The 288,358-nt window shown below is 37.8% G+C and overlaps 1 protein-coding gene and 1 pseudogene across 5 annotated transcripts; one reads left to right on the top strand and one right to left on the bottom strand.

Moving 5' to 3' along the window:
• The first annotated feature begins 32,778 nt into the window (after nucleotides 1–32,778).
• LOC129088280 (transcription initiation factor TFIID subunit 12-like) lies at nucleotides 32,779–33,348 on the top strand (annotated as a pseudogene).
• A 15,477-nt stretch (nucleotides 33,349–48,825) lies between these two features.
• MITF (melanocyte inducing transcription factor) lies at nucleotides 48,826–281,895 on the bottom strand. 5 transcript variants are annotated; one of them, XM_054595394.1, is made up of 10 exons: nucleotides 281,629–281,895; nucleotides 137,486–137,735; nucleotides 79,573–79,800; nucleotides 78,479–78,562; nucleotides 76,287–76,382; nucleotides 68,765–68,882; nucleotides 66,387–66,461; nucleotides 60,341–60,416; nucleotides 56,940–57,087; nucleotides 48,826–52,289 (listed from the first exon to the last, which is right to left on the bottom strand). In XM_054595394.1, the coding sequence occupies exons 1-10, from the start codon at nucleotides 281,730–281,732 to the stop codon at nucleotides 51,888–51,890; spliced, it is 1,581 nt and encodes a 526-aa protein (XP_054451369.1). In that variant the 5' UTR covers nucleotides 281,733–281,895; the 3' UTR covers nucleotides 48,826–51,887. The 5 variants fall into 5 exon arrangements, with proteins under 5 accessions (XP_054451369.1, XP_054451371.1, XP_054451372.1 ...); XM_054595396.1 differs by having other exon boundaries at nucleotides 66,387–66,443; XM_054595397.1 differs by having other exon boundaries at nucleotides 79,741–79,800.
• Nucleotides 281,896–288,358: the final 6,463 nt, after the last annotated feature.

Below are 288,358 nucleotides of genomic sequence, written 5' to 3'. Positions count from 1 at the left end.
ATGTTTACAAGCCTGTGGAGTCTGCTTAAAATACCTGAGTCCTAGATTCCTTATTTGTAATATGAGGTTATTAATAATCACTTCATAGTATTGTTGTAAGAAATAAATAAGATAATGTAAAATCACTTAGTAAAATATGTAACACATGGTCAGGATTATACAAATGTAGTTTTATTCTGGAAGATGCAGCTATCTTTTCTTAGGGAAATGGTGGGTTATGTATATCTTTTCTAGTTATCTTTGTAGAAAGTGAAGCAAGATAATCACCATCAGAACTGTGTGTTTAATAAAGTTGCTTATGGTGGGTAGCAGTATCCTTCCATCTGAAAGATAATAAGAAAACTAAAGTTAGAAGCCAGTTCCCAGCCTCTTAATCAACCTACAAAAAGGAAAATTCAATTAGGAAAATCAATAAATAATGTATTAAATGAAAAATTTATAAAATACTGGACTTGGTACCTAAAAATAAGAACTTGTAAATAGTAACTGTTTTGTTTCTTTAATTTGTCTTAATCACTTCAGTTCATATTTATTGACAAAAATATTAGTAAAACTGTATTGTCATTCCCCTTCCCTCTCTTACTGGCACACATACAAGATAAATATCCTGCAGAGTTGGAACCAAAATTAAGTCATTTTTAAAAGATCATTAAAATTGGATTTTTCCCTACAATTGAGGGAGCTGGAATAAATATAAGAAAACAATTCTAGAAGAAAGAACATATCAGGTAATGGACAAACAAAAAATGATTTCTAGTGTAAGCCATGAGCAAACAGTAAAGAGCAAGGAACTCAGCCAAATCCTCCTTTTAGAAGACGTTAAAATCATTGTTTCAACAGATGATATTCAATACATAACCACTTTATCAACAAATTAAGCTATAATTAGTAGAAATATAATGCTGCCTTCTGGCTAAATGAGAAGTTTATAGCCACTGTTGTATTTCTCAACAGAGAGGAAAGAACTTTCAAAGGACGTTAAACCAAGAAAAAACTCCACACTGATCTCATCCATTGTTTAAAGGTTAAGAGTAAAGGTATTTCAGAAAACCATCAAATTTTGGTATGGCAACTAGCTTAAAAAAATTTAGTCATGTATATATTTTGACTGGAATAAGAAGTAATTAAATGTATTATCATCTGATAAAAGTCAATTAATTAAATAATGAAATTGTTTTCAAATCCAATCTGTGACTTGATGTTTACTATTTCATGGTGTGTAACACATGAGACTGCAATACAGTTTAGAAGTTTAGCTCACATCCTCAGCAGTCAGATGGTTCAATGCCAGGTCTACTGTGATCTTGATCAAGTGGCTTATCTCCTCTAGGCCCAAATTGCCTATCTGTCAAATGGGCTTAAAAGCTGTGCCTTTCTCAGTTAATTGGGATAGTGCATGGCAAGACTCAGAGCACTATCTGAGTGGCTGGCAATGTCCTCTACAATTCAGTGATTATTGCTATCACCATTATCAATGAGGAAACTCCATTGTGTGGATGACATTTTGACTTATATTTCTTCCCTTGGAAAAACATTAGTCACATCTTATTTTGGAGATACTTACAGAATGGTAAAGACATACCTGGAGAGGCTTCATCACCAAGTATTCAAGAACTGTTTGGCCAGAGATTTTGTTATCTTTAGCACAAACAGATTACAGCTCACTAACCAAAGGAATGACTTCCACCAAAATATTCCATTAAATGTTTCATTTTGCCTCCCAATATCTCAAATTTAGAGTTGTTCCTTTTTCAACTAATAAATAACCAGGCAATTCTTGACGTTAATGTGACATGACTCTGGCACACACAAGAATTTGCCATCCACATATATACCCTTGGTGAGAACAGGAGCTCCAGCCATAAACCCTGCCAGTTAGTTCACCCCTCCAGCTGCAAACATGTGAATGAAGGACTTTGGGAATATACCCCTTGCTCAAAGTGAAGAGCTCAAGGCAAGCACTGTGTATTCAGAGAAGCACAAAGCTCATCATATTCAAAAACAGAAACAACTTCACATAAAAGATGTCCAAAAATAAAAAATAAAGTTAACTCCCAAAAAGCAAAGTATTAAATGGGTCGTCCTAGTACTTCCCAAATGCCTGTTGCAAAGGCCTTGAAATAGACCTTTTAATACTGCCCCCAAGTAAAAACGATTGTGAGATGTCTTCTGTATTCTCTGCTGGGGCCTGAAAAGAAATCAGTGCATTACATTGCATTTGCTTCTAGAGTCATTAGCTTTAGACAGCACTCTCATTTAGAAAATTTATCATCAGTGCTGTCCTTTGCACAATGTATTAGTGCAATATATGAAAAGAGCATTTCACTCTGATGATGTATGGCCTCAAAGATGGCAACAGCTGGGGACAAATGGGTCTAAGAATATATATGGTATAAGAGAATAAATGTATACATATATCCTGGCAGTGTTACTCTGAAATAAACCAATATTTGTTGTTCTGAATCAACCCCATGAACATTCACAACAATCATTACAATTACCCTGATTTAAAGAAAGAAAACAATTATGGCATTAAGTCAATTTTTCATGACAAAGCAGGAAGGTTTCTAAAATCAGTGGGTTGCTGCAGTGAGGGATAACCTAACACAAACTTGATGATAAATTTCAATAACAGCTTTCAAGAAAACTCTAATTTAGCCCACTTCTTGCTCACTTAACTTCTTCAGTAGATTCTCCAAAGGAGGAAGGGGAGATTCACATCTGATGTCTTCAAGGGTATCAGAACAAAAATTGAGTCACAGTTAATTAGTCTATACCAAATTCTAGCTTTCTACATGGCCGATCACACATTTTTCCGGAAGCTCCACTCTCCTATTTTCATTCTTCAAAGTCCAGAATACTGTCCTCTTCATTACTTTGCCCAAGTAGGATGAAAATATTTTAGTTAACCAATGAAATAAATCATTATAAACATTCAACTTCAAAGAAAGTTATGGCAAATAAAAGTGCCTCAGTGACCTGACTTATACATTCTAGAAATCTGCAGGCTTGCATATTCCTTTGTTAAGATGGTATCTGAGTGCCCATTTTACAAATTTTCCAGTATGGTTAGGACCTGACCCTATTTTCCCAGTTTAAACACAGTGCCCCCAGAAGTCAGTGCTAAAGTGATGCCCCGACCCAACTTGCTACCTTATCCCATCGTCCAGTGATGCTTCCTAAACTGGAGTTATTCAATACTCCATATGCTAAGAGAAAAAAAAAAAGAGTAAGAGAATAAAATTGCATGCATGCAAAATGCCACAATTATGTCCACTTGGTATATTTCCTCCAACTATGTTCACATGTTAATCTGTTTGGATTCTCAGTGTGGTGAACTCAGAAGAGAGAGCTCCTTTTACTCCACGACAGCGAACATGACTCTCAAAAAATACTTGGGATTTTCAGTGTATCTCAAAATACTATAAGATCATCATTTTATATGACCATAACAAGCAAACTATTTCCCTCCCACAGGATGTTGTGAAGGTGTTACCGAACAATGGACCCATTGTGGGGAGGGCCTCAGACACTATTACTGGAACAATACTCCCCCCTTTCCCTGGGGTCCCTGTTCTAGGTCTGTTTGCCCACCACCCTTGAAATCATGCTTCTCAATGGCAGAGCCTGGTGAAAAGAAATGGATGTATTTATTCAGAAGTTATACAGGTTTTGATTAATGGCTAAACGTTGCCTTTAAATCTCAAAATCCCTTTCAAACACCCACCATTTAAAATACCCATTGACACACACATAGTTCTGCCTTCCCCACTTTGCCTAGTCAGGCCAGTCAGGCCAGTCAAGGGTACCGTCCTTCAGAAGAAAAAGAACAGAAGTCCGGAGCTCAGGTACGCAGGCCTCTTGCTGTTTCCAGCACCATCTACTGTGTTGCTGTGATCTCCAGTTCTTAAGTCAGAACCACTGGCACCTTCTCAGGGCCTCCTAGCAAGAGTTCTTTCTCTTCTTTCCTTCCCACATGGTCTTCTCATTGTTCCTTTGCAGTGTGGAGCAAACCATTTCTGAGCTCTCATGCACGCACACGGTAAGGGAGGGGGATGGGGCAGGGGGCACACAGACTGCCTGCTTGGCAGCTACATCTTGCTTTCCTGCTTCCCAAGCTGCATAATCAAGAACCTCTAGCATTGCTTCTGCACCTAGGTCCCAACCAAAGAGGGAATCCTTCCCAGCAACCCCATATCCGACTCCTCCAGCAGGCCCTGCAATTAGGGGAGCTGCTTGCCCAGTTACATACTGGGTTAAACTTCTGCAACCTTTTCTGGTTAGCCTTGTTGATATTCAAAATAATCATCCTTGCATGAGGAATGAAGCTATCTAGCTGTTATTGACATGCAAAATAATTCTCAATGGCCCTATTCCTTGCCCAATTTGAAGCTGGCCTGTTACTGACCTGCAAAGTAACTTAATGGTCCTGCTTCTTGTCTCCCATCCCTCCTGGCTGCCCTGCTTGGCGGTGGGGTGGGATGAGAATATCCTGTATTTTTCTTGGACACCCCAATTTTTGGATCCCACTACAAATCCACTTGGAGGAGGCCTAGCTGTACCCTATCACAAAGGGAAAAAAAAACACTAGTCTAGACCACTTGGCGGTTGTGATCAGGGACTTGATATGTTTTCAATACCTTTGTAGTATGTCATCTTTTAGACTCTGCCAAGGCAATGCCCTATGTTATTTGTTACAAATTTACTAAACCACCAGGAAGTCTGATTTCAGTGAGAAAGAAACAGAAGCAAAAAGAAAGTTAGACAAGTCAGATTTAGAGACAGAGAGGGAGAAAGGAAGAAGGAATGGGAGAAATGGCTAAAATAAATAAACTGATGAGCTTGAAATTATTTCATATTTAATTAACTAACAACTATCTTCAACAAGAAATCCCATTCTCAGAAATTAAAAGCAAACATTGTCAATGCCTAGAGCATTGAATATCACCTGCCAATGCTATTAATTCTTTTCATGAAATAGCAAAATATAATAATTAAGGAACATGTCATTTTGTCATTGATTAATTTTCCAAAATTATTTCCTCCTTTGTACTTTTACAAATTACCAAGCATTCACTCTTTGTCATATCTCTTCTACTAGTTTGCTCCCCTCTCCATCCTGGTTTTCTCTTCTAAGTTATTCCTGAGAATAGGATTTCTGATTCATGGTCATTGTTAGCTAATTAAATACAGAAAACAGAAGGTCAACATTAACATAAAACTACTGTACTCATTCCAAGATATCTTTTCCTCTAGATTGTTTTAAGTAAATGTGTCTCAAAACTTTACTAAGGTCATCAACCCTCAAATATTATGGAGTTTAGCCAAGCTCATGTTTAAATAATGTTCTTCACACTTACGTGGATCTCCCCTCCATGGTGTTCTCTATGGAAAGACCAAAGCCTCTTCTTGCCCTTTCTTCACCATTTTCTTCAAGAATGGGTCAAGATCATGACCACAACAAACTTTGGGCTATCTTCTTCTTGCTTCCTCCCACAACTGACTAAACAAGATATCAAAACATCTTAAATTTTCTGCTTCTCTCATTGCTTTTTTTTCTCTGTATCTTTTTTTTCTTTGCCATCTGTGTTAAGATCTAAGAGTTTCATGAAGAGCCAACTTCAGGACAGTAATTATGAAATGACTTGGGATCTAGAAATTCTGATGTCATAGCAAGATGTTTTAGAATCTAGTGGAGTGCCACATCACAAGAAATTTTGGATTCAGTTTCTCTAACTATTTTCTTAATTTAAGGCAATCACATGAAAATATCAACCAAACTTTTACTTCACAGGAAATATGTCCATGTGATCTTTTGTCCATTTCCAGAATTTAAAAAAAAAAAAGCTATTTCAAAATAATAGAAAATAATCCATTTGAAAATGATGGCATCTACCAATTTGTTTCAAGATGAGAAAGTTAGGAAATTGTCTGAAGATGGCAGCTGAATAGGTGGATGCTGACTCCACTTGTTCTTGTCCCCAATTGGGATTTTCAGCTAATCTCACAACAATCTGAACAATCAATGGAATTTTAGCTGATATGAAGTTTTAAAGCCAAGGAGTACAGAAGATACTTCATACCACCAGTAAGAGAATTTTATAAATTGAAGGAAAAATACACTGTGCATCACTCCAGTAGCAGCTGAGAGTCCAGACAGAAATTGCAGCTTTGGAGCTCTTTCCCTTCCCAGAGCCCCAGAGGACCCTAGTCTCAAGGAGGGATCCCCAACCCTAATCTTGGGTGAATTGGAAGATTTTCTTGAGTCTGTGTGAACCCGTGTACACACACACACGCACACACACACACGCGCGTGCGCACACGAAAGTCTGCAGGACTTAATAGCTGAAGTGCCAACCTGGAAAGCTCCAGATATGGGTTCAGACTGCTAAAGTGAGCAGGTGCCATACATGTAGGGGTCAGAGTCACCTGCAGGCTGTAGCGAGCCATGACTTTGCGAAACATTTTGAGTTTTGGGGGAGGATGCATGTGCAGAGATCCAGACAGTGACTCGGTACTGCTATGTTGGTACTGTCACAATTGGGGACAGGTAACCAGGTTCTTGGTGATCGCAGACAAAAAATTGAACCGGACACACAGAGTTTATAGCAGAAAGCGAGAAAAAGCAGATTAATTAAGCTACACAGAACATGGGAGCAGGCCAACTCTGAGCAGAGCTGAGCAGAGAAGAGCCTAACAGCAGTAGCCGCAGCTGCAGTACCAGCAACCCAGAATTCGGGGGCTAGAGGAATTTTATTCCTCTAGGGTGGGTCCCCCCACAATGCTAACTTATTATAATGTTATTATAATGAAGCAGGGGTCAGGTAGCATCTTCTGCACAGGTGCCTTCCTGATTCACTAGGATTTAATGCTTTTCCAGATGCAGAAACTACCAGTCTTAGAACAGGGTCTCTGCCCTTTATCCATGTTCTTTATCTTAGCCCTGGGGCACCTCTGGAGTTTCCTGCTTCCTGACTCTCTCCTGCCTCAGACCACATAGAGACTTTTTAAAAAGAACTGAAGCATGGCTGGGCAAGGACCCTCTGCCGAGTCCAAGATTCCCCAACTGGGTGCATTTCCACGGAGCAAAGTAGAAGAAACTCCAAATGGAGACTTTCAAAGTATGAAAATTTTGGAGGATAGCTCCTTGGAGCAGGAAAGAGAACTGAGCTTTCAACTGAGGCCTAGGAAAGAGAAAGAGGGTTTAGCCCACATCTGCAGTCCAGTCTTGCCCAAACACCAATGGGAAGCTACCTTGATCTATCCCCCTGAAGTCCAGAGCTGCTGAGCTCACGCCTGCAAAGGTGAAAATTGAATATACCCATTCTGAACTAGCAGAGACACCCCTGGGGAAGTAAGTGCCCAAATCTCTGGCAAAGACAGAAGGGGTTGGCACTGAGTATGGGGCTACTCTCTTCTCACTGAGTGCACTACAGACTGCAGAACTGACAAAGAAGATACCTGCTAGCCCTGTCTCAACAGACTTGGTTTCATCTTGCAGACCCTCATCAAAAGCTCTAGAAGGGAACAAGGCAACCTCTGGGAAGGGCAGAGAGGCTGAAAGAGGAGGCAAGCCTCAGGGACCTTTGTCTCCTTTACAGAACTGCCACCAGCTCCAAATAAGAAAGAACTGACCCTTTTACACACATTGGCCCCTCACATGTAATAGACAGCTAACTCTTCAGAAATATTCACTACCAGACATCATCTGGAACAGACCAAGACAAATGGCACAGGGAGGAGGGTGGTGGGAGGAGGGACCCACCACCTTCCCTGAAGTCTAGACAGCCCCTCCCAAGGGAGTCCCAGAGGTCCCGTCATCCCAAGTGTACCAGAATATCTCTCAGAAACAGATGGGTTAGTGGCTAGACTAAGACTAATGGCAGGATCTCAAACAGAGGCAAATAGAGGCAATATCTCTGGTGATTTCATCATTAGTTGACTCACCTCTGGGCCTTGTGCTGATAAAAAGTCATCAGTGCAAAACAGCAAGGACTATCCTGGATGCAGCCAATCCTGAAGGAGACAGTCATAGACGATGGATTGTGTATGTAGCTTTGACAAACTGCCCAGAGTAAGATGGGGACAGCATCTGAAATTAGCTCACACCAGCTTCAGACAACACTAGAGTCATATCCAGAACACAACAGGTAAGTTGAGATGAATTCCACTTCATTCTTTTTCATTATTTGTGTTATTTTTTCTTTTGCATAGCATTTTACATTTTTCTCTTTCTTTAATTTTTTTTCCTATTTTTTCACTATTTTTTATTTTACATTGCATATTTTATTATTCCTTTGACTTATTTCATTTTACCTTCTTCCTTTCTTTTCTTACTTTCATATTAAATTTTATTTTTCCCAATCTCCAACATTTTGTGGCTATTCCTTGTTTCTAGTCCTTTTATTATTTCTCCTCAATCTATCCTCTCACAATCATTTACTTCTCACAGTCATCTCATATTCTTTTTTTCTTTCTTATAATATTCTTATTCTCTTTCTAACTTTAATAATCTTTACTCATTTGACATTGATACTGCTGTTGTTGCTGGGGGTTATTTTTGCTAGTGTGGGTTTTGTTTTCTGTGTTGTTTTGTTTTGTTCTGTCAGCACCTGTACAACAGCATATAAGACTAACTGGGGATTGAGACTCTCAGTCAGCAAACCAGAGCGGAGAACCCACCAACAAATGGACAAACAACAATCATAACCCAAATACATCAGTAGAGCCCATATAAACTGCATTAAGGGAATCCCTAAAATGTCCAACTCGGGATCAAAGAGACTGCACCATTGAGTCCCACAAGACTCCTACCACAGAGGGCCAACCCACGAAGACAGGGAGTCAAAGAAGATTAATCTAATATGCAGAAACAAACATAAAAAGTCACCTAAAATGGGGAGACAAAGAAACAACCACCAATTGAAAGAAAAGGAGGAATCCTCAGAAAAAGAGCTAAATGAAATTGAGGCAAGCAATTTATCAGACATAGAATTCAAAATAATGGTTAAAAGGATGTTCGAGGAACTTAGTGAGAACTACATTAGCATGAAAAAGGACATAGAAACTACGAATAAGTTCCAGGAGGAAAGGAAGAATACCATGTCTGAAATGAAGAATACACTAGAAGGATTAAAAGCAGATTAGATGAAGCAGAGAATTGAATAAGCAAGTTGGAAGACAAGTTAGGAAAAAACACCCAGAGCAACAAAACAAAAAAGACTTAACAAGAATGAGTACAGTTTAAGGGAGATTTGGAGCAATATGTAATGGAACAATATTCACATCATAGGGATACCAATAGAGAAGAAAATGAGCAAGAGATAGAAAACCTGTTTGAGAAAAATGACAGAAAACTTCCCTACCCTGGTGAGGGAAAAAGTCATGCAAATTCTGGAAACACAGAGGGTCCCAGTCAAGATGAACTCAAAGAGGCTCACTCTAAGACCCATCACAATAAAATTAGCAAAATTTAAAGACAGAGAGAGAATCTCAAAGGGAACAGACAGAAACAACTAACAACATACAAGGGAGCTCTGATAAAGCTATCAGCTTATTTCTCAACATACACACTACAAGCCAAACAAGAATAGCATAAAATATTCCAAGTAACGAAAAGTAAAAACCTGCAACCAAGACTACTCTATCCAGCAAGGCTCTTATTCAAAATGGAAAGATAGTAGCTTTCCAACAACAACAAAAAAAGGCTAAAAAAGCACAGCTCCACCAAACTAGCATTACAAGAGATGCTAAAGAATGCTTTAAGAAGGGGAATAAATATACAGAGAGAGGTACACAGGTACAAAGGAAAAAAAATAGCAATGAATAAGTCCTTATCAATAATAACCTTGAATGTAATTGGATTAAGTTCATCTACCCCAATCAAAAAACACAGGGTAGCTGAATGGATAGAAAAACATGACGTGCATATGTGCTGTCTACAAGAGACCTACCCCAGAATAAAAAATTTACATGGGCTGAAAGTAAAAGGATGGAAAAAAATATTCCGTGAAATGGACATGATAAAAAAGCTCGGGTTGCAATACTTATAGCAGACAAAATAGACTTCAAAACAAACACCAGAACAGGAGACAAAGAGGTCACTACATAATACTTAAGGGAATAATCCAACAAGAGGATATAACCCTTGTAAACATATATGCACCCAATATAGGAACACCTAAATAAGTAAAGGAAATGTTGGAGGACATTAAGAAAGAAATTGACAGCAATACAGTCATTATGGGGGATTTTAACACCCCACTGTTAACAATGGGTAGATTTTCCAAGCAAAAAATCAGTATAAATAATGCAGAATGGAATGACACTCTAGATCAAATGGACTTAGTTGACATTTATAGAACATTTCACCCCAAAGAAGCAAAATACACATTCTTTTCAAACACATGTGTCATCCTCAAAGATAGACCATATGGTAGGACACAAAACAAGCCTCAACAAATTCAAGAAAATTGAAATCATATCAAGCATCTTCTCAGATCACAATAGCTTGAAACTACAAACCAACCTCAATGCAAAAACTCAAAAACATTCAAATACATGGACACTAAATAACATGTTACTAATAATGAATGATTTAACAATGAGATCAAGGAAGAAATCAAAAAGTACCTAGAGACAAATGAAAATGAACACACAACAAACCAGAACCTACTGAATTCAGAGAGGCAGTCCTGAGAAGCAAGTTCATAGCAATACAGGCCTACCTAAAGAAGACAGAAAATTCTTAATTAAACCTATACCTAAACCTATATCTAAAAGACCTAAAGGGACAACAACAACAACGAAAACCCAGAGTGAGTAGAAGAAAGGAAATAATCAAGATTAGAGCAGTATTAAACAACACAGAGGCTAAAAAAACAATTCAAAGAATGAATGATCCTGGAGCTGGTTCTTTGGAAAGATAAACAAAACTGGCAAACCTTTAACCAGAATCATCAAGACAAAAAGAGAGAAGACCAAAATAAATAAAATCAGAAATGAAAGAGGAGAGGTAACGACCAATACCACAGCTATACAAAGGAATGTAAGAAATTATAATGAAAAACTATATGCCAAGAAATTGGACAGTCTGAGCAAAATGGATAAATTTATAGACACATACAATCTCCCAAAACTGAATCAGGAAGAAGCAGAAAACCTGAATAGACCAATAATAACTAGTGAAATTGAAGCAGTAATCAAAAATTCCTGGAATACAAAAGCCCTGGACCCAATGGCTTCACAGGTAAATTTCACCAAACAGTCAAAGAACTAATGCCTATTATTCTCAAAATATTTTTTAAAAAAATTCTAACAGAAGGAAGATTCCCAAACACTTTTAATAAGGCCAGAATTATCCTAATGCCAAAACCATGTAAAGCCATAATAAAGAAAGAATACAAGCAAATATCTCAGGTGATCATAGATGCTAAAATCCTCAATGAAATACTAGCAAACTGGTCCGGCAATACATTAAAAAGATCATACACGATAATCAAGTGGGATTTATTCCAGGGATGCAATGATATTACAATATTTGCAAATCAATAAACATGATACATGAAAGACAAAAGTCACATGATCATATCAATAGATGCAGAAAAAACATTTGACAAAATCCAGCACTTATTTATGATAAAAACACTCAGCAAAATGGGAACAGCTTCAGCCATCTCAAGAAAGAAGAATTGGAGGGATCACAATACCTTATATCAGCGCCGGCTGGTGAGGCACAGTGGATTGAACACCAGCCTGTGAATCAAAGGGTCACTGGATCAATTCCCAGTGAGGGCACATGTTGGGTTGCAGGCCAGGTCCCCAGTGAGGAGCTCATGAGAGGCAACCACACATTGATGTTTCTCTCCCTCTCTTTTTCCCTCTCTTCCCCTCTGTCTAAATATAAATAAATAAAATATTTAAAAAGTACCTTATATTAAACTATACTACAAGGCCACTGTAATCAAAAGTCTGGTACTAGCATAAGAGACACATAGATCAATGGAATAGAATAGAGAACCCAGAAATAAATGCATGCCTTTATGGTCAATTAATATTTGAAAAAGCAGGCATGAGCATACAGTGGAGTAAAAATAGCCTCTTCAATAACTAGTGTTGGGAGAACTGGACTAGTACATGCATAAAAAATGAAACTAGACGACCAACACCATACACCAGAATAAACTCAAAACGGACAAAAGAGTTAAATATAGGTTGAGATACCATACAAATCCTAATGGAAAACTTAGGCAGTAAAATTTCAGATATCTTACATAGCAATATTTTTGCCAATATATATCCTAGGACAAAGAAAATAATGGAAAAAAAGAAACAAACAAGACCATATCAAATTTTAAAGTTTCTGCATGGCTAAAGAATCAGTCATCAAAATGAAAAGACTACCCACTGTATAGGAGAACATTTTTGCCAATGATACCTCAGACAAAGATATAATCTCCAAAATATATAAAGAATTCATACAACTCAAAACCAGGAAGACAAAGAATCCAATTTAAAAATGGGCAAAGGACTTGTATAGACATTTCTCCAAAGAGAGCATACAGATTGTCCAAAGACAGAGGAAAAAATGCTCAACATCACTAGCCATCAGAGAGAAACAAATTAAAACCACAATGAGACATCATCTCACACCTGCCAATATGGCCATCATTAATAAATCAACAAACAAGTCCTGGCGAGGTTATGGAGAAAAGGGAACCCTAGTACACTGCTGGTGGGAATGCAAGTTGGTAAAACCACTATGGAAAACAGTATGGAATTTTCTCAAACACTTAAAAATGTAACTGCCTTTTAACCCAGTGACTCCACTGCTGGGAATATACCTCAAGAATCCCAAAACACCAATTCAATAGAATTTATGCACACCTATGTTTATAGCAGTACTATTTACAATAGCCAAGATTTGGAAACAACCTAAGTGCCCATCAGTAAATGAGTGTATTAAAAAACTATGGTTCACTTACACAATGGAATACTGTGCAGCAGAAAGAAAGAAGAAACTCTCACTTTTTACAACAGCTTGGATGGAACTGGGGAATATATGATAAATGAAATAAGCCAGTCGGTGATGAAAGACAAATACCATATGATCTCACTTATAAAAGGAATCTAATAAACAAAGTAAACTAATGAGCAAAATACAGTCAGAGGCATGGAAACATGGAATGTACTGACAGCGCTAAGGGCAGGAGGGCAGTGGGGACTGATTAAAAGGAGATGAAGAGATTAGTCAAAGAATATATATGAAGGACCCATTGACACGGACAATGGTTTGGGGATCAACTACAGAAGTCACGGGTGGGCTGAGTGGAGTGAGGCAAAGGAGGAAAAATTGGGACAACTGTAATAGTATAAACAAAACATTAATTAAAAAAGATGAGAAATTTTAATCAAACTGAACTCAGGGAGATCCCAGCTTTGAGTTACATGGTTGTGGAATGAAAATATAATAGTGCCTTTCTTAGTCCTTTCAATCTTACTATCCTGAGAGACAGAAGCTAAAAGAAAAAGCTAAATATAGGAAGATGAAGAAGAATTTCATTCTAAGGAGGCTTAAGCATTGTCTCTGGCCCCCTTTGCCTGGAGCCCCACAGAATGCAATCTCCTTGAAGTTTATTGATCACTTACTGCGTACCACATCACGTGCTTTTTATGTGTAGTCTTAATTCTCATAAGAACACCTGAGGTGGATAGTACTGTTATCTCTAGTTTATAAATGAAGTAAATTGAGATTCACTCAGGTTTCAAAATGCTGTGCAAGCTTATATACTACTAAGAGAGCCAGAATCCAAACCGAGACAATTAATCATCATTATAATCACATTCACTAGGCTCTAGGCACTGTTCAAGTGCTTTACATAAATAATTCATCAGATAGATACTATTATTCTTTACTCAAAAATAAGCAAGCCAAGGTTAACTGATTCATCTAAAATCTTACAGTTAGTAAATATCAAAACCAGATGCTCCTTTCTAGAGTTTGCAAACTTGGTCAGTGTACTATCTTCTTTACTTGGCTTTGCAAGGTAGAAGAAAAGGAACAACAATGTTTTCTTCCAAGGTAGATTAAGTGTCAGGGTCCGTATGCTATCCCACCCACATAAAAAACCAAAACTTGTAAGAAACCAAAGAAATCATAACTTCCCATTGAAAATTAAGCTAAGAAGCAGAAAACATGCTACACAAAACCCCACGTTTCTCTGCATCACAAGTCGCACATTCTGTACTGTGGTCTGATTTGACCAAGGCACACCAAAGCTTTCTTGAGGGTGAAGTGGAAAGGGGCAAGTAAGTGTATTCATTTTCTATTGCTGATATAACAGATTACCACAAACTTGGTGGCTTAAAACAGCACAATTTATTATCATATGGTCTGGAATCCAGACATCTAAAATGGATCAGTAGGGCTGTGTTCCTTCTGGAGACTCCAAGAAAGAATCTGTTCCCTTTCCAGCTTCTAGAGGTTTCTTGTATTCCTTGGCTTTTGGCCTCTTCCTTCATCTTCAAAGCCAACAGTGCCATAATATCTTCTAATATCTCTTGGACTCTGACTCTTTTTCTTGCTTCTCTTTCACTTATACCAAGGACTGTTGTGATTGGATTGGGCCCACCTGGACAATCCAGGGTATTATTTCAAGATCCTTAATTACATTTGCAAAGTAAGGTAAAATACACATAAATTCCAGGGATTAGGACATGCACATCTTTGAGAAACTGTCATTATGCCTATCACAATTTGCAAAGAAAGGTTTAGCTTCCTGAGAAGCCAACAGATACTGCTTCTAGAAAATAATTTCAAGCTTCATGACTGCAATGTTGAATAGCATCTTTCTACTCCAGCTCAGGGTACTGGGGCAGAACCACCAGACCCTCCTGCTCTGTCTGGTAGAAATCAGACAAAGTGGTGAAAACAGTTCATACGATTATCTCTGTTTCTTCTGGGCCAAAGGTCATATTGCCTTTTCACCCAGAACACTGCCATTTGTTTTGCAAAGACTCAGTCACCTGTGGGAATTAATTTTCAACTTCTACTTACAAAATAAGTTTCCAGAGGTCTCGCTTTAATAATTGTGTTTTACAACATAATATGCATAGTGACTATTTCCTTGTTTAGTTCTGAGATCACTCTGATTTCCATGCTTCATAATCATGAGTATTTGTTTTACACCTTGCTTCTTGGACTTCCTCCCAGGTCTTTTTGGATTGGGCATTATCAGATATTCCCAATCTTTGTTTTCTTTGTTATTATAGAAATGGGCACTGAAATACCCACAGTTTTCTTTTCAAACACTTCTTAACCAATTGAATTCATTTTTATAATAAAAAGGTGAAATCTATGTTTATCTCAGTCTTGCATGCAATTCTGAGATCTCTCTCTTAAATTTTGGATTAAATCAAAGCAGTCATGAGCCAAAATAGGCTTTTGTTAAGATATTGGACAAATTATATAAATTCTGAATAATTAATAGGAAAAAAACCTACCTACATATTGGGGCTGGAGGGAAAGAGGGCCCTAAATTAAAGAATGCCATTGATCAGACCTTAAAAATAGGTATTCTCAGAGCTTTGGCCAAATCTTTAGGTATTCAAAGGGAACCTGAAATAGAATTTAAAAGTAAAGCAGGGAGACATGGTTGCTCTGAATGAGGAAATGAGAGTCTTTTTTATCTTCTTACAAAGCAGTCATAGATAATACATAAACTAAAAAAAGTAATCGTGTTCCAATGAGCACTTATAAAAGTAGGTAATGGGACAGATTTGGCCCATGGGCCATAGTTTGCTAAACCTTGGTTTAGTACTTTAAGTCAATAAGCTCACCCTCACTCTTGACATGTTTTTCCTTTTTTGCTTGAGCTAAATTAAGTTGGGGTACTAAGTTGAACTGTGTTTTAGTAAAACCAGTTTTCTTTGTATTTTATTGTATGTGTTCAAAAATATTGATACAAGAAGTCTTCACCATACTGCCAAAGGATCTAAAATACAAAAAAGGTTAAGAACCTTTGAATAACACCTGAAGTGTAAAAGCCAGTGCTTACATTATCCACACCTCTTACAAACCCATTATTCCTGAGAGATTGTACATGATGAAATTGTGAATAGACTCTTAAAAGGAAGATGAGGATGTTTAAGAGACACCATAAGACATGAGAATAACATCAATGAGAATAACATCCATCCTCTCCTTGCTGCTATCATGAGAACACCAGTAGACAATAGGATGCCCCAAACTGACCCCTGGTGGTATTTCTTATGTTAAGTTATAATTTTATTCCCTTACAATACCACATGGGAGCAGGAAATCATGGACTTTGCTAAGTACTGAGTCCTAGGTTTGAATCCCACCTCTACCTCTAGTAGCTAGTGATCTCTGGACTCCTTACTTAATCTCTGTGAGTCTCAGCTTCCATCTTTCAAAATTTATAGAGTTCATCAGAATAGTAAAAGAGAAAGCCCATTAAGGGAGGGCAGGCTCAATGAAGGACGGTTTCTTGCTTTTCCTTTGCTGTGGTGATTCCTTTCCTTTGAATGGTTTTAAAACAAGAAGCTTATGCATTCTACAAATGTAAAAGAGTATATCTGCTCATTAAGTGTTTCAGGCTTTTTATTACAAAAACTGGTCAGTCTTATATTCTGTAATTGGTAGTTTGTTTTGTTTTTTTTCTAATGACAATAATCTGTTTTTATCTTAGTCATTTAACTGAGTTTCATGATTAGTACATGTAAGGTTTCAAGGATTTAAATCATTTGATATGTGGTTTTAGGAATGCTTAATTATATTTATTAAAATCAATAAAATCAGCTGTGTTGAGTAGTTATTAAAACTGTAATTCTTTTATAGGCTTTACCAAAAGGGGCAAAACCAATGAAAAACTAAAACTTTACATAAGTTCTTGGTTATAAAGCAAGTTTCTATAGGGGTGGCCTACATACTTTGCATTAACTGCAGCCTGTTTAGATCAAGTCTGTTCTATATTTAGTCAATAGGGAAAGGCCCAAGTGGGTAAGCATATGTGCAACTCATGTTCTAATTTATGTTTTAAAATAAATACAAGTTTGAAAGAAGCAAAGTGTTCTGGTCTTTGGAAAAGAAATATGAAACACTTGCATAAGAAGAGTGGCGAATAGTGTCCAAAGGTGGCTTTCATCAATTCCTTCCTTCCAAAATCTGCATGTCACTCCAGCCAACAAGAAGTAGATTTTATTTCCCCTCTTTTGAACCTGGGCCTGCTCTGTGGTCTGTTTTGATCAATAGAATATGATAGAAGCGATAATCAGCCTGCTCTGTTCATGGTCTTCAAGAACTTTTTAAGAGTCTCCACTTTCAATGTAGGAAGCCAGATGCCAATTCCTAAAGAAGCTAAGGCCAGAACACTGTAAGATAAGATAGCACCTGGAGAGAGAAAGAGGACACATGGGGAAGCACAGAGATGTCATGCCAAGGGAAGTAAGCATCCTCTTCTTGGACATCTTAGCCCAGCCCAGATCAAATGGAATAAAAGAACTGCCCCCAGTGAGCTGGGCCAGGGTTGCAATGCAAATATTGTGAAAGATAATAAATCATAACTGTTTTAAGCATACTAAGTTTTGGGGTGCTTTGTATCCCCAAAGTAGACAATTTAAATGGAAGCAGGAGGGTAAGGGAATGAATGCAACTTTTCATATAGGTGTTCAAAATAAAATATCTGGTTGAATGAGTGAGCTTCTATTGACCTACAATTGTTTCTTTCCTTCAAAACAATTTCAAAAGAAAGAGCTCCTCTTCTGAAGCATTGCAGTGAAAAGAGAGAAATTTCCAGTGTCACACAACTGAGAAAATATGGTAGTCTAAGTGTTTGTCATGTGAAATCAGAGCGACCGTCAAAAATGGTATAGAAGTCTTGGTGGTATTAATAATTTGCTTATCCGTATAAAGAGTTAATTTATTAGCCAGATGCAGCTCGTGGGTCCATGTCTTTGTGTGCATGGTCAGCTGCACAATAAGCAGATGAGGTACCAAAACATCACACTTTGACCTCAGTTATGGGAATAATTTAGTCTCTCTTCATCTCCTAAGGGCAAAAAGATGCTCTTAACCTTGTAAGGTTAAGTAACTAAGAGAAGAAAGAAGTAGTAAATACATAAAATATATGCAAATTAAATAGTATAATATTATTCCCCATCAAACAGGAAAATTAAGAAAATAATTCCCAACAAAAGCAAAATACAGACCTTTTCATTAAAAAAAAACTATAAGTAATTGTCACATAATACAATATACAATGTATTATAGAATTACACACCCAAAACCTATATAATTTTATTAACCATTGTCACCCCAATAAATTCAATAAATAAGTAAATAAATGAAATTGTCGCCAGCACATGTTTATTCACTAAAGGATATATTAATGAGAATGTTTTAAGCAGAAGATTATACCAGATGAAAGAAGAGAGATGCAGGAAACAGTGAAAAATAACAAAAATGGTAAATAGGGGGATATGTCAAAATGGATATTAAATGTATAAAACTATAACACTAATATTTTATTTTCTTTTTGATATATATAAAAGTAAAGTGGCCCTGACCAGTGCGGTTCATTTGGTTGGGCATCATCCCACAAAGCGAAAGATCTCTGGTTTGATTCCTTGTTAAGTCACCTGATTGAGTTGCTGACCAGGTGTCTGTTAGGGCACATGGGAGAGGCAATGATGGATGTTTCTTTCACACATCGATGCTTCTGTCCCTTTCTATCACATTCTCTAAAGATAAATATAAGTAAAATCTTTTTTAAAAAGTAAAGTATACAATGCCATATTAATTAGTAGGGGATAAATTGCATAAAATGGCTAGCACTAAAATCCTCAGATTACCTATAAAGAGATTAAAAATACTGATACTTGACTCTGATAATTCAAAGATGGATGTAATAACCATGTAAATAAAGAATATGATAAGTAAAATTTTCAAACTCCTAAAGTATAAGACAATTAAGGAGTCTTTAATTCATTCAAAATAATAGCAAGAAAAAAAGGAAAAAGAAGAAAGAAGAGGCTGACAGAAGACATTCTGTAATACATTAACAATTACATTAAATATAAATGTACTAAGTATTCCATTTAAATAATAAAGACTATTCAAACAGATCTGAAAACACAAAACAAAATTCAGGACAAGTTACTTACAAAGGGTAAGCAGATTGGATTGAAAGCAAAAGATTTTTTAAGAAATTTTATGTCGTGCAAACTAACAAACAGAAGCTGTAAAAATAACAGAAAATAGATTTAAGTCAAAAATACTACTAGATTTGACAAGGATCTATTTAAATAATCAATATTTAATATCAGGAAAATATAACAATTCTAAATTTATATGTACCTCACAACTTAACTTCAAAATATATGAAGCAAAAATTGACAGAAATATAAGGAGAAACAGACAAATCTGCAATCATAGTAGGAAAGTTTAACATACCTTTCTCTGTTATTAACAGATTAAGTAAACTAAATTAGCAAGGATGCAGGTCATGGGAACAGCATAACTAGCAAACCCAATTTAAAGCAAGTATAATGAATATGTTTCAAAAGTAGGGAAGACAGCCATGTCTGGGTGGCTCAGTTGCTTGGAGTGTCATCCATATATAAAAAGGTTTTGGTTTCAATCCCCAGTCAGGACAAGTACGTGAGGTAACAGATCGATGTTTCTCTCTCACATCAATGTTTCTCTCTCTCTGTCTCCCTTCCTCTCTTTCTAAAATAAATAAACATATCATCAGGTTAAGATTTTTTTTAAAAAAGTAGAGAAGACATTCTTCAAAGGCACACATAAATGTAACCACAATTGGTCAGGTAGTGTCCATGAGGCAAGCAGAGTTAAAACCAATACAGACAACTAGTAATTAAAAATGAAAAGGATTCTCTAGATAGACAATCCTATATACTTGATATTTAAGAAATATATTTGGAGCCCTTTACTCTTAGCTATGACAATTACTTCTTGATAACAATCCTCTTCAAAAACACCTATAAAAGCTGGGTAAAAAAATAATGATGATGAGTGAATATAATTCAATCACTGTGGGTGAGAGAATTATAAGTGATTTGGTGGTTGGCTTTTCTTTGTGTTTATATTTATTTTCCAAGTTTTTTTAAATTAATAATTAGAATTACTTTTTCTAAATTCAGTAAGAATGACCTTTTTACTTAGTGACCATAAACAGTTTTTACAAAGAAAGTGTTATTAAATTTTTCCATAATATACAGCTCAATCAACAGTTACAATAGCACAATTATTCTAATGTGAGGGCCTTCAACTCTGTTTGGTGTTAAGAAAAATGTACATATCATTTTCCCCACCAATTTCACTTCTAGAAATGTATTGCCCAAAACATATTCACACATCTTTCAAAGAAAGATATAGAAGAATATAGTGTGTTTATGCAGATGTATATTCTGAACACTAGAAACAACTTAGTGACCACTAAGGGGACAGTGAACTAAGCTGTGCTACATGATTTAACGGAATGCCATTCATATCCTAACAAAGAACTAGGTAGATCTATATGCAATGATACACTGCATATCTTTAGTTAAATATCTTCAATTACAAACAACAAATCAATTCTGGAGTACCCAAGCAAAAATGAAATGAATTGGAGAATATGAGTTGGTCCACAGAATTGCCAGAAGGCTGGAGAGCAAAAGAGTTATCGGCAGCTCCAGGTCACTCAGTTATCACCCCATCATCTTGTCTGGATGCTCACAGTGCCTTCAAATATTGCTTCAATCCTTGAGTCACCAGTTGAGGGAGAGAGAGCTTGGGTCACGTATGTAACTCTTGACCACCAGAACACAAGGGACATGATTTACATTCCCACAAGGAGTATGCAAAATGAGAAAGAGGTGATTTCCCAAAATAAAATCAGGGAGAAGGAACATTGTCCTCTGCATAGTGTTACAGAAATGAAACAATCACAAAAGCATATGTAAGTCACCATTAACCATTTCTGCTTTTAAAAATGAGAGAACGCATATTGCAAGTATACATATACAACATATTCTTAAAAACTACTAAAACACTAGAAAGAATTTAAGATTTGTATCTTGCATTAGACTCTCAGTTCCATGAGGACAAGGCCTGTGTCTTTCTTAGTCATTAGCTAACCCAGCAGATGCACAATCAATAGCTGCAGAGCAAATAAAATAATGTAATTCTAAAGAGGAGAACTAGGGAGAAAGAGACTTACTTTTCATATGTTAACATTTTATCAAGTGCCCATACTTCTCTTGCAATTAGAAAGAGGGGTAAAGAGAATTATAATTATAACTGCTTACAGTTGTAATAGGGCTCTCCAGCCAATTTCATTTCTAGAAGTGAAATTGGTGGGAAAAGTAGGTTTACAGTTGTTTGTATGGAAAATAATAGAATAATTAATAAATAATAATGCAAGAATAAACTGGGTTTCCTGTACTCACAATTGTAAACTTACTTTTGCCCCACCCTATACACATTTTTTTTAATTTGAAAAATTCCTTACTCTAGGAAGTTTGAGAATCATTGTTACATAATTAATCTTCCTTCTCCCTCCCCTAAACCATCTGATTATGTGCATGACCAGAGAGAGTCAAACAGAAAAGGCCTCATTGTCCAAAAGAACGAACCAGCTTCATCAGAGAGGGCCCCCCCTGTATTGCATATGATACAACTCAGCTACTCCGGAGCCTCAGGGATACTGGCTGTGGAAAGATACATTGTCAAGGGATATTTGGTCATCATACTTGGGCTCCAGCTCTTCAGAAGTCTGAACTGATATAAACGATCTGTCTATAAATATTGCTGAGTGTCTAAATAATTTGATATTAATAAGGGGACCCTAGATAGAAGAAACAACAATGGCTTGATGACAGCTGCTGACAATGGAACAGAATCTTGTGGGCTGAGATGATTGTAAAAGCAAACAATGGTGATATTGTCCTTCTGGTGTTATTGTGTAATGCTGTAATTTATGGATGAAGTGGAATGTCAAACAAAATAAACAGACTTGAATTTGTTAACTAATACAGTAAGAACAGAACACTCTGTTATGCAAAAAGAGAAATGGGAATGTTTTATATACCCTCGCTATTTGCTAAACAGAAATGTTTCCATTGTTTTTGCTAGCTCTTTGAAAATATCCTTTTTCATTTAATCTTGAAAACATAAAATGTGGGTGAAAATGCAATATTGTTAATATATATTACTATATATTTATGTTGTAGTTCTAGAAATTTATAAAAAGACACTGTATTTCACCAGAGAAACTCTCTTTGAAGATGTCAACTAATTTATTCTTTTCTTTGAAAATGTAATGCCTCTCTAATCACAGGTACTAAGGTGATGTGAGGGCAATGACAATAACTGCTTCTCTCCTGCAAGTAGCTTGTGATATTAGGGAGTTACAATTTGGTCTCTGTTACACTTTTAAAAGAGGAACCACTAATGTCAAAACTATAAAAAGCAGGTCTGCATGTTAGTAAGTATTGTTAATGATAAGTTATTACTATTTATGAAAATCTTGAATTAACCTTAGCATACTGGATAAAGGACAAATTATGTATCTCATATCTCAATACTAGGAATAGTGTCTATATGTAGTAGGTCATCAGTAGAACTTTGTTGAATAAGTAAATATTTGATTCTTCTGTGTGCAAGGTATTGTTCTAAGTTTAGAATACACCTGTCAAAGACAAAACTAATTTAGAGAGAAAATTAACAAAGAATATTATAAACTTGCCAGGTAACCCATCAGCTGTCACTTTAATTTCAGCAGGGGTTCAAAGGTGTTAGGAAGGAGAGTAAGTTTTGAAGAGTGAAAAAAGGAAAGCCTAAGGCAGCCTTTGATTGGCAAAGGTTCTATTAAGGTGGGGTTTTTAGAAGCCAAGACAACTTTCTCTGGGTACATTTAACAGTCCTCGGTTGGCAGCCAAAAACCAGGCAAGCAATTTGGGCACATTGTTCAAAGGGGTGGAGGGTTTTCTGTAGCCAGCCACTTACTAGAACATGTGATATTTCAATGGGGTGTATTTTTCATGGTCAAACTGTCATGATGGTCCTTTATGAGAACCTGCCTGCCACCTGGGTCCCATTGTCCTCTCTTGAAAAAATAAATAAATAAAAAACAAATTTCTGTCTCTAAATCAGCCACAAAACAAAACTTCCTAGAAAAACTGTAAGAATAAGTTAATAAAATATCTTAAATTTAAAATGAAAATACCACTGTCTCCCCAAAATCCTAAGTGCAATGAAAATAAAAGAATAACATAACTTTATAACTTCAGCCGTTTATGACAATTCATCTGGTTTAAGTAAACTTGCATTTTTATGTTCAAGCTTTATTTAATCATATGTGGCCTCAGGACAAAGATAAACAAGTTCAATATTTTAATGAAATTTGGGTGATGTCAGTAAAACATTTTTCTGAAGATTCAAGAGCATGCTTTCTGTAGATGTTATTATGTTTACTGTGCCAAATAGCCACCTTATATTAAAAAAAAAAAAAGCTCCTAAATGATATTTAAAAGTTAACTGTCAAGATTCACAACCTTTCTAATGGCTTTGTTTTGACTGATTAATTTATGAAACTGCCATCAGGGGATAGTATTAGTGACCACTGGAAATTTTAGAAATTAAATAAACCTTTGGCTTCATTCCCAAGAAAAAATGTCAGCCCTATACATAAACGCAGGCAAAAGATAAAAACGATTCTATTATATCCATAATACAATCTTCTTATGGCTTTAGTACAAGTTTCTTCTCTGCTAACAGAAGTCCCTGCAGAAGGTTTAAACAATCTCAACAATTTCATTATGTGAGCGTAGCTAAATCCAATAATGTAAAAGGGCCTAGAGAGCTTCCCATATGCTCAATTCCATACCCTTTCCTTCCAGGGAAAGTCAAAGAACTTGGCTCCCTGGAAACTGAATCTATTCTGATTGCCTGGGGCACAAATCTTGCTTTGTTGACATCAATGCTCACTCTCCTGAAGACACACAAAGAAGACAAGAAGCCATTAGAGCTTCTCGTGACCCTGCTCTGAGCCAAATCCAGCTTTGCTTAAATGAATGAAAATGCTTGTTACATGGCTCAAGAAGCTACTTTGTCCATTTGAAAATTAATTAGACCGTAGCTCGATGAACAACCGTAAGACACTTCCACAGTGTTTTTAGATGGATGACCCTGGCTCAGTTCCCAATTTTAACAAGTTTACCCTTAAGCAAAAACATGGTCTTTTGGCTAAGCTACAGCCTCCAATTATAATGTTTTCCTGAGTGGTAGCCAACCACTGGACACAACCCCATCAGAAAAGAAAGTTAGGAAGAGAGCATGCATTTAAGACTTTTACATGCAATTGTAATAGATGTTCTTGCAGGAATTTTTTTGGTTCAAGGAGCCAGTTTAGTTACCCATTTCACAGCTAGACATGGAGAAAATTTAACATTTTGTGTATGTCATGATGCACTCTAGAATAAGACTCCTTGAGAGTACAGATTTGTTTTTTCCTTGTATACTTTATAGAGGGACAACAGTGTTGGTAGATAAAACACAGATCTACATGTAAATCTGGTTTTCAGTGTCAGGCTGATGGTGCTCTGTGCTGGCTACAGATAAGAGAGAACCTATGGGTGTAAGATTTTGGGCCACTCCACCTACAAAGAGACTAATAGTTACTTTAAAAAGTAATCAATACATTGCTACATGTAGGAAGACCCTTAATGAATATATTGGGTATGACAATATAGCTGATGCTTAACTATGTATAATGTGGAGTTGAAGGCAGAGATAATAGGAATTGGACATATTGTGTGGAAAATAAAATTCCAGAGACTATCAAAAGTAAGGACATTTTGGAAAGCTTACCCAACCCACATCTTTATGAATAAATAGTCTCACAAGTTTACTCCACCCCCATAATAGCTGATTGGGGCAAGGATAGACATCTCACTCTGACAGAGCCTGTTCATTGGCTGATGCTGACCAATTACATTCTTTTCTGTCTCCATTGCATTCTCTCCATCTCTTCTGCACACATTGTCTTGTTCTGGGCAGACAATTGATGGTCTTTAGGCATCAATATGACTAAGCAGAGATGCGAGTCTGCCTGTTTGAAGGAGAGTAATTCAGGTGTGGAAAGAAGAACAGGTACAAGAGTTCGTGTCAGCTGGAGTTTCATAATATGTGAGAAGATTACAAAAGTTTAAGGAAAAAAACAATGGTGCAGGCCACCACAAACTCTTAGTAGTTCTTTCTTCTTGCTCACCTCCACCAGGAATTGATATGGTTAAAGTGCAGACATATGAGCACACAAAAGTCCTTTTTGGGTTTTCCTAATGTAGATCATTATTTTTTAGTCCTTCCTGCCCAGATTTTTTCCATTTCCTTGTATGAACTTAATAGTTACCGATCACCATCACACCACAAATTCCCCCAAGAGAAAGTTACGTAGGTCTGGGCTCTGAAAAGAGGGGCAGAGGGGACAGACTTGTGTTGATCTGTATAAATCTGGCGTGATAAGTCATCCCTGGAATTGAGGTAGAAAAGTCACATTGCTTCATCCTGTGAAATCATTTGATTTCTCTAGTATGAAACATTCCCCAAGTTACATGGCAAGACTGACCAGGTTTAAGTTATCTGGGACCCACCAGAGGTCATCCTTATGGACAAGAGAATAACTTAATTCCCCTTTTCCTTAAGGTAGGCTGGCTACTCTGTATTCTCTGAAATGCCAGTTTATCATTCCAATGAATTCCCCTTTAATTAGGCTCACCTATGCCAGATTATGTCCCCATGCTTTTTGCCAATAGTCTAAGTGTTTTAACCCTCTTTCTAAACAACTAAAATTTACACAGAACATTTAACAAGTATCCAAAACTGTATATGGTGTCTTTATTTCCTCTTCCACTTAGAGAACTGATAGCAGGGATCATTTTCACACGGCAGATTGACCAAAAAAGGTCTATGAGGAGGGAACACAGAGAGTCCAAGTATGGCTAAGATGTCCTAGAAGAAGCATGAAATATTGAACAGAAAACCTTATCTGACCAATATGCAAGCAATACAGATACAAGAAAATTAAAATGTAGAATATGAAAACACAAATTTATAATAAGAGCAATTTGTGAGTGAATGAATGAATGAATGAATAAAGTTCATATTCAGAAGTCTTTTGGGGAATTGAGGGCAAAGGGGACCATAACAGAGAATGAGTTATTCTCTCTGCATATTCTTCATAACTGATACATTCACAACTTTAAAGAAATAACACATCATTCCTCCTTTTTCTTTCCCTTATTTATTTACAATGAAAATTATATTTTCTTTCACTCTTCAGCTTGCTTATATTCTATACTCTTATTATTTCTCTTCTCTCCACCCTCAAAATCATTTTTCTTAGTCAATTCATATTCATTTTTCCTTTCTTATGATAGTCTTAAATTCTTCATACCTTTACTAATATTGGTTCATTTGCTGTTTGATAGTGTGGTTGTGGGAGGGGGTTATTTTGTGGGTATGGGTTTCTTTCCTGAGCTGTTTGGTTTTGTTCTGATAGCACCTGTACAATAGTATACAAGATGTGGAGTGTGGTGTGACTGTCAATCAGACAGCTAGAGTGAAGTATCCACCAAAGAATGACCCAAAACAACCAAAACCCAATTACAACCAGAGAGCCCACATAAATATCATAAAGTGCATCCCAAAAGCATCAGTCTCAGGAAATCAAGGAGACTACACCACCCAGTCCCACACAAGGTCACATAAGAAGACAGGAGGTCAAAGCAGATCAATCTAATACACAGAAACAAACAAGAAGAGTCACCTAAAATGGGAAGACAAAGAAAAAACCCAAATCAAAAGGAAAGGAGAAATCCCCAGAAATAGTGCTAAATGAAATAGAGGCAAGCAAACTTTCAGACATTGAGTTCAAAATAATGGTTGTAAAGATGCTCAAGAAGCTTACTGAGAACTACAAAGAACTCCAGGGAAGCTCCAAGGAGCTTCATGTGAATTACACTGTGTGAAAAAGGACATAAAAATATCTACAAGAGTCAGGTGGAAATGAAGAAAACAGTGTCTGAAATGAAGAATACAGTTAAAAGAATTAAAATCAGTCTAGATGAAGAAGCAGATCAAATCAGTGAGCTGGAGGACAACATAGAAAAAAAATTCAGAGACAGGACAACAAAATAAGAAAATAACTGCAAAATAACAAAAAAGGTTTAAGGGAGCTTCAGGACAAAATGAAAGGTAATGATATCTATATCATAAGGATACCAGAAGGAGAAGAAAAGTAACAAGTGGTAGAAAGCTTGCTTGAAAAAGTTATGACAGAAAACTTGTTTAACTTGATGAGGGAAAAAGTCATGCAAGTCCAGGAAGCACAGAAAGTCCCAATCAAAGTGAACCCAAAGAGGCTCACTCCAAGATACATCATAATTAAAATGAGAAAATTTAAAGAGAAAGAGAGAATCTTAAAGGCAGCTAGGGAGAATCAGCTAGTAACATACAAGGGAACTCTGATAAGGCCATCAGCTGATTTCTCAACAGAAACACTACAAGCCAGAAGGGAATGGCAAGAAATAGTCCAAGTAATGAAAAGCAAAGGCCTGCAACCAAGACTACTCTACCCAGCAAAGCTCTAATTTAAAATCGAAGGTGAAATAAGGAGTTTCCCAGGGAAAAAAAAGCTAGAAGACTATATCTCCACCAAACCAGCATTGCAAGAGATGCTAAAGGAGCTGCTTTAAGAAGATGAAGGAAGAGAGGGGGCAGGAGAGAGCGAGAGAGAGGGAAACACAGGTACAAAGGACAAAATAGAAATGAATAATTATGTATCAATAATAACCCTAAATATGAAGAGATTAAATGCTGAAATCAAAAGACATAGTGTAGCTGAATTGATAAAAAAAAACACGATCCGCATATATGCTGTCTAGAATAGACCTACCTCAGAAAAAAAGATCTACACAGACTGAAAGTGAAGGGAAGGAAAAATATATTCCAAGAAAACAGATACGAAAAAATGCCAGGTAGCAACACTTGTATCAGGCAAAATAGATTTCAAAACAAAGTCCATAAAAGAGATAAAGAGGGACATTTCATAATACTAAAAGGAATAATCCACTAAGAGGATATAAACATACACATTTATGTTCCCACCATAGGAGTCTCCAAATATATAAAGAAAAATCTTGGAGGACTTCAAGAAAGATATCAACAGCAACACATTTATCATAGGGGATTTTAACACCCTGTTGTCAACAATGGATAGACTTTCCAAGGAAAGAATCAACAAGGATATTGTGGTATTGAACAACACTCTACATCAAATGGACTTTATAATATATACAGAACATTTCACCCCATAGAAGCATTATACATTCTTTTCAAATGTAAATGGAACATTTTCAAAAGAACTAGAGGAACAACAACAAACAAAGCCCAGAGTGAATAGAAGGAAGGGAATGATCAAGATCAGAACAGAATTAAATGAGATAGATACTACAAGAACAATTCAAAGGAGCAATACATCCAGAAGCTGGTTCTTTGAAAACAAATACAGCCTTTAACCAGGGACATGAAGGAAAAAAATTAGAGGACCCAAATAAATAAAATCAGAAATGAGAGAGGATAAATTATGACTGGTAGCACAGGAATTCAAAGGATTGTAAGAAATTACAACAACAACAAAAAAAGACTGTATGTGAAGAAATTTGACAATCTGAGCCAAATTTACAAATTTCTAGAAACATATAGTCTTCCAAAACTAAGTCAAGAAGAAGCAGAAAGCCTGAATAGACTGATAATAGCAAGTGAAATTGAAGCAGTAATCAAAAAACTCCCAGCACACAAGAACCCTGGAGTGGATGGCCTCACAGGGGAATTTTATGAAACATTTAGAGAAGAGCTAACTCGTATCCTTCACAAAGTATTCCAAAGAATTCAAGAAGAGGGAAGACACCCAAACTTTTTTTATGAAGCCAGCATTAGCACAATTCCAAAACTAGGTAAAGACAGAAAACTGCAGGCCAATATCACTGTTGAACATAGATGCTAAAATCCTCAACAAAATATGGACTATCCAGATCCAGCAATACCTTAAAAAGATCCTACACCATAATCAAGTGGGATTCATCCCAGGGATACAAGGATGGCATAATATTTGCAAATCAATAAATATAATACACCTCATAAACAAAATGAAAGACAAAAATCAGATGACCACATCAATAATGCTGAAAAAGCATTTGATAAAGTACAGCAACCATTTTTGACAAAAACACTCAGCAAAGTGGGAATAGGGGGAGCACACCTCAATATAATAAAGGCCAAATACAGGAAACCTACGGCCATCATCATACTCAACAGGCAAAAACTAAAAGCTTTCTCCTTAAGATCAGGAATAAGACAGAGGTGCCCACGTATTCAACATACTATTGAAAGTTCTGGCCATAGTGATCAGACAAGAGAAAGAAATACAGGCATCCAAACTGGAAAGGGGGACGTAAAACTATCGTTGTTTGCAGATGCCATGGTAGTGTACATAGAAAATCCTATAGTCTCCACCAAAAAACTTGTTGACCTAATAAGTGAATTTGGCAAAGTAGCAGGACACAAAGCCAGTATTCAGAAATCAAAGGCATTTTTGTAAACCAACAATTAAGTATCAGAAACAGAAATTAGGAAAAGAATCCCATTTACTATACCAACAAGACAAGAAAAGTACCTAGGAATAAACTTAATTAAGGAGGTAAAACACCTGTACTTGGTAAACTACAGACAACTGAAGGCAAAAATTAAGATACAAATAAATGGAAGCATATACCATGTTCACGGACTAGAGCTAACATCATTAAAATGTCCATACCACCCAAAGCAATCTATATATTCAATGCAATCCCTATTAAAATACCAATGAAATATTTCGCAGACTTAGAACAAAAATTTCAAAAATGTATATGGAACCAAAAATGATCTGAATAGCCTCAGCAATCTTGAAAAAGAAGAACAAAGTAGGAGGAATCATAGTACCTGATATCAAACTATATTATAAAGTCACTGTAATCAGAGCAGTTTGCTACTGGTCTATGAACAGACTCATAGATCAATGGAACAGAATAGAGAACCCAGGAATAAACCCAGGACTCTATGGTCAATTAATATTTGACAAAGGGGGCAGGAGCATAAAATGGAGAAAAATAGCCTCTTCAATATATGGAGTTGGGAGATGCAAAATAATGAAACAATTTTCATCGCCACCTCACACCATACACTAGAATACACTCAAGATTGATAAAAGACTTAAATACAAGCTGTGATACCATAAAATTGCTAGAGGAAAACCTAGGCAGGAAAATTTCAGCAATCTTTTCACCAATACATCTCCTAGGGCAAGGGGAAAAAAAGAAAAAATAAACAAATGGGACTACATCAAACTAAAGAGCTTCTGCACGGCTAAAGATAACATCATAAAAATGAAAAAGGAAGCAACTGTATGGGAAAAGATATTTGCCAACAATACCTCAGACAACAGTTTGATCTCCAAAATCTACAAAGAACCCACATGACTCCACTCCAGGAAGACAAACAATCCAATTAAAAAATAGGCAAAGGGCCTGAGGAGACACTTCTCCAAGGAGGACACACAGATGGCCCAGAGACATCTGATAAGATGCTTAACATCACTGGCCATCAGAGAGATGCAAATTAAAACCACAATGAAATATCACTTCTCACTGGTAAGAATGGCTATCATTAACAAATCAACAAACAACCAGTGCCAGAGAAGATGTGGAGAAAAGAGAACCCTAGTGTACTGTTGGTGGGAATGCAGACTGGTGCAGTCACTTTGGAAAATAGTGTGGAACTTCTTCAAAAAACTAAAAATGGAACTGCCTTTTGATACAGCAATTCCACTGTACCCTATTATACCCTAAGAACCCTGAAACACCAATTCAAAAGGACCTATGCATCCCAGTGGTCATAGCAGCACAATTTACAATAGTCAAGTGCTGGAAACAACTAAGTGCCCATCAGTAAGTGAGTGGATCAGAAAACTGGTCCATTCACACAATGGAATACAACACAGCAGAAAAACAAAGAAGGAATCCCTACCTTTCACAACAGCATGGATGGACTGGGGAGTATTATGCTAAATGAAATATGCCAGTTGGTGAAAGACAAATACCATATGATCTCACCTATAAGAGGAACCTAATGAACAAAACAAACAAACAAACAATCAAACAATCAAAATAGAACCAGAGACATGGAAACAAGGAATGGACTGACAGTGACCAGAAGAAAGCGGGGAGGAGAGAAACTGGGGAAAGAAGGGGAAGGGACTAGTCAAAGAAGATGTATAAATGACCCATGGACATGGACAACAGGGTGGAGATTGACTGGGGGGAGGCAGGGCAGTGGAGAGCAACAGGGGAAAAATTGGGACAACGGAAACAGAACAACAATAAAATTAAAAAAAGAAAAGAAAAGAAAAAATAAAAATAAAAAAAGAAAGAACACTAACATAGAAACTAAGATTCTGGTGAAAAGGCAATTTTGGAAGCAGAGTGAAATACACAATTCGAACTTTACAGGTTAGAACTTAAGTCAGATAGAAAGGTGGTACAGGGCTGTTTGGAGTGTGTATGCACTTGTTTATTCACCAGTGGTACAAATCCGGCTTCCCGCTGCCAACCTTGCACACGCCCCATTCCAGCCTCTATTGCTCTGAGTTTAGAATCTGGCTGCATCCTTACACACATCTAACCAGTTTGACAATGAATAGAACTTAAACCTCCTGACCCTTATCTCAGTTTTCTATCACCCCATGTGACCTTAAATTCCCCCAAGAGAATTCTATAAATGGACTAGAGTCCAAATGAAAGAAATATATTGAACTTAGGCAGAAAAGCAAGTGTCCTTCAAATGCCCATAGGCATTGCCTTTGGCATAACAAAGAAGTTAAAACATAATTAAGATCTGAAAGCTGATAACAGGAATGTGTATGATTATTTTTATTATTTTTCCTCTTTCAATCTTTGTGATAGGATGTGATCAACCTCTGTCATTCTCTGTTGCTTAGTAGCAGACAGTCAGAGTTTTAATTATATACTAAAATAAGCTAAAGAACAGAAAACTGCTTTATGTCTAACACATATATATCAAGAAAGGCATATGACAGCATCTAAATTGCTTTAGTGCCTGATAAAGAGTGTCTCCGGTAGGGATGTCATCAAAAGATCATGAATAGAGTAGGAAAGTATTATTAATAAAACTGCTACTCTATTTATATGTCCTCCATTGTTTGTTACTCCTTGTTAGAAGTTGGAAATGAATTTTTATCTACCACTAATTTCATCAGGTTTTTTCCAAGTCAGAGAAAAAAACTAAAAAAAAAACTTTTGTCAATTCCACTGCCAACTCTAGTCCTCCAAATAGAATTCTTTTCACTCCTCCAGATCTGTAATTCTCCAAATATTATATCTCATAATGAAAAATTAAAAAATCAGTTCATTCATTTTTTTCAATATCCAATAGAGCCCTGTTCTGGCAGCACACCCCAGAGGCATTTTCTGACCTCTTAGAGATGGAAGGGAAAGATAATAAATGGGTAAAACATTGAAAAGATAATTATAAACCATAATAAGGGTTATATAAGATATTAGAGCATATTGGGCTGCCAAGATGATTGCTTCACTGGGGCAATTTCTGCATATCATAGGATGATAGACCTGCTGCCTTTGATTGGCCTTGGTCCTCATACCTCCAGAAAGAAACAGGACTTTGATAAGCACTATGAACTGAAGTCCAAAGCTTTGCAGATAAATTATGAACCTGTTTGACCCCTCAGCCCTAATCAACCTCTCCAATTTCCTATCCATAAAACTGGAACTAGGCAACAACTCTCCACAAGGTTCCATGGCCAATGGCACCACAGTGGTTAAGATACCAGGCACTCCTGGGTCAGGAGGGTGTCTCAGTCCTGAACATAATCAGGTATTGGCCAAGAAGAAATTACAAGACTTAGTAAGAAAAGTAGATCTTAATGAGCAACTGAATGAAGGCATGGAGGAGATGCTGCTGCAGGTTGCTGATGATTTTATTAGGAGTGTGGTGACAGCAGCCTGACAGCTTTCCCTGCATCACAAAGTCTAGCACTCTGGACATGAAGGATGTCCAGCTGTACCTGGAGCACCCGTGAAACACGTGGATCCCAGGAATTGGGCTCTGAAGAAATTTGACCCAACAGAAAAGCTTTCGCCACAGAAGCTCACAAAGAGAGAATGGCATTGATCTGAAAAACAACCAAGAAATAACACAAGGAAAGGTCAGGGAATGGACAACAATGTATTTGGAGATACTTGAGCTGAGACCTCAACCATTTCATCCTTGGATTTCTTTTAATTTTTTACAGAGAAACATATTTTTTATTAACAGTGCAGCAATATCTATAATGACTGAGAGGATCTGCCTAAAGAATAAAGGCTTTTACTCCCACTTTGGCCTCTTTTCCCTATCATCTCAAAGAGGAGCAATGTATCTTCCAGAGAAGATTTTATTTATGGGTTATTATATAAGTGATTGGATATGGGACAAAGCAGTATGGCCTTGTTTGGTGAGACAGTATTAGCAGAGTTTGTAGAGGTTTTTGTTTCCTTCTCTTTTCCTCTTTTCCTTGTACACTGTAACGTCAATGCTTATATGAATATGAATTTCATTTGCTTTTCCAGAATAGAGAAGTTATTAATAAAAAAAAGAAATAGTGCATATTACTTAAGATTAGGTTTAGCTGTAAGGGACAGAAGATTCAACATCATTTGGCTGTTGTTTTTTTTTAATTGTCACCTGAGGACATGTTTATTGATTTGAGAGAGAGAGAAAGAGAGGGAGAGAAACATCAATGAGAGAGAGAAACATTGATCATTTGTCTCTCATGCACACTCTGACCTGGGACGGAACTTATAATTTCGGTATATGCTATGGCTAGGAATCAAACCTGCAAACTTTTGATTTTAGGAACGACACTCTAACTAATTGATACACACTGGCCAGGGCCAGAATCACTTGGTGTTAACCAAGGTTGTGATGCAGCCAGTATGCACAGGAGTAGCTACAACAACCTTTTAACATTGGCATCCATTGAGATTGATCAGTGCTCTATTCTCATTTGTTGGTTTAGGTTCATATGCTGGACAAATTGCTGTACATGTTGCATACTGATTGTGGCTTAAAAAGTTTATTTCTCTCTTTATCTCACATTAAAGAAGGCTCTTCAGAATTGATAAAGAAGACAGCTTCATGAATTCATCAAGGATGCAGATTTGTTTTTCTCCATTCTCAATACCTGGTTTCCACCTCATGGTCCAAGATGATTGCTTGGGTTCTGGCCATTACACCTTAAAGAAAGACTAAGGTGACAAGAAATCCATACCTTCTCCCTTTAAAGGTAACTTACTGTTTATCTCGACAGTGAGAACATAGTCCTTGGTGGCAAGAGAAGCTGGAATATGTAGCCTTCATTGTAGGTGGTCATGTGCCCACCTGGAAATTATGCAGTCATTCTCTTACTAAGAGAAAGGTAGAAGAGACGGTAAGACAGGTAGTAGACATTGCCACACAGGGTGACACGACAGAGAGTAACTGACACAGGGGAAGCTGCTTTAAATTGTGTAGTCAAAGGCCTTTTCAAGAGGTAGCAACAACTAAACTGAGGCCTGAAAGATGCAGGTGAGCTTGCCACATGAACTGGAAGAAGAGGTCTCTGGGCATAGAGGATGTCTTATTTCAAAATAGACTGACTTCTGCACACAGAATGATTTTGACTTCACTTTATAGTTTTCTTGGGCTAGATAATTATTTATTTTTTTCATTAATTCTTAGTTCTTCAAATCTCCAAGCATATTACATTATGGACATTTTTGATTTACTGAAAGAGTCAACTACTGTCACTCAATAATTTTGAACATGATAGGAAGATGGTTGAGAAAATATTGAATAGCAAAATACTATTAGGGGTGTGTCTATGAGGGGAAGCCCAGCCAAATAAAGTGTGCATCTAGTATGTCTTAGAAACCACCCTAAGTGTTATAAATAACAAGCTTATGAACTACCTACTTAAAAAACTACTTATGAACTTAGGTTATTAAATCACAACAATGACATGATTTGTTTTAGAGTGCACTGAAGTAGAATAATTTGTATGGAACTAATGTGACATTTTGTGTGACTATCATATTAGTTATGTATTTATTAGGTGATTTTTGTGGGTGCCAGAATGTAGTTCATTGTAATAAACAGAAGAGACTTGTGGCCTAAAGCTCTAAAGGGGAATTTGCCTTCATCAAGACTTCCCGTACTGTAATTAAGTTGACATTATATTCAGGGAATTTACTTCATAAATATCTTACACTGACATAAAACAAAAGAAAGAATTAGTAATACTATTTCTGCAGAATTTATGTGAACAAGATCATTATAAGGTAAGTGGTTTTTGTCTAGATATACCATGCAATGCCACATGCACTACTATACAATACAGAGGCGATGTATGTACACATGTGTTTCAAGCCATTCTCTTGAGTTTGTTGATACACTACAGAAGAGGTGAACTGCCTCAGAGGTTGTTATATGTTTGGAGGAAGAAGCTCTAAGAATATACTTTTTCTAAACTGACCATATTTCCCACACATTTGTTAGTGTCTACCTATGAACATAAGACCCTATCTATGGAACCAAGAAATCCTGTCTGTCCTAAAACTGTTATAAGGTGAGCTTCATTTTCAAGAGCAAAAGCTATGTATTTCTTATCTCTGTAACCCCAATACCTAAAACAATGTTTGACATACAGCAGTTGCTCAGTAAGATTTAAATGAGTGAATGGTAACTCTCATTCATAACAGTTTCCACTTACTCAACAGCTTGTAAGTCCCTATCAATGTCTTTGACAAAACCCTATACATATAACACAATTCCAAAACAAGAGAAATCAGAATTTATTATGAAGAAACAAAAGCCATATAGTATTCTTTTTAAATTAAATTTATGGGCTGACATTGGTTAATGGGATTATATAAGTTTCAAGTATACATTTCTATGATACATGATCAGTATATTGCATTGTGTGCCCACCACCCAAAGTTAAATCATCTTTTGTCACCATATCATTGTCCCCGTTTACCCTTTATTGTTCCCCACCCCTTCCCTCTTGTAACAACCATGCTGTTGTCTGTCTATATCTATGAGTTTCAGTTTTATATCCCACATATGAGTGAAATCATATCAGTCTTGACTTTTTCTGACTGACTTATTTCCACTTAGCATGATTTTCTCAAAGTCCATCCTCATTGTCACACATGACAGTATTATATGTTTTCTCATGGCTGAGGAGCATTCCATTGTATATATGTACCATGCCTTCTTTATCCAATCATCTAAAAAAAGACACTTTGGTTGTTTCCATGTCTTGGCCATCATGAATAATGCTGAATGAACACAGGAATGCATATACCTTTATGAATAAATATTTAAAAAATTTTGGAGTAGATACCCTAAACAGGGATAGCTGGGTCATACAGTAACTGTATTCTTAATTTTTTGAGAACCCTCCATACTGTTGTCCATAGTGGCTATACAAATTTACATTCCCACCAGCAGTGAATGAGGGTTCCTTTTTCTCCAAAAGCTCTCTAACATTTGTTATTAACTGTCTTCTTGATAATAGCCATTCTAACATGTGTGAGGTGGTATCCCAATGTAGTTGTGATCTGCATTTCTCTAGAAGCTTGTAAAGTTGAGCATCTTTTCATATATCTGTTGGCCACTTGTATATCTTCTTGGGAGCAGTGTCTGTTCAGTTTCTCTGCTCATTTTTTTCAAATCCCCACCCAAGAATATATTTTTTATTATTAATTATAGAGAGAAAAAGGGAGGGAGGGAGAGAGAGAGAGAAGAGAAGCATCCCTCAGTTGCCTCCTGTACATGCTATGGCCTACTGGGGATCAAACCTGCAATCTAGGTATATGCCCTGACCAGGAATCCAATCCACACCTTTTGTTATATGGGACAACAATTCAACCAACAGAGTCGCCAGGCCAGGGCTCTACTGCCCATTTTTTAATTGGTTGGTTTGTTTTTTTGGCATTGAGTTGTATGAGTTCTTTATGTATTTTAGATATTAATCCTTTGTTGTTTTCAAGTATCAGTTCCCATTTGTTTGGTTGCCTTCTTGTTTTTTTGTTGGTTTCTTTTTTTTTTTTTTTTTTTTTTTTTGTGCAGAAGCTTTCTAGTTTGATACAGTCCTGTTCATTTATTTTTGCCTTTACTTCCCTTGCCTTTAGGGTCAAATTCATAAAATGTTCTCCATGACCAAGATCCATAAGTTTAGTACCTATGTTTTATTCTATGTAATTTAGTGTTTCAGATCTTATATTGAGGTCTTTGATTGTTTGAATTAATTTTTGTACACAAGGATAAACTGTAATCTAGTTTTATTCTTTTGCATGTGGCTTTCCAATTTTCTGAGCCCCATTTTTTGAAGAGGATTTCTTTTCTCCATTGTGTGTTTTTGGCTCCTTTATCAAAAAGTATTTGCTCATATACACATCCTTTTATTTCTGTGCTCTGAATTCTGTTACATTCATCTGTGTGTCTGTTTTTCTGTCAATAGCATGCTGTTTTGATTATGGTACCACTGTAGTATAATTTAAAGTCAGGTAATGTGATACCTCTGGCTTTGTTCTTTTTTCTCAGTATTGGTTTAGTTATTCAGGTCTATCATGGTTCCACACAAATCTGATGATTTTTTTGTTCTATTTCTTTAAAAAATTATAATCACACAGATATGGAAGCATACCAAGTGTCCATCAGTACATGAGTAGATAAAACAATTATGGGATGTTAAGACAATAGAATACTATTTGGCTGTAAAAAAGAAGAAAATTTTACCCTTTGTGACAATATGGATAGACCTGGAGAATATTATGCTAAGTGAAATAAGCCAGCCAGGCTTACTATATTGCTTACTTATTACTAAATAAGACAAATACTATATGATTTCACTCATATGTGGAATCTAATGCACTAACTGAACCAACAAGCCAAATAGAGACACACTCCTGGATAGAGAGCGAGATGACAGCTAAGGGGGCAGGGGATTGTGAAAAAGAAAAGAAATCATGGACATGGACACCAGTGTGGAGATTGGGGTGGGGGACCAATAAAGGAGGGTAAATGGTAATGGAAAAATACAAAAGAAAAAAATGACATTGGAATTTTATGGGGATTGCATTAAATCTGTATACTGCTTTGGGTAATGTGGCCATTTTAACTATGTTGATTTTTCCAATCCATGAAAAAGGGATATCTTTCCATTTCATTGTGTCTTTTTCAATCTTTTTAAATAATGTTTTGTTGTTTTCAGTGTATAGGTCCTTCACATCCTTTGCTAAGTTTATTCCTAGGTATTTTATTGTTTTGGTTGCAACTGCAAAAGGAATTGCTTTCCATTTCTTTTTCTGAAGTTTTGTCGTTAGTATATAAGAAAGAGGTGCATTTTTGTATATTAATTTTGTATCCTACAACTTTACTGTCTTTGTTTATTGTTTCAAATAGTTTTTTGGTGGAGTCTTTAGGGTTTTTTATATACAGAGTCATGTCATCTGAAGAAAGTGACCATTTTACTTCTTCCTTCCCAATTTGTATGCCTTTTATTTTTTTCTCTTGCCTATTTGCTTTGGCAAGGACTCCCAGAACCATATTGAATAAGACTGGTGAGAGTGGACATTCTTGTCTTGCTCCTGATTTTAGAGGAAAAGCTCTCAGTTTTTTACAATTGAGTATGATGTTAGCTTAGAATTTGTCATATGTGGCCTTTATTATATTGAGGTACTTTCCTTCTATACCCATTTTATTGAATGTTTTAATCGTAAATGAATGCTGTATTTTATTAAATGCTTTTTCTGCATCTATTGGTAAGATCATATGATTTTTATCTTTTATTTTATTAGTGTGGTGCATTACATTGATCAATTTACATATTTTGAATCATCCCTGTGCCCCTTGAATGAACCCTACTTGGTCATGATGTATTAGTTTTTTAATGCATTGTTGTATTCTATTTGCTAGGTTTTTTTTTATTTTTAGGATTTCTGCATCTGTATTCATCAGAGATATTGGTCTGTAGTTCTCTCTCTCTCTCTCTCTCTCTTTTGCTTTTCTTGCCAAGTTTTGGTGCCATAAAACATTATGTTGGTCTCATAAAAAATGTTAGGAAGAATTATCTCTTCTTCAGCTTTTTAGAAGAGTTTGATTTTCAGTTTTTTGGAAGAGTTTGAGAAGGATAGGTATCAAATTTTATTTGAATGTTTGGTAGAATTCACTAGTGAAGACATGTGACCCTGGACTTTTATTTTGGGGGAAGTTTTTAATGGTTCATTGGTTTATTTAGATTTTCCAGTTCTTCATGATTCAGTCTAGGAAGATTATATATTTCTAGGAACTTATTCATTTCTTCTAGGTTATTGAATTTGGTGGCATAATAGTCTCTCATATTATTCTGGTATGATCTTTTGTATTTTTGTGATGTCTGTGGTAACTTCTCTTTTATTTCTGGTTTTCTTTATATGAGCCTTTTCTCTTTTTTCCTTAGTTAATCTAGCCAAGGGTTTGTCAATTTTATTAATCTTTTCAAAGAACCAGCTCTTTGTTGTGTTAACTTTTTGTGTAGTCTTTTTTCTCTTCTATTTCATTCAATTCTGGTCTGATTTTTTATTATTTTCTTTCTTCTGCTGACATTGGGTTGTTTTGTTCATCTTTTCCTAGTTCTATAAGATGTTATGTTAGGTTGTGTACTTGAGATTTGTCTTGTTTCTTGCAATAGGCCTATGATGATATAAACTTCCATCCTATTACTACTTTTGCTGCACCCCAAAAGCTTTGATGTCACATTGTCATTCTCATTTGTCTCTATATATCTTGTAATCTCACCTTTTATTTCTTCTTTGACCCAATCATTTTTTAGTAGTATGTTGTTTAATCTCCACATATCTGTGGTTTTACTTCCTTTTCGTGGTTAATTTCTAATTTCAAAGCACTGTGGTCAGAGATTATGCTTGGTGTAATTTTATTCTTCTTGAATTTGTTGAGGCTAGTTTTGTGATCCAACATATGGTCTATCCATGAGAATGGTCCACATGCACTGGAGAATTTATAATCTGATGTTCTTGGAAAAAAGGCTCTGTTAATGTCAATTATGTCCATTTGGTCTAATGTGTCATTTAAGGCCAATATTTCTTTATTGATTTTGTGTTTGGATCTATGTTGAACTGTCAGTGAAGTATTAATGTTCCCAACTATGCTTGCATTTTTGTCTGTTTTCGTCTTTTGTTTTGTTCATAGTTGCTTTATATATTTCAATGCTCTCTGATTGGATGCATATGTATTAAGAAGTGTTATGTCTTCTTGATGTAGTGTCCCACTTTATTAGTGTTCCATCTTTATCTCCTGTTATTTTTATTATCTTGAAATATGTTTTGTCATATATAAGCATGGATATATCTGCTTTTCTGTGGGTGTTATTTGCTTAGAGAATCATTTTCCACCCTTTCACTTTGAGCCTACTTTTGCCTTTGCAGTTTAGATGTGTCCCCTGAAGACAGTATGTGGGTGGGTTTTGTTTTTTGATCTAACATGCTCTGCTGTACCTCTTTATTGGTGAATTCAGTCCATTAACATTTAAGATAATTATTGATGTATGGAGATTTCATATAGCCATTTTATCCTTTGTTTTCTGGTAGCTCTGTTCCTCCATTTGTTCTTATCCTTTGTGTTTCTGTCTTTTGTTTTTGTTTGGTGGTATTCCACACTCCTTTTTTTCTGTTTCCTCTTTTTTTTAAAGATTTGTGTCTCAGTTTTGGGGTTACTGGTTTTGGGTTTTGGGGTTTTTTTGCGTTCCTAATTACCATTAGGCTTATGAAAAGAAATTTTCACATATACAGTAGCCTTTTTTTCTTTTGAATTGAATGCATCTGACCCTCATCCTTCTTTGCAAATTCAGACTTTTACCTCTCCCCTTTTACTTTTATGTTTTTGTTGGCACAGATTATCCCTGTTTATTCTGTAAGGGTTTTTTTTGGTGATCTTACTTGTAACTTTGTGATGTTTTGTTCTTTGTTTTAGGTAGAATAAGCCCCTTGAGTATCTCCTGCAATGGAGATCTTATGGTGATAAATTCCCTCAGCTTGTATATGTCTGGAAAAATATTTACTTCTCCTTCATATTTAAAGGACAACTTTGCTGAATATATTATTCTTGCCTGGTAATTTCTCTCTTTCAGTAGTTTGAATAACTCTTCTGGTGGTAGAGTTTCTGCTGAGGAGTCTGATGGTAACCTAATGGGCATCCTTCATAGGTTACTTTCTTCTTTTCCCTGGCTGCCTTGAGAATTCTTTCTTCATCATTAATTTTTCACAGTTTTAATACAATGCGTCTTAGAGAAGAGCTCTTTGAATTCAGGTAACTAGGTGTTCTGTTTACTTCCGGGATTTGAGGATCTAGCTCTTTCCATAGGTTTGGGGATTTTTCATCAACAATTTGTTGGATTATGCTCTCTGTTCCCTTTTCCCTCTCTTCATTTCTGGTAAGCCTATTATTCTTATATTGCTCATTCTGATGGAGTCAGATAGTTCTTGGAGAGTTCATTGTTTTTAATTTTTTTATGCTCATGTCTCTCTCTTCTTCCCTCTGCATCATTTCTAGGTTTCTATTTTTGATATCTTCAATATCACTAATCCTTTCCTCCATCTGGTCCACTCTATATCCTATGCTATGTCATTCTTGATCTCTTTTATTGAGTTTTTCATCTTCAGAATTTGTTTGGTTCTTTTTAGAAGTTTCAATCTTTTTATGTTTGTTGATTTGTTTTCTGAGCACATTAAATTGCCTGTCTGTACTTTCTTGCATCTTGTTGAATATTTTCAGAACTGCAATCTTGAATTCTCTGTCAGTTATATCATATATTTCTATGTATTTATGTTTGTTTTCTGTAGTTTTTTTTAATATTCTTTCTACGCTGCCTTGTTACCTTGTTATTCATGGTATTTGGTAGGTTCTTTCTCTGTTTAGGCATCTATATATGAGTGGCACTTCTCTAGCTGATTAATACAAAGTCTTTCTCTTATTTTCCAGTAAGTGGTGCTAAATCACAAAATTTTTTAGCTCTGTGAAATCCCAGTGCTGTCCCCTACAGTCAGACACTGCAACAGTGCAGCCATGATGTGTGGAGATGGGGTGGACTGAGGGAACTGGCACGCTTCTTTGTTGTTTTGCCCTTGTGGTATTGGTGACCTTGAACCTCTGTGGGATCCCCCTTGCACCCTGGCCCCAGGACTTGTCACTGAGTGCACCCTCTGTTCGGAGAAAGAAGTGATTCTGAGGTAAGAGTGAGTTCATGGATTTGCAGATAACGTGCTCTACAACCCAGATCAAAGGGCAAAGAGAGGTAAACTATGGGAGGCTCAGGGCAGCAGGGCTCTGTGGCTTTGTTTCTCTGTCTGGAGTGTCCACTGCCTGACAACTATGTCACACCCTTGTGCTGTGTCCTTCCCAGGTATCTTGGCTCAGCTGCACCTCATACTACTCACTCCTACAGGAATTGGTGCCAAATGTCTGCTTCTTCTGTTTGAAGGGAGCACCAGCTGCAACTGACTCTCTCCACTCTTGGGGTAAGTCCCACTGTGAGCTCTCAGTCACAGGGCTGCATTCATGGTTAATCTCAGCCCTTCTCCTTTTTCACCTCCCCATTTTGCTCTCAGTTGCTCACCTTTAGGTGTTTCAATGTGAGGATTTCTCAGGTGTGCTGGTGCATTGAGCAGAGAACCCTTTGCTGAGTTACAGCTGTTCAAATTCTTGAAACTACAAGGGGAGAGACCAAGGGAATCCTTCACATTGTCATTCTTCTGACATCACTCTCACTGTATGGTATTCTATTGCATAAATCCACCACTCTCCAGAATCCTCTTTCAATATAAAATAACAAATATATGTAGTGAACATGAACATGGACTGTAGTACATACATTGTGGTGTGCGAAAATATAATATTTATTTTATTTTTCTAAAACTTTATTTTTCTTCACAGCAAAAGAAACCATCGACAAAACAAAAAGGCAACTAAATGAACAGGGAAAGGTATTTGCAAAAGATACCTCTAGTAAGAGGCTAATGTCTAAAATATATAAAGAACTCATACAACTCAACAACAAAACAAAACAATCTGATTAAAAAATGGGTTGATTAGACACTTTTGCAAGGAAAACATACAGATGGTCAACAGATATATTTTTAAAAAGCTCAACTTCACTAGCTATTAGAGAAATGCAAATCAAAACCACAATAAAATATCGCCTCACATCTGTGACAATGGCTATCATCGATAAGACAAGAAATAACAAGTGTTGGTGAGGATGTGGAGACAAGGGAACACTCGTATATGCTCATGGGAATGTAAACTGGTGCAGCCACTGTAGAAAACAGTCTGTAGCTTCCTCAAAAATTAAGAACAGAGCTACCATACGACCCAGGAATTCCTTTTCTGTGCATATGCCTGAAAAATTTGAAAACATGTATCTGTAAAGATATACATAGCCTTATGTTCATTGTAGCCTATTCACTATAGTCAAGACATAGAAATAACCAACCCAGTGTTCTTTAACTGATGGGTAAAGATGTGGTACATACTTTATTTTGCCATGTAAAATGTGCTCCCCCATTTTTGGCCCAAATTTTCAGGAAAAAAAAATCTTTTAATTTTTTAACCCAATTTTTATTTATATTTAGGAACAAGACTGATTATTGTATTCCAGGGATTCCGGGGTATTGTTTTGCATACAAATATTGTTTTCTAGTTTCATTTTTAATGCATAAACACAAATAAAAAAATTACAAACATTTATATAGATATGGAATTAGTATTACCCATGTATAATATGCATCCTTATTTTTCCCTCAAAAATTTGGGCAAAAAAAGTGCACATTATACATGGCAAAATACAGTATATATAATGGAATACTACTTGTCCATAAACGTAAACTAGATTTAATTTCTAATTTGAGCCTACCACCTCCTATTAAGGAGATAGAAGGTCAGTCTTTGTCATTTGGGGTTTCTTTCCCTTTTCCATGGGGTTTTGTCTAAAAGTTTCATAGAAGTCTATAGAAAAGAGTCAACAGGAACAGCAAAGCACCATGTCCTCGACCTCATTCCCTCTGTTCTTTGGCAATGGGCCCACACAAATTACTGATATGTCTTTTCTCATCCTCCTCTACAAGGTTTTTCCATAATCAGCTGTTTCCTTCTTTAATTCCACGTCTTTCTAGTGGGTGATTATGCACTCTAAGGCCCAGCCCTACCTAAATACTCCCATAGTCATTTTTCCTTCTAGTGCTGCATCTCTAGGAACATACCTGTGAGGAGCCTGCCATCCTCTGGGCTCTCAGATCTCATAAAATTACTTGAAATTTTTGCCATCTACCCATGCTTTGGCCTAAATAACAGTGCACAGGGTCTATCTATCTGGTACCTAATGATATTTTTGTTCTCATTATTCTCACTCTGATTTCCTCTTCTCCCCTAACTGGAAAATCTTTTGGAGTCTGTGATGGAAACTTGTATCCAAACACTTGTCCTATGTTGTGTGTCTTTTCTATTTTCCCATGAAGAGCCTCCTCTGTTTTCCACTTTCTGAACATGGCTTTTCTGAGTCCATGAACATAGAATAATTGAGCTCCACGAAGTCGTGGCTAGACCAAGGAGGAAATTATAATACTGAGAAGTTTGGTTAGCATTACAAAAATATTATTCTGCCCAGTGAGTTTTCTATAAGCAATGAAGTTGGAGCAAAGAAAGCAGCTGTGAGGTAGGGTTTGAGGAATGGGAAGTAACAAAGAATGTGTCTGGGTTGTGGGAGGTGCAGGTGAAGGTTAACAGAGGGATGCTCTAGTGTCCAGGTCCTAGGGGTTGGGATTAATCAAAGGTACACAGCAACTGAGGAAGACCAGGTGCTACCGGACTGGGGCCATCCTGGAGCAGGTCTGCCTCAGGCCAGCCTGTAGTGTGTGGCCTGTAGTGTGTGGTCTTTATGTAGGAAGGATTTCAGAACACAAGTCCAGGTGATTCTGAGAGTGTGTTTATTAAGGCTGGGACAGTGAGACCAAGGACTTAGGGTAGAAATAACAGAAGAGAGACTAGGCAGTGCTCTGCACTGACTCCTAAGAAATGTTATAAGAAAGGAGTGAGCCAGCTGGTAAATAAAGTCAACAGAGACAGAAGCAAGCCAAGGCAGGGCTGCTTTTTAGCTCACCAGAAAGTCAGAGAAAAAGGGGGCCTTGAAGACAGGGTTGGGGGTAAGCCAGGGTTGAGCTGCCACTGCCTGTTGCTCTCCTGTCTTCAAGTCTTGTGGGGACACTCAGAGTTTAGGAGGAAGTAAAAAGTTCATGCCAGGGAAGGCACACAAGCAAGCTCTAGAGCAATCCCACCCTGAGTCTTTGTCCCAAGGGCTTTTTACCATTTTTCTGTGGGTAAGAATCTTAGGGAAGGGTTTCAACTTTCCAGGTGCATTTTTAATGTGCTGATGCATCAAAATGAGCACATAGTTGGGTTGGGGATATTCTTTTGTCTTTTATATTGTTTCACTTTTATCTTGGACTTTTCTGGCTTTTAATGGTTTCTTGTTGTTCTTGCCCTGACTTCATCTGTCCTTGAGTTAGCTGGCAGAAATGACATAAATTGGGTTTCTGTCCTCTGTTTCCCAGGCCAGGGAGATTTAAGCCATGTATTCTCTGGTTAGGAAGGAGAGGTATGGACCATTTGCTCTCAAGTGTCCTTGATTAGGAGAAAGTCTTGTGATTCACCATCTGGCTGAGGGTTGCTCAAACTGTTTAGCCTTGTTTAATTTCCTTGTCTCAGTTTCCCTATTCCACTTGGCCAGTAATTTTCTTAGCTTTTTACTATCCTGTAAACACACACTCACACCCCTAAATCTCCACACTCCAGTGGATAAACAACATTGGGAAACATTACAGGCTATTCCGAGTCTTGAAACTCTCAATTCACATTACCGTATTTTAGAATATGAGAAGTCTTGCAGTAGAGTTACCTTGCCAAGTTTGTTTAATGCAGTATTTCCCAAAGTTAACTTCCTCAAAATTAACTGCAGTGTTTCACCTCTTACCCCAACGTGCAAACCCCCATTCCTCAAAGCAACTTTTGGAAGTTTGTGGAACTCATTCCATAAAGCGAAGTTAGGGAAACACTAGTTTAGTGGTTTCTATCTATACAGATTTTGCTGTCTGAATAAATGTAAGGAATTTTGAGTGACAATTGCACCCATTTGGATATAACTTCAACTGACTCCATAATTAGAAATATAAAATGCAAATTTTTCAAAAGTAAACTGTCTTTACCATTTAGAAATGTTGCTGAGACTTACTCTGCTTTGGGTACAGTCTTATTACTTCTCAATATATCTGGTGTAGGTAATGAACTCTCAAGGCCTGTAAGTATTGAACAGGTCCTATTAGACATGGCTAAATTTCATATACACGAGCTGGATAATTTTAATATGACAAAGGTACTCCGAATGTTTTTTTTGGTACATGCCTCTTGGAACACCAGGAGTGAATGGAATGGAAACCTCTTCATTTATATTCTGCACAAGAAGCATATTATGGATTTATGCTAGTGGGGTGAGCACATAAAGCCACTGTTAGTGAGCTTCAAATGTGGCAGCAAAGAATGAAGAGATCATCACCATCTCTCTCTAAATATAATGAAAATCTAACTTTACGATGCTCCTCTTAAATGAGCTTTCTTCATGCTACTTGGCTATGCATTAAGTCTTGGCATCCACACACACAAAATAAAAACAGTAGTTCTAAAGGTTCATTTATGCTGGCTAGATTATGAAAATTAACTCCTCAGATGTGGCTCTAAAGCAGTCATCAAAAGTGAGTACAAATGAAAATAAAAACCTGAAAAATATTTAAAATCAATAGGAATGTGTACAGATAGGATGTAGTCAAGACACCACTCTTCAGATACATATCAGTGCATGTCATAAAGAAATAAAAAGCTTAATTCTCCAGGGAACGGAGATTTCAGATTAGGCAAGGCATATTTTCTGGGAGCAATATAGCACAATCATTCTCATGGCCAAGGCACACATAGAGGGTACACAGGTTTAATATAGCATAAAGGTTGGGGCACTTGTGCTGAAACGTACTTAAAATGTGATAAATTTGGTCTATTACTAATTCTCTAAAATATTCTAATCTTGGGTCCTAGCGACAGCCAGGACCTCTCTCTCAAAGTAGCTTGTGGCTTCTGTCATCTTGCTAATTCACATGAATATTAGCCCTATAGTAAAATGCAGTGTTCCCCCAAATGTGCATGCTACTGTTGATAACAATGATTTTAGGTGGTCTAGAGAGTGTGTTCTATTTCAATAACGAAGGTGATTATGGTAATATTCTAGAAACAGCTGCCATGTACTGTGTGCTCCCAAGCAAAAATTCTACATTATTAATTTAAACGGCTTCCAGAAGACCATGTAGTAGCTATTATTATTATCTCCAATGAACAGAAAGGAAATTGAGGCACAAAGAGGCCAAGTAATTTTTTCAAAATCACATGGCTGGCAATGGGCAGAGATAAGATTCAAAATCAAGAAGTCTAGCTCAGAGTCCATGCTTTGCTCACATAATGATGCTATAACACATAACTATGTGGTTTTTTTTGAGGGGTGGTGGTAAGGGAGACCTAAACATTAAGGATCTATGTAGAATGTGAGATGAATGTTAATAGGCAAATGACACGTCAGAAATCTGGGTTAAGGCCTTGCTGCTGACCTTCTGAGATAAATAACTCCAACTTTATACTTAGCTGTTTTCAATGTTCCCCAGAAAATTCTCTTGTGCAGATAGAAAATCTTTCTACTTTTACACATTTTTAAGATACCACATAATCATGTTTACGTGGGAATTATAATTCAAATGACTCTGAAAAGAAGGGGCTCGATTATTGTATATTACAATTTAAGAAAAAAAATTTAAGAGAAAGCTGACAATACGATCAGAAGCATTATAGGAAGTCTCTTGTTCATTTTCTCCAGGGGTTCAACCAGAATACTTTTTAAGAGGGCAGAAGTTTAAGGTCTAGCTAGGGAATAAAGACATGTTTTGTCTGACACTTCCCAAGTCAAATCCAGAATTTATCAAATGATCTTAAGTGCTGTATTTAAAAAAAAAAAAAAAAAAAAAAGGGGGCAGGAGCTGGCAACCTTGGTATATTAAACTTTCATCATTATAAATTAGTATTGTAAAAACCCAATATATTTTTTGTAAATATGAAAGGGTTCCTCTGGTGATTTCCCTTTTTGTAAAACCACCTCTCACTAAAACATTTAAAATAACATTCTTATATCTAAAATGAATTCTTGGCATTTGCGAGGTTAAAATCTCCCCAAATTCAGGTGAAAAAAAAACTGCATAATTACAGTTCATCTGAGTGCAAGTCATAATAAAAATATTTAAAACCAGAAAGTAATACTTTGTAATGGCATTTAAAGCAAAAGAAAAAAGAAAATAAAGTACTTACTGGCATTTTAAAAACTTTCATGCAATGTGTTATTCATTAATCAGAAGTAAGTGTGCACTACATTTTTGATAAGGCAAACTATGTTCAAAATTGGCATTAACTAAACACTCAGCCACAACTATGTTAAAAACCAAATGCTTTAATGAGGCTATCAAGAACAACAGTTCGATTACATCATTGGATACATTAATATCGATCCATAATATATAGTGCTATGGATCATACAGAAGTTATTGCTGCATCCAACAGCAGATGACTACATTACAGTACCAAGCGTCTGCAAGACAGTCATTTTTTTTTTTAAGAAATAGGGTTTTTTAATACACTGTTATCAACATCAACTTTTCCCCAGTGCATTTTAAAAAATATTAATAAGTGCATTCCTTTGTGCTTTATTCTGTATCTTTTAACTTCCTATGTATTTTATTTGTTGTTATTGCTTTATATTTTAAAAAACAACCAGAAAGAACTTTGTCATCTGATGAATGACAGGTTGGTTGTACGGTTTTTGGCAAAGTTAGAAGGTTTGGTATTTCCATTACCTTACCCAGAGGCAGGTGGACAAGTACGGCATTTCCGTCGCTCCAGTTGGAGGCCTAACCCCAAGTCACAATCTTGCACCCAGGGATGGGGAAGTGGTGTGGATCATTTTCTCATCACAGAAGGCAAGCCCAAACTGACGCCTCTTGGCTTAACTAGTCCCTAAAACAAATCCACACTCTATTTGGCAAAAAGGAAATAAATAAAACCACCCCTGAAGTTGCAGCATTTTCCTGCGCTTACTCACCTGCCTCTCCTAGAAACTCTCTGTTAAGAAGGGGATGGGGAAGCAAGTGATGGTGAGCTCAGGAGTTGCGAGACCCAGGACAGTGGCACAAGTTGCCATGCTTTCTCTCCACAAAGTCCTCTATATAGTTGCTTAATCCTGGCCAAATTCCTTGGGCCTTGGTTAGTCAACCTTGCTCCATTTTTAAGAACCCTCCAAATCAATTAGAGAAAACTAGCATCATACCATTGCAATCTTAGACTTTTGTACCCAGCTCCCCTTCCCCCATATAAATATGAAGAGAAAAGCAGGCAATGCTATGATTGTATCAATGAACACTATGGTACAATTAGCTTTTCATGCACACTTGCATCACTATTCTAGGAAAAGAGCTATCTATACAATTAAGGAGGTTGAAAGAATGGGAACTAATTTTCCCTACCCCCTTAAGTAAAAACTATAAAGCTGACAACATCATCAAATTTCCAAGGATTCTCATTGCCCAATGCACATGGGAACTATGTATGCCGTGAATTATTTTCACATAAGCCATACATTCATACATTTGACCATCACGCCTCTCTGAACCCTCCAACACCCATTACCAATTCACATTTGACATTTAAACTCATTTTCTTTTTTTAAAAAAACCCTTCTGAATAAGGTTTCCTGATGAAAGAAGTTGGCACTCTGTCACTAAAATATATTTAATATTAAAAATATCTGAAGGAGAATTGGAAGCTCTTATATTGTCTACATAGGCACCATGCTACATGTTCCTCTTGACTATAGGTATCATCTTGAAACTTTCTCCTACAGTACACTTCAGTCAGTGCTAGTCCCAAAAAAGACTACTGCTATATTTAAGGCACTTCATTCTGAATGGATATGCTTTATGCCACTTGCTATTCAATTGTAGGCTGCTACTAAGAAATTCCAGTCAGCAGCCTGGCTCTTAACACCACATGTCATCTGTATAAAACATGTAGGCCTGGTAGAATGCATGTAACACTGCTCTTATTGCATAGGACTACACAAGGAGATAATGCACTGAGACTACCTTTACAATATTGCTGCTTGTTAAACATTGTTATCAAGTACCAGTAATTGGCCAATACAGTATTTCTCTTTAAAACAATTCAGCAAGTTTGCTGAAATAAACCTCAATTTAAATGACCATAATGGGTGTATTAACACTATGGTTACCAGTCTCCAAGAATATTGCTATTTTTATATCACTAAAAATAAATATGTAAGTTTATTCTCCCTAGAAAGCCAGTTTCACCTATTAATAATACATCTTAAATGTGTGGAAAAAGAGTTCTGAGTGAGACTGTAATATACAAAATATTTGCAAAGCTCTCTTTAAACACAAGACCTTGCATAAAAGTTTTCTTTCATGCGTGTAAAAAGAATGCAGAAAACCATCAGTGAATTGTAAAAATACTGAAAACCTTCCATTTTAAGATGCATATTCTTACAAATTAATACAAACATATTGAAAAGAATGATGATAATAAAGAATCTGTACAAATCAAATGAACAGTAAAACATAATTTAAAAATAAAATAGAAAAGCCAATTAGAAATGTGCCCAGATTTTTTATCAAAAGCAAAATTAAAGGAAAAAAAGTAAAACATTTGGCGCTCTCAATATTTTACTTTGAGAGGACATTAATTTTAATCTCAAAATAAAACACATCTTATGAAAAACTGAATTATACTAATTGATGAGGGAAATTATAACAACAGAGAGTGAAGATTCGACCCCAAATATCAGAGCCCTGACATGTCCCCCGCCACAATTTCAGTGATAAGTAATGTATGTTATTTTCCTCACCAGACAATCCTCCTGAAAATGGTTGTACTTCTTTTTTTTGCAGGATATAAGTATTTTTTAAAATAGTCTGCAGTATACTGATGTTAGAGGGTACTGTATCTTTAAGGCAGTACCAAAGAACACATTTACAAAATGGAAAAGGTTAGCCTGAATTTCCTCTTTTCTCTCTCTCTCTCTCTCTCATTCTCTCCCCCTCTACTTATTTTTGGTTGCTTTTTACATTCTTCCAATTAAACTTTACATTTAATTTCCAAGGAAGTCACAGGCATAAAAATCTCCAACTTGTTCCACCTGAATAAGAATGGACAGAAATTTCTATGATGCAAAATCCTCTTGCTCAGAAAAAGCTAATGTTTGGGGTGAATTCAGTTCAGAGATACTGTACACTTATTGTACAACACTTTGGAGGCATTTGTAGTTGTAAAATAGAATATACAAGTCTGTTTCACAAAATTCTAAAAATAAAATATATCGTGGGCTATTGATAAAGCATGGAAAAAATTCATATTAAAGGGAAATTATCGAGACAACCCCTCAGGTCAATTACTAAATCTACCGATCAGGAAAGAAGCAGCTGTGAGAACGGGGAGTAGGAAGGCTTTGCTAACACGCATGCTCGGGTTCCTCCATGCTCATACTGCTCCTCCGGCTGCTCGTTTTGGAAGCTCCAGGGGACACTGATGAAAGAAGTGGGTCAGTTACGCCAACAGGAGAAAGAGTATCCTCCATCAGGATGTCTTCCAGTTTAGAACCCATTTTTGTGGGGACACTATAGGCTTGACTGCTCTCGACTCCGCTTCCGAGACTGTTGTTGAAGGTGATGGTGCCGTCCGTGAGATCGAGGGTTGTTGTACAAGCTAGGTCTGAGGGATGCTGAAGGAGGTCTTGGCTGCAATTCTCAAGAGAGGGTTCTTGCTTGATGATCCGATTCACCAAATCTGGAGAGCAGAGCCCCGTGGATGGAATAAGGGAAAGTCCATGAGCTCGAGCCTGCATTTCAAGCTCCTAAAAAAAAAAACAGTCAAAATTAGAAACTGAAACAGATGGAGCACAGAGAGTTTCAGGGCAGTGAGACTACTACTGTATAAGACACTATAATGATGGATCCATGTCATTACACTTTTGCCCAAGCTTGCAGATGTACAACTCCAAGAGAAAATCCTATTGAAAGTGTAAGGGACGTGCAATGATAATGCCCTACCAATGCATGCTCATCAGCTGTAATAAATGTACCACATTGGTTGGGGATGTTGATTGTGGTGAAGGCTGTGTGTGTGTTGAGTGGGAGACAAGAGGTGTATGGGAAAGCTCTGTACCTTCTGCTCAATTTTGCTGTAAACCTAAAATTGTTCCAAAGAATAAAGTCTATAAAAGAAAATCACACTTAGAAAACAATAAACAGTAAAATATTTTGCTCTTTTAAATTAATAATGCCATATTTTTTTAGAGTGTAGGTGTCACTGGTAGTAAATGAAATTGCTTTTTAGGTGGTATATGGACTTTATTATATATTTAATATAGAGACAGTCTTACAGGTGTTAATGTTCACAATGAGGATAGGGTAAAAAATATCAATATAAAATTTCAAAGTATGAGCTTATTAAAGGAAAATATTGTTCCCTGATCTCCCTTAACTGTGCACTCAGGTATCCAGGGGTGCTGCAAAGAACTCTCAGAGCCCTGGGGATATTTAAACATTTCAAGAGAAATAGTGATACTACTGTAAGAACCACCAAACTCAAGGTATTTTACAGTTTTGACATTTCATTGTGCTATATACTCTCTTCCATCGCATCTTCTCATTGCAAAACTGGATTTGGGAAGGTTATTTTGATAAACAACAAGTTTTATATGAAAGCCAATGTGCAATGAAAAACAAAGTGGCAGTGTCTAGTGTGATTCCAACATTCAGGCACACATATCCCTTTAGTAAGTAATGTGGTTATTTTAAAATAACATAAAAATGCTATTTTTCTTTTAATTTACATGTTTTATATTTTCAAATGGCTACCAAGTTGTTAGGATCTAACAGAAATGGCAGGTATTTCCACTGGTCTAGGGGTGCAGTAAAAAAGGACCGAAGATACCAAGGGCAGTATGAACTAAGAAAGCCTGGGTGGTAATGGCAAAAATTGTAAAGGTACTATACAAGTAACTGAAGTTTGAGAAGCATCATTTAGTCCATCTCACCTTGAGAAATGGAAATTATTTTTAATTCCAGGAAAAAGTTCTTATCTGCAAGATGAATAATTCTTTCCTATACTTTCTTCACCTTTCCTATGTTAAAACCCTAAGCTCCAGTATAGTACCTCAGAATGTGACTGTATTTGGAGATACTGTCTTTAAAGAGGAAATTAAATTAAAATGAGATCATTAGGGTGGCTCTAATCCAGTACCCAAAAGAACTGGTGTCCTTGTAAGAAAAGAAGATTAGGAAAGACATGCATAGAGGGACGACAGTGTGGAAACACAAGGAGAAGGCGGCTTTCTACAAGCCAAGAAAAGTGGTTCCAGGAGGAAAGAACCCTGCGGACATATGCAGAAAACTCAGAGAAAGTAAATTTCTGCTGTTTAAGCTGACCAGTGGTGTTTGTTATGGCAATCTGAGCTGCCTAACTGAATTCCTGTGTCAGAGATTATAGTACCTCATTTCAAAATGTCTTCCAAGCGGGGGGCCTTCCTTCCCCCCATCCCTAGTATCCCTGGACCCTCCCAAAATGACCCCTAGACACCCCAATAGATTCCCCAATGAGCATTCTACCTCCACATGTGAATGCTATTCTTTCTATGTTTGTGATACAATAATACAATAACAACAGAATATAAATTTGAAGCAAGTCATCTTGCCCCATCAGAGAAGGAAGGGTGTTCCCAACATGACATGGCCTCTCAATCTTTGCCCATCTGTGTTCCAGAAGAGGCATGTTCAGTCTATACTAAAGGTTGTTTGACCCAGAGCATCTTTCTTTGGATGCAATACAAGTAAGAAACGGGAACCTGAAATGTCACACAATCTATAGAAACACAAGTCTCTCAGGCCTCATTTAAAAACTTGGGGCTATTTATATAATGGGAGTTCAATGATATTGAGGCCTCATGCTCTTTCTTCTGTGAAAATTTTTGCATGCATCACTTAAAATGAAAACGAAAGGAAGCCCTTGGGTCCAAGCTGAGAACATCCACTCTTGTAAATCTGAACCAACGTGCTAATAAGATCAGCACTCCCACATATGTAGTTTGTATTTTCAAAAAAAATAAAAATAAAAATATAATAATAATAAAGTTTGATTAAGAGAGGCAAATATCTCACTCTTCTGGCATTTAATTTAAAATATTTATCAGTGGACTAAAGCATTGCTTAGATTCCTGAATAATGTGCTACATCTCACCTGGAGACCTCAGTCTCAAGGCACTGCAGAATTTTCATAACTAGTCATGTGTCCATGACACTAAAGTGCTAAAGGCTGCCTCACATGGCCACTGGAGGGAGCCCAAGACACTGCCACCATGGAATTTCCAATTCACTTATTTTACAATATTCATTTTTCACACAAACAGACATATTTGGAAACTTAAAACCTAGCCTCTCTTTTAGAACAATTATCATATTTTAATATTTGAATAAGGAGATAACTCATTAGTACAAGCTGCTTTTATAAACTGATATACTAAGTTCAAGAGATTGAAGACCTATGGCTGAACCAGAGGACATGGAACACAACAAAAGCCAAATGAAAGGGAGAGAAAGAAAGGAGGATTTTTAAATTAGAGCTGACCCCTACTTCAACACTGAGATTATAAAATACACCCCCTAGAGGACAACTGTCTTCAGCTCCCTGCCCTATGGCTGAAGATCACTGCATGGAAATGAGAGATGTGACATCTAGAAATGCCAGTTGTATTGTGGGGCATTAAAAAGATCAGAGACCATCATTACCTATGAATTACTCTGTTAAATACATCCAGTGTCTGGGACTCATACCACTAAAGGGAACATGCTGGTCTCTAAGTGTCACACTTCGCACCACTGTCATTACATAAATAGTTGCCTTGAGAACCTGAAACGTAACCACTGCTTTACAGCACAATCTGGTAAAAGATGGGTCCATCTACTCAAGAAGAATGTATAATGTCAGTGACTCTTGCTGGTGGGCTGAATTCAAAGTCAGCCAGTGAATTAAAAATACTCTTGAAAATTCCTTTGGTCATTAGCAATCTGTTTTTGTCTTTTTCAAGATAGTTTCAGAGGTAGCTGTGTCTCTGCACTCAGCATAAGAGGTCTAGTGCCTAGGCAAGTGCCAGGAGCTGATACCAAAGAGGCTCCTGCTTACACTGGTACGCACACTTCCTAAATAAAATGACAGATGAATTCTATGTATTATTAAAATTAGTATTTCTCCCGCTAAGAACATATAGTATAAGATAAAGATATACATGGTATAATTTCACTATTAGTACTATTTCTTAAATTTATATCTTGATAAGAGTCTCTGTGTGTCTCCAAGTTCCCTACATACATGGGTATTGACCACGAACCGTACCTGCCCTAATACTAAGGCATCTTTGTGTTTAACAACTACAGTCAATTCTCATTATTCACAGTAAATATTGCTATGAACTGCACGTACGTGCCCCCTAAAATTTAGATGTTGAAACTGAATTCCCCAATGAGGTGGTATTTGGAGATGGTGCTTTCAGAGGTGCTTAGGTAATGAGAATGGAGCCCTCATGGATGAGATTAGTGCCTTTATAAAAAATACCCCAGAGAGTGCCCTTGCCTCTTCCCCCATGTAGATACAGCAAGAAGATGGCTGTCTCTGAACTAAGAAGCAAGCCCTCATCACCCTCTGAATCTGCTGGCGTCTTAACCTTAGACTTTCTAGCTTCCAGAACTGTGAGAAACAAATGTTTGTTGTATAAGCTACCAGGTTATGGTATTTTTGTCATAGCAGCACAAATGGACTGAGGCAGTATGTTTGATAAAGTCACTGTGCACACTGAATAGTGAATACTGAACCACTGTTACTTGGGGGAAATACAGGGTTGGGTTCCTGCAATCCTCTGGTCACATTTTCATAATATAGCCTTGTTTCATGTGTTTCTGTTTAAAGACACCTTATTTAATATATAATGTTGATTTCATTAACACTGAATTAACAGCCAATAGCACTGCAACTTATGTCTGAATGAAACTTAACTCTGTACAAGACATCATAGCCTTTAGTGCTTAGGAACACTAGTCAGGCATTTCAGCAAGATACTTAGAGGCCACTGCAAACAGCAAAATCGCCCACAAAAACCACAAAAATGAAAAACATGGCACTAAGAGACTGCAAAAAGGATACTGGGTTTATAGTAGGAGATGAAAGAAAGCAGAGCCTCGCCTTGTTCCACCTGAGCAGAAAACGAGTCATCAGGCAATTCATGTTCGCTGCCCTGAGTGTGTCTGAGAGCAACCACAAAAGTGCCACAAATGTTGCTTTGGGTTACAAACAACTTTTTATGAGTGGAAAAATTCAAACAGGGAATCCACAAAAAATGGGGATTGACCATCTTAGGATCATGTAAGTCAACTCCCTCATGGCTCATTATGTCCTTTCTTCTCCTCTCATAAGTCAGGAACATGCAGGTAACTGCAGAACACATGCCCTGTACCTGTATTCTGAGCAACAAGTGACGGTTTGCATGCTCCAGTTTCTTCTGACGGTTTTCAAGCTCTTTGGCACGTTGCTGTTCTCGCTGCAGCTTTCGGATATAGTCCACAGATGCTTTTAAAATTGTTCCCTTGTTCCAGCGCATGTCTCTGTGATAAAAATGCAAAGAAACAGACCTCTGTATGTTTTGAGACATATTTAGACCATTCATTTTCTAAAGATGTGATAACAATTCCAAGTTGATAACAGCTATCATTCATTTAGTGCTTGCCACATGCTGGACACTGTCCACCACCTCATATACACTATCTTACTTAACTCAGACAAAGACCTGGAAAGGGAGGGATGCTGCACATGAGTAGAAACAGAGACTATTTGGCTTGCCCAGGTTACAGAGCTACAATAAGGTGGAGTCAGGACCTAAGTTTAGTTCTGCTGATTGCAAAGTCAATATTCTTAACATTGTATTAAATAGTTATAGCTTTCTAGGACTATAAAATTAACTCAGACAGACAGAAAAAGCTGCAAAAAAAATAAATTCCATGATCTCTCACTACTTGATTGTGTGAGGCGTAAAAGGGTCATCCTTAACTTTTATCATGAGTTTTCATGGGCAGGTTATTTATTTTCATTTTGTCATCTATAAAATGGGGATATTACACTTGTAAAAGCAGCCTCATAAGGTATGTTAATAGAATCAAAGGAGGCACTTTATGTAATTATGCTATGAAAAGTTTAGAAAACAGTTCAAATAATGGAGCAAATAGTGTGTTAAGGGTTGAATACAATAATTATAATGGCTATCTTTGAATAGCACTTACTATGGGCCAAGTACTTTTTAAAGAATTCTACAGCTCATTCAGTCATCACAACCTCAGTGGATAGGTACTAATATTATCCTCACTTGACAGACTGGGAGACTCAGGCACAGAAAGGTTAACTAACTGGCCCAAGGTCACACAGCTGGGAAGTGGTAGAACCAGGAAGCCTAGGTTATCTGGCTTCAGACCATGTTCTAAACCACTACCATCCTTCCTTTTATGTGACGGCATCCTCAGAACAACAAGACTAGGTAGGAGTATTCTGGTTGCCCCCTTTTGTAACAGATGAGAAAAATAAAGTACAAGAGCTCAAGTATCTTCCCCAAATCTAGTCAGGCACTGCTTTGGAATCCAAACTCAGGCAGCTTGAGGTCAGTGCCTCTCAGTTTTTAATCATTGTAACTCTCATGTACTCATATAGGAGAAAATTAAAAATGCCATTAAAATTCAGGTAAAAATGAGATGAAAAATTTAGAGTGCTCCTAAGAAACAATTAAGAATGAAATTATTATTACATAAGTAACATTTCTATAGCACTTTAAATTAATGAGTCATTTTAGAGACAATATCCATGATGATAATGATAATGATAAAAACAAAAGCAACTTAACTTATGAAAAACCTCCTAAGACATAATCTATAGCTGCTCAAAGCAGATTGGAAGTATCAGGTGGGCCATGTGAAAGGAGGACCATTAACACAAGTCACCAAGTAATCGATCCTCATGTTGATTAAATAAAGAACGAAACAGAAGTTCTCCCATGAGAGGCAGAGTTACAGTCCTCTGAGAATTCCTGGGGGTCAATCCCTGGGGTCTCAACACCAAAGATAGCAACCCAGGACGTGAACTGAGTTTGAGAAAACTAGTTTAATGTTCAGGGCTAAGCTCAAAGAAATAGACACTTCAGTAGGCAGCGAGAAACAATTATAATGAAAGATGCCTTAACGAGGCCAGCAAAGTAAAAAAACAGTTACTGAAACATGTACACTGCTACTCAGTTTTTAAGAAGTTGTTATTTCAAACAATTACCTTGGGATTTGCTTCCTTGTGAGACCCAACCAATCATTGTTCTGGGCTTAAAAGAAGGGTTGTTAAACTTTGTTTTTGTTGTAATGAGAAAGATCCTTTTTCACACGGATGTGTACACAAATCTCTAATATATAAATTAACAAAAGCAAGTCTGCTCTAGGAAAGGAGAAAGTATGGGGCTGAGACCCTGATCAGCTTGTCTCTAGAGCTGCCCCAAAGTCTGTTCCCAGACACCTGGGACAGGAAAATCCCCATAACAGATTATAGTCCATTTTATCTTAAAACAATGTCTACAATTAAAGATCATTATCAGTTCTGATCATGAACATAAGTAATTGAATACAATGGAGAAAGAAGATATGCAAATAAAGGCTTTCACTCCAGCCCCACAATTTCTTATGTTGCTAGAGATTCATATGCTACAGTTTAAAAGAATATGCTAAAAAGTGAAAGCTGATAAAGAACAGGAAAATGGGAATTCATTTTCAACTATCATGCAAGACTGACTATAGGAAATGAAGGTCACAGCCCCTTAGTAGGATAAATTTGTGCTGCAGAACTGAGAATGTGAATGTTCTGAGTTTCAAAACAGCTTTCCTTGAAAAACCTGGAAAGTACAATGTTGATGATGGAAATTGTGCTTTAATATTCATCAGAACCACCTTACAATAGGCAATAGTTTTATTTTATTTTGTCACAAATTCCCTGACAATAATGTGCATAGCAAATTTAATAAGCTTTGCACGAATAATGCTTGATTTCATCTTTACATTTTATTAGGTAGCTAAAAGGTCATATTCACAGGCTAATTTCATTGAATGCCTGTGCGCGCCATTAAAGTATATACATCCTCTAGCTCCTTACTTCAAATGGGCCAATTTCTAATGGATAAAAATTGTATATTTGTTGTTCTATTTGCTGATAATGCTAGAAGGAAAATTATCTTTACAACTGTTATCTCTGAAAGCAGTGGAAGGGAAGAAAGACTGAAAGCTGAAACGCCAATTAGCTGACCTATACTTACAAAAGTATTAAAATTACTTTTTTTCTAGAAGGGTAAAACATACAAAGAGCATGAAAGTTTCAAAAAAATAATTGAGCAAAACTGTTAAACTTGAAGTTTCCAATATCAGCTCTCAGCGCCTACAAATATTGTTCAAGTTGAAGGCCAGGCAACAACTTCTTGCGTCAGCGGCTACTGAAATCACTGTCCTGCATAAACTGTTAAAATTATTTTGTTTAGCAGCTCGGTGTTTATTTGCCAAGGACTCTCTGATTTCAAAAAGCCACCTCCTCGCACCTAAAGCTGTATTCTCATGTCCAAACATCCTTCTGTACAATTCAGATTGTACAACTAAGATTGTCCTTATCTCACAATCTTAGTTTGATGAGACTCACCAAAAGCAAAGTATAAGGAGTACTTAGGATGAAACAAAGGCAGGGGGTACTTCTTCACACTGGTTTTTATAACAGTGTACTTTTTATAACGTATGACAAAACATTAAGGTACAAAAAAATATAAGATGCAGATTAACATGCAATTGTACTCACGGATCATTGGACTTGGGAATCAAAGTACCTAGTTCTTTAATGCGATCATTTATGTTAAATCTTCTTCTTCGTTCAACTTCAAAAAAAAAAAAGCACAGAAAAGACTATTGGTAACCATCACATTCACATTAACATATCTCATTAAAGATGTGTGTATGTAAACTTCCCCACTTAGGACCACAAAAACCTGAATCTTTATTTCTGTTTTTACCACAGTTTTAGTACTGAGGTTAAGCTACTTTTTAAAATGAGCTACCTTTTATCTTTAACAAAGCCCTGAGATATACATTTTTCATCTCATGTAATCCTGTAACAACCCTGAAATTGGAGGTGCTATCTTCAGTTACAAATAACAAAACCACCAAGGAGACATTAGGGACTTGACCAGGACACCCAGCAATAAGTGGGGAGAGGCCAAAACTGAACTCTGACCCTGCAGACAAGGGTGGCAAACTCTGCAAAGGGCCTCCCAGTAAGTACTTCTGCCTCTGCCAGCTAAATGGCAACAACTGAGGCTATTACATAGGTACTTGCATAGCAAGAGCGAAAACAGATTTCTACAAAGTCAAAATGGGGTAATTTGACCAGGTACAACTCTTTGCAGAGAAAGTCTACTAATGAGAAGCACTGAGTGCTAAAATTTGGATTTTATGTCATTTTCACACATGCCAAAATATTATTCTTATTTTGATTTTTTTAACTCTTTAAAATGTTAAAAACATTCTTAGCCCAAGGGTCACACGAAAACTCCTGTTTCAGCCCAGCGCTATCAAACAGAAACATAATGCTGCAAGTTACAAGTATAATTTTAAATGTTCTAGTAGTCATACTAAGAGAGTAAAAAGAGGTGAAATTATATATCCAATATATCCGAAATATTATCATTTTAACACGTAATCAACAGAAAAATTTATAAATTAAATATCTACTTTCTCTTCCGTGTACTAAGTTTTGTAAATCCAGTGTGTATTTTACATGGATAGCACATCATAGTCTCAACCAGCTACCTCCCAAGTGCTTGGTGGGCAGACCTGGCCAGTGGCTGCAGTCCAGATGACCCACCCCCAAAGTTACGCCAGCATCTTTAACTATATCATGCATCCTAACAGCATTCCCATTATATAAATACAGCTGTTTGTTCGACTAAATCATCACCTTCGTAGGGGAGGGTGAAGTAGCAAAGCTTATGAGTTAATAATGTTTCTAATTTAACTATAGTCCAGCAAATAAATTCCAAATAACTTAAAGTCTAATAAATTGAATTAAAGATGTTAACATTTTACTTTAAACATCCTATAACTTAATGCATATTTATCATTAGATTATTTTGTATGGCAATACATATTTATATTTGACCCACTTAAATAAATAATAATATTCACTACTTTCACAATATGAGGGGGGACCCAAAAAATCCACAATTTATTTATTCTTACATGATTACACTTCAGTCACCTTCAAAGCACTGTCCATTTGATGCAATACACGTATCAAGATGTCTTTTCCACTGCTCAAAACAGTTTCTGAACTCATCAATTTTGACGCCTTTTACGGCTTCTGCCGTTTTTTGTTTCACTTCTTCCATATTGGCAAAACATTTCCTTTTGAGGACTTTTTTCATCCGGGGAAATAAAAAAAAAAAAGTCACTCGGGGCGAGACTGTGTGAACAGGGAGGGTGGGGCATGGGGGTCATGCCATTTTTTGTCAAAAATTGCTGAACATTCAGCGCAGTGTGGGCAGCTGCGCTCCTAAATTATGAAATGGACAAATGTGCTGAGTGTTCAAAAAAATTATTAAAGCTGAACACAGCTTCTCATAAAAATGCCAGCTGCTATGCTGATACAGATGGGTCCCTAGAACACTCACCTAGCGGGGGGAACCTGTACAAGGGATCCACCCTTCAGGGTGTTTTTGGGTCGCCCTCATATATGTTGTCTTTTTCATTTTTTTTCAAAAAAAAAGAGTGATTATTTTTATCAGTAAATCAACTATGTATTACTACTGTCTAATCATTAGGCTTTTATAAAAGGAGAAATAATAAGTGATACACAATGGTCCTGAAGAAAAAATTTTTGCACTTCTGATCTTCTACCTAACCTCTTCTCACAATGTTTTCTTACTTTTTCCAAGGATATAGTAATCATAAAAATTCAAACAATACTGAAATACACAAAGTGAAATAAAAGTCTCCTGTCATCCAGATACAGATATATCTTATATATCTCTGGTGATTGTTTTTACATGCTAAAAATAAACACACACGTGGCACCCAGGCCACAGTTCTTCAGCGTCTTCAAGATCACAATCACTTCCTGGTGATCTCATTTCATCTGGTGGTTTTTAAATACCACTCATGTGCTGATGACTCCCACAGTTACATATCTAGGCCAGACATCTTCCCAGAACTCCAGACCTGTAAGTCTGACTACTTGGTGTTTCCATATGGAAATCTAATAGTAGCGGGACACTCCAAACTGAGCTTCTGCTCTTCCCTGCTCAAACAGCTCTACCCACAGGCTTCCCCACCTCATTCAATATAACTCCGTCCTCCCAGGTGGTTTTGCCAGAACCTTGTAATCAATTCTGTACCTCTAGTCTTCTCACATCCCACATCTAATCCATCATCAAATTCTGTTGGGTCTACCTTCAGAATATTTCCAGAATCTGTCTACTCCAACCTCCACTGCTACTAAGAGAAGCCACCATCATCTTCTGCCTGGATTACTGCAATCCTATTAACTGGTATCTGTGTTCAACCCATGCCCATCATTTCCCATCTCCTGTGGGCAATCCTTTACTGAAAACCTTCCAGTTACTTCCCATCTTACCAAGGCAAAAGCCAAGTCCTCAAGGCATCCAACAAGCACCTCGATGCCTCCTCTATCTTACCTCATTTTCTATTCATCTCCCACTGTGACCATATCTTTTATCATGATTCATCTGTGTTCCCCTCTTCAGCACATGAACTTCTTGCTATTCCTCAACCACTTTAGAACTTCAATTTCCTCTTTTGGAGTTCATACTGCTGTTACCCTTGCCTAAACATTCTTCCCCAAATATCAAATGGCTCTGGCCTCACCTCAGTCAGGTAGTGACTCAAATTGCCCTATTAGTCCTCCTTGACCACTCTATTTAAAACAGCCACAACCTCCCATGCCCACCCTGACACTCTATGCCCCTGGTTGCACTTGGTCTCCTCATAAAACTTTCTACCACCTAATATCTACATAATTCACTCATTAATTCATTTATATACCTTTCTACCAGCTAATGTATGTGTTTTGTATATGTATATATGTTCATTGGTGCATTCCAAGCACCTACATGAACTTGGCAAATAGTAGGCCCTCAGTAATTATGCATTAAAGAGTGATACAATTACAGTAGACAAATGCTAAATATGATTCTGCATCTATCTTTTCTCACTTAATAGCATATTGTTGACATCTCTCACTGTCAAAATTTAAATGTACCACATTTTATTTTTAATTCAGTACCTTCCCTCCCCAATTATTTTTCATTACAAAAGTGAAATAAGCTCATAAAAACTGGAAAACATAGAAAAGTGTATAAAGGAAGAAGTAAAAGCCACTTTTTTACACCACAGAACACCTATATTCCTGAGGACACTGTCAATAATAAAGATGACTCCAAGATCCTCTCCCCCTCACACACACTCATAAACACACACACTCATATACACACATGCATGCACATCCCTACACAGTATGTACATTTTACAAAATGGGATACTATACACATCATTCTGACTTTGTTCCTCAGTAATACATTGTAGACATTGTCTGAGTCAGATAGACAGACCAACCCCATTCTTCTTAAGAGGTACCAGAGTAGTCCTTATCTGGATGTACCATAATTTATTTATAAGTCCTCCACTGATAAATATTTAGAGTGTTTCCAATTTCTCCCTCTTTTTCAGTGGTGTAAGAAATACTCTTGCCAGGGCTTTCATGTACATTTTATGAAATGTACATGACACTATTATAACACTTATCATGCTGAAAACACCACCTTAATGAATTGGTTTGCTCCTGTATTCTGTCTGTCCCTGACTTGACTGTAAACTCATAGGGGTGGGAAACCTGTCTGGTCATGCCTGTGGAAAGTGCCTTATACATAACGGGGCTCATTAATAAACAGAGTGAAGAAATAGATGTGTTCTGCACATTTTGGCAAGTACTTTTACAAGATAAATTTCTAGCAGAGGAAGAGCTATGCCAACAGGCAATCTAGCCTTGAATATTAATTTCTAATGGTTAGATGAGATTTTAGGATTGTGTTATAGCCCTCAGAATTTGAGCTAACCATGTTTGCACTTTACTGACAACCATGAACTTGATGGATTAGGTGCCTAAGTAAAGGTGAATATTGTTCTTAACAAGGTTTGGATAATGCCTAATTATCTTATTTATAAAGAATTTTAAAAGGAAGAATACTTAAGAGTAAGATCACTTGGAATCTAGAGGAGACCTTAAGAATATTACTCCAAATCTTGTGGTTAGGTGATGAGGAAAGCTGCTCAGAACTGGCCTGGGAACTGAGAAGAGCAGTATCCATTTAAAAACAAATCACCCCTGGGACTCAGAAATTCCATTCTTAGCAACTAAGCTGGGAAACCAACTCCCCTGGACGTGAACCCAAGGGTCCCTACGGTGCAATGATCCCCTGGCTACTTTACTCTGAGACTGGACGGAAGGATGTCAGAACAGACCTTAGAGCTGTCAAGACTAGAAGAAATGGTTTATTACCTGTACCTCACCTCTGACCAGTTAGGTCCCGACACAGCCCCGAACCCCTAACCCACCAAGGTGCTTGGGCTTTCAAGCATTAGCTTCCCATTCTCCTGGGTGGCACCATTCATAATAAAAAATCCAGTCTTCCTTCACTGCAGTTCTAAGTATTTAGTGTTTGGCTCTGCTAGTGTTGGGTAGACAGAACTTCTGTTTTGTGACAAACACAAATGTTCATGGTGACTTGTTTATAACAAGGAAAACTGGAAACATCACAAAGCAGTAGGTAGTCACACTGTGAAATTCTTAAGCAACAGTTTTTAAAAAGTACATAGATCTAGATATTAACTGCAAAAGGTCTTCAGAATATGCTGTTGAGTGAAAAAGCAAGCAGCAACAAATATGGACAATATTATACTGTTTACACTAAATCATACACAAAACAAGGCTTTTTATTTTGTGTGTGTGTGTGTATGTGCGTGTGTTCCTAACCACATAAAAAGTGGTTGGGAACACCAAAAAGCAAATTGAAAAAGAAATGATTATTCCAATGACCAGAGGAGAACTCTGGCCTTATTCTATCATTTACATAAGGACAAAATGTTTATATGTAACTTATATTCTTAAAAATCAATTTAGGAAAAAGAGAAAAGGAGGCCATGAGATGAGAAACTGACACAGACGCAAACTGTTTCCTACTTCCAAGCTTAATCCTTTTTGTTTTTTAGTGTCCAGCTTCTTTTTACTATTAGACAAAAATCCTAAATTTTTATAGGAACAGCTTAAATATTTGATCAAGAGTAAATTAAACACATAAAAATAATTTTAAATGTTAAAAGATTTTTTTTTAAGTGACAGGTGAAGTTCGAAATTTGGAAGGCTACCTCACCCACTGATTGACTATCCCCCACGTTTCATTTTCTTTCTCTCAAATCTCACTGGAGGAGGAGATTCCATAGTTCTGTTTTGTTAATAAGTTCCAATGTGAGCAACACTTATAATTGGGTAGTTGGGCATCAAATCCCACATTCACACAGACACACACACACACCCCAATTCTATAAAAAAGTAACATAGTTTTCAGGATACTGAAAAAGAAAATCAATTTGGTCTGAGATAAAATATGGGAAAAATATATACCTTGGTTTCCCTGAAAAAAAAAAAATTTCTTCCATAAAAAATGTAATTTTAATGGCAAATAAATCAATCTCCTCCTAAAAGTTCTAGAAAAATTTTGATATAAGGGGGATTATCAATCCCAATATCAAATATCACGAACATAAAACAAACTTACTCAAGTTGTGATTGTCCTTTTTTTGTCGCTCTTTAGCCAATGCTCTCGCTTCAGACTCTGTGGGAAAAATACACGCTGTGCACGTGAATGAAGTAATTAGAAACTGGAACTATTCAAGGCACATGATAATGTGAATTATAAATATCTCATTTTCTAAATGCAGGCAAGCTTATCTGACTTGACTCTAAATAATACTAGAGTTTTCAAAATTATGACTCTCTAAAACTTGCATATTTCAATAGCAGTATATATCAAAATAAATGCAACAAACTTGGCTTCTAGAAGATGGTAAAGGACCAGTGACAAGTATGTCTGACACACTGTAATCATAATGACACAAACACAAAAAATAACTAACTAGAAAACTAATATTCTATTACCAGGAATCAAATTTTCTTTTCAGGAAATAGACCTTTTAAGCCTTCTATGATTCCTTTATAACACACCAACATGAAAACTTATAGCTGGTGAAGCACATACATGTATATATATATTTGTTAGGTGTATATTACTATATATTTATATATGCATATTTCAGAAACTGAATTACTTCAATTGGGAAAGTCAATCCACATCATCTTCTATTTTTGTTTCTCACATAGAAGCATGAGAGACAGCTTTTATTTACACACCTTCCACTTCAGTATCTTAATTTGTTTCCTTTTTTTTTGTTTGTTTGTTTTCAGCTTATCAGCCCCACCCCATGTTTCTCTGCCTGTCAACCTCAATTCACCAACTGTGGACCAGCTCTGGCTACCCAGTGAACTTCTGTGCCATGTGGTGCACTGTAACCACATCCCCCCACTGAGGTTGGGCTCTTAGTCCTGGAAAGGAGGTTTCTCTCCCACGGTTGGGTACTCTTTAGTATTCATCCTTTTCAGTAGCTCACTGCCTGTACATGGTTAATGAATTGTTATTTTAAATCTCTTTTTTCAGATCACTGTATGGTTTCTTCTTCGTGCCTGGACCCTAATACAGGTGGGAAAACAGGACTTAATGAAGACAATCCCTCCAGCCCTACTTAGGTCAGATCTGCTGACTCCTAAGCCTGTTCTCTTTCAGGTGTATCACGCTGCCTGCTGAACTATCAGGGATCAGCACCCCCATTCCTGTCCATTTGCTCCTTTTCTTGGAATTTTATCCTTGTCCTCTTTGGATGAGTTATTTTCTAAGACACACATGACCCTAGAAGTATATTGTCTATTATATCTGCTTTTTAAAAAATTTAATAAATGTATACCCTTTTCACCCATTTCTCCCACTTCCTACCCTCCACCTGTTGTTTTCTTTGTTTTTGAAGAAACAACATATACATAATTCAAAAGTCTACTTTGCACTCAAGTAGTCAGAGTTTTAATCATGTCTCTCTAACCATATTTTATCATTATTTAATATGTATCTCATTCAGCAATAGTTTCAAAACTTCATGGTTCTTTTCTTTCCTGGTAGGGTACCTACTTGCTTGTTGGCTCTCAATGGTTCTTAACGTATTAATTAATTAGGTATCTTTTTGGACCGAAAGCAATGATTTTTCTTTTTTAAAAATATCTTTTTCCTGCCATAATTTTCTGAAGTATTTTTTTTTAAAGACTTGAACAGGACAGGAATTTTTTTGCACCAAATCTACTTTATATTCTGTATTCTCAGTCTGTTCATCCAAACCTACAGGATGCAAGCACCAAATAAAAAAATGGGGGATGAGGTCAGGACCATAAAATTCAGCATGCTAGAATGCCATTTCTAATAGTTTCATCATGTTTGAATGTCCAATGTCTTCCCTAAAGTGTTAAAATGGCGAAATAGGTAATTTCACACTCACCTCAAGAACAAACAATACCCACTGCTCCATTTTATAATTTACTTTTTTACTCTTTATAATAAATCTTTTGCATTTGCTACAGCAAAAATAATAGAAGGCATCTGAAGATGTAAGAAATATATTCTTACTCTATCCCAACTGCAGGCTTGAATGTTTCTCATAAGAAAATTCAGACCAGGATTCTCAAAACTCAAATGCCTCCAGGGGCTTGGAGAGCAACACCACCACCAGATTGAATAGAAACATTTCATAGCTGACCCTCACCCCAAAAAGGCAGCAGGCATAAGTCATGATGACAGTTGTCACAGAGTAATGTTGCCATGGAGTAAAGGCTGCCCTAACTGCCAGTATCTCATAAAAACCCCAAAAACTGGAAACCAGGATTTTCAAGTATCAATTCTCCATTTTAAAATATGACTCAGTGTTATAACCACTGCATAGATTTTAAAAAGTATGTCTGTGATTTGGAAACAGTCTGGAGATGACTACTTTGATAACTTTACTGATCAGAAAATTAACAGACAATCCCCGGTAAGTGGCACTATTGCTGGGTATTTACCTGTGAGCTCCCTTTTGATGTTGGGAAGGTTGGCTGGACAGGAGTTGCTGATGGTGAGGCCTGGGGGTGGCAGTCCTTGATTGCTATAAAGGTCAATCAAGTTTCCGGAGACAGGTAACTGGAGATAGGAAAACAGTAATGAGAACAAGGCGTTGAACAATTTATAAGTTATTCAGCTAAAACCCATATCCTATACCAGACTTCCTTTAAAAGAAATGGTTTGATGTTAAAAGTCATTTTTTAAAATCAGAGAACATGAGATGTTTACTTTTTCATTCACTCACAGACATATGGTCCCTTTAGGTAGTTCCCTTTGAGAGAAGAAAGGATGCACAATCTCACACCCATAAATGGTTTCGGACCAGCTTGTAGGTTACTCTGAGCATTAGACAATGGGTGCCTTGACAGACTCACTGTCTAGCTTGTTGAGTTAGCACACAGTAGGTGTCCAGTGAATGTCAGCTATTACTATGAAATAGGTTCTATATGGCATGGCTTTTTCATCTGATTGGGTTTTTCATCACTCAATTCCTTCCCTTTCTTCTTCCTTCTCTCATTCTCTCTCCTTCTTTTATAAGGCAAAGTGATGAGAAGTGCTTTCTGCCCTGACTGATGTGATTCAGTGAGTTGGGCATCATCCTGCAAAAGCAAAAAGTTGCAGGTTTGATTTCCGGTCAGAGCACATGCCTGGGTTGCGGGCCAGGTCCCCAGTTGGCAGTGTGTGAAAGGCAATAGATCAATGTTTCTCTCCCTTTCTCCTTTCCTTTTCCTATCTCTAAAAATAAGTGAGTAAATCTTTTTAAAAAAGACTTCTGTTATTGGAAAAGGAATGGTTTCCTTATTGCTTAAAAAAAAAAAAAAGCTATTTTCCTTGAAACTGAAATCTTTCACAAAGCCACAAGAGGGAGCTCACTGACTTTAATAAAAGGATAAAAATTTACACACACAAAAAGGAAGTATTTAGTTTTCTCAGGATAGCTTAACAGTGGTTTTCTCTAGCTCTGAATTAAATATTTTAAAGTAGTGAAATTATTTTTTCCCAATATTGACTTCCTTTTGCTGTATATGCATTTCCCTGTAACTAGTTCATGGTAGGAGTTTGATGGGCCCATTTTTGTAGACATAAACAGTCTGAGACGTTTCTTTTCCCACTCCCTGAAAAAAACTACGGGAACATAGTTAAGTGACTTCACTGTTTCTGCCACAGAAATTTCCCATTTTCAGCTAAACTTAATTCCTATAACTAATATTACCCGGTAAGACTTTTTATCACTTAGCCCTGCCTGTCCTTGATTACATACCCTGAATTGTAAATTTTGAGAGCATTTAAATGTGATTAAAATGTTTGTTAAATGTGACTGAAATGTAAGATTGTACTGCATATTCTATTTTTCATTCTCTCAAATAGCCACTAACATATAGATGACCCACAAAATAAAGGTAGAATCAAATGTGTTTTTCCTCATTGGTAGCCATCAGTCATCTATTCCTTTCATGGCTACTAAATACGAACTCAACTCCTAGCTAAAGAGATGGGGGAAGGTTCTACAAGAATAGGATTCTTTCTGACAGGTTCTGACAGTAGTTCTGATATGCGGGGTTGGGGACAGGACATAGATCCATCAGCAGAACGCACCTCTCTGTTTTCCACTAGTCTTTTGCTCCTTCTTGAAGACAGAATTAAAATTATTTAAAATATATATAAAATTTAATATATGTATCCCACCACACAGATGCATATAAACAATGCATTGTGATAATTTAAAATGCCCAGAACCACATTGCAAGGCCCTCTAGCTAAGAATCTGATAAAAAATGATTTTGATTATTAGCTGTTAACCTTGCCTTGTGTGTGTTCAGTTTTATTCTTGTCCAGCTTAACATGCAGAGTGAAAGGTACTCAAATGCCTCAATATAGCACTATAAAGAGTTTGAGTCAAAATTAAAAAGCTGCTATAAAATTTCATAATCCCCCTAGATCCCAAAGATTTATCCTCTTATATTTTTGAAGCTTCAGATTTTGGGAGAACTATTGGGTATTAATGAATCAGGGCTGTGACTTTAACATTCAATATAATAAGCTAAATAAATTGCCATAGTTCTAGAAATATAAATCATATATATCATGTTTTCAAATGTAAATTGAAAACAAAACATGCAATTGTGTTATGATGATTTGTTAGGGAAAAGTAATAGGCAAGTGATTTGTACAGATACCTTTAAAAAATTCTCTGTCATCAATGGATCTACATTAAAGAGACATTATAAAGCTTCTGCAAGACAAGAACATGTATTTCTAACCATTATCTAAAGGAAGGTGATATGTATACAAATACTTAATAAATGCAGAATCACAGAGAGAGAGAGACAGAGGGTGAAACAATCAAAAACTGGGAACAAGACAGAGACAGGCATAAGGGTTAGGATAAAAAACAGGAAGAGAGAGCCATACATAGGTACAAGGGACAAGAAGTGGATAGACAGGTGGAGTGGGGGAGACAGAGAGCCAGATTTGGGGAGATCCAGTGAGAACAGGGTTGGGAGGCCGTGACGGCAAGAACTGACAGTTACCCACCCCAAGGGACCTCAAACCTCTGTAGCAAGATGCCTCTCCTTACCCACTGAGGTCAAACATCACTCCTTCCAGTAGAAAACACTGCTTATAACCCTCTCTATCTGTTCTCTAAGAAATGTCCCACTTTAGCTGTTTTTTCCAATATTTGAGATTAGGAGTTGGCAGCATAGAGATTACCATGATTTTTGCTGGGGATAAATGAGTTTTCTGGGGGCTACTCTGGGCCAGGCACAGAACTGGACAGGCACTTGTGTATGTTATCTTACTGATTTTACAGAAAGAAAAGCTCCAGTTCTAGCTATCTCAATGGAGGTTTTTGGTAGGAAGTTCATGTCCCGTGTTCATAGCAGTATTGGTGGTAGGGGTGCGGGTGGGGGACAGTATCAACTTGCTGATATTAGATATTACAATTTTCATTTGATTTCCAACTGGACCCAAGCAATTCAAAACATAGTTGCTCACTAGCCAAATATTTATAGTCAAATTGACAAATTAACAATGCAGTGATTTTACAGCCCACATAGGAGTCAGAGACCTGGGAAACCTGCCCCTGTCACTGACCTGCGATGTGACATGAACCTCTCTGAGGAGTGGTGTTCCCCTCTGACAAACAGCAATCATATCACTCTGCTCACAGGTTTTGAATAATTAAAGAAATAAAGTAGGTAAAACAATGCCTCCTACACTTAAGTGAACAGTGAGCTGCTATTTAGTAATGTAATTTTCTAGAAGGTAATGTATACCTAGTCTACAGTTAGGACAGCTAAGATAATATCCATTTTGATCCACAAAGCACCCTGCCATGTGATCTGCCAACCACTACACTGATTTTACCAGACTGCAATGCAAATCTAAACACTGGGGTGGGAGTCTGCAGGGACGAGGTGCTCACTCAGGACCCTAAATCGGTGCTTCTCCAGTGAGAGTGATTTTCCCCTCCAGAGGACATGTGTCAATGTCTAAAGACATTTTGAGTTTTCACAACTAGGGGAAGGGGAGGGTGCTATTGATACCCAGGGTGGAGGCCAGGGGTGTGGCTAAATATCCCACAATGAATAGAACAGTCCCCACAGAAAGAATTATCCATCTCAAATATTAGTAGTGCCAAGGCCAAGAGACCCTGCTCTAAATGATGGCTTACATTTTTTGTATTAATGGCTGCAATTTATTGAAGCTACTAAAAAGAAAGGTTAATAATTAAAATAGTATGGTTTTCTAATTAAAACTTAGCAAAAGAGGGAGAAATGGGGACATGTGTTTTAGTGTCAACAATAAAAAAAGTACATTTCAATGTTAAATAATGCTCTCTGATACAATCTATAAAAGAAATTCTTCTCTGAGACAAATTGGCAGGAGAAATATAATAAAAAAATTAAGTCTCCTAGCCCTGCATATTTAAGAAAGGATTCTGTGGTTCCCCTCCCGGGTTCAAGAAATTCTTCCATAAACACAGTGAACATCAAAATTAAGTCTTCTGTTAATACAGATATGTTGTGTCTTTGCTGCATTTTTTTATCAGCGCATTAACCTGATGGAGAGACTTCACTTCCAGCATACAGGCTGTACAGTGGACAGATGAAAGCCACAGTCAACTTGAGACAAAGAAAGAGAAGGCAGACTCACGTGGGGGTGTGACCCAAACTTGGTCTGAGTTGAGTTTTTCAATATTCTTATCCACCAAAAATGATTACTTTTCCAAGTAAATGATCGTTGTAAAATATTTTTTCCCTCTGGATGGTCCCCTTCTCTGACTATCAATTGGGCACTGTTAGCACAAGTAAACTGGGACTTTATTCTTTGTTTTGGTGATACAAGAGGGCTCTTGTGCTCTCAGAATAGTCATTTCTAGATTCCAATTCCCTTAGGATGGTTTCCTCTCTAAGTATTTCTTCCACTTTTTTTTTAAGTCAACTTGAAACAAAGATTTCAAAGAATCGAATAAAAGGAAAAAATGCCTAACATGAAAAACACTGTTTAAACTTTACTGTGGAAAAAATTAAAATGTTAGTAAGGTGTAGTAGCTTTGTTATTTAATTTGGACGAGCAAAACCCGAAGTTATCAAGATTAAGAACTTAACTCACATTTAGTGAGAGCATATCAAGGCCAGGACTGTTCTAAATGCTTTTTTGTAGATTGTAACTTTTATGATTCTCACATGGATTCTATTGTTTAGATGCTGTTATTATCACCATTTTCCAGACTAGAAAAGTGACGCAGAGAGGTCAAATAACTTGCACAAGAGTATGTGTTGAGTTCAGATGTGTGGCTCAGAGTCTGTGCTCCTAGACTCTATGATATACTGTCATACACCTAAAAGCAAAATGCTGCAGTAGTTTTGTTGCGGGAAGGCTACCTTTATCCTTTTCCAGGGAGGGAATATGGATGAGAGATGAACACTGGGACAGTCAGTGACTTCTGAGGATGGGAATTAATTCAACTCTACCCAGGGGATCTTTTCTATTTGGGAACTCTCCCGAGATGGCTCCCCTGCTCCTAAGTGATCCATTTCCACTCAAGTGTTTGCCCTGAAGTGTTTGCCCACCTCCCTCAGGTGAGCCCTGTTCTCACAAGCAGCATGCCTGACTCATCTGCATCCACAGCACCTCATCCAGTGCTGGTCTGGTATAAGGCATTAAATAAATGCTAAATCAATCTTAACTTTACTTCAGCACCAATCAGACCATGGAGATGGACTGAGAAGACATACGTATTTAGTCTAAATGAGAGAAGAAAAGGAGGTCATGACAACTGTCTTCAGAGAGGCTGTCACAGGGACAAGTTCTCCAGAAGGCAAACTGGGGCCCATGTCTACAATTTTGAGAGAGACTTACTGTGAGGAATACCTGGATTATTACATATGCTGTTACTCTAACATACAGCTGGACACATTACAGGTGCTGAATGAATACCACCGGAATACAATACTACTACAATTATTTGATATTATAATAAATTACACTTAACAATTACATATTGTTTAGTACAATATATGTTCCCAATGCTAACTGCTATACATACTTTATGGGATGACCATGTGAGGTAGGTACAATTATCGGTCCCATTTTACAGATGGGGAAAGGCAGGACTTCAAGAAGCTAAATAACATGGAAGCTCATAGCATAAATGGCAGACTTAGAATTTGAACTCATGTCTGATCACAAATCTCCAACTCAACCATTGTGCTTTACTGCTCTTCTTGTGAGTTACTGTGTATCCTTCATTGGAGGCTTTTAAGAAGCTGGGTATCTGATTTTCTTGTGGGGGATACACAGGATATGTAAGAGGAAGTTAATGCAACAAGTACTAGGTTAGCTCAGGTGCCTTCCAAGTCCTTACCCTTGGAGAAAAACAATTTTTAAAAAATTATATAACTTCTACAGTCCTCCTGAATGTGCCCAGGTATCCATTCAGCACCATTAGCAAAGTGAACACCCTCACCATCAAAGGTCTTTTGGGATGACTGGGCCATGGCTAATTAATGCTGCTGAGCATTGAAAACCTTGTAAATATACCTATGTCTTTGGGTATGTTTATAAATTCCCTAAGGCAAGCTCCCCCAAGTGTTTTGTTCATGTTCACCCAGGATCTTGATTGCCAAAAAGTGTCATCTGCCTCCCAGGAGGCACAAGGTTGGAAACGGAAGGGTTTCACGGAAGCCAACCAAGAGCTCAAAGAGGATGGGGAGAGTCTGGCATGAAAACATTTGTCAGGATGGCAGAACGTTTAGTTCTTTCAAAATCAAGGGGTGAATTTTAATGGGTAGGAAGCTGACAAAAACCTAAGATCCTAAAAGACACTTGGGGTTTCAAGGGGTGTCTTTACCCCTCCAGACTTCAAGTAAGCAAACTTGACGGAAAGAAACGAAACTGCTGACCATAAAAATTTAGCTTACTAACAATTTAGGTGTAAATTTTTAAGGGTTATCATGTTCCCTGGCTGACATAATTATAGAAATTTAGTTTTTAAAACTTTTTTATTGTAGTGAAAAAGATATAACATGACATATACCATCTTAACCATTTTAAGTGCATAGTTCAGGAGTGTAAAGTATATTCACATTGTTGTGAAACAGATTGCCAAAACATTTTTTATCTTGCAAATCTAAAACTCTGTACCCATTAAACAATGACTTCCCTTCACCCCTATGGAAATTAGTCTTTTATATACTATGTATTAAGAAATACTGTTCTCATAAAAAACAAACAAGGACGGGTTAGGCATACAAAGACCTGAGGAGGAGCCTGACTCTGACACATTCATGCCATGAAATCTTGTGCAAGACTAGCTAACCTTTCCTAATACTAAAATAGTGGCAAATGATACCACCCCAAACTGACTCACAGAACTCACAGAATTACTGCTGGGACTAAGTATAATCTGCAAATCTGCAATAAGCCTGGCAAAACAGTACCATAAGACACAACTATAAAGAGTCAAATACAATAAATTACACAGGCAAAGCTCCAAATTATAGAGAGAAGTAACATATAACAGCAAATAGTTCTACTGTTTTATTAACTAAAATTGGAATACATTTTACTGTTGATGGGTAACCTGACTATTCTTCTATCACCTGTGAATAGTGAGATACTGCCTTAAAGGCTGCATTATTTTTCCAGGTGAGCTAGAATACTGCTGTACACAGTATGGCCCATAGGATTGCCCTTGGCAGCAGTGTACTAAGCTAATGATGGACGTCAGGGAGATTGGAAGGCCTAATGTCCTAATGAAAGTAGACTTGGGCTCCAGGGAATGTGGAGCTTTGTAAACTCATGAAAAATTCATAATTTCTGATGTCCAAGTCATTTATTTGTGATCCTGGGATAATTATTTTATTATTAACATACTCCTCAATGAATCAATTGCAAAGATAAACTAAAAGTTCAGGATAAGGGAGAGAACACTGAAAATAATTCAAGATTTTCTTTAAAAAAATTCATCAATACCGTATTTGCCATTTGCAAGGCAGGATCCATCAAGCTCAGGATTTCTTCATTATAACTTGATTCTAGGCTAATGATGTCATCAATAACATCATCCATCTGCAGGAAAGTCAATGGAAGAGAGACAAGATATAAGCAAAAACTGTGCAAAGCAACCCAAACACAGATCCAAGGTCCTTTCTTACTCAAACCAATAATGCTCTTTAGTTAGATTCTGAGACTAAGAAGTGTCCTCTTTTTCCTCAACTGTGAACATTACTAAAGGCCATTAACACTTCTAGGTGACAAGGTTGACATCTGCAACCAGCACTTTGTGAGTGATTAGTAGGTGCCAAGCACTATGCTCAGGGCTTTTTACCAGCTAAGATTTACCCCAACAATAACCCAAACAGGGTAGGTATTATTATTGTATCTATTTTCCAGGTGAGATAAATGAGAAGCAACTATCCCAAAGTCACACATCAAAGAAGGCTATGAGGCACAAGTTAAACTCATGCTCTCAGCTGCTGTGGTAAACTGCCTGCCCTCAACAGGAAAGATGAACCAGGAAAGCTCACCTTGAATGATAGCTGCCATTTCCTTTTTTCTCTAAAGACTACACCCCATATCCTTCCTAGACTCTCCCTGGAGTAAGGAGACATAGACAGTGATTCAGCTCTTTGCTACTATAGGGGTGTGTTGGGCACTGGTGCTCTCGGGCCACTGGCTTGCCCTGCACTGATCTTACAGTGACTTGTGAAGTAAGTTTTTCCTTGTCCAGCTGCCAGGGTGTTCGGTACTCCCTGAGGACTACACCAGGACAAGGTTATCATTACAATCATTGAGCTGACATTCCCACTAAATCAATTTTATTCCTATAGTACCAAAACATCAGTTATGATAATAAACAGCAGTGATTACATGTGCATTGCAGAAGTTGCAAAGACAAGTCTGTGAAAACATTTCTTCCTAAACACTTTATGTATTTGAGCTAGTATCATGTGTCTCTGTGTGAGTGTGTGTGGGTGCACCACACATGCTTAGATCTTAAGAGTGCTTCCTGAGCACACAACGAAACCTCAAAATTCAGAAGCATGCCCTTTTAAGTCTTTTTTTTTTTCCTTTTTGCCACTTCCAGTTAAAGAGGACAGGTTCCAATGCCATGGGACTTACTGGAACTTTCATTCTGCCACTTTCTGTACTAGAAGCAAAGTTTCCAACCTGTTAAGAGCTTCAGTGGGCCAATCTGTAAAATGGGGTTAATAACATTCATGCCTTATGGGATTCTTGTGAGATTTCAGGATAAACCATATAATGTGTTCACAGTGCCAAAAATGCAGTAAACATGAAAAAAATTGACGGTTTAAGGTGGCCCCTGAGAAGAATAATTGGAGATCAGTCTTGAATAATTGCGAGCATACTATTTATTAAGTTACATTTCTAGGTACAACAGTTTCATTTGTTTGTTTTTAAGAGATAATTTTTTTAATTATGCTAGTGAACAGGCAAATGGGCCGAAGAACAAAGAATTCACCTTTCTTTGTGAATTTCTGATTTTACTTTTAGTGAAATAAAAATTAGAGGGCCTGGTATGATAGAATTCTTTAAATAATTTTTTTCTTATTAAAAAAAGCAATGCAAGTTGATAATAAAAAATACAGAAAAGCAAAAAGAAAAAAAATTTTGTGGCTTTCTCTTACACCTCTAAACATACACTTCAAATATATGAATATATTAATAAATGGAGGTAGCATAATTCACTATTTCCATTAGGTAGAATTCATAGAACCTTTAATTACTTAGGAAAATATCTATGAAATATTATTCAATTAATAGTTTCAGAATGTATGCTCCATGAGATTCCATTTTATAAGACAATATGTAATCAAAATTGCTACCCTACATGTTTATATAACGCACACTGATGATGGTATCTAAATGAATTACAGCATTTTAATTCTGTTTATTAAAATTTATGTATTTTAAGCATTATTTAATGACTTAAAGCAACGTAGGGAAAATTCATTTTAAGTTTAATTTCCTTAGTAATTATTTAATCATGAGACACTATAAAGAAAATGGCTGTTTATAGCTTTCTATCTTCAAAAATAAATCAAGGAGGGGGAGACACTTAAGTCATTAGAATGGTATGATTAGCCACAAACAGAGATTCTCATTCCAAGGAGTTCAATCTTGGGCTCTGAGTCACTTGGTACCTGCATGCAGGATGCTCGGGAGTGCGTGTTCATTGTTGGGCATTCACTCTCCGCCCTGTTTTGTTCTTCAAACTTATAAAATCCCTGTGAAAACACAAGCAAAATCAGCCCATGACTTGGATTTGCAAATAACTCTTCAGTGACATGTTTACATGAGGCTGATTATGCAGCAACAAGGTGAACTAAGCTTTCAAAGTAGAATCTGACCAAGAAATGAAATAATGAAAAAAGAACTTCCATCAAATTAGCCTGATAGATGACAAATACAGACAGAGAAAAATAAGACAGTTGGTTTGGGAACAGGGGAAAGACTTGGTCCCTTTAGAAACTAAAATCAGCCAAACTTCAGAAAAGTTGCCTCTGAAATCACATAAACATTTCAGAGTACAGTAAAACTCTATGAATGATTCTCATCATCTTACAATTTGGAAATAATAGATATTAAATCAAAACTCTCCTCTCAAGTATTTTTATGCATCAAATTTTGATGCAACAATTAATTTGAGGTGTGTCTGAGTCTTGTCTCCAATCCAGCCTTTACAAAAGCAGATTTCATGAGCAGCAGTGTTATGATAAAACTGAATTAATCTAGCAATTAAACATTTGCTTTTCTGTTAGATTCTCATGTGCTATATTATTCAAATCCATCCATGCATATTCTGTAATTTTTCCACTTAGAAATTAAAATAATATTCCAGACACTCACAATAAGAACTTCTAACTGTCTGTCCCACACCTTTCCTATTTTTGCTCTCCCTTTTCCACCTTCTCTCTCCTCTCTCTGCATTTTCACTGCTTTGTAAATAGAAAGGCATTGAAGAGTCTTTGCTAATGCAGTGAAAACAGCAGGGAGAGAGTGTCCTCTCTCCACATTGCACTCAGAGTGGCCAGGTCTCCATCCTGCACCATAATCCAAAAACCCAGTGATGCTAACAAGAGGCTGGGGGATGACAGCCATGCTGGATAATCTGGGACAAAGGCCGGTGAATGCGGCCATGCAGACAGACTAGAGTCCACAGTCAAGTGCAGGAGTAATATCCAACAGACAGTCATTTAGTGTAAGAAAACAGGAGAGGGGAGGAGACATTAATTACCTCTTTTTCACAGTTGGAGTTAAGTGTAAGCATAGCCATGGGGCTGTTGGGTGCGCTGCTCCCCGGCACCGGTGGCATGACATGATCGCCAGGCTGGTTTGGACATGGCAAGCTCAGGACTTGGTTGGCATGTTTATTTGCTAAAGTGGTAGAAAGGTACTGCTTTACCTGCTGCCTTTGGGCTTGCTGTATGTGGTACTTGGTGGGGTTTTCGAGGTGGGTCTGCACCTGAACATAGCCATGGAGGGAAGAGAAGACAGCGCTGTTATTTGTGAGTTCGGACAGCTCTTGTTTCAGGCATAAACATGACGTGCCAGTCCACTGACAGAATAAATAATCAGTCCCTGTTGTGTACTAGGCACTAGGTTCATGGATTTTGATATTATTGAAGTTCAAAGTCTAACTCTTAGAATTTGGGCTCATACTTTGTCCTGTTTTATTTCCCTGCTAATGAGCGGCATATCTCTTTAAAGCCCTTCTTTTCACATCTAATAACTAAAAATGTGCAACTATTTGTAGGACAAAAATTTCCCCAACACACACCTGAAAGGGTTTATTAAGATCAAAACAATAACCTAGAAGAAGGAGCATATCTCAACTGACTTCACTTTCCTTGGGAAACAGAACAGCTTTAAAAAAAAAAAAAAAACTCCTTAAAAACAACTGTCAAATGGTTGTCAAAAATAAACAGAAACAGTCTGATGAGTAAATCTTAGTTGTGGATTAATTCCTCCCACTTTCATTTGGACATGATTATTCAATATTTTAATTAAGACTGTGAACTCAATCTAAAATGCAACTGCGCATTAAGCAGCTTCATTCAAATTATTAACATTTTTATGTACATGTTTTTAAACACACAAATATTAAGCTATCACAATATATTTTCCTTTCTTATTTTTTATAAACATTAATACAAAATTAGAAATATTTTTACTGAACTTAAAGTCACTTTTTCTTGATAAACACAACTTAGTCTTGTGAGCCGAGTCCAGGGGCTCATGGAGAGCACACAGCCATGCACTAGGGAGAAATACTGCTAACATTTACTTTGTTTAAAACTGAAACTGAATTACATCTTAGGGCATCAAACAATAAACAGTATCAAACTACACTTATTTCAATAATTACTGAAAATAGTGTGTTTATTACAATAAAAGGTAAATCACTCAACTCACTGCATTGTATTTCAGAGACTGAATAGGAATAAAAAATAAAGCTCACCTGATAATGATTATATTCTAGCATTTCCAGCATAACAACGTTTTAGGTGGCCCCAATCCAACGAGAAATGGTAGACTATTCACTCTCTCTATTTCTGTAATTCCAGTTCGGAGACCGACTGGCATAGAGAAGGCACTATAAACAAGGTATCCCGAGACACCACAGGAAACTTTGTCACAGCAGCCCTGCTTATAATAACCTAAGCTAATTAGTTATGCATGTAAAAAACCCATTCGCACAAGGGCTTTTTTTTTTTTTTTTTGGAAGCCCTATGAGTTTGGTCTTAAATATTGATATCAATTTCCCTCCTGGCTTGACTCATGCTTTTTTTTTTAACAAATATAAAAGAACCTTTTAAAGTGATGAGCTATCAAAGTCAAACCCACTGTCAGATCAAGGCCGATTCACTATTCATCTTTAGTTCCAGTAGTATTAATAGACAATGGTATTTCTCTTTCGGCAATAAGTTAAGAGCTAGATGCCCCCTTTGGAGTACACATTGCCTAAAAGCTGCTGTTACACATGAGATTTTTCTAATGGCTGAATAACTCTGTCACTTATGACTGCAGGAAGACAGCCTTTTTAGTGTGGAGTCTGTACTGAACCTATAGGTCCATCAGACTCATCTTGCATCCTCGTCTCAAAGTGCATCTTACCTGTATATGGACAGGTAAGTAACCTTCCTACTAACCTCACATCAGGAAGACAGGGAACTCTCCTAAATAAAACTGAATTGTGCACATGCACACACACACAACTGAATGTATACTTATGTGGATATATATGTAAGTGAAATCAATGTGTCTCAATTTAAGCCTCGAATTAGAAAGCATGAAAGTTTTTACTAAAAATCTTTTAATATAATTCTTGGAGCTAAAGAAGAGTAACAGTAATCATGTACAAATATGATGCATTTCTATATTTAACTCATTTATTTATTCCATTCTTTACCATTATTACGTGCTAAACACTGTGCAAGGGATAGAATATACATTGTGAACAAGCAGATATGACTGCCAGCTTTATGAAACTTATAAGTCTAGAGTGACACAATGGAAGAAAAAGTCTATGAAATATACATATAAAATTATGACAATGGTTCATATTTACTGGTGAATTGGGAGCTATTTGAAGCATAAACATCTGAAATTCAATAACTCTGTCCAAGAATTGTGCAGAAGAATGAAACTAGACCACTTTCTTATACCACCCACAAGTATAAATTCCAAATGGTTCAAAGGCTTAAATATTAAGATGATTAAGACTTAAAGCCGTAAAAATCCAAGAAGAAAATATAGGCAGTAAAATTTCAGACACTGTTTGTAGCAATATTTTTTCTGATATACCTCTTTCGGCAAGGGAAACGAAAGATAACATAAACAAATGGGACTACATGAAACTAAAAAGTTTTTTCATGTAAAGGAAACCATCATAAAAACAAAAGGACAACACACTGAATGGGAGAACATATTCGCCAATACATCTGATAAGGCATTAATATCCAAAGTTTATAAAGAATTTATAAGCTCAACACCAAAAGACAAACAATCCAATTGAAAACTTGGCAAAGGACCTAAATTAACAAATAGACACTTCTCCAGAACAGATATACAGATGGCAAATAAACATATGAAAACATGCTCAATGTAATCATCAAAGAAATGCAAGTTAAAATCACAATGAGGTATCATCTCACATCTGTCAGAATGGCTATCATTAATAAATCCACAAACAAAACGTGTTGGCTCAAGGATGTGGAGAAAGGGAAAAGTCCCTTTTGCACTGTATGTAGATTAGTGCAGCCACTGTGGAAAGCAGTATGGAGGTACCTCAGAAAATTAAAGAAGGGACTGCCTTATGACCCAGCAATTCCACTTCTGGGAATTTATCTGAAGAAACCCGAAACACTAATTCAAAAGACTATAAGCACGTGTTATTTACAACCACTAACATTTAGAAGCAGTCCAAGTGCCCATCAGTAGATGAGTGGGTAAAACAAATGGGACATTTACACAATGGAATACTACTCAGCCATAAAAAAAAAAGAAAGAAAATTCTACCCTTTGTGACAGCATGGATGGACCTGGAGAACATTATGCTAAGTGAAATAAGCCAGTCAGAGAAAGAGCAATACCATATGATTTCACTCGTATGTGGAATCTAATGAAAAACACTGAACTAACAAGCCTACTAGAGACAGATTCAGATAGAGAGGAAGGCTGACAGTTTGTGGGGTGGGTTGTAAGGGAGTGGAAAGACTGAGCAAAAAAGAAAAAGGGCACATGGACAACAGTGTGGTAATTGCATGGGAGATGGGAGTGGGTGGAAGTGGAAGAGAGTATAAGGGGGATAAATGGTAATAGAAAAAAGTACAATTAAAAATAAAGCCAAAGTGGGGAAGGATTAAGGGTGGGACAGGGGAAGTGGTGGCAGGAAAATGGAGACAAATGTATTTGAACAAGAGAAAAAGAAATAAAGTAAAAAGAAAAATAAATTAATTAAAAATAATAATTCTGTCCAAATACACAGGATAATGAAGTTCTTTAGGTCGACAATCTGAAATTATTTCAAATGACTGATCTAATATGCACACAGAGAGTCACAGAAACATTCTAAGTTTCATAAAGGGCCCAGACACAATAATGAGGATAACAGACATTACTAAAATAAACATTAAATGAGAGCAATGAGTGCAAAGTGCATATTTCACTATTACGCTTAAAAAAGAAAAGGCCGCACATTTAAAAATAAATGTTAATTCACTGGCTGGCCCTCATTCCTTAATGAATCAGAATTATGTCTTAGTAAGGAAAGAAGCCACTTCATCTTTATTTGGCTTTGTCAGTTAGGTCTTCACTAAGTCCGGGTCCCGGCTGGGGTAATCAGAGTGGGATGTCAGTGTCTTTTCAGATTTCAGTTAAGTTGAGAACACATTGGCTTTAAACACTATGCAGTAGATACACCATGTACAGCTGTTTCCCATCCAAACACCTGAGGCAGGAAAACATAAATGAGATTTAAGACCTGCAGGGTAGTAATAAGGAGTAGAGATGTCTGGGGCAAACTAGAAGACATACATTTCACCTGAAAAGAACAGCTGAGATAAGCTTCAGCCACTGTGGTGGTATGGGAATATCAGGCCAGCACAGCTATTTAGCCGACAATCTGAACTTTAGTAAAATTTCCCAGATTTAAAAAAAAAAAAAAATGACACCTAATCATTTGATTTTTCACTTTGTACAAAATAAATTAAACCCATCTGTGGCTGGACTCAGCCCACAGGCCACTAGAATGTGGTCTCTGCTTTCCACTGTTCATGAGGACAACCTTCACATCTATATTCCCTGGGGATGGCCCAGGTTCTGAGAAGAAGTTAGTGTCAAAATCCAGGCATTTCCTGGGGCTTCTCTGAGAGGCAGAGTGCCTGACAGCAGAGTCAGCAGAATAGTTAAGAATTCAAAAACTGGGCTGTAGTTCTGACCTTGCAAGTTACTACTTATTTGATCTTCAACAAGTCATTAACTTTTCCAGGCCTTCCTTTCCTAGGTGCTCAGTGGGGGCAACAGCAGAGTCTGCTGCACAGAGGTGTTTCCAGAGATGTAGCAATGTATCTGAACCAGCTGTTCTCAAATGTCTTTTGCCTTACCAAACTTTTTTAACTCTTCAAATTTATTGTGTTTATGTGGGTTACACCTATCAATATTTAGCATATTAGGAATTAAGAAATTTTTAAAATACAGGATTATACACTAGCACATATTCACTGGACATCAAAACTAATGCCACTTTAACACATCATATAGCACTTATGCAACTTTTCTGCACACTCGTGAGATGAGCACAAAAAAAAAAAAAAACTAACCTCTTGGTATTATGGTGAAATTAGTTTTGACCTAGCAGGACCCCTGCAAGGGTTCTGGAGACCCCTAGGACTCTCTGACACACTTCGAGAACCACTGATCTAGAACAATTAGCACACTAGCATTCTTACCACATTATCAGGGCCATGCCATTCATCACTTGGATGAGGGAAGTAGGACACACAGAGGTTGTCAACAGTCACATCCAGAAGATGCTGGGAGAAGACACTAACCCTACACTAAACTCCTCATAACATTATTATGAGGTTCTATAGCCCTCTGTCTATTTAAAAGCCATATAAATATAATTTTCTGTCTTCAATAATCCTAAACTATAGCTTTTTTAGTTAGCGATTTCCCTTCCATTAATTTTTAAATAGCCAGCAAACAAGCATGCAAATAAGAACATATGTAGCATTAAACATCTGCATGATTGCTTGATAATTTTTGCATATTTGAACTTCAAACCAACTATGCAAGTTGAGGAATTAGGATAGCAAAAGTTAGGTACTAGTTCGTACTTAAGGCACAGACCACAAAATAAAGCTAGAAAAGTTTACACTCTGTATCATATTTTACAGATAAAATTTTTATTTCACATAAAGAATGATAGCTATCTCGATAAAGTGCAAAAAACCACAGGCTTTGAAACTTTCCTTCTTGTTAATGTGATTTGTCACATGTCCTGATTCGGCAAAACCCCTGGCAACTCTATGAATGAGTAGCATCCACAATGCCCTGTTCTCAGCAGCGCTGCTCAGCTCCTATAGACCCATGCCTGTGGCTTCTTTTATGGAGTCAATCCATCTTATATTTAATCTTCCTCTTTCCCTGCTGCCTTCTGTATTTCCCAGCATTATTGTCATTTCCAAAGGACTTGCCTTCTTATAGCATGCCTGAAGCTGGACAGCTCATTTTTGTTGTTTTTGTCTCCAGCAATGTTTTAGGCTATTATCTTTGTGCCCTTTCTCCCTTTCTTCATTCAGATATTGAATCGACAGCAAGAGAATTGGAATGGATCACCTTCTGTCATACTTTAGTTTGCCACTTCCCAGGTGACACTGACAGGTTATTTTTTCATTAGTTTCATTCTAAAGACATCCAAGAGCATAACTGTGTAAGATAGTGCCAGCAGATACTACCATGTTAGCTGGCAAAATAATTCACTGGAGGAAAAAAATTCCCCATCTGATGTCCACTGTTCTTCTATCCTCTGTACTACTTATAAACTACAATATAAATAAAATTGAGTGAAAATTCCCATAGTCCTTATAGTTAATAATTGATTTTATTTTTTAACAAGTCAACAAAATGTTCATTTTTCTCATTTTATTTTTAGACAGATAATGTGTTCTTTTGCTCAGTGAATTTAAGAAAAATTAAAGGAACTGTAATTCAACAAATTGCTACCCACTGCCAACCCAACACTGCCAGTCTTTTCATAGTTTCCTAAATGACAGTTTATAGAGGTCAATTACATAATCATCATTACTGGGGAAAAAAGGTAAAACTGAGAAAGGTAGCTTCCTTAAATGACTTGGGGAAAGACTTGTCCAGGGTCACAGCTGGTAGGTGTCAAAGTTCTTTTCAGTCACACAATTATAATGTTACCACAGGAAAAAAAAACTCAAGCCCAGAACACATGTCCTCAGGCACTCAGTTGTGTACAAAGGTATTCTTAACAAACAATAAGGACAATAACAATATGAATCCTGACCTAAGAAAGAAGAACCAAATCAAATACAAACGAAAGCAAAAATAAAGACTACTTAAATAAAGAAGAGTTAGAAGTGACTAAGGTTGATGAGCCCAATTCTTTTCCCTATCAGGGGTCTTCCTACCAGCCCAACCAGACTCCTTTCTGATTTTTGTAAAGCCTGTAAAGTAAGAATAGATTTTACATTTTTAAATGGTTAGAAAAGATCAAAAGAAGAATAATACTCCATAATACATTAAAATTATATGAAATCCAATCAGTGTCCACAAACACAATATTCTTGGCACACAGCCACACCCACTCATTTACATACTGTTCCAGATGCTTTCACACTACAAAGGCAGAGGTGAGTCCTTGCATCAGAACTCCCATGGCCCCCAAATCTAACATATCTGCTATCAAGGTTTTAACAGAAAGTGCAAACCCTGGTTCTGAAAGGAAGTACCTAACTAGAATTCAGCTTCTCTATTACATAGAGATTCTGGTAAGGTTTGAAGAAAACAATAGAGTAATTTTTCTAGAAAGAAATAGTATATGTCTATATAATTTTGTGTAGCTTTTTTTCCAAATATGTGTAAATCAGACAGGAAGCCACACAAAAAGCCCATTCCAAATATAAAGAAGCAGGAACTTTAAAAAGAAAGTTAAAAGACTTGCCAGGGTTAGAAACCAAGCCCAGGTCTCCAGCATTCTGTCCCCAGTAGCAAATGAGGCCAGATTTCTACACTGCTGATCAGTTTTGATCTAGGGCATTAACTGAGCACAGAGGAAAAGATAAAAGAATGTAAATCCAGAAGTGTGCTCACATAGCCTGTGTGTGCACACAGAAATATATATGAATTTATATCTCATTTTTATTGGTCTGTATACTTTCACACTGCTTCTTGCCATATTACTTTGCAGGATCATTAGGCTTCTGAATTCAGAGAAATGAGTTGTAAATGTGTACAAAGGGAAAGGATACCAAATATATTTTTCTAAAATGTTGATGTTGCAATAGAATAAACTAGACTAACCCTACCAAAAATTCCTAGCAAGTCTTTTATCTTTAGCTAATGACCTATAAACCATGTGCTTATTATAAACCTCAAGGCAGGAATGCTTTGGTTTTAGGACAAACGATATTTAGTAGCCTCAGGGAAAAAAGACATGTCATAAGAAAACTCCTCATATACTATCAGTTTTTTTTCTCTCTCAGACTAAAATAAACCGACGTTCCGAGAACATCAAATTTTTATTTTGACCAAATAGGAATATGAGAGATTTAAGTGTGGTAGCCATCAGCATGCAGAATATGTATAATCCCAGAATAAAAACGCCACTTTCAGAATAGAATTCCTAGGAGAGCAGCAAGATCTAATACACTGTTACTCATTTAAGGAGAAAATCATGCATTTACAGATCCTGCACTGTGAGGATCATATCAGTCATTATGCATGGTTATATCATATTAAATAGAAGATTTTATAAACTATAGACAAGAGAATTAGAATTCATTCATTCAAAATTATCTACCGTGTACCAGATACTGTGCAATTTATATTCACTCCTAGCTTAAGTCAACTGAAAATAAACCAAGGAAATCACTTGAATAACCATATAAAATATTCTTCAGAGCCTCTTGAATGTCATAGTTGAGTGACATAGTTTTTTAAAAATTATATAATGACAACTGACTGAATACAGAGGCAACTATAGAAAACATCTGATCTTGATCATTTTAACCTCTTATTTTGATTCACTGACTTCTGAGAACGTATCCAGTGTTCTCCTGACATATACATAAAAAACAAAAGATAGGATCAGGTACAAACCTTAATGTGTATATAAATCACTTGGGGTTTTGTTAAATGCATCCTGATTCTGTACATCTGGGGTGGGATCCGAGATCATGAATTTCTAATAAGCACTCAAGGGATGCTCCAGGGTCCACTCCACACCACACCTTGAGATCAAAGCTTCAATACATTCTAACCTCGAGTTCTGCTCCCATGAAGAGAGTTATACGTTCACCATTCATTCAACAAATATTGCTGAGTACCCACCAGATGTTGGGCAACCATCCTAACCTTCCACAGGCTGTTCAAGAACAGCTTCACTGAGAAAGTGACATTTGAGCACAGACCTCAAGCTGGGAAGGAGATGAGTGAGGCAGCTTCGTGGGAAGAGCAACCTGGCAAATACAAAAGTCCCCAAGTCTGAAGAAGGCTCACATGTTCAGAGAACAGCAAAGAGGCTCTTACTAAATGTTCTTTACTTGGCTCCAATTTTCTGCATTCGTCTGGTTTTCCTCTTAGATCTTTATCATTTCTTTTCAGTGTCCTTTGTTAATTTTTCCCTCTTCTCTTAACGTCAGAGTGCTTCAAGGCTCTGAGCTTGATTTTCTCTATCTGGATGCACAACCCTAGTGATTTCTGCCAGTCACAGGGACTGAAATGCCCAGCCCAGATGTCTCTCAATTCCAGATTCATCTTACCTGCCTACTCCAGAGCATCATTTAGAGGACTGCAGACGTCTCAACCTTAACATTTTCATCATTCCCTCTAAATCAGCCTCTCCCACATCTTCTCTATCTTAGTACATGGGGAACTCCATCCTTTTGTTAGGTTGAAACATGAAACTGTCATTTATTTTTATAGGTCAAAAAAAACGATCTTCATATGGTTCATCCTAGTTTCTCATTCCAAATACCTTGGTCATCTTTGACTCTCTTCTCTTCACAGCCAGTATATAATCCAGAAGTATCAGCTCCATCTGCAGAATCTATCCAGAATTTAACAAACTTTCACTATTCCTTCTGTTACCCTTTGACCAAGCTATCATTTCTCACTTGCATACTGAATGTCTCTCAATTCTTCTGTTTCTGTCTTTGACCACTAGAAGTCTATTTTCAATACAGTGACTGATGTAATTCCTGTAAAACATGTCAGATCACATCTTTCCTCTGCAAGAACATGCTCTGTAATAGTACTTGTTTATCTCTGAGAAAACACAAGTACTTTCAATGGCGTACAAGTTTCTAGACCACCACTGCCCATGGCACATGTTAGAAATGCACATTCTCAGGCCCCACCTCAGAGATACTGACTCAGAACCTCTGGGTGCAGGGACCAGAAATCTATGTTTTAAGGAGCTCACCAGAGTTTACAGACCCTTGCCCAATCTACCTACTTCCCACTCCACCCTGGGGTCATGACCTCCTCTGATCTTATCTCCCACAACCATCCTAAGAACTTATTCAAAATCTTAACCCACACTCTGCCAGTGCTCCGGATTCTCAAACCTTGCTCTACTCCATCCAGACCATGGCCTGGGACACAAGAGGCACTCAGCAAACATTTGCGAATCAATGAGCGAATGGAGCCAGTGTGGCTGAAGAGCACAGATGAAAAGAGAACAGAAGCCAAGAACAAGGGGTCGAACTGTGTCACTGTGTCGGCCCTTGTCAGGGTTTGAGGCTGAAACTCTGACAGCCTTTGCAAATGTCCTGAGGACATGGAGATGTGACAGTCCCTGGCTCTTTGTGACCAATTGAGAAAGCTCTGGAGAAACTAAGTCTCCAGGCCAGGCAGTGATTCATAGTCTGACTCCTCACTCTGAGATACAAAGTTTGCTTTTCTCTCAGGGTTTGCACAGAGATTGCCAGTGCTTACAGCTCTCATTGCTGTGGCTTAGGGCCCTAAATATCTAAGACACATGGCCAGGGCCCTCCAGATTTGCTTCCATCTCTAAGATCCATATCCCTGGATAAGTCACAGTTAAAGCAGAGGTCCCCAAGAAGATGGCTCTTGGGAACAGTCCATAGGTAAGGCTTATTGGCCTACCCAGTATTTTATTAAAAACAAAGTTTTCATACAGAAGTTTGGATTTCTGGTATTTCTGGATAAATCAGATCTAGCAACACTGAACTGTACTGTAGTGGGCCTGCCAGGGACAGAGCTGAGGAGCAAGCTTCCCTCTTCTGAAGGGCCCCCTGCTCTTCACTTGCCAGCCCTCCTCCCAGCCCCTCATTCTGATGCTAACTAGTCTGCTTCATTGGGCACCTGCCTGACTCCTAAAGGCAGCTGAGTCAGCAAACCTGTGTTATCCTTTCACACTGCACAACTGGAGGCAGTTCCAAAGCTGATGGAATGGTGGTGGTGTATGTGTGCTTAGAAAGAGCCACATTACACCACCATACAATTTCTCATACAATGTAGGTGAGAAAATAAAATACATTGATGTAAACTTTGAACATATACATCTATCAGCAATTATACTTTTAAGAACACTTCTAAGGAACTCACCAGATACAGAGATGAAGATTTATGTGCAAGGATGTCAAGCAGAGCATTATCTGTAATAGGAATGGTCAAATTACTACCCAAGGGCCCTCTGTCTGGTTTGGTAAAAAGTTTTATGGAGACACAAACATGCCCATTTATTTACAGATAACATATGACTGCTTTCAAGCTATAATAGTGCTGGAGCAGAGTTGAGTAATAGACCTTATATCCCCCAAAGCCTAAAATATTTATTATCTGGGTCTTTACAGAAAGGGTACCAACAACTAATCTCTAACAATAAAAAACTGGAAACAAATACCTAATAATATGTAATGGATTAAATTAATCATGAGGCAGCCATGTAAGTTCAGGGCTCCCCAACCTCAACACTACTGACTCTGGGGCCAGGTACTTTTTTGTTGTGGGGCTTCCCCATGTATGATAAGATGATGAACAGCATCCTTGGCCTCTACCTGGCAGATGGCAGTAACACCAATACCAGCTGTGACCACCAACCAGACTTTCCAAATGTCCTGTGGGACCCAAGTTGCTCCCAGTTGAGAATCGCAGTACACAGATGTAAACAATGCAGTATCAAACTCCATATTCTATGAAACAATGTAATGAGGGGAAAGTTCATAAAGTAAGTAGAAACACAAAGCAAGTTAGAAATGGTACGTACACTGTGATCCTAAATTAGCTTAAAAATTTTGTTTATACATATGCATAGACAAAAAGACCAATTATAACCATTCAGCAAAGTCTTAGTGATGATTATCCTGGAATGGTCAAATTATAAGTGACTGTTACTTTATTGATTCTTTTCTATATTTTCTATAATATACATGGCAACAATTTTGTAATTTTAAAAAATCTGTAAATTCCACAAAAATTAAATTCTGTGGATCTGGACAAATAAAAATATATTCAGGTAGAATTCCTCTATTGAAAATTTTGCAAGCAACAAGTGAACCCATGAAATGGGTTCATTATAATGATGCAATTTGCCTCATTCCAACTTTTTCTTTAAGTAGTTGATAAGATTAAGAGGACCTTGTTATTTATGAAATTTTTACTGTAACATTCAAGCCCAGTCAGTTTGTATAATATTTGATGCATTTTATGGTTTTGTAGAGGGCTGTGATTCCATGGTTCAATGGTGGCCTTATAATAGCGCATTGTAAATCCCCCTCCTAATGAGGATATGAGTATGGCATTCCTCGTGCTAGAACTTTTCCATGTGCCCCAGTTTAGCACTGCCTTGGAATTGCAGACTCCTTGTTTTAGCATTTCCCCCCAAAAATGCCCCCATTGTTTGCAGTTTATCAGGCATTAGAGATCATTCTGGCATGGGCAGCAGAACTCCTTTTCATAGGACTGACACTCTTAAAAGACTGGCAGCGGTCAAGTTTGTCAGAGATAAAAACATTGCTTTGGGCCTAAGCAAAAGGTCACCAAGAAATGAAAGCTGCAAGCTGCGAGTTTGAAGGTCAAGTCTACAGGAGCTGAAAACAGCAAAAAGCAGCCACCTCGTAATAACACAGACTTCAGGACCTAAATAATGATGCTGAAGGACCTCCTAGTTTTTGAGAAAGTGCATTGTCTTGGGCAATTCTGAAGACTTGTACAGATACGTGAAGATGAAATTCCAGTTTGAACTCAACAACCTGACAATAACAGTAGCAGCTTAAGAGCGCTTTCATGGACAAAGACAACGGAGGGGGGAAAATAGAATGTGGTAGGTGGGGGGTGGATAGGGCAGGAAAAGTAATGGGGGAAAAATGGGGACAACTTTAATTGAAAAACAATAAAAAAGTACAAAAAAGAAAAAGAGAGCACTTTCTCACTGTGCTAGGCACTGCCTCGGGTAACTACCTCCACTTAATAACTCATTCATTCAGCTGCCATTTACAGGAGCACTGAGGATAAAGTAGAATGAGAGAAAGCTCCTGATGCCACAAAAAACCATGTTTCAGTTCAGAAGCAGGGACAAACACAGTGGAAACAAATCAACAAAGAAGGGAGAAATTCATAGTGTTACGGCAGTGCAATGCACAAAAGAAAACAAAGAAAGCCATTGGGAGAGAGGAAGGCTGCTCTGCGGTGCTGATGTTCCAGCTGAAACCCAAATGATACGAAGAGGCCAGCTATGGGGAGCACCAGAGAGGCTTCAGCCCCGAGGCAGGATGCGGCTTGGCATATCAGAGGGACAAGAAGGACATCAACAACAACGCTAGCAGGGCTAGAGCAGTGGTCAGGTCAGTGCATGACCTGGGAGAGGCAGTTGGGCCAGATGTATTGGGGCTCTGTAGTCCTCTGAAGAAATTTTATTTTTCTCCTCCGATACTTAGAAGAAGCTTTTGGAAGCTTTTAAGCAGAGAAGTGACATGCTCTGGTGAACATGTTTTAAAACATCACTCTGGGGTCAGTGTGGATGGGAGGTACAAGCGGACACAGAAAGAACAATTAGGAGGCTCCTGTAGCCACATGTGTGAGAGCTGATGATGCCTGGAGTCATAGTAAGATGAAATTGGCCTGCATCAAATTTAATTTAAGGAAAACACATATATTAAAGGACTTTCTTATGCAATGCTCCAAAATGTCTCACACTACCATCAAGAAGTTATAAATGATGCACGTGATTATAAATATCCCATATATACCTGCTTGGAGCACATAAGCTAAGTATATGGCCAACTGTCAGAGTACAAAGGAGAGGAATGGTCTAGTATTGTTAATATTAGACTGGAATTTCACACAGATCTCAGTTCAGTTCCTAGGTAAGTTACTTCAGTGTTTTGAAATTCAGTTTTCTATTTGCAAGACAGGAGCATTAATACTACCTACCTAGTTGCTGTTGATCTTGTTGTTTAAGGAATAAAAATGCATGAAAAGTACTCAGAATATAGTACATGCTTAATAAATAGACAATGTTCTCTATTATTGCTAGTCCTGGAATGTTTGCTGCTTTTACATTCAAGCAGATCAGTGTCAGGCCACTTAGTACATCCATCTCAAAAAATAGTAAGAAGTAAGACCACCTTGAGGGAGCGGAGAGGTCAGAGGGATAGGGGAACATGTTAGGCGTCTTTCAGTCATCTTTTAATCTTTATCTTTTTAGCTGACTCAGCTATCATGGATGGATGGTAATGGTAGGAATAAATGCAAAAAAACAAGAATCTTAGAGCACGGAGACTTTGCTAGCCAGATTATCATAAGGAAGCTTTTGTGAAAGCTTTTCTCTCTCTCACTTCCGAATGATCCAATTCAGTCACTGATTCTTACACTGGGCCTTAGGGAAACTGTAACTTATGAAAATTGCAATCAAACTTTTGACCGTACATTTTTTCTAGGAAGAGGTCTAATGTACAGAAACATTTATGATGAAACTAAGTTCAGGATTTGCAAGTGGGAAAGAGGTTTCTACATGAAGCAAGAGGAGCCATATGTTGGTAACTGTTAAAGCTGAGTGAAAAGTCCATGAGGGACTCACTATACTACTCTCTGCTTTTAGATATGTTTGAAACAACCTATACTCATTCATACAGAGCATACACATATATGTATTAGATGCTTTATTTAAAAGCATTTGTTATCTTTTTTCTATAAAGAGGAAAGTCTTATAGCAGCATGTTTACTAAGCAAGCACTTGGTCAATCTGTCAATCTATCCCAAGTACAAAATGGCTTTTTTATTGCTTGCTATTTTGGATCTTTGTCTGAACCTTTCTTCCACAGAAGCTGACTTAATGTTCACTGAACTGATCATGGGTTAAATAAGTATGATCCATGTCCATCCTCTGTGCTATCGTCGTCCTCAGCATCTCTAAAAGAACCATTTCATTATCAAAGTAAGCTGAATCTGCCCATGTGGCGTTCTCTCTAAACAAATTAGGAGTGTGTATTTTAGCCCCAAATGAATTGTTTTTTAAATTGCACAGAGGATACAAAACTCAATTCATATTGGCTTTTCTAGATAAAATAAATACTTCTTTCAAACAAAAATGGCCAATTATCTACACTTACATCATATAAAAATACAATCAATTAGAACTTAAGCTTATAAAGATACTTAGTTTTTTTCTCAATAAAAATACATATCATTTGCAAAACAATGAATCATCACACTCTACAAAGCAAATTCTCAGAGAGATTTAAGATTTGTTAGAAACCTATAAAAATTTAAGAAGGTAAGACAAACTTACAGAAAACCAATATACATAGTTGGGATAATCCCATTTGGATTTCTTCGTTTGACACAAATAATGGATAAAAGGTATGAGTGGGAAAGGAAAAACTTTCTTTTAAGAACAGAGGAGGGAATTCTGAAAGAGATAAATAAAAAGGAGGGTGAATAGATTGGGATTTCTCATAATAAGGAGAAAGAATCTGAAGAGTGATAATGATGTACCTTGAATATTAATTATGTGCCAGGTAATTTTTCTAAAAGTTTTCAATGGATTCACCCATCTAATCCTTACTATCACTTTTTAAGGTAGGGGCTGTTATTCCCACTTTAGGAATGAGAAAACTGAGGCTCACTCACAACCACTATACTAAATACTTGCACATTACGAGTTATCGGTAAAATTTATATTTTATCGTATTATTTGTGGTTTTGTAACTGTACAGAGAGCCTTTGTAATAGTGATTTCTTCTGAATACTTGTTTTCACATTTTTGTTATGAATAAGCCTCTCTTTAATACATAACCCTCACCTGGTTGAACACTGCGAGTAAACAAAGCTTTAAGGCAGTTAGGGGTGTCAAACCTGCAGCCCACAGGTCACATGCAGCCCAGGACAGCTATAAATGCAGCCTAACACAAAATCATGAATTTACTTAAAACACTATGAGGTTTTTTTTTTTATGACTACGTGTTGCAATGTATATAATGTGTGCCCCAAGGCAACTATTCTTTTCCCAGTGTGGCACAGAGACGACAAAATGTTGTATACCTCTGCAAGTGAACAGAAGCAGATTCATGGGCCAGTAGTGAGTTACTGAAGACTGGACTTCATAAGAGGGAAAGTCAAAATGAACATTTGTCACCAAATTTTGGTGGTGGTGGTGGAAGGGGAGGTGTATGTGTTGAGGGGAAGGTTGGCAAGCAAACAGAATCTTCCAGACTGAATAGGAATTTTTGATAACCAAAAACATCTAAATATCATGGGATCTTTAAAGGAAAAGTTGAGCAATTGTACGGTAATGTCTTTTCTAAGAAAGAAAATGGACCACTGTACCACTGAAATGCCAGTCATCATGTATAATCATAAACCAACATCAGAAGAGAAGTGTCCAGACTGCTCTTTTGTTAAAAGCTACAATGCATTATATAGTTTGGATAAAAACAAAACCAAAGGCAATGGTTTAGTCAGTCCCCAAAAATCTAGATATTATGTGGAGTAGATAGAAAGAGGGACCTAAACATGAAAAAAATACCTCATTCTTCTCCTCAAGTAAGTTATAATTGGAGGTTTAGGGTAGTAGACCGACGGAAGGAAGTCCACACACAAATTTACATTTAAGGTGCTCCCAATGTTTAAGACAGTGGTTCTCAATCACAGGCAATTTTGCCTTTTGAGGAACATTTAAGTATGTCTAGCGACAACCAAGATGGCGGAGAGTGAGTGGAAGTTCCAATGACCTCCTCCCAGGACCAACCCTGGAATTACAAATAAATCCTTCTGTGGAGAAATCACCTGAAACGAACAACTGAACCATTGCGAGAGAGGAGTCCTATAACCTCAGACTGACAGAACAATCAGCTTTAGCACAACCTAAACTGGTAAGGAGTTGCGGTAGAGACTCAAGAATGCGTGCGGGGCACTAACAGGAGGCAGCAACAGAAGGATATTGAAAGGGGCAGTTAGACCCCCTTGACAAGAGTGGGGTCTAAACCATAAGTAGGGGTCTCTAGCCTACAGCACCAGAGCCCAAAAATTACACAGATAACAGCTAGCTGCGAAATGTGGCAGGGTTGCTCTCTGACAGAGATGGGCAGCTGGAGAGGTAAGGAGCCATTTAAGGACCAATGCATAAATTTTTCTTTGCAGCCACTTACCCTGCTCTCCAGCAAAGGCAGGGGCACAGAGGGCTGGAGGCGCCTGAGGAGAGACTGGGGAAAGAGGCTTTGGGGAAAGAATGGAGGGAGTAGCTGGAGGGATCCTGGTGCTGACTCCTCCCCCATATGGCAATAGCCATCTTGCTCAGGCAGAGACCACTACCCCTGAGCAGCAGCAGCAGCATGAGAGGACCCAATAACCCCCCACCCCAGGAGGGCCTCTGCCCTGCCCTGAGCTGTCTAAGCTGGCCTGCTGAGTGTAGAGTGACTAGATTAACAGCTGAAGGAGATGGCCGCAAACAGTAGATTCCTGGAAGTCTCTAACAGACTGCCTAAGGTCAGACAGGGTCAACATCTGACATCATCAGAGGCAGATCCAGAAAGTAAAAACAGCGGTCTCCTACCATAGAAGTTAACACCACAAAGTCAGGAAATCAAGACAGATCAATTTAAGAAGTAGAAACAAAAAAGAAGAGTATCACAAATAATGGGAAGACAAAGCAACAACCTCCCCAATTGAAGAGAAAGGAGGAATCACCAGAAAGAGAACTACATGAAATAGAGGCAAGTAAACTATCAGATATTGAGTTCAAAACAATGGTTCTAAGGAAGCTCAATGATCTCAGAGAATTACAAAAAACTACAGGGAAACTATGAGAAACTGCAAACTATATCAGCATAGAAAAGGACATAGAAACTATCAATAAGAGACAAGAGGAAATGAAGAATGCAATTTCTGAATTGAAGAACACAGTAGAAGAAATCAAAAGCAGGCTAGATGAAGCTGAGAACCAATCAGCAAGCTGGAGGATGAGGTAGAAAAAAGCTCCCCAAAAAGTGCAAGAAAATGAAAAAAGACTCAAAAAGAATGAAGAGGCGTTGAGGGAAATGCAGGACAACCTGAAATGTAATAATATCTGTATAATAGGGATACCAGAAGGAGAAGAGGATGAGGAAGGGATAGAGAATCTGTTTGAAAAAGTCATGATGGAAAACTTCCCTAATTGGAGGAGAGAAAAAGTCACACAAGTCCAGGAAGCACAGAGGGTCCCATTCAAGAGGGACCCAATGAGGCCCACTCCAAGACACATCCTCATTAAAATGGTAAATATCAAAGACAAAGAGAGAATCCTAAAGGCAGCAAAGGAGAAAGAGGTAGTAACATCTAAGGGAGCCCCGATTCGGCTAGCAACTGACTTCTCAACAGAAACACTGCAAGCCAGAAGGGAACAGCAAAAAAAATATTCCAAGGAATGAAAAGCAAAGGCCTGCAACCAAGACTGCTCTACCCAGCAAGGCTCTCAATTAAAATGGAAGGCAAAATAAGGAGTTTCCCAGCCAAAAGAAAGCTAAAAGAACAAACCTCCACCAAAAGAGCACTGCAAAATATGCCAAAGGGACTGCTTGAAGATGAAGAAGAGTCGTCTATGAATACCCACTTCCTTTCACAGTTCCGAATACCTGAAATTACCAATATTTTTAATACATATTAATCTGATTGTGACAATGATGTGTTATTTTAGTTGTTACTTTATTATTTTTTGAAACTAAACCTGTTTGTGTATATATCTTGCACATTTATTTTTAACAAGCTTTAAACGGTTTTTTGGTATTCTTTATCCATTTATCGATTAAAGGTTTGTAGAATTTTTTTCCCTAAAAGAAAAAAAAAAAAACTATTAACCCTTTTTTAGAGGTGTGGCAAATATTTTCTCATTCTATTACTTGTCCTTTAACTTTTTTAAATATGTATATTACTGCATAGTCTTAAATGTTTAATATAGTCGTATTGTCAACATTTTACTTTATAGCTTCTGGGTTTGAATATCTTACTTCAGGTCATGAAAAACATTAGTTTGTATTTTCTCCTAAAACTCCTTAGATAAATCCTGAAAGCAGTATGGTTAAATAAAAGCAGTATGCCCCTTTTATTTAACAAAGTATTGGGTGATCTAGCAACGGAAATTAGGCAAGAAAAATAAAAGACATCCAAATTGGAAAGAAAGAAAATAATCCCATTTACAATTATATCAAAAAGAATAAAATACCTAGAAATAAATTTAACCAAGGAGGTCAAAGACCTGTACACAGAAAACTGTAAGACGCTGACAGAAATAACTGAAGAAGACACAAATAAATGGAAAGATATCCCATGTTCATAGATTGAAAAAATTAATGTTGAAACATCCATACTACCTAAAGCAATCTACAAATTAAATGCAATTCCTATCAATATTCCAATGGCACTTTTCAAAGAACTAGAACAAATAATTCTAAAGTTGGTATGCAACACATAATATCCTGAACAGCCAAAGCAATCTTGAAAAAAAGAACAAAGCTATAGGTATCATGGGCCCTGATTTTAAATTATACTACAACGCTATAGTAATCAAAATAATATGGTATTGGCATTAAAAACAGACACACAGAACAATGGGACAAAATACTGAGCCCAGAAGTAAATTTATGACAAAGGAGCCCAGAACATACAATGGAGAAAGGGCAATCTCTGCAATAAATGGTGTTGGGAAAACTAAACAGCTACATGCAAAAGAATGAAACTAGACTACTATCTTACACCATACACAAAATGTAGCTCAAAATTGATTAAAGATTTGAGAAAACATAGGTGGTAAGCTCCTTAAAATCAGTCTTAGAGATAATTTTGTAGATCTGACTCTAAAGGCAAGGGCAACAAAAGTAAATACAAGCAAATGGAACTACATCAAACTCAAAAGCTTCTGCACAGCAAAGGAAATCGTCATTAAAACGAAAAAGCAGCAGACTAAATGGGAGAAGATATTTACAAATCATATATCCAACAGTGGTTTAATATACAAAATATCCCACAACAACAAAAACAACAAAAAACAATCCAATTAAAAAGATAGGCAGATATCTAAAAAGACATTTTTTTTTAAAAAAAGGCATACAGATGACCAAAGGCACATCAAAAGATGTTCAACAGTGCTAATTATTAGGGAAATGAAACTCAAACCACAATAAGATATCACTTTACACCTGTTAGGATACTATCAAAAAGCCAAGAAACAAGTGTTGGAGAGGGCGTAGACAAAAGGGAACCCTCATACACTGTTGGTGGAAACGTAAACTGGTACAGTAAGAATATAACTACCATATGATCCCACTTTTCTACTTCTGGGTATCTATCTGAAGAATACAAAAAAACCACTAATTCTAAAAGATGCATATATATACCCCTCTGTTCACTGCAGCATCACTTACAATAGCCAAGATATGGAAACAATCTGAGTGTGCTCAGCGATGGATCTACAAACACATCATCCCTCTCCCTCTCCCTCCCCTCCCTCTCCCCCTCCCCCTCCCCCTCCCTCTCCCCCTCCCTCTCTCTCTCTCTCTCTCTCTCTCTCTCTCTCTCTCCCTCCTCTCTCTCAACCTAAAACAAACGAAACAAACTCATATATTGGTAGTTACCAGAAAAGGGCGTTTAGGGCTGGTTGAAGTGGTTGAAGGGAGTCAGTTATATGGTCAAAGATAATACTTAGATTGTTTGCGGTTAATACTTTGTAGTGTATACAAATGTTAAATTATAATGTACACCTGAAACATATATATTATATACAAAGTTTATTTCAATTTTTAAAAAAAGGAGCCAGGAATCTGTCTAAATTTAAATCAGTTAGAGAAAGGTATAAGTTAAGTATGCTATTTTTCTTATTAGAGAATAGAGAGCCAGTAAGATTTCTCTCTGGGTTCCTAATTGCCAAATTCAGTGTCCAGATGATAAAGCTTTAAATATCAACATATTCATCACATTATTTTTTACAATAATAAAAATGTATCTGCAATCTCCAACATTAAAATAATGACAAAATAAATACATTCACTTAAATTATTATGTGATTATTGAAAGTAATATACACGGGGAATAGACAACAGTATATAAAGTACATGATATTGAAAATAAAATGCTGATGTAATGGTACAAAAGCTATGAATTCACTGATCCAAAATATAGTAAATGAAAAAATTAAAAAATTGTTTTATAATACTTTTGTATCAGAACAATGAAATACAATATTTTCATTTTTTCTACCTTTCAAACTTTCTGGTATATTGTAATAACAATTGCTGTTTTTTTTGGCTAAAGAGGTAGCCTCCTACTAGAGAAGTAGGAAAATGTAGGCATTTCTTTTCCAGCCTCCCTTGAAGCTCAGGAGTGAAGACATGATTTAGGATCTTCCAGTAAGATGTACTCACAGTGGACTCAAGCGCTACAGATGAGTAGTGGGAACGACTGCGAATATCACATTGCAGGGAGACTGAGTTCCTGATGAAGCAGGACAATGGAGTAGGTTTCAGTGGTTAATATCCAGACCAACTCTGGGCTGTGGTTTGAGGTGCTACTCCTGGCTGCATGGCTCCAAGCCTGGTTCTTCTTACAAAGTATATACATACTTAAATATGTTATGTGTCTATATATTTATAAATATATTTATTTACATGCATAAAAAGGAGAGTATTCATTTTTATGTAGAAATGTTTAACACAAACAAGAACTATGATATGATTCATGGTTATTATGCCTAATTATGATGTACACTTTAAAAGAATATATGCTCTGCTTTAGAAAAGAATTCTACAATATAGAATCTCAAATGAATAAATTCTCTTAAGATTTCTTACCACTGGAAACAACTGAAATAAATTGCTAGCATTTTTCCTCTGGGCTTTATCTTATAATTAAATGTAACAATATGGGAGCAGGTAGTTTTCCTATTTAAGTTTGGAGAAAAGCATGACTGATTGTGCTTAACACCTATGTTTATATCTATGTCTTTTACAGTGACTGACCCACAAAACACTAGAGTTGTTTATAATATAAAGATGTACACTAACTGTAAGATGTTTTATTTCATTAGAACCTATTAAATTACGATTTATATCTCCTCCTATGATTAGTACAATATATTACTCATAGCAGGTGTTCAATAAATATCTGTTCAAATACCAAGTTGATATGAATTATCCTGAATTGTTCATTATTTTTACAGGTTAAGCTCCACTGGAGGAACTCAAGCTCAGGGCTCTGTCGTAGTCTCCTATTATAAACTTGACACCACACAATGATAGCATCTATGCAACTGCCCCCTCACAAATGGGTGGAGTATACCAAAGTCAGAGGAAGCAACAATTTGTACAAAAACAGGCAGTAAACTTACGACAAAGTGTCAAGTTTATCTGCTGCAGAGTTCTCACTGCATAGCCCAACTTCTTATCTTCTGAAACACAAAATTGTCCTTTAAAACAACATTGTTCAGTTCTGTTGGGAAGTATTCATGAGTATAAATTGTGTGTGTGTGTCTGTTTAAAAAGGGAGCAGGAGAGGAGGGCAACCTCAGCAGAAGCAATGGAAGGCCATGAAAGCCACTTTTCCCAAGAATAGGCATTTTGTTAATTCACATTTTAAAAAAGAGAGAGAATTGCCCTTCTCATTCAAAGTGCCATAATCTATTGTGTCACAGTTACTAAAAATGTAACATAAAATCTATACTGTGTTCATGAAAGCCAGTTACAGCGTCCTGAATATGGAAAGGTTGAGTAGGTACCACCACGAAAACAATTTGAGGTTCTTTGTTTTATCATGCTATTTTTAAGACGATATAAAAATCACTGGCTTAGTGTACAATATAAAAGCACAGGCTTAGTGTGCTGATGACACGATGGAACTGCCTGGCTCTAGCCTCCTGTCCAAATGAGCTGTGCTATTATTTATATCTAAAAAGAGTCAGCTGCATTATCATGAACCAGATGCAGTCCATCACTGCACATGGTGATCAAGTACCTCAAGGGCTGAAATCTGAGTCACCTTCATGCAAACTCAAATACACACTTGAACTGTAGAAAAGTCTTACATTACAAATGCAGGGCAGATAAGAGCTCTCAAAGAAGACTTCATCCCCTAGAGAAAAATAATGACACACAAAATGAAATGCAATACATGACATGCTACCTTCACATATTTAGACAGAAGTGACATTTAAACATTAGTAAGCTATGGTGTTTGTTAAACAGGATAAAACAGGCTCAGTAAAAAAAATCTTAAAGACAAATGTAAAATTGTACCACAAAGCTCCATCTCCTCTTTTCTTCTATTTCTGCTCTCTAGAATTAATCAATTTTAGAGTTTATGTGGATTTTGTATATTTCTAGGCTAATTCAAACAGAATTAAATACACGCGCGCGCGCACACACACACACTTAAAGCAAACATCTGGATATGTGATGCATATTTTTCTGCAGTTTGCTTTAGTAATATAAACTTTCCATGTCAAGACACCCAGGCTTATCCTTCTTTTTAAAGAGCAGTTGCCTTGTGTTCCATTCTATTTATAAAATTTTTAAATCACTCAAGATGGGGGGCCATTTAGGTGATTCATCTAATTTTCACTAATTTTCACTAAAGCAGAATTATATATACTTGCATTCACGAACATACTGCACTGTTATATAAGCTCCTGGGGTGGAATCTTTAAGAAAGAAGATGGGTAAAGAGAGTGCCTGCTTTACATTTTGATAGATCCTGTCCAATTCCCTGCAAAAAGGCTATTCTTCTTATATTCCCAAGCAGAGGACCCCAGTGTCCCTTTACCCTCACCTTCACCAACAATGACTCCAATAGAATTGAGAAACTTTTTAAAAAAAAACTTCTGAACAGCTAACAAAATTAGTGTCACACTTTCTTTGGGAAATAGTATGAAGTTTGTGGGCAAAGAAATCATAGGTGACATAACTGACTGCCCTAAAGATAATTACAGTGGAAAGGAAAATCAAAACATAGAAGATAACTAAAAATGTCTAAGCACTCAAGAAAGACAATGATGACAAGCTACTGCGATTAACACTTTGGCAGTATCTTTAGTTGGGATGTGTCTCACTAGTTTTTTATTCTCTTTAAAGTGTTCCCTTCTCTAAAAATCTAAATTGTTTAATTAAAATATAACTGACATATAATATTACATTACTTTCAGGTGTATAGCATGATTCGATATATGTATATAACGTGAAATGATCCCCACAGTAAGTTTAGTTAACATCTACCACCACATATAGAAACAAATTTTTTTAATTTCATTTTTTATTCCTCACCTGAGGATATGTTTATGAATTCTAAAGAAAAAGGAAGGGGGGGAGGGGGAGAGAGAGGGACAGAGACAGAGAGAAAGAAACATCAATCAGTTGCCACCTGTAAATGCCCCCATCGGGGGATCAAACCTGCAACATAGGTATATGCCCTGACCAGGAATCGAACCTCACTCAATCTTTTGGGGGCAGGGACAATGCTGCAATAACTGAACCAACCAGCAAAGGCTTATTTATAATTTTTAAAATTTGTGCAGAATGATATAATAGCCATCTTTCTGTCCCCCTGGAATGAAAAAAATGAAAATATTGCCTGTTTTTTTTAATTAAATATTGGAGATGACAAGAAGTCCTTCAGGTTCCCCTGTCCAGTCCTGTTCCCCTCTCTAATTCCTCAGGGGCAACTATGACCTAGACTTTGTTGCGTATGGATCCAGTTCATGTCTTCGTACATTCGTGACAGTGGCTATGTCATCCTTATGTTATTTTGTATGATTTTCCTCCAAAAAATGCATAAATGTTGACCATGTATGTGTCTGAACCAACTTGCTTTGTTTTTAAACATTTTATTTTTGATTTTAGAAAGAGGGGAAAGGAGAGAGGAAGAGAGGGCAAGAAACACTGATGTTAGAGAGAAACACTGATTCGTTAACTTCTGTATGCACTCCAAGGGACTGAACCTACAATCCAGGTTTGTGCCTGACTGGGGCATGGAACCAGCACCCTTTTGATTCATGGGACCATACACAATGAGCTACACTGCCAGGGCATGAACCAACCTGTCTTTATCACTCAATATTATATTTCTGAATCTATCCACAATGATACATACACACCTAGTTCACTTATTTTTTTGATGTTCAAATAGTCCATGCAATCCATTCCCTTACTGACTTTTAAGTTGACTGTAATTTGTTGTAAACACATTAGAATGCTGTAGTGCATGTCTCCTTTAGGGTTTCTTTAGGTATAAACCTTGAAGTGGAATTGCTAGATTGCTAAATTCTACATATTGCAAACTTTATTAAATGTTGCCAAAATACAACGAAGGTATTAGTACAATATATGCTCACACTACAGGGTCCTGATTTCCCTGTTCTGTTCAACATGGTATTATCAGGCTATCTAATTTTTGCTAATCTGTGTGTAAAATAATATCTGGTTATAGCTTTAATTGCAGTTTCTCTGATTAACAATCAGGTTGAGCTTCTGTGAACTGTCTATATTCTTTGCCTTCCTCTTATACAACTGTTTTCTAATTGATTTTAAAGAGTTCTTTATACATTGTGGGTATTAGTCCTATGCTGTTACTTATGGTCATCAATATTATTTTCCTATTTATTGTCCTTTAACTTTGTGTTTCTAATTAACTACATCTACCTTCCTTGAAAAGTAACAAATATGAGCCTTAGGAAGAGCTCTTCCATCTCCATTTGCCCCAATGACACTTGTTCTTTCACCAATTGTCCAAAGTAAAATGAACAAGTTTAAAAAAACAAAGCATATCTTCTAAGTGAGATTTCAAACAAAGTTATTTTTAATAATCTTATTAGAGAACTAAGCCATAAACATTATAATAAAATTTCCAATCTATAAAATCTGGCTTGTGTGTACTGGAAAATCGCTTTTTTAAAGAGAACTTTTGTATACAAATAGATTCACTATTTAAACACAATCACTAACTATAATATTCAAATTTAATACCGAAGATTAAGACCTTATCTTATATGGTGGCACCAATTCACCTTTTATGTTAAAGGTCATACAATCATAACTCTTATGTCTCAACTTTTACATACCTTTTTCAGAAAGTGCGGTTAGAAACTTAAGAGAATTTAGCAGCTGGTAAAGGAAATCACCATATCCTATAACCAGAAGCATCAAAGACATATTTTCTAAGTACTTATTCCATATTAAACACATTTTATCACACATAGATAATCTACCTCACACTGATAATGTAAGTATCAAATGCAACAATTCATGTAAAGCACTTAGCACAGTAACCAACACATATTAAGTAGTAATAAATAAAATATTGTGAACATGTAGTTAAAGAAGGAGAAAACGAACTGTGTTAATAGCTGCTATTATAAATCACACCCAACGGTGTACAGGTTGACAGTCTCCTCTCTAGGCCCTCTCCACTTGGGCATCTTATAAAATAAAAAAAACAAAAACCCAACCACAGTCTTCCTAGGCAGATCTGCAATCCATTTCAGAATCTACCAGTGTTTAATCAGTCTTGTGACAAGCATTCTTAAGTCACTGCCTAAATGTTAAAGAATTGTATCATTAAAGACTGTGTGGAAAAAAGAAAAAAATGAAAGATTGAGCAAATCAATTGGTACATAACCCTCTCCTCTTTGGGAAAATTGTGAAATGTCTCAGAAAAATTGTTTTAAGAGAAAGAAAGCTGGTAGAATGACAAATAATGGCATTTATTAACCAGAGTGATCAAACATTTCAGTTTTACCTCTCAAAGGCTGACATCATATAAACAACTAATAACCATTAAATTGTACTTTAAAAAAATAGCAGAAGAACAAATTGGAGGGCAGACATTATTTGACTTCAAGGCTTACTGTATTTTGCTGTAGATAATGCACACTTTTTTGCCCAAATTTTTGAGGGAAAAATAAGGATGCACATTATACATGGGTAGTATTAATTCCATAAAACATATACAAATGTTTTTAATTCTTTTAGTTATGCTTACATATTAAAAGTGTAACTCTAGAAAGCAATAACGATATCCATATGCAAAATAATACCCTGGAATATGATCGTCAGTTTTGTTTCTAAATTTAAACACATTAAAAATTGAATTAAAGAAAAAAAGATCTTTTCCTGAAAGTTTGGGCCAAAAACATGGGTGTCTATTATACACAGCAAAATATGGTAATAGAGTCAAAATAATTTTGTACTGGTGTCAAGACAGGTCAGTGGAACTGAATGGGGAGTACAGAAATAGACCTATACATACAAGATCAACTGATTTTGACAAAGGAGCAAAGGTAGTGTCATGGAGAAATGACAGTCTTCCCAACAACTGGTGCTCAGACAACTGGACATCCATATGTAAATGGATGAACATCAAGCCATATTTTATAACAATACAAAATTTACCTCAATATAAATCTTAAAATATAAAAATTAAAAACTTCTAGAATAAATCTAGGAATCTTTATGATCTTGGGTTAGGCAAACAGTTCTTAGATATGACAAACATTATTAATAAAGGAATAAATTGACAAATTTGGTTTTGTCAAATTAAAAACTGCTCTTCAATAGACACTATTAATAGAATGAAAAGACAAACCACAAACTGGGAGAAAATATCTGCAAAGCCACATATCTTTATAGGACTTCTAGATCCAGAACAAATAAAGAACTCTCAAACTATAAAAAGACAAACAGCCCAGTTAAAAAATGAGCAAATCATTTGCACAGACACTTCACCAAAACAAGACATACAGATAGTAAATAAGAACATGAGCAGATACTGTACCTCAGAAATCATTAGGGAAAAGGAAATTACCACCACAAGGAAATAGCATTATATGCCTATCAGTACATCTACTTATCAGAAAATTAAAAAGACTAATCATTCCAAATGTTGGAGAGGACGTAAGAAAATGGAGCTCTCATACACTGCCAGCAAGAATATTAAAAAATCGTACAATCAATTTGGAAAAAAAGTTTGGCAGTTTCTTAAACAGTTAAGAAACATGTATGTCTACACTATGGTTCAGCTGGTCCACTCCCAGTATTCACAGAAAAGAAAGGTAAGGATGTATTCATAAAAAGACTTGTACAAAATTTTTATAGCAGCTTTATTTGTCATATTCCAAGACTGGAAACAACCCCAAATGTACATCAACAGGTGACTGGGTAAACAAACTGTGGTATATCCACATCCAGGAACACTACTTAGCAATATAAAGGAATTAACCCATTCCACAACACTACTGAATCTCAAATTAATTGTGTTTAAGTGAAAAGCCGAATCCTCCCAGTCCCCTCTCAAAAGACTATATACTGTATAAATCCATATTTATTAAACTCTAGAAAATGCAAACTAACTTATAATGACAAATCAAATCAGTGGTTGCCTAGGGATAAGAAATGGGCTGAGCTGGGTGGGAAGGAGGCATAATCAAGAGACACAAGGAAACTTTTGGGGTTGAAGGTATTCCATTACTTAATTGTGGTGATCATTTCAGAGGTGTATGAGTGTGTCAAGATTTATCAAATTATATACTTTTACAATGTGTTCAGTTTATCATTTGTCAATTATGCCTCAATAAAGCTGTTTTATAAACTGTACTATTAATGTGCTATGCTAACACACACACATACACACCCCCCCCACCATATTTTCTTATCAGCCTGCGAGGTAGGTACTATTTATATTTACCTTGTTTTACAGAGGAGTGAAGAGAGGGGAAAATCACTTGTAGACTAAGCTTTCTTTCTCTCTTTCAATTAACTCCACATCATACTGACTACTTAATATATACCAAGGACTGTCCTAAGAGCCAGGGTCATGCAAAGGTGTGGAAGCCATGTAGTTCCTTCTGTCACATTACTTACAGCATATAAGGATAAAAATAAGTAATGGTAGTATTATCGATAAACTGGTTTGTACAATAAGTAGAATACAAGGAAAATTCTAGGAAGGAGGTAGGTGGAGAGTGGAGGAGAGCACATTGGATGGGAGAAGAAGAAAAGTCAAGGAACATCTCACGTGGAAGGCAGTGTTTGAGCTGGACCTTACAGGTGAGCAGGATTTGGCCAAAGACGGATGGAGGTAGAAGGCAGAAGGGCAGACTAGGAGAAGACATAGTGGGCAAATTCTCCACTTTCTGCTGCTTTTCTCACTGGTCAGTGCCTGGTGTAGCTAAATATATAAAATCTAAAAATGATATAGCCTCTCAGTTCGCTCAGTCTGGTATGCTTAAATGGTAATGTTATTAAGGGGCATTTTTGTAACTATCATGTATGTTTTGTCTCTTTTGTTCAGTGGTATCCTTGGTGCCTGGTACTCTGTGTGGCACATGGTACTATGTAAATATTTGTGAAATGCATGAATGAACACAAATTCTAAAGGGAGAAAAGGAGACATTAATTAATGAACAATTATGGGCAACACTGCTTCAACCCAATCATAGCAAGCTATCTCTAGAGCTTTTATTAAACATTTATAGTAATAATAGCAGTCATTAACATTTGCTGAACACTTACTTTTTTGCATACACTGACATTATCTCATATCTCCCACCTTATATCATCGTTATTGCCATTCTGCCTATGAGAAAGAGGTTAATTTTGCAGCCAAGATTACACATCTAGCACATGTTCCTGAAACACCCCCCATGCCAAGGCATAGTTAGCTCTAATTTGCAGAATGGAGTTAAGTTTCTGAATTCTAGCTCCAGTGGGAACTGAAAAGGACCACTGAGTCACTATTAGTGGGAACTCAACAGAACCCCTGTGCAGAGCATTGATTTAAAAAGAAGAAGTAAAGAGCCCCCAGTGACAAGGCTCCTGTTTGAGGCAGTTACCAAAATGAGCTGCCTTTATAGAAGACGACCCCAGCTGACTGATCATCCAAGGGTTGGTCAAGATCAGACGCAGGTCTCAGGTCACAGACTAAAGTACAATGAATACAAACAAATCATACCCATGACCTTGAACTCACAGGGTTCTAAACCAAACTTTGCTTTTAGAAATCACTAGGCATTTTTTTTTTTTAAAACAAAGATTGAAAGGGCCCTTACACACTATAGATCTGGTCCTAGCCATCTTTAATTTTAAAAGCTTGACAGGGTATCTCAATGACTAGTTTGGAAATCACTATTCTCAACCACAAACGAGACCCACATCTTAAAGAAAAACTGTTCTTATGATACACATTAAATTTTCAACTCTGTGGTTTCATAATTGAAACTAAAACCCGTAAAATGTGGTCAACTTAAAAGGGAAATGTAGTTCCTGAACTCTTTGAAGACTTATAGACCATAGCTTATAAACTCTACCAATGAAAAATTTGAAAATGATAGAACATGACAATGTTTTCATTATTTTAAGAGTAATTTATTTTAAAATTCAAAAACAAACTCATTTGGATTTTGGGGAGGTTTTGCCTTTTAAAATAATTAAGTACTTATTACAATGTTCCAGAGGTAATTCCATCTAAATATCATGAACTGCCAATAACCAAGTCAAAAGGCAAGATCTCTAAAAACAAAGAACTGAATATGTTATCATCTCAATGTTCCAAAGGTTATGGGTATAACTAAAGACTGTACAGTCATTAAAAGTAGCATTTTCGTCAGAAGATCAAACTAACGTCATATACTTTTTAAAAAAGGACGCCTCAGGCTGGTTTTTAAAAGGGTCTATTTTATACAAGAAAAGCCTCCGAGCTATCAGTTTAACCATTTATTTGAAGAAAAATATAAAATCTTCCATACGAGCCCATCGGACAGCTGGGTCACCTCATACATAAATCACAGGTGAGAAGTGAGTCAGGAATTAAACTTCAATCCTATTCAATATCCATTAAGCCTGCGGTATGTTCCAGTACCTTCCTAGGTGCTAAGACTCCAGCAGTAAGCCAAGCAGACAAGATCCATGTTCTCAAGCAGTTAAAACAGCTTTAAATATAAACATATTAAGCACGGAATAGTTATGCATTTACATAAATAGAAAGAAGAGGAAACACAGAGAGCCATCACTGGAAGAACAAAGGGAAAACTAAAGCCCTGGCTGGCAGGCACAGTAAACCAAAAAGTTTCAGGCTTGATACCGAACACAACTAATTGATGTTTCTCTTTCACATTGGTTCCCCCCACCCCCATTCTCTCTACCTATTCTCGGGGAAGGAAGGAAGGAAGGAAGGAAGGGAGGGAGGGAGGAAGGAAGGAAGGAAGGAAGGAAGGAAGGAGGGAAGGAGGGAGGGAGGGAAGGAGGGAAGGAAGGAGGGAGGGAAGGAGGGAGGGAGGGTGGGAGGGAAGGAGGCAGGCAGGCTGGCTAAAGAAAGGAACACATGCACATGAATGTATTTATTCCTAATGGATTCTTAGTGGATGTTACAACTGATGTAAAAGGTCTCACTCCCACTGATGGCCACCTCTCCATTTCATTTCCACCAAACATGGGGGACACCATAGGGAAGGAGGGCTCCCTCATCTGACAGTTCAAGTGGGCTACCTCTCAATTTCCAATGCAAAGCCAATGACACTATTACCATTTGCCCACACCTTGCAAGACTGGGCCAGGGCTCCACTGCCCTCTGCCATCTCCATGTCGGCACAGAGCAGACACCTGAGTTTGTAATATTTGACACATGCTGAGAAAAATGGGTTAGTTAATTGCCTATACCAACAGCTCTTAATGATACAGGGATGGGAGGCTATATGTAGCGTACACCACATCTTGGAGGCTCAAAGTACCGCCCAAGTTTTTCTGCACATCTCTGGATTAGATAGGTGGTAACAAGTTAACTGCCTGTTCGCAGAATTTACTATAAAAATCATTGCTTTCTCTATCTGGTTATAATGTGTGCAGAACTGGGGGACTACTCATAAGACAGGCCCAGCTGCCCTGTCTTAAACTGACCATGGGCTATGAAGACAAAAATAATTAAGCAATAACCCACTTTCATGGGTTCACGCAGTTAATTCATTTTGACAAAGATGGTCTTAAAGAAATATGAGCTATGGGTTGAGAGGAATGGAGGATGAGCAGAACCATAGAGTCAGTAGTATAATGGGGAAAAAAAAACCAACAAAACCTTAGGTTCTTAAATTGAAAAGACTATACTTACACACATGATATTTATCTAAACTTAGGCATAATGGAAATAGTAAAAATCTTATAAAAACATAATTTTTAATAAAGAGCCAAACCAGATGCATTATTAGTAACACACTATTCCTATTTAAGAAAAAAAGATCTAAATAAAACTGAATGCTACTAATGTTAACCTGGATAGAGGCAAAGTCTTACTAAAGATACATTGGATTTTTTAAAAATCACGTGAGTTCATATCACTGCTAATTTGGTTAAAGAGTAATTCCTTTTATCTAGCTGGTATAGGAATATGCTGCTTGAAACTACAACCAACCCAAGTCACAGACACACAAAAAGTTATATACAGTAGCAACTTTCATCCAATCAATGTGTTTTACACATATCTCATTCCATCCTCACAGGTTTTTGTTGTTGTTGTTGTTGTTTTTAATTGAATCAACTTATCTGGAGAAATTTTAAGTGGGGGCGGGGGGTGTGTGGTCTCTTCTGGTGCTTAACATATCTTAAGCCCAGTTTTCCTCTGTAACTATTACTTTTCCAAACAAATTATTCTAATTCTAATAGGTAAAAAATTCAGGACTTTCAAAAAGTACTATGTCTGCAACAATCATGATAAATGACTTTTTACTCTTTCCATCTATCACATTTTCCTTAGTAAGCATTGCTCCCACCCTTTACTTGCCTTAATTATATTAAAATTTTGTTCCTGAGTAAGTTATCTAGCCAAATATTAAAAACATAACTTTCTCTTAATATATTCACATAAGCTGATTCCTCCCTATTGAAATAAGGGCCAGCATATCTTTTTAAATCTTCTATCAGCTTTTCTCAACTCTAGCTGGAAAGAAGGTCACTGGTTTGCCATGTGCCAATCAGTGTTACCTCCTGAGTCAATTGGGATGAGCACAAAAACACAGATGTAGGAGATGTCTGGTTAGTTAAAGAGCCAGGAAGGATAAGAAGAAATTCAGGTAACTGTACCAAAAATTTTATGCAAAACTAATTGAGACAGTCTTGGAAAGGTGGGGGGAGTGTTAGAAGGGAGAAGAAAGGTAAGAATAAGACAGGGAAGTATCAAATTTTTAATTCTGGAGAGAAAGGATGTCATCAATGCAAAAATAAACCTGCTGCAACAGGGCTGGGTGAGGTGAGGAAGGGACCACCCACTGCTGGGATCACAGTATGGCAGAGAAAGCCACAGCTTCCTGCCTCAGCCCCACTAGGGCCTGTCATGACCTCCTCTGAAAATCCATCATTTTTCCTCCCCCTCCAGGCCAGCAGTAATCAAGTCCTCTTAACATACACAGACTCCTTGGGGTGAATAACACAGCAAGTGACACTTTGCAACCTTCTTGAATCATCAAACCTAGGAACCGAAGAATGCAGAAGTGAGGAATTTGTATAAATGGCTTTCAAAGGAGGGGGGTGTCTGAAAATATGTCTGATTTGCAATAATGTCCTTCAGCAGATCCCAAGGACAGACACCTCCCAGAGATAACTCAAACTGAAAGCCAGTGGCCCTTAAAGCCATTCCTGTGAGAAGTCACCTGCATTTGTTTCTCTTGCCTAACATTGGTTGATCCAGAAATTCAGGTCTCTTAAAGTAACAGATGTACAGTAAATGAGGACATTATTCTCCTCAGCAGAATATTCTCCTTGTGACTCCAGGAGAAACTTTCATATTGTTTACCAAGGCAAGCATAGGTTTTATATGAGCTAACACCTCCCTGAGAGCTCTGTGTAGCCACTCTCAGACTACAAGGACATTCCCCTGAGATGAGCATCCTTCTGAGGATCATTTGCCTGTATGGGTCCAGAAAGGTACAATAGGTTCATACACTCTCTACAAATAGTAGACTACACTTCTTAAAACTCAGAACCGGTTAAGTCTGGTTACTCTGGTCAATACCTTCCCACTGCAGTTGGAATAAAGATAAGAATCCTTAAGATGGTCTACAAGTCTGTGATGTTTGGGCCCCTGTCTACCTTCTAGCCTGATCTCACTCTCTGCACATACTGCCCAGACTTCCTTTTTTGTTTCCTGGAGCTGCCAAGCCCTCTGGCACCACCCACCATCTCTTCCTTTATCCTCAGGCTTCATAGTGAACACCAAGGCCTCCCTCAGTTCCAGAGTCACTTTGAGAATTCTTCCCTGACCACATTTTTGCCCTCGCTTTTGCTATGTATTCCCACAGAACCTTCTTTTGTTGCTTCATAGTATGAAGGTTGTTTCATAGAACCTTCTTTCATTGCTTCTTTTGTTGCTTCTAATGTAGATCATTTCTTTAAAAATTAAAATCCAATCCTGGATATTGACTTCTTTATGGGAGCATTGCATTACTACAGAGAGAAATGTGTCTGTACCACTTCCTCTGCATGCTCAGCTTCCCCAGAGAGCAGAGCATGGTGAAACACCAAGCAGTCTGCAAGCCCAGATTCCACTACCCCTCAGGAGGAGCAATGCTTCGCAGATATCAGCTTATGTAGTTCAAGTCCTTATTTATGGCCAAGGTTTTCTCTTTAAATAACATAAATAGAAGATGAAGCTTGCCCTTAACTGCTCAATCATTAACATGCCATGGAAAATGACCAAAAGGAATTTCATGTTACTCTACCATGAGTTCTTTACTTACCAATAACATTTGAGGTATTCACAGTAATACTGTGCCCATTTTACAGGTTAAAAGAAAAACTAATGTTTAGACTAGAGATTAAGTCACCTGCCCAAGATTGCCTAATGACAGAGCTAGGATTAAAAGTAGACTGTTTAATTTCAGATTTGTACATTTAAGGAATAAAAAAAGGAAGGATAATCACACCTATAAAGGTGTCCTCCAAAGGGGGGAAAAAAGGAAAAACTGAAAGACCATTTAAAAGGAAAACCTTTGAGAGAAAACTAGTCAACATACATACACATACACAATATACACACATGCATGAGTACATGCACATGTACCACACATACACACTTCACAGATACACACATATACACACATTCTCTTGAAGAGAATTAAAATCAGTATGTAAACTTATGAAAAATGAACAAAATATATAAAGAACTGAATTGCATTTTAAATCCCTCATACTCAACTGGTTTTCTGCTTACTAAAGGAAAGAAAATAACAGCTACAGAATATTCTGTGACCACAAATTAAGTCAGACATAAAATTTTATGTTAGTGATTTAGTAAACCTGAGAATTAAATATGTAATATGGATTTTAAGATATTGTGGTAATTTTATCAACCTCCTCATCAGCTATTACTAAAAGCTGTGCTTAGTCTCTGCTGTAAAAAATCTTCAAGAAGGTCTCAGAAATGCAGTGAGTGATATATATGATATAATAATATATAAAATACTATAACAATATAGAAAATAATCTAAATAATAATAAAAGGTTTTCCAACTCATTTTTTGCCACCCTGAAGGAGAAACCAGTCAGTTAAACTATGGTAGAACTGTAAGTATTATACACACTGAGGTTCTTTATCATGACTTCTGTTTTGCATATTTAAAACAAACCTAATGTCTTTGTCAAGGACTTTTAAAGTTTGTTGTTGTCTTCATCTTATCACAAATAAAATTTTAGTGATCTGTAATTAAGCACACCTCAAGGAAAAAGAAGGCAGTTTACTGAATGTCAGAATTAGGAGGAGGAAATGGGAGACTGAAGCCTAGAAAGGCAACTTTCTTAAGGCTACACAGATCTATGCATGGGCATGGAAACTACAGTTGATTTCAGGGCTGTAGTATTGATTGAACCTAGTGAACCACTGGCAGGAAGAGCCTTTGGTCTTACCTCGAGGTAATACATATTGCACAAATAAGATAAATGGTTTAATAGCAAAACTAAAAGGCAGCAAGTGACTATAAAACAATCAAGGTGACACGTTTCTACAAGGTAAAAAAAAAGGAAAAAATATAAAAAGAAATATTAAAATCTTATATAAATTACAATATATGGGAGAGGGGACAGGAGGATCTTAGGCTAGAAAATAAACATATCGTGTAAGGGAGAAGACGTAATCACCATGCATGTGAGACTAGATACAAATAATTAATGGAATGTGATTAGAGACTAAAACTGAACACAGATATTCGGGTTTCCATCAGTTGATGGGCTCTATAGAGGGGCCCTGGCACTCAGGGGTGAGAAACCATGTTTAAATGTATTTCGAAACTCTACTTGCCTAAAATTAATAATGCTTTCAAAAGTGAACAGTTAATAAAAACATATATTGTCTCTTACATTTAACCAGAGTTCCAGAACCAACACTGTTGATTCCTCAGCTTATAAGTAAAAGTTTAACTTTCAGAATCAGGGAGAATTTTGACAGCCTGACACCTATTAATTTTTCTTGAAAATTTAACGACAATTTTTTCCACTTTCCCCAGAATTTCCCCAGAATTCTATAAATAAGCATTTAACAGTTAGCTAATTTGGCTTTTAATCATCAAAACAACTTCTAAGAATTTTAAGTAATGGGTATAATTTGGAGGGAAGTTAAAAACTGGGGCCAAGCATCCCCCTCACTGTCCTACCAAAAATCTCACTGTTAAGGGAACCTGCATAGCTAGGTGATTTTTCAGAATAAAAATTCCGTGCTGCTGAAATGTAGTTTAATAGTTATCAGTTAAAAGAATCTTTATACATGCCATATACCGCTAGAGAAATTAATGACAGATTGTATGCAGAATCAACTTCCTTCTCCTTTTGCCAAAGCATTAACATTTTAGTCATTTCTCAAGAACCCATTATGTGGCTCAATCACTGTGGACTTGCTGTGTGTCTCTGGTTGAAATGCTGGTGATAGGGATAAGCATTAATAAGTATTGTGCCACTGCTAAGTGCTTTGCAAGTTATCACGTAACTTATTTCTCACAGTAGCACTATAAACTAGGGACTTTTCATTATCCCTACTACACAGACAAGTGAACTGAGGTTCAAAGGATTTGGACACGTCCCATATAACTCCAGATCCCATGCTCTTACAGTAATGCTGCAACCAGAGAGCAGGTGGAACACATAATTAAGCACCTTTGGGCAAGAGTTCTCTGAATGAATTTAATTGAAAAATGGAAACGCTGATAGAGAAGTTGCTTCTCTACGTAGGTCTACGAAACAAGGTTCATGATCAGTGCAGAAGTTTACTAGAGGCATCTTAGGGTGCTTTCTGATTTTTTCCTCTCACAAGGAGGGAGGTAAGAAGATAACCTGTGTCTTCTGGCAGAGGAAAAGTGCACACGTGGTTCCTACGTGAGCATGTTCTTCCAGGGCTCAGATAGAGCCTGCATGCTAGGAGCAAGTGAAGGACTCCAGCATCAGAAAGAGTTGGTCTTTCCCATGGAGCTTCCAAAAATGATGCTTGTTTTATTCCAACCAGGACGCAAGCTGGCCACAAGCACTGGAGATACTGCATTCAGGCAGAAAACATAATAAAAAGAAAAAAGAACACTTTGTGATGATGTCAATGCTACAGTGTAAAAGGCAAAAACCTTGACCATGGCCACAACAGCAAAGACCCTTGATGCCAGAACCATCAGGGCCTGCTGCTTGTGAAATCAGAGGTGTTAGGTCTTTCATACTCAGAATAGGTCATTTTATGTTACCATTTAATAAATCCAATTTGAAAAAAAAGATAGTAGATTCTTAAATAAGAATAAATAATACTTAATAGTTTTAAAAAAGTTTTCCTAGAAAGAGTAGCTCTTAACCTTTTCAAAGAATCAAATATTTTAAGGCCCTGTTTGATTAGATCTTGTGGTCTTAGTTTTCATCAATTAAGAAAATGTCAAAAACAAGGAAAAGACAGAAGTACTGGCATAGGTATATCAATTCGTACTGTGTTCATCACAGCCGTTAAATGTAGTCTGCTGTGGTAAACAGTATATATACATGTGTACATATATGTGTGTGTGTACATATATACATACATGTGATTAATAAATGAAATAATTGAAGTATACATTTATTTTCAATGTTTGTGGACAAATGGATGCACTGATCTCTCAGAGTTCCTCCAAAGGCACAGGTTTCTACAGCTCACATTGGAAACCACTGTGTAATTTTAGAGTTCCTTGTTATTTGCAACTCATCTCCCAAGATTTGACAGGATTAATCTATTGTTTCAACTTTTCTTACAACGGAATGTACCCCATGTAGAAAAGATTTTAAAGAAGTATTGCATATACTTTGCAATTTCCACTGATCAATTAATTATACACAAAGCAAAACTTTCTTTGCTTGTCTTCCTCCTCCCCTTTCTTCTCAAAGAGCGCATTTAGTGAATACTGTTGGAGATGTGCCACAACTCTGTTTACTGTAGGTATAAGAAACTCAAAAGTGAAGAAAAGTGGCTGACTTTATCTGAACTAACATTTCTCAATTTTTCTTATGTTACTTTCAAATTAACTTTCAGGTCTCTACAACAATGGTTCTCAAATGTGACCATACATTAGAAACAATCAGAAGGCTAGCGAACACCACACATTAATAGGCCCCACCTATAGTCTGGGCTCAAGAGACTTGGGAGGAATGCAGAAAGTTTGCATTTGTTTTCTTTTTTTTTAATGCTATTACAGTTGTCCCAGTTTTTCCCCCCTTTCCCTTCCCCAGCCCACCCCCACTTCCACAGTCATCCCCACACCACTGTCCATGTGCCTCCGTCCTTCTTATATGTTCTTAGACTAATCCCTTCACCTTCTTTCAATCATTCCCCAGCTGTCAGTCTATTCCATGTTTCTATACCTCTGGTTTTAAGCAGCTCCCTGGTGATAAAGGGAATGAAGCCCCACACTTTGAGACTAAGCTACAGAATACTTTCCAAGAAACCATATTTAGGGTTAAGTTCTACATTCCTTAGATTTATGTCAAACTGAATGAAGATTTTACATTAAAATTAACTAACCTTTAAGAATATTCTGTTTTTTCTCTTGTCTATGAGATATATATCAGTGGTCTTATGTGTCAATAAAAATAGGTACAATGACCCATACTTTCAATACTGTATTATAAATTCTATCAAGATTATGCCAATTAATGAGCTGAAAAAATTCTTGTGGTGTATGATTTTAATTTGAATCTGGACAGCTACTATGAAAATTGAAATCAACTTTACAAAGGCTTTTGTGTTTATTAACTTATATTTTAAGACAATAATAAAATACATAAACACTGAGGAAAATATGTAATTCCAAACTAAGAAGGTCATAAAATATTAGGATATACTGATTTTTCTTTCAGGAAGTCATGGAGTGATTAATATCTTTGCTCTCTTAGCTTTCTTGTTTATTATAACTCAACAGTTAACTAACTCCAATACAATAAACTGATTGTTCGCATTACAAAGTAACAAGATATCTAAAAATTTTAAATTATAACTTAAACACATTATTTCTGGTTTAATAAATGATCAAAACCAGTATCAAATCAGAAATGCTGGGTTCCTGGTGAATAAGACAAGGAGGAAAGCCTACTTCCCTGAATTACCAGCTGTGCTGCAAATCCCTAAAAATATACTGCAGTTAACTAAGAAAAGAAATTGCCTTCGTGACATTAGCATGGATAAGAAACATCTAAAACTCCACCAAAAAACTAGCTTTCAATAACCTAAATGTTAACGTAGCTGCTGTTGAATGCATAGTGAAAGAACAACCTAGGATTAACTAGTCTCCGTTTCGTTCAATATCTTTTTTGTACCAAGAACAATGATTAAATGCTATGTATTCCCAAGGTCTTAGACATCTTTAACATGCTGAACTATGCTACGTAAATGCAATAATGTGAGGTTTGAAAGAAGTTGGAGTGATTCGCGTGACTAACAAGTCAAGAGCTGTCCCCACAATCAGGCCTCTGTGGAAGGCTGCTGGCATAGATGGGCCCAGATGCCACATTACCAAGGGTGCCTCTTCATTGTGCTCTCCTGCCCAAAATTATCCACTGTCTGTCAGCTTTGTCAGCAAACCTATGAGCCAGAGAGTTGTAAGAAAGAAAGTAAGGACTAAATATTTTGTTTTGTTTTCTTGTTTGTTTGTTTCTTCTGATGGGGAGGAAGGCAGCAGGCCAACAACGTTAGGTGGGTATAACGGCAGCACATAAAGACAGGAAGTAGGTAGCAAGAATTGTTGTAAGAGGTGATTAATAATTAGAAATGATTATATAATTCTTTACCAACAACAATGAAACAGAATCATCAACTGAGCAATTTCCATCTACCCAGCACTGTGCTAAGTGCATTCAATCTGTGTTAATGAAAAGACCAAAGGGTCACTTGTGGCTACTGAAACTGAAAATGTGGCCAGTGTGACTGAGGGAATGAATGTTTTATTTTTATTTCCCTTAAATCTAAATTTAAAGATGTACTCAATTATTGGGAATCTTTTAAATATGTTTTAAAAGAGATTCATATATCTATTTTATCAACTGTAAATCTCATAAAACTCTAAAAACAGATGGAGTAATTCTAATGAAAATTTAGCACGCAAGTTAAGCTGTGCTTGTAGGTATAAAATATACACCTGATTTTAGAACACTTAGTATGAAGACTTACTGTAAAGAATTTAAAAGTCTGGTTAATTTTAATACTGACTACATTTTTATTATTTTTTAATTTTACTTTTAAATGACAGTTTACATTCAATATTTTTAGTTTTCACAGTTGATTTTATTTTTTTTACTTTTTTTATTTTTTCAAATACATTTGTCTCTGCCTTCCCACCACCACTTTCCCTTACCCCCACGCCCCCTCCAATCCTTTCCCTTTGGTTTTGTCCATGAGACCTTGCTATATGTTCCTTGACTTTCCCCTTCACTTCTTTTTCCCCCCGCTGCCCACCTCCTTCCCCTTTCTCTCTGTTAGTTTATTTTCCTTTCAGTGTTGCTGGTCTTATTTTCCTTGCATCTTTGTATTGTTGGTTAGGTTCTGCTTATAGGTGAGATCATATGGTATTTGTCTTTCGCCCTCTGGCTTATTTTGCTTAGCATAATGCTCTCTAGTTCCATACATGCTGTCACGAAGTTTTGCAGTTCTTTTTGTCATTCTGCTGCATAGTATTCCATTGTGTAAATATACCATTTTTTGATCCAATCATCTACTTATGGGCATTTAGGTTGCTTCCAACACTTGGCTATTGTAAATTGTGCTGCTATGAACACTGGGGCACATAGGTTCTTTTGAATTGGTGTTTTGGGATACCTAGGGTATAGTCCCAGCAGGACTATCACTGGATCGAAAGGCAGTTCCATTTTCAGCTTCTTGAGGAAATTCCACACTGCTTTCCACAGTGGCTGCACCAGTCTGCATTCCCACCAACAGTGTACTAGTGTTCTCTTTTCTCCACAGCCTCACCAGCACCTGTTGTTTGTGGATCTGTTTATGATGGCCATTCTGACTGGTGTGAGGTGGTATCTCATTGTGGTTTTCATCTGCATTTCTCTGATGGCTAGTGATGCCGAGCATCCTTTCAAAACTCTCTGGGCCCTCTGTATCTCTTCCTTGGAAAAGTGTATGCCCAGGTCCTTTGCCCATTTTTTGACTGGATCATTTGTCTTCTTGGAGTGGAGTCAAGTGAGTTCTTTATATATCTTAGAGATCAAACTTCAATCTGATGTATCATTACCAAATATATTTTCCCATACAGTTGGCTCCCTTTTCATTTTGCTGATGTTTTCTTTAGCTGTGCAGAAGCTTCTTATTTTGATGAGGTCCCACTTGTTTATTCTTTCCTTTATCTCTCCTAAACCACCCTTGCTTTAGGAGACATATCAGTGAAAAAATTGCTGCGTGGGATATCTGAGTTTCCTGCCAATGTTCTTCTCTAAGACTTTTATGGTGTTGCGACTTATATTTAAGTCTTTTATCCATCTTGAGTTTATTTTTGTGTAGGGTGTCAGCTGATGATCCAATTTCAATTTTTTGCATGTAGCCATCCAGCTCTCCCAACACCATTTGTTGAAGAGGCTATTATTGCTCCATTTTATGCTTCTGCATGCTATGTCACATATTAGTTGCCCAAATAGACCTGGCCTTATTTCTGGGCTTTCTGTTTTGTTCCACTGGTCTATGGGTTTGTTCTTGTGCCAGTACCAGATTGTTTGAGTATAGTGGCTTTGTAGTAGAGTTTGATGTCCAGTATTTTGATCCCTCCTACTTTGTGTTTCTTTCTCAAAATTGCTGTGGCTATTCGGGGTCATTTATGGTTCCATATAAATTTTTGAAATGTCCTATTTCTGTGAAATACGTCATTGGTATCTTAAAAGAGATTGCATTGAATCTATATATTGCTTTGGGTAGTATGGACATTTTGATTATATTAATTCTTCTAATCCATGAGCACGGTATATGCTTCCATTTATTTGTGTCTTCCTTAATTTCTTTCTTCAATGTTGTATAGTTTTCTGTGTACGGATCCTTGGTTAAATTCATTCCTCGGTACTTTATTTTTCTTGTTGCTATATCGAATGGTATTTTTTTCTGATTTTTTCTTCTATTTCATTGCTGGTGTGCAAAAATGTCTTGAATTTCTGAATATTGACTTTGTACCCTGCTGTTTTGCCTAATTCACTTATGAGATTGAGTAGTTTTTTGGTGGAGTCTCCAAGGTTTTCTATGTACACTATCATGTCATTGGCAAACAATGATAGTTTAACTTCTTCTTTTCCTATTTGGATGCCTTTTATTTCTTTTTCTTGTCTGACCGCTGTGGCTAGGACTTCCAATATGATGTTGAAAAGAAGTGGTGAAAGTGGACATCCTTGTTGTGTTCCTGATCTTAGTGGGAAAGCTTTTAGTTTTTGCCCATTGAGTATGATGTTGGCTCTAGGTTTTTCATATATGGCCTTTATTATGTTGAGGAGTGCCCCACTGATTCCCATTTTGCTGAGTGTTTTGATCATAAATGGGTGCTGGACCTGATCGAATGCTTCTTCTGCATCTATCGAGATGATCATGTAGTTTTTGTCTTTTATTTATGTGATGTATTACATTTATTGACTTGCGTATTTGAACCATCCCTGCATCCCTGGGATGAATCCCACTTGATCATGGTGGATAATCTTTTCAATGTATTGCTGGATGCGGTTTGCCAATATTTTGTTGAGGATTTTGGCATCTCTGTTCATCAGCAAAATTGGCCTGTAGTTTTCTTTCTTTGTAAGGCCTTTATCTGGTTTTGGGATTAGGGTGATGCTGGCCTCATAAAAAGAGTCTGGGAGTCTTCCCTCCTCTTGGATATTCTGGAATAGTCTGAGAAGGACAGGGGTTAGCTCTTCCTTAAATGTTTTGTAAAATTCTCCTGTGAAACTGTCTGGCCCTGGGCTTTTGTGTGCCGGGAGTTTCTTGATTACTGCTTCCATTTCCCCAGCTGTTATCGGTCTGTTCAAGCTTTCTGTTTCTTCCTCCTTCAGTGTTGGAAGATTATACTTTTCTAAAAATTTGTCCATTTCATCAAGGTTTTCAAATTTCTTGGCATATAACTGTTCATAGTATTTTCTGCCAATCCTTTGTATTTCTGGGGTATCAGTTGTTATCTCTCCTCTTTCATTTCTGATATTATTTATTTGGGTCCTCTCCCTTTTTTTCCTGATGAGTCTGCTTAAAGGCTTGTCAATTTTATTTATCTTTTCAAAGAACCAGCTTCTGGATTGGTTGATCCTTTGAGTTGTTCTTTTAGTCTCTATGTCTCTATGTCTGCTCTAATCTTGATTATTTCCTTCCTTCTACTTGCTCTGGGAAGTATTTGTTGTTGTTTCTCCAATTCTTGAACTTGTAGTGTTAGGTCTTTTATTTGAAATGTTTCTATCTTTTTTAGGTAAGCCTGTATTGCTATGAACTTCCCTCTCAGGACTACCTGTCCTGTGTCCCACAGTTTTTGGACTGTTGTATGTTCATTTTCATTTGTTTCCAGACATATTTTGATTTCTCCTCTTATCTCATTATTGACCCATTCATTGTTTAATAGTCTAGAATTCATTCTCCATGAGCCTGCAAGTTTTTGAAATTTCTCTTTGAGGTTGATATCAAGTTTTAAGCCCTTGTGGTCTGAGAAAAAGTTTGGTATTATTTCAATTTTCCTGAATTTGCTGAGGCTTGCTTTGTGTCCTATCATGTAGTCTATCTTTGAAAAACTGCCATGAGCATTTGAAAAGAATGTGTATTTTGCTTCTTTGGGGTGTAAGGTTCTATATATGTCAGTTAAGTCTATTTGATTCAGTGCATCATTCAGATCCACAATATCCTTGTTGATGTTTTGTTTGGAAGATATGTCCATTTTTGACAGTGGGGTGTTGAAATCCCCTACTATCAGTGTGTTGCTGTCTATATCTTTTTTGAAGTCATCCAAGATTTTCCTCATATACTTGGGTGCTCCTATATTGGGAGCATATAAGTTTACAATGTTTGTCTTCTTGACAGATTCTTCCTTTAAGTATTATAAAGTGTCCCTCTGGGCCTCTTTTTATGGCCTTTGTTTTGAAATCTGCTTCGCCTGATACAGGTATGGCAACCCTGGCCTTTTTCTCTTGCCCATTGGCTTGGAATATTTTTTCCATCCCTTTACTTTCAATCTCTACAGGTCTCTTGCTCTGAGGTGGGTCTCTTGTAGGCAGCATATGTGTGGGTCATGTTTTCTTATCCATTCAGCTATCCTGTGTATTTTGATTGGGGCATTTAGTCCATTCACATTGAGAGATATTACTGATAGAAACTTACTCATCTTTTCTCTTTGTACCTGTGTTCCTTTCTCTCTCATTCTTTTCCTTCATCTGCTTAAACCAGTCCCCTTAGCATATCTTGGAATGCTGGTTTGGTAGAGATGTATTCTTTTAGTCTTCTCTTGTCTGGGAAACTCCTACTTCCCCCTTCTATTTTCATTGAGAGGCTTGCTGGGTAGAGCAGCCTTGGTTGTAGGCCCTTGCTTTTCATGACTTGGAATATTTGTTGCCATTCCCTTCTGGCTTGTAGTGTTTCTGTTGAGAAGTCAGCTCCTAGGCATATTGGGGTCCCCATGTATGTTACTTTCTCCTTTTCCCTTGCTGCCTTGAGGATTCTCTCTTTGTCTTTAATAGTTGCCATTTTAATGAAGATGTGCCTTGCATGGACCTCCTTGACTCCCTCTTGAGTGGGGTCCTCTATGCCTCCTGGATCCATGAGAGCCTTTCTCTCCTCAAATTAGGGAAATTTTCCATCATTACTTTTTCGAGGAGGTTCTCTATCCCTTGCTTCTCTTCTCCTTCTGGTATCCCTATTCTACGGATATTATTGCGTTTCAGGTTGTCCTGCATTTCCCTAAATGCCTCTTCGTTCTTATTGAGTCTTTTATCCATTTCTTGTTCTTTCTGGGAGCTTTTTTCTACCTCATCCTCCATCTCACTCATTCGATCCTCGGCTTCATCCAGCCTGCTTTGGATTCCTTCTACTGTGTTTTTCAATTCAGAAATGGTATTCTTCATATCCCCTTGTGTCTTCTTGATAGTTTCTATGTCCTTTTCCAGGTTGATATAGTTTGCTCTAAGTCCCTGATAGTTTCTCTGCAGTTTCTCATAGTTCTCTTTGAGCTGGCTGAGCTCATTGAGCTTCCTTAGAGCCATTGTTTTGAATTCAATATCTGATAGTTCCCTTGCCTCTATTTCATTGAGCTCTCTTTGTGGGGAGTCCCCTTTTCCACTCATGTGGGGGAACTTCTTTTTCTTCCCATTTTTGTGAGAGTCTATTAAGTAAATAATTTATTTACTTATTTATTTTTACTGTTGCTTCAATTGATCTGTCTCGATTTCCTGACTTTATGGATTAAACTTCTATGGTAGTGGGCGGGTTTATTTATTTATTTACTTTTTTCTTTACTTTTCTTTCTGAGTCTGCCTTTGATGATGTCAGTTGTTGACCCTATATGACCTTGGGTCGTTTGTCTGAGCTCTCCAGGAATCTATTGTCTATGTCTGACTCCTGCTTTGGGCAGCTCTATGACCCCTTCCGCCAGGGATCCACTATTTCTGTGGATTGCTCTGCACTGTCACGCTGTCTCCTTGAGCATGCTTCCCAGCCCGGAAGGATCCCGCGCCCGCCTGGGCACTTATTCTCCCGACCTCGTGCACTCCTCTAGCCCCCATGCCCAGTGGGCACCCCGGGACTGGTCAGTGTAGGGTCTTCTATTGTGTGCTTTCCCCGCTTTTGGCTCTTTGGGGCCGTCGCCTGCCTGCGCAAAATGGAGACCACGGAAATGGAAGCAAGTCAGCTCCAGGACTCTCTGGTTAATCCTGTCTCCAGTCTCTCCCCCAGGGTCTCTGGGCAGCTCTGTGACCCCTTTGGTCTGGGATCCACTATTTCTGTAGACCACTTTGCAGTCGCGGGCCCCCACGGGCGCCAGTTTACGCCTGCCCTCTCCAATCTGTGCACTCCCTCGCAGGCCCCGTGGGCGCCAACCTGCGGGAGCCCTCGCCAGCCCGCACGGTCACGGGTCCACACACGTGCTGGCCAGCGCTGGCTAACCCTCACCAGCCACTAGGCGTGTGTGCACGCGCCTGCACTGGGTGGTTTTGGGCTATTGTGTGGTTTCCAGCTTTTGGCTCTTTGGGGGCGTGGCCTTCACGCGCACAATGGAGACTACTGAATGGGGAGGAAGTCTGGACTCCCCGGTTCCTCCTCCCATTCTTTCCCCAATGCCTCTGTCTCCAGTCTCTCCTCGGGGGTTTCTCGGCAGTTCTGTTACCCCTTCGGCCAGGGATCCACTATTTCTGTGCACCGCATTGTAATTGCGGGCCCTCTGGCTCGTGCTCACCTGGCTTCTACCTCTTTGGGGGTGCGTCCTACCTGGGCAAAATGGAGACTACTGAATTGGGAGGGAGTTGGGACTCCCCAGTTCCTCTTCTCATTCTTTCCCCAACGCCTCTATCTCCAGTCTCTCCTCAAGGCTCTCTATGCAGCTCTGTGACCCCTTTGGCCAGGGATCCTCTATTTCTTCCTGCTTGTCTGCACTTAGCCCCCTAGCTCACACACGCACAAAAAGCATGTTAATTGATTCCCTTATGCCTGGGCGAGGTGGTAGCTGCAGAGTGGGAGGTGACTTATCACCGGGGCTCCGTAGGCCAGCGTCTCAGTTCTCTTCACAAAGTTTTCCTCACCAATCTTTTCCCAGCCACCATCCCACTCTGCTGCTGCCTCTACCCAGAAATCAAGGAGGGCGGCTGCCACTGCAAATTTTTGCGTTGGCCCTTTATATGTCTCTTTGCATTCCCAGCCGCCTGTCTCTGGCAGAAAGCCCCCCTAAGCTTTTTGGGGTTGCATTTTGTCTGTGTGTTTTCCTGGTTTCAGCTGCTGTAGTCTAGGGGTCCCTGTTTATGGTTCAGACCCTGTTCTTCTCGGAGGAAGCTAACTGGCCGTTTCAATGTTCCTCTGGCGCTGGTGCCCGTGGGCACCCAGCCCACCCTCACGAGCCTCCACCGCACTTCTCACCCGTTGGGACATGTGAGAGTTGAATCCACTGTCTGTCCACGGCTCCAAGCCTCCTCTCCCTCTATCGTTCCATTGTTTTCCAGGTGATTTCTCCACTATTTAGTCGCAATTCCAGTTTGGTCTTGGGAGGAGGTCAGGTGACTCCCATTCACTCCTCCGCCATCTTCCTGGTTTTTTCTAATATTGATTACATTTTGAAATGACAATATTTTGGATACACGGAGTGAGAAAATATATCTTTTTTTAAAAAAAAATTTTATTTATTTATTCATAGAGGGGAAGGGAGGGAGAAAGAGATGAAGAGAAGCATTGATGTGTGAGAGAAACATCGATCCGTTGCTTCTCACACACACCCTGACCAGGACCTGCCAGCAACCCAGGCATGTGCCTTGACCAGGAGTCCAGCTGTCACCCTTTTGCTTTGCAGGACGATAATCAACCAACGGAGCTACACAAGTCAGGGCAATAAAATATATTATTGAATTGATTTTACCTGTTTATTTTTACTGCCTTTGATGTGGCTAATAGGAAATTTAAATCTTTTTATGTGGCTTACATTCTTTTTCCAATGGATGGTACTGTGTTGGGTGAGTTATCTCATTTAACCCTCACAAAAACTCTCTAGAGCACTCTTACCTTCATTCCACAGATGAGGACACTGAGTCCCAGGGAGAACAGGAAACATGCCCAAAGTCAACACAGTTCAGTACTGGAGGCAGGCTAATCCTAGATTTTCAGCAAGGATACTGATGACGATCACACCTCAATGCATAATGAAGCACATCAGTTGTCATTAATGGGAATCTGTCATCTAAATAATAATTTAGAGTTGTGTTTGGATACCAAGTTATGAGACTGAAGTCATATGGTCTGTACTTCCATAAATTCAATCTTTTAAGATTAACCTGGGTGTCATATATATCACCAAACACTTAACAATGCAGGATGACCAAAGGCCATTACTACAGCTTGTCTTACCAGATGAAGGGTTCAAATTAAATTCCATCAAACCACACTGAGCCAATACACTCTGACAAGCACCTCACATCCAAAGCCTTCAAGAGCCTGGACTTTTTTCTAATTTGTTCCCCCTTTCTCTTCACCAAAAGATAAAAGAAAGCCAACTAATACGCTGAATGGGGTAAAAGAAAACACAACAAAGTTAACAGGGGACTATAGATGGCCCTTCAGAATTTGTAAAAACACACATACAAGAGGGAACATTTCCATCGCTGCACAATATTGCTTTGTTTAAGGGCCAAGTCTCAGTCTTGAAACGTGTTGGTGATAAATCAGCAGGCATTATTTTAACTCAACCAGTTTTATGAAATAAGCCAAGAGTTGAAAGAGGCAAGGCTAATTACCAGCATTCCTCGATGAATTACTTAGCAGTGTGTGCTAAGTCAATGTGCCGCTACATCTTGATCCCCAATTTTATCCTGTACTTGTTTCCCAGGAGGTAAAAAGAACATGTGGCTAATTAAGGCAGCGATCTCCACAGCCAGAAGTACTCAAGGTAAGATTTCTTTTGAAAAAAAAGAAAAGGTTCTTTGCCTGGTACTCATTAATCTAATTTTTACTACTTCACTAGAAAAACATAGCTAATCTTGTCACCTTTAAGCATTCTGTACTACCATGCAGTGTTCAGAAAAAATGTTACATATTTGTAACTTAGCCAATAAGAATTTCTTAAGCCTTTCCTAAGCAGCAGGAATGTGTCTGGTTTGTCACTTCTAATTAAGTCTTAACAAAATTTCTAGCTCCTAAATTTTAATTACACAAAACTCAAGGCCAACAGGGAAGATTATGACAAAACTATGCCTTTTGGTAAGGTAATAGATTTTTCTTTTCATGGTGGGTCTCTTAACTACTTCTAGAAATTATTCAAAACCTAATGATTCAAATCCTTTTATTCATTTTTCATGTTCGGGACCCATACACCTTCCTATGTTTCTGATAGAAAACACCATTAGAGTTATATAATGCTCAAAAGTAAACCTAGTAAACTCACTTGACAGAAATGTACTGCTCAAAAAGTTATGGGTAAGGAGAACTTTGCTAAGACTCCTAAATAAAATGCATGAAAGACATTCATTTTAATTATATTAAGAATGAATGCATATGCTCTCCTCACCTCCAATCCCAAATCTCATTTCAGAGGTAACTGGTAGAATCAGTCTGGTATAGAGTCACGTATATCCTTTTCTAGGACATTCTCTTTTTTTTTTTTTTTTAAGTGATCAAAACACTTTCCTAGGACCATTCTCTACTTCAACAGCTTCCTATTTCAGCTGCCTTGTGTGCTCTAATTTTGAGTCATCTCATTTTCACAAAGTTATAAATCAAAACACACAAAACATCTAACTTTATAAACAAGGTCTGAAAGACTATAGTGCTGTCAAGAACTAAATTTTCCTTAAAGTTCAGGCTCAAAGAAGTCAATAAAAAGAGACATATTTAGGGCAAGAGCCAAGATTCTAGTATTGATTGCAGCTATAACCTGTGTAAAACCACTGTACATATCTTAAACACAGATCCCACCCACTTATTTTAAGAAGGCATGTTAAAATTAGATTTTGCTTACACATGTCCACAATTTCTATTGTTTAATAGCATGCCTACAGAATAGTGATTGTGTGCCACAAGAATTGTTAAAACATGCAATACCTGACTATCTAGTCAGGGACACTGACCTCTTTTTCCTTAGGTTGTCAAATAAAAAAATGACAACAGCCAACAAAATAGGCATCTGGTGTGAATGAATCAAAATCATACCTATTTTTTTGTCAGGCTGGCAAAAAATATATTTTTTGATGCACTGCAGAACTTTAATAATTAGTTTTTGTGTACCATGAGATGAAAAAGCTTGGTAATCACTGCTATGGAAGGTAGTCAATCAGTGGTCTTTCAAATCTAAGTCCTTCCTTTAATTGCTGGGATTAAGTAGGTAACATTTGTAAAGAAGACCTAGTGACCCTTTCACACAGTAACTTAAGATTTATTACAGCTGATGTTATTCACTTAAAAGCAAACAGAAAAACAACCAGAACTGAAGTTCCAGTTTCAAGTGTTAAAATACAGCCAAAGCTCCAATACTGCAGAGGAGAGAAGAAAAACTACAGATGCAACCACAATTTCAGCAGAAAATCCCTATTAAAATGTGTGGGTCTATCGAATTGAGTATTTCAAGAATCACTTAAAGTGAAACAAATGTATTATTAAAAAATATAAACTGTAAAGCATGATGAATTGTGATGCCTGGGCCAACAGGATCTCTAGAACATAAGTGATCTCAAGTTACACTCTGGGTGTTGCTTCAGAAACTTTCACTGTAGTGCTTCTGACCGATGATGACTGTAGCTAAACCATGAATTACCATTGTGGTCAATGTAAGGACACATCCAGGTCTTTCATCAGGCATACTGTAGAATCTCATGGAGATATGTTCATTGTTCTATATGGATGGCCCTTACTAATTCAAAATGCTTAAGATAATGCACCTTTGGTTATGTCTGTGAGATGCCTCTGCAGTTTCACTTTGTCCTACTACTGTGCTCTAACATATTCTGTTACTACTGTTGATTCTTCAGAAATGTTTAGAGTACAATCTTGAACTTTGTAGAAAACAGAGACAGCAGGGTATCTGATTAAAAGTTGCTAAGGTAGGATATGGAGCTAACTGTTTAACAAGGAGCTGGGAACAATCTCTCTTTGTCTCAGTTTCCCCATGTGGAAGATAGGGCTTTTACTACCTATACCACAGGGTTATTAGAGGGATAAATGAGATAAGGTATAGACATGTTTAGTCCTGGCAGTCATGTCCTCCAAGTTGCTTTAGCTAAGTACCACATTTACACAAGTAATCCCTAGTAAAGTTTTAAGATATGGAATCCATGGAGTTCAATCAAGTGAGTTCAAATCCTGATGCACCACTTGCTTCAGTGACTTTGGGTGAGTTCCTTAACCCCTTTGTCTCAGTTTCCACATCTGAGACATGGAGATGCTGAACCAGCTAACCATGCCTGCTATTCTAACAGTTCTCCTAGGGAGGCACAGACCACCTGGATTGTAGCAGTCACAGTTTAAAGAGCCTTGATAAGAGTACTCTAAACACAACACAAAGAGGAGCTGAGAAAGATGTTGAGTAGAAGAATGTTTCTCAATGTTTTTTTTTTCATCATCACTCCCATAAGCGGCCTTTTAAAATATTTTTCCCCTGATTACCTCTTCCTCATTCCCATCCCCATGAAATTTTCACACACACACACACACACACACACACACCCCACCCTCATATATCCATTTATGTAATTAGTATGGCTCCTTAGAGGGCCACAAACCATTGTAACATTTAAGACTTTCTGCCCTCCAAGAACCAATTTTAGCCCCTCTGGGAGCAATATCACCCCTTCTGCAGATGCATGTTCTACAGGCCTCATCACATGAAAAAGAAGTTAACATACAGAGCCACACCAAAAAAAGGACCACTCCAATTTTCAGTCCTCATTCCTAAGCCCCTGACCTTAACATTCTCCTTAAGATGTTACTCTGACACCCAGTAAGTAGTATGGAATTATGAAAACTACGCCAGTGAAAGAAGAGTGCACCTGTCATATGGTCTCTTAATAGCAGAAAACAACAGCTGCCTCCTCATGTAGATCCACAAGATGACTTCAGTGATTGCCAAGTAGCACACTGTCAAGATGAAGGGTCCCTCCCCAAACCCACATGGTGCAGGTGTCCACAAACACAGCTGGCCCTAACCATCACAAGAAGAAATCAAACCATCCTGATTCTATTGTGCCCCTTGGCCACATAAAAATGTCTGTGTGGTCATAGGGGGAGAAATCATTTCCATTTAGTGCCAATATTATCAAGTGAATGTGTGATCACAGCAGATATTTTGGTGTTTTCAGAAAAGTAGAATTAATTCATAGGCTGTGCTGTGTCAAAGTTGAATAATTTGTTTTAGATAGCTGCTCTCCATGGATCTGCCCTTTCAAGTGAACCAAACCTAAAAATCTAAGCGAAGATGACTTTCTTCAGCCAGCTTCTTGTTATGAGTTACTAGTTACTAAAGGTAGTGCAGACAGAAAACGACATCTTAAAATTAATTAACAGGCATCTACTAAGATTTTTGCATGACTTGGCCTGTGTTGTTTGACTTCACCAACAGTGTGGGACAACTCTAAGGAGCACCTAGTTGTGCCAGCCCTGAAATACCTTAGTCCTTACCCACAGTGGTCACACACAGCATGAGAGTAAACAGGCCACCAGTCAGTGTCCATGCCAATGGGGACACACGTGTAACATAGGAATAGTTTAACTGCTCTCAAACCAGCTGGAAGTCCCCATTCTGCCTAAGGAAGAATGAGTGTGAAGCCACATTCTCAAAACTAGAGACAACCCAGGAAGAAAAAAATTCTATTTCTTTTGCTCCATTTGCAAATGCGAACAAAGAGAAAGATGCAGATTATGACTACCTGACCAAAACTGCCTACTATGTTTCTTCAAACCTCGCCGCCACACAAAGCCATTGCAGGCTTGGAAAGCACCAAGGTTAGGAAGGCTGCACTCTAACTATGAACAGCAACCCCTCCTGGAGCCCCACAAGGGAGGCACTGGAAGCGCGGGAAGGAGAGTATCCTGTGCATTTTTTCTTCTGCACTGTGAAGATCTGTTTCAAGTTAACAAATATTACCTGCAACTTTTTTAAAAAAAATCAGTAAAAAATGAGTTTCAAAAAGAAAAAGAATTACCTCATGTGTGACACTGAACACATCAAAGTGATAATACTAGGAAATTCAAAACCCTATAGGGAAATGAGGTCTCTCTTTGAGAACCTGGAAACTGAGGCTCTTGTCCCCTTGAAGGAGGATGTGGCCTTACAAACACAGAGTTTGATCCAAGAACAAAAGGACACCAAAGTTCATAAACAGTCCTGAAATCAAGGCTCACAGAAATCAAGGCTTCTGCAACTCACATGGGTGACAAAAATACATGACAGCCCACAGATGAACAGAATAAATACATGATGACCCACAAACCATGATACTAGAAGAATTCTCAGATGTCCTTTCTTATGAGGACAGTGCCTCTAGCAAAAGACTCCTCTACCTAAGGAGACCAAGGCAAGCCGATCTGAGACGTGCCACATCTGTGCCTGCTTCTTGTAGCCACCATGATGCTAATAGTTCTGTATCCCCAGCTAAATAAACCAGAACAATATTGAAATGCACAGTGAGCTGTGGGAGTATCCTTCCTGCTAATCTGTGACCCACCATCCTTCTGTGACTCCACACTCCCTTTTATGAGAGTCTTTATTATACCTAAAAAATCAGCAACACCTTGAAAATTCTACACCAGGTAGATTTCGTAAGTTACAAAGAAAGGCCAGCAATCCAGTCACCTGCCCTTGCCCTCATCAGCAACAGCTCAAAGACACTGGGTGTAGAATGGGGGACAAAGTAGCATTTGAATCCCAACTCTATAGACTAAATATCCAAACAGGACATCACAGTACGAGATGACTACCAAATAAATGCCAAAGTACTCTGGGTTTACAATGTAGCAGGCCCTGCAAAATATGTTTTTGTATTTGATGAACAGCAAGCATCAATCATATCTAATTCTGCAGCAATCTGCCTAATTTGTTGGATTGTCTGAGATAATATGGGGAAATATTAAAATATAAATTCTTTGAAACTACTTAAAATATCCTAAAGTTACTTTTGGTTTTAAATTCATATAACCTTTCTCCTAAGCAGAGCAGGAAATTTCAATGTATAATCTGCTGCAGAGAAAACACCTTGCCTTTATATTTTTAAAATCCACAGTGAAGAAAAGAAGGAAGAGAGGTAGAAGTCCTTGGCAAGTCTCTACAAATTTCTAAAGAGAAAGTTTTCAAACTATAAACTGATAATGTTCTAAAGCTATAAACTTTCAGAGTCCATGCTGCGGGAAGGAGTGGGGAGAGAAATTTTGACGAACTTGCCAGTCCAAGATCAGAGCAAACAGGTGTTCCGATAATCTGTGTTAGACAGATGGGACAGTAAAAACACATGCTTAATGTGAGTGTAAACAATAACACAGTGAGTGGCTGGTACACAACACTTCTTTAGGTATGAGACCTGATATGTGTCCACAAGGTCTATCCCTTGGTCCTCTGCTTTTGTTTGAAAGAAGCTAGATCAAATTTCAAACCTCAGGTTTGTGTGATTCCTATGTCAACAGCCACCTGTAGAAGAAACTGCTTCCATTAATGGTTTTTAATGGCTCTTTTTGATAACTCATAATTTAAAATACAGGATGTGTTCACTACCTCAAAAAATATTATGCACTATATTGGTTAATTTATGATAAAGAAGTATCTTTAATTAAATATCCACTTCAGTAGGGCTCTTCTTAAATCCAGAAGGTATCTCTAGTACTTATATGCAGCAATAAGTCTAATCATCCCATGTCACCCAATATGAAAATCAGCAAAATCAACAATAGCCATAAATTAATTAAATCAATACAGAAACCAGAGACTGATCTTGTAAACCTTCTCGAATTTACAGACTAAAATTAATGACCATGGGAGAATAAGTCATGCATATTTCCAACTTCAAATACCAATTCCAAAGACTACACCTAGTTTACCGGACACCATGAACAATTTTTAAACATGCTCTATAAGGCTTCATATTTTTTAAGGATAACTCTGCCAAAAAAAGGGATTAGCCCAAAAACACTAATTTAGCTTCTCAAATCAGTCATTCAATCCACTGATAGTATAATGTTGGTAACTTGAGCTAATGTGTGTGATCTTCTGTCAAGTTCCTGCAAACCAGTGGGAGATGGAGAGATTTAGCCAGAGTTCTCTAGCACATGATACACCTCCAGCCCCACTGAGAAGCAGGTGTGTCCCGTTTGGGCAATTTAAACCTTTAAAAACTAAATGAAGAGTTCATTCAGGCTACAGTATGAGAAAATATTTATTCAATATAATCTGTATCATAATGCACTCAATTAGCATACTCATCCTTGAATATGTAAATTCATCAAAAATGGTCCAAGATTAAGCAATTTGACTACTTTCACCAGCAATCATTTACTTTATAAAATTATGCTTATGATTTTAAAAGGAAAAGACCATATTTATCTCACCTTTTTACAAAAAATATTTCATAATATTTTATACATAAAACTTCTGAAAATACGTAAACTACTTTTATAAAGTACCAAGGCTTTAAGTATCTGAAGCAATCACTTTTTATGACTGCTTCATAAAGTGTTACTGGAATTTCTTACAATGTCATATGAAATCACATCTTCTTATTTGGTCTTTCACTTAAGGTTACGAAATTCTGTCTCAATAGTTATCCCACACTCCTCATCGCATTGCCAACAATTCTTATTCTTCATTTATATGACATACTTCACTACTTTATATACTAAAGTATAAAAATGCACACATTGGAGATTAACTATATTTAACATGAAATATAAATTTATCAAATGCTCATTTTTAGTTGGATTAAGTCTCCTGGGTCAAATAATTTACTGGTGCTTTCACTTTAGACATTTTTCTGGCACACCTAAAGTGAGAACTGTAGCTCAAGCCAGTATTATCACTATGCGAAATATGAGGAAAACCACTAAGTATAGATTTTAATTTTAATCATTTTCAAAATGATGTTTTAAGTAATAAGACGTTTAGGACTGATGTCCATTTTTAAGATGATATGGAAATGGTTCAACAAATTTGCATTTGGGCAATTTTCCCACCATGGGACATAATATTCTTAATAGGAATATTGACTTAATTAATATACTTTAATACAATATCAAATATTACCTTTGAATTGGACATAAATTACTACTAGCACAAACCCCTGTTATCTCTTATAAAAGTTGTCCTTCAGATCTAAAAAGGTGACTGTTACAGTAAATAAAACAGAAATATTTCTCCACATTTTATTATTAATTCATACAACTGTAAATATTCAAAAGTATAGACAAAACAATTATGATTTCCGTGAACAGAAGACAACTTGTCTTAAATAAATCTTAAATCTATAAAAGCTTAGTGATTGTCAATCTTCACCCAAACAGAACAGAAATATTTAATATCTAATCCATTTCCAAGAGAAAACTTTGCCTTTACTTGGGGAAGAGGGTGAGGAAATAAAATATCTATTACTTAAGGCAATATCTAGGACTTCAATCACATAAGAATAAAATTTTTATGCTGAACTGTTCAGGTCTTTTTTGCCCTAACAGAATTTTAATTGGTTCTTTCCATGTAAGAGTTTTGTTATTTCATCACTGCATTTTTAAGGAGTTTTTGCAAATAAAAAACAATTGACTTTAAATTTGTTTTAAAGAACCTCCTTCCTACTTCCAGGTAAGGATTATTATATAATGCTTCCCAATTATAACACATCATCCCCTTTACTAGCTTTAGTAATAAACTTGAAATAGTGGGAGAGGTTTTGTTTTGTCTTTTTGACCACACAAATGAATGCAAAGACCAACAATGAATCACCAGTGTGTAAAGTTCACATTGTTTAATGAACAGTAACACTTGGGACTCTTCAAAATGCATCAATTAGGTGAATAGGTTAAAAAATTGAATAAGTTAAAAAATTTTTTACTTTAAAAAATTTTTAAAGTAAGGGAACTTCTCTCCTTTTCTTTGCATCAGACATATTTAAGAGTCAGAGTGTGTATCTTTCACTTTGGAGTATCTCCCAATGTGCTGTGGACACATGCGTGAGATGTAATTCTATTCTTAAACTTGTTACAATTTCCCTGTAATTAGGAAGCTATATGTCCCAATAGAAAGATGACCAACAAGCTCCTGCAGTTTTCACCCCTGCTAGAATGAAAGACCCAAAACAGACAACCACTGCAGTGAAAGGATTATGTGCCCTGGTTATTAAAGCGCAGGAAGCTCTTCTACGGTTTTATATCTGAAGAGACTTTCTAAAAGAGTCAGATTCTATAGCCAAAATTATTTACTAAATAAAGAAAATTAAAGAATGACCATGGAGCATAATAGGGGAAATGTATATGTTATTAGAAGAGGCTCATTTTAGATAACTTGTACATTTTGAAACTCTCCCAAAGACAGACGGAAAGATAGTGCTACGGCAGACACACCTATTCCTAATTGTGATTTCTCATGGAACATTGCTCTTATCCCATTAAATGAGAGTTACCACTAAACTTAGAAGAGTTTGCAAATACAAAGCCATGGAGGAATCAATGGGGTTGGCAATGACAAATATGATTCAGGCAGGTCAATATGACCAAATACACATTCAGACAAATAAAACATCAAGAAATTGTAAAACACTGGTTTGGGAGAGGGCTTGGTCCAACCAACAAGAGTGATGCTCACATACCTTAAGGACTTCCATCGGCACCTGGGTGGCAGAGGGGAGGGTGGTGGGCACACAGACGTTTATGGCTGGTGTCTGACTCACGGGCACTCTCTGTTGCATGAACTGGGCCGCCTGCAGCTTCTGCTGCTGCTCCCTGCGCTCCTGCTCCTGCATCTGCTCACGCATGAGTTGCTGGCGTAGCAAGATGCGTGATGTCATACTGGAGGAGCTTATTGGAGGCTTGGAGGCCCCAGGATGCTCCTCGGAACTGCTGTGGAAAACCAAGAAACATACATTTAGTTTCCTAATGAGATCCTTCATTTGCATTTTGGGGTACCCTAAATTACACCAAACTATAAAATGAGCCTATGCAAATATAATCAAGTTGTAGAGTAGGACTCCACATAATTGAAAATCAAGAGGTGACAGGACTAAAGTCATTAGCAGTTAAAATAAGTCAGCTTGATTACATGTAGGCATTTTTATTATGTGGCTTACATCGGGGTATTTGTTTTTGTTTGTTTTACATTTTATACTGCCTGTTATTCATCACCACCAAATACAGCACCACCATACAAAGGGCCAAGAAGCAATCCATCTCAATGGAACCCAAATTTCCACACTTAAAAAATGAATTTTTTTATTTGCTTTGTCATAACTGAATCTAACCAAGTAACTACTCCTACTTGTTAACTCAATTCCTTGAAGATGTCCAAAATGTTTACTAACATGGAGTACTTTAAAGAAAAGGTGAATTTTGTCAATGGGGAAATTTTTCTAAGATACGTGAAGTAAAAATCATTAATAAAAGAAGCATTTGCACAAGAATGTTAACACTTAACACAGTCTTTGGGAAAGGGTGCAGATGAGCTGGTTTGACACCCCATTTTTTCTCTGCTTGGTTTTCTTTGTATTGCCTTATCTTCTGATTGACATTGGCATGCCCTCTCCTACACACACTCTGTGATTTCTCTCACAGCTGGGTACTTACTCTCCCTAAAATTACTTAAAATGCTTAGATGCTAGTCATAAGTTAAGAAAAAAAATTTCCTGATTTTCACGATATGGTTTTCAATTGCTTATCTTGCCAGCTCCATGACATCAGGTTTTTAAATCCCTCTTTGACTTAGTCACCATAACCAGAAAAGAGGAATAACAATAGTTTTTTGCCCAATTATCCACTTAAAGTGAGAGTTGTTTCTTAAACTTCTGTTGCATCATTATATTTTAAAGCCCTAGCTCACATTTTGTGAAGATCAGATAAAATAATTCACATAAATACCCTCTTACAATGAGCACCATGTAGTACTGCCTCAATAAAGTCACTGTTGCTATTAATATCATCTAGAAAATTTAATTTTTTTATTTTTAGCAATATACTTTTCTAAAAAATATGTTTAGGACACACAGTACAAAATTTTAGCACTTTGGAATGGAGAAAATTATTTCAGAAAATATTCACTCCTATATAAGGTACTCTTCAAGGGAAGCACCTTTACCTTCCTTCCTTGAGAATAAAACCCAATATTGTCTTTACCTTCTAACAGGGAAAAAAAAGCCTGTCAATCATTGTCTCTCCTTATGTACTCCTTCCAACTCTGCAGGTAAAAAAAACATACTAAAGGATGACAAATGTCTGTGCTTCACTCTCCCATGGTTCCAGAAAACTACATAATAAAAACCACCCTAGCAGTTTACTTGTTACTCACCACAGGAAACTGTTTCAGTGAACTGTGATACGTTCATATAATGCCAATACTATGCAGCCATTTAAAATGATATAGAAATATATTTATTATTTTAAACAAAACTATATAATAAACTTATTTTATGCATTCTTTAAGGCATATTTATTTTATTTTGTTGAAAAGGACTTAAAATTTTATTTTTCAATTACAGCTGACATTCAATATTATTCTGCATTAGTTTCAGGTGTACAGCATAGTGGCTAGACAATCATAAACTCTACCATCTGCAACAGCATAGATGGATCTAGTGGGTATCGTGCTAAGTAAAAGAAGACATTCAGAGAAAGACATATACCATATGATTTCACTTATATGTGGAATCTAAAGAACATAATAAATGAACAAATAAAAGAGACACAGGGTCATAGGCAGAGAGAACACACATAGTTGCCAGAGGAAAGGAGTACGGGGGGCTGGGTGAAAAAGATGAAGTGATTAAGATGTACAAATTGGTAGCTACAAAATAGTGACAGAGATGTAATATTCAGCACATAAAATGTAGTCAATAATACTGTAATATTTATGTATCCGTAGTGCCAGAGGGTACTGGAAGTATTGGGGGGGCACATAATACGAGGTGTGTCTGTAAAAAGTCCAAGCATTGTTACTATAACAAGAACGGTTTGTGTGACATTGATGTAACTTGGCAGCCAAGGAGAGTGGACTGGAATGTGCATGTATGAACAATCATGACATCACTGTACTCATCAGTGGAGGTAGTAAATGCTGCTGAGGAGTCATGTGTACTGTGTGGCAGTCGCATTTAAAATGACTGAGCAAGTAGAGCAAAGAATCTGCATCAAATTTTGTATTAAGCTTGAACATTCCTCTGTGGAAACTATTCAGGTAACTCAGAAGGTTGCAGCAATGGGCAAGTGATGATTGGCAACTTCATCATAACAACACACCTCATGCATCATGTGCAGAGTTTTTTGGTGAAACATCAAATCACCCAGTTGACTCAGCCCCATACAGCCCAGATTTGGCACCCGACAACTTCTGGCTTTTCCCAAAACTAAAATCACCTTCAAAAAGAAAAAGATTTCAGACCATCGATAAGATTCAGGAAAATACAATAGGGCAGCTGACAGCAATTGGGAGAACTATGTGAGCTCCCAAGGTGCCCACTTTGAAGGAAACTGAGGCAACATTGTCCTATGTATAATGTTTCTTGAATCTTGTATCTTCTTCAGTAAATGTCCCTATGTTTCATATTACATGGCTGGATACCTTCTGGACAGACCTCATATAATAAACTTAGAAAAGCGAGATGCAAAACAGTATTCAAGGCATGATCCAATCTTTAAATGTTCACTAATGAAAAAGTATAATGATAATATCACTCTGAGTCATTGCTGGTATACTTTTATTATTACAATCCTTTAAGAAAACAACAGTATTACCATAAGCTGTGAAATTGTTCATACAATTTTTTTTAATTTTAATTATTTTTCAAATACATTTGTCTCTGCCTTCCCCCCACCACTTTCCCCTGCCCCCTCCCCCCTCTCCCTCCCCGAATCCTTCCCCTTTGGTTTTGTCCATGAGTCCTTGCTGTATGTTCCTTGACTTTCCTCTTCCCTTCCTTTCCCCCCACCCACCCCTCCCTCCTTCCCTCTTGTCTCTGTTGGTTTCTTTTCCTTTCAGTGTTGCTGTTCTTATTTTCCTTGCATCTTTGTATTGCTGGTTAGGTTCCACTTACAGGTGAGATCATATGGTATTTGTCTTTCGCCCCCTGGCTTATTTCGCTTAGCATGATGCTCTCCAGTTCCATCCATGCAATTTGACTCAGAATTTCATTATTGGATAACTTTCCTAAGAAAATCATTCAAAACGTAGAAAACCTGATATTACAAACTATTTTCAAATTGCATAATACTCTGAACTACCTAAATTTGTCCCTTAATATGAGAACGGTTAAGTACATTATGAGGAGAAATGTTGGTCAAAGGGTACAAACTTTTTGTTACAAAATGAGTAAGTTTTGGTGATCTGAGGTACAGCATGGAGGCTATAGGTAAGAATACTGTACCCTGTACTTGAAATTTGCTAAGAGAATTCTTAAATTCTTCTCTCTATGAAAAAACAAATAAATGGTAACTATATGAGGTGACAGTTCTGTTATTTAGCTTGATTGTAATCATTTCACAATATATACATGTATCAAATCATCATGTTATATACCGCAAATATATTTGTATCTATTGTATCTCAACAAGACTTGGGACAAATAAAACCATTTAAAATATTTAAGCATAAAACAGTTTTAAGAAAAGTAAATCATAATATATGAATGATACACAAATTTAAAATATAGTTTTTTTAAAATGCACAAATGTAGAACAAAGAGGAAAATGCATGTCATAGAAGTAAATTAAATGATAGCATTCAAAAATGTATTCACATTTTAATTTAAAGTAAGTAAAGTATGTGTATGCTCAAAATACACACAAATGACTAGCAGGGAATGTTAAAACGTGATCATAGCTGCCAGAGTGGGAGTGGAATTATAGGTAAATTTCTTTTTTAGTTTTTTCACCCTAAGTTAAATAAAACCATAATGATTTTTCTCAATGGCAAAATATATGACACTAATTTAAAAACATGAAAAAATGATTTTAGTGACCAAAGTCACCATTTGGCTAGAAAAAGGAGACTGGGTCCAACACAGACCGTATTTTGACAATAAGATGGGAACACAGTGACTGTCTCCAGCATGCTGACTCTCCTGGAAGTCTTCTGCATCCGAGAAGAATTAAACCCTCTCTTTTTTACAGTGACACACATAGACTGAACAATGTTGATAGCCTGCTTATCATTGTAACATCATGGACTCATCCACATAATAAAAGTAGCCACTACTGAAAATAATCTATTCACCTGGTAAGGATCTACTAAAACACAATCAAAACTAAACTGTACTTTCCTAAAGCATGAAAAAAGAGGGCAGGAGTAGGGGGTACTATTTAAAACAAACCAACAAACAAACAGTCTTAGTATTCAAAGCCTGTCAGGTTAAAACATTCCCAGAGAGGCTGATCCTTTTGATAAAAACAGGAGCAAACCTTTGTGCTCTAGCAAAGGCAGCTGTGGAATAATCGCACTAATTAGCTGCTCAAGACAAACCATTGGTTGTGGTACTGGGGAAAAATCCTTTCAATTAACAGTAAAGCATTTTTGAAACATTTTAAATTAAAATTATAAGTTATCAACCACATTAAGGCTTTGGACTTTAAAGTCTACAACAATATCATTTAAAGTATTTACTGAAATATCCAATCAAGGAAAAAAAAAAAAAGAGAGATAGTAGACCTGTATAAATAAAACTCTGCTAAAGAAAATCTAGCAGAGCTCACGAACTCATGTTATTAATAAATCTTCCAAAAATAAAGTGCAAAGGAAGACTGTGGCCACTTCACTGCACACACTCCCTGAGGGATATTTCTACATCATTAAAATAACTCCCATAGTCTCACCTTTACTTTTGATCTTTTAGCATCCCTTTCTCTTAAAAATAATTGAATCTGCAATTATCACCTTAAAGATAAAAATGAAGCTATCCAAAATTCCAAATGTTAGCAAGACAAATGAGCTTAATGTTTTAAACTCGTAATTGAGATGAGAACATTAGAGGTGAACACAAAGCTCAGTTTTAAAGTAAGGACCTGATCCATAAGCTACTAATGGTAAACAAGGAAAACTGCCCAAATGCACTTAATTTTAAAAGCTAACTGAATTTATCCAGGGCCAATTAAGCTCAAGCTGCATTAGGTAATCTTAATTCCATGATTCTGATTCCTTTGTAATCAGGTTATGTAAAGTTCATTTATTCTACAAACAGTTATTGAGTATTTCCTCTCTGACAGGGACTGGGACTACCTGGTCTCTAATCTCACATAATTTAAAGCAATGGCCATATAATTTTTATGAGATGCCTTAGAATTAAGTCAATTACTATGGTTATCTGACTCTTATCTAGTTCCACATGAGAAGGTATACACTCCACCATAAGAAATCACCCTTTGAAAGTCAACTTAAGAGGTAAAAGTCTTTACTGGCACTTATCTGAATCATGAAAGTTAGACACACAGCTTCCCTGAGAACTGGGATTTGCTGAATCAATTGGGCTTAATTTTTATTGGGCTGGCCAAAAAGTTTTGTTTTTTTTTCCTGTAAGATAGCTCTAGTAGCACTTAGTTGTCTTTAACTTTATTCAAAACAATTTTGTTAGACTGTATTGTGACAGCTGTCATATCAGCATGCACTTTAAGAAAACTTATCAAAATTGGTGAATTTTTGTGTAACCATTTTAATAGTGAAGATGGAAGAAAATACATTTCTGCAACATTTCTGGCATATTGTGCTTTTATTATTTCAAATAATAAAAATGCAACTGAAACACAAAAGATTTGTGCAGTGTATGGAGAAGGTGCTATAACTGATCGAAAAGTGGTTTGCAAAGTTTTGTGCTGGATATTTCTCGCTGGTTGATGCTCCATGGTCAGGTAGACCAGTCGAAGTTGACAGCAATCAAATTGAAACATTAATTGAAAGCAATCAACATTATACCACATGGGAAATAGCCAACATTTTCAAATTATACAAATCCACAAAGTTATTGTGAAAATGAAAAAATGTTCCTTTATTTTACAGAAAAAACTAAACAGACTTTTCTGCCAACCCAATAGTTCAGTCACTGGTGAGCAATGATCTTTAAGGAGCTCTTACACCTCTCTAAACCTCTCCAAAATGTTCCTCCCAAAGGTACTGTGCTGGCTGAGTGAGTGAATATTAGTTGTTAAAGTGTTCAACCGAGCAGCTGATATATGGACACCAGCTACCTGGTGGTTATGTGCTCCAGGTTATCTGGTACATTCCAAAATTCAAATAGTTAATTCCCCTGCTTTCATTAACCACTTAAGTATATTAGCAATTCCATTAAATCCATAACCCCAGCATACAAACAATATCTGTTTAACTACTCCTCACCTTTGACAGTGAAGCCAAATCCTTTACTAGGCCTTATGAAGAATCAGTTTCTAGTCTACCCATAATGGTCATTCAAGGTAGGAAACTGGTGGTCGGTTGAAACTTGGTCTAGGCTGAAGAACGAGCTGATAAACTTTTTGCTGCATTTCCTCTTTTCATTTCCTCACACAGAATCTAGCTCTGCCACTTACTAATCTGTAATTGTGAGCAAGTTAGTCCATCTCTGAGCTTTGATTTTTCTTATTTATAAAGAGTGTTTAATATATCTGCCTGTCAGCATTGTGATGATTAAAATTTGTAATAGATATTAAAAGCTAAGCACAATGACTGAAACATAGTCTAATAAATGTGAACAGGATTCAAAAATTAGTAAACAATAAAAAAATTAAACTATGAACATATTACTTCTTTCCTGATGCAGGGGAGTGACTTTGTATATGCCTATATGTAAGTTTGGACCATAGCAGATTCACCTTTTAAGGTTTAGGCAATCCATATTTAATTCAGAGGACTTCACAAGTTTTTCAGAGCTGAAGAGAAAAGATAATTTATCCTGTGATTATTTCATGAGTTATAAAGTAAAAATCCTAGCATTTTTCTCCAGGAAAATTTAATACCTGGAGAATGATTATAATGTAATCATTCAGCTGATAGAGCTCAAAGCCTAGCATTTGCCTGCAGCAGGGCACAATGTAATTCTGTCCAGGAAAGCACAACAGCTGATGTTCACATCCACAGTGAAGACACAAAAAGGCACGATAATTTTATCTTCATAAAGTACAGATGAGAAAGCTATGTCATGGATAGGTTAAGCCACAGGGGTTTCCAGATACACAAGGCTGACTACCATGAAGTCTGCTGAGTACACTGTCTAAAATCAAAATGCCCAGTCTCCATCCCTAGAAATTGATTTCAGTTTCGGTCAGTCCCAGGAATCAATGTCTACAAAAATTCTGCAATTGATTTTGATGCTTGGCCATGTTCGTGAACTAATAGTTAAATACCCCAGATCACCCAGCTGGGATGTGAACCCGCATCTCTGAGTCCAGGACCAGAATACTTTCATCCATGTCTGAGGAAATTCACATTCCATTTCTACCACTGGAAGTCTAACAAGAGCTCTGAAGGGTCTTTCCAATACAGAGTCAACGTGTGGAGTGGGATGGAATGGGAGGACAACTCCTGCCAATGGGCCATAAATCCAGACGGACAAAAATATCAGTCCAGAAATTGCCAATGGGTCTTTCTGGTTACAACCACTTTATGAAAACTAAAAAGAACACAGGCTGAATCTATGGAAACTTGCCCCAAACCAGTTTGTTCTGTCAGCTGAAAGAAATTCTTAGGAGTCTTTTTAGAGTGCCTCCAAGTGCACAAATCACTGAAGGGTTGGTAAATGGATATGTCTTTTTAAATGACATTCTAACACTCAAAATGATCAGCATTTCTATTATCTTAATCTTTCCAGTCAAAGTAATCACTTTGTAAATGTAAGGATGACTTTTTCACCATGTACAGTGGAAGCAAATACCGATAAGAAAATATTGAAATTGAAAAAGTAAGACATTGTCACTTGTACTTAAAATAGGTGAGAATATAACCTACTTAAATGTGAAAGTACCACATTTCAGAGTTTAGCTTCAAAAACTGAGATCTTCTGGACTTTTGTCACTGCCAACCTTGTGTTTTAATGGTAAAAAAAAGAAAAAAATGATAACCTGCCAAAATTCCAGCATTTTCCAACAATATTACCAACTAAAACAATTAATGCTACAGGTTTCCAGTGAAGAGAAAATAAAAAGAACCTGTAAAGTGTAGCCAGTCTTTATCCTCTTTTTTCCTTCAAAAAAATATTTGAATGCTTTCCAAAGGCCAGGTTCTGCTGAACATGAGGGATATCACGGTGTCCAAAGTGCACAGTATTCCTGTACTTTTCATTACACAGAAGGAGGAAAACATACTCAAAAGTAAGAACTACCAATATCTCTAAGTTAAAATCTGAAATCTTTATTTTTTAACACCTGGACCCCAAATCACTGATAAAAATTGGAGGCTCCTCATATCTATTCAAGATTAATATTCCTTGCCCTGACTGGTGGTTCATTTGGTTGGAGCATCATTCCATACACAGATATGTTCTGGGTTCAATCCCCAGTCAGGGCACACACCTACGTTACAGGTTCATTCACTGATCAGAGTGCATATGGGAGGCAAGCAATCAATATTTCTCTATCATATCAATGTTTTTCTCTCTCTCTGTCTTCCTTCCTCTCTCTCTAAAAAAATCAGTAAACATATCATCCAGTGAGGGTTAACAAAAAAGATTATATTCCTTAAGCTGGACCTTCAGCTGGCACCATTAAGAGTAATCTCAATGACTGATTAGATCAAAATCAAGAGAACCTTAAAAATGATCCCAATACATCAGTATGCTTCAAAAAAGAGTACAAAAGAATATCCTGGGGCACAGGAAGAAAAAAATTACAACATTTCTTTATATGTATATATATATATATATTTCATCCATTGTTTTTATTTTCTATTTTTGTACATTTTATAATATAATGTTAGTACAATAGCACATACACACAATTTATAAAATAAAATAAAAATATGTTGAGAGAGTTTGCCTGAAAAAAATTCTTTAACTAGGAGTGATGACCAACAATTTTTAAGAGACCAGTTTTTCCAGGCAATTTCCATCATCAGATTTTGTTTATGTTGGTTATTTACATCACTCCCAAAGAGCTTCTCATTTCTATAAGGTCCAACTAAAGAGAATGTCAATCTCTTAATAAAAAATATTTTCAACCGCAGATGTGAGGATGCCATTTTCTCACTTTATGACCACACTGATGTCCATTTCCACAGATACCACGATGCAGTGGCACACTCTTAACATTCAATTCCCTTCAAGAAACTGTCTCTGACAGTCAGATCATCCAATGGTTCTAATGTAGATGAGGTTTAGGTGCCTCAAGCTTTCTTTCATATCAAGCATCCTTTTACTGGACCTCACTCCAGAATTCTTGCTTGCTCTGTCCAACCATAGAATCCCATTCACACCTAACTGCCATGTTTTAAAAGGCTCTGAAAAACTCATCCCCTCGGAGTTGTATGTAATTAATATGGCATGGCATGATACTCCATCTAGAGAATTTTAAAAGAAAGAACATTTTAATGCAAAACTTTGAAAATCTAGTAACAGAATTCAGACATCAGTGTGAAAATAATTGCAAGGACCTTTTTAAATACAGAAAGCCCTTCCATTCTTACTCAAATAATTTCCCAGGCACAGGGCATACTCTGTATATTTGTCTATACAACATCATAACAGGTCAGAGAAAATGCAAAAGCTTTCCACAGCCATTCTTAACAATTACTGCACACATGTCTACCAAGTTTGTAATACTGAGTGGAAATCAAGACCAAAGTGCAAACTATGGACCCAGGAGCATTCAATGAGTGTACCTGTCATGGTGTAGGAGGTAGCCTTACAAACAGTATTAATGACTTATGATGGTCACATTCTTTTTTAATTTATTTTTTAATGTAATCTTTATTGTATGTTTCCATTACTGTTTAGTCCCTTTATAGCCCTCTCCCCCAGGCAATCACCACACTGTTGTTCATGTCCATGAGTCCTTTTTCCTTTTTGTTAATCCCTCCAAGCTCCCCTGCTTAGCTATCATTCTGCTCCCCATCTATGAGTTTTACCTTTTGCAACGTTATAGATAGACCTGGAGAACATTATGCTGAGTGAAATAAGCCAGCCAGAGAAAGACAGATATCATGTGATTTCACTCATATGTAGTTACATGTTATTTATTCCTGCCAAGGATCCTGTCCCACTTCAGGGTTAAATACCCTGATTTAACTTTGTAGAATCAGCCTCCTCACTTTCAGTTCATGAGGTTATGGTGGTGCTACCAATTCCAGACATAGAAACACATTTGAGGCTGGCCAATCACATCAAATTGGCTTGTGTCACAAGATGGTCCAATAAGTCAGCCCTAGGATTTTGACTAAAGCTATTAGCGTAAAATAAATGTCTCTATACTAAGGTTTGGAAAGATGGTAGAATGTAAATCTGGAACTTTCTGGGCCTATCTGGCGGGGCGGGGGGGAATAAAGCCAAACTAGATGAAACAGTAGTGTGAGCTGAAAGAGGAAACAGAACTGAGAAAGACGAGGAATGAAGAAAGACCTAATATTTGGATGACAATGAACACCTGACTCAAACCATCCCGGAACCCTTAATAACCCTACGCATTGGATATTGATTCGCAAGGGCTCCATTTTTGCTTAAGCCAGTTTGATGTGTTCTGGTATACCACAGAGAGTTTTTGTGACATTTTAGAAAATACCAGTTATTTTGAAAACAGTTATCCAAGTTTCAGCCTCAGAGCTACAACTCAACCAATCCAGTATCCATTCCCCCATTTTCTCCTTGTTTGGACAGGTATACTACTACCTATAATATTCCCCAGCTTTCCTGGAACTAGACTGGCTTTATGCCTAAGTTTTGCCAATGACATTTAAGCAGAAATGGCATATGGGACTTCCAGGAATTCTCCTTCAAGAGATACACCATTGTTTAAAATTTCTGGCGTTATGTCCCCTGGAATTTAGCTATAATGGCAGGGTCTCCAGCAGCCATTTTGGACCATGAGGATAAGATGAGCCTCTACCTCCATCCCAAACTCAAAGATGGAGCTGAAATATACCTGGTTCTCCAAGAGGACAAGAATTTTTGTTTTATTTATATACAGAGTCCCCAGCACCTAGAAGAATATCTGGCACATAGTAGGATGAGATAATTATCTGTTTAATGAGTAAATTTGGTGTCTCCATACTAACAAATACCCTACCTCATAAAATCAGGTTAATACTAGAACCTTAGTGTTGGAAGACCTTTACTCAAACTGTTTGCTTAAATCATTCAATGACAGAGACACATTTTTCCAACAATATCTGAGCTCTAAAGACTTACTGCATTTCCTTAATTCTAAGACACCTTTCCCTTCACATTTTAAAACTTTGAAAGTCAGAAGAGGACTTAAAATCAATGTACATACTTAATAGAATTTTCTCCTCCCCTGAACAGTTGCCTTACAATCAACAGTGAATTAGATACAAGGAAATTTGATAGACATATACTGTAGCACTGGACTATTTGTGGCCCCTCAATAACTGAAATGAATTATACTTTGGGCAATTCAGAAATCTGTGCTTGGAGAGACCCATCAATAAAAAGGCAGAGGAAGAAATATCAATTCATTCAGTATCTTAAGTGAAAATCCACAAAACATAACACCAACAAAAAGCACAAGCCCCGGAGCCAGAACACCTAGGCTGAAACCCTTTTTCAGCTCTATGACTTCACCTACCCAAACTTCAATTTTCTCATTTGGAGGCAAAAAAAAAAAAAAAATACTCTTGTCATAAAGTGTTTATGAGAATTAAATGTGTTAACAAATGGTGGCTGCCACACTGTGTAAACAATAGTAAAAGTTTGGGTATGATTTCTTCTCCACCATGTTTTAATTCTTGCACTCTACACTCTGAGCACCTTAGCATCTCATGACTAGTGAAAACTGAACTCATTTTCTAGGAAGCCAAAATCTTAGAATGTTGCTATGGTGTTCCTTTACTTTCCTAGAGGAAAATACAAAAGAAACAATTAATTCACAGTGTGTGCCCTCCCTAAAATAATAGGCACAAAGAAGTTAATGGACAACAACAGCTCAGTGAACAAGTTTTGTCAAAGACATGTGCTAAGAATTTCATTCTGAGAGTTTGTAGGGGAAACATGCTCCTGTGGCAAGTATTTTAATACACCAGAACAAACCATTCAAAATTCAAAAAAAATGCAAAATAATGAAGCAAAAGTAATTAAAATTAAGAGATAATTTGGGTGTACAGTCAAGGATGACATCACTACTTTTCTTATGCTGCATTAGAATGACATGTTTTAGCCATTCATGACATCCAGTAATTTGTTTAAAATTAATATTTCAAAAATTACTGTTATAAAGGACATTCTTATCGAGTATGAATCACTAGGGGTTGCTATCATCCCACTATTACCTGCTTTACGTAGCAGAAATTTAAACATTTCTTGGATGATATTTTAAATCCATAATTATACATACTTTGTTCATAAAAATGCTCTATCATTTTGGAGATAAGTGAACTGCTTTAATGACATACAGAATAAAAAAAATCTATAAAAGCAAACTTGATACAGCAAAAACAGCACAAGAAATTAGAATCATTTTAAAAGCTTCCGGAAGACTTTTTAAAGACTTATCTACTGAACATTATGAACTTTAACCACACTTTAATTTGTGGGAATTTTTTTCTTAAGAATTAGATTCTCAAAATAGTTCAGCTACATTTAGTATTTTTCCATTATTCTTGCCATCTTCAAACACACCTTCACAAGCTGCTGAACATAATGCTTTTCTGACTCAACAAGAACCTCTCTCATGACCCAGGAACATTCAGTAAATAATTATTAAGCTCCAGAGGTGGCTTTTGCATTAAGTTGATTTGCTTGAATGCCTATTCACTTCAGGGCACAGCTTTTAGTATTGTTCTCAAATCTTATCATCTAACATTGAAAGTAAATGTTAAAGGAAGTACAGATAGGTATCATCCATTCTCCATTCATCATTTCTCCATTTTAGTATGTCTTTGAAATTATTTCAAATTTGTTCTACATGTGTATGCCAGGCAGATGATTCTGATGTTCCTCTCAAAGAGAAAAAAAGTCAATATATAGAAATGGAAAGGAGATGTTTATTAATGCAACCGTCACTATTCCACAGTAAGGAATAAAAAAGAAGCAAAAACCCAAAGTGTCTGCAATGGGGCAGTTCTGACACATATTACCATTACACACATTCTTTTTCCTCTAGAAAATCCTTTTTCAATTCATAACAAAGTTGGACTGCAGTCTACCTTGTAATTATAAATCAAGCTCTGTTCTCAGATTTTTCAAGCATCTATTTTTCGGCTTTATTAATTTAAGAGCAACATTCAGTTTTGTTTTGTTTTTTTAAAGGCAAAGCTAAGAGGCTAGCATTTCAATTCCCCCACAAATTTATTGTTCTCCTTGTCATATCCACCTCCTAAAGGTATAGCTCACGCTGATTAAAGCCACAGTCACAAAGTAACAGTTTCAGAATTTTTAACTCCCAATGAAACCTTCGCTTTCTCTGGCCTCCCCCTTCAACTCCTGTTAAGTGGTCCCACGGTTACTTCCAGAAAAAGACTTCACTTACAGATACAAGCTTTCAAAGGCGCAGGGCATGAACATCTGAACTCTCAGCGCCTCCATCTTTTCCCTGTAAGGTGTTCTGCAAGCCCTTGGCCAACAGTGAAAGTCAAAGTTAGTTCTGGCACTGGCTGTGTCACTAGGGGTGGCTCCTGATAAGGCCCTGGAAACTCCAATCCAAACACAGCTCCTGCTAGAAAGGTGCTTGGTGTCTGTCTGCAATAGCAGACCTGCTTAATCCAGTACCTACTGTACCTGCAGGACAAAAATGCTGCCTCACACTGCAAAGGAGCTGTGCTAGGACCCAGGCACCACCAGAAACCAGCTGGCAGTCAGGCAGGCACTATGGATGCTCACTTAGCCCTCCCCAGTGCAGGTACTGGTTGAGGCTCGAGGAGCCTTGAGCAGTTTTACAGAACTTGAAAGCAGAGAGAATTTTACACAGCAGTGAAATTTTTAACACTTAACAGAGTTACAGAATCAAGGAGGGTTGGGAGGTTGTGCCCTTTTCTACCTGGGGGGATCTCAGGCATCAGCTCATCACACACCTCTTGCAGCTTTGCATGTGTGAACACACATAATTAGAACTGGAGCTTGATAAACTGTATATGTTCTCCTGCTGACAGGCTGGAGATCCAGACAGCATTCCTTACCTTCGTACCCCAAAAATACAAGGAAGTTGTCCTTACCCAGTCCCAGTAGAAGTCAAGGGCAAGCTGCTTCTTATTGTGAGTACCACCTTTTAGGACATAACACATTTTTAGGCCATAAATCAGTGCATTCTTAGACTGTCATCCAATTAAATTCTGAACACACTAGTATACAAGAAGAAAAAAAAGAACAAAAATACATGTTCTTAAAAGACACTACAATTCTAACATGAAAATATTAATATTATCAAATATTGATGCAGTTTCTACAAACTGAGCCCACCAAAGACATCCTGCAGAGTTATGAAAATATGTACCTTCCTCCCTACAGACAATTCAATGGTTAGAACAAAGATATTTGACATTGACTTACTGTATATCTGAGCAAGTTACTTTACCTCTCTGTGCCTAAGAGTTTGTCTCTAAAGTAAATGGCTAGGAAAAAAAAAAAAAATACAAGCTCTATAAGCTATAATCAGTCTCAAATTCTATAATGTAATGAAATCACCTTTTTTGAAATCATCTTTTTTCCCTTTGATAAGAGGAAACATCCATCCAGGAGTCTCAGACAAGCTATTTCTGGCTCCTTTTATTTTGTTCATTTTTTTCATTCATTCTTTGTTTTCATATATATTTATGGAATACCTACTATGTCCCAGGCACTGTATAAATTCTTGAAGTGTAGTGGGACACATGTGTTAAATAATCACACAAATATGTAACGATACATCTGATAACTGCTATAGGGAGCTGGAAAAGCTTAAAATGTAAGGGTCAGAAAAGGCTTCCCTTAAGGCAGGACGCCTGGGCTGAAGTCTGAGTTGGGGTAGCAATTGGAAAGTACAAGGAGGGGATGCATGAAAGAAGAGTTTTATAAACAATGATGGGAAGTTAGAAGGAAGTGCCACTGTGGCTGAAGGGAACGGAGTGAGGAGAAAGTGTAGCATCCATGAGGTCAAAGTTGTGATGGGACTAGACCATGCAGGATCTGGTAGGCCAGAAAAGGATGGTTGGTTTGGATCCAAGAAGAGCAGGAGCCACTGGGAGGTTGTAAGCAGGGGAGCAATGAGCTCAGATTTTAGTTTTCAGAGAGGCCCCTCTGGCTACTATATTGAGAACCAGCAAGAGAAGGGGAAAGACTGGACACTGCAAGTCCTGGTAGGAGGCAGTGACAGCTCATGGGAGGAGGGGCTAGGAGGAGAGATGGGGTGGACAAAAGTAGGCAGATTACTGTAAAATTAAAGACCAGTAAATAAAACGAATAGAGGTGGTGGATGGGGGAGTAATCCAGGCTCCTGATGCAATAATTGTGTTCCTTAACCACAGTTTTTGAGCACTTCTTACATGTCAGGTATTTGCTGGACACTGGGGTAAAAGATGACTCAGCTACTACACTATTCCCAAAAGTCACAACACAGGCTCTGGTATCAACTTATCCAGGTGGAAATCCCACCACTTACTAATTCTGTGACCTTGTAGAGATTACTGAACTTTCTGCGATCCAGTTTCTTTACCTGAGAAAGGAAAAGATTAAGTGGAAATGAAGGAGATAACGTGTAATGTGTCTGGCATAGTCTCTGACACACAGTAAAGTTCTCAATTAAAAAATAACTCTTATGATTATGATTGTGGTTAGGCCTACTATCCTGGATTCTTCTTTACCAGAAATAGGGCAAGTGGGAGATGAAGGAAAATAGAAAAGGCAGGAAATTACCATATCAGGACTTTTAGGGGAATATTTTTAAAAAGCTGAGCTGGACTCTCTCCTACCTTGGGTACTACTTACAATCACATAAAGTTACAAAGTACAAGGATACATTTCAGAACTGAAACCCTGTTTATTACATGCTTACACACAGGAAAAATCTGTACCCTGCATGAGCTCTCAAATGTAGACCATGAAACCACAGGCATGAATTCCAGGCCTTCTCAGAGAGACATATTATGGTATCAAATGCTCCCCTACCATGTTCAGACAATGACATCGCCTGGCTTTTTATCGTGAACAATCCAACACCCAGGAAAGCTATCCACTAACCATTTATATAGTGTATAAATAAAATTACTTTTAAGTGTTCAAGTTAGTAATGGTGTTTCAGAAACATCTATATTATACCAATGCTCTTCAAGAATCTTCTTGGACACAGCAATGATTGGACTAAAGCTTGAATTAAATGTGACATTTACAAAATTCATAAAATATTACACACATTTCCCCAATGCTAAAATACTGGTCCTCAAGTAGCAGTCACCCCATCATTTAACAAATGTCTTCTGATCAGCAGAAACCACATCAGTTCAGTTTACCATTGTATCCCAGAACGTAGTGGAATAAACAGTCCATGACTCATGTTTAGTAAGTATCTTTAAAGTGAATAAATCTAAAATGTGTAAGAAATTCCGTAGTACAGATCTGTACTATGCAGATGAGTATCTTAAGTGGACATACAAATGTATATTTGTATACACACATGCACACATACACACACTCCTACGTAAACACACAAACCCTAAATTTAAACACAAACTAAGATATGATAGTGAAGAATTATCTTAAAAATGAAACAGTGAATGCAAAATAAAAATACTACCTGTACTTTAATTCATTTCAAATCTTTATTATTACTCCTCACCCCAAATTCCAGCAAATAAATTAGATTCATGATAATTTTTACTGACTTTTTCAAAGATGACCTTGACTAAAAGGGAACTTAAAACTATCAACCATCCTAGAGAAAGTCAACCTTTTCTTTGGGCCTCAGACTCATTTTGGAAGGAAAAATTCAATCACTGTGTTGAAAGGACTAGAGAAGAGGTAAGAGGCTTTGCTTGTTATCCTGTCCAAACCTCTGCTGAAGAAAAGTAGAAACACTGCTTCAGCACAGTCAGAATGTTTCTTATTTTATTTAGGTATCAAATGTTTTACTGCCCCCATAGCACAACAGTTATCTTATATCTTTTCTTTCGAAAGTCATTGCTCTTTAAAGTGAACTCACACTTCTACTCACCAGACTCACAAGAGTTAACATTTCAGACTTATTATGTGCCCAGCACTATACTGACCCTGAACTAGCTGGACCACACAACTGATAAAGTATTTGCCCAGGTTTCACATGTTTCATTGTGACCCCAGCCAATGACTCCCAAACTTGTAATCTTATCAGAAGCACCTGGGGACCCTTCTCCCCATGTCACCCCTTTAAACTCAACTTAGGAGCATTTAAAAGTGTAAATTCTCAGGGATCTTTCCTAAAATAAACAACTGAATGAAATTCTCCAGGGATCTCCATTTCTGTTCATCAGGAAGGGGAAAGGGAAGAGGAAGAAGGGGGGAAAGGGTACAGGGAATGAGAAGTATAATAGGTAGGCACAAATAGGCAGGAGGAGGTTAAGAATAGTATAGAAAATGGAGAGGCCAAAGAACTTATATGTACAACCCATGGACATGAACTAAAAGGCAGGGGGGATGCTGGGGCTTAGGGAGGTGCAGGAAGGTGGGGGGAGAAAGGGGAGGAAAAAAACTGGGACAACTGTAATAGCATAATCAATAAAATATACTTTAAAAAATAAATGAAATGAAAATGAAAACCCCAAAGAACTGTCACTTCACACACAACAGGACAGGTATAATTAGAAAAAAACCAGAATAACAAGTGCTGGCAGGGATGCGGACAAACTGGAATCCTCAGACTTCGCTGGTAGGAATATGAAATGGTGCAGCTGGCACAGAAAATAGTTTGGTCACCCTGACTGCTGTGGCTCAGTTGGTTGGGCATCATCCCACAAAGCGAAACTCACCACTTCAATTCCTGGTCAGAGCACGCGCCTGAATTGCAGGTTCTGTCCCTGGTTGAGGCACGGTCGAGCATGTATGAGACCGGCTGATGTTTCAACCGGTTGATGTTTCTCTTTCACATCAATGTTTCTTTCCCTTTCTTTCTCTCTCCCTTCCCCCCTCTCTAAAAATAAATAAATAAAACCTTTTAAAAAAATGAATAAACGAAAAAAAAAAAGAAATTCTCCAGGAGTATGGTTTGGAATTCTGTATTTTTTTTTTTAAAGATTCTCATAAAAGTCTAATGTAAAATCAGGCCTGGAAAACAGTAATATATAATAAAATATATTATAATATATATAATTACATATATTTTATGTAGATTAACTAAGAGTGGCAGGAAAACACCCAAGAATGTAAACTCCCTTTATTTGTAGAATACACAGGTCTTTACTTGTACAGTTTAATTCTTTAAAGTGTTCACTTGGAATGACTATGGGTAAGCTTTGAATGTTCACTGAAAGCCTTCTTACAAAGTAATTAAAAGTGTACCACGCAAGTGGGTAGAAAACCCCAAGTACCCTCAAGAGTACCAAATGCACCCCTCTTCTCCCCACAGGTCATTAACGTTCTGGGGAAGGTAAGATGCCCCTGAAGGACCCTCACCTCAAACATTATAACTCACAGCATGTGAGAGACATGTCTCAGTGCTGTGGGGAAGATACAGGTGATGGTATAAGAGGGTCACCTTTGGACGGACTTCCATCAAAGAACCCAACTCACATGTGCAGCCCTATCACCTGTGGAAAGAGCAGGAAGGGACCAATGCTGGCTCCAAAGACTCCTTCCCATTCCAGCTCCCTTCATTTTTCAGGTCAGCACTTACAGGTTTATACTTCTTCCCTAAGGAGGTCTTCTCTGCCCATCTTCTCTGACACAGAACCACCCACTTCTGTGCTCTCCCAGCAAATGTTTGTTGCTTTCTTTTATGATACTTAATTCAACTTGTAATCATTTTATTTAATTGTCTTTTATCCCTGAGGGCAGGGTCCTTTGTATTTATTTTATTCTCAGTCCCTGGCATATCGTAAGTGCTCAATAAATATTTTCTGGAAGGAATGGTGGGAAGGAGGGAGGGCAGGAGGGAGGGAGGGAGGAGGAGGGAGAGAGAGGGAGGGAGGATATCAGGTAAAGAAGAACCTATCAATTATAATTTGAGGATGATATTTAATTAATTAGAAAGGAAGTCAACAGGCATAAATGGGACTTGCAATTGTATATTTTTTGGAGTCTTTTGGTTGCTGAACACAACTAACTTTCCATAAACTATTGGGATACACAGTCACAAGGAATTGATCTAGTACTTTTAATCTGATCCCTTCACAGCAGTGACTAAAGGAAATTTTTAATGACTACCTACCTATCTGCAGAAGTAACTGTTTAATACCACTTAATCACCTTTATCTCTTCCATCCTCTTTCTATTTTTTTCTGCTACCAAGAACAAATCTCCCAGTAACAATGATGGTATAGGATCTTCTGAAAGACTTCTGATTGCAACTGGCACAAAAAGATGCCCTTTAAGGGTGAAAAGGAAAATGGAGACAAGACCAAGATGAGCTCAGGTAAACCTCATTACCAAAGAACTGTTCAGATGCTTATACAAAGGAAAAAAAAAATTTTTTTAACTGTTCAGAAAAACCTGTCCTGACAATACAAATATAATCTACAAAGACACATCTCAAATTCCATCTGAAAAAAAATTTTAAGCAATTGAAGGAAGAAATACATGAAATAATAGTTTGGCCTTTTGTTTAATATAATAATCAATACAGCAGATTAATTTCCTATCTTGAGCTGTCTGATATTCTCTCTCCTGGAGTTCACTTCAAAAGAAGTATTTGTTCCTACATTAAAAGCAACATGGAAGCTGTTTCTTATCTATAAATGGCAACAAGTTATTTGCAGAAAGCAGACTACAATCTATAATATAAACCAAATTCATGAGATACCACAAAGTTGGAGAGGGAAATGCTGTGGAGATTATGCCACTTTGAAGGTATTTTTTCAAATGACAAATTTAGTAAAACTGCAATTTACTTTTCTTCTCTAGGTAAATAAATGAGGAAAAAAATAATGCTGCTGCCATTGTGGGGAGGCCTTCCACTTGAGGACTTTACAATTGTGGTGTTTTTCTCTCAATTTAGTGGTTATCTTCTAACTCAAAAATAAAAATGTGGACCTCTCTTTCACTGTAGTGCCTCTCTAAAAGTAATTAAAGACTGAACAGCAAATAAGCATAAAAGACCTCTCTGCCATCCTCTTAAGGGTGTTGAAGATTGAAATAAGAATGTGTACCTGTACCACCACCACCACCCCCCCCCCCAAGAGATCAGTTTCTTTCTTTCTTCTTCCAAGCATGAGTAAAGATATTAAAATATATTAAAGCAACATGGTATTTGGCTATTAGGAGTGGCCCCCACAAACCACCTTAGCTCAGTTCCAAACACTGCTAAGGAAGGTGAACCCATCCTTCTCAAGCTTCCATCTCTTACTGAGACACCAGGGCATCAGTAGCTCAAAGAACCACCAAACCCTTCATGGCCCAAGGGGAAGCTGGAAAGGGGAAAGAAAATAAAGTAGAAAAGGATACTTTGTCAGCTAGGCTTCCTGGCCTATTCACTTGAATCAAATATTTGATTCCAAAAAAGTGAGCTAAAGGCAGAAACAGACTGTTTCTTGTGGACAATGACACTATGGCGGAAAGTGGGATGGAAGTGAACAGATCAAGGTACGAAATGTCTGATTTGTATAAGATGTGGTAAGGATCCAGAGCAGTGGTTTCCACCTGAGAGCAGCAAAAGAATCTCGGAATGGTTCTTTATTTTATAAATGAATGAATAGCTGATATATCTCTCCTACAGATATAAAATTAGCCTCATCTTTCAACTGAAAACAGCCTAGTGTAGTGGTTCAATGTAGACATACATGTACACACAGACATCCCACATGTAGCTTCAGCTTAGGCAAGTCATTTAATTTCTGAATCCCAAGATCTGAAATTTTAAAATGGGGATGTTAATATTAACTATTTAATAGATTAATGTGATGAAATGAGGTAAGATATGAAAAGTTGTTAGCAAAGTGCCTGCCTAAAAAAAATAGCACTGAATTAATGTTGTGAAAGGAACAAGGACTTGATTTCAAAATACTGCAGAGAATGAAAAGTCAGCCCTTACAGACTCAAAGAATTTCAAGTTGTAGGGCAAATAAGTTTTTTTGGAAAGAACAGTGAAGATGCTTTTGTAACTTGATATCTGAAAATACAGTATGAATTCTATATATATATATATATGTATATATCATAAGCTCAGAAAAGGTCTGGAGAAACTTTTGAATCCATAATGAATAACTATAAACTAAATATGGTAGTGATCTATAACTCATAGTGGATAATTATGTCCTTTCAATGACTATGTTAGCTATAGACAAAAAATTCTAGCCCAGAGAACCTTCTCTTCTCATTCAGTGTATCAATTATGTTTTTGACTTGTATTTTTACTATATAAACATATATAGAAGCCAATCAGGAAATAATGTATTTAAAAGCAAAACTGTAACCAGTCTGTGTTCAACAGATCACCTTATGGTAAGTTTGTGTTAACAGTCAAATTTCCTAAGCTTCTAAAACATCTCAATACTCACTCATATACTAATGACAGACATTCTGTTTCAGTTATGCTGAGCAGACAGGATTTAAAATTAGAAATATATTTGCACAGAAATTCTTCCTGTTGACTAAATTCAATCAATCATAATAAACTCAATGCACATCAGCATCATTGTTTCATTTATACTCCAGAGTGTCTTGCCTATAATCTAAGTGTATATTTATGTTAATAGTAAAATGTGAAAATAAAAATAATCAATATTTTAAATTAGTAGCCTGTGTAACTTCAATTTATACTGCCATGGAGTAACAAAAAGGAAAAAATAACCTTTGCTTAAAAAAATTAAGCCATGTTTCCTTAAAAAAAAAAAAAAAAAGCACATAACAAAGCTATCTTTAATATTTACTGATATTTACTTTAATTCATTACCTGCCAGGCATAACAGGCAAAAATGGTAATGTAGGTGCAGATAACAATACATTCCCATTCAAGCATACCTTACTCCTTATATCAAATAGCGTGATTCATTTTTAAGACACAGGGACAAAATGAGGAATAAAGGAAAAATCAAAATATTCTTATTAAAACTCATTCATTCAACAAATATTTATTGAACATTACTATGTCCAAGGCACTGTTCAATATGCTTACACCTCAGTGGTATATCATAGATCTTAGATTGTTAAGAGAGAAATATTATGGAGTAACTCTGAATATTCAAATCATTCATTCATTTAAACCAACGATCTAGAAATTGCATAGATTTGCAATTTTTAAGCACCATCCACAGTGATAGTTCCATTAACAAGGATGTTTGGTTTCTATGCTGGACAACCTATTTCTATTTCTTAGTGTGCCATGCAGGAAACTTGAAAAAGTGAGATAATGTTTCTGTCTCATTAAAAATAAAAAAATTAGAGGAGAACAGAGAATTCATATCACACTGACAATTGTACCTCATATTGACAAACAACATCTTGTGTTTATTTAAAATCTTTTCATTTAAATAAAAAAACACTGAGGGGCAGGGAGTAAGGTGAGTAATTTGCCCAAAGTCAAGATGTTAATGAGCTGATTGCAGAAATTCCAAAGCCATATACCTCCCACTGTGGTTCTCTGGTCCAAGTTTTGTGAGTGCCCAGTAATCACAAAAGCAAACCAATTCTAAAATTAAAACCTTGCATTGGAGTTGCCCCTTTAGTGGTCTGTAACCAACACCCACGCTGCATTCTGTATTCAATAAAGGCATAAACCAGTTTGTTTAGTTCCCCCATACATTCTTGGCTCCATACACCAGTTTATTTAGTTCCTCTCTTCATTCTTGGCTCAGGCACAATTCCAGACCCAGAGAAGGTACCCAATACTATTTGTCAATGGGTTAAATAATTAATTAACTAACCATGGTGCTTTTTCTGGCCACTTTGAACCATGTTCTCCCTTTGAAACAATACAAAAGAGAGGGAAAGAAACAGGCTTCCCTGCATATTTATATAAGCAAGGATTAAATTAATGGCACTGACTAGAAACAAGCAAATAACAACTCAAAGAACAAACTCTAGTTGGAAAAGAGAGTGAGAAAATGTGGTTATGAGGGAAAAAGCATATCAGCACAACCTACACTTACTAATGGGAAAAGTTAGAAAGTGCTCAGAAAAGAATTATTCAAAAAGGCTTTGGAGGAAAAACAAGGCCTTTGGAAATTTGGGAAAGAATGAACTTCTTTTGGCAAAGATACTAAATCTTGAGCAAAGTTTCCCAAAGTGTGGGATATAATATGATCTCAAATCGAGACATACAGACTCCATTAAATAACCATGGAATTAAAAAATGAAAAAGGCCCTTTCAAATTTCTTTCATCCCAGGAAAAGCCTCTTTTGATGTTAATATGTCTTCAATCTCCTAACACTTGCCCTTTGTAACAAAAAAAAAAGCTCAGACCTCCGGCCCTCCAGACAATACACCTAGTAAGAATCTAACAATTTTCTTCCAATTCCATTATATTTATTTTACTCGTACTTCCATTTGTGGTTTCCATTTGTTATAACCTCTCCTTTAAAATACATTTTAATTTTTTTAAATGGGGCAAAGGTCCTGAAGTTAGAATAAGAATGCCAAAAATTTGAGAAACACTGATTGAGGGAAATGAAGGATATGCCAGAACCCTTCAGTGGAAAGAAGATTAACACAGCCCAGAAATAGTGGCCTCTATTGTAGTGAGAAGCTAACAGCTAAAAAGAATTTCAATCTGATAAAGAATATCATACAGGGTTATGAAATCACAGTAGTGGGCCTGGCCCTAATCACTCCCTAATTTTGGAAAATGAGGATGACACTCAAGATATGATTCCACACAGGAAGAGTGGGGACCTGGCCAAGTAAGGCTGATGATATCACAATGTTAGTGACATGCTGTGTTTGTTAATAGTCCTTGTAAATAAGACCTTTGCCGAGAGAAAAGAAAAAGGTTGTTAGAACAAAATGTCAGGCATGTTGGATGTTGATGTTTCAATGTATGATGACCTCTCCTTTCCTGCTGTGAAGATCACTTCTATAGGTGTTATCTCCTAGGGCACAATTAGAACTTTCAGTCCACTTCTGTTTGGGTTTGATTTTTCCCTCTCTCCCAAGAAAGTACCAATGAGTACCCTAGCACAGATTCCCCAGCTGTGTAATCCTTTCATACACTAGATGGAGCCAGCATTATGAAGCTTCAAGATTCATGTGCAGGTTTGTGTTGCATTTGAAAAATCCATACACAAAGTTACCAGCAAGCTGTGTGCCACCTGAATATATTTTAATGTAAATTACTTATATTTTAATTTTAAGAACTTTTTTTAAGAGTATTTATTTATTTGGGGGGGTGGTGATGGAGGAAGAGAGGGAGAGAAACAGTGATCAGTTGTCTCTCACATATACCCCAATAGGGGACTGAACCTGCAATCCAAGCCTGTGCCCTGACTAGTAATTAAACTGGCAACCTTTTGCTTTGCAGGACAATGCCCAACCAAGTGACCCACACCGGTCAGGGCTTAAATTTTCATTTCAAAGATCTCAAGTCCCCTTGTTTTACAATTCCGCATATTTTCTATAACCCTTAAGCCCAAATTAATATCAAATTATCAATCACGCTATAAAAATGTGTGTTTAAAACATGTACATCTTACAGTTCATTGGCAATTTTAACTCTGATTTATTAAATATGTCCTTATAGTTTTTAACCTGATAATTTCAAAAATACATGTTCTTTTTGCCTTGGGGAAAATGGAAGCAATTTATTAATGCAGTGAGCATGACCGTCTCATCAGACACACAAAGAAAGACTATTGCTAAGATAGGAGGGGTTATGGCAAAGAGAGCCAGAGGTAGGTAAAATGGAGACTCGCAGTCAATGAGAAAAGCACCAAGGGAAACTGCTAACAAGAGGAACTTGCTAACCCTTACAAGAGGAAACTGCTAACCCTTACAAGAGGAAATGGCTGACCTCCTGCACCACAATAAGGTCTACTCTAAAAGACAAGCATGTACCACTATTCAGTTACTAACCTGGGGAAGTGATGGAAGAAGGGTTGGCGATAATTATCTCCAGTCAGTCAGGACAACTCAAAACCTTTTCATTGGCTCTAATACTTTAAAGCAGTAATTCTCAACTGGGGAAGATTTTGTCCCCAAGGTACATGTCTACTGATGTCTGGAAATACTTTGGGTTGTTAAAAATGGGGAGGTGGGTGCTCCTCAGATGCAGTAAGCAGAGGTCAGGAACGCTGCTAAACATCCTGCAATGCACGGAAGAGAGAATACCTGGCCTCAAATTTCAATAGTATCAAGGTTCAGAAATGCTATTTTAGAGTAAGCACCACTTAGAGCAGAGTACACCCACGTGAGGAGAGTCTGGGGTTGGTGGCTCTGGGGAGAAAACTGAAAGGTCAGCTTCCAGGAGTCATTCCCCATACTGCAAGAGTCATTTTTTCTTGGGCAGAGCACTCTCCCCCATGGGCATCACCCTGGGGGGAAGCAATAGCCTCACCCACAGGAATCCTTCTTGCCTCACCCTGTGGAGCTTAGGCCAGGCTGCTTAGTGCAGCTGGAGGCACTTTCACTGGCTAAGCCTAAAAAAAGCCTAAAGGCAAGGGCAGACTTCTGGGAATTTTAAGACTCTAGCTGACCCTCCCCATGTCCAGTGTTGATCCACAGCTTGGCCCTTTCTGCATACACCCAGGCCTAACAAAGGGAGCCAAAAGATGTGGATCACTGATAGTTCCAAATAGTTTGCCCAGGGCCGGTCACAGGCAGTGACTGACATAGATCTGCACGAGAGTCTTTGCAGATCTTCCTAATATATAGAAAGAAACACACAGGAAAGCAAAATGGGAAGACAAAGAAACAGGCCCCAAATGAAAGAACAAGAGAATTATCCAGAAAAAGAACTAAATGAAATGGAGTCAAATAATCAGATATAAAGTAATGATTATAAGGATGCTCAACAGCATGAAGACATAGAAACCATAAAATAGGACCAGTCAGAAATAAAGAATGCAATGGCTGAAATAAATAATAAACTGGAAGGTATAAACAGTATGTTAGATAAAGCAGAAGACTGAATCAGTGATTTGGAAGACAAGGTAGAAAAAAATACCCAAACAGAGCAGCAAAAAGAAAAAAATAAAATAAAAGAGGAGAGTTTAAGAAACCTTTGGAACAACATGAAGGATAACAACATTGGCACCATGGGCTACCACAAGGGAAGAGAGTGAGCAAGGGATCCAGAACCTATTTGAAAAAATAACGACTCAAAACTTCCGTAACCTGGTGAAGGAAAAATATACACAAGTCCAGGAAGCACAGAGAGTCCTGAACAAGATGGACCCAAAAAGTCCCACACCAAGACACATCATGATTAAAATGGCAAAGATAAAAAAGACGGAGTGAATCTTAAAAGCCACAAGAGAAAAGTAGTTAGCTACCTCCAATGGAACCCCCCATTAGACTGTCACCTGATTTCTCAACAGGAATATTTCAGGCCAGAAAGAATTGGCATGAAATATTCAAGGTGAAGAAAAGAAAGGACCTACAACCAAGTCTACCAACCCAGCAAGGCTATCATTTAAAACCAAAGGAGAAATACACAGCTTCCCAGACAAGAAAAAGCTAAAGGAGTTTGTTTACACCAAACCATTGGTGCAAAAAAAGTTAAAGGGCTTGCTTTAAAAAGGAGAAGAAAAAGAAAAAGGAAAAAGAAAATGGACGAAAATAGTTTAAAAATAACATGATAACAAGTACATATCTACCCAAAATCACTTTAAATGTAAATGGCTTAAGTGCTCCAATCAAAAGACATAGGGTAGCTGAATGGGTAAGAAACAAGACCTATATGTAGATTGTCTCCACGGGACCCACCTCATTACAAAAGATACACACAGACTAAAAGTAAAGGGATGGAGAAAGATATTTCATGCAAATGGGAAGAAAAAAATAGCTGGGATAGCAATACTTATTCATGTATCCAACAAAAAAAAAAACAAACTTTAAGGCCATTGTAAGAGACAAAAAAGGACACTACATAATGATAAAGGAAACAATCCAACAAGAGGAAAAACCCTAGTAGACATTTATACGCCCAACATAAAAGCAAATCTGGATGGAAATAAAGGGAGAGAAATCAAACAAAAACAGTCATACTAGAGGATTTTAACACCCCATTGATTTCAACAGATAAAAAATATACATTCTTTTCAAGTACACATAAAATTTCCTAGGATTGACCACATGTTAAGACACAAAACATGTATCAATAAATTAAGAAGACTGAAGTCATATCAAGCATTTTCTCTGACCATAATGCTATGAAACTAGAAGTCAATCACAAGAAGAAAATGGAAAAAATACATAAAGACATGGAAGCTAAATAATGTTATTAAATAATGAATAGGTCAACAATGATATCAAGGAAGAAATCAAAAAATACCTGGAAACAAATGAAAATGAGACATAACTGCCAAAAATCTGTGAGACAGTAGGAAAGCAATCCTAACAGGGAAATTCATAGTATTACAGACCCATCTCAAGACACAAGAAAAAGCTCAAATAAACAAGCTAACTTTAACTTAAAGGAACTTGAAAAAGAACAACAAAGCTCAAAAAGAGTAGAAGAAAGAAAATAATAAAGATCAGAGTAGAAATAAATAAATAGATTTTAAAAAAACAATACAAAAGATCAATGAATCCAAGAGCTGGCTCTTTGAAAACATAAATAAGACTGACAAACTTTTAACTAGACTCATCAAGAAAAAAAGAGAGAGGACCCAAATAAGTATACTCAGAGATGAAAGAAGAGAAGTAAAAACTGACACCAAAGAAATACAAAAGACTGTGAGAAGATATTACAAATGTAAGCACCTCTGCCATGCTCAAGACAAAGTAGTTCCATCTCATTATGAGCATTAAATAATTAAGCAAAAATTTCAAGATGTTTGTAAGATATCTTTTAAATCTGTGCAACAGTGTACATTGATATACTTGAGGCGTTCACATATACCAGGGTATTTGCATCGAAGTATAAAAATTATTTTGAGTGATTAAATCTATTGCATAGGGATTAAAGGGTAATGGAAACAAGATTAATAAATAGAGGATTAGAGACAAGTGGACTGCTACACAACTGTGAGAATGAGTGAAGTACAAGTCTATGTCTCCACATGGACAAAATGAAAAATACTGTTGAAAGGAAAAAAGGCAAGTCACATGGAATACTGCCATATGATTCCATTTAAAGTTCAAACTAAACTTTAGAGATTAATTAATAGATAGTAAAACTATAATGAAAGACAAGGGAATGATGACCTAAAATTCAGGATGGCGGTTAATTCTGAGTGGGGAGGAGAGGAAGATGTAACCAAAGATGAGGTTTTTAGTGTTTCTATATCTCAAGATATAGTGAATACATGGCTATTCATTTTATTGTTCTTTACTAAACCAGTAGGTTTTAGACACTTTTCTACATGTATAATTATGTTTAACAATTTAAAATAACATAGGAAGTGCACAGTGTAATGGAAGTGAACAAATAGAGAAGCAGGTGGTAGTCACTCATGCAAAAGGATAATACTGAATTTTGACATAACTACCATCGTACCACCAGGTCAGAAACATTTCTTACTCTTCTTCCCCTTAACTCTCCACCATCTAGTCATGGATCACATATTATCTATCATCCACCAAATTGCATCATCTCCTCTGTCCTCACAGAGATTCTGTCATGACTCAGCTTTAGCCTACTTCACTAAGTTGTTCTCCCCACTCCATCAATATATCCTACCCTTTTTATGAAATATCTGTTCTTAAAGCATGGCATTGCTGTTTTATTGCAACTACTTTAAAAAACCAATGGTCCACCAACCTAGAATGAGTGAATTTCATATGTCTTTTTTATATTGGTAATCAAGGCCAACTTGTCTTTCTCGTCTTAACTATTGTTAAGTATCACAAGCAATATAAACAATGTACTCATTCTCTAAACCTAGCCAGATACTCTTGCTTGGCTAGTTCAATTTGCCTGGAGTACTACTCTTCATGTGTTCACAATCCCTTTCTAAAAAACATCCTACACATTCTCCAATAAAATGAAATAGAGGTGTGGTACCAAATGTTAGCAAGAAACAGAGCAGCTAAGACACTTAGATGATGATGCTGAGGATATGAACCCATACAAAGACTTTGGAAACAGTCTGTACTAGCCACCAAAGCTGAACATAGACATGCTTTTGACCCACTCATTCCATTGTCTGGTATGTATCGAATAGAAATTTATATGTATGCAAAAAAACAAAACTAGACCACCTTCTTATACCATACAAAGAACAAACTCAAAACCATATAAATCCTAGAAGAAAACAAAGGCAATAACCTCTCTGATATTGCTCTTAGTAATATTTTTTTCTTGCTATATCACCTTGGGCAAGGGGAACAAAAGAAAAAACAAACAAATGGGATAACATCAAACTAAAAATATTTTTTCACAGCAAAGTAAATCATCAACAAAATGAAAAGACAACCTGCTGAATGATAAAAGGTATTCACCAATGATACATCTGATAAGGGGTTAATATACAAAATTTATAAAGAACTTACAAAACTCAACACCATCCAAAAAAAATCCAATTAAAAAATGGGGAAAAGGACCTAAATAGACACTTCTCCAAAGAGGACATACAGATGTCCAATAGATATATGAAAAGATGATCAACATCACTAGTCATCAGAGAAATGCAAATTAAAACCACATGAGATACACCTCACACCTGTCAGAATGGCCGTCATTAATAAATCAACAAACAACAAGCATCAGTGAGGATACAGAGAAAAGGGAAGCCTCATGCACTGTCAGTGGGAATGCAGACTGCTGCAGCCACGGTGGAAAACAGTATGGAATTTCTTCAAAAATTAAAACTGCCTTATAACCCAGCAATTCCCCTCCTGAGTATTTATCCAAAGAATCCTGAACCACCACTTCGAAATGTTTACAATAGCCTAGAAATGGAGGCAGTCTAAGTGCCTCCCCAATAGATAATTGGATAATGAAGCTATAGAGCACATGCGCGCGCACACGCACACACACACGAATATTACTTGGCCTTAAAAAAGAATGAAATATTACTGTTTGCAACAACATGGATGGACCCAGAGGGTATTATGCTAAGTTAAATAAGTCAGTCAAAAAAAAGGCAAATTCCATGTGATTTCACTTATCTGTGGAATCTAAAGAGAAAAATAAACAAAACGCAAACAGACTCATAGATACAGAAAAAAGACTGATGGTTTCCAGAGGGAAGAGAGGTTGGGGAACTGGGTGAAAAACGTGAAGGGGTTAATAGGTACAAATTGGAAGTTACAAATTAGTCATGGGGATATAAGTTACAAGATAGGGAATATAGTCAATAATATTGCAATAACTACATATGGTGTAAGATGGGTACGAGACTTATCAGGGTGGTAACTTCATAAATTATATAAATGTCTAACCACTGTGCTGTACACTTGAAACAAATATAAAATTTTATTGACTGTCAACTATAATTGAAATAAAAACTAGAATGGTCACCTTATACATTGAGTTAAAAATGGTCACCATTTTATTTAAAACACATTTTAAATAAAATGGTTGGCAAATCATAAAAAAATTAAATAAAAATAAAAGGCAACTTGCATTTGGATGTGTAAATGCTGGCATATGTACCCTTTTACCTGTGATCATACATCATATTTGCTAAGTATCTCCTAGACACTCAGATACAATATTTTTTCACATTTTAAAAATTGAAGTATAGATAATATTTTTTCTGTGCAGGAGACAGTCCCATTTGTAAACTATGTGAATTCAATTAATGGACATTACCATTTCTAAACCATGGACTACTGTTTTTCTTTAGAAATGCTGGATGCCTATGAGTATCTAAAGAAAATTGCTGGATTAGTGGAAAATTGTTTGAAAATCTCTTTACAGACTACCATAAAGTTCAAACAACCATTTTCTTTGGGATTCCAGGCACAAGTAATGGAAACCAAGACATAGGTTTGCCACAAATGTGGTATCACTTCTGAGACATGAATGCTAAAGATAGTATCAGAAGAATACAAAGTACCATTTATTCAAAAAATTATTTTATGGCTCTCACTAGCTAAAACATTATTTTTACATCACAAGTACATAAACTGAGGCAAAAACTACAGTAAAGTTTGTGTTTTGACACTAAGATATGAAGTGAGAAACACTCATTTAAGACTGTTATTCATTAAATAAAAAGCATGATTATACATTTAAGTATCAACACATTTTTAAATAGAGGCCATATATGTACAGATGATATATAGATGTAGCTTTAAGAACAGTACTAAGTCCCCCAGCACACACAAAAAAGAGAAAGTCCTGTGACCTACAAATACAGTTTGCACATGTTTTTAAAAATATATAAAATAAAATGGAATGATGAACAATTCCTAATTGGAAACAAATTTAAAATATACTTCATTAGAACAGTGAACAAAAAAAATTAAGTTGTGCTCAAACAATGAAAAATGAAACAGCAGGGGAAAAGAACTCAAACTCCATCTTTCTATACAAACCTCAGAATCGTAATATTGACAAAAAAAAATCACAGAAGAATATTAACAATATGATGGCATTTATGCAAAGATCAAAATAATGCTAAGCTAATATCACTTAAGCATGGAAATGATAAAACACAAGATTCAAGAGAGGGGGTACCTGGAGCAGAGGATGTAATGACCAAGGCAAGTGGGAGCTTCCTGGATAACTCAGTCATGTCTGTTTCCTTAACTCAAGTGATGAGTACATGAGAATAGACTTACTACTGTTTTTAAAGCTACACCTATATATGCATGTCTACATATATGGCCTCTACTTAAAAATGTGTCGATATTTAAATATACAGGGAGGAGGCACAAAAAAATAGACTTACCTTCTGGAGGGTGGACCCCTTGTAGGAGGTGAGTGTTCTAGGAACCCACCTGTATCAGTGCACCAGCTGGCATTGTTGTGAGAGGCTGTGTTAGGCTTCACTGAATTATTTTTGAAGACTCTTTCAATGCACTTGCCCATTTCATGATGGGTGATTTCATGATGGGTGATTTTACAAGCGCACCTGCCCACACCTCGCTGAGCATTCAGCAGTTTTTGACCAAAAACAGCATGTCCCCCAGGGCCCCTCCCTATTCACCCAATCTCACCCCAAGGAACTGTTTTTGTTTCTCCAGATTAGAAATGTCCTCAAAGGAAAACATGGAAGAGGTGAAACAAACAAACAAATGGCAGAGGCACTAAAAGGCATCAAAACCGACAGGTTCTAAAACTGTTTTGAGCAGTGGAAAAAAAAATGTCTCAACAGGTGTACTGCATCAAACAGAGAGTATTCTGAAGGTGACTGAAGTTTAAACATGTAAGAAAAAAATACACAATTTTTTATAAGTAAATTCCAGTTTTTTGAGTTCCCCTCATGTAATCATGCTTTTTATTTAATAAAAAACATTCTTAAATGAGTGTATCTCACTTCGTATCCTATAGTCAAAATACAAATATTACTTCAATTTTTGCCTCAGTTTATGTACTTGTGATGTAAAAATAGTTCTGCTGCTGAGAATCAGGAAAAATATTTTTTTGAATAAATGGTACTTTGTATAGATACTTTAACCTTCTTCCATTCTGTCTTTAGCATTCTTGTCTCAGAAGTGATACCACATTTGTATATGTATTTTATTACCGCAGTAAATAAGTAAAATTGAAAAGGGGCCTAATGACATACCCCTAAAATTATCTAAATCATCTGCATAGAGATAGCATTATAGCAAAGTCTTCATACAACTTAAGGTACTTAATACAATGAAATAACTAAAAATTATGTTTTGTATTTAAAGATCTTACCTAATTTCATAGCAGACTTCAAATATGAAGAAACCTCAGTATTATTCCATCACTTTATTCATTTACTCAATAAAAAGTTATCAAATTCAAAAGAAAAGAATACATATGTATATTCACCAAAACCACGTAGCAATAATGTTCACAGAAACACTGTTCATAATAACACAAAACCGTAGGCAACCCAAAAGCCCATCAAACTCATCAAAAGTAGAAGAGATAAACATTGTATAGCTATAAAATGGAATATTCCATGGGGATGAATTATTGCCACATACAACAGGGGTAAATCTCATACACAGAATGTTGCGCAAAAGAATCCAGGTGTGAGAATACATGCTATATGATTCCACGTGCATAAAATTAAATAACACCTAGACACTACTAATCTATGGTGTTAGAAGTCAGAATAGTGATTATACTTGGGGGAAGGGTTGATTAGCAAGAAGGCACGAAAGTGCTAGAAATGGTCTGTCTCATAGCCTGAATGCTGATTACTTGGTGAGGATTCATCATGCAGTACATGTAAAATGTGCATACTCTTCTGTAGGATTGGTATACTTAATGCTTACTAAAAAAAAAAAAAAGAGAGAGAAAAGAATTAAATATACCCAATTGTACAAAATTGTTTGACAAATTTGCCATTTTCTTAAAAAATAAAATCATCCATGATCCCAACTAGATGTCTCTTTATCCCCTATCTAAAGTCCAATAATATAATCATAACCTGAAAATTACCTTGTAGTTTTTTGTACATGTTTATCAAAGTCAATTGTTATACCACCAAGCAGACAGACCAGTAGTTTCTTTTAACTGCTCAGAAAGCACTGCATTACAGAAGCTGTTAGGAACCATCCGGCCCAGTTTCAGGGACTGTAGCTAGCCTTGCCAACAGGCGAGAGGGCCCCAAGGCTAGAGCTGAGCAAGGAAGCCTTGGGAAAATAGGCCACTGAAGAGACAAAACCTGTCCCTCGGGCAGGGGCACAGCCCCTGCCTCCCTCACTTCACCCTCCTTGGCCCCGGAGGATGGCTGGTTAGTCAATGACAGGTAAGATCCCTTTGCCAGGGGCAACCTAAAACAGGCACAGTCGCCTAGGGGCCATCAGGGAGGGACTTTCGGAACACGGAGAAGGGGCAAAAGACCCTCACTCCTTGGCTTTGTCATGGCCAGAGTCCTCATTCCATCTGAAAGAAGTCTCATCTCTTGGCTGCTCTGCTTCCCTGCCTGACTCAGGCTTGAAACAATGCTAGAGGCAGGTACAGCCCTAAACCGGATCAGGTGGTTCCGGCGGGGCGGGGGGGGGGCGGCGCGGGCAATTACGCCTGGAAAAGGAATGCATTAAATCCTATGAAACCTGCTTTGCTTAGAATGCCCTCGAGTTAATGAGTACTGGTGTTTGGGGTCCGAGCATAGGATTAGTTTATTGTCCCAGGTTTTAGGGCCAAATGGGCGTCACTCTGTCTACCAGACCCTGACTAGGGAAGACTCTTGTAATCCCTCTACTATTATTCTTAAACCATATCTCCTCCTTTTAATCCTTACTGCTTAACATTGATTGATGAGCTTTATACCAGCTAAACTCAATTAAAGCCCAAGGAAAAAGGTGCTCGGGGCTCTTCTCTGAGAGACTACCCAGCCTTTCCTCCCCAAGCAGACCTTGTGTTGGGCATTTTCATTTCATCTGCAAGGCTGGGGGACCCCGCAGGATGGAGCTCCCCCTTCAAGAAGCTAATCAATAAACATTTATGGAATTTAAATGACATATAATTCCTCTTTCCAAGCAAGTCCACATTTCTGAGAGCCTTGGGTAAATGCTCACTCCCTTTTTTTATTATTATTTGTACTTGTATACATTAAAATTCACCTTTTTTGGCATGCAGTTCTGTAAGTTTTGAAATATACAGATTCATGTAACCACTGCCACAATCAAAATATTAATACATACAGCTCCAGTCCCTCATACAACCCCACTGGGCTGTGCCTTGGATCAAAATGTCATTCATCCTCAACTCCCAGAAGCCACCTATACACCACACACGTTCCTGCAGTTTTGTCTTTTCCACAATGACATATGAACAAAATCATACAAACCATAGGCTTTTGAATCATTCCTTTCCCTTACCCTGTGCATCTGAGATGCATTCATGTCACTGCAGGAGTTAGAAGCCCTTCCTCTTCAGTGCTAATTAGTATTCACTATGTGAAGGAAACATGGCTTATTTATCCTTTTACCAATGAAAGGACATTTAGACGGTTTACAGGTTTTGGTGACTGAATTAAGCTGCTATCCTGATTTAAGACTTAAAAAGAAAAAAAAAAAGGATACCTGAAAGTACCTTACCCAAGTTACCTTTTAACAGTGGTTTTTAAAAACGATATACACTATTAAAAAAGGGAAAAAAAAACCTGACTAGGGGAAAAGTAGGAGTCAACAATTTTTCCTTCTGTCAATGATTCTGGCTCACAGTATATTTTTATAAAGAGATTCCAAGCTGCCTTTTCTATATTTAGTGCAGAGTTCATGAGTACCCAACTAAAGCACTTTCCTAAAAGCTGCTTCTTGCCAATGTGACCCTATAGCTGCACTGTTGTAAGTAACAAGTATGTTGTGATCTGTGCACAGCTATTCCTCAGTGCTATGAAAACAGTGATCGTGCCCTGCTGGCCTCTGCCTTTCATTTGACCTACTGCACTCACCGGCGATGCACAAAAGGGACCACAATGACAAGCCTGGTACTCAGGGGCTCCAAGAACAGGCAAGGAAAGGACTACTTCAACGATTACAGGGAGGGGTGGCTACAGTTGCACTTTTTTCTGTTGATTTAAACACAAAAAGCATATGCCCAAATCCTCAGGGGCAGAGTGCCCATATCACAAAATTTCCATTAGCTGGCATTTCAAGGTGTCCGTCTGTGAAGTCTGAGCCACTGTGTGGCCAGGGTCAACACCAAGGGGAAAGGAAATGTCCAAGAATAACATTTCAGGGTGGCATCTGAGCTGCACCTGCCCCTGTATTTAGAAAAGCATGTTGCTTCTAGGTCTTAAAACTCAAAGTGTCATAATATGTTTTTTTTAATATTTGTATGATAGTTATTAGAAAAATCATGAGAACCTCATCCTCCAGCCTCATTCAAAAGTTCTTAAGTAATAATAATAATAGTAAATGGCAGCTAATTATGGAAGGTATGCTATGCCCTCCCATGCTAAGCATTTTACATGCACTACACCTTGTTTAATCCTCAATAACAACAATTCTAACTTAATTACTATTATGGTGTCCCTGTTACCAGAGGAGAATGAAGCTTTGAGGAATCACATCATTAGCTGAAGGGTTTGCAGAGAAGAAATTCTGTTCAAGGCCCAGTCTGAATCCAATCCTATGTTGTTAACCCAGGCACTATACCACCCCCACAGCCGTACTAGAAAATACATTCATTTACCCAGACACTCAAAAAATATATTCTTATATCCATCCAAGAAAATCAAGTAAGTTTTGCTCCTCCCTCCAGGTGTCATTACACAGGGGAGGTAGGGACTCCTAGAAACAATACCTTAGCCTTTTGGGATAAATATTAATGAGACTCATATAAACACTACAGTGTCTCCTGAAAAAAAAAAATCACACAGGCAAAGACACACACAACTTAACTGACTACTTGGGCCATGGCCTAGGAATCCCTGGAAAATTTAAGTAGCTATTAGCCGCAAAAAGTTTTGATTAGGAAAGAAACAAAGTACTGTAAGAACTCAAAGGAGAAAGCCTAAAGTACAAAGTCCTGAAGATTGAGAGAAATTGATCAGGCAAAGAAGAAAGGAAGGGGGACTCCGATGAAGAGACACATGCTCCAGAAAATGGGTGTCAGGGAAAAGATCTAAATAGGGAAAAGGAGGAGGCAGGAAAATAAGTAGCATGTCATTGAAATAGTCCAAGCAAGTTACTTCTAGAAAGAATGTGGTGCAAATGAGGTATGAGCCTAGGCTCTGGGGTCAGAAATATCTGGGTTCTAGTGCACCCACAGGTACATTATTCAGCTCCTTTAAGTTTCAGTTTTCTCATGTATAAATGGGGAGAAGAGGAGCCCCAGCATCACAGGCTGTTGTGAGAGAGCCTATGGAATAATGTGTGGCATTCACCTGGCCCAGTACCTGTGATGGTGTAAGCATTCAATACACTGTAGTCATTATTCACAACATCACCACGACTGTTATCACCATGGCCTCCCCAAGGGAACTTCTCGATAACAGAACTGAACTCCCTGATTTATGTTTGGGCCAATGTGCTACATTTTTAGGTAGATAAGATACTGTAGGAGGATCTTTGCACAAATTAAGCCCCAGTACAGAAAAGCCACCTCTCTAAATACTCTCCTTGTAAACTACTTGTAAACTCACACCTTATTACTTGTTCTCATTAATCACATAAAATATGAGGCATACCCTATAAACGGGGGAAAAACATATAATGACAGTTGTTGGGTTTTTTGGTGGTTGTTTTTTGCTTTTTTTTTAATCTTCATCTAAGGATATGTTTATTGATTTTAGAAAGAGAGAGAGATGTGAGAAACATTGATCAGTTACCTCCCGCACGTGCCCTGACCAGGGATCAAACCCACAACCCATGTATGTGCCCTGACCAGGGATCAAAACTGCAACCTTTTGGTATACAACATAACAACACTAACGATGCTCCAATCAACTGAGCCACTCGGCCAGAGCTATTGTTTTTTATCATCATCTGTGTCCGTTCTTTTCTTAAGTTAGAATAGCAATCATTGTCAAGAGCTAGAGATATGTTACATGTTATCATTGTCACTACTATCATGTCCAAAATAAGAATCTGAAAACATACTCTTGCAAAGACTTTCTGCACCCAGCTCATCCCTGTCACCATTCCTATGCAGGAAAGGTAAAAGGTACAATACACTCCACCCAATTCTTCTTAATTATTATGTTTTCAGTAACACTTTATTTCACATTCTTCATGTGGTCTAGGAGCTAACATTAAAGAAACATACTGGAATCCATCCATGAATGCTCTAGGAAATTGTGCAAAATACTTTGTTTTGATTCCTTGACCATGGTAATAGACAGAGAACATTCATGAAACCCTTGCTCTTAAAAATGTTCCATGGCCAGCCAATATTTGCCAGTGTCACTGCCATACAGTCAGCACTGGAAAAATAAAGTCATGAGAAACACAACCATTCTCATCTTCCCCAGAAAGCTTGCCAGGATATCTGCTTCTCTATGCCATTTAAGCTGTCACCATCTACAAAAATCACAATGTTCCCCTCACTTAAAAGCACACAAATAAAAGAAGGGAGGGATTCCAGTGATCCTCCCTGAACCCAACAGACTGTTACAATTTCACCAAGCTTCCTTTCAGTTTTAAATTTGTTCTCCTGCAAAATCATAGTAATACATGAATTCATTTCATCAAAAATGAAAATAACAGAACACCCAGTTGTCCTACAACAAAAAGTAGCAGAAAGTGTTCATCGACTGGGGGCAAAAGGAAGGAATCCAGGCTAACAAGAGATAATGTTGCTAACACACCATTAAACACGAAGGTGATGGAAAGAGCTGATAAGCTGTGAAGCATGTGGAATGTAACTATGGCAGTTAGAAAATAACCCCGTCTTACCAGAATCAAAACAAGGATGCATTTGAGGAAGGGGGTCCCAAATGACTTTCAGAAAACCAAGTCTCAAGAATCTGAACCAAAGCAGTCTGTGAGATATACACAAGGAAACTAAAGAGGTGTGAGTTACAAAGATCTTTGCTTATGAACCCTGTCATATGTGAAACTTCTAACATCAGAAAAGATCATCACTTACTAATACCAGCAGCACAGTTCAGTTAGCAAAAGTGAATTCTTTTCATACTTCTGTTTCTATACTTACTAGTTATTCTTTCTTGTAAGCAACACACTCCATGAGTTAAAAACACAACCTCTGGACTCGAACTACCTGGTTTTGTCATTAACTAGCTCTAAGTCTCCACTTCCTCACCTGAAAATGAGGATAATAACTGAATGAATTAAAGCAAATAAGACATTAACATTATGCCTGGCCTTGACACCATTTTAGTCTTTTCAGCCTTCTCTAGCTCTAGTAGTATCTTTCTTGAGAAGGAAATAAATGGAATGTGTATTTTTCCAGTATGACTCTTGTACTGCTTTATGAAACAGTTGCAAATGTATGCTCACTTTGATTTTATTCACTCTAACAAATACTTGTTAAGCTCCTACTATGACTCCACAGCTACTATGCTAAAAGTTGGGACAAACCGATGAACAACAGATATAACAACAAAAGCACAGACACTGTCCTCCATGAAGTCCCCGGTGTCTTTTTGGAGGGTGATCAATATCTAGTTGAGTTTGGTGGACTGTCCCCTAGTGGATTAGACTTAGGCCCTCAAGGGGAAACATTCCTAGAGCCGGTCCCTTTCCTGGATTATAGTAGTCCCCAACTGTGCATTGTAGATGTATCTTGCTAGGCAGAGAAAATACGAAGTCACCATTAAAGAAAAGTTCCTTGTACACATGCTGCAGAGCTAGCCATATTTATTGTCATTAGTCTGTCATATTAACACAGGGCACTGAATGATGCCTTACCATGACCTCTGCAACTAGCAAATAACCTCTAAGGAGGTTTGTGGTGTCCTAATCCTCCCTCTTAGAACTCAATGAACTATTCCAACATTTAGCTTTTTGGTTCTTAATGCAAGATCATGGAAAGTCAACCAACCTTAGGTACACAAGCACCATTTTCTCAGAGTCTCTGTGAAAAAAAATTACAAACAAAACAAGACAAAAAGAACTGTAGAGCTCTTAATGGAACTAGATTCAAATAGGCTCTAAAGTAGGTCAGAAAAAGAGCTGAAATTGTTTAAACTCTTGCCAGGCAAAAAAGTAAAAATAAAATGATGTGAGGGGGAACAAAATCACTCTCCTATTTTTATTTATTCATACCTTGTTTGTTCTCAAAAGGACTTAAAACAGGTTATGGAAAAACACGCAACATTTTAAGATGATACAACAGGAAATTAATGTGTGGTGGTGAAGAAAATAAGATGAAGGAAAGAGAATTCAAGAAAAAAATAGTAAAATTACCTTAGGAATAAGATTAGTACACAAAATGCAAATAAGAGTCTGCATATATTCTAGAGGTAAGTTGCAGATTGCTTTCTAAGCCAGGGAGCAGTCTGATGTCTGTCTACCAGGGCTGGGCAGTTAAAGTGAAGGAGAAAAACAGACTGAAAAGTGACTGTTCTATTTTAAGGAAAATGGAATTACTTTATTGGATCTCATGGTTGCCATGGAGACATGTGAGCCCAATGTTGCCAGATCTGATTTTTCAAGAGACACTGGAAATTTAAACATACTTGTGTATAATCTTCTCATTTTTCCCATGTTGGCTAACTAGTTTCTCTTTTGGTTAAAAAAAATATGTGGGTTTAAAAAAAAAATGCCTGTGGCCATAAAGAGGAAGAAGGCATGATCAGTTACATGACTAACTATATCCATAAAATAAAAACCCAAGGTTGTGTAGAAGTACAGTCATTAGTGGTATCAAAACCAGAGAGACATTTTTCCCAAGTCTTCATCAAGAGGACACTGTACCATCTACAATAAAGGCACCCATATATTCAGGATTCATAGGGCTCTACCTTATAATGACCTTCAATGGGGCTAAGGGCATAACAGTAAAAATAACTGACGAGGGGGTGCACAATCTCAGATATAGAGGTTTCTGGAGTTCTAGATTACTTTAGGTATCGATTTTACAGATTTCCCTTAACCACTTTTAAACAATGTCCCCTTCTGATAAATGTAAAATTCTCACACATTTCTTTAATGTTATCCCACAAATCAAAGCAAAAGCTACCATGCAAAGTATTCAAATAACATTCTTTTCCTCCTTGTTGCATAAGAGCATTCAGAGAAATGAATGAGCCTCTAGTCTTCAGACGATAAACCATAAATATTGGTTTTTCACAGCAGCATTTGATAAATATTGAGTAGCACATGTTTAAGGTTAGATTCCCTGACAAGGACCTGGAGTGACATATTCTAGGGGGCCATTAAGTTCAAGGCCATTCACTTTACTAGTGAGTCCATCTGGCAGTCTGACTGAAGTCTGTGAATGCTCAAGAGGCTGGCAAAGCTCCAGTCCCTGGCAAAGGAGGACATACAGGTAGGACCAAATGTATCCACAAAAGGAACATTGTTCTGTATTTGTTCCAGGTCACAAAGAAAAGGACAATCAAGCTCTTTGCCACACAGCACCGCTCCATGGAAACCCTGGGGTGATCGTAGGGAGGCTGGATTCCAATCTGGGCTCTTGACATACCTAGAACTAATATAGCTTTATTTCATTTATTTCATATACATTTAGTTCTGCTATAATGCTTGTTTTGAAAGTTCAATTTTTTTCAAACACAATTGATACATGAGGGACAATTTACATGCAACCCAAATAAATTTTGGGTTTGTTTATGCATGATTTTGTCTACAGGAAACACCAGGTGAACACAGAAAACAGCACTAGCTAAACTGAGTAGTGTAGAAATACACAAAAAGCACATACTTCAATCACCTGCCAGCTGCCTCAGTTTCCCACACGTTTTATGCACCACACCATCACATCTGGTGCTATAACTTCCCATTGATTACAGATACGCCTCCTCCCCCACTTTACAATAATACACAACCTGTGATCCTTCCTACACCCAAATCACAAGGCAAAGACCAAGTTTACTTTTATATTTATATACTGCTTAACAATTTAACATGTGTAAAACTATCTACTGTTTTTATTAGATTCTTATCTTTTCTTTCTTTAATAAGTCACTGATGAAGTTTAGGAGTACTGCATCTTTAACTCCATTTTTCCTGTAGATTCTAGTCCTGGACTGTGCCAGACACCAAAAGGAAAAAAGCAGACACAAAATGAAAGATGCCTTTAAAAGGAGCTATGGTTAAATATGAAAAAAATCCCATGACTTTGCTCCCCATACCATAGTTAATGAAAAGGGGCATTTAACACCCAGTAGGAAAAACAGTTTTATAATTTCATTAGCAATTACTATAAAGCTCATTTGTAAGGCCTGGGGAATCCCCAACTTTCTCTGACTTTGACAACCAACGTTCTCTGGAGTCAGAAGCCTGGGACTTATTTTAACGTTAAATGTTCTCCCAAGTCCCTTTGAAAGAAAAACAATATATACAAACTTCACATTGACTGATATACGAAAATGTTTAATCGAAAAAAAATGTGCAGGTTGAAACCTTTATAACACGTCATAAAGCACCATTAATGGATACTCGACAAAACCTAAACCATTTTTAAGGTCATAAACAAGCACATAGTGTGCTACTTATTTATTGAAAATATCCCTTCAAAAGGCTCACAAGGGCTAGGCTGCTTCATGTTGCTGTCCACACAGCACCCGCAGGGCTTACAGATGACCTTGCAATTCCTCTGGCAAATCCTTTCAGCAGTTGGTCATTGACTTTAAAAATTAGGGGGAGGTGAGGCAAAGCTATAAAAATCAGAAGCAGGTACACCAGAATATGCTGGAATATGATAAATGTCTTTCTCACAGAAGAAACACAGGCACTATTAACTTACAGAACCCATTAGAAAAGGCAATGAGTTAAATCTCCTCTATCACTTACATTTTAAAGCAGAAAAGCAAAATCAGACTTACCCTGGGAAGCCATCCTATAGGCGGACTCAGAAAAATAGCCTGTTCACAAGCCAAAAACAGCCACAAACCAATGCTTCCAAAACTCACTAGGTTTAATCCAACCTCCGCATGCATCTGGCTTTTGTTAAAGAACTTCTGCAAAATGTACAGTGGATGAGTAATCTTTCAGACTTTGTAGAACATGCCAGACCCAACACTAATAACAGTAGCTTCATTTACTCATCACATTTTTGAGTGGCTTTATTTTACTTTTTAGGCAAAATTAGTGTTTGCTAATGTAAACTCCCTGCCACTAGAGCATGCACACCTTGTCCCAAACGCAGCAGGTGCCCTGGTGTGTGTCTAACTTTCTCAGTCCACACCAGCAGTCAGTAATGTTGAACTAACATGTAAAGGCATAGCCAGCTTGATAAACTATCTTTCAAAATTAATAAGTCCAATTTTTTCTAAATAAAATAAAACAGCCAATTCCACTCTTCCTTCTCTTTCACTGAAAAAAGGCATTCATTTTATCATAATAATTTTACAAATACTGAAGAATATGAAGCATAAATTCATATTTATGCTTCACTGTCTCCCCAACTAATTCCTTCTCGTAGAGATAATCATTTTTGACAAGTTTTTAATGTATCATTCCAGAATTATCTATGTACATATTATGCATGTGACTTTATACACACGTACACACACACACACTTAAAAATATTCTTGGCAACTGATGGGGCTTGGATCAGAATTTCCCAGATTTTATAAAGACAGCCGAAAACATACACAGTAGAAACTCCCCAGTAGGTTATGGCAACAGCTCATAATCAATTTCTGCCAGGAAACATGAAAATTCAACTAAGTGGGATAATAAAAACTATAAATAGCCTCGTGTAATTTCAGGTCAGAGAATTCTGCCAAATGAGGTAAAGAAAATAATGAAATCCTGCAACATTCAGAGACTTTTTAATTTTGGAATTACGAATAAGGGATTTCAGACCTATTGTTTTTCTCCCAGTTACTTACCAAGTTTTTAAAACTTTATTTTTATTACAAATGTTTATGATAGGAGATTTAGGAATATACACAAATAAAATTAAAGTGACCTGTAAAATCCCACCACATAGAGAAGAGAGTTTATATTCAGTCACATATTGAATGCCTCATGGAAGTACAGGCTAAGTACTGTGCAGGCACATTAAAAAGGCAACATAATTCCTATTTTCACACCAGGTAGAAAGTAACACTTGTTCTAAAATTAGAAGGCACTATGCTACCAAAGTTCAAAGGACGTGTTAAGTAGACACACATGATCTTTTAGACTACCCAGAACCTTTCAAGACATTTCCTGTGTTTGGACAATTCCAATAATGAGTTTAGAGAGAGAGAGAAACAGCTTTGACTTTCCAATCAAAAGTTCACGTTCCCACGCTCTCTTGCAGCTAGGATAAAGACGTGTTCTTCAGTTCTGCCAGTTGGATATACCTGGGCCAGACTACGTGGAACTGTAATCTGGTAAGGAAAGAAGCAGCGACATCTAGCAGGCCTTGGGAGTGTGGCTGTGAGGGTCAGTGGCCCATGCTGGCGGGATCCATGCTTCAAACTACAGTATCTGTGACCCTTGGCAGCAACATCAGTATCTCTACTGACAGTCCTATGGTGAGCTAGAGGATTGCTTAGGTCAGCTTCTTTGTCCTACCAGGAATCCTGGCCTTCTAAAAATGCTTTAATAAACTATTTTTCTGCTTTAGAGTTTAGGTTTCTGTTTATATAAATAAGAAATTTGACTGATACAAGGAAGAAATTTTTTCAGGAAGTTAAGGCAGCATGACGTCGTTAAAAGGTAACTGGAAGTCAAAGTGAGCATCATTCAAAATTTACTCTCACCCTCACTCAATACCAACTATGTCTGAGCACATGGTATTACTAGATTATTTGACTATCAGTCCCCCATCTATAAAATAATATCCACTTTGCAAAACTGTTCATGAGAAAGAAATGAGCTCTTTTATTTATTCATTATAATGAATAATGAAATTCACTCAAACACTTACTGAGTTTATATTATAGTCTATACACTCTAATAATGCTAAATACTAGGCACTAGAGTGTAGCCTACAGAACCACCAGATATCATATTAGTTTCAAATAAACTACAAATAATATTTCAGTATAAGCATGTACATTTGAGATATACACTTTTAAGGATATGGTTTTAAATATTTGAGATATATTTATAATTTTTAAATGTTTCATATTTGGGATATACTTAATAATTCATTTTGACCTGAAATTCAAATTTCATAGAGTATCCTACATTGCATCGGGCAACCCTAGGTAAACAGCAGTACATAAAAGGGGTGGGTTCCTGGTTATTGCAGAGCCTCCATCTAGTGGCCTCTATCTATATATAAAGTCATATATCTCTCTCTCTCTATACATATATATATAGAGAGAGAGATCTATATATAGATATAGATAGATAGATAGATATAGAGTCAGTCCAGGTATACAGCCATGTAATATGAAAATATGAAAAATAGAGACATTTATTGAAGAAGATGCAAGATACAAAATACAAGATATATTACACATAGAGCAATGATGCCTCAGCCCTCTTCAAAGTAGGCACCTTGGAACCTCTCACAGTTCTCCCAACTGCCATCACCTGCTCCATCGTACTTTCCTGAATCTCATCAACAGTCTGAAATCTCTTCCCTTTCAAAGGTGATTTTGGTTTTGGGAAAAGCCAGAAGTTGCAGAGTACCAAATTTGGGCTGTAGGGAGGCTCAGTCACCTGGGTGTTTTGATGAAACACCAAAAAACTGTGCAGGAGATGGTGATGCATTAGCAGATGCATTGTGGTAATGAAGCTGCAATCACCAGCTGCACATAACTGCGGCCTTCTGCATCATCCAAATAGTTGCTGTGGAAGAATGTTCAACTTAATGCAAAATTTGATGCAGATTCACCACTCTACTTGCTCAGTCATTTTGAATGCAACAGCCACATGGTACACACGCTCACTCACTCAACAGCATCTACCGCCCCCACTGACTAGTACAGTCAAGTTGTCATTGTTCATCATTCACACATGTGCATTACAGTTCACTCTCCTTGGCTGCCAGGTTACATTGATGACACACAAACCGTTCTCATTATATTAACAGTGGCTGGACTTTTTCTGGAGAGACTATATGTATATATGTGTAAATGTATATTTAAAATATACTTTATATACACTTAATAAATATATCAATATATACTTAAATAAATATGTAAATATATATACTTAATAAATAAATATACTCAATAAAAATTTTTTGGTTGATCACATTTCAAATCTGGGGAGTTTTACTAACCTGGCACTGAGGGAAAAAGACTGAAAACAAGTAACTCAGGCATTCACAGATTTACAAGGCAATTCCCTGAATGCCCTCCAAAAAATGGTAGTAAGTGCTAGGGGCAAAAATAAAGCACCAATAACCAACAGAAGGGCAGAAAAGGGATACAATTTTCATACGGTAGTCAAGGTAAACCCTGAGGGTGGCGTTATAGCAAAAAGGAGAAGAGAGGTGAGCTCTGTGCTTGGCTGGAGTCAAGTATCCCAGGTGGGATAGTGTTCCCACACTTGAGGAACAGTGAGGAAGCCAGTCCAGCTACACAGGGAAACCAAAGGGAAAATATAGGAAGAGGTCAAATCATAGAAACGTTAGGAACCAAACTGAAAAAGACTCTTTAGGCCACTGTACACCAATGATTCTTCAGCTTTGGGGTCATGAATTACATGTAGAAAGAAGCTCATGAAAGCTAGGGACTCCCAGCCCAGAAAAGTACACATGAAAACACTAACCTAATTTCAGTGGGTTAGCATCTCTCCAGTGCTCCATCCTAGACTCCTAGTATCACAACATCTTCCTGCATGAGATCATAGTCCTTCCTGCTAAACCAAAGGAACACACTGCATCTAACTGTATTTAATGGCTCCCCAAAAGGGGAAAGCAACTCAGGACAGTGAGCACCAGGGTTCCTCCAGTCTCTGAGGTTTTACTTGTTCCATCATCCTGAACAATCCAAAAAGGCCATGCTCAAGCACTAATGGCCTAAGGTAAATCCCTGCATTTGTCTCCTGGGGACTCTTACTTTGTTAGACACAAGGTTCAGACACAAAGCCACATCAACAGTGAGCTTAACATCCATTGGGTAGAGCTACGGATCCAGCAGTAGCCCAAGTGGAAATGGATGACACTTGGAGCCTGCAAACCGACCGCCTTGCAGTTCATACCTGTGTGTATACACACACACTTATATTTTTTAATTCTTTTCATATAAGCTATAAGAGAGCAGTGGCGTTGTACTGTTTTGTTACTGTGGAATTCCCAGTGCTTAGAACAGAATCTAGCACACAAAAGATGTTTAATAAATAATGGCTGAATAAGTGGCTAATTCCAAAGAATTATTTATTTGCAAAGCCATTCTAGGAAATAGAAAATCAAAATGTCACAATTAAATAGACAGTATCGTTATATTGGAACCATTAGAGTATACGGCTTACCTAGGGAAATAGGAAAGCTCAACTTAACATGAGCCACAGTATCCATGTTATAAATGATATCTACGGAATATCAGAAATTATACCACCTTTCTGCCTCAGTAATGTGGGTTTCTCACCAACACGACTCAAATCATCTGTGGTTTACACCAGTTCGCCTGCATTTGTTTTTGTTTTTAATTTCAAATCTATCAAAGACCAAAACTTTCGTAAACTATGAAAATTAATTCTTAGACAAATGACACAAAAATAAATGACACACAAACATGCAAACACAAATTCGTATTAGATTCAACAGACCTAAATTTATTCTGTCCAACTGTGTGATAAAGGTTTCTGAACACTCTCAATTTCTGTTCTTATCTCACTGTGACCAGCAACACACAGTTCATGAACCAGTCTAGTTCATGGGTCACACTTTGAATAACGTGACTACGAGAACATCTGCATACACACACCACCACCACCACCACTTCTTCCACTTCCAGCACTTCCACCACCATCACCACCACCTCCACCATCTCTACCACCTCCACCACCTCCACCACCTCCTCCACTACCTCCACCACCAGTATCACCACACATATATGCTGGAGATTCCAGTATTCAATTCCCATGCCAATGCTTGTGCTTCCCAGCTGATGAGAAAAATAATGTTCTGCCTCCTATTAAACTTCTGTGAGATACTTACTTCAGTTATTAAGGAATAAAATTAGCAAGGCCATGATATTTGTAATATCAGACTCCAAGAATATGTTAGTAGATTAATTATACCTTACTTCAAATCATCCGAAGATTTAAACATAAAAATTAAGAGCAGATTGATCATTTTATAACAGAGCCTACCTTTGGTAGAATAATTATAATGAAATTCATTTTCTATATCTAAATACATGGTACATATTAATACATTTATAAAATGTAATCTTTATATACTTATCTTCTGTATTTATGTACCTGTAGCTTTAGTCTAAATACAGTTATTGTATAAACTAGTATGGTGAGGTTTTTATAAATGCCACTAAAATTATATCCTCTTGGGCCACAAGTGTCCTTTACTTATTCTAAGTTAGTTGATATTATCTACTTAAAAATTACTCCAAACAAACCTGTATAAAATTAGATTTAATATACTTTATAAACAAAACTGACATGGCTTTTCTAAGAAGAGAATAGGTTGTCCTTTTCATTTTTTTTTATAAAAATAGCTGAAGATTAAGGAGCGATGCTAGCTAATCTTTCTAAATTATCCTTCATCTTAAAATACAACCTTTGAGAAACCATATAAACATAATCCTGAAACTTCTAGTCATTCACAAAGCTTTCTCAATTCAGGATGAGTTAATGATTTTCCTCCAAGCCCAACTAAACATGCATTCTGTGGTAAAGGATGCTAGAGACAGAGCATGGAGTCAATACTGATTTCCTTATTGGCTGTCACCCAGACAGATAACCCTACTTTTGGGCCAGCTGTAAATAAAGGTGAGGATATTTTTAATCATGTTTATAACATGAATTTTCTAGAGGCAGGACTCAAGGCTGTCACCTCCAAGCTCCACACAGCTTCCATCTCATCACCTGGAAGAAGGAAAAAATATTTATTGAATTACAGAATGAAACTTGATTCCTCGTTTCTTCCAGGCAGCCAAGGTCGCTGATGCCCAGGCCTGCTTTTGTGAAAAGCAACATTCATCAGGGCACTCATGCCACTGACTTACAGTCTTGGTCTTCCGCATAATCCTGTGCATTGCCTGTTTGGTGGTTTGGCAGTAAACTTACGTGGAAGTCCAAAAAAATAAATAAAGGAAAGAAGCTGTTGAACAAAACTGACAATGAAAAGCAAACTGGAAATTATATCCCAAAGAACATATCTACTGATTCAATAAAAATGTCTGAAACATGACTACACTGCCCCTCCTTGCCAAGTACCTTCCCACTGAGGTTTCTATTTCCTTTCCACACAGACCAGGCCTGGCCTCTAACGTGTTATGACCAATTAAATTCGTGTTCAAGTGACATGAGCACTTCCTAGGAGGAGCTTCAAGGGCAAGTGTGTAGTTCTTCCATTTCCCTTTTCCTTCTGTTCAAGATACATATGTATCAAATAGGAGCTGCTCCTTAACCCTTTCAGAAGGAAAGACACATAGAGCAGAGCTACTGTAAATGTGAGATTTTTGTAGGTCACTGTAATTTCAGAGTTCCTTGTTAATCTAGAAAAACTTGGCTCCTGCTGACTGACACAATGGCCTTCTTTCATAGTGTATCCATGATTTTAAGAGAAAGGTAAAGCTGTTTTCTTAAAGTTTTACAACGGAAGTAGGAGTCATGACAAAGAGCTACCCTGTCACCCAGGGAGCAGGAGTATGTAGTGACAGGCTGAGCAAGAGCAGTCTTAGCATTCAAAGGCTGGGGTGCAGTGAGGAGGTCGTGAGCTAAGAAACTGGCAATACAGGACACCAGCAAAAGGAGAAGACATGGCTATTTGCTCAATTTTCTACTTCTATCCTCAAACCTGAGTTCCAATAAGCAGGACCCATGTTTAGTTCAATGTATCCACAAGTGTGATATGCAACACATCAGTGGTGGTGTATGAAATGTTTTATGGTAAAGAGAAAACTTTAAAATACTGCTCAAAATCCCTTGTTTCAAAAAATTTGCATCTTTGGGCAAAGCAAAGTAAAATGAGCTGATTAAGGCAAAATAATAACAAACAATAAGCAAACAGTATTATTATGATAAGCCTATAGGGCAAAATGAGACGATAACTCAGGAATAGAATGATGTTGGTAAAAATTCTCTTCTTCAATTGCTGTCCCTATACCTGGAGTGTAACAGGAAGGTAATAAGGAAGGAAGAAGGAAGATGGAGATTCAAACATGTATGCGCAAACCCTGAGAAAAATGAAAACTCTGTATACAAGCAAGAAAATGCAAACAGCAAAATATGCTGATGCTTTGCTAGTATTTATAAAAGATTAATTTAACAAAAAGTAGCAACTTCCATTCTTTTGAGTACTTACTATGTGTCAAGCACTGTGCAGAGCATCCATAATTTCATTCAATTTCTTCTAAAACCCTGTACAAATAGAGTTAGTATGCCTATTATGAATGAGGAGACAGGCTCAAGCATGTAAATAACTTGACTAAAGATCACATGCAATGTGTTTGTCCAGTTCTGAGCTTCTGTCCTTAATACACACTTTGCAGTCTTCTAATGTCCAAACATTTAAATAATAATAATGACAAATATTCATAACTGAACTCTCTGTAAATGCCCCAAACTAGGAAACTTCCTAAATGCACATCAAAATGGATAAATAAATCCCAATAAATTCATGCAATGAAATACCATATTGCAATGAAAATGAGTTTCTGAAACATAATCGTGATCAACTGATGTCAGGCACAGACAAGTACCACAGTACTCTATGGTTGTATGACTTATTCTACTTCTATAAAGTACAAACAGGCAAAATTAGTGTATGCTGTCAGGCATCAGATAAGTGGCTGCCCTTGGGCATAGGAAGGGATTAGCTGGGGTTTGAGTAACGTTCAATTAATTGCTTTGAGTGCTAATTAACAGGAGTCCAATTCATAAGAAATGCATCATGCTATACACTTACAATAACAGTATTTTGTCTCAATAAAATATTTTTAAAATTAAAAATGATGCATGTACTCAAGGCACATTTTGCTTTATCCTTTTAATGTATTTAGCATAAAATATACTAAGAATCCAAAAATTGGTTTCGGTGTATTCATTTTTCTCTAACTAGTTGCATATTCTTGAGATTAGTTTCCCTATCCCAAAATTGAAGGGATCAGACCATATAATCTTCAAAGTGTCTCATTCTGGTCTTTTCCCCCTCCCAAGTCCTACACTTGCCCATATCACACAGCTGCCACATTCACACAGAAAAGGGGAACAAAAGAGCAACTGCTTGCACCCCTATCATATGATACAGGACAGGAGGAAACAAACTTGACATGCACATTTAATCAACTTTTGATTATCAGTGTAGATGTTACAGATCTGCACACGGGCCTCAGAAACTGAATTACCACTCACCAACTGGGCCCACAGCAGCCTTGTTCACATATCCTGAAGCTCCCATACACTCAGAATGGTCAATTTGTCAGAAAAAATTGGGGGGGGGGGGCGGGGGGTTTTCACTCTAGGATCGACAGAGCCAATAACTTCCTCCTCTACTAGAAATAACTACAAATTTCTAGATTTTCCTACAGTTTATTAATTCAATCAGGAGAATGCCAAGAAATGTGTAATAGCATAAACATTCTGATTTTAAGTTTCTTGTCCAAATCCATTGGACTCTCTTACCAACTTGCTTCTTGCACTGCCAACACATAACTTAGTCTATTGATGGGACCTGAATTAGTCAGGGTCCCATCAGGAAAGAGGAACCACACAGTCATTTGAATGGGAAGTACCACACAGCCATTTGATAGTTTAATATCAGAACTTATTGACTACAACACAAGTTAGCTTGTAAGAAGTAAAAAGAACCCTAAAGAATATAGGGATGGCAGCTATGAAGAGCAGCCACTACCTCTACCGCTCAAATGCAGGGCGTGAGGGAAAGCCTCCTCCCCAGGGCTTAGATCAGATCCTGTGGGTTCACTGCACGGCAGGGTGTGCTGTGGTGCTGTACCTGGGGAACGTACTGGAATCCATCCTCCAGGTGCCAGGGAGAAACTGCACAGAGAGGAGGCTCACCAGATACACTTTGCTCCAAAACAGCCCATGTGGGGATGCCAAGGGAGTTGCTGGCTATTGAATGCAGCTAATGGCCACCATGCACTCAGGAGTTGGCATTGGACAAGCGGCCATGCTCTAGGAGCCCAGCGATGGAGAAGCTTCACACACACCAGGGCACAAAGACCAACAGATCTCTATTCTGCAGAGGCCAGGAGGGAAGCCACCTTCCTCTTCAATGCCTCTCTAGCACCCCCTCCTGACAAAGCTGATCATCATGGCAGCTGACAAAGGAAGAATATTGAGTCCAGATCCATTTCCCAGAGCAGGCAATAGTGGGTGAATTCAGACCTGGCTACAGTAAGGAATCCCCGTAAGTTCTAATAACCCACCACCCTGCATGCATGCCATAGATGTGATCCTGTGAGTATTCCTTGGTACTGATGACAAAACTAATTTAGAGGGAAGGAAATTCTCTTGTCAGGAGGCACACAAGTCCAATACTAGTATAAAATAACAGAACTACTTCTGAGTCAGATACAGGAATACATCTAAACTGTCTTCTTTTGACTGTATTATGAGTTTGTAGGAAGTCACTTTTTAGACGGTCCTTATTTAACCTGGCACAGACACTGATAACACCAGTCTTCTGATAAATGATGACAGACTTTGAATATCAAATCTCTCACTGAGCCATAAATAATGTTGCTCATATTTTGACCTTTGCTTAGCCATTTATATGAATGCGGTAAGTGTAATAGGATAATTTCAGGCCTGTGTATATGTCAGCCATGGCCTTTGGTCCAAGCTCTGGTCATTCTGCTAACGAAAGTCAGGTTAAAGGGCACATTCAGAACCAGAAAGGGTTCTCCTGAGCAGAACCATGCATCTGTTCAGGAGAGAACAGTCACAAAGGGTCAAAAACAGAATGATCCAAAATCAAGATGACAGGCAAACATCTATCAATAACTCACTTTGGTGCAGATCACACAATGCAGGCTTTTTAGAAACAGATCTGGGGAAATACCCTGATGCTAAAAGAAATAAAGTAATCATAATCCATGCTTCCCAGTGAGAAAAACAAAAGGCCTAAAAGACCTAAGTGCAAAACCCAACTATATGCTGCATAAAAGCAACAAGCCTTAAATAGATGGACCCAGAAAAGCAGTCGGGGCAAAAAAAGAAAAGAAAAGAAAAAAAAAAGACCTTAGTAAAAATAAATAAATAAATAAATAAAATCACAAAGAAACAGAAGCAAGTGTTTTGTGTGTGCATGTGGGCAGGCAGGGGGTGAAATGAAAATCTGGGAAGTAACTGAGTCACCTTCCACAGCAGAGTCCCAGCAGGGAAGCAGAGGGTGAGACACAGAACCCACACTGTTTCTATCTCACACTCAGCTGCTTTGTCTTCCTGGAACTTAAGTTTTCAGTTTCTTATTTCCATTTAAACTGGTTAGGTTTGGGTTTTTTTCTCCATAGGAACTAAATTCTGTGAAGGTAAAGATGTCTCTTTTTTTAAATTTAATTTCCCCAGTATCTACGAAGTGCTAAGAAATAAGTACTCAAGAAATATTTTACTACGAGAATTAACAAAATCCAAGAAAGGAATTTTGTACATATATAATATCAAGTGTCGCATAGTGAGCACATTCTAAAACGAGGTTCAGCAAACTCCGTAGGTAAAGAAAGGGCCAGTAAGTATTTTCAACCTGGTGAGCCATACATGGCCTCTACTGCATGTTTCTTGTTTTGTTTTGTTCTGTTTTGAACCTAAAGTGGTTGAAAACAACTACTAACTGAAAAAATCATTCTTAGTTCTAAGGTTATACATGAACAGGCGTAGATGTGGATTATGGTGTGTAAATCCCTATTGTAAACTGTCACATATAAACTCAGAATATAAGAGCAAAATATTTTTAAAATATGTTGCACTATCACGAAAACCTGGCTTGTACTTCTGTTTTCATGGGTAGATTTTCTTTTCTTTTTTTTTCTATTTTAACTGAAGAACTCAGGATCTAATATTAGCTTTGATGGCTGTCTACTTAACTTTTGTTTTAATTTTTTTAATCTAAGTCTAATTTGATCCTATTGAAGGAAAATATTAATTCAAGGGCCTGAAACAATAGAAGTTGCCTTGAAACCAAGCTCTGCTTTTCTGCCATCTCTCATCATTTCCCATACATCCCATCAATTAGATTTTAAGTTTCAGCAACCTCATTAGTTTTTCAGGCTTTATGACTCAAGCTTAGGGGGTTGGGAGAGAGGGCAGCGACCCACAAAACAAAGACTTCAATGTCTCCAGAAGCTGAGAAAATTCCAGCATTGTCAGGGCAGATACTATTTATAACCCATTTAATGTGTATGCTCCTGAATGCATTTGCTATGGAGAATAATCGACCTACACTACTGGATTCCTGGTTTTGGCAATTGTGAAGAACTCAGGCAGCTAAATGTCTGACAAGTGAAGGGAAAAAAAAAGAACTCCTTGCTATTATTATTTTATAACTCCTGGCATCATATGACAGAATTAAAAGGTTCCTGTTTTTGACTCACCTTTGACAAAAAGTGCCTCATTGCTATGAGTTCTGAGTTTAAGTTGATGGAAAAATGTGGGGGCTGGAAAATATCCTACAATTAGACTGAAAGAAAAAAAAGTTGTGGAAAACACCATTTAACTTTTTTTTTCCAGAAACATACATGCGTACACGATTAAACGTCAAGCGCCTGTATTGAATACATGTGGTATGTGACCTATGATAACATGTATTCCATGTCTATTTGTCTGATTTTCTCTTATTGCACAACAGAAGGATTTTCCAGGGAGGGATGTGACATGTTGCTGCCCAAAGTGCAGGATTCTGGGCACCCAGCCTCCCAGCGGACTTCCACAAACCCTGCACATTGCCTCCCTACTCTCCACTCCAGGATCCCAACCAAATTAATCTTCTCCTGTGCCAATTCTATCACCTCCCCTGGGTGTACAAGAACTTGCACGAGGCCATCAGAACCAAAAAGGGAATGAACATTTTCATCCTGGCAGAAACTTAAAATAGAGCTTAAAAATAAAACAATGAGAATTAATTTTAGTTCTGCAAAGCCCTTAGTTTCCAGAAATTTCTTTTACAACTTAAAAAAAAGTCCTACTCTGGCTTTTAATGCTACATTTAAACTAAAGTTATTAAAAACAAACTAGAAATTCTAAGGTTTTAATTTTATATCTGACCTGACATCTTTCATAATAAATGGTCATGCCAAAATGTAAGTTGGACAAAGTTCTATGTACATCCCTGATAAAGAGGCTTCTGAAATAAGCATTGTTCAAAACATAAAGTGAGCCACATACCTAAATTTAAATTTTTTAGTAGCCATATTAAAAAAGAAAACCAAAATTAAACAGGTGATATTAATTTCATTATCTTATTAACCCAGTGTGCCCAAAATTTAATTCAATATTAATCAATATTAAAATTTCAATGAGATATTTTACATTTTTTATACAAAATCTGTGTGCATTTCATACTTCCAGCACTTTTCAATGCGGACAAGTCACAATTCAAATACTCTGCAGCCACACACTGCTATGCCACTGTGTTGGACAGCACTAAAGACTTCTCTTACGCTTCTTCATGTTTGCTTTTCCAACCCAAAAAGTTCTAGTTGTAATGGCATGACAATCATCGAGAGAAGATATTCTGAGAAGTGTTTCAACCTCTTGGACAAGTTCACACTCGGGCTTCACTCTCTGGCACAGCCACACTTCAGGCCATCTGTTCTAATGGAACAATGCCCACCCAAAAGCAGTTACCAGCTTTTAGAACCAGACATGCAACCACAGCAAGAAGAGTCTCCTAGCTTAAGCAGTTCCAAATTCTCAACTCCTGAACTTCTTTTTTCCAGGTGCTGCATTTGGACATTTAGCAGGGCTTCAATTAATACCAATTTTGAGATACCGTCCTTGAAAGAAGGAAGAAAACAAGGCTGAACCTTTTACAGGATGGAAGTTTGAAGAAGAAGGTTAAAGGAAATACAAGCTAACATGAAGAAGACACTGTGCCCTTTATATGATTTAATCATAACTTTAGTATGAACCTTTATTCCTACCCAAACCTCAACTGAATAAACATAGGTGCTTTTCTTAAATCATTACAGCGTTCTGATATACATACATATATATATTGTTTTCCTCTTGAAGGTGAGTTTTATTAAAACTTTAACCTATTTAATCACACAGAATTGAAAAAACAGTGGGGAGGATGGCTGGTGCTTTTCACTCTCTCTCTCTTTCTCTGATATTCTCCTATACCATGTACTACTTGTAGGAAAAATTTAAATAAACTTTCTTAAATATATTAATTAGTTAAATTAAACATTTGTTAAATTTTATTTTTCAATTAGAGTTCACAGTCAATATTATATTAGTTTCAGGTGTGCAGTACAGTGCTTAGACATTTACATAATTTATAAAGTGATCCCCTGATAAATCTGGCACCCATCTGGAACTAAACATAGTTATTACATTATTGACTATATTCCCTATGCTGTACTTTACATTCCTGAGACTGTTTTTTAATTACCAATTTGTACTTCTTAATCCCTTCACTTTTTTCACACAGCCCCCAACCTCCCTCTCCTCTGGCAATGATCAGTCTGTTCTCTGTACCTATGAGTTTGTTTCTATTTTGTTCTTTAGATTCCACACATAAGTAAGATAATATGGTATTTGTCTTTCTCTCTCTGACTTATTTCACTTAGTATAATACCCTCTAAGTCTATCCATGTTGTCCCAAATGGTAGTATTTCATTCTTTATCACTGAGTAGTATTCCATTGTATATGTGTATTACATCTTCTTTATCCAAATGTCCACTGATGAACACTTAGGTTGCTTCCACATCTTGGCTATTGTAAATAATGCTTCAAATGAACACTGGGGTACATGTATTCTTTCAAGTTAGTGTTTCAGGTTTCTTCGGATATATTCCCAAAACTGGAATATCTGTGAATAATGTTGGTTCCATGTGCACTTGAAAAGAATGTATATTCTCCTGCTTTTGAGTAAAATGCTCTAAAAATATTAATTAAATCTGTCTGGGCCCATGTGTCATTTGAAACTGCCACTTCCTTGTTGATTATCTGTCTGAAAGATCTATCAATTAATATCACTGGAATGTTAAGTCCCCTACAATTATTGTATTACTGTAGATCTCTCCCTTATGTCCATCAATATTTACTTTATATATTTAGGTGCTCTGATGCTGGATGCATAAATGTTTACAAGGGTTATATCCTCTTGTTGGATTGATCGCCTTCATCATTATGTAGTGTCCCTCTTTGTCTTACTACAGCCTTTGTTTTAAAGTCTATTTTGTCAAATATAAGTATTGCCAGCACTGCTTTTCATTTCTACTTGTATGAAATAGTTTTTCATCCTTTTATACTTGTAGTGTAGTCTCTATGTATCTTTCATTCTGAGGTGGGTCTCTTATAGACAGCGTGTATGTGGGTCTTGTTTTCTTATCCATTCAGCTCCCCTATGTCTTTTGATTGGAGCATTTAGCCATTTACATTTAAAGTGAATATTGATAGATACGTAGTTATTGCCATTTTATTAATCACATTTATGTTTTTTTTTCCTTCTTCTAAAACAAGTCCCTTTAACATTACTTTTAATACTGGTTTGGTGGTGGTAAACTCCTTTAGTTTTTTGTCTGAGAAATTCTCTCCTTCATTTTTAAATGATAGCCTTGCTGGGTAGAGTAGTTCTGGTTGTAGATCCTTGCTTTTCATCACTTTGAATACTTCTTGCCCATCCTTTCTGGCCTACAAAGTTTCTGTTGAAAAATCAACCTACGGTCTTATGGGAGCTCCCTCGAAGACAACAACTGCTTTTCTCTTGTAGCTTTTAAGATTTTCTCTGTCTTTAACCTTTGCCAATTTAATTATGATGTGTCTTAGTGTGAGACTCTTTGGGTTCATCTTATTTGGGACTCCGCACTTCCTAAACATGTATGTCTATTTCCTTTGCCAGGTTTGGGGAAGTTTTCAGTCATTCTTTCCTCAAATAGGTTTTAAATACTTTGGTCTCTCTTCTTTCCTTCTGGAACCCCTATGATGTAAACACTGATTTGATTATTGTTGTCCCAAAGGTCTCTTAAACTACCTCATTTTTTTTTCTTTTTTCTTTTTGCTGTTCCCACTGGGTGTTTTCTGCTACCTTGTTTTCCAAATTGCTGACAAGATCCTCTGCTTCATCTAATCTGTTGTTCATTCCTTCTAGTGTACTCTCCTTTTTTTTTTTTTTTATTGTAGTTTTCATTTCTGGCTGGTTCTTTTTTATGATTTCTATGTTCTTTTTTTATGCTATTTCTTTTATTTTAATTTGATGTGGTCATGGGAGTAGGCAAGTTCTGTGTTTATCTTCTCCTCCATCTTAGTCAGAACTTCTAAGAAAAATAACCTGTTAATGCCAGGCACTTGAACATCACTTTCTTTGTGGGTAGATACTTTACTTCTCTGACTTTAAAACATAACCTTTGACCCCAAATCTTATTAATTTTTAATGAAATACTCATAAAAATATGCAATCCTGAATATGATTTAAATCCAGGATTTCCCATGAAAAATTCTGAATATCTAGTGAGCTTTGATATTGGGGAATTGTGGGGAAACTATCTATATGAATCAGGGTATTCAATATGGATTGAAGCTAAAATTAATGGATGTATAAGAGTCAGCTGTAAATACTGAAGGAAGAGGTGAGGAAGTAACAGATAAAGGGGAAATCTAGTCCAAAAGCCTAGAATGAAACCAAGGGAATGAACAGGAAACTTAAGAGGAAACAAAGAGAAATAAATTAAAACCTGAGTGTGTCTGAGTGATGAAAATAAAGGACAGATGATGGTAAAAGGAGCAAAAGAAGACAAAGTGGAGCCTTAGTAGATCCCCTTAAGTTGTATGGAGTTTGTTTTAGCAATGAGAGCCATCTCAGGGTTTTAAGATTTGAATGGCTTAGAGGAGTGCTGATTAGACACAGCACAGACAGGCCCTGGCGAAAGTCCAAAACTTAGGTAGACCAGCCAATGAGTTTGGGGCTGATAGTACTATTGCAAATATATACACAGATGGAGAAGTTGTTCTTTGCCCCTAAGCATAGCTATATATTCTGGAATTGTCCAGCTAAGACACAATGTAGAACACTGTAATCACATCTGTGGAAACATTCTCAAAGGCTTGATATAACATGAACCAAACCACTTGAGCTCCAACTAGAACATTATTGTTATTTGCTTTTAAAATATGTATCAAACACAGAGAAGAATATAATAAATACCCATACAAACACTATCCAGATATTAAGATGTTACTACAAATATCTAATTCAAGTTTTTTTCAGAAATAAAATGTCATGGTTTCAATTTAAGACATTCTTGTATTCTTGCCTGTTCTCTCCCCCATAATTTAACTCCTCAGAAAGGAGTTACATCCCTGAAATTGGTGTTTCTTTTCAAACTAAGTTTTTCATGCACACACATACACACACAAAACCATTAAGAGTAGATAGTACGTGCTATATATATTTTAAAATTTTACATAAGGTAAAAAAAATCTTACCCATTACACTGAAGCGCACGTCTGATACAATATTTTTTAAATGTATATCAAGTCCATTTGAGGGAGTAAGACAGGTTTCCAAAATTATGGAATATTTCAGGTATATCAAAAAGAATAAAGACAAATATAATAAACACACAACTTAAGAAATGAAACATTAGCAACACAATCAGGTTGATTTTTAAAGGCATTTGGCACAGTCTTCAGGAGCTGTATATCCCTAAAGCCTATATGAGTAGTTTCAGAACAAGCATCTATTCTTCTAGTTACCATGCCTATAAGTTGTCAATGAATTTTCCTGACAGTTGCAAGCAGACAAAAAAAAAAAAAAAAAAGACTCTCTATGTTCTCCTTGATCCTATCTCACTTCAGTGATAATTAACTGCCACAAGACTTGTAGCACCTTGACTATCTAACTTAAGAATAGCATTTTTCACTTAATGATGCAAATTATACCCTAAAACCAGGCATCACCCTCACTATAATCACTATCATCATCATCATCATCATCATCATCAAAGAACAAGCCTTAATATATGTATGTCAGGAGCTATACTAAACAGTTTACTTGCACTATCAAAAATAATGCTCATAAAACTATAAATAGATATTATTATTATTATATGTCCATTTTACAGATACAACAACTAAGTCAGAGAAATGTTAACAAACTGACAAGTATAAAAAGATAGTAAATTCTGGAGACTAATTTTGAACCTCATGTGCCTGATTCTTAATCCCCAGTCTTCCCTACTACAAAAAATTATGTTAGGAAAAAATTCAACTTCCAACCAAGTATAGTAACTGGTATCAGATTATCTCTCTGTAATAAACTAGAAATATATAAAACAGAAATGACAAAATGTATGAAATGACAGTTTTCAGTCACTAAACAACAGGCATATCATGACTGACCCCTACAGGAAGTGAAACAAATAAAATAGTATAACTATCTAAGCCTTCTGCCTAGAGGTACTTTCTGGATTATGGGGCAGAGAGAGGAAATCAGCAGAGCTCAGCAATCTCAACGAGTTGGCAAGAAAAAGCTGAATTTCAGGGAGAATGAGATGGTTGGAATATGTATGTCAGAATATAAGAAAGGAAGGTGCTATGCAAAAAAAGAGACCTAAAAATTCCCATAGGGGTCTCACTGAGTCTTTAGGCTAATAGCCATATGCATATGCAGATAGTAAGACTCTACAAGAGTGGGCAAAAAACTATCAGAGAGAAAATGACTACCAGGAAAAGAACATCTATTGGGAAACTATAAGCTCAATATCTTAGAGAGCTCACAAAGGGCTAGGAGACATTCAAGGTTCAACCCACATAGAGAAATTTCATGAATACCCACAGAATTCAGTAGGGACTCTAGAAAGGTCATACCCTGAGAGTAGGGATAAACTAGGCCTACAGTAAGGCTACAAAAACCTCAAAAGAATCAAGCTGATTCCTAAGTAAGTTAACTATCTTCCAGGATAAAACTCAACATTTTTTTTTATCCTCAAGCAATGATATATTTTCTACTGATTTTAGAGAGAGGAAAAAAAGAGAGAGAGAGAGAGGAGCATTGATGTGAGAGAGAAACATCTATCAGCTGCCTCTGGTATGCTCCCCAACCAGGGATCAGACCTGCAACCTATGTATGTGCCCTAACCAGGGATCAAATCTGTAACATTTTGATATAGGGGACAGTGTGCCAACCAACTGAGCCACCTGCCCAAGGCAAAACTCAGGATTTCTTAAAAGGAATACAACAAAATCCCCAGACACAATCATAATGACTTTCATCCATTAAAATATTACTAGACATAGGCAGAAAAGACTTAACTCGGCAGGCCTGTGTTGCTCAAACCCTACCCATTCCAGAGAAAGACCTTTCATCAGGACTGGCCTTTTTCGATTCCTAGGAGATAACCTCTGAGTCTCGGGAATATTCTGCCTAATAAGGGTTTCCATATGTCTAAGGTCTTGGGCCACACTGTATTTATTTTGAACATCTCCATTTGTAAGAACAAGGTTTGGGGAAATTCTGTACCAGTTCACCAGAAAAGTTTATCCTAAAAAAGTTTTCTTAACAGTGTGATTCAGGATAAATGCATGTTTTTTCCTGGGGTGGGGTATGTTGAGGTCAGCCACACCAGCACTATATGACCTCCAAAAAAAATCGTGGATACCAAGGCTCAAGTGAACACCCTTGGTTGATAACACTCTGCACATGTTACCTCACAGTTGCTGAGGGAATTAAGTGAATGCTCATGTGACTACACTGTGAAGGGACACCTGAAATCTGTACTTTGTTTCTACATGAACCAATAAATTAATAACTGGTATATCTATTTTGTGTACAAAGATACCAAAATTTCAGACTACACAAAAAAATGGCAGCAGAATTGACAGATTAAAAACACAGAATGGGAAAAGACTTACTGAATGAATTAATGAATCAATCAATAAATCAATACTTAAACTGTACCTAATAAAATATACTACAAGGCTACGTCATCAGACACTGTGAATATGGCACTTTGAGAAGATGGTCAAAGTCTAGAGAGAACTGATTCTTTGAGAAGGAAATCAAGAAGCTGCTCAGTCATGCACTGGCCAGTGTGGCTCAGGCGGTTGGACATCATCCCACAAAGCGAAAGGTTGCTAGTTCGATTCCTGGTCAGGGTACATGGCTGAGTTGCAGGTTTGGTCCCCTGTTGGGATGAAAGGCAACCAATCGATATTCACTCTCACATCATTGTTTCTCTTCCTTTCTTTCTCCCTCCCTTCCCCTCTAATTATTTAATTAAATTTAAATAAAAACGAAAGAAAGCTGCCCAGTCACACAGCCAGGGGACCAAAGGCATATAACTGTTTTCCTAGTTTCTATAAGTCAATAATATATCATTTATCCCATGGACAGAAGGTCAGATAACAGTGTTGACAAGCCTCTAATATCTTCCAGGAATATTTAAATGAAATACCTAGTGGCCCTCTGTTAAGTTTCTATAGTTCTTAATGTGTCCCTATAAAATAATGCATTAGCAATCCTCTTTCAGTGCCCTATTACAGAATTTTATCTATGATCCTTAAGTATTTTAACTTTTTGTTCATAACACTAATCAGAAAAGCAAACTCTGTGAAAATTACTGATTTTCCACTGAACTTAATTTTATAAATTCTAATCAATTTTTCAGTAAGTATTTTAAAAGAACAGTATTACATACTCCACTCATACTTCACTGGAAATAATGCACTTCACACCTTTGAAATAAATCTTTAACATCTGACAGCTAAGTAATTCCATAAAAGCTGCTCCTGAGTCAAGAAACTGTGGTCTACCCAATGTCAGCTCTATGAGAGTGGCATTCGGTTATCTTCCTTTTCTATTAAAATAATAGACAACAATTTGGAATGCAGGAGGAAAAATGGCCTAGATCTTCCTAGCAGTAGAATCTATTAAAAATTCTCATAATTTTGCCTCTGACATAAACTGAATTTGTAAGTAGCCCTTAGAAAGGAAATAAAATTAATGTCCAAATATATTAGGAAATGTAACTACTTCTAGGAGGGGGAATTATTCCACCTGGTGTAAATAGATACATTAACAATAAGCAAGATTTTGTACACATTCTACCTACTGAATGATCCAATCTTTCTTTTACTCTACCTTGTCTTTCTTAGTTACCCAACTGTGTCAGTGAAAAGTTGCCTTCAAAGGTAATGTAGGAGGGTGAGAACTCTGGTCTGAGTCAGACTTAAGGGTGTCCGAAAGTGAAACATGCTCATGGCAGGGGCAATTTCCCTCAGTCCTGAACTCTTGACAGCCTTACTATTCCAGGAATTAACCTTTCCCATTGTCTGCCCAATCCACTGAATGGGAGACAGCAAATTAATTTTAGCGTATGCGTGCCAACTGAGAACAAGAAAGAAATTAACCAACTACATCATTTGCATACATGACCTAATTCTTGCTCTTTGCTCAACACAAAGAAAAAAAAACTTAATCATCAACTCATAACACACAGACCACTGTTCCCCATATATTCAGAAGAACTTCATTAAAAAAACTGAACTATATCTAAAACATATATATTAAAAAAACTCTATGAGATAATTTAGGCAACAAATAATTACAACTTCTGAGAATAAAATAATCATTGGGAGAAATAATAAGCTATGAAAATTAAATATTGACCAAAGTAAAAAAGTATTCCATTTAGAGTTAAATAAACACATATAAACTTAGTCCTTCAAGCATATTTTATAACTCAGCTTCTCTTCCCTACTACCTGTCTCAGAGAGCAAACATCTCAAAACTCACATGCCCCAAATATCTGTTAACAAGGCAATCCTCTCACAGACATGCCCCTTTACCTTTCAAAGCATTTGTACAACTGCAATCTCTTTCTCATTACACCATCCCTATGAGATTGCACCATTCCCATTTTAGACAAACCTGGTAGTGTCAAGCACCTTGGATAAGGTCACTGGGCTATTTTTGGAAGGGCTAGGGCTGTAACTTCCTACCCTCAACTTTCTATAACATCACACTATTCTGCTTACTCTCCTTACCCCATTTCTATTTCTATTATTGCCCCATTTGTTTCTCAAAAGTTTCTACTAACATATTTTTTCCAAAGCAAAAGACAGAAACCCTCTGCATGGCATACAGAGAAGGAGACATGATAAGTCAATAGCAGGCACATCACAGTTGCCGGAGGATAAGAATAACATCTAGCTGGGGCCCTACAATCTGGAACTGGGACAAGGGGTCTCTCTCAGGGGTCACCCAGTTGCATTGTCATGAATGCTGTGCCTTGCCTCAAACACCTACCCTTGTTCATCTCTTTTTGCGCAGTCGGCCTCAGTTCACACATGGGACCAGGTGACTGTTGTGCCCTCCTACCCGTTCCTCTCCCTTCTGTTGCACAGATTATGATAACATTTTTATCTTTATTCAAAGCTTCTCAAGAGTAAGTTGGCTGTCTGTTGGCCAGCTGACAGTCTCTCGCGCTTTGGATAGATGTCACTACCAGTTTGACCGGTGATGGAAAAGAGAGGGAACAAAGCAACAGGCTCAGAAACCATTCTGGTAACAGTAGTTCATATGCCGGGGCATTAAGTCAATATATTAGAGCACAGCAAAATGCTAGGACTGGCCGGCACCCTCACTGCATTTAACCCAACCACATTTTAAAGATGAGGAGTGAGGTCTGTCTGGTCCAGTGACACACGCTGGCAGTCACACCCCTGGCACACATCTTGGCTCTCAAAGGCCATATATTATATTCAGAAACTTAACACCAAAATTTTTCCACCCACACCTAAGGGTATAGCTCTTATATCATTAAATGATAGAATATATAGACATGATATTTATATGTCAAGACATATAAGTCGATGTGAGACTAAAATTAATGTGTGAATACAGCTACATAAATTTTTCAATACCTCTGCTTTTGTTCAGGTTCAAAATAAGGAAACTTCTCAAATAATTAAACAACATATTTGAGATTGCCAGTTTGAGACAAATTTTGGATAGTGACAATTAAAGCTACCATTATCAGTCACCAATAGCATGCTTTACATATAATACTATATAAGGTCCATGAACACAAGGCCTTGGTTTAGCTCTCCATCATAGCCCCAATGTCTAAATACAGTGCCTTGTACATTTAGATACTTAATATGTGCTGAACGGAAAAATGAACGACCTTATTTACCTTCACAGTGGCCTTTAATGAAGGCATTATTACTTCCATGTCATTAATGAGGATTTTTAAGTAATACATGCTCCACTTACCAGATAAGGCAGATAATGCTGAAATTACATGTCTTCTCAGGGAGTTAATCGAAATTGATCTTTTGATCAAAGATCTAATCTGATGTGTTAAAAAAAGTTATTTTCAATACTAGCTCTGTTATATCATGTCAAAAAATAGGCATATTGCCATCAAATAAATCTTTGGACTTTCCGAGTTCATACTGGACAATAATCCAGAAAAACCCCACTTATAGCAAACGCAGTGTAAATCCAAGCCACATATCTAACTCACTGTGTGAGGTTTTAAGAACTGAATGGAAAAAATTAACCACATTTAATCTAAAATACGATTCAATGCTTAATAAAGTAATGAGCAAGCAAACAGTAGTCAAAGCCACCTGAATGATCCCTGAACACTGGCCTCAGTCATTCTCAGTATTAAATCCTGCAACAAGATATCAAAATCTGCACTAAACTTTGAAAAATAATATCCAGTTCTTTTGGCCAGCCAATGCCAGGTTCAGGGTAAAGAACCAAAGGTAGATAAGCCTTCTCAGCCAAGAACAAATAAAAGAAAACCAAAAAAAGAAGAAACAGTAAGTGAAAAGAAAATTTGTAACATCCTTCTTCACCTCCAGCCAATCAAAAAGACCATTACTAGAAACTCAATCCTTGTGTATAAACTGGGGTAGAAATCTGTAATTTGCTAAGATTAAAGAGCTAAACAGAAGAAGTAAAGAAAAACCTGTGAAAGAACCTCTCCTGCTTATTTAACTGAATCAATTTTCTGGCAGAACATTCAGATAGCATCTTAAGAATTTCAGAATGCCCTAAAGTTGATATATAATTCCCAAGGAGTAAACAGAATTTTGCTTATGTTAATATAAATTTGATGTTGTTAGTAGAGTACTTAAACTAAAATTGCAAGATTATCCAGGAGATAGGTCTGGTTCAACTGTTGCTAAAAAGTGTACACACCATTATCAGCAATAAAGGCAGTGTGAGTAAGACAAGAACCCAGAGTCTAGGAAAGAAGCAAACTGCAATATTTCATCATTTGGCAAATGCGTAAATACCAGTATTAGCCTGATGTTATGCCATGAACAAAAGCAAAAGTCTTCCACCCACAATATTTGTTCTACAAAGAAAGATGCATTTAATTCATTGGTGTTGTACATATTCACGTGGCTCTGTGGGTTGTTATTTTTAATTCATAGCCTCTATTACATCACACTTTAATATGAGCAGCAGTTTTATAAAAGAACCATGTGATCAACCAGTTGGGTCCAACATCTAAGATGCACCTTGATCACAGATGAAGCATCTGGGAACCCTTCAACGCACCTTCAACCCCTGTTATTTAGATTATTATTCTAGCCTCTGAAATGATACCTTAGTCACAGTGCCCTACATGCTAATGAGGAGAGATGAGGGTAAGAAATCACTGACACAGCAATGCTGGTTAGGATCATACTATAATCCAACTCTTGCAATAAGAATGTAAAGGCTATACTCTCCCCGACACCCAACTCATTCTTTATGCCATGACTACATGGTACCCTGATGATAGCAGATAGTTAGGATGTTTTCTGAGTTTCTGACTTCTCAGAGACTATCTCCAGTCACTTAGGGACTATCTAAGAAGTCAGTGAAGCTAGCCCTATCTGTTCTATGGTTTCTGCTCAGTGTTCCCATATTTAATTTGCAAAATAGGCAGACCAAACACAATAGAACTGTGCATCATTATTTTAAACACCCTTCATTTCCACTAAACAGTCTGTTTCCAACTCCTTGTGAGTTTTGTTCTGAAATACCTCTTAAATCCTCTTAAATCCTTCCATTTGCTCTAACTCCACTGTTCCTTCCTATAAAGGGCTCCCTATAAAGGGCTCTTGTGTTTGCATTAGTCCAGTGTCTCAACTAGACTAACACAAGAGCTATCTAACCACTCTCCCCAGACTGACTCTTGCCCCCAGCCCTGCTTCACTCTTCCTCACACTGCAATCCAAGTCATCTTTTCAAAAACCCAATGTGACCCACTACCTACATATGGGCAAAACCTACATTCTTTCCAGGGTAGTCAAGGCCCTGTGTGGTGTGGATCTGACAAAGATTCCTGGCCTTGGCCCCAACCATGCTCTGCACTGAACTCTATGCTTGCATCACTTGGGTCTTCTCACAGCTGTCTGGACACACCATACTCCCTTCCCATCCCAAAGCTTATTGTACATTCTTTTTCCTTCCCCATATTCCACTCCTACTCTTCCAAATCTCAGCATAAAATTTACCTCCTTAGAGAGACCTTCCTAATCCCCTGACCAGGTCAAAGCCCTCTATTTATGGTCTTTCATAATTTTTACAGATGTAAATTGGCATTTACTATCTGACTATTGGGTTAATCTCCACCTTGTTCATTGACTACAAGCTCCATGACCATGCCTGTTTTAACTAGGGTGGCCATTCATCCCAGTTTTCCTGGAACAGTCTCAGTTTATACCTGTTGTCCTACAGTAATTATTAAGAGTGGCACCTTTGTGTTTCAAAGGTATCCAACTGGACTAAAACTTACATGGTAATCCCAGTTTTAGCTCATCACTGAATCCTCAGTAACTACTGCTTAGCAAATATATGAGGTAGTAAGTACTGACTGAATTATTGAGCATAAAATTAATTATGAATGTGTGTGCATGAGCAAGCAAATATGTGTGTATTATACACATATAAGTATATGTAAATATATATTTATATATATAAAGTATATATATATACACACACACATATATATATATTCTTTACCAAGTAGCTTCCCAACACACCAAAGTGCTAAACAGAGAGAACAATCAAATATTCAGCCAATAACTGGCATTTAAAATAACTAAGCTTAGTTACTATATAAACAATACTTTGGACCAACTCTAGAGAAGCATCTTTGTGTCCATATTATTCCAAAATGGGACACTGGGAGATTGTTTCAATGAGGTCAGTACTTCAAAGGTTGTACAAAGACTATTTTGACCCAAATAAAGGTACCAGAGTGGTTTATCCACCACAGAAGTACACTAGAAGCCATTATGCCTTAACCACTACACCAAGTAAATGAAGGTGTTGCCTGAATATGTCATTATAGACAAGCAAGACTTATCAATTTCAACCATAGGTGTACAAGATATGAAATTACATTTCCATTTAGTAATTGGCTTTAACCAATACAAAAGCCTTTGCTGAACAACTCTCTGTGAGAAGGGAAATATAAAATCAAGCACAGTTCATGCTCTGCTTTGAACACCGGCCAATATTTGATCATCGATTCCATCAAAGCAATAATAGTTCAGGCGACTATCTCCTAATTATAGTTATGAATTCCTCATTAATGAGACTGAAGAAGTACAAGATCCACATACTGCCAGAGGCAATATAATAAGACCCAGGCATTCCTCAGGTATGAGGTGTGCTATGTCATCCCTCAAACAGCTCCAGAGATCTAGAATGTACCCCAGAAACTTTAATTAAAAGTCAGGCAAAAGACCATTGGCAAACATGTCAAGAGAAATCATATATGCTAAGAGAAAATGGCCCAGCCAGAAATACCTTTTTGGGGCTTCCCCAAGATAAAACAGATTGCCCTGTTCTCCTTTATGTTGAAAACTCTGAACAATCTGTGCAACCAAGATAAAAATCTTCACCAGAGGACTAAACAGGGATGAATGTGTAAACCCCTCTTTAAAAGGAAGCTTGTATAAGAATTTCCCTGCATTACTCACTTTATTAGCTTGTATTCTTTTCCTGTCTCAATTACACATGGAACCAATCTAAGAATTGAGGTTTTGATTACAAGTCCATAGGTTCACATAATTTTAAGTAAAAGACTTCCATCTTTAAACCATCAGAGTTTTGTTCTTTTTACAAAGCTTCAGAGAGTATAGTCTGAGTTCTTAGCATATGGGTTCAAGGACACACCTATAAAGGCCCATAAATCGGCTTGCTTTGTGCACAAATTTATGATGGGTAAAATTTTTTTCTTCTGGGGAAAAGATCCTTAACTTCAAATTATAAAATTGGTTCTTAATCTCAAAGTTAAGAGACTTTTTATTATCAAATTAATTCCTCATTTTAAAAAAAGCTCACAGTTAAAAGAACAGTAAAATAAATCCCTTAGTTTAAAAACAGTAAGTTTAGTATTGCAAACAGACTGAACCCAAAAATGCTTTACAAGGTAGATTTTGGCATAACCATTTACTTACATTAAATAAACCAAATTATAACACTATATGCCATTCTTCTAAAACTACATTTACTTACTCACCAAACATTGAGTGTCTATTATATATCATGAATGTTGTAAGTACTGAGATACAGCATGGATGGTCTAGTGGAAGAAATGACAATAAACAAGCAAATAAGTAAATGGTTAAAATACATGATCAAAAAGGTGAAGGGAGTAATAGTCACAAAACAGTCACAGGGTTGTAAATCACAAAATCAGGAATGTGGTCAATAATATTCTAATAACTATGTATGGTACCAGATGAATACTAGACTTAGCAAGGGATCACTTTATAAATTACATTATTGGCTAACCACTGTGCTGTACTCCTGAAACAAATGTAATTTTAAAAAATTAGAATAAAAATAAATAAAACACATGATCACAGATGTTCTTTATCACTGTGAAAGAAACCAACAGGTAGCTGTGACTTAGTATAAATAACAAAAGGTGGTCAGGAGTGGCCTCACTCTTTTTTTCCTCCACCAGAGAAATAGAGAAAAAATCTTTAAATAATCAGAGCCAGAGGAGACCATATAGAGTTTCTTGTATTTAGATGGGAGTACCTTTAATGTATCAAGTTATTGTTAACATAGTAGTGAATGGCTGTTAAAATATTAGTTACTTCAAAATTCTAATGTCTATAAACAAAAAATTACAAATAGAGAAGACATGAAGAGGAGGTCAAGAAACAAAGGGCAATAGACAAATTACTTTTGTAATTTGAAGAGATAGCTAAGAAGACAATAGGAAACTATAAGGTCATAAATGTTATCAGACAAAATTATATATGAAAGGTCAGAGAATGATTCCTGTAACATCTGTCTTTATAATACATCCAGAATATGGCAAGCTTTATTCAAAAACCAGATTCAGAACCATCAGTAATACATGTGTACTAGAGATGTGTGACCTCCATGTATAATATAATGTGATTTCATAGTTCTAATAAGCTCAAGGAACAAGATCCCATGAGTTGAGGTCTTTGTGCTGCATCATGCACAAGGAAGCCAACATCCCATGTCCTCCTTCTACTCAAAACTCCCTTGCTGAGGATGGTCTACACCCCACAGAACCCCTCAGAGAGCTGACAGGGGCTCTTGAAAAGCAGAACAAAAATAAATGGAAACTATACATCTTAGAGTCAAATAAAAGTCTTGTCTTCATATATCAAAAAAGGAAATCATATTTTATTTCAAAATATCCAAGAAGAGGTAAGACTCCCAAACCCTTTTTAATGGGGCCAGCATCATTTTAATCCCAAAACCAGATAAAGACCAACAAAGAAAGAAAACTACAGGCTAATATCACTGATGAACATAGACGCTAAAATCCTCAACAAACTATTGGCAAACTGCATCCAGCAATACATTAAAAAGATCATCCACCATGATCAAGTGGGATTCATCCCAGGGATGCAAGGATGGTACAATATTTGCAAATCAATACATGTAATACATCACATAAACAAAAGGAAAGACAAAAACACACAGTCATATCAATAGATGCAGGAAAAGCATTTGATAAGGTACGGCATCCATTTACAATAAAAACACTCAGCAAAGTGGGAATAAAGGAGGCATACCGCAACATAATAAAAGGCCACATATGAAAAACCTACAGCCAATATCATACTCAACAGGCAAAAACTAAAAGCTTTCCAACTAAGATCGGGAACAAAACAAGTTTGTCCGCTTTCACCACTTCTATTCAACATCGTATTAGAAGCCCTAGCCACAGCAATCAGACAAGAAAAAGAAATAAAAGGTATCCAAATTGGAAAGGAGGAAATAAAACTGTCATTGTTTGCAGAAGACATAATAGTGTACATAGAAAACCCCAGACTCCACCAAAAAACTACTCGACCTAATAAATGAATGTGGCAAAACAGCGGGCTACAAAGTCAATATGCAGAAATCGAAGGCATTTTTGTACACCAACAATGAAATATCAGAAGCAGAGATCAGAAAAGAATACCATTTGCTATAGCAACAAGAAAAATAAAGTACCAAGGGATAAACTTAACTGAGGATGTAAAAGACTTGTATGCAGAAAATGATACAACACTGAAGATTAAGGAAGACACAAATAAATGGAAGCATATACCATGTTCATGGACTGGAAGAATTAACATCATCAAAATGTTCATCCTACCCGAAGCAACTTATAGATTCAATGCAATCCCTATTAAAATACCAATGACATATTTCACAAATATAAAACAAACATGTAAAAAAAATTTAGGGAACCATGAATGACTGAAAAGCTGCAGAATTCTGAGAAACAACGACAAAGTAGGAGGGATCACAGGACCTGATATCAAACTGTATTACAAGGTCACTGTAATCAAAACAGTCTGGTCCTGGCATAAGACCAGACACATAGATCAAGGGAACAGAATAGAGAGCCCAGAAATAAACCCATGTCTCTATGGTCAATTAAGATTTGACAAAGGGGGCAGAAGCATGAAATGGAGTAAAAATAGCCTTTTCCACAAACAGTGTTGGGAGAGCTGGACAGCTACATGCAAAAAATTGAAATTCGACCACCAACTTACACCATACGCAAAAATAAACTCAAAATGGATAAAAGACTTAAATACAAGATGCAACACCAGAAAAGTCCTAGAGGAGAACATAGGCAGGAAACTCTCAGATATTCCATGCAGCAATATTTTCACCAATATATCCCCTAGAGCAAGGGACCATAAAGGAAAGAATAAACAAATGGGACGGTATCAAATAAGAAGCTTCTGCATGGCTAAAGAAAACATCAGCAAAATGAAAAGGGAACCAACTGTTTGGGAAAATATATTGGCGAACAATACCTCGGACAATGGTTTGATCTCCAAAATATATAAAGAACTCACACGACTCCACTCAAGAAAGATAGCAATCCAATTAAAAAATGGGTAAAGGACCTGAACAGACACTTCTCCAAGGAGGACATACACAAGCCCCAGAGACATGTGAAAGGATGCTCAGCATCACTAGCCATCAGAGAAATGCAAATTAAAACCACAATGAAATACCACTTCACACCAGTCAGAATGGCCATCACAAACAAATCAACAAACAGCAAGTGCTGGCGAGGTTGTACAGAAAAGGGATCCCTAGTACACTGTTGGTGGGAATGCAGACTGGTGCAGCCACTGTAGAAAACAATCTGGAATTTCCTCAAAACGCTAAAAATGGAACTGCCTTTTGATCCAGAGATTCCACTGCTGCGATTATACCCTAAGAATCCCAAAACACCAATTCAAAAGAACCTATGCACCCCAATGTTCACAGCAGCACAGTTTACAGCAGCCAAGTGCTGGAAGCAACCTCGGTGCCCATCAGTAAATGAGTGGATCAAAAAACTACAGTACGTTTACACAATGGAATACTACACAGAAGAAAGAAAGAGTGAGCTAGTATCCTTCGCTAAGGCATAGATGGAACTGGAGAGCATTATGCTAAGTGAAATAAGACAGGCGCTGAAAGACAAATAACATATGATCTCACCTATAAGTGGAAACTAATCAGCAAAGCAAGCAGGCAAGGAAAATATAAACTGACATTGAAAGAAAAAACAAACTGACAGTGACAAGAAGGAAGGAGGCAGGGGGATAAAAAGAAAAAAAGAAAAAAGAAAATCACATATTAAAACTATTAACTCTTAACTGCACTTGTAATATAATTTTCCAAAATGCCAGTGAAAAGAATAAACACAAGAATAACGCCAAGGGGTACAAAGTATTTTATAAGAGATTTAACCGTAGAAATGATTAAAAGCTGAGCATGAAAGAATCACAGGAAAAAAAAAGTGCTAAAGAACAGAGAAAGGAAAGGAGAAGCCAGAATAAAAAGAGGGCCTCAACCCCAGGAGTGAAGGGAGGGTTCGAAGAAATTGATGACAAGAGGAAGGGGAGACAAACCAAATTGGCACAATCGGTCAACGAAAAAAAAAATACTACACTATCTGTCCTCTCAAGGGATTAGGTATTTTGGGAACTTCAGAGAGATGGAGTTGGCTGCCCCACAGTGAAAGGATTACACTGGTCAGTGCGTGTTCGGACTACACAGAATGACCAGTGAAATTGTTCAGTGGAGCTGACTCAGTTGCTTCTTATGCAGCACAGGGCACATCTGCCTTGGATTCTTCTATTTAGGTTAGAAGAGAAACAAACCAACATCATGGAAACCATTTACCTGTTCCCACTAAGGGAAAATTTGCAGTTAATTTTAAAAAAACTAAATTATTAGATCAATGAGTTCATAATAATAATAGCTGCAGTTCTTGCTTTTTCAAGAAAAAGCAAGATAAAAATAGAGACTGCTGAGAATCAAGGTCTTGATTTACCCTCAGGTGTGTGTGGGCTCTTGCTTTTGTCATTAAAGTAGTTTCTATCAATAGACACATTAAAAGAAAAAAAAAACAGAATACCTTTATTCCAATCTTTTTAGCAGTCAAGCATTTTCTGAGGGAAACTGGGTACTTTGTATTTCCCATAGAACCCAGAAAACTATCTTATACTAAAGTAATTATTAAAAGTATATCACAAGGCTCAGTAAACATCCAAGGAAGTTTCTTCCTTCCCCACATTAACCTCAATTCCAAGTTGTCTGGGACACAGACCAATACAGCTCCTTTTTCTGAAAATATTTTTACTGGTAATGAGAATGATCAAAATAAAAATTCCTTCTGAAGGCTATGTAACTGTTTATGGGAAGACAGACAGACAAGACACAGTGCCAGGGCCTACCACAGTTCCTAGCTAGAGGAGGCAGTGCTTAAATAAATACCTTTGAGTAGTCAATGAATAAAGGAACAAAGATTAATGTGAAGGTTCCAGTTAGACAACTTCATAAACTGGCTTTTCACATGTTAAGTCATTTTTTCTCTTCTCATGTTACATTTCAGAAATGTTCTCTTCCATTTTGGAGTGATGTCTGGCTAGCATAATAGAAGCTGTATGAGTACAGACCATGAACTAACACAGAGTTGGCGCTCATGATATGTTTGGAGAATTAATGATCAACACATGAATCAATGCCTGAATATCAAATCAATACGAATGAATGTTGAAAAAATAAATCAATGGCAGTTCCCTCCAGCATCACCTCGTTTGCTCTGGGCTGGGCTCGTCACCCTACTCAAGAAGCCATATTTGAGTCTCAAGCCCTAAGACTGTCCTAAAGGGACTTGTCAAAAACTTACTCTATTTCATTCCTTGGATTCTCATAAAGAAATTGATTTCAAGGGGAAAGTAAGAACATGATTCAGAAAAGTTGATTCAAATCCCACTCCTCTACCTAGAAGGTCCATGACTTGGCCAGGGCTTCCCAACCTGGACACTACTAACATATCAGGCTGGATAATTCTTTGCTGTAGGGGACTGTCCTGTGCATTGCTGGATGTTCAGCTGCATCCCTGGCTTCCATTTACTAGATGTCTGTATCACCATACACATCCAGCTGTGACAACCAAAAACATTTCTCCAGATATTGCCAAATGTCTCCTGGGAGTCAAATCATCCCCACATGATAACCACTGCTGTAGGCAAATCTCTTGCTTATTTAAGCCTCATTTTCTTTTTTGAAAAATGTGTGTGACACAATGTTCCTCAAGTAAAGGTTGCAACAATTAAACTATCAGAGAACAATAATCACAACTAGTTCTGACAAAGCTAATATTTATTGAGTGCCCATTATAGGCCAGGTACCAAATAGTGAAGTTACATAAAAAGAACTTTCTCTATCCCCACTACAATGACATATATTGTAGGTACTCTCATTTTCACCATAATCACACAAATAGGAGCTGTCACAGCCAAGATTCAAATTGAAGGTATCTGACTACAAGACCCCGCACTTTCACTCAACATGCTCTACAATCTCTGCACACAGCTTGGAACCCAGTAGGCCCTCAACAAATATTTGCTTCATTCCAACATTTTTTCTTAATTTTATTTTCCCAGAATAATCAGAGATCAGTATTGTTTCCCTACCGCCTGAAATCTGGAAATGATGTCTTAAAATCCCCATGTCAAATATATCATAGTTGTCTCTTCCATCCTTATAATTAGTGACTTCCTCCTGCCTATGGGCTACAAACACTTCACATCCATAGTATCCACTGGCATCGATGCTCACTGTATTCAACAGTAAATCCCTAAAGATTAGAGACCAAGCCCTTCACATAACTGAAAGACTCATTACAAGTTTATGGGTGATGGTGGATATCTTCCATTAAAGAGTAACAAAAATATACTGTTACTGATTTGACATTGTCAAGGTTTGCACTTAAAATGCCATATACATAATTTTAGAAGAGGTTAAGATAACTAAATTCAACTGAAGTTAATTTTATTTTTTAATACTGTTACATCCAATGAATGGTAGGAAATAATCATTTAAGCTTCCTAATGCTGAGCCCTTACCCATGTTTTATCCACTTGAAACAGAATAAAACACAGAGTTGGGTAATGTTAGTAGAACTATTCCTACAGGATTTGAAGGATCTTACAAGATGAGTCTACACATGAATAAGCGTCATGGTTACAGCATATGAAAAAAAGCATTTAAAGTTTTAAAAGTTACACAAAAAATTTCCAAACCATAAAGATACACAAATATTAATTACCCAAATTTCTTTTTTTGACATTTTTCCTGTAATGATAAGTTTCTATTATTCATTCATGAGAATATTTACTCAAGGCTTAATTTGTTTAAAGAAATCCTAATTTATAGGCCATAACTGCCATTTTCTGGTTCACTTACTTCCTCTAAGCGTATTTACTCCAATCATAAAATAGTATTTCAAATACTATTCAAGATTCCTTTAATCCTAGAAAGGATCATTTCAAAATCTAATTCAAATAAAAATGACAGGAACAATATCCATTCTTTAAGTGAAAGGGGCAGGGGGAGAACTAATCAAGGCCCACCAGAAAACATCAAAAAATTAGACACAATAACCAGTTTGAATATACTGGAATGGCTATAATTTAAAAAAAACTGAGAATGGCAATTGTTGGCAAGAATATGAAGTACTGGAACCTTCCAGAGGTGTCCAAACCACAGCCCACAGACCACATGAGGCCCAGGATGGCTAGGAATGCAGCCCAACACAAAACGTAAATTTACTTAAAACCTTTTTTTTGCTCATCAGTTTTCATTAATATTTGTGTATTTAATATGTGGCCCGAGACAACTCTTCCTCCAGTGTGGCCCAGGCCAGAAGTTTGGGCACCCCTGCTAGTCCACTGCTGGTGGATATGTAAAATGGTACTCCTGCTGTGGGAAACAGCCTGAAATGTACATTCCCCAACAATTCTACTAGGTATATACCCAAGAGAACTGAAAATATGTTACACAAAAATCTGTATAAGAATATTCGTAGCAGCATTACTCATAATAGCCAAAAAGTGGAAGCAACCTAAACATCCATCAACTGAGGAAAGAATCAAGAAAATATCGTCTGTCCACACAATGGAATATTATGTGGCCATAAAAAAGAATGGAGTATTGAAAGGCTACAGCATGGATGCACTTGAAAACATGATGCTAACTGAAAGAAGCCAGACACAAAAGGCCACGTTGCATAATGTTATTTATGCAAAGTATATAGTAAGCAAATCCATAAAGATAAAGTAGATTAATGGTTTCCAGGGCATAGGGAGAAACTAAGTTTGGACTAGCTGCTAACAGACTTCCTTTTGGGGTGAAGGAAATTTTCTGAAGTTAGAGAGTAATGATGGTTACACAAGATAGAGAATATATTAAAAACCACTTTAAAATGATAAATTTTAAGTTATGTGAACTCTGTCTTTATTTAACACAACACTAAAAATGTTAGAGGTTGAAAAAGAAAAACACTAAACTTTCTGATGCAGAGTTGGTTTCTCAGCCTCCTGCAACATGAGCACCTGACAGTAGTGTCAGACATTTCTTCCCTGAAAAAAATCTCCCCATTCATTTAAGTGACATGAACAACTGAAATGAGATGCCGATGCTGAAGCTTAAAAGAGTTACAAATGGTAAGGGGGTCATGGGAAAGCAACTGAAATCATTTCAGAGTACAGAACCAAAAGAAAATAAAAGTGTAATTTTGACAGAAGTAACACGTGAAAAAAACTCATAAAGGGGAGGGAGGGTTTGTCTTAGGAAGGAAAGACAAAATAAAGGTGAAATTGCCATTGTTTCTTTGCTCATTTTTGGTATATAAGCGTGTCTGTATAAATAAATAAACATGGCATCCTAGGGGCAGAAAGGGAGTATTGTAAATCAGACTTAAAAAAATAAAAAAATGCCAAGTTGACAAATGCATAAATGAGAAAACATAAGAACTACAGCACAGGAAATACATGCACAATTTTCTATCAAGTCACTTCTCAGTTATTTCCTCTTTCCAGCACTCCACAACTATTTCCTTCTTCCTTCCTCCCTACATTTCTTCATTTGCACAGTTTCCCTCCCGCATAAACACATCACTCTTTCTCCGGGAGTGCCAGACTATTAGCTAATCTGCTTTCTTCCTGTTCATTCTCCCAGGGATGAACCACACACCCCACAACCTCCTTTATTTCTTCACTTGTTGCCAACATATTTTCTGGTACCATCCCAGTCATCCATCAATTTATTTACTCCCTCTCACAACAAGTAAGTGTAATAGGGAACCAAATAAAGATACTCAAATATGACATTATCTCTGCTCTATCAGAACCTACAGTCTAGGGTGGGGCTCAGAATTCATTAAATGAGCACATGCAAAAATGTAAAATGACAACTGACCTTAATAATTAAGTACAAGGCAAAGTTAAGGTCAAGAACAGAAGGTTAAGTACCCATGAGGATACTTAATAAGGGGATGAGCAGGGAAGTGAAGAGGTAGAAAGGGAGGTGAAAAGAGGTCAGGACTGTTCCAAGGAGAAAAACCAGCATATGCAAAGGCCCTGTGTAGGGAAGTAGCATAATACATTTGAAGAAATAAATGTAGTACATGGTGTGTGAATCATAGAAAAAACTGTGGGGAGCAATTTGGAAGAATGGGGAAATAGACAAAGGCCAGATCATGTAGGGTCTTTACACCAACACAGAGAAGGGTTTGAAAGCTATTACAATAACCCAGGGAGAAATAATAGTAGCTGGGCTATAAAGATAGCAGCAAAAACTTTGTAATGGAAATAGATGGTCAAACACTAATAAAAATGATAATAACAACCATAACAGCCACAGCTATCATTTGCTGAATATTTATTACATGCAAAGCTCCCTCCCATGCTATGTACTTTAAATATAGTACCTTTTTTCCTCACAACTCTGAATGACAATATTGGGATTCTCATTTCCAGTTGAGGAAACTGAGACTCAGAGTCAGTAAAGTGAGTTAAGTCAACTGGCAGAGACTACATGAAAAAAGTGTATGATACAACAGAAATTGAACAGTCTATCTGCCTGGCTTCCACTAATACAATGTAGTTTCCTTACCATAAAAATAATAAAAACATCAACTATTGTGGAGCCATGTACTGTGCTACCATGTTTAAAGTCAGCTGAGCTTTTAATCCTCCCAACAGCTGTGTCACATGAGAAGCAGCAGCCCCATTTCAAAATGGGGAAACTGAGGCAGAGCCAGATCAGTTGTGGTATAAACTGGGTATATAAATGTTCCTACCTCAGAAAGTCACAGAACTGGGACGTGGATCCCCAACCACAACAAAGTTCTGGAGGGTATTTCGTTTCAATTAGGAAGCTGATAAATTAAAAACTAAAACTATGAATCACCATTTTATCTATCATATGTTTAAAGCCCTCTGTAAAAGCTAAAATGAAGGATGTGTATGAAGTCAATGTTTGTATTTTTACTGTAATCTCTGACCCACAGCACTGGAAGTTCCAGATTTGTATCACTACATGTGTCCCTACACCACTGACAGCTCATAAAGATAACCTGGGTTAGAGATGAAAACTTCAAGTATCTCCACCAAAATGGGAAGAAGAAATTACTCTGATATTCATATCATCTACAAGGAATAATGATTTTTAAAAATAAATGAATAAATTCAAAATCAAGACTAAAAACAAATGTCACTTAAAACCAAAGAGGACAACATTAGACCATGAGAATTAGAGAAAACAGACAGGAATGAAGGGGGCTCCCTGAATTCTTAATTACTCACCTATTATAATCTATCCCTTTTCAAGTATCTATTGCTATAGCAGGATCTGTTTTTCATTTCTCCTATTGAATCAAACAAAACAGAAAATCCTTCTTGTTTTGCCAAATCTTTTTTTCCCATAATCTATTCACTTTCCAAAATTATTTAAGGATCTTTATTATACAGTAGATGCCAAGAAACATTCATGTTATGATTTGCAGATACTGCAACAAATACCCTTGAGAACAGGTACAATATGAGGACGCAGGTTTAAAAAAAAACTACATATGCACAAAGAGTGGTGTTTTCTGTTTCCCTGAATCAACCTTCAGCTACAGTGACAGGCTTGATCCAGTTTCTCATTCACATGTGGCATTGAAATCGTTTGACAAAAGCCAAATAAATACAGGAATATCCTTTGGACTAAAAGAGCAAATTACCACATATTGCTATTTAAAAAAATACTTTTTAAACTTAAAGTAAAAGACTCTAACTTTTATCAGCTAAAGGTAGCTTTCTGCTTCTGCAATAATGACATAGCCCCAAGCCATCCCTTGTTTATCTCATTTACCCAAGTATATAAAATGTTCCCTGTTTTTTTTCTTTTTTTTAAATTTAATAGTTCTTTATCTTTAAATCATGTTTATTCTATTACAGTTGTCTCATTTTTTTCCCCTTTACCCCTCTCCACCCATCCCACCCCACCTCCCTCTCACACAGTCAATTCCCACTCTGTTGTCCATGTCCATGGGTCATTCATGGGTCATTCATAGGTGTTCTTTGTTTAGTTCCTTCCCCTTCTTTCCACCATTGTATTCCTTCCCCATCCCCTCTGGCCATTTTCAGTCTGCTCCACATTTCCATGCCTGTGGTTTGTTTTGTTCGTTAGTTTATTTTGTTGACTAGTTTCCACTTACAGGTGAGATCATACAGCATTTGTCTTTCACCAACAGGCTTATTTCACTTAGCGTAATATTCTCTAGTTCCATCCATATTATCGCAAAAGGTAGGATTTCCTTATTTCTTTCTTTTTTAAAAAAATGCAGGCTGATTTCATTTTATTTATTTTTTAAGTGTCAAGACTCATTATAAAATATTTAAAAATGTAAATCCATTATAAAGTCTCAGAAATAAAAGCAACATGACACCAGCACAGAAATAATCAAGTAAATCAATGAAATAAGCATTCTAGAGACAAACATATATATCTGTCTAAAAATATAATATATGTATAAATTGATACTTCTAGATCAATGGGGAAAATAAGGCTTATTCAACAAATAAGGTGCATGTACCAATATTACGTGAAATACAACAAACAGAGCCATGTTTCGTACATAATAGAAAAAAATCTTCAGGTCAGTTAAAAATCAATATGTAAAATCTAAGGAGTTTGAGGAGAAAATACAAACTAATATTTTTCTTACCCTAAAGTAAAATATCCAACCCAGAAGCTATAAAGCAAAACATTGACAATATAACTACATTAAACATTTAAGACTACATAATAATATACATGCAAAAAAAGTTAAAGCACAAGAAACAGAATAGGAAAGTATTTGCAACACATCTACAAAAGGGTTAATAGCTTCTTTTATTTTTTTTAAAGGGAAAAATTCTACAATTTTTAATCAAAAAATGGATACAGAATACCAAAAGTCAGTTAAAGCTTTTTTTTAAAAAAATGGGCAAGATATATTCAAAGACAGGTTTAGTTTCAACAAATAATAAAGTAACAATTAAAATAACATCATTGTCACAGATTAATAAGTATTAAAAATACTGGTAACACCAAGTATTGGTGACTGTGAAAGGAACTGGGTATTCAAACTCTTTTTCTTCATCTCTTTATAGCAGTCCCTTTAGCATATTTTGCAATGGTGGTTTGGTGGAGGTGTATCCTTTTAGCCTTCTTTTGTCTGGGGAACTCCTTATTTCGCCCTCCACTTTAATTGAGAGCCTTGCTGAGTAGAGCAGTCTTGGTTGCAGGCCTTTGCTTTTCATTCCTTGGGATATTTCTTGCCAGTCCCTTCTGGCTTGTAGTGTTTCTGTTGAGAAGTCAGCTGCTAGCCGAATCAGGGCTCCCTTAGATGTTACTACCTCTTTCTCCCTTGCTGCCTTGAGGATTCTCTGTCTTTGATGTTTGCCATTTTAATGAGGATGTGTCTTGGAGTGGGCCTCACTGGGGTCCTCTTGATTGGGACCCTCTGTGCTTCCTGGACTTGTGTGACTTTTTCTCTCCTCCAATTAGGGAAGTTTTCCATCATGACTTTTTCAAACAGGTTCTCTATCCCTTGCTCCTCTTCTCCTTCTGGTATCCCTATTATATGGATATTATTACATTTCAGATTGTCCTGCATTTCCCTAAATGTCTCTTCATTCTTTTTGAGTCTTTTTTCATTTTCTTGCTCTTTCTGGGAGCTTTTTTCCTACCTTATCCTCCAGCTCACTGATTTGTTCCTCGGCTTCATCAAGCCTGCTTTGATTCTTTCTACTGTGTTCTTCAATTCAGAAATTGTATTCTTCATTTCCTCTTGCCTCTTATTGATAGTTTCTATGTCTTTTTTCATGCTGATATAGTTTGCCATAAGTTCCTTGTAGTTTACCCGTAGTTTTTTGTAATTCTCCCTGAGCTCACTGAGCTTTCTTAGAACCATTGTTGTGAACTCAGTATCTGATAGCTTACCTGCCTCTGTTCCATCTAATTCTCTTTCTGGGGATTCCTCCTTTCCCTTCGACTAGGGGATGTTTCTTTGTCTTCCTGTTATTTGTGAGACTCTGTCTTTTTGTTTCTCTTTCCTAAATTGATCTGTGTTGATTTCCTGACTTTCTGGTGTGAACCTCTATGGTAGGAGACCACTGTTTTTTCTTTCTAGATCTGTCTCTGATGATGTCAGATGTTGACCCCATCTGACCTTAGGCAGTCTCTTCAAGACTTCCAGGATCTACTGTCTGTGGCTGTCTCCTTCAGCTGTTAATCTAGTCACTCTACACTCAGTAGTCAGGCTTAGACACCACAGGGCAGGGTGGAGTCCCTCCTGGGGCAGGGTTATTGAGTCCTCTCATGCTGTTGCCACTCAGGAGAGTGGTCTGCCTGAGCCAGATGGCTGCTGTCGTGTGCTGAAGGAGTCAGCACCAGGACCCCCACAAGCTACTCTCTCCATGCTCTCCTGAAAGCTTCCTTCCCCCATCTCTCCTCAAGTACCTGGAGACCACTCTGCGCCCAGTTAGCCAGAGATCTATTATCTGTAGCTGCCACTCTGTACTCAGCAGTCAGGCTTTAGCACCACTGAGCCAGGACCAAGTACCTCCAGGTTTAGAGCTATTGTGTCCTCTCACACTATTGTCACTCAGGGGAATGGTATGTCTGAGGAAGACACCTGCTGCTGTGTGGAGAATGATTCAGCACTGGGATCCTGCCAGCTTTTTCTCAGTTCTCTCCCCAAAGCCTCCTTCCCCAGTTTCTCTTCAACCATCTCTAGCGCACTGTGCCCTTTTCTTTCCCGGGGACCATGGTAAGTTGCTGCAAACAAAAACTTATACGTTGGCTGTTTAAATGACTCTTTGTGTCTCCGGCCTCCTATCTCTGGCAGAGAGCAACTCTGCGACTTTTCATAGCTAACTGTTATCTGTATACTTTTTGGGTTCTGGTGCTGTACGCTGGAGATCCCCTCTTATGGTTTAGACCCTGCTCTTCTCAGAGGGATCCAGCCAGCCATTTCAATATCCTTCTGGTGATTCTGCCTCTTGGCACCACTCCCACCTTTTCAAGTCTCTACCACAGTCCTTACCAGTTAAGTTGTGCTAAAGCTGATTCTTCTGTCTATCCAAGGTTATAAGGCTCCTCTATCACTATATTCATTTATTTGTTCCAGGTGATTTTTCCACAATTTAGTTGTAATTCCAGATTGGTCCTGGGAGGATGTTAATGTGACTTCCATCTACTTCTCCGCCATCTTGATTTTTAGAGTGTGAAATGTTTACTTTGTTGTCAGGACAACCAAGGTTGACTCATTAATAGTCAGTCCTCCTAGGTTTATTTTTACAATTCTCAGGAAAAAAGCTTGCTTGTCAGCTTCACAAACTACGTGCACCCAAAAGGCACTAGAAATTTTCTTACCTATTTCAAAAGATTTGTCACAGTCACTGACAGATAATTATCAGAAAAAATCCTGTTAGTCATATCCCTTTTTCCACCAAAAATATAATCGCCGTCATCCTAAAAAGAGTAACGACTGAACCCAATCTTCCAAAACAACAAAGTAAAATTAAAATTTTCATTTATAACAACAGAATTTATATGGTTTATGATGGAAAGGACCGTTGCTCAATAAAATTTGGTATGGTATGACCATGAGCAAAAATAAAAAGAAAAAACAGACCATATAAAAATGTGTATTTGTATATTTATAATTTTATGTGCATTTGAAATATGTAAGATTGATTTAATATAGTAACTATGACTTCTACTCAGGATGGCAATGTAGGCAGAATGGCTCACTTTGCACAACCACGCCATGATTACAATTAAAACATAGAAGAACCATTACTCAGAACCATCAGAAATAAAGTTTAGTGGAAGTCTGACAACTACAGAATAAAGAAACCACATCCATCCAGACTGGTAGGAGGGGCAGGGATGTGGAACAAGCTGTCCCCACACCTACCTGTGGTGGATAAAAATTTGGGAGGGATATCTCAGGAGCGAGGAGTCCCAGCCCCACAACCAGACCCCAAGCCCAGGGTTCCATGCCAGGAAGACAAGCCCCCACAACTTCTGGCTGCAAAAAAAAAACAGTGGGGATTGAGTTGGTGGAAAAAGCGGCTAGAGCCCCAAGCACTCCCTCTTAAAGAGCCCACACATGGACTCACCTACTCAAACTCACTCCCTCTGAGCTCCAACACCGGACTAGCGGCTTGAAAGGCACCAAGGGCATACAGGGAGACTCTGAAGTGGCTGGCATCAAGGCAAGCAGAGGCCACTGTCCCTTTTCTAAACCACTCCCCTCACAGAGCCTGCAAGCTGGTGCCGTATCTGAGACTCCATCGACCTGGCTAACAATGTTTGACCCACCTTGGAGATCCTCAGAGACTCCGCTCCCCCTCCCCGCCGCAAATTATAGCCTCAGCCAAGCTGCCTTTTCATATGAAGGCCTGGTCTTGGCTCATGCTTCACAACCTCCTAAATCCTCTCAAACAAGCAACAGCTGGCCTCAGTGTGCCCCACGCCCAGCACTGGCAGCAGCCAGTCTAGGTTCACAGCTTGGCTTCTCCTGGGAATCCCCAAGCCCAGCACAAGTAGCAGCCATCTCAGATTGCTTTATGGCTCAAGCAGGGTGGCCCCAGGCAAACCACAGGTGAAGGCTGACCTTGGCCTGCATCATCAAGGAAACCCCAGGGCCAGCACACCCAAAGGACAGCCTCAGACCACTTCGGAGCACCACCACCATGCCCCAGCACAGCTGATCCTCCACAGAGAGTGGAGGTTGGTGATCAGTGGTACAGCCAGTCCTTGCAGCTGACTGGCCTGGGTAAATCCCTCCCATTGATCTGTCAACAGCAACCAAGGCTCAACTACAAGAGGCGGGTGTACTCAGCCCACACGAAGGGCGCACATCGAGTACCCAGCTTGGGTGACAGCGAAGGCTGTGCCACTGGACTATACAGGACACCTACTACATTAGGCCACACTCCCAAGACACGCAGTCAAAGCAGCTCTACCTAACGCATAGAAACAAACACAGGGAGGCTGTCAAAACAAGGAGACAAAGAAACATGGCCCAAATGAAAGTACAGATCAAAACTCCAGAAAAAGAGCTAAATGAAATGGAAATAAGCAATCTATCCGATGCAGAGTTCAAAACACTGGTTATAAGAATGCTCAGGGAACTTAGCGAGGACCTCGGCAGCATAAAAAAAGACCCAGTCAGAAACAAAGGATACCCTAAATGAAATAAAGAACAATTTACAGGGAAACAACAGTAGAATGGATGAAGCTGAGAATCCAATCAATGATTTGGAACATAGGGAAGCAAAAACCAACCGATCAGAACAAGAAGAAAAAAGAATCCAAAAATACAAGGATAGTATAAGCAGCCTCTGGGACAACTTCAAGAGGCCCAGCATTTGCATCACAGGGGTGCCAGAAAGAGAAGAGAAAGAGCAAAAGATTGGAAATCTATTTGAAAAAATACTGAAAGAAAACTCCCCTAATTTCATGAAGGAAATAGACATGCAAGTCCAGGAAGCACGGAGAGTCCCAAACAAGATGGATGCAAAGCGGCCCACTCCAAGACACATCATAATTAAAAAACCAAAGGTTAAAGATAAAGAGAGAATCTTAAAAGCAGCAAGAGAAAAGAAGTTAGGGGAGTTCCCATAAGACTGTCAGCTGATTTCTCAAAAGAAACCTTACAGGCAAGAAGGGGTTCTCAAGAAATACTCAGTCATGAAAAGCAGGGACCTACAGCCAAGATTGCGCTACCCAGCAAAGCTATCATTTAGAATCGAAGGGCAGATAAGGAGCTTCCCAGACAAGAAAAAACTGAAGGAGTTCATCATCACCGAACCATTCTTATATGACATGTTAAAGGGACTTATTTTTAAAAAAGATCAAAACTATGAACAATAAAATGGCAATAAATACCTACCTATCAACAATTGAATCTAAATAAGAAACTAAGCAAACAAGAACAGTGACGGAATCATGGATATGGATGGCGTTTTGATGGTTGCCAGATGGGATGAAGGGTGTGGGGTATGGGTGATGACGTGAGAGGATTAAGAAGTACAAATAGGTAATTACAGAATAGCCATGAGGATGTAAAGTGAAATATAGGAAATGGAACAGCCAAAGAATTTATATGCATTGACACACTGCCACAAGCAATGGTTGGGGGCTTACCTGAGGGGGGGGGGTTATTGGGTGGCGGGGGGGCAATGGGGAAAAACTCAGGACAGCTATAATAGCATAATCAATAAAACATAATTTAAAAAAATAGAATGGAAAAGATCAGGAAACTGTAAAAGGCTAGCATGGCAAATACCATAATCAATGACATATAATTAAAAATGAAAATAAAAAAATCATATACTAGATATAAAGTGCATTTAAATTTTATGAACAGATTGAGTTAAATGAGGTTAGAAAATTCACTATTTTTTTAAAACCAAAGATGGTTTCTTTGTAATATGAAGTGATTACATAATTTTCTGTATCTTTTAATTGAAAGTGTACTACATCAGGCTTCCTTAAAAAGAGGCAAAGGGCTCTGGCTGGTGTGGTCTAGTGGTTTGAGCATCGTTCTGCAAACCAACTGAAAGGTTGCTGGTCCAAGTCCAGTTAGGGCACATGTTTGGTTTGTGGGGCAACTCCCCAGTTGGGGGTATGAGAGAGGCAATGCATGGTTGTGCCTCTTGCACATTAATGTTTCCCTCCCTCACTTTTCCGCTAAAAATTAATAAATAAAATCTTTTTTTAAAAAAGAGGCAAAGGAATAAATATTGGTGTATTCATTTACATGAAGTTCAGGAACAGGCAAAACTGAATCTGAATAAAAAAGTCCAGACTAATGGTTCTTTTAGGTGGTGGTTACGGGTTGACAGAGACAAGAGGAGGTCATTCGACAGTGTTCAGTTCACTCTAAATCTTGATCTGGGTAGTACTGTGTGTGTAAATAAATAAATCACAAATGCAAAGAAACCTGGATGACGTTATTATTTTTTAATAAATGTATGCAAACTTTAATATTTGCCTATTACCTTGACAACAATACTATGAAACTAAAATGCCAACAAAGGACATAACAGTGAACTCCCAATCATCTTAGTACACTATTTTTTTATTAAATTTACTGGGGTGACATTGGTTCATAATTAACTCGTTATTAAGGCAAAAGAAGGGAGATGCTCCCTCGCCAGGTAGGTTAGTTGCTTGCGCATCATCCATACACCAAAAGGTTCCTGGTTCAATCCTTGGTTGGGGCACATATGGAAGACAACTGTAAAACGTTTCTCTTTCACATCAATACATTGATGTTTTTCTCTCTCTCCGCCACCATTCTTCCCTCTCCTTCTTCTCTCTCTTCCTCTCTAAAATCAATGAATATATCCATGGGTGAAGATTAAAGAAAAAAATAAGAAGGGAGATGCACATGGCTTATTCCCCAGCTCCTAGAAACATCAGTAACCTCTAGGGTCACCTATTTGAAAAGGACACTAAGTCTAACCAATACAAGGTAATCTGACCTATTGCAAAAAAAGAGAAAAAGAGCTCTGATAAGGGGCCACTTTTCTAATTAAGGGCCTGATGCCCAACTCTGTTCATATATGCTGATACACATCCCTATTAATTCAATAAATCAATCACAGTTATCTGTAAATTATGAAGCTACTTAAATAATTATACAATGTACCTATTTGCAGAAAATAATTATAGAATACAGTGAAAGTGGAGAGCCCCCCAATAATCCTCCCAAGTGCTATTTTGTGCAAGGTCAGAAGCTGGGGAAACCCTGTAGAAGAGAGGCAAGGAGGACATTGCCTCCTACACACTTGAAATACCCAGACTGCCATGGGTAGGGCTATATACACCATATTAATTGCCTAAATCTCATTTGAATAAAATAATGTAAGACTAAAATGGCATTTCCATGCTTCTCTAATTGAGTAGGTGTGCCCCAACCACACCCAAGAATCCTCAAACTGTGATTAAGATAGCATGCCTTACAATGGAAGAACCTGTGTAGATACACCAGCATGACACTAAAGTGGCATAACCTAAATGAGCACACATGAACCAACTGAGTTTAATTATTTGGAACCTAATATTGAGATTCACTTCTAATAATACCACATGGCATCAGACTCATGTTGTCAAGTGTAGATGAACATATAAGAAAAATAATTTTCTGCCACATAACTGAATTATTAAACATATATTTATATAGATTATACATTATAGCAGTGGTACTCAACCAGGTGATTTTGCCTCCCAGGGAACATGTGAAAGTGCCTGGAGACATTCTGGGTTGTCACAATTTGAGAGGGGCATTAGCATGCTCTCAGAATCTATTAAGTGGAGGCCAGGGGTGCTGTTAAATATCCTACAGTACATGGACAGCCCCCTCAACAAAGAACTAGCTAGCCCAAAATGACAATAGTGCCAAGATTGAAGAACATTTCAATCTATTTCAAGCATTATAGCATAGATACCCAAAATGCAAAGACCCTGAGAGGTAAATCAGCAAATTAGAAAAGCTAAAGACTTAAGCTCACAAAACCAGATGAAATCATCAAGTAATAAATAAAAACAAAATGAAAAAAGAACAAGTCTTTTAACCTTCTTTGGGGTTTTGGCGGGGAGGGGAGGGATTTGTACACAATCTGAATCAATTGATGGGTAGTTATATGAATAAATTATGATAATGTCATAGTGCTATGAAATATTCTGCAGCCATTAAAAATAATGATTTTAGCTACATTTACGAATTTAGTACATTTACTAATTTGGAGCAATGCCGATGAAATCATGTCAGGAAAATAAAGTTACAGGACACTGTATACTGTATAAGTCCACTTTTGTAAAAATTTAAGCAAATAAATTTTTCTATATACATATATTGTTTGCATAAGCAGAAGAATTATTAATGCAAACCAAACTGTTAATGTTGATTTTTTAGAAGGGCTTGATTGGGGATGGTGAGTAGGAAACTTAAGTTTTTCTGTATATGTTATTATTCTTTTGGAATTAAAAAAATGTAAAGTCAATTGAGCTTAGGAAGGGAGGGAAAGCGAATATAAAGGTAGAGAATAAAGGGGAAAGAGAGAACATCTCAAACAGCTGATAAGAAAACTGGAGTCTGTTGTTCCTGTTTTTGCCAGTGAGTGCTGCTGTTGACCAATTTAATGGATAAAAGCAGTAAAACAAAATTTGGGAAATAGACTCCAAACATCTGTCACTTTGATCACTATCAGGCCCTTTCGTCTACAACACCCAGTTTGGTTCAACTGGCTTGTTTTGTTGGGTTTCTCTAATCCACCACTCATCTTCACAAGTCCTGTGCCAATGATGGATAACTATAATCATATCTCTTCAAAAACAGAGAGGTCAACTGTGTGAGATGACAGCCTCACTTCTGGCAAGTTTAGATAAGGACTCAGCACATCAGTCAGCCCTTGGAGGAGTACCACTCCGGGCACAGGAACTTTATTACCCAAGTCTCCTAACCAGAAGGTTCTGTGAACACCTCTAGTCCACCAGAACTGGAAACTAAGGCTTTCTCTACCGTCGGTCACTATTTTTCAAAGCATTAAACTGCATTTTCTAAGTTCTACTGCACAAATGAAATAGAGCCAGCATAAAACGTACAGCATTTCTAATAATGTCTCGTGCACATACACTTCTGTACACACGTGAACATCATGCACTGCACAGCTTTACAAAATGCATGACTGTTACTTACCCAGCCTCTATCTTGAAAGACTACGTGATAAAAAGATAAAAGATATAAGATAAAATATTGGGCCAACATGAACTTTCAAATAGCCATGATTTTTAAATTTTGCACAAGTAACTATTCTTCTTAACCTCTCATGAAGAGGGAGGCCCCTGGGTCTCTGAATTCCTTTCTCTATACCGCCATTTATTTACCAAATGGCTCATTAAGGAAAAAAAAAATCAGAAAACATGACTTTGTTTTTCTTTGCAAAAATGGACTCATCCAGTACTATTAATCCAGTGCTAGTGAAATGAACCACGAAACAGGTAATCTTTCCTCAGCTGTCACACTCAAAGAACCACCATACTTGGGGAAAAACAACTTGGAAACTTTTCAGCTGTCTGCCCCAAATATCCAGATTTTCCAGTTTTCCAAGAGAAGCTGGAAATAGATTTTCATGTGAAATTTCCTAATCTTTTAAAATTTTGACTGACCACTAATGCATATTTTGTCAAAACCACATTGTTGGGTCCATCTGAATGTGTCTGTGGGCCACATTCAGCCTATAGGCTCCGGTTTGGCAACCTTGACTCAAAAAGGTCAAATAACTCAATTAAGTGGTTATATTAGTACCAGGAGACAAACACAATTTTTGAAAAATCTGGTAAAAAAGCATGTATCCTAAAATTTACCATCTTTTAAGTATACAGTTCCATACTGTTGAGAACATTCAGATTGCTGTGCAACAGATGTCCAAAACTTCCTCATCTTGTAAAACTGAAATTCTATATCCATTAAAAATTTAAAAATAATGGTTTTCCACTCTCCCCTTGGCCCCTGGCAACCACCATTCTAAGTTCCGTTTCTATGAAATTGATCACTCTAGCTACTTCATGTAAGTGGAATCATACAGTATTTTTCTTTTTGTGACCAGCTTATTTCATTTCCCATAATGTCCTCAAGGTTTATCATGTTGTATCATGTAACAGATTTCCCTCCTTTTTAAGGCTGAATAATGCTCTACTGTATGTATATAGCATATTGTATTTCTCCATTCATCTGTTACCAGACACTTGGGTTGCTTCCATCTCTTGCCTATTATGAATGGTGCTGAACAAGGGCTGAAAATATCTCTTTAAGACCCTGCTTCCAATACTTTTGGTAGACACCCAAAAGTGAAATTGCTGGATCATAAGGTAGTTCTATTTTAATTTTTTGAGAACCCTCCATACTGTGTTGCACAGCATTGGCACCATTTTACAATCCTCCACTCCTAACAGTGCACAAGATTTGTATTTTCTCCACTCCTCACCAACTCTTATTTTGTTTTCTTATAATAACTATTCTAATAGGTGTGAGGTAATATCTCATAGTGATTTTTATTTGAATCTCCCTTATGATTATTGATGTTTACCATGTGTTCATATCCTTGTTGGCCATTTGTACATCATCTTAGGAGAAATGTCCTTTTGAGTCTTTTGCCTATTTTTTAATCAGGTTAAGGTTAGGTTTGTTGTTAAACTACAGGAGTTTTTATATATTCTGGATATTAACCCATCAGGTATATGATTTACAAATATTTTCTATGGTCCTACAAGGTTGCCTTTTCACTCTGTTGATTACATTCTTTGATGCACAAAGTTTTCTAATTTGATATAGTTCCACTCATCTATTTTTACTTTTGTTGCCTAAGCTTTTGTTGTCAAATTCAAGAAATTATTGCCAAGCCCAATGTCATAAAACTTTTCTTCTGCATTTCCCTTCAAGAATTTCATTTGGAATCTTGTATTTAGATCTTTAATCCATTTTGAGTTAATTTTTGTATATGGTGTAAAAAAAAGGGGGGGAGGGTCGAAATCCATTCTTTTGTATGTGAATATCCAGTTTTCCCAACCCCATTAGTTGAAAAAACTGTCCTTTACCCATTCTGTGGTCTCAGCACCATTGTAAAAGATCATCTGACCATATAAGTAAGGATTTATTTCTGAGCTTTCTATTGTAGTCCACTGGTCTATTTGTGTGGCTTTGTATCAGTCCCACACTGTTTTATTACCGTGGCTTTGCAATATACTTTGAAATCAGGAAGTGTTTGTTCCCCACTCTGTCCTTTTCGAAAATTGTTTTGGCTATAGGAGCAAATAAAAATTTTTTTGTGAAGGACTCTTGGGTTAGGTTTTCCCAAGGCACAAGATGGGAAAGCTCTATTTCAATCCTCTACCACTAACTTCAGAAGGACTTAAAGATAGTATAACTTCTTAGGAACTCCAAACTGACCGCGGAATGGAGCAGACTCAAATATCCTGGCTGCTGCTGCAGCCAGCAGTGAAGAGTACAGGGCCCAGAGTTAAGAGTGCTATGTTTTGGCTCAACCTTGTCCTGTCATACAACCTTATGCAAATTATTTTACCTAAGGTTCCTCATCTGTTTAATGGAGGTATGACAGTAACTCCTTCCCAGGGCCGTTGTGATGAACAAATACAACAACGTGGATAAAGTACTTAGCACAGTGATTTCCTGGCTCATAGCACTCAGTTCAGCTTTGCCTACTGCTACCTTCATTCTTGCCATTTATGCCTCTCAACAGTAACTACTATACTTTTATCAGTGGTGTAATTGTTGTACAATATTATGTAATGTCAGGCACCTAGGATACCCATGTGGAAACATGTCCTTTGTTTATTAAAGTATGAAGTTCAGTGTCAAAACAGCCATGCTAAGATCAATATGAAGGAAAAAGAAATATAGTTGGGATAATTTATACTGTCTTGATGCAACCTCAGATTCATTCATCCAAATGGTATTTGGTATTGAAAAACAATGGCCAGGTACTCAATTTAATGCTTTACAAATTCAAAATCAAAACACCAAGACTTTTTAACAAGCTAAAAGAAAAATCCCTCAATTTGGCCTGATGTAGCCTGTACTACTAAGAATGAGTAGAGTTTGAAACTAAATTCTTTAGAAGTCAAACCCTGACCTAGGTCTTTTATTCTTTAACAAGCCAGTTTCACATGTAACTGCTAACATGTGTGTATAAGGGAAAACTATCAGGTAAATTGTGTCATGAGTCTCAGCTCTTTAAATCTGCACCCATCCTCATTTACTTTGCAAACTGTCTTGATTTTCCTCCAAAACCCATATCTGTTTTAGGAAGCTCATTCCACCTTAGAATTGAAGAGTGAGAACATGGAGCCACTGTTTTTACTAATCATCCCCAGTTCATTTCCTCAGGGGCACTGGCTCACAAATGAGAACATGACAAGTCTGGCCCAAAAAATGGTTTGATCTTCTTCCTTGCTAGTCCTTAAAGAACTTCCAGAAATAACATGTCTCTCTCTCCCCCTCAATCGTCATCTCTCTCTCTCTTGCTTTCTTGATGTGGAAAAGGGAATAAGTAATCCCCAGTGGTACTTGGTAGACAACATCTTGACATAAAGTAGAATAAACCATAAACTCAAGGTGACATGACAATATGAAGGCAGAGTGGACTGGATCATATACCAGATTCATGACACTGACTCTAGGCCTTTCAATCAAAACCAACCCTAAAATTCAAACCAACTCTGAAAGTACCTGCACTCTTCCCCTAAAAGAACCAATAAATCTTTTATGCTTAAGTTGGATTTTATATCATTTATAACTGAATGAATTTTTTACCTGTTGCACTGATCAAACTGTAATGTTAAATTTTTTTTTTGAATAACACACACTTCCAAGGATATATGACCCAGATGTATTTTTTTGGGTCTCTGGTTTCAAATATTTAAACTTCAAAAGAATAAGACCATAGAAACAAATATATGCCTTCCATAATCTTATAAAATACTCAATATTAAATAAGTCCCTTTAACATTTTGTATAATAATGGCTTGGTAAAATGTTAAAGGGACTTATTTAAGAAAAAGAAAATCATCACTATGAACATTAAAATGGCAATAAATTCACAGCTACCGACAATTAAATCTAAAAAACAAACTAACCAAACAGGCAGAACAGAAACAGAATGATAGATATGGAGGTCATTTGAAGGGTTATCAGCTGGGAAGGGGAAACAGGAATGGGGGAAAAGCTGCAAGGATTAAGAAGTACAAATTGGTAGGTCCTAAATAGACAGGGATGTTAAGAACAGTGTAGGAAATGGAGTAGCTGAAGAACTTACATGCATGACCCATGGACATGAACTAAGGGAGGGCATTGTTGGGGAGAATGGGAGACACCAGGTGGAGGGGGGCAAAGGGAAAAAATTGGGACAACTGTAATAGCATAATCAATAAAATACATATATTTTTTAAAAAGACTCAATCTAACTTAAGTGACTGCCACCAATTATGACATCTCAATGCCACCTATAAACTTAAAGATTTGAAATATATTTTCTTTCCTCATCTGAATAAGCTAATACTATTATAGAGAGATAGGAGGTCTATTCAGAAGGTATCAGCCATGTAATATGAAAAATAGAGACATTTACTGAAAAAGTTACAAGATACAAGAAACTGTACACAGGACAATGACGCCTCAGTCTCCTTCAAAGCAGGTATCTTGGGACCTCCTAAATCTCTTCAAAGGTCTGAAATTGCTTCCCTTTCAAAGGTGATTTTAGTTTTGGGAAAAGCCAAAAGTCACAGGGCACCAAATCTGGGCTGTAGAGGGGCTGAGTCGCCTGGGTGATTTTCTGTTTCGCCAGAAACTCTGCACAAGAAATGATGTATGAGAGAGTGTGTTGTCATGATGAAACTGTCAATCACCTGTGGCCAATAGCTGTGGCCTCCTGAATCATCTGAATAGCTTCCGTGGAGGAATGTTCAAACTTAATGCAAAATTTGATATAGATTTGTTGTTCTACTTGCTCAGTCATTTTTCTTTTCTGGCAATGACAAATTATCTATCTGTCTATCTATCTATCTATCTATCTATCTATTTTTAAATGTTTATTCTATTGCAGTTGTCTCAATTTCTCCCCCTTTGCCCTCCTCCACCCATTCCACCCCAGCCCCCGCTCCCACAGTCAATTCCCACTCTGTTGTCCATGTCCATGGGTCATTCATACATGTTCTTTGTTTAGTCCCTTCTCCTTCATTCCACCATTGTCCTTCTTCCCCTTCCCTCTGGTCACTTTCAGTCTGCTCCATGTTTCCATGCCTATGGTTCATTTTGTTCATTAGTTTATTTTGTTGAATAGATTCCACTTATGGGTGAGATCATGTGGTATTTGTCTTTCACCAACTGGCTTATTTCACTTAGCGTAATATTCTCCAGTTCCATCCATATTATCGTAAAAGGTAAGAGTTCCTTATTTCTTTCTTTATTTTAAATGCAGGTTGATTTTATTTATTTTTTTAAATGTCAAAATCCATTATAAAATATTAAAAAGTGTAAACCCATTATAAAGTCTCAGAAATAAAACCAACATGACACCAGCACAGAAATAATCAAGTAGATCAACGAAATAAAATAAGCATTCTAGAGACAAACATATATCTAAAAATGTAATATATGATTAAATTGATATTCAAAATCAATGCAAAAAATAAGGCTTATTCAATAAAAAAGGTTCATGCACCACTATTACCTGAAATACAACAAATATAGAGCCCTATTTCACACATTATACAAAACATACTCAGGTCAGCTAAAAATCAATATGTAAAATCTAAGGAGTTTGAGGAGAAAATGTGAACTAATATTTTTCTTACCCTGAAGTAAAATATTCAAACCCAGAAATAAAGTAAAATATTGACAGAATGACTATATTAAACATTTAAGACTATGTAATAATATACATATAAAAATAGTTGAAGGACAAGTAATAGAATAGGAAAATATTTGCAACACATCCACAAAAGGGTTAATAGCTTTTTAGGGGGAGGAAAAATTCTACAACATGTAATCAAAAAATGGATAAAGAATATCAAAAAGTCATTTAAAGCTTTTTAAAAATAAATATGCAATAACATACAAAACTGGTTTAGTTTCAATAAATGATAAAGTAACAAAATAACACATCATGTTACAATCAGATTACTAAGTATTAAAAATATTGGTATATCAAGTATTGGTGACTGTGAAAGGAACTGGGTATTCAAACTCTTTTTCTTCATCTCTTTATAGCAGTCCCTTTAGCATATTTTGCAATGGTGGTTTGGTGGAGGTGTATCCTTTTAGCCTTCTTTTGTCTGGGGAACTCCTTATTTCGCCCTCCACTTTAATTGAGAGCCTTGCTGAGTAGAGCAGTCTTGGTTGCAGGCCTTTGCTTTTCATTCCTTGGGATATTTCTTGCCAGTCCCTTCTGGCTTGTAGTGTTTCTGTTGAGAAGTCAGCTGCTAGCCGAATCGGGGCTCCCTTAGATGTTACTACCTCTTTCTCCCTTGCTGCCTTGAGGATTCTCTCTTTGTCTTTGATGTTTGCCACTTTAATGAGGATGTGTCTTGGAGTGGGCCTCACCGGGGTCCTCTTGATTGGGACCCTCTGTGCTTCCTGGACTTGTGTGACTTTTTCTCTCCTCCAATTGGGAAGTTTTCCATCATGACTTTTTCAAACAGGTTCTCAATCCCTTCCTCCTCTTCTCCTCCTTCTGATATCCCTATTACACAGATAATATTATATTTCAGATTATCCTGCATTTCCTTGCTTTGGATTCCTTCTACTGTGTTCTTCAATTCAGAAATTGTATTCTTCATTTCCTCTTGCCTCTTGTTTATAGTTTCTATGTCCTTTCTCATGCTGATATAGTTTGCAGTAAGTTCCTTAGTCTCCCTGTAGCTTTTAGTAATTCTCTCTGAGCTCACTGAGCTCATTGAGCTTCCTTAGAACCGTTGTTTGGAACTCAATATCTGATAGTTTACTTGCCTCTATTTCATTTAGTTCTCTTTCTGGGGATTCCTCCTTTCACTTCGACTGGGCGGGGTGTTTCTTTGTCTTCCCATTATTTGTGAGACTCTTCTTTTTTACTTTTGCTTCTTAAATAAATCTGTCTTGATTTCCCGATTTTGTGGTATGAACTTCTATGGTAGGAGACCACTGTTTTTTCTTTCTGGACCTGTCTCTGATGATGTCAGATGTTGACCCTGTCTAATCTTAATGAGTCTATTTGAGACTTCCAGGAATCTGCTGTTTGTGGCTGTCTCCTTCAGCTGTTAATCTGGTCACTGCACTCAGCAGTCAGGCTTAGGCACCACACGGCACGGCAGAGTCCCTCCTGAGGCGGGGTTATTGGGTCCTCTCATGCTGCTGCTGCTCAGGGGAGTGGTCTGCCTGAGCAAGATGGCTTCTGCCATATGGGGGATGAGTCAGCACTGGGATCCTGCCAGCTACTCTCTCAGTTCTCTCCCCAAAACCTCCTTTCCCAGTTTCTCTTCAGGTGTCTCTAGCCCACTTTGACCCCGCCTTTGCCAGAGACCAGGGCAAGTGGTTCCAAATAAAAATTAATGCGATGGCCCTTTAAATGGCTCTGCGTCTCCAGCCACCCTGTCTCTGGCATAGAGCAACCCCGCTGCTTTGACCAGCTGGCTGTTATTTGTGTACTTTTGGGGGTCTGTTACTATAGGCTGGAGATCCCCTCTTACTGTTCAAATGCCACCCAACTCAGAGGGATCCAACTGGACATTTCAATATCTTTCTGATGCTGCCACCTTCCCACCTTCTTGAGTCTCTACCACAGTCCTTACCAGTTAGGCTGTACTAAAGCTGATTTTTCTGTCTGTCCCAGGTTATAAGACTCCTCTCTCGCTACTGTTCAGTTGTTTGTTATAGGTGGTTCTTCCACAATTTAGCTGTAATTCCAGGTTGGTCCTGGGATGAAGTCAGTGTGACTTCCACTCGGTCCTCCGCCATCTTGATTCTTCTTACTTGCTCAGTCATTTTGAATGTGACAACTGTACAGTATACATGGTAACTCAAAGGCATCTACCACCCTCACTGACTAGTACAGTAGTCAAAGTTCATACATGCACATTCCAGTCCACTCTCCTTGGCTACCAAGCTACATCGAAGTCATGCAAACCATTCTTGTTATATTAACAATAGCTGGACTTTTTCTGGACATATATATTTGATTACGTATACTGTAGTGAAATAAAGTATCTATTCTTTTTCTATTTGTTCAACCATGAGCTATTAGTTAAGACTAATCAGGATTTTTAGAAAGATGAATCTATCATATTGTTTACTGTACAGAGAGGCAAGTGAGACAAAAAGTATCCAGGCAAAATGTAATTTCTGACATTAGAACTTCCCCATAAATCAGAGGATACCAAGACTCTGCTTCCAAACCAACACTGCTCTCACACCTGGAAAAGAGCCTATCTACTCACATGCATTAATTTAATTGAACTACCACTCTCATAGAGAAAGAGAATTCTAGTTGCTACCTGGGAAAGAAGGAACAAAGTAAAAAAGTGTTTACTGAAGAAATCAGTCCCCCATCTCACCACAGAGCATATTATACTGAACACAGAATAAATTAGTTGAAAGTAATTTTCCCTATAACTAATAGGAAATTCTCTGGTGTGTTAGGGCTCTATTCTCATCTGTATCAAAGAAATGAGTTAATTTCTATGTTCTCCTAAGGCTCTGTAAAACACACAACTCAAATATATAAACCCACTCACCATTTACCATTTGTAATTTCAATTGCTTCAGGTTGAATATTCTTACATTTACTGAAATAGATAGCAATAAAATCTATGGAAGGACTGGTGGTTACTTTGAAGAGGGTTAAGAATCCTGCAGGAAATAAATGTAGATGGAAAATATTTAATCAGGGGATGACCTAGAAAAAAAAGAAAAGGCCTTTAATAGATCAGGCTTTGAAGGGTAAACTGTCATATTCAAGTATTCCTCTAAAAATATGGTGCCCACATGTAATGTTGCTTGGGTGTGAAAATCAGACAGAACTGGGTTCAAATCATAGCCTATCACTTAATTAGCTATATGACTATATGCAAGTGTGGATATTGACCACACTTAATTTCAGTATCCTCATATGTTAAATGAACGAATAACAGTAACTATCTAATAAAGTTGTTGTGAAGATAAAATTAGATAGACATGCAGAGTTCTTAGTACATAATAAGCATTCAATAAATGTTATTATTCTATTATAAGGATCAGGCATGTGGATGTGAGGGTAATTTGACCTTGGAATCCACTGACTGACAAGCATAATAAAAAATTTTAAGAGCCATGATGCTACAATCAGGAGCCCAAACAATTCAATGTGGCTCATGTATTACAAAAAAAATCACCTCCACAAACACGTCTCTAAAATACTAAAGCAGACAAAGCTTCTGTGTTCAACCACTTAGGCTGTAAACTATACAATGCTGGAGGCTGCCATTCCTAGATAATGATCTGAACATGTCTCCATTATATGTTGAACTGTGTGCCCCCAAAATTCAGATGTTGAAGTCTCACTCCACCCCCGAGTACCTCAGAATGTCACCTTATTTGGAAATAGGGTGGTTGCAGATAAAATGTTAAGATGAAGTCATATTGGAATAAAATGAGCCCCTTATCGAATGTGACTGGTATCTTTCTAAAATGGGAAAATATGGACACAGACACACACACACATAAGGAGAAGCCATGTAAAAACATCGAGTTATGTTTCCACAAGCTAAGGAACTACTGAAGGTAGGAGAAAGACTGATCCCTCCCTAACTCTTTCAGAGGCATCATGGCCCTGCTGACATCCTGATCTTGGACCTACAGCCTCCAGAATTGTGAGACAATAAATTTCTTTTGTTTAAGCAACTCAGTTTGTGGTGCTTTGTCATAGCAACCCAATAATGCATGCCCAGAAATTGTGCGATGTTGCAGCCCTATCTAGAGTCCACCGAGCATCTTCCAGAAATGTGGAGCCCAAATTCCTAGCATATTGAACTATGCTAGTGTCTACTCCAAATGAACGTTAAGTGCCCATTAATTAGACAAGAATCTGGACTGTATGTTTCAGAAACAGAGCTTAGGGAAAAAGAGAAAGTACATTTACTAGATGACCTATCAAATACTCAACAGCATATACTGTTCCTACAGTGATGGTGTCACTGGAACTAAAGAAAGCTACCTGGCAGGAAGCTCAGCCTAAGGCCTGCCAAGATCAACCACCGCAGCCAAAAGATATAATGCCTACCTGGGAGTGGAGAACTTTCCAAGCACAAAGCTTCTATATTTTCCAACTTGTCTAAGCAGTGCTTCTAAAAACTTTGGGGGTATCAAAATCAAATGAGAATTTTATTAGAGCCAATGGCTCTCTGTGGGGAAAATATAATTCACTCCAACATTTGCACACATTTTCAAGGGTCTAAGCAAAGTGGGCTTGAAGAGTTAATGACTTGTATAGTTGCACAAGGCCTGGGCTTGATCCCCTGTCAATATCTTAAAATTCTTAATTTTTAATCATTTTCATTTCATATAGGGTCCTGCAAATTATGTTGCTGGTTCTAGGTCTTAGGAACACAAAAGCGTCATGCTAATGGACTTTTAGCTACATCTATTTTGGGCAAGTAAAGATTTGGAAATCTTACATAACATTTTATTTGAGTGCCCTTTACTTGAGGGCCCTTTCCAGAAGGAATACAGATCAAGGATCCAATATTAATTAACAATCTAGTCATATATTTGAAAAACATACACTCATCAAACTAGAATAGATTTATTTTATATAGTATTATTTTCTAAATTACTAAAAACCAAATGAGTTATGTTTCCAAAGGAAGCCACTGTATTAAAAGACAAATTTTCTCCAGAATCATACTTACCATAAAAAACATACTATTAGGCACTCTCCAAAAACTTCAGAATAACATGGGCTAATAACCAGGAAAATTTTCCATCTTCCTGACTTATCTTGATAAAGTTATCACCAGTATCTGGAGATCCTGAGTTCAGTTGTAGGTAGTCTCCAAAGATGGCTGCCTCAGCATTCATATCCTTGTGTCCCTCCCACAATGAAGGTGGGCTGGCCTATGACCAACAGGAAGTGGCGAGAATGATGCTCTGGCACTTCTGGACCTGGCCATAAAGAGACTGGTTGTTTTTACTTATCTCCTTTGGGACCATTCACTTTGGGAAGTTCTGAGCCACCATGTAAGAAATCTAATTACTCTTGTTAGACCAAATGGAGAGGCCATGAAAAGCGTTCAAATCATATGGAGGAAAAGAAACTCCCAATTGTCTCAGGGCCCAAGACAGACCTTCAGATTTCTCCAACCCTGACCATCATCTACCTATAATTACATGAGGGACCTCAAGCCAGGAACAGCAGAACTACCCAGGTGAGCCTAGTCAACCCACAGAACTGTGAGAAATAATAAAGGTTATCATTTTAACCTTTATTATCATTTAAGCCACTAAGTCTGGGGTGATTTGTTACACAACAGTGAATAACTTAAGCTCTAAACATTTTATAAATAAAAATAGCCCTTGCTGGTGTGGCTCAGTGGACTGAGTGCCAGCTTGTGAACCAAAGGGTCTCAGGTTCGATTCCCAGTCTAGGGCACAGTCTGGGGTTGCAGGCCAGGTCCCCAGTAGGAGGAACGTGAGAGACAACCACACACTGATGTTTCTCTCCCACTCTTTCTCCCTCCCTTCCCCTCTCTAAAAATAAATAAATAAAAACTTTGAAAAATGAAAACAGGGTGAAATGTACCCCACAGATGCATGCTAATTGGTATGCATCTTTTTTCAAAGATATATTAGGTAACGTTTAAAAAATTGGGAGATGTCCCATAAAAATCTAAATTTCTGGCTTCTGAAAAATCAAAATACCAGCCACATCAGACCTACATTCCCACATGGTTAAAACCAGCAGCCAGCAGAAAAGTAGTTACCTCCTCCATAGGGTATAGTCTTGCCCTCTCTCACCAAGTCTATTTTCTATCCAGCCCCCTTCCCCTCGATCACATTGCCTAGTCTCTGTTAGATCATCTTTAACCCCATAGTGCTTAGCAGAGTGCATGGTACACAACTGGTCCTCGATAACTACTTGTTCAGCAATTGCACAAAGCATCAACTGCTCTTCTTACCCCTACATGATTTCCAAATCCTGTTGTTTCTGCCTTGAATATCCCCTCCTTTCCAATCCTGTCATCACTCTTCATACCCTTCTCTTCAATAATTCCAAGAGCCTCCCAAGGGTCTCCTGTCCTCTATGTTGTACTTCCAATACATTCCATTCCATCTCTACTGGGATCAAAAAACTTAAAACACAATTTAGGCATATCCTGGATGACCCTCAAAAGTCTTCAGTTGATTTCCTTGTTATGATATTGTACTAGATGTTACTATGGGGGTAACTGGGCAAGTGCATAGGAGCTCTCAGTACTATTTCTTATAACCATGTGTGTATCTACAATTATCTCAATAAAAAGTTTAACTTTTAAAATCTATGGAAACTTTAAATATACATATTCTTTGATCCATAAATTCCACTTCTATCAAAATTAAATGTCAATGAATGATTTAAGTGTCTTCAGTTGCTCCCCATCACCTAGAGAACAAAATCTAAACCTACTCACCCAGACTTTCAAGGCTCTCCTCATTTTGTCCTTTATTGAAAACAATCACTAAGCCCTGAAATCCTCAAACATACACTGTGTGCATTTACTCAGCCTGGGGCCGTCGTCCATCATCCCACAAACGCTCTTCATTCTCCAACACAAGAGTTCAAACCCCATCTTCCACAAAGCCTTCTTGAAGTGTCCCAGCAGAAATTAACCTCTCCTTATGCTATACCACACCAGTTTTACTTGTACCTCAGTGTGCCCAGCCACCCTCGTTTCAGAGTATTTTGTATATGCATGCAGTAGGGTCTATTAATCTATCTCCTGCCCTTCTCCCATTTTCATAGAATAAGCCAGTTCAAAGAGTAGTCCCAAGATCATGTGGCATAGTACTAGGCTTCAGATGCCTCTTACAAAATCTCTACTCCTTCTGCTACACCTCAGGGACTGGACATTATTTATCTTTCAGAACCACTGTTAACTAATGCAGTCACTAACAGAATTTTGCATATGTTAGGTAATGAGACTATTGTAAATTAAACTTGAGAAGAGGACAAGTATTGACACGTTATGATACCCTGAATAACATTATCTTCAAAAAGAGTGAACCAAACATCTTCCTCCAGTTTTAAACACAAAATAATTATATCCTTCACAAATACAAAAGTCACAGCAAAGGGTGTGACATTTTCCATCATTTGTTCCCTGCTTTCACTTGCACATCAGTAAGTGAACATCAAATAGAATTTTCCATGTTTGTTCTAAATCCAAAGAGGTCTACTGAGAGTTTGGAATAAGGAAGATTTGGAATAAATTTGAGAAAGATATCTTTTGTAGGCTGAGAATTTTAATCAGATAAGAAAAGAATGTGTATATTTTAAAGACAATTCAAAGTTATAGTTTGAAGATAACTAACAATAATATAGGTGAACTTTAAACACATTTCATAATTTATATGTTAATATGAAATTATAGCTTGGGGTTGACTGCAGAGTTGAGAGAAAATGTGTCCACTGAAATTTCTCACCCATATGACTAAACTCCTCTATATCCTCAAACACTTCATACCCCTCCACCTCTTACCAGAAACCTCGTAAGGAAACCTAGGCAACTTTTTGCATATAGAAGTTCCACTTCTTTTGTTTCCTACAAGCAGAACCATAATTTGCTCAGGACAGCAGTGTGCCCAATGAGGAGTCGCCATTTGATCCAATTCTGACCAAGGAGATATGTGCTGAGTGTTTCTGGGAAAGCCTGTGTTTTACTGCTACAGGTATTACTCCTTTTTCCCTTACCCTCTTTGTAAAGCAGATGTGATACCTGGAGAACAGCAGCCATCCTTCAACCTCAAGGTAAAGAACATCAGGAAAAAGCCAAGTCACTGCAAGGATCATTTTTACATGAAGGGGCCTCTAGAAGAATGGCCATAGTTGAGGACCTTTGAACTTCTTATATAGGAGTAAATGAATCCCTATTTGTTCAGGCAATTGTTAATTGGCTATTGACCTTCATGCATGAAAATGTAAACCCGACTGAAACACAAACTCTGCCCCCAGAATAATGCCAGCCCTAAAGCTTTCTCACATGGCAACTGTTCCATCTTCTACGCCACACATGAGGAGCTAATACCTACCCTAACAGCCTCACTCTCCCCAGTACTCCATCTCTGTAAGGCCATTGTTCTACCCACTGGCCCCATACTTTCCTCCTCACTTTGTCATCACTTAAGTCCAACCAGTCACCAAGGCCTATGCTTCTTTATCCCCCAGTATCTCTCCATTCTACCTCCTTCTTTCAATCTCTGTAGCCACCATGCAAAACCAGAAAGCCATCATCTCCTGTCTGGGCTGCTCCTCATCAGCCTGGGTCAAAAGCACAAATAGGATCTGATAGCTCCTACCTAAAACTATTCTTTGCCTCACTATGGCCTGAGAATAAGCCCCATCTTCCTAATCATCCTCCATTCTATGACCCTTATGACACTGACGTTGAGTTACTCTCTCTCCAGTCTCTGGCCTTCAAAGCATCTCATATTCTCAGCAAATATCTGCACATGCCCAGAGAAAGTTCTCCCATATATCTGTGAGTGAATAACTTTATTCATCTTTCCAGAACACATATCTAGGAACTTCCTCAGCACTCCCATTCGGTGACCTAAAAGTATCTGACAACCTAGGCCCAGGACAACCATATACACCAAGTCTGTACATCTGACTGCTCAGTGCAAGCTCCCAACTTTCTTGGAAACACAGGGCACTACTGTGTCATATGCTGATTTAAGCCCTGCCATTTACAGCTCTGTATTATAATCACTGCTTTTTTTACTCCCTACCTTCTTTTTTTTAAAAAAGGAAGTTGAACTTAAGGATATATTGCAAAACAACACAAAGGTTTAAATATGGATATTGCAGACACAGTGACCCAAATGACTAAAGTGGAAAATGTTACCCACACTAGAATCAGTGCATATCTACTCATTTCCGGTGACGCATGGTTGTGAAGCATGGTTCTCAGTCATAAGTGAGACTTAACATCAGAAATTAAGAAATGTCAAAACTTTACTTTATGAACATAATCCCAGTTAAGACATGAAATAGATACAGACCTGACTGCAATGTGTTTTATGTGATGGCTTTTTATTTTTCTATTTTGGAAATTTTAGTTCCTGGTGTTTCCTATGAGTCATTTTCCATGAATATAAAACTGTCAACCTAACAATGACTCTTACTTCTATCTTTTGGGACCTATAAAATTATAAATGCATGATATAAGACTTTTAATGAATATTTTCAATTTTCTGAAATAACTCCATTTATATAAAAATACCAAAAGTAACAACAGACCTCAATATTATTTTCCACATATTAATCATGTCGATTTCCATGAAGTTTGTATAATCCATCTTAGTATATAACTTCTGCATAACCAGAGACATATTAGGAATAGAATTAAAAATAATGGAAACAAAATAGCAATGTAGTAATAACTATAAGAAAAGTATTCACTCTACAATCAACAAATGAATGCAGAAATAAGTGGAACAACAAATCAATGTTTCTCTCTCCCTTCCTCTTTAAGTTAATAAATTATAAATTTTTAAAAAGTATTCATTTTAACTATGACTTATTGAATATTTCCATGTTCCAGACCCTATGCTAAGCATTTTACATATGCATTATCTCATTGATTTCTCATAAAATTTGGCACTAACTGGAATCATCCCCATACTACAAAAAGAAGAAACTGAGACTCAAAGAAGTTAGCAACATACTCATAATCGTACATCAGGTACATGATGGAACCTGACTCACGACCCCAGGCTGTCTACCTGCAGGACTCAGGGTTCTCAGTCACAACTGCAAACATTTACATGGCCCTTATCATGTATCAGGAGTTGACAAAATACTCAGTCTTCATAACAACCCTAAGTAACAGCTATTATTATACTCTTATTTTACATATAAGGAAACTCAAACATGAAAAGATCAGGTCAAGATGGCCCAGCCAATAAGCTGCAGATCCAAGATTCAAGCCCAAGCTAGGGCCTCCAGAGTCTCTGCCCTTAACTACTACCCTATCCACTGTACCATCCCTTAAGTAATGGTAACATCTCTAGGGAATTTATAATGTGCTGGGTATTGTAATACTTTCCATACATTATCTTATGAAATCCTCACATAACTCCAGAGGGTGGTATTTTTATCTCCGCTTTACAGATGGGGTTTTGGGCTCAGAGAAGTTCATTCACTTTTCCAGGGTCACACAGCCAACAAGTGCCACATTAGGTTTCCCATAACATAGCCACCTCAGGTTTCCTTCTCACCTTCCCAATTCTTGTCCTGAGTAATAAGTACCTGGGAAACAGTATACTTCAGATTTTCCACCTCTTTAACTGCTCAGTTTGTGCAATTTAGGGCGTGACTACTCAGAGATACCTCTGAGCAAATCTTCCAGGAGCCAGTGCAACTGCAACACATCCTGCAAAACAATGCATGCTTTCTCTACAAATTAAACATGCCATCACAGCTCGGGAAAAGCCTAACTTTGTGATTAGAACACATACAGTAGTTTAATTTTAGAAACAAATAGAGTCCACACTTGTTTTTTTTCCCTTTTTCGCAGAGTAGGAAACTTTGCTCTTTTTTCTAAAGCAAGTACCATCCATTTTTTTCTTTCTACCCACTTAAAGTTCCATTAGGTAAGCCAAAAACAAATCCTTTCCAAAAAGCACTATGAACCTATTAAGAAAAAGTAATAGTTTTTCTAGTTATTTTTAATACAGAGAATGGGGGTGGATCTACTTAGTATTAAAGCTCATTTCTAGAAACAGAATTAAGGAATAAAAATGCAACTACAGCAAAGTAAATTGATAAATCATAGCTCAACATATCAAGCCCACACCAATTAAAGAATGCTGACTTGCATGTGTCATTGAGTTCTGGTTTTTGCAGAGTCAACTTTAATAAAATTCCACAAGGCCACAGAATCATGCTGCAGACAAAAATCACATCTTCAGCATCTCCAGTAATATAAAAAGTCAATAAGAGTTGTTACCCTTTGCCAGGATAGGCAAAGACATTTAATATGAATAGACAAGAGGAAAGACAGAGTCTGCCTTTTAATCATTGATTCTTTCATTTCTAGACTCATTTAATCAACAATATTTATATAGTACCTCTCTGAGTCAGATTCTGGACTAACCTCTGGGAATAAATGGTGAACAAAAGAGCTGTACTCTATGGCCTCACTGAGTTGGCAAACAGGATAATTCTGTAAGGAATTAAAATATATGAAGTAACAAACACATCAAATTACAACTAAAACAGAAGAACCATTACTCAGAACCATCAGAAATAAAGTTTAATGGAAGTCTGACAACTACAGAATAAAGAAACCACATCCATCCAGACTGGTAGGAGGGGCAGGGATGTGGAACAAGCTGTCCCCACACCTACCTGTGGTGGATAAAAATTTGGGAGGGATATCTCAGGAGCGAGGAGTCCCAGCCCCACAACCAGACCCCAAGCCCAGGGTTCCATGCCAGGAAGACAAGCCCCCACAACTTCTGGCTGCAAAAAAAAAACAGTGGGGATTGAGTTGGTGGAAAAAGCGGCTAGAGCCCCAAGCACTCCCTCTTAAAGAGCCCACACATGGACTCACCTACTCAAACTCACTCCCTCTGAGCTCCAACACCGGACTAGCGGCTTGAAAGGCACCAAGGGCATACAGGGAGACTCTGAAGTGGCTGGCATCAAGGCAAGCAGAGGCCACTGTCCCTTTTCTAAACCACTCCCCTCACAGAGCCTGCAAGCTGGTGCCGTATCTGAGACTCCATCGACCTGGCTAACAATGTTTGACCCACCTTGGAGATCCTCAGAGACTCCGCTCCCCTCCCCGCCGCAAATTATAGCCTCAGCCAAGCTGCCTTTTCATATGAAGGCCTGGTCTTGGCTCATGCTTCACAACCTCCTAAATCCTCTCAAACAAGCAACAGCTGGCCTCAGTGTGCCCCACGCCCAGCACTGGCAGCAGCCAGTCTAGGTTCACAGCTTGGCTTCTCCTGGGAATCCCCAAGCCCAGCACAAGTAGCAGCCATCTCAGATTGCTTTATGGCTCAAGCAGGGTGGCCCCAGGCAAACCACAGGTGAAGGCTGACCTTGGCCTGCATCATCAAGGAAACCCCAGGGCCAGCACACCCAAAGGACAGCCTCAGACCACTTCGGAGCACCACCACCATGCCCCAGCACAGCTGATCCTCCACAGAGAGTGGAGGTTGGTGATCAGTGGTACAGCCAGTCCTTGCAGCTGACTGGCCTGGGTAAATCCCTCCCATTGATCTGTCAACAGCAACCAAGGCTCAACTACAAGAGGCGGGTGTACTCAGCCCACACGAAGGGCGCACATCGAGTACCCAGCTTGGGTGACAGCGAAGGCTGTGCCACTGGACTATACAGGACACCTACTACATTAGGCCACACTCCCAAGACACGCAGTCAAAGCAGCTCTACCTAACGCATAGAAACAAACACAGGGAGGCTGTCAAAACAAGGAGACAAAGAAACATGGCCCAAATGAAAGTACAGATCAAAACTCCAGAAAAAGAGCTAAATGAAATGGAAATAAGCAATCTATCCAATGCAGAGTTCAAAACACTGGTTATAAGAATGCTCAGGGAACTTAGCGAGGACCTCGGCAGCATAAAAAAAGACCCAGTCAGAAACAAAGGATACCCTAAATGAAATAAAGAACAATTTACAGGGAAACAACAGTAGAATGGATGAAGCTGAGAATCCAATCAATGATTTGGAACATAGGGAAGCAAAAACCAACCGATCAGAACAAGAAGAAAAAAGAATCCAAAAATACAAGGATAGTATAAGCAGCCTCTGGGACAACTTCAAGAGGCCCAGCATTTGCATCACAGGGGTGCCAGAAAGAGAAGAGAAAGAGCAAAAGATTGGAAATCTATTTGAAAAAATACTGAAAGAAAACTCCCCTAATTTCATGAAGGAAATAGACATGCAAGTCCAGGAAGCACGGAGAGTCCCAAACAAGATGGATGCAAAGCGGCCCACTCCAAGACACATCATAATTAAAAAACCAAAGGTTAAAGATAAAGAGAGAATCTTAAAAGCAGCAAGAGAAAAGAAGTTAGGGGAGTTCCCATAAGACTGTCAGCTGATTTCTCAAAAGAAACCTTACAGGCAAGAAGGGGTTCTCAAGAAATACTCAGTCATGAAAAGCAGGGACCTACAGCCAAGATTGCGCTACCCAGCAAAGCTATCATTTAGAATCGAAGGGCAGATAAGGAGCTTCCCAGACAAGAAAAAACTGAAGGAGTTCATCATCACCGAACCATTCTTATATGACATGTTAAAGGGACTTATTTTTAAAAAAAGATCAAAACTATGAACAATAAAATGGCAATAAATACCTACCTATCAACAATTGAATCTAAATAAGAAACTAAGCAAACAAGAACAGTGACGGAATCATGGATATGGATGGCGTTTTGATGGTTGCCAGATGGGATGAAGGGTGTGGGGTATGGGTGATGACGTGAGAGGATTAAGAAGTACAAATAGGTAATTACAGAATAGCCATGAGGATGTAAAGTGAAATATAGGAAATGGAACAGCCAAAGAATTTATATGCATTGACACACTGCCACAAGCAATGGTTGGGGGCTTACCTGAGGGGGGGGGGTTATTGGGTGGCGGGGGGGCAATGGGGAAAAACTCAGGACAGCTATAATAGCATAATCAATAAAACATAATTTAAAAAAATAGAATGGAAAAGATCAGGAAACTGTAAAAGGCTAGCATGGCAAACTAACTCAGATGAGGGTGGGGGCAAGGAAGTGGGTCGGGAAACAACTTTAAATTGATACTGAAAGATGGATATAAAGTAGGCAAAAGAATGGTAGGAAAGTGTTCAAGATGATGGGGAAAAAATGTATGCAAAGGCCTGAGGAAGAAAAAGGCTGGCCTCATCCTTCTGAAAGTCACAATGTTTGTAACCATGGTAACTCTCCTTGGCAGCAAGGCCTCCGATTCTCCAACATACTTCAGGAGACTCAGCTGAAGGGCCATTTGGGGTTAGTGGTACCCTCTTATCTCTTGGCAAGTTATTTCTAGAATCCTCAACCTGGAAACCTACCTAGCTAGGCCTCCTAAGACGAGGACAGTTACTAGAATACGAGGAACAGATGATGATAGTGGATAAAATGACTGGGGCTCCACTTGAAAGAATTCACACTGGAAGCATGAAGATAAGGCGAGGCAAACACAATACTGCTGGGGAGGTAAGTGAACCAACTAGCTGTGTGTCTACCTGGGGGACCCGCCAATGAGTGGCACTAAAACATCATGGGAAGTGGAAGGAATATTCTGATGGAAGGGAAAGGGTTGAGATGCCTAAAAAATATTCTTGAGTAATAAAAGATGGTCCCTAAAATGACTTTTGAAGAGGGCTAATTGCAGGGCCTCGATGTACTAAACAGTGTGATGCAAGTGCAAGCAGAACCAAACTGCTCAAGGCTATAAAATAGAGGCTGTGGGCTCTGGCACCACCCACCTGTGCCACACGGAGTTTAAATAAGTGGTGGAAAGGTACTTAAAGAATATTGGTGTGAAGATGCACCTAAACATTAGTCTGCTGGGAATCCCATGGGCCTCAGGCTGGCCATGGCCTCCTGCCCTATTTTCTGCCATTAAGACTGTTTTGAGGGGTACCCTCTTACCCAGACCTGTCTCCACCTACTCAACTCCTTGAGAGCAAAAGCTGTGTCTTGTTTATCACTCTATCCTAATTGATAGCTCACACTAACACTCAAATTCACTGTATTGTCTATAACAAAAAAAAAAAAGTATTAAGGCTATACAACAGAGCTTACAATCTATTTACCCACATGGTTCATTCTGTGAGCAACCGTTAGTCATATTAAAATTACTTCATAGTTTGCAAGGTTTTCAATGTGAGATGTTTATGGAAATTATCAAGAAATTAAATACAGTATAGTAAGATAATTCATACATCTGAGGTCTAGTTCTGCATGCTCAAAAAGAAATGCAGTCAGCCACAAATATGATATACTCAAACACATCGAGATGGGGAGGGATCAGAGTGCAGGCAGGTAGTATCAAAATCTCGGGGATTTCTCGAGGATTTCAAATCAAATAAAAATGGTCTAGTCCACCAGCTTTGTTTCATAAGGAAAAAAAAGTTCAAAATGTGGAACTACTCTGCGCTACCTACTGACAAAACCATGACTTCAGTGATCTCTAAGTTCTCAGACTACTGTTTTCCCCACCACACTGGGCCACCACCTGAATTAATCAGGTCATGTTACTCCTGCAGCTAGAAATTTGCAATGGCTCCCCAATTTTAGTCAATAAAAAGCAAAATCTTCACAGAACCCTATGGGGTATGCTTTATTCCTATTCCATTTCATCACTGACCTCCTGTCCTGCCATTCCACTACTTTTCCCTTTGCTCAGTCTGTCCCAGCGAAGGGGGCTTTCCTGCTGTTGCTGGATGGGATACACTTCTGTCCAGGGACTGTGGACTTATCCTTCCCTCTGTCTGCTGAGCTATGTTTGGGTTTAACCCTAAAACACTCTCAAGTCTGAATAACGCAATTCTCATTAAGGGGCAAATGTTGTTTCCAAAATATGAAGGTTTAAAGTTTTGTCAGCTTTTGTAATCTAACTAATTCTGCATTATTCCAAATATATAAATCTGTATCTGTAATTTTTTCTAGTTTTATTGCTAAATAATTACAAAAGGCAATACCCAATGATAGCAACATGTAATTTAACTTGTGGAGAGAATCAGATATTGTAGCAGTCTGTTTCTCTAGTTGAGGACAACTATATGATGTGTTATTGAATTAAACAAAATACGAAATATATAAGAATTTAGTATTTAGTACATAAAAGGGCCTTAATTTGACAACAAGGCATAAAAATAAAGATGTTAGAATGTCATACCTACTCTGTGTTGTCACCTTATGCCTCTTAGAAATTAGTTATGCCACCACTACATGTCCTAGGTTTTCAGGATTACACAGATCAATGAAACACACTATGATGTAAATGAGAAACAATGTGAAGAAGAACGTGTATAGTATTCCACTGTGTAAAAAAGATATACATATATATGGCGGAAAAGAATAAAGATAGGGAAAATACAAAATAGAGTCACTTTAACCAAGCTGCTAAATTATTAACATTATGAATGTTGAGGCATAAGAAAACAATTCTTTTTCTTGTTTAAGTAGCCTGGGAACTTAAACTTTTGAACTTTCCAGTCCCATGCCAATGCCCAGATATTTATTTACCTTCAAATAACCCTAAGAATATCCCCTAAAGGACTCAGGGTGTGCCCAGGCCTCCTAGTACCCATCCTCCAGACTCCCTGGCATCCATCATCCAGACCTCTGATATCTGACTGGTAACCGCCCTGGACCAATCCTATGGCTAAAAATGCAGGACTGATTATTCTCAAGGACATGGTTTTTACTAAAAGAACTGTTGACTATTCTTCTTCAGAATACTTCTGGGTTTTTGCCGAGCCGTGTTTCCAGTTTGCAAACTCTAAGATCTTTGAATAATTCTTTGTTATTTTTTCCTAAAAAAGAAATTATTAATTTAATTAAACTAAAATATGAGCACAACCTTCTCTGTCGTCTCCTTCAGATCTTTCCTCAAATGTCATTTTCTCAGTGAGGCCTTCCGTGCTTACCCAACTTTAAATTACAAGTCACCCCAAATTCATCCATGCTTTATCTTCTGTCTAGCACTTATAACCATTAACATTTATATATTTTACCTATTTATGTATGTATTTCTGCAACTGTCTCCTTCTCCACATGTAAATTCCATGAGTACAAAGATTTTCAGGGTGGGGCTTCCAGCCAAGACGGAGGCATAGGTAGAGACACTTTGCCTCCTCACACAACCAAAAGAAGGATTTAAAATTTTAAAACAAATTTAAAAACAAAAAATTACCAGAACTGTCAGAAAAATCAAACTGTATGGAAGTCCAACAACCACAGAGTTAAAGAAGAAACATTCATCCAGATTGGCAGGCGGGGTGGAGAGGACCAGGCAGGCAAGGCTGCAGCTGGTGGACCACGCAGTCCCACATTTGTGTGCAGATAAACCAGGAGGAACAGCTGGGGAACACGACAGACTGCGCAATCCAGGGTTCCAGAGGGAAAAGAAAGCCTCAAAACCTCTGACTGTAAAAACCTCTGGGGAATGTGGCAGGAAGCAGGAGAAACTCCCAGCCTCACAGGAGAGTTTGCTGGAGAGACCCATGCACCTGGGAATCTGCACTGCAAGGGTCCAATTTGTCTGTGGGTTGCAGGGTAGTGACTGAAAGCCAGGGGAGAGTCAAGCCAGTAGCACTGTTACCTCTAGGACCCCTCCCCTAGATACAGTGTCATAACCAAGAGACGGAGGTTGCTGCACCACAGCAAGTCCGCCCTCTCCAACATAACAGGCGTGCTGAGTCAAAGAAATATGGGTCAAATGAAAAAAACAGATCAAAGTTCCAAAAATAGAACTAAGCGATGAACAGACAGCCAACCTATCAGATGCAGAGTTCAAAACACTGGTAATCTGGATGCTCACTGAATTGGCTGGGTATAGTTGCAAAATGGAAGATAAATGAAAGCTATGTAAAGTGAAATGAAGAAAAATATACAGGGAACCAACAGTGAAGGGACTCAAATCAACAATTTGGAGCAAAAGGAAGACATAAACAACCAGAACAGAATGAAGAAATACAAATTCAAAAAAATGAGGAGAGGCTGAGGAACCTCTGGGACAGCTTTAAACGTTCCAACATCCAAATCATAAGGGTGTGAGAAGGAGAAGAGGAAGAGCAAGAAATTGAAAACTTATTTTAAAGAATAATGAAGGAGAACTTCCTCAATCTGGTGAGGGAAATAAGACTTCCAGGAGATCTAGGAAGCTCAGAGAGTCCCAAAGAAGTTGGACCCAAGGAAATGCACACCAAGGCAAATCATAATTACATTACCCAAGATTAAAGATAAGGAGAGAATCTTAAAAGCAGCAAGAGAAAAGGAGACAATTACCTACAAAGGAAATTCCATAAGGCTATCAGCTGGTTTCTCAAAAGAAGCCTTGCAGGCAAGAAGAGGCTGAAATGAAGTATTCAAAGTCATGAAAGGCAAGGACCTACATCCAAGTTTACTCTATCCAGCAAAGCTACCATTTAGAATGGAAGGGCAGATAAAGTGCTTCCCAGATAAGGTAAAGCTAAAAGAGTTCATCATCACCAAGCCCTTATTATATGAAATTTTAAAGGGACTTTTCTAAGAAAAAGATCAAAAACTATGAAAAGTAAAATGACAACAAACTCATAACTATCAACAACTGGACCTAAAAAAAAGAAAAAACTAAGCAAATAACTAGAACGGGAACAAAATCACAGAAATGGAGATCAGAGTGGAGGGAATGGGGGAAGAATGAGGGGAAAGGTACAGGGAATAAGAAGCATAATTGGTAGATACAAAATAGACTCTGGGAGGGTAAGAATAGTATAGGAAATGGAGAAGCCAAAGAACTTATATGTACAACCCATGGACATGAACTAAAGGGCGGGGAGAGAATGTTGGTGGGAGTGGGGTGCAGAGTGGAGGGGAATAAAGGGGAGAAAAAAATGGGACAACTGTAATAGTGTAATCAGTAAAATATATTTTTACAAAAAGATTTTCTATTTTGGCTCACTGCTATATTCCTTGTACCTATATGAGTGGCTAGCATATAGTAGAATCTTAGTAAATATCAGTTGAGTAATTGGTTGTATGGATGGATGGGTGGGTGGGTGGATGGAATTTAAAAGTGGCCCAAATCCAGAGAATGCAAGAGCTGTGAAGTCTGATAGTGTCTGGCAGTCCCTAGGAAGCAGCTTGTGGCCTGAGAGTGTCATCTACCATCACTATGCATCCACTCTAGAACTAGAACTCACTGATACTCTGTGTAAAGTCAGTAAATTAAGGAATGAAGTGGCATAAAGATTTGTCAAAGCAACTCCCTGTGAAGTGGTGTGACTCTGGGTTGAAGAGTGAACTAGCAAGCCAAAAACTTATCAGAAGCAAGTTGCTCTTACATGTACAGATGCAGAAATCACTTCTCAATTGCTTCCCTGTGCCCTTCAGCTATAGAGTATAAGCGACGGTTTACTTAGATTGGGCATCCCAAAAGAGTCCAGATTTCAAAACTTTTCTGGCAAGAACCAATATCTGCTATTAAGTCTTAATGGTTGGCATCACTCTAAATATAAAAGCACCAGGCTTCAATTATAACTAATGACAGATATATAAAGGAAAATATTAAGAGTGTCCAGACACAAGGCAGTAGAAAACAAGGGTAGGTAGTAAAACTATATAATATTTGGCCCAGTCATCAAGGGGAAAAAATAACATTCAGAGAGACACAAACAACATAAACAGTTTGTGCTCTTTCATGTTTAAAGACCCAGTAAAGTTTTACATGCATGGCATATCTCATCCCACCAGTACCTGAAATAATGAAAATATTCACAAAGAACTGTTTGTCCAAACTTGAAAGACACAGGCTAATCCTAAATTTACAAAAATAAAATACCAGGGATCACTAAATATCTTGCTAATTTCCAGTCTAATTCACAGCTTCATAGCCCAACACACGTGAACTGAAAAATGGAGTCTTCCACTCCCAGCCTTAGCAGTCCCTCTTAAGGCACTGGGCATTCCACTCAAACCAATGCTTTGTATGACATGCCTTATTATCTCCTTGCCAGCAAGAATCCCTGTCCCATTTTCATTCATTTGCTGGAAAAGCTGGGATGGTCCCAACAAGTTTCAAATCCTGGGGTCATTTTTAAATGGTATTAATTCCACATGAAATCATGTCATAAAAAGAAAAAGTACTACAAAACAATGATGAAAAAATATTTTAGCATTTACTGCAATGGTAGTTCTTCTTTAGCAGATTCCAAATTTCCTTAGCTAAATCTAAGATGGGTACAGCTATTCTCTTAAATCTATGGGGGCTAAAGCACGTGTGCGTGTGTGTTGTATGGCATCTGAAGAAACCTCCCCATCTGCCAATGGCACAGTGCTGAAGATTCATATGGGACCATTCAAAGCCATTAAGGCTATTAACTCTGGCTTAGGGCAAGTCTAATAACAAGTGTCATCCCAACAGGAAATGAGTTAAGCTGTCCTTCAAAGTCACTTAAGCAAATAGTCAAAGTCAGAATCCCTCACCAGAAGCTTCTCTTGAAATCCTTTTGCTGTGGATTTTGCCCAATTTAAATCAGAGGCCAATGGAAATGTTCATTCCCAGGGTCAGGGGGGAACATATTTATTTACATGGAGTGACTTTTACTTGGTTTTAAGTGACCAACTGAAAAAAGCCTCTACGCACTGTCCTAGTCTCTCTGACCACCTCCTACATAGCAGCAACAGGTACACAATAAACATAGGAAAGCAACATGGAATAAATCCAACTCGACCTACATAAAGTCAAGTTTCTGATCTGGAAATTCTAGACCATGAACAGTTACACATGAGAGAAGAGGTCATGGCTAGTTACTGTACTATATACATTCTTGTCATGTCTAAGTAACGTATGTCCAAATGTGGCCACCTCCAAGTCCTTGTTAATGCTAAACCTACACCTAGAATATTTCATTTCTCAAGTAAAATCATTCTCATCTTTGAAGAGTTCTCTCAAATATGACCCTACAGGAAGCCATTCCTACTTCACCTGTTCTTCAGATTTAATCACTTCCTGCATTCAACCATCTGGGACCTGGCTTCACTTGCCTTAGACTCTGACATTATTTATTTAGTCACCATTGATTCTTGCCTTACTGCTCCATTTAACATTAAGGTTTCTGAGGGCTGGAACTATACTTTGAATTCCTATCTACTGCTACAAGGTTGCTCTGTTCCCTGCAGATACTTGGTAAATATGGGTTGAACTGAGAGGATCTTAGTCTTGGATTTAGTTCTCTCAAAATCTTCAACTAGTCTATAGTTTAAAGACCAAACTATTTAAAAATTAACTTAAATTGTCCTGACTGCTGTTGCTCAGTGGGTTAAGCATCATCCTGCAAACTGAAAGGTCACCAGTTCGATTCCTGGTCAGGGCACATGCCTGGGTTGCAGGCCAGGTCCCTAGGCACAGGCATGCGAGAAGCAACCGATTGATGTTTCTTTCACACATCAATGTTCTCTTACTCTCTTTCTCCCTCCATTCTCCTCTCTCTAAAAATAAATGAGTAAAATATTTTTTAAAAATTAACTTAAATTGTAAGTACAGTGAAATCACTACATTATTAACCTCTCCACTCTATACATTTATTTTCCTACTTGAAGAAGCAGGCCAGCCCTAAGAACAACCTTCCTCTGACAGGCGACTCTAAGAGTAATGAAGTAATTTCCTTCAAAGGCAATGAGGTTTTCAGGATTCTCTGGAATGCATACCTACGCATCAGTGAGTCATTAGTAATGGTTCTCTCTGGGTAAAAGCAACACTAGAACACTTTGGAATGTTCAAGCAACTTTGCACTATATATTCAGGTGTCAACATAATCTCAATTTGATAGTCTCATTGCTTACAAAGATGTAAAAAATTTAGGAGTCAGATTTACTACAGATATTTACTAGGAAATAGTCCATCAGATTTGTGTAAATATTTCTGCACTCATGTTTCAGTTACTCACTGTGTTTGTATAAGCATCCATACATCTATCTGATTAAAGAAATGGTTGAGAGGATAAAGGGTAAATTTTACCCCCAAACTAGGGTTGCCAGATTTACCAAATAAAAATACAGGATGCCTGGTTACGTGTGAATTCAGATTGAGAAGATTATTATACCATGAGTATTTTATAAAAAATTTGGGCCATAATTATACTTAAAAAATTCCTTATTTATGTGAAATTCAAATTTAACTGGACATTCAATATTTTATCTGGCAAACTACTCGAAACCCAGAAGTTGTATCATTGAGTCTTAATTTTTTTAAAAAAGGACAAAGGAAAGCATATAGTAATAAATATATTTTGTGAAACCTTAACTTTCAGAAAAAATACAGTAAGTCATCAAATGATGTTACAGAACATTTCAGAAAGCACGGTGTAATGATGTCAGGGAGAATACTGAGTCAGGTACACTGAGTGTCCTTGTGCCAAGTACTATGCCAAATTCTCTATGTGCATCATCTCATTTAATTCTTACCACATCCTCATGAGGTAGGAATTATTATTATTATTAATTATTATTATTTTACAGATAAGGAAAGCAAAAAACAAAGAGAACAGATTGCCCAATGTCATGGACAAGTTAAAGCAAAGTCAAACCCAGGCACTTAACAAAAGGGCTTATATGCTTACATGTTATCTCATTTCACAGGTGAACAAAAAGAGAATCCTAGTAATCTGCCCCAAACTCAAACAGCTGCTAATCAGTTTGGCTAGGATTTAAATCCTGGTCAGCGTGCCTCCAGCATTAATTTGATATACCCTATGATATACCATGTGTCCAAGTCTATGCAAAATTGGAAATGCGTACATCCCAGCTAAACCAGCTGCAATTACCACTTTATAAGTTAGAAAGCGTCCTAAGAATTTTTATCAGATCCATCCAACTGACTTTTGACTCCTTGTGTTCTAAAGATTTTCCTGAGCTGGATGTAGAATGTGGAGATTTGCATTTGGGGAAAGAATTTGTTGTTACTGCCCTTTCTGTACCAAAATATCTCTTTAAAATAAGCCACGTATCTAATGTCTACCAGTCTTACTTCCCTGAGGCAAATTTTTGTTCATATACAGGAATCCCAAACACTGAAAATAACCTGGAACACAGACATGAAGGCCAATTTGAAGTAGCCACCAAAGTCAGCTTCAAGATCCAATTATGTGTAGGAGGACCACAAAAAACAAAATTTTTCTTCTTGGATCTGGAAACAAAAGCCAGGATTATTCCATGTAAAATATCAGAGTGCAGAAAATACTGGAAGATATCCAGACCTTTCCCTGGAACGGATTTACCTATGGTAAGCCTCATATGCCTTATTCTGGGTGTTTGTTTACGCCTGGAATGAAGACAGATGTCTTTAATCTGTGCATGCATATATGCACATACAATACAATACATATACAACACAATGTTTATCTAACTTTACCCTCAAAATTTATTATAGGGACCAGAGAGCCTATCTATCAGAAGGTGGGTTACCTGCTGTAAAAAGGGAGGGGGTCTATGAATAGGATAGTCACTTTGAATTTTGCCCATGTAACTTATAAGGAATATACAATAATCTATTAAGATCTTTCTCTGTGTCTCCCATTAGAATGCAGGCTTCCTGGGGGTGGGACCAAATCCATTTTATTCACCATTGTATTTCCCAAGTATGTGGTATACAACTGGCACCAACTATATGATGAATGAATGAATGAATGAATGAATAAATGAGCCATCACCACTGCCATCGGTAAGCAGTGAACACAGTCTTACTTTTGCCATCATTGCTCTTGAAATCTCTGACCAAGGACTGTATCCTCTTGCAGTCACAACCTCTCTTCACGGGTGAACAGTGCATAAGTATTATCATTTCTAACAAAGACTGCTAACTGGCCTCTGCTACGCTACACCTGGCCACCCTCCAACCCATACTTCACTTGGCAGCCAGAGTGCTATTCCTCTGCTTAAAGCCAGCCATTCTCCCTAGTGTTCCAGCCATGCTCAAAAGCTTACAGGGTCTAACAAGAACCACTCTGTGCTGCCCTTCCACATCTTCTGTCTACCAAATGTCCTCCTCTCATCTGCTTCGCACTCACCTTTCGACAATAAATTCAGACTTCATTTCTTCCAGGAGATTTAACTCTTCCCTTCTTTCCTCCGTCTTTTATCCCCAACATTACAATTACAAACCTAGAACCATATTCATGTCACTGTGAGTTACAAGACAGAGCTCATCCTTATGGGATGGCCAAGTTATCACTAGCACAGTGTCTGGCATGCAGTAGGTTTTAAATACTCACTTCTTAGATGGATAAATGGATTCAGAGAGCAAAAGTGAAAAGCTACTCTAATTATTTCTTGATATCATATCAAGAGGAATATTATCTGTATCCATTCATTAAGTTCCATCTATATCTGCTAAATCTACCAGAAAAAAAAATTACTGAGGACAGTAATGTATGTAGGTGTCACTGCTATTGTTTAAGCGAACATCTGCTGATCAAAAAACTTCATAGAGTATTACATATTTGTAATTGGACCTAAGCTATCAAAATGGCCCAAAATCAGGGGTAGTAAGGGACCTCAGAGAGAAGGTACTCCTGAGATAGCACGTAAGCTTCACCTCCAGTATTAAGATAAGAGGTGGAAGCCATGCTCCTCCTATACTTACAGGGCAGAGCAAGGTGATCATGGGCAGCATCCACCACAGTGCCACTGGAGGAAGAGCAGCACAGACCACCTATTCCCTCTAGTCCAGCCTGACCCTTTACTGTTATGTAAGAGGAGACAGAGTCTTCATGAATGGTTACTCATTAGTTGGTGACACAGCTGGGCCTAGAGTCAGGTTTCCCAATATATTCACTCATTCAACATTCATTGAGTAACTATTAGGTTCTGCATGGTGTCATTTGCTGGAATAAAAAGATAAAAACATTTGTGGTTGTTGACCTACTGGGATTTACAGTTTATTCAATACCTAATTCATAACTCCCCTTACCACCTCATAATATGTGTCCAATGCCCACCTCCCCTCAGCTATTAAGCTCCCATTTTCTTACATTTAGTGACATTTCATAGATAAATATAAATATTCATTTTTTAAAAATATTTCATTCCAAAGAATTCAACCAATTCATAACTATTCTTTTCCCTGCTTTATTCTATTCATGCAAAATTCTAGAAACTCATATTTAAACAAAAACTCCACAGTGATATTTGAAATACATTTCAAATAGTTTTAGCATTTCCAAACCTCAATTCAAAGACCTTATCATCTCAATGTTATAAGAAAGTACTGGCTATGTGTATAAAGCTCCTATGCTGTATACTATCTAGAGGTTGAACAACCATAACTTACGCTCAGGAGCTCAAACCAGTGCTTACAGTAATGAAATTCTATTTTTTTCCCTATTCCAAATATTACCTCTAAAAGTTAAATTAAATCTACTCTATCATCAAAGGCAATGAAAAAGAACTAGTCACCATCCTTAAATCAAATAGTGCAGGATGTACGATTTGGCACTGCAATTCTTCTGTTTAATCTCTTTTTCTCTTTAAAATTAAATTAGAAAAATGAATTAGTGGGAAAATTAACCAGGAAAAGGAACTGCTCTGAAATCTTAAATAATTTAGCTAAATAAAAAAAGTTTTTTCAAAGAAAGCAATTGATCCTTAATAGAAATATTTATACATCTATCATTTTCACTAAAGAGTTTCCATTTTGACTCTGGAGTAAATACGTGGTTTTTCAAATCCATGGTTTGCAAAATCCCAAGGCACCAAGTAGCACTTATTTGCATAAAGTAAAAAGACACATTATAGTCTTATTCTTAACAGGATACCAGAAAACAAAACTAATACTGTGAACAAACAAATCTTAGCAAAAAATCATTGAAATAATCCAAATGGTTTCCATTCCAGGGAAAATAGTAAGTCAGCAGTTTGCATTCAGCTGCCTTTTCCAAATACACAAAATAAGCAAAAATACCACCAGAGGAAAGTGCAAATGCTGAACCTTTCTATTTCTGTTCCCGTAGGACTGCAATTCGATCAATACCACCCATGCATGCTCAGCCACCATTTATGCACACTTCCAGGTGGCTTCTGATGTCCGGCCCAGAAGCCCAGAGAAGTCCCCGGAAAAGGTTCAAGAAGCCATCACTAACAATGCATTAAGAGTGACAATAAAGCCTGAGCCCCAGACTGCAACTGCTTAAACAAGTGCTGGAAAGCCAGAAAAATTAATGTTTGAGGGTGTCAAGCAATCAAGATGTATCACAAAGAACACTCAGATTCTAAAGAAGAAAACAGTGGGGACAGAGCTACGCATTCCTTAAAGAACAAAAGGCTCTGGAAAAAATAATAATGAATCACAACCCTTTACCTAATACCAGTAACGGCTTAGAGTTGGCGAAAGACTTAAGTAAAAATATTCTATATAAGGAAACCTGAACATGAAATTATTTTTGAAGAGTAACCATAACAGAAAAAGGAAAACAAAAACTGCTGTTTTAACTTAAAGACAGAGCACTTACTTCCAAATCCCCACCCTCCTACAGGACTTGAAAGGACAATAATCAGTCCAGAAAAACAGCAAAATGAGGAAGTGGTATTCTCTTACAATTTCTGTTAATCCCCTCCAGCTGTAATTGAAGAAATTCAATGACATCAGCATTTATATTTGATCCAGCAAAAGTGACAACACAACTGCAAATCACATGAGGAGGAAGAAATGAGGGCACCTGGGAAATGCATGTGAAAACGTGGAAAATGAATTCACTTTGCAGTGAATCACTTCTACAGCTTCAAACACCAACAGTGCCAAAAATAACAAAAAAAGTGGAAAAGGAAGCATAAGCACTCCAAACCTAATCAAATGATCCAGTGGAACTTCTGAAAAATATGTTCATTGAAACAGTGAACTAAACATTTCTGAAAACAGGATGCGATCTTGCCATTTATGAACAAGAACCAAAAGTTCAATATGATATAATGGCAGTCCCTCTTAAAAAAAATCTGCTGTATAATAAGCTCTAAACTAAGTTATCGTGGTTATCGTTTGCTTTACCTTCTTGAAGACAGGCACAGAGACGAGTCTATGGTCTCTTTTTCCCAGAAAGAGACAATAGCTCTTGGGAAAACCCACAAGTATTTTGAGGGTGTCCTATTTAAGTCCTCAGATGAACAATGAATACAACTGAATTCCCAACATAAATGCTAACCATTAGCTTTTACTTATGTCAGAGTCAAAGTGAAAAGAAAACCTCACGACATCTGACTGACCAAAACAACCCACAGAAGAGTTGAAAACACTCACCAGGGATGCCGTGGCCGTTTGGCTGAACATTGAGTCCACTGAGCCGTCTCAGAAAGGAGACTATTACAAAGATGCCATTGCAGCTGCTCTGCCATACACTTATACTCACCCTCTCTCAGCACCAGGAAGGCTAAATTAAAGATTGAGTGATAATTAATAGGCTCCTTGGCAGTAGGAGCCAGCTTCTTTAACAAACCAGTAATTGCTACCTACTGAAAATGACATGGAATCAGGCCAGGAAGGAGGGAGGGGCCCATGACAGGAATCATAAAAAGTAAAACAGACCTTCCATCAACAGGTTACCTGGCTCCCATTCAAAACTACCTCCTTATCCCCAGATTCAGTTGATAATGACTGGCAAATTCAAAATCACAGTACGAGGACTAGATATCAATAATTCTCCCAGAAATATCACCACAGGTGCAAGGAAATCTGATCAAAACACATCTCTCCACATACCCTCCAACCCTTAAATGTCATACATTCCTACCTTGAGCAGGAAAATAAGTATCATTTTGTGTAAGATGTCCTATTGGAAAAGAAAATTGTTCCTATCAGTGATGCATTTTAACTTAAATAGCCTTTGAAAACATCCAGTCTGCTGAAAAATTTTTCACAACACATGGTCGCAGTTTATGCCCTCTATTCAGACATTAAATCAATTTCCTTGTTTGTAAGCTCTCTAGCAGCAAAAAGATATTCAGCTCAGAACTTGTTTACTGCACAACTGAAGATTGCTGGCAGGGTAAAGGAGAGGAGTACATGATGACTGCACTTTACACCTCCTACTCTAGGAAACAAGACAACACTTCAGCTTGTTAAACACTCATTTAGACAATACCCCATCAGTGAATACCAGTACCTAATACACACTTCCCAGCAGGAAGCAAACTCCTGTACCCCTAACATCCTGAAATTTACAGAGACACGGAGGTCTGAGGATCCAAAATCTTCTGCCATGGGAGACGTCTGTAGAGATAAACCAGGGCAGCAAGCACATAGTTTCACAAGAATTAATGCCGACCAAAACTCTTCATAAAATGAACTCCACAGGGAAAGAAACACCCATCTCCTTCACTCAATAAACCCCTGATGGCTTGCCAAAAGAGCTTTTACAAGGCTGAAGGCTTTCTGACAAGATGGTGCCCAGGAGTCCCTATTCACAGTATCTCATGGAAATCTCCAACATTTCTCATGGTAGTTAAATATACATACAAGGTAGCCCAGAAGCACTGGAAATTCAGATGATATACACTTTTCTTTGTATGTATGAGAAGTAAGTGGTTTAATTGTTGATCTTTCTCTTCTCCCAATAACAAAGAGCACGCTTTTCCATTCATTCTTTGAATCTCTAATTTATCGTAGAAGAAACACATTTCATTAAAGCCTTCACCAAGTAGTTTTATAATTTCTTCCTCTCTATTAGATCATTATACCATTTTAATGAAAATATTTAACTCAATACTTTGCAATGACTAATGCTCTTAACACACACATGTCAAGGCAGAAGCTATGTTCATTACACAACATTATGATGTCTCAAGACCTTTGGCATTCAAAGATAAACAGTCCAAAATGGAACAGACCAGCTACAACTTTATGAAGACACACAGGAAAAGCAATTAACAAGTCAGGTTCAGGATGAAAGAGAGAGAAGTGGAAAACATCAAGATGTTAGGAGCTATGTGTTCAGTGGTAGACAGCAAGGATGGGTTTACAGATAAGACTTCTTGATATCGTCAACGAGGAACATCCAAAGATCTTTAATGAGGAATGAGGAAAATCTGCAACTTACACACCACATCCTTTTGAATGATTAGTATCTATCAGCTCATCTTTTGCTACCTCTGCTGGAGTTCACAGCCTATCTCCTTTCCTTCTTCAGAAACAGCTTTGAAAACAAAGGACTACGAGCCAAGCACGCTGAGCACCTTTAATAGGTCTATTTATCTTGGACTCAGATGCTCAACCACACCCAGGGTCTCTTGTCTTTACTTCATCAGAAAACTAGTCTTCATTCTATTCTAAAATCAACATGAGGCTGTCACCCCTAATCACTTCATATCCTGACTCATCAGGTACCCCAATATACACAGCAGCCACCAAGGTGGATAAGAGGATGAGCTTTGAAGTCAGACTGTCCTCTGTTTAAGTCTTAGTTCCTCCCTTATCTGATTTCAGATGAGTGACTTAAAGATGCCCAAGCCTCAGTTTCTTCATCTATAAAATGGGATCCTATCTGCCTCATATGAGAATTAAATTATATAAAACATTTGAAATGTTTAACACAATACCTGGGAGACAGTGGCAGCAGTAGTAGGTCCCTTAACATGTTTGTAATTCAACTAGATCTGAATTATTCATTTATGCTATTTCAACTTCTTGAATATTCTAACACAGGAAAAATCTGAAAAAAATTTACATAAGTACCTTCCTTATCCTAGGACCAAGACAGAGAGATAGATACACATATATACATGCATACATACATACAGACAAAACAAGTCATTCTTTTTTGTAATACACAAGGTTGCAGAAACTTTAACTCCAATGACACGCAACTTTCATTACTTTAACCCCAGTGAGTTTCAGTCTCCTAAATGTACATTAGATTGAAACACTAGCATAAGACACAGCCTGTAGTAAGGGCTTTAAAAATGCTAGATGCTGCTCTTATTACTGTTGTTGTTTCTTTGTGTGATCTGCTATGCAACTCAAAACTACTGAACTGCCCTGGCTGGGTGTCTCAAGTTGGTTGGAGCATCATTCTGTACACCAAAACGCTACAGGTTCAATTCCCACTCAGGGAACATACCTAGGTTACAGATTCGATTCCCTGTCAGGGCACATATGGGAGGCAGCCAATCGTTGCTTTTCTCTCACATCGATATGTGTCTGCCTGTCTGTCTCTCCCTCCCCCCGCCCCGCCCCGCCACGCTTCATTTTTTATTTCCTACTTTCTAAAAGAATTCCAAGCACTCCTCCAAACAAGTACTCAATTAAAATTTACAATAATGACTATGCTGATAATTAAAATATGCTAATTTCTAATACACTGATAAGTCAAAATCATCATCTTTATCTTCTAAGTCATGAATAAGCTGAGCCTGGCTACTTCAAAATCTTCCTGCAGCTGAATTTCTCAACCGTCCTACTGCTTTCTGCTGGGTTCTCCAACAATGGCCTCCATAATTTCTCTGTGCTCTTCTCCCCGGTCCCATTCTTATACTCCACCTTCCTAAAGAACAATAGAAATTACAGCAAAATAAAGAGTAACATATCAGAACAGTCCCACTTAACTTTAAAGATCTCGAAGTGAGAGGCCATTCTTACTGGCAAATAAACTAGTAAATAGAAGATCAGATGCCTGGAAAAATATTTGTAAATGTGGCTTCATGTATAACCCACAACAGTTTGGGGCAGACAGTGTTTTAAAATGTTCCCCCAGTGAGCATATTTTGTAGCTCAGAGAAAGAATTGCTAGAAAGATGGGCCCAAGAAAAAAAAAATTTTTAATTTTTTTTTATCCTCACCCAAGGACTTTTTTTCATTGCTCTTAAAGAAAGAGGAAGGGAGAGAAACATCAATGTGAGAGAGAAGTATCAACTGGCTGCCTCCCACAGGCACCCGGACTGGGGATTGCCTAGACCAGGGACCAAACTTACAACCTAGGTATATGGCCTGACCAGGAATCAAAGCCACAACTTTCAGTTACAGGACGAAGCTCCAACCAACCAAGCCACACCAGCCAGGGCAGAAAATTTTTAATAGTCAACCCTCATTACTCATGGACTCCTAATTTGGAAATTCACCTATTGCTGAAATTTACCTGTAACCCCAAAATGAATATTGCAGCATTTTTGCAGTCATTTGCGAACAAAGAGGTGAAACATCTGAGTCACCTAGTGCATGCATTCCCAACTAATGTCAAAGAAGGCAACGCTCTGCCTTCTTATTTCAACTATTAAATAGTAAACAAGTGTGCTTTTTGTTGGTGACTTCACTGTTTAACACAACCCCCAAGCCTACTGCTAAAGTGCTATCCAAGGGTCTTCAGCAAAAGAAGGTTGTGATGTGCCTTACAGAGAACATACAGGTAGGCGTCAGATAAGCTTCTTTCAGACATGACACAGTACTGTTGGCCATGAGTTTATTGTTAAAGAATCTTAAATAAAATGTCTTTAAAGAGAAAGAAAAGGGTGTGTGTCAAATGGCTGACAAAAAATGAGACCAACGGCTCCCAGGAATCTAACCGTTATTTTGCCTGGGGAAATGGTTCAGTATTCCCAAATTAAATGTTCATGGTGACTCTATAAAACATAAGTACCGCAAATAATGAGGAATAAGTATATTTTTCTTTCATCTTTTAGGACCAATAGTATCAACTACTAACCTAATGGATTCAGCACTTACATTTACCAGGAAATGTTACACATTATCTTCCAAAACCTTCACAGCTATTCTAAGATGAAATCTTCCTATTACCCCCATATTTAAGGTAAGAACACAGAGGTTTGGAAAACCTTAACAAGGGTCCATAGCTAATAAGAAAAAAGTCAAGATGCTTTTTTCACATTATCCTGATAGAGTTTAACAGAGCTCCCAAAAGTTACTGATCCCGTCTAACACACCAGAAACAACACTTCATCCATTTGGGTTATTCTTTATTCAAGAAATATTTACTGGATACTCACTAACCTGGATCCTGGAGATGCCCAGTGAACTAACATATTCCCTGTCCCTGTGGGGCCTCTTTCAGAAAGTGAGGACTAAGAGACATTAAAATAAGTATTACCTACCAGCCTATTTATAGGAAAAAAGATGCATGATTTCCTTAAAATACACATTACTTTTTAAATAAAGGCTTCAAACAAAGTGACAACTAAATGCTGTCATTAGTGAATATAAGTTTAAAATATATCTCTTACGTACGATCTTAATTATATGTGGAATCTAAAAAGAAAAAAAAAAAAAAACAAGCTCATTGATAGAGAACAGAATGATGGTTGCCAGAAGTGGGGGTTGAGGGTGGGTGAAATGGATTAAGGGGGTCAAAAGGTACAAATTTCCAGCTACAAATAAATAAGTCATGGGGATCTAAAAGACAGTATGGTGACTATAGTTAATAATGCTCTGCTGAATATTTGAAAGTTGCTACAAGAGTTCTCATCCCAAGTTCTCATCCCAAGTTCTTATAACTATGTGTGGTGATGGATGTTAACTAGACTTATTGTGGTGACCATTTTAAAGAATATACAAATAGTGAATCATTACGTTGTACATCGGAAACTAACATAATTTTATACATCAATTATACCTCAATAAAAAATTTATATTGATTATATTTTGTCTTAGTAATATGTTGAATGTATTGGTTTAAATAACATATTACTCTTGCCCTGGCTGATGTGGCTCAGTGGATTGAGCACTGGCCTGTGAACCAAAGGGTCGCTGGTTCAATTCTCAGTCAGGGCACACAACCCTGGGTTGCAGGCCAGGTTCCCAGCTGAAGGGTGAGCAAGAGGCAACAAATCTATGTTTCTCTCACACATCATTGTTTCTCTCCCTCTGTTTCTCCCTCCCTCCCCCCTCTCTAAAAACAAATAAATAAAATCTTTTTAAAAAGCTTATTACTCTCAATAAATAAACAAACAGTATTTATTTTGCAGGGTAGGTAATGTGACCACCAAGTGGGCTCTTCTGCTCCCCAGAAAAGAGTTCCTCTGGCTTCTGATGGTCTGATCTGTGTTCGAGGTCATCTTCCCACAACCACGCATTTGCTGACAATGGTTTAGAGTTGACCGTTTTTTGTACACACTACCTCCTGACTGCACAGCAAGTCCAATAAATATTTTCTGAATATCATTTTACCTCATGGGCAAGAAAAAATTGCCCAAGGACCTTACAAATAATTCCCAAACCATGATTCTGAAAAAGTAACAGCTCTCTTAATGTCCACCCATTTAAATGTCCAAGAAATAAATCTATTCCGAAAACTTCCCAAAATGTCTTGTCCATTTCCTCATCCCCTAGTTATGGGTGTCTGAACTCTTGACTTGCACCTGTATACCTGATTCATTCTGTTCTCTCACTGAACTGCAGAACTCAGAAGCCCATCTGATTGTCCATTTCTAACCACCATTCATTCTCTCCTATACTCATTAATTCTACCCACATACTTGATCTCACTCTAAGGCACCTAACTCGTGTCTTTTGATTTACTGTATGTGTTTCAATTACATGGGAAGAAGAAAACTGTCATTTTCCCGATTTTTTTATAAAACTCAGAATAAGAACTATTTAACAAAGTCAATTTTCAGTAAGTCATGACAATACAGAGAATGGCAGCCAATACTCTGAAAAGCACTGCCTTGTGCCTATATGATTGTTCATGTGGATTCTGGCACAAGATGTCTCCCATTGATTGGTAATGAAATTTGTCCCCATTCCTCTGCATACAGCACATGACAGCTGAGAAAAGACTCCTGGGTAACAACCCAGTGCTAGTCCAGGTTTGAAAACATGCTGCCCATATCCCAAGCATTTGAGAACTGACTATATGCCTGAGTGTTTTTCAGCTCTAGAGAATCAAATTGTTACCCACTTACTTAACAGTAATAGACAACTTACTTAACAAAAACAATGGTAGAATCAACAGTGCATGCACAGATGAACCACTTTGATTCTTAGGTATCTGCCTAAATTCTAGCAGCACTGAAGCACAGGCAGCAGGTAGGCATAGCGGCAGGCTGAGATGAGCAGGCAAGGTAGAGTGGCAGGTATAGCAGTCACCATGCAACATCTCTGAGCCCCCATACTGAATCTTCACACCAATCCTGTGAAGCAGTTGCTCTCATTACCCACATAACACAATGAGGCTGTAACTGATTAAGGCGTCTACTTATGTGTGATATACTGAGCACTTTCCTCCTGAAAAAGATGATTACCATTTGGGCTAATCCCCTTGTGTTTTCTAGTGACCCTTTTAACCACAGGTTTAGGGAGAAACTTTGTGACAATCAAGAAAAGCAAGTTACCTTCTTGTGGTGATCATTTCACAATTGTATACATATGCCAAAACTAGTTACACACCTTAAATATGTATAATTCATATTTATCAATTACACCTCAACAAAGTTGGAAAAAAAGAAAAGCTATTATATTGGTGTGAATTAAAACTTAGGTACCAGTCTTTAAAATAGCTATACTAGAAGGGAAAAACTCTGTAAGAGTGAAAGATACAAAGATTTTAAGATTCAAGAATATAGGTACTATGACTTTTGCTGGATAAAGATAACTATATAAAGAGGCTGCCTGGTTAAATGCTGAACTGAAACATGACAGTTAGTAATAACATTCCCATTAGGAGGCAGCAAGAGAGCTCAACTGCTACAGTGTGCCATGTTGTGAAACCCAGTCGTGCATCCTATTATTTATTCCCCCTCCTAACTATAGTCTATAATTATGATGAAAGGAAATATGTTGATAAGGACTAAGACTCTTCTGGCAACAAAAGTAACACCTTGCCTAAAGATAGCATGGTGCCATCTTAGAAACCTCCCTGTAGGCATCCCACAGGTCAGCACTACTTGACGTGCAACCCTCCCAAAGATTCTAATGACTGTCCAATTTCAGGATTATTCAGTCCCCACAACCCCTTCTTTTCTATGGAACCTCTTCTTTCCCTGTTGGTTGCCTTTGAGTTGTTTTCTCTTTATTCACGTGTCTAAAAGTATTGTAAAAATGCATTTCAAGTCAAAAACCCTGATGACGATGTGTATACACAGGGAACCGGAGTGAGGGAAGCAGTTACGAGCACTGACCGAGAGCCAGGCTTGGTGCTGAGCACTTTACCACTTACTACTTTTAATCAGCACAATCACCCTACAACTGAAACCTTATTATTATCCAGGAGCTCCACTTAGTTCTATGTTGAAACAGAGGCTACAAAAATAACCTGCCCAAAAATAAAATAGTAGACAGTTAAATTGGAATTTAAGTTAAAAATCCTTCTTACCCAAAAGTAAAACCCAGAACTTTAGATTGATTGGACTGGTTAGAGCTATTAGCCAGTTTTCAATAAGAACAGATTCTGTTAAAAAAAAAAAAAAAAGAAAGAAAGAAAGAAAGAAAAAAGAAAAAGAAAGAAAAAAAAAGCATCAGGGCTTTTTCTCTGGAGAAGATCAGCATGCAGGGAAAAAAATGCTTGGGTACTTGTATCTCAGTGGATTAATCATAAGGGTAGTTGAATCTCCTAGTGAGTAAAAAGTCCAGAGCTTTTCTACAGGCTTCATTTGTCCAACACACATTGGTCTTGCCCTTCCCTCACATAATTCGTCCATTCCACTCAGTCAGAGAAGTGAACAGCATGGGAAGATTCAGACTGTTCTGTCAGCTCACCTCTACATGTGACAAAACAGATGCTAGCTGGTCAGTCATTCTGCCTCTCTGTTTTGCAAGCTCCCACACTCTACAAACTGTCTGGAATTCATTAAGATGGAAAAACAGGCTGACAGTCGTATTTCAAGTTTTATTAAGCCCAAGTTTTGTGAAAAACAAATTTGGTCATGTGGGCATGCTTAAAACCACCATCACCCTGTTTCTCAACCAAATCTTTCAGTCAAGTGACTACAGTATTATGCTTCAAGTTTCACAAGTTTTGAGTTAGATTAAACTAAAAACCTCTTGTGATATTTGGGCCAGGCTCCTCATGGTAATAAAGCTACATTAACTCCATATCACTCAAAGATCATATCTGGACAACCAAGAACTCTGCTTGATTTCACTAATATCAACCTGAGGGCTAACTTTCTAGAAAGGCTTTTCTTTTTTTTTTTTTAATCAGTAAGGTATTATTGTCAATGATCATCTATGGCCTGACCATAACAAACGACACTCCATTTTTTACTAAATGTATTCTAATGCAGACAATTTACCATTCTAGAACAATAATACAAGGATGATTCAATATGGGCACACATGATTTATAGTAAAAGCATCAGGGTGATAGATCTCAAACTTCAGTGTGCATCAGCATCTCCTGGGGAGCCTGTTAAAACACAGGCGTCTGGGACCCATCTCCAACAGTTTCTAATTTCAGGACATATATGGAAGGGTCTGAGAACGTACATTTCCAAAAGGTTTCTGAGTGATGCTGATTGCTGGTCTGAGGGCAACATTTTGAAAACAATTACACTAAGGTGGTGTGATGACAGTTGACGTGTTTTTGGGAAGCGGGGTGTTGTTTTAATAAATGAACTTGGAACAAGAGACACTGCACAGAGGTGGGATTCAGACAATGTATAAGCTCAAGTAGTCCCCATTCAGGTGGCAGAAAATCCAAATTAACCATGTTTACTCAGGAAAGGAATTTATTGGTAAAATAACAGGAAAGTTCAAGGACAGGCCTAACTAGGCCTACCAAGGATAGGTATACGTTGATCCAGAAGGAAAAACACTACTACTACTAGGACCACCACAGCAGTGCCTTGCTACCACCAAAAATGTGTTGTCTTTTCTAGGATGGAGGTGTTGCTGTCCAGCTGGGTCTCGATTCCCCAGGTCCCACCCCTGCATCCAGCTGGAGATATGAGACTGCTCCCTGCCAAAAGAATTTGCACAAACACGATGCCAGTCACTTTGGACCTTAGTTTATGCCTTCTACTCGTCTTTCCTTGCCACCACTGGAAACAAAGGGCTCCAGGGTTCTAGGCCATGGCAGAACTGGAAAATGGAAGGAGCCTGTGTCATTGACTTGGCCTACAGAGGAAAACTGCCTGCCAACTGGAAACTATTTATTACACATGTAACTATGGCATGCCACTTCACTAAAGAAACTAACATTAACCTAATTTAAGGAATGAGTTTTTCTCTGTCTCCCAGGTACAGTGACAGCTTATCATCAAACTCCCCAAACTGAACATCAATGGAAATAAAGGGAGAACCTCTTCTTGTTAGCACCTAAGCAAAATCCTGAGATTTGTTTTCATTAGTCAGCATGCACCTACCTGAGACTAATCCCTGGAATAAAGAAATGAGACCAGGCCTGTGCCAGATTCTCTACCCCTGAAGTCAGGAAACTGAAGCACAAGGGCTGAGCACGTGGGAAGGAGAAAAGAGACAAGAATTTGGAAAAGAGACTATGTGTATGCAAAATAAAAGTGTCCACTAGAGAAAATATGTAAGAAAGCCCGAATTGTCCTTGTCAGTCAGTCTCCTGCCATTAAATTTTAGTGACTGCGATATGATGACAACACAAGTACTATCAAACCCTCTCGTTCATTTCTGCATCAACAAAGATTTAAAGCTCCCATGTATAATGAGTATCATTGGAACTGCATTCCACGATCCCATCATTTTGCATTTACACATCCAGCACTTACCTAGTTAAAGCATTATTAATTGTTTATCTACTTAAAGACCAGTGGACAAATGACCATGCTAAAATGATGCAAGGTATGGTGGTTCCAAAAAGTCTGCACACTGATTGCCCAATATACCATTAACCAGTGCCCATCTCTCACAAGGTACTCTGCAAGCATACTTCCTTGCAGCAAGTGGACAAACTTTTATTTGGAATGTAACCAGGAATCACACCAGTTGCTTATATTTTCAGGGACTATTTTACATAGGCTACTGTAAACTCTTCCTCTAAAAAACAAATAGAATTTTTTCAAGAATGCATAGTTGGTACCATCCTATTCCCTTAACAGTAAATAACCCTAATTGGCCAATATTGTGTTAATGTTTACTCATTCTCATTCTCTGCCAAAAGCATTATAAATTCATTGCAAAGGATTCCACTGGCTGCGGTGCCAATGTTCTAAATTTGGATGATGCCGTTATGCAGGTTCTGTAATACAACAGAGCAAAGCTACCTTTCCATCGTTTGCTGAAAAACTTCAAATGCTAAAATGCAAAGCAAAAATATAGCCAGTCCTTTTGGTGGAGAAGTGACTGTTACAATATCTGGTGTCTGTTCTGTTCATGACTCAGTTTGAGTACTCTCTCTACTATGTGGGACAGACACAAAAGAGGAACAGTGCAGCCACATCTCATGGCAGCCTTCGGACAGACTGCACTGGACTGCAGTAGGTTCCAAGTTAACCAGGAAAATCACCTTTAGAACTTCTATATGCTTTTCCTTTCACACCAAGTTTCAAATTTCCAGTTATTAAAGTAAAAGGTATGTTTTGAAAAACATGCTTTTTAGAATCAGTTAGTATTTGGGAACATATTGCAGTAAATGTACCAAAGACAAGATAGCATTTCCATCTGCCTGTTGTTTGTCGTTATTCCATATATAATCTCTGCCATCAGGCTAAATAAATCTACTCTGCCTCTAATTTTCCCATGGAAGCCAGGTAAGATTCCCAGAAGGAACCTGTTCTACAACACAAGCTGTGCATGTTCTGTCAGTGGGGAGGACCACCTTTGCCATAAGCCCTTGACCTCAGGGAAAATAGGGGAATACAGGGGGTGATTCAGCAAATTATCCCACTTTGGGGAAGGGGTGGAGTGGGAGGGCAAAGGCCACATATGCCTTCCTCAGAAATTGCTCAATAACCCACAATTTTCTTCTAGAATAGGATTCTTCCAGTGCCCTCCCCAGACCTATAACTCACTAGATTTAAATTTTAAATATTTGCTCCCACACAACCCAGGAAAGTCTTTTCTTTTTCAAAATTACCACTCCATGAGCACTTGAATTAAAGAACACAGTTACTGAAATTCAAATGCTTTGAAGATTTTTTTGTTTATAAATAGTTGAATTGAAAACAATTCTCGTGAATCTCAACATTGATGAAAGCTTGAAGTGGTGTGTAGAAGGAGAAGCTTCTTTTTCATTCCTATACCAACACTGACATTTTCAAGCCAGTTGTACCCAGGAAGCATGATGTAGAAGCCAAAGCACAGGACTGGGAGTCAGGAGTTCTACATGAGTTGCTCTCTTAATGGTGTGTGTGTATACTTTGTTAAATCAACCTTAGGCTTCACTTTTTAATCCTAGGTTACTTGGACATCTCCTTTATACCAAAAAGTGATTCAAAAACCAGCCAAAATACATTCCGAGGCTAAACATAAGGGAAATATGGTCAGATATGAATGATCTCAATGCACCATAGTGAGAAGAGCCAGGGGACAACTCAAGTAAGATGACCCCAGAGGGAAGAAAGGATAATAAAAGAAACAAGACCCATCTTCACTTTTAATCCAGATAAGCACAAATCTCTGACACAGTTAACATTAGGAAAACACTTCAGACAAAGTTGTAAACAATTACAGGGAAGATTAATGTCTATATTTCTTTCTCTACTACTCAAACGCAATTGACAATGTGGGGGTTAGGGCTTCCGACCCCCCTCATCCAACACAGTCAAAAATAAACGTATAACTACAGTTGGCCCTCTGCATCTGAGGACTCCCAGCCATGGACTGAAAATAGTATTGCCATGAACTAGTCCTATGCATCTTCCTGGGCACCTACAAGATTAGTTGCTTTCCATGCATTATCTTTTATCTTCGTAGCAGCCCTGCAAGGGAGCTATTGCCCCATTTTACAAAAGAGGGTTCAGAGAGGTTGAGTAACTTGTCCAAACACACAGCTAGTGAGTGGTAGTGCCAAGATTTGCACATTTATTTTAGATTCAGGTCTTGCCTTAAAATCACTTCCTCCTGAGCTTATTCCTAATGATCCAATCTATTAAAGCTCCCTTCTTTCCCAGTCACACTCTACCAATAATATCTACTTAATTTTCATAGCACCAAAAATTATCTCATTTATCTATTTGGTTGATTATTAACTGCATCCCCACTTCCAAGATGGAAGCAGGATGCTAGCAGGAACCTCGCCTATCTGGTTCTACATCTGATTCCTGACAGCCAACAGAAAGCCTGACAGCTATAAGCAGTTAAAGTATAGTAAGGAGAGAGGGCAAGGGAGGAAGGGAAGGAAAAGAGGAGAAACAAACAGGTCCAGCTGACTCCAAAATTATACTGCCACTACTTAAACTGAGTGATGTTTTAGGAGTGTCCTGAAAAGCACAATAGGGTCCTCATAATTTCATTTGAGCTTTCATTTACTGCTCTAGGGGTCTTTCAACATAATCTCACCACTCCCCAAAGCACTGCACTCCTTTCAGCCTGCAGTGGTTCAACACTAGCCAATGAGCTAACATCTGTACATACTCAGCACAGCACCCAGCACTCAGGAAGCCCCAGAAATGACAGCCACGGAAGACAAAAGCCCCATCGTTCTGAATCCTAGGACGGCTGACTCGTGTAAGCACTCCAAAGGTGTCTTCTTTATTCCTCATGGCATGCATGAAAGACCCTCAGGAGGGAAAGATGTAGCCAAGAAATCAGGAAGCAATGTTTCAGATCCACTCTGTAGGAACAAGGAGCCTGGTTCTCCTCCCCAAATCCTCAGGAACAGAAAGCAAGCAGGTGTGAGACTTTCCTGAGAGACCCCAATATAAACTTCACAGGAGTGTCCTTCCTTGCCCTAGAGTACGCAATGTTCATGGCACTCACAAAAACCTCTTGCAAACTGCACAGTTATCTTTACAATATCAAAAGCCTGTGGTGATTGCCTTTACTATCTTTGACCCATCTTCTAGATTTTCTCCAAATAATTCGTACTTGGAGATCAGTCAAACATATTTTTATAATTTACTTTGATGAATCAAATGTAACAGCAAAGTATATTTTATACCTGAAGCGCGCGCGCGCGCACACACACACACACACACATATAAAACAAATGAAACTCTTGCTTATTGCCCTTAAAAAATGACCAAAAAAAATTTAACCAAGAATTTTTTTTCCTGTTATTTATCGTAATACTGCCAACTCTGAAACAAAGCAGTTGGCGAGAGAAATTTAGTAACTTTGATTTGTCCCAAGATACATTTTTTTACACTGAGGTCCTATTCCTGACAGTAAGCACATGTGACCTGTTCTAAAAAAAGAATATTTTCCACTTCTTGCACAACTGGAGCAGATATAAACATCAGCCTGTGCAAACTTCGCTGCAGAGCTCAAAGGGAATTAAACACACACACATACATATACTTAAACATTTTCTATAAAGGGCGTACTCAGGAAAAGGAAATCTCCAATCACACACAAAACCAACACTTAGAATCCTACTTTAATCAAGTTTTCCATCTAATCATACCATGCAAGTAATCTGCATAATAAGATTTGAACATCTGCCAGGTAAAGTGCTTCAATTTTGTCTGTTTTGCTTCAGATACTGTTCAGACATTGCTTGGCAGAGGGGGAAATTGCAATCATGACAAAAATAGAAAAGGAGAAATTGTTATTACATTCTAGCATGTGCTAGGCACTCTGCAAAGCATTTTTACACATTTTATCTCAATTTACAACTTCTACAACTCAAAGAGGAGGGATCTAGTGATCTTCTTTTATAGGTAAAGAAACTGAGACTCCAAGAGGTTAAGTGTCTTGGACACAAACATAGCAGTTAAGTGGCAATGCCATGGGCACAGTGCTCCAGCCCAGCTCCCTCTGAACCTGTCCATATGCACCTAGTCTCTTTCGTATCACCAGGTGCCCATGGACCACAAGGAAGAAATGAGGTTCTATTTGGGAGTTTAAAAGGCAACCAAATACCCTAGAAGTTTATTTTAAGAGTATTCCCTCCAAGCCATCTAATATTTTGTTCAATGTTGTAGAGAAATGTGTTTGATCATTGCTTGACCTTCACAGCCAAACTCAAATACCCCTATTCACAAAACTGACCCCAATTTCCCATCCTCTGTCAAATTCCCAATGCTGATGCCCCATCTCCCCATGGTGATAACACTCTGTTTTGTATGTTGAATTGGATCCATATGTTGTCACCCCTCACACCACGAGGTGAGTTTTGGAGAAGACATGGCATGATGCACCTTTCCCACAGTCACACACAAAGCCTTTGACATGCAGTATAGACTCATGGACAAGAACCTGGGGTTAGGGCCTGATGGCCTCCGACTGAATCAGATCATCTACTTGCTATGCCTCAGTTTCCTTCTCTGTAAAATGAGAATAATAAATATAGACCCAAGTTGGAAGTGAGGAATTCCTGAGTTAATACAAGTAAAATATTCAGAATCATTCCTGGCATTCAGTTAAGCACCATATAAGCATTGCTTGTTTCTAAAATTATAATTAAAATGTCTTTAGGTTTTATGTATTATCATTACCTCATGCAGGTTTTGCAAGATTAAGTTAACACACATCAAAACACTTAGAACAATGGCTGGTACATGCTCAATAAATGTTAGCTATCATCTTATGTTTGCACTGACACACAGCTTTTCTTAAACTAGCTTAAAGAAACCATTGTGGATTGGAACAAAAAATAAATAAATTACAAAAAATTTGTCTGAATAGCTCATTAGAATGAAAGCAAAGAAGAATTTACTAAAATTGGGATAATTTTATTGCATAACAACACTGGCTCTAGACAAGAAGGCCAGAGTCAACAAGTGCAAAACTTTTCTGGAATGTCAGGATTCACTGCTAAGCAATAAAATAACAAGAACCACATTTGCCAACTTTCACTGAGCACTTACTATGTACCAGGCTCCATGCTAATATTTTCCACAATGAAGATAGTAGTTAATGTTCTTAGGGTCGAGGACACGGGCCCCATTTGCAAGATGAGGAAAGTGAAATCAGAAGTCTTCCAGCCTGCCAAGGATCACTCAGCTAGTTAGGGACAGACAACAGACAGTGATGCCCAACAATGCTGTTAAACTCCATACTACTGGTTCCTTACAGGTTGGACAGACCATAAAAATCAAGAACACTTTCAGAAACCAATAAAAGATCAACAGTTTTGTTCTTCCAAGAATGGATTATCATTTCATAAAAGGGCCTTTTTAAAAGGAAGATGGAAGGGAATATCTCAGAATAAATCCATGAAACGGCAGTGGCCTTATATCAAGACGTGCACATGACTCTGAAAGTGACACAACAGTCTTGATCTTTCTCATGTCACCACAAACCTGTGAAAACTTCACACACCTATCTATGAATCAGCATTTAAGAATCACCACTATATCCTGTCCCGCCATTATAAACCAAAAACTCACTTTAATTCCCGTTACTAATTTGAAGGAAGATATCTAAAACATCACTAAAAAATTGAGAAGAAACTGAAATTAGATTAAGCCAATTCTTAAGTCTGTCCAGGAAAAGGACATGAGCAACTACCAAGCCCCACAGAAGTAAGTAAACCAAACAAAAGAAACATGAACCTGAAGATGCTACCATATTTTAACATGTTTTCTTCAGGTCCGAAAGACCTAAGAGAGTTTTTCTTGGCTGTTAGGAGCTCCTTTAATAGCCTGACCCAACTATGATGATGTGTGAATTCTGGGTTCACCCACAATATTCGGCACTTTTCCTCTGCTACCACCATTCAGAGCACATTCCCCCAACACAAAAAGGTTTCAAAAACCTGTTAGGGTAACCAAACTGCAAATAATTCTTCATTAGAATCTTTTCTTGTAGTATGTGTCTTCCTACCACACAGTTTTGCCAGTGAGTAGGACCAAAATGTGATTCCCATCATCTAAATCCAGCAGCTTCACATTCCTAAGGGCAGGAGGGCTGGATTAGGAAAGAAACGTGTCCTTCTTCGTGAAACACTTGCCTATCTGAGTCTACCCCAAATAAAAAGAATATAAATGCCTCTTGGGAGAAATGCTGGTGTTATCTATTTTAAAAGGACTGCAATGTTGAATGCAAAAACCAAAACTAAACACTCATTGTGCCCAGCATTGTTCTGGGCCAGTAGTTCCAAAGTAGGGGTGACTCTGTCCATCATGGACACTTGGCAATGTCTGGAGATGTTTCTGGTTGTCATAGCTTGGGGAAGGGTTCAACTGCCTCTAGCAGGCAGAGGCCAGACATGCTGCTAAACATCCTACAATGCTCAGGCCAGCCCCCACAACAAGGAATTATCTAGTTCAAAATGTCAATAGCGCAAGGTTGAGAAACTCTGTTCTAAGCTCTGGCGCACAATGGTAAACAAGGAAGAGAAATCAGTGCTCCCTTGGAGCCCGCAGCCCAGTGTTGAGAAAGATATAATAAACATATCATATGAGAAAAGTATAGGATAGATTATAAGTACACGGGGAAAAAACAGAATAGGGCAAGGAAGATGGGAGTTTGGAGGATTAGCAATTATAAACAGCATGGTCAAGAAAGGCTTGATGGGAATGGCATTTAAAGGGAGACTTGGAGCTGGTGTGGGAGTGAGCCCTGTGGCTCTCTGGGTAAAGGGCTGTCTAGGCAGAGGGATCAGCAAGTACACCATAAAAAGCCCTGAGGTAGAGGGGCCTGGAGTGTTCCTGGAATAGTAAGGAGACCAGCCCAACTGGAGCAGAGGGAGCCAGGAGAGTAGCAGCAAGGGACAAGGTCAGAGCTGACAGGCAGACTGACCATGTAGGCCACCTTGCCATTTGAAAGCTATCGAGTTTTACTGAAACTAGGAGCCCCTGGAGGATTCTTGAGTAGAGAATGGCATGATGTGACAGGTTTTAACATAGGATTTCTCAACCTCAGTGGGAACAACTTGGGGCCTAATAACTGTTCACTTTGTGCAATGTAGAATGTTAACAGCCTCTGCTTACTAGAGACCAGTGGAAATTCCCTTCTGTTGTGATGCCCAAAAATGTCTCCAGATATTGCCAAACAACTTGGGAGGCAAAGTCGCCCCTAGGTTGAGAATCAGTTTTAATAGGATCATCATGGCTGCCGTGTTGAAAGTTCATGAAAGCAAGTAAGAGTAGAAGCAGGAGTCCAGTTAAGAGACTCCTGCAATAACCCAGGCGAGGGCTGGTGATTTCTTGGACCAAAGTGGTAGCAGAGTAGTTTTGAGAAATGGACAGATTCTGAATATATTTTCAACCTCCAACAGATACTCCAGAAAATATAACTGATAAGACAAAATAGGTACAGCAGTCTTAACCTTTCAATTTCAACTTTTTCCAACCAAGACTTATAAGAAGGGAGGTGCCCCATCAAAGACTTAAGACAAAAAGCCATATAGAGGCCCTGAACAACACGTGACCCCTTTAAGGACACGCAACAGATGCTGATGATAATATGTTAGACAACTATGGAAAACAATATAGGGAAATTTTGCCAACCTCATACATTTATTCACAGATTTTAGCTGCTTTATTTCAAAGACCATGTGTCTGCTCCACAGTTTGACAACTTTTTAAATTTAGCCTTCCTCTCCATACAGGTTCTGTCCCACACCTGTGTCTAGTTTCAACATGTGAAGCCATTTCTTCCCACAAAACACACTTTGCCTGACATGTGCTAGAAAGCTACGGAGACATTCATTCACCCTTGCAAGTAACTTATTGCCGACTTTGAAAAAGAATATTCAGTTGGGTTATTCCAGATGGTATTTTCCTCAGTCTCTCAAGCTCATTTAATGTTATATATCAGCTACCATCAAAAATGTTCCAAAGAGTCCAGTTAATTCATTTCTTTCAGGACTACACATACACAGTCCCTCCCTCATTCTGCAATGTAAGCATTTGCTCACAGAGGCAAAAGCAGAGACAGCTCAGTAAAATACTGGTCCCTTCAGCTGAGTGCAGATAAAGCCCCAATGAGCAAAACCAACAATACCCTTTGCACAATATGACTCAAAACTCCCAACCCCCAACACACACAATCCATGCTCACACACAAGACAGCCATTATGAAAAGAAATCACCAACTACAGACTGGTTTTATGCATCTAACTGCAGAGGGTTCCTTCCAATCTCAGTTAGCATCTGCAAAGAGGCTGTTTCAGCAACACTGTCAGTGAGTATGGTGTTCACAGACTTTCTTCCCCAACTTGGATTCAGGGTGTTGACAAAGCCTTAGCAGGGGTGTCCAACTTTTTGGTGTCTCTGCACCACAGTGGAAGAAGGAGAGTTGTCTTGGGCCACACATTAAATACATTATGAAACAAAATCACAAAAATAAAATCTCGTAACGTTTTAAGTAAATTTATGATTTTGTGTTGGGCCACATTCATAGCCATCCTGAGCAGCATGCATCCGGTGGCTGGCCACAGGCTGGACATCCCTGAGTCCTAAAGCAATATACATGGCTCTGCTTTCCACTACAGCCAAGTAGCAGCACCCTGTACCTAGAAGCAAAGATTACAGCCCCTCACTCCTGACTCAGTTCCCCTTCTTCATTCACCCTGATTTCTGGACCCTCCCCACTCCTTTACCAGCCAGGCCCATTCCCTCAAGGCCCTACCCACAGAGGGGCTGGCGGGAGGTTTGAGGTGGGTGCAGAAGCACTCTGAACCTTCCAGTCACATCGTCTTATCTTACCCCACAACTGAGAGGAGTGGAAATAAACTCTCTCTGCTCTCATAGCTCCTAGTGACCATACCACCTCCTTCTTAGTAACACTGCAAATGTTGGAGTGGCTACAAGACTAACAGAAAGGAAGATACCCAGCCTGTTATGACAGAAAAGTGGGCAAGGAGATAGAATAGGAAATGGGCACCAGAGGCATATATGGCGCCAAACCAGCGAGTTTCTTCACTCCCCTCCTAAAAAGTTTGTCTGTAGCTAATTAAATAAGTGTCACTACCACGCAGAGTGCATCCCGAAATCCCTCGGCCCCCAGGCTTTTTCCCTTCCAGGGAAGGCCCAGATTTCAGTGGGTCTCTATTGCTCACGTCGCTTAACCGGGCTGCGGAGACACGCCCATCTGCTGCCTCCGCCCTCCCGCACTCTGGTGCCGCGGTCAGGCAGGTGAGAGGCCGGACTCAGGGAAGCCTCACCAGGAGGCGGTCAGAGGCGGGTTTTCCCAGAGGGGCCGATTCCTAAGAGGCGACAACAAACGAGCTAATTATTTCCTTCGTGGCGCCTCGACATTCCCCAGGCTCTTCCTCCCCTAGTCCTCAGCCCGATGGGTCCTCGGGAAAGGGATTTACTTGAAATTGTCTTCCTCCTATCCACCCGGCCAGCGGACCGGCCCCGCGCTCCTCCTCCCTCGTATCCGCGCCGGGTCGCTCCCCAGCCCCCACACGGTCTCAGCGGCTCCTATCCCCTGCCGAGGGTCCCGTCGTCCGGACAGGCCACCCAGGGCTGCCCGTGGCGCCTCTGAAGTGCATTTGGGCAGAGGCCCCCAGGGGCGCGCCGCGCGGGCGCAGACCCCCAACTGCGGGAACAGTTCGCCGCCTGCCCCGGGGCAAGGGCACGGGGTCCTTGTCCCAAAGCCCCAACGACCGGCTCTTCTCGCCCCAGGCTGGGAGGCGAGAGGGTCCCTCGCCGCCAGCTGCACCTCCCTCCGGCTGTCACCACTCACCTGCTCTTCAGGGGCTGACTTTTGAGTTCGTAATATGTTTTGGGCTCCTCGTGAAACTCCTCCCCGACTTCGAAATCCGGCACGATCCCCGACTCCGACTGCATGTCTCCAGCTGCCCGTTCCTCCACTGCTCGGAAGTGAGAGCCGAGCCCGGTGGCGGAGGGGAGGTGACGGGCCTGGGTCCCGCGAGCGCGCGCCCCACGCAGTGCCCGCTTCAGCCAGCAGCCCGCTCGGCCGCCCCGGCGCTGGGAGTTCACACTCGCCCCGGGCGGGAGGTACCGCGGCGCGTGCAGCCTGGGATTGTAGTTCGGCCGGGCGGGGCTTTCCAGGCTAGTTCGGGCAGCGATGCCCGCAAAGACTACAATTCCCAGAAGGCCAAGCGGAGGCAGAGGCAGCGTGGTGGACACCTCCAGGGCAACTCCAGTTTGGATTCACTGTCAATGTCAGCAGCTCCTCTGTCCCTACGTACCTCAAGGGTGCAGACCTGGCCATTAAATATTAATAAGGACGGGCTCAGCCTGTTCTCCTTACCCTCACCCTTCCTCCCATCTCAGACATTTAAGAAGAGACGCCAAGTCCTTATTTAAAAAAAAAAAAAAAAAGTGAAGGGTTTGGCACTAGAAAGTTTTAGCTCTCAAGCCTGGCTTAAAATAAAAGGATTCCTATCAGCCTGCATGCTTCCCAGTGCTACTGCAACAAATCAACTTGTCCTTGGATTGGAAGAGTGGAGGAACTTGCCTTCACTTCATAATTATAACATTACTATGCGTTCCTTTTCCATAATTCAGTCTGAGTTTCCAGAACACTATTCATCCATCTGAGTGGCTCTTTCTCCTTTATCCAATCGCCCCTTGAAAGGTTCCGTTCATTTAAGAAGGCACAAAGTTAACAAAACAGCATCGTCACTGTATGTTTTTAATTTCTCAGTCGACTGCCAGTTCCGATGAGATTGTCCTAACATTGCAGGAGTGAAATTGTGGGACTGTAAACTGTAAAAGTGTTAACCCCCTTGCCTGAGATTTCCAGCACTCACTTAGGTAACAAAAACATTCTGGGTTGTAGCTCATTTTTGCTTCCAGTCCTTCACTCTGACTAGTTCCAGTAGTATGTCTTCCTTCTTTTAAAAGTGTCTTGAGGCATCAGGGAGGCAGAGAGTTAGAGGGTGGCATTTAAAGTTGTTAAGACCCAGAGTTGAAATCCTGAGTCCTTCTCTAAAGCTCTTGTGTAATCTCCGTATGTCATTTGATTCCTAGAAGCCTAAATTTCTTCGTCTATAAAAGAGGAGATTGGAAAACTTGTTTCAGGAGATGTTGCAAGCTCAGATGCAAGAGAAACTGATCTGTAATCTATAAAAGTGCCTGCTCAATGGTCATTCTTTTAATTATTAGACCCTGAAGATAACTTCTTTCGAATAACATTTCATCTGTGAGTTTCTCCTTTCAGACTTAATAAACTAAATGATCATCCTAGGAGAAAACACTAAGGAGGCTAGACAAATGTGTGGACATCCTCCAGGAGTTGCCCAGAAGTTTTGCCTCATAGTAAAACATTTTGATTTTACATCAGAAAAGATCTGAAGAGTGGATGATCTCAAGGAGATTTGGGGAAAAGTGCAAGAGGTACACTATATTGCAGTAGTCAGTATCTAAATCCCGCAATAAAATTTATTTCCCAAAATACTACATTTAGGTCCTTCAATAATACCATTAAAATAGGGCAAACTATCTGAACTTTCCTGAGGAAAGTGGACTTTTTGTGCTTGTGAATGTGCATCCCAGATTCCTCAATAGAGGGTTGCTAGAAATCAGATGTTCTCTTTGTGTTTTACCTTTCTTCCTCTGGCAGACTCCTAGTCTTCTAGTCTCATATTGACTCTTAGCTGTACATGCTTGAAATGTGGGGGGCAAGGTTGATTTTCATAACGACTTCGGGGTATTACAGACATTTCAAGTGTATTGGGGCCAGAGGTGCTATACATTTTGTATAGTGACAAATGTTCTTGTCCAATTATCAGTGATTCTCCTGTTGAGAAACACTGGAGTTTTCCTAATCTTTTGGTTCACTGGAAGCTTTTTAATCAGAGGAAAACTATGGACCCTCTTCCCAGAAAATACAGATGTAGGTAAGAGTCTATACATAATTTTGGTCTGTTGATCACTTGGAGACTATCAAGCATTTCATATAGGAAATACAGTTTATAACCTCTTAAGAACTGTAATGAAACAATCCATTATGTCATCCATTGTATCAAAGAGTGACCTACTTGACCTAGGGGAACTAAACCTGACCAAGAAAAACCTGTATAAAATCTGAGATTCCTGGACTAAACTCCAACCAAGTGCATCTTCCAGAGAGATTTCTAGGGTACAGAGCTCTGAGCTGAGGTTGCCCTGAGGTATACAGAGATAGCTGTTTTCCCCCTACACATTTTCTTCTGGTCGCACTCTACTCTAGGTTCAGAAAAAGTTCTCTTCTATTTCAGATGGCAGGCTTATCAATTACAGTGCCATCTGCTACCCAATAGGAGTGGGTATGTGACCTAATCCTGGCCAATCAGTGTACCCTATGTCCTTAGCTGCAGTGATTCCTTTAGAGATGGACGTAGGACCTTAACAGGACCAGAAGCTATCCTTTTAACTTTTCTGTTAGGACAACTAGGAAGGATTGTCTGATTTTTGCAAGCATTGTGCTTGCTGGCAGGAAGAAAACTTAGAGCTAATTACTTGAGTCCACATAGGGAAGCTGATAAAAAAAAAAAGAGCTATTAAGATAATATCAACAATCATCAACTATCATACAAGGAGATATCCTTAGATTTTTTCCAGATATGAACACCAAAAAAACCTTTGTTTTTCTTTTTCCTGGAAATGTTTCTCTGTACTGCCATACCACTAATCCACATAACAAAAAGGCAGCTTCTTGATAGAAGGTCACTGTAATTCTTCTTCATTAATGGATTAAACCTTAAGAGTAGATTCCTCTTCTTTTTCAAAAACGTAATTTAAAGTCAACAGTTTCATACATTTTAACCAAGGACTCTGTCTACTAAAAGCAAAAAGCAATAGTTAGAGATTATAATTATTTTCACTAATAATATGACCTATATTTCTGGAATACTTTTAGTTTTTAATAAATGCTTATCACATGCACCTCTTATATGAGCTTATAAAAATCCAGCAAGGATGGATGGGCAAGGGTTTCCATTTTAGTATGTATTGAATGTCCATGAGATAGGAATATGAAATTGTGCTAAGTACCCCAGTTACAGGAATGAACTGACTTCCTCCCTGCTCACCAGACAGCCACAGTCCAAGAGTTGAGTCAAAGCTTATTACACAATGAGAAACCACACATAAGGCAACAACTGCTAAGCAGCAAATAATTGTTGTATGATTTATATTTTCATATCCATTTAGCTCAATGACTATGAAGCACTTACTCTGTGCCAGCTATATTATATGCTAGGTATGGGGAAAATAGCAGTGATGAGCCATATATGGTCCCTGCACTCAAGACATGGTGCTGGCTTTGATTTAATGAATATATAAAGTGATAGGGATGGTGAATGCTACAAATGCCTGAGAAAGGAGCAACCACTGAGATCAGGGATGGGGATGAAGTGAACAATTTTTGGAGGAGATGTGACTAATTTAGATCTAAAAAAGAGAAAAAAAAGAAAGGAAAAAATTAGGATATAAAATATAAGAATCTAATCTAGTCAAGCTTCTAGTTCTACCCACCAATTTACAAAAGAAAAAAAATGAGAGAGGAACATGTTAATACCACAAGGATGCAATCCCAGAAATTGAGAAATTCTACAAGACATTGAGAAATTCTTCAAAAAATACACAGCGTGAAATAAAGAGGAAGAAAGTATGCCTATAGATTTTTAAAGATTTAAGAGTCACATTAGATACTTAAAGTACATCTCAATTTTAAAAATGAACTGGAAAAAAGAGACAATCACTCAAATACATTATGTAGGCTTTATCTGGAGCATGATTTGAACAACCAATGGTCAGAATTCATCTTGGAGAGGACTGGAAGATTATGAACATGAGCTGGAATTGGATGATATTAAAGGATTATTATTAATTTTATTAGGTGTGATAGTGGTATTGTGCTTATCTGATTTGTTAAATTTCCTGTCTGATATTCAGAGTAAAATATTGAAACTGGGTGACGTCTTATCAAGTTGACTATATTACTCTTTCTACTTTTGTGCATGTTCGAAAATTTCCATGATAAAAAATAAAACTTTAAAAAGTGAAAAAGAAAGAGAGGAAACCATCATAATGTTTTTTAAAAAATGGGGTACAAGATATTCATTGGTCAAGATGGCAACCTATGTAAACACAGCTCGCCTCCTCACACAACCACATCAAAATTCCAACTAAACTATAAAACAATCAACAGTCAGAACCATCAGAAATTGAGTTGAATGGAAGTCCTACAAATATGGAATTAAAGAAGAAACTACATTGAGACTGGTAGAAGGAGTGGAGACTTGGAACAGGCTAGTCTCACACTTGCATGTGGTAGATAAAAATTGGGACCCGGGAGATCTCAGGAATGAAGGGTCCAAATCCCACACCAGGACCCCCAAGCCAAGGTTCCATTTCCAGGAAGATAAGTCTCCAACACTTCTGTCTGTATAAAACAGTGGGGATAGAGGCTGTGGAAGACAGACACTGCTGGACTTCCTGGAAGTTCCTCCTGAAGGGCCACCACACAGACTTACTCAGATTCATGCCTTCTGAGCTCTCACACAGGGGCAAAAGATTGAAAGTTACCAGAGACATACAGGGAGGAACTGAATTGGCCAGCATCAGGGTGAGAGCAGGGGACAGCTTTCTCCCAGAAAGGTGGGCTGGGAGGGACCACTGTTCCTTTTCTGAGCCCTCCCTGCACAGAGCCAGCAGGCAGATGCCATATCTGAAACTCCAGAAACCTGGCTTTAACTGTTTGCCCCAACCTGGTGATACCCTGAGGCCCTGTCCCACCAATTTTGGGGCCCACTCAAGCTGTTTCAGTGGCTTATTTGTACACAAGGCTTGTCTTGGTCCATGCATCAGACTTTCCTAAATTCTCTCAAACAAGCAGCATCGGGATTTAGCAAACCCCATACCTTTTGTTAAGATGCCCCAAGCCTGGCACTAGCAGCACCTGGCCTTGGTTCACAACCTGGCCATGCTTGAGCACCTCCAATTATAGCACCAGTAGCAGCCATTTGCGGATAATTTTGTAGCTTATGGTATGTGACCCTGGACAGAACACAGGTTCTGCCTGACCTTGGATGTGCCAAAAACAATCAAGGCTCAACTACAACAGAAGGGTATGCAGAGCCCACACTGTAGGTATACCTTGAGTACCCAACTTAAATAATAGGGAAGGCTGTGCCACTGGACCTTACAGGACACCTACTACATTAGGCCACTCTGCTAAACCTGGGAGACATAGCAGCTCTACTTAATACATAGAAACAAACACAGGGGTGCTGCCAAAATCAGGAGACAAAGAAACATGGTGCAAATGAAAGAACAGAACAAAACTCCAGAAAAAGAACTAAACAAAATGGAGACAAGCATGCTACAAGATACAGATTTCAAAACACTCATTATTAAGATGCTCAAGCAACTTAGTCCGAACCTCAACAGCATAAAAAAATCTAGTCAGAAAGGAAGGATATACTAATTAAAATAAAGAAAAATTTACAGGGAATCAACAGTAGAGTGGATGAAGCTGAGAATCAGATCAGTAATTTGGAACATAAGGAAGCAAAAAACAACAAATCAGAACAGCAAGAAGGAAAAAAAATCCAAAAAAAATGAGGATAATGTAAGGAGCCTCTGGGACAACTTCAAGCATGTAAACATTTTTACATTAGGGTGACAGAAGGAGAAGAGAAAGAGCAAGAAATTGGAAATCTATTTGAAAAAAATAATGAAAGAAAACTTCCCTAACTTGGTAAAAGAGAGAGACAAACAAGTCCAGGAAGCACAGGGAATCCCAAACAAGATGAACTCAAAGACACCCACACCAAGATACAACAAAATTAAATGGCCAAAGTTTAAAAACAAAGAAAGAATCTTAAAAGCAGCAAGAGAAAAGCAGGTAGTTACCTACAAGGGAGCCCCCATAATGCTGTCAGCTGATTTCTCAAAAGAAACTTTGCAGGCCAGAAGGTGTTGGCAAGAAATATTCAAAGTGATGAAAAGTGAGGACCTGCAACTAAGATTACCCAACAAAGCTATTATTTATTTTAGAATTGAAGGACATATATAGCTTCCCAGCCAAGGAAAGCTAAAGGACTTCATCATCACCAAAACAGTATTACATGAAGTGTTAAACAGTGTTCTTGAAAAAGAGGGGGAAAAAGATCAAAACTATGAACAATAAAATGGTAATAAAAACATATCTATCAACAATTGAATCTGGAAAAAAAAAAAAAACAGTCAAGGAGACCAGAAACAGAATCATACATACAGAGAACATTTTGATGGTTGCCAGATATAAGGGAAGTCAGAGGGACAGGTAAAAAGGTGAAGGGATTAAGTACAAATTGGTAGTTACAGAACAGTCATGAAATGTAAAGTACAGAACAGGAAATAGAATATCCAAAGAACATATATACATGACCCATGGACATGGACAACTGTGTGAAGATTACCTGAGGGAGTGAGAGGTGCTGGGTGAAGTGGGGCAAAGAGGGAAAAATTGAGACAACTAT

This window comes from Pteronotus mesoamericanus, unplaced genomic scaffold (assembly GCF_021234165.1).
Source record: "Pteronotus mesoamericanus isolate MK-2021 breed Mesoamerican mustached bat unplaced genomic scaffold, CSHL_Meso_final scaffold_54, whole genome shotgun sequence".
Classification (NCBI taxonomy): domain Eukaryota; kingdom Metazoa; phylum Chordata; class Mammalia; order Chiroptera; family Mormoopidae; genus Pteronotus; species Pteronotus mesoamericanus.
Note: the sequence above shows the minus strand (reverse complement) of the source record. Positions and strands in the feature narration are given on the sequence as shown.

Excerpts from the sequence above, each read along its gene's own strand:
- MITF (XM_054595394.1), bottom strand. The coding sequence starts at position 281,732 with ATGCAGTCGGAGTCGGGGATCGTGCCGGATTTCGAAGTCGGGGAGGAG. Across the intron at positions 137,736-281,628 it reads AGTCAGCCCCTGAAGAGCAG|CAGTTCCGAGGAGCATCCTG; the intron begins GTGAGTGGTGAC and ends GGTTTTCCACAG. Across the intron at positions 79,801-137,485 it reads TGCCGATGGAAGTCCTTAAG|GTGCAGACCCACCTCGAAAA; the intron begins GTATGTGAGCAT and ends GGCTATGTTCAG.